General features: G+C 35.0%; 1 protein-coding gene across 1 annotated transcript; it reads left to right on the top strand.

Moving 5' to 3' along the window:
• The first annotated feature begins 1,113 nt into the window (after nt 1-1,113).
• On the top strand, nt 1,114-226,269 carry LOC149772644 (uncharacterized). The gene is made up of 36 exons (XM_089947533.1): nt 1,114-1,329; nt 2,762-2,974; nt 6,185-6,372; nt 7,369-7,386; nt 29,497-29,721; nt 49,900-50,087; nt 53,378-53,589; nt 55,510-55,714; nt 60,376-60,396; nt 61,587-61,683; nt 65,348-65,576; nt 69,890-70,141; nt 70,845-70,923; nt 72,390-72,593; nt 74,185-74,313; nt 74,961-75,061; nt 79,496-79,513; nt 84,343-84,436; nt 90,423-90,614; nt 96,532-96,666; nt 100,626-100,694; nt 105,879-106,513; nt 112,442-112,683; nt 115,466-115,470; nt 115,949-116,056; nt 136,731-137,750; nt 142,622-142,714; nt 149,100-149,231; nt 153,143-159,793; nt 165,190-165,963; nt 169,311-169,409; nt 176,045-184,864; nt 205,701-205,805; nt 208,407-208,490; nt 221,956-222,001; nt 224,130-226,269. The coding sequence occupies exons 1-36, from the start codon at nt 1,138-1,140 to the stop codon at nt 224,335-224,337; spliced, it is 22,083 nt and encodes a 7,360-aa protein (XP_089803659.1). The 5' UTR covers nt 1,114-1,137; the 3' UTR covers nt 224,338-226,269.
• The last annotated feature ends 18,393 nt before the right edge of the window (nt 226,270-244,662 follow it).

Raw genomic sequence — 244,662 nt, 5'->3', positions numbered from 1 at the left:
CAACACGAGTCTTTTCTGGTTTGATGGTAGGTGTAAGAAATCTAAGATGTACCTACAGTAATTGTAGAAAAGACTGTGATAATGTTTTACTTAAAAGCACTAATATGTTGGGTGGAAGAAATACTTTTTGGTGAACAGTTTAACTTAGTAAACTAGGCACAGACTGCATATTTCTCTTTTGTCATTACAAAAGAAATTAAAATTTTAAATGATCCAAATTAATACTTCTTTAAAACAAAATATCAGCTGATTTTCATTTTTAAGTTGAAAAATAGACACATTTGAAATTCGTTTTCAGCATCTGCAGTGAATTAACATTGATATTGTACAGGGGCATCAGAATCTAGGCAAATGTGGTTTCCATGAGCCACTTTTTTGTCTTTTCAGAAATGAATGTATCAATTTATGATAATGTACTGAAATCTGGACCCATCAGGAGCCAGAGATTTTGTCCAGAAAGTCTATCATTTGGAAAATTGATTTTTGAATCAATTAGACAGATAGAAGGAAGGCAATTTTTATAGTTCATACGAGTTAACAATTCATATAATCACCATCCTGGTTCTTGGTGGTCTACTTTATTAATTTTTTAGATGAGTTCTGTTCCATACCTCACTTTTAAACAAAATCCCAGAATACCAATGAAAAACAAATTCTTGTGCCCTCTGTTGATTGTTATGCTTAGTACATCTTTGGGTTTGACTTCAGGGTTAAAATATACTACACAGTACACATGATATTACATGTACTGTATTGCTGATGATAAAGTAACTAAGCAGATATCTCAGTTGCTATTTGATTTTTTAGGCTGTATGGACATGGGAATCAGATTATAGCATTTGGGGTCGGCATTATTTCAGCCTTCATACCTTGAATTTTTATGTATAAAAATAATCGATTTCTGTTGTTGTAGGCATACCATGGCATTTTTAATACAAGTCAAATCTGTCTTAGGCAGACATATGGAAGATGACAAAAATGGCTGTTTAAGTTATAATAGCTTATTTTTCATATGCTTTAATTTAATTAGAAGACTTGTCAGACTTTGATTTTGAGCTGGAGAAAAAGCAAACCCAAAGATCTGATGTATTTTTGGTTTGTATGTGTTGTTAATGTTTGGTTATTTTGCACCAGGAGATGAGAGGGCCGAGTACATACTCTGGTGATTACTCGACTCTTGGGTCTGATTATTCCACACTTGATAGATTAGATGTTGATAGCAGAAAGAAGGCAGAACAACGCATTCATTCAGTTGATGCTAGTGCTAGCTCACTAGATGTTGATGACGACTTTTCTAAGTACATCACTGATGAGATGGCATTGAAGAAGGTAATGGTCCCACCCTACTCTACCTGCATTTTACCTGTATAAACCTTCTGCATTTTACCTGCATCAAAAGCAATAATGTTCTTTTGCAAGAACATCACGTGACTGGTGAAATAAATTTGAAAAAGGTAACAGTCAAGCCCATATCTATTTGCATTTTACCTATGTAATCTATAGGTTGACAAGAATGACCTATTTAACCTTTTGATGGAATGTTCATGAGGGTCTGATTGATTCAGACGATGGATAACAAACACATCATTTATGAGCGATTTGAAGGGATTTTCTCATTCACATCCATATCTGTTGCAATGAAAGTACAAATGGATAGGTCATTCTTGATTATCTGATCCTGCCTAAATAAGATGCAGATGTTAATACTTGAGCAGGAAGTTTCTCTAATTAATATTAAAAATAATCTTTTTAGTTCCACTGTGTTATACAACATATCAGAAAATTTGGTGTTTTAAGGTTAAAGTGAATTGTGGTTCAAATTACCATTTAAACTTGAATGATTTTGCTTAGTTCATACACTTTTTAGACTTGGGTATAGATTGACAAGTGCCTTGAAAGAAACTTTTAATTACTATATTTGCAGACTTGATTATTTAACAAATCTTTTAAGAAAAGAGCAAATGAACAAGTACATGACATTGGCTTAGAATAGGTTTGATGTTATATTCAGATTAAAATAAAGCTCTAAGTCATCTGATGGACACCTATATGTTGTCATATTCATTTAACCTTTTGATTTATCAATAAAATCACAGCTATCATGTTTTTGAACTTTATACCATAAACTCTTACCTCTAACATTTTGTTGTTATTATTATTATTATTATTACCCTACATCCATGTTTGTCTTTTTACTAAACGATGGAAGTAAATGTTATGAAATGTACAAAATACTTGCATTTTGTATAGCATGTTCAGAACTACAGCTTTATTCCAGCATGAAAGCATGAACCTTATAAAAGCAGTTACATTCTGTTGATAACAGGATTGTAGTGAGCACCATTTTTGAAGGTGCAGGTTTAGTTCAGATGTCAAATTAATGATTTTTTGGGGTAAAAGTATTCAAATTAATATAGTATTTATCTTAATTTCTTTAATAGCCAGTCTGTGTTTTGCAAATTTGTTTCAGCATTTATTGATAAACTACTTTTCTATAAATATCATGACAGATGTTTTTAAAAAATGATGCACAGTAGCACAGCATAAATATCAATTTTCTAAACAGTTGTTAATTAAGAATGTGTCTGGTGGTGAAATGTAACTATACCCACAGGTTGGTATCATCATGCTGTACATTTGCCTAAAGTGCATTTTGTGAATTTAAATTCTGCATTTTGTTTTGCATTGTTGTTCTGATATGCTTTGTTTTAATGTTGATTGTTTTGTTTTGCATGCACTGTTCTCTCTTTCACTCATACAGAATCCGTTGCTCTTTGGTGAGGATTTCTTTGCACGTAAGTCCGTAAGATATGGTCGGGGAGAAGAATTGATTTACGGTGAGAAAACTCTTAGACTTGAGACGACGGCAGGCATCCCCTCCAAGGCATATACATCATCTTTCGGCAATGTTGATTTCACAGACGAGTTTAAATACTTGCCTGATGATTCCGTTAAGACTGACTCAGATAAACAGGTATTGGGAAACTTGCAGAAAGTCTAAATAAAACATTGTGGAATCACTTTTCTCTTTATTTACTGTGTACCTTATATCTTCATGCAGAACACTGTAGCAATAATTATTTCTACCTAGTTTATATCCAAGTGCTTGGGACTCTGTATATTTTAAAACTTGTTTCCTCAAATAAAAATGCATACCTTTATTATTCTTCATTCTCATGATATCAGATGTGTTGCGAAAGGGATTTCTTTTATCTCAGTCACATATTCAGGGAAAAAGTTCAAATAATTGTGCAGCATGCTGCAGCAAACACCTCCATATAATTTAGTCCTGCATATAGAAGAGAAAATTTATGAATCCATTATCACCTTGATGTATAAATACACCTACCTACCACGAAAAAAAATGTGCAATCACTTGAATGCCTATATAGACATGTTTCATTTTATTTTGGATAATAAATGAAAATCATGAGGTCAGTACTTCTTTTCATATTGCCTTTTATTAGGTCAATATTGCTTCTGGTATTGCCTTTTCTTTCATCAAAATTTGGGGTAAATATCGTTCACTGAGCATATATATGGTCACAAATTTCTTGTTTCATTTTGGTGGAACATTCCTGTTAATGAATATTGTTGATGATAATGCATATTCATAATGGGGTGTTGGTTATTTTGCAAGTTTTTTCATGCAGATTAGTAGTAGTTCTTTAAATGGGTTTCCTCGTCTTGGAGAAATACATATTAAGATATACATAATTTTAATTTTCTGTTCTGCAAGTTTTTTAATACTGTACATTTCAAACTAATGAGGAATCACAGTGGCACACTGGTAATGTGCCTGAATCACGACCGAAAGAATGTGGGTTTGAACTCCTGCTGTTAGACCAGCCTGGGTCTGCTACCGTATTGTGTCCTTTGGCAAGGCACTTGACTTAATTGCCTCTCTTGTGTTCCTGTGCCCTAAAGCACCAAACCAAACCAATCAAACAAATGATCATATTTCTTAGATTTACAATGTAGACTATAAATTTGATGTCTCAGCAGATATATTTGCATATTTACTGAGCTGAATTCCATCTGATAATAAGCAGAGTTTACTCAATATCTTGAAAATATTTCAGTTATGTTTGATCAGATTTGAGAGTAAATTATTTAGGGACATTGTATAACTGAGTATTTTCCTTGAAAGCTGTTGGGTTAGTTATTATGCATTATTGCAAACTTTTAATTCAATTAAAAACACACCACCCTCGGCATAGCCATACCTTATTTGATGCCAGCTGGCCTGACATTAAAATAGAACAGTGTTGCCATTTGGTTCTCATCATGAGAGACCACCCTCATGTGTAAGGTTAGCTTTTTCATTGTGGGGGTGACTGCATTTGATGGGGATCAATTTCTTACATTTCATTTAACTCTATCTTATTTTGTTTACCAATGCTTATGACTTTTCTATGGCCACTGGTACTCCTTGCATAGAAAATGTATTAAAAAGAATTAAAATTTGAAGTGACTAATATATTTGTACATCAGTTACCAAAACTTTGTCTAGAAGAGTAGGGCAATTCAGTATTACCAGTTGAATAATCTTTTAAACTGAAATGTACATTCTGATGGCAAAACTGAAATGTACATTTTGATGGCAAAACTTTAAGTCTTAAAATGTTAGAATATGCAAGTTAGTATATGATAGCATTTTTCAAGGACAAATTTAAAATAATCCTTTCCTCAGTAAGAATGTGGAATTTTTATGCATGAGACTGTAATTGACAATCTTTAGCATGATTTACTAATTCTGATTTTGAGACCTAACATACTTATGCAGTTTGTGGACATTAGTTCTCCTGTATTGTAATAAACAGTCAGAATTTTGGCCACATGCTAATATATATTTGATTGAAAATTTGACTTGTAACTATTACCATTCATGTCAAAGGAAATATAATACGGTGATAATTGAGAGATAACCATAATTAAGAGATAAGTATAATTGGGTAAAAACTGATTGAGTAACAACTAAAACTGAGTGATAACTAGACTGGAATGATAACAGTAACTGAGAGATAACTACAGTTGAGAGATACCTAACTGATTGTAATTGATATCTATATTAGGTGATAATTGAGATAACTATATATGAGTGATAACTAATTGGGTTATGACTTTGAGAAAACTGAATGATAATTATAATTGAGAGGTGACTAAATTAATAATAGTTATAATTGAGAAATAACTAATTTACTGATTATCATAAGAGAGAAACTGATTATTATAAGAGAGAAATTTAGATCAAAATTTTTTGTTTTAAGTACATCTTTCAAAGAGATCAAATCCAGTATTCAAAATAATGAAAATTTTAAGATGGGAAAGTTAAAATATTGAAGAAAGGTAATTGTTGATTTTTTAAAAAACCAAAACACTTTGTCTAGAAAGGTAGAGCCATTCAATATTGGCAATTTAACAATATTTTAAAATAGATTAGCAAGTTAAAATTTCACAAGGTTTTATTTTCACAACATTAGGAGGTTAGTGTTAGGACTGGTCAGCCTGTTGTGAGGATAATATGACTGGGTGAGACATAATGCTATATGTCTGTGGCATAATGTCACCATAAACTGCCACACTGCAGACATCTTAGCGATATGGCTGAAAAATTGTTAAAGCTCCGTTAAAAATCCAAATCACACACACACACACAACACAGAAAAAGAATTTCTTCTTAAGGAAGCTAGTATTTAAACTGTTTTCAAAACTTTGTCATAGGGATATTTCTAAATAATTTGGTCGTGTAAAGCTCACTTGTTTTGCAGTGAAGAGTAATTTCTTTTAAACCTCATATTCATTAAGATTTTTAATCCATTGATTAGTAAATTTAAGATTCATAATGTAAGTCTTAAGCTGGTGAATATATAGATTTGAAATTTTAATGTAAACTGAAATCGTGGATATTTATTACAAAATACCTTCATAATGCTACAGGCGAATATATAGAGAGTACATTGTGAGACATTTTATAATTTTATTATCAATGTTGGAACATCAATTACATACAGATTTAAAAAAGACAGAACCATGTTCTTATTCAGTTAAATTGTATAAGGGATTTATGAAGGAAAACCAAGCTTTGAAAGAGGTAGGCACTGTTCAGAACATAATTGGAGTGAATGATTTTGCTAATTATCCAACGAACAGTTACTTGATTACATATCTTTGTATACTGTAGGATTACATGGAGAGCCACCTGGTGGAGCGATACGAGGCTCCAATCCTGGCCTCACAGCCAGATAACCGCTACCATGGTGGAACAGCCAAAACGGAACATGGACGTTACAGCTCCTATAGTGGTTCCTCCTTCAACACCCATTTTGATCCTGACAACATTGCAATTGACAGGTCCCCTGTCTATTCTGGGTAAGTATCAACTTTACAAAGAAAGTTGACACATTTTGAACTTCTGTATCTTGTGTATAAGTTCCTTACTCTGTCTTCATTACAAAATTGTTAGTTGGAATAATTTATTGAAAGCCATTTAAAGTTAGAACTGTATTTCCAACAGTTAATTTATGTTTTATTTGCAAAAGTTTATGTAAAATGAATAAGATTAGAATGTGCTTAGGAATTAGAGATATATCATGTATTTGGATTTAAAACACTGTTGAATACATTGTAAATATATTGATGTTTTTTCTTCAGAAATTCTTACGTTGAAAGAAGGTCTCCTTAATGTTTAATTTATGTTCATTTTATCAACAAAAAAAAAGGTAATTAATGCAATATAAGTAATCAGCTAGCAGTATTAACTATTCCTGGAAGCTTCTAATTGTAAATTTTAGCATTGTGAGACCTTTCTCAGGAGAAAAAACCCAAACAAAAAAACCTTCGTTCTCCTTGGACTACATTGTTCCTTCATCTTGTCATAAAATTTCCTTATTGAATTGTAAATAAATCTCATAATGATGTTATATCACTATGACAGCATTCATGATCCAGAGCCTGTACATAATTTTTAGGCTACTGAAGGAAACAAGCATCTTTATTAGAAAGAGTGTATTTTTCTTGAGAAAGACCTTCTTAAAGACAAACATTTAAAGAGAAATTTTAAGAACAGTCGGTATGAAAAATCCTATGGAGCTTTTTTAAATTTGTCACCTGGCAGTAGTTTTACAAACAATCCATTAGGCTTATATGGGTTGTTTTAACATGCTGGCATTTACTAAAATTAATGTTAAATCAATTTAAGGAAATTTAAGACAATAATTTTTGAGAGATTTTATGCATAACTTTTAGGATGAGGGATTTAACAATGGCAACCGTATTAAATAATAAATATAATCAAAGTTATGAAAAGTTTTGGGTAAAGATAGTTATTAGTTGAAACTTTTATTTTGCTTCATGCTGCTTTGACAGAAAACTGAAATGGAAAAGGTAATTTCTTTTCATTGTCATACAAAGTTTGTACTCTCTCTGTTGTGTTTGTTTTGTGAAAATTTCACCTGTATATTCCACTAGCCAATACCTCTTTGTCCACACAAAAGGTTGCATGAAATTCTTTAAAACAAATGTTTGCTCTTTTGTTACTGATAAACAGTTTTACTGAGTTTATAATGTATATGACGGTGAAAATTTACATGGACTTTTACAAATTTAAGGTACTAAAAAGAGAGTAGTTTTTAACATATGCATGTAGGAGTTATGTCCCTTTAATCAACTTAGACAAATGCATATACAAAGAGTTACATCGGTTTTGAAAAAATTCTTATCAGAAAATATTTCTAAAAATCATGCTCCTTATAAATGGCTTGCCAGTCACATCAGGAAGGAAACTTCTTTTGATATTGCAAATCAATATTTAACTTTGTAAAAACATTTTTTATGCTATGTTTTTAACTTTAAGTGATTGACTTTATTTATCCATTCTTCAGTAAGCTCATTATATAGTGATCTATGTTGATGTTGTTTTTTTGGGGGGTTTAATTTATCTGTCCTGTTAAAGTCCCATATTTCAATTTCATTTCTTTCATGCTGCTTTTTGTTCATAATTTTTGCATTTCTTCAAGAACCTGAGTATCTAACTCCATAAATTAATAGTTTAATGATTTCCTTTAAAAAGCTACATTCACATTATTTGAATGATTAACAAAGATGCAGTTACTTTTCTAATCAATATTTTAACCTCTATAATTTCTTCACTGAATTTCTTAATACACCTCTCCCTTGATACCTCATGCCCAGATAACTCACAGACCCATTTATAACATGTCAGGCATGGATCCCATTTTTTAAACTTGAAAATGCCAAAAGAATTGACCACTATTTGTTGAACATGAAGAAGATTGCAATCAAATCTAGTAAATATAGCTTTGATGTACACTTGTGGTTAGAGCCTGAAAATACGATTTATTGTCACCATCCCTTTATTTCTCATTGTCAATGTCTAGCATGATGGCAATTCCATTTTTGCATATTTAGAGGTCCCTCTTTTAACTCTCACCCTCACTTGTACTGCATCTGTATTTTTTACCCCATTGTGTGCACGTTGTCAAGGGAGAGGTGAAGATGTAAATGAACAATATATTCAGATTCTAATTTCACTAGTAACTTAATTGTATAATGAAATATTGACAAGTTAATAGTTTTTAAATATCTGTCTTATTTCTCACTAAATATCAATGCTTTGAGAGCCAAATTTAGTTTTATCGTTTACTTCCTAATGATTGTTACTTATCTGGTCTTTTTAACTTTCTGTAATTCTGAATTCCAGGTGATCTTTTGTATAATATTCTGCTCTGGGGGTAGAAAAAGCCATTTTTGAAGCTTGTCTTGCAGATAAATTTCAATACAAACATTCATGCATGTTAATTGAGATGTAATTGTAATGGATGACATAGTGAAAGCTATATTGGCAGAAACATTGTTATGTAACTTTTTAAAGTCTCCAGTTATGTTTTTGTAAATTCCCATCAACCTTTTCAAAGTATTGTATAGGTATGGTTAAATTATGTTATATACTCTCATACAAGTCTGATTCAAATAGAACAGCATATATCCAGATCTGCCATTGCATAATGTTCTGGGTTTATGCAGTTTGTCAGGACTTGTCATAAGAACAACATAGAGCCTGATCTGCTGGTGCATTATATGATAGCAGATCATGGTCTGTATTGTTGGCAGTTGGATATGACTTGTATGCAGGTATATATGGTTCATTGTTTAATGCCCAGACTGGCTTGTATGGTTAGAACTGATTATGTGTTCCACACAGTAGTACCAACATAATGGTGACGTATGACCCCTTTTGCATTCAGCAATGGCAGCTGTGTAGTGACTGTTGTATTGTGATGGAGACTTACATGTATGCTGTTGCCAACATGAGCCTAGTCCTGTCTGTTTGTTCCGACACTGTGATTTTCATCAGCATCCTTAGATTGCAGAAAAATATAAGCATGGCATCTCTTAAGCACACAAAAATCTGTAGTTCGTCCTGCTTGTATGTCATCTTAGCATAGACTGACACATGTATCCATAGGTAGATGACGTAAAGATTCATGACTTATCTCAGTCCTTTTGGATGAAAGGTAGAGATGAACATTTTGCTGTATGGTAGATTCTGTAGTTATATGGCTTTTAATCACAGTAGGTACATATTTATCTTCAGGAATGGAAGTTATTGTGTTATTATCCCCATACTTTAGCATTAAGAATTTGTGATACCCCCCATCTATCCTTCCATTTGTCTGTCTGTCCAGATCTATCTCTTAAACTGCTGAGTGGAGATTAACCAAACTTAGTTTTTAGATTTTTGATGAGGTAATAGGTCAAAAGTCAGATATCTGGTCAGGGGCTGAAAATAGCAGAGGTCTTGGGTCTAGAACCAAGTGATTTGTGACTTGGAACTGTTGGAACTGCTAATTTTTTTCATTCTGTAGTCCATCAGACCAGTCAGTTTGAGGTAGTTTCTGGCATAAAATCATCCAGTTTATTCTTAACCCGCTATCATGTTGTCCGCATGCAGTCAAAAATGGTTTTAAAATAGAAAACCTGAAAATGATTTAGAGTACTGTAAATCTGAGTAATCATTCTAGATTAATTGTCTGACTTTGTCTAATGTTCAGCAAGAAGAATTTATGATGGTTATCGGGAGAATGACTCATGAGTCTCTTCACATGATTGATACAAATTCCTGAATTTCTGGGATTGTCTCGAAAATTCCTTGAATTTTGAATCAGTTGGTTTTATCTTTGAAAGAGGTTCTTGAATTTGTTGAAAAACATCTTGATATTTTCTCATACTCCATGAACTTATATTAGGGAAGTCACATTTGTAATACTGAATTAGACATATCACATTTTAATTTTACTATTTTTGTTATTTACATATTTTTATAGATAATAAATAAATAGAGTTGGATAAACTTGTGTGATCAGCTGACAGATGTGGTTGGTTACCAGATGTAATAATATCTCTTTTGTGTAGTAGCTTCGTAATTAAGTTTTTGACCTATGACCTTTATACCTGCATTATTTATTCATTAACAAGCAAGGTGACAGATCAAGAAAGTTCAGTTTGAGTTCTTACAAAAGTATTGAAAGTCCTTAAAAACTTGAGAAATGAATCTCAGGAACTGTAAAAACCATGATTCATTTTTTTTAAACAACTGCTGATATTAAAGAATTGCAGTTTTGAGAAGTGGCCATTGTCAGAGAAGTCATTATTTGCTGAAAAAATAAACCTCAACAAAATCAAAGGTTGGTGTTCATTTTCTTGAATCTTTATTCATATCTTAGAATCACCATTATTTGAACAAATCACACTGCATCATGATACTTCATTTCACTTGGTGTCTGAAAGTAAATAACAGAAAATACATACAATTACAAGACCTACTGCAGTTCCAGGACATGCCACAAACAAGCACCCACTGGTCTTGGACCAGTGGCTCCTGGGCTTTATTTTCGTCCCCCAGCTGTTATACAGAAAGTGCAAGCAGATTCGAGCGATTCAAATCCATCATGGATGGAGAGCTATATCTTTATCCAGTCACATGCATAATAAATGGTGGTTCCTGCATGCTGACCCATGCAGCACATTTGGGTATGTATGCGAATGACTCGTCACTCAGGATGTATTTTTTCTGCTGGACTGTAAATACCAATTCTGGTAAATGCAAGACACAGTTTATTGAATACAAACAAATCGGGCATTTATTGTTCGGGAATTTGTTGCAGGACACATAAATTATGTAGTGGATTTACTTCACTGTGACCCATTGGTCTTGTTTATGTATGTTTGCCTGTTGGCATGCGTGCATGTGAGAGAGAGAGAGAGATTTGCCATGATGAGCCAGTGGAAGTAGTTCCAGTACAGTTCTTTTGCATTCCTATGTTTGATTTCAGCAGTGAAGTTTTTAGTCTCTCTGTTTAAGTGAGCTATTGGAACTTTGCCATAAATTCCTATGCACCATCGAGAGCTGCTGTAGCTGAGTGGTTAGCAGGCTAGATTCATGACCAAAAGGATGCAGATTTGAATCCTACCATCAGACCACTCTTTGTCATCTACCACAGTGTATCCTTGGTCAATGTACTTTGTTCCAATTGCCTAGGCATTAAATAGCCTATGTGTGATGTGTCATAAAGCACCATCCCATATCACCATATGATACAGTGGGCAGTTTGATTTAATTCAGATTGTAACACTACTGCAGTATGTTCAGTAAAGATGTAATATAGTGACATCTAAGATCATGTCTCAATGATACCAGCCCTAGTTAGTGACTCCCAAGATTATCCAACCAGTTGAAATTCTCATTGTATGTGCTGTTTTGATTTCTATATTCAGTACACTATGGATTCCTTCCATGTGGTCATGTTTGAAATGTTACTTTGATGTTTTGACTGGCTTGTTGACACATCATTCAGAACTATGTTGCAACGATTTGAAATCCTTGCAGCAAATATCTATGTAGCCTCAGCACTTGATTTTATTTAGAGTGACATAGTGATGCAACCGAATTTTAATATAGTATGTGTCTGAAGTTACGCTACAGGCAAGCTGATTCAAATCTGGGGAAGAGCTGATCGGGAACTTGTACTAATGATTTGTAAGTTTGAAAGCTAAACAAAAAGAACAAAGAAAAGTATGGAAAGTTTTCAGTTAAGCAAGTTTATAACAGTGGTCTTGATGAAATATGTTTATAACAAGAGTTGTAAGTGGCAATCCAAGTTAGCATTTGTATGTAGCTGGTTGTAGGTTTGGTGGCAGCTAAGTTTTGTTTTGCACTTTGTTGTGATGCATTGTGAGCTCTCACAATATGTACATATAGCTGATATATATGTGGGAGAGTTTTATACTCTGTTTTTAATCAGACTTATGTATTTTCTTGCTTTGAAAGGGTATAGCTGGATTAATATCAGAGTCATGCAGAAAAGTTTGGCATTTATTCCTTGCACTCACAGTGATAATAGAATCGGCATTAAGGAGACCAGTTCTGATTTCCCCAAGGACATGGAATGGATCTTTCTTTGCATTATTTTCAGTTTCTGGACAGTTTTTTTTTTTTTTTTTGGCTGATTGGTCTTATTGTACCATTTTATGTCTTCATTAGATTGACTTAAGTTTTATTACTTGATGACATGTAGATCTTTACTGCCCCACATACAGCTGCAGGTTGTGTTTGTCTATCTCTCTTCCTGTTTGTCCCATTCACTCTTAACCACCAAATGTCTGCTGCCATTTCATATAATTGGATGAAATTTAATAGGTGAATTGCCTGTAACATGTAAATATGTTGTTAATGGTTTTGTCATTTCAAGCCCTTTTTCCATCAATTTTAAATCAGCACTACGCTCAGGAACCCATGAAGTATTTTCATGCAGTTTGATGTATACCATATGTACTCGCTTATAAGTCAAGTACAACTGCAAACAACATAATGCACCTTCAGATCAGGGTCTCTGTTGTTTGTTCTACTGATTACTCCTAACAAGTGGCACAGATCCAGATCTGGTGGCACATTACATGATGGCGGATATGGATATGTGCAGCTTGCAGTTATATTCTTATAAGAGAGCATATACTGTGTATAGTCTCATAAACCTATGGGTTTTGTCTTGTTAACTCCATTTTTGATAGAGTTATTGCCCTTGTCAATATTTTCTTGGTTTGTTGCTTATATTGACGAATCCTTGAAGGAGTTGGATTATAAATCACTCATCATCATCAGTTAGATGAGTTTTGGCTCCTGAAGTCAGCCTTCCCCAAACTTTGGTTTATCATCTTAAGTTCATCAACTGAGCAACTCTCTATGCAGATGGCTCTTTTCAGTGCAGCCATAATTACTGCTTTAGTAATTTTGCTCTGTATAATATAAATATTAACAAGAAGAGCATAGTGAATGGCCTGTTGTTTGTTGACTGTCTTTCATCATTCTGTCATGTCATCTGTCTAGTAGTGCAATTTTATTATTGCTACTCCTAACCTTCTTGGATGATTGTTATGAAACATTGCACACACATTCATGCCAATGTCCAGTTGGTCCTTGAAAATGGCGGCACTTGGACATCCAATGTGGTTTGTCACGGTGGCCTTGATGAAGATATTGATATGGGGTGTCCATGTCCACATCATATATGAACATGACACTGATATGACCTCCATATTCCTGATGATTATTTGAATTTTTATATTGTGGGAAAATATGCTCAGTTAAAATTTTATTGCATTAACTTTTCTAAACATTAAACAGTGGATGCATCAAAATTGGCTTCTAAATGTAAATCAGTCAATAAAATGTATACATTATAAAGAATACAAGTCATTATATTATATTGAGGGAATTCTATGCAGATTATTACCTTTGTATATTCCTCAAGACTTTTCTATATTTCTATGTCCTTATCATAAACTTAATATAGAACCAGGTACATATGAAGTGGCATTGCATAAGAGGTTTTTTGTAACTTTTTTCTGATACATTTTTTGAAAGCATTGTTTAAAACAATTTACAAAGATATTAGAGAATAAAGTATTAAGATAAACACTGGTATGCGAGTTCATCAAAGTTCAGAGTTTATATACCAGATATGAGCAGGACAAAATCTTGTAAGTAATGTCTGACAGTTATATTATATAGTGACCTTTCTTGTATGTACATGTATTATTGCACAGGAACCTGAGTAACTGAAATTGATGACTATATATTTACTTTGATTTCCACTTGTATGGAGATGACATTGTAACCACCCACTCGCTGGTTTAACTGCGACTTTCTGTTTGGTTGTAAGGAAATTTCACCCCCTGGAACATGTTCTTCAGTAACCATACAAATTGAAATTTAGGTGCCATGTTACAAAGTTTGTTCTTAGGGTTTAAGACACTGCCTGTACAGGTCATTTTTAGGCATGCATTTTAGACACTTTTTATCACCATGGTGGAACATTAATGCTTCTGTAGACAAGCAAACTAAAGTAGCTTTATGTGAAGTAAGAAACCCTAGCACAGGCAGTAGGGCAGCTAGTTCAAATTAGATGGATGTGATGTAACACATAATGAAAATCTGCAAACTACACTATCATCATTTCTTATTGATTTTCATTGCGTAACTTCCCATATGAGAAATTTGGCTCATCATTGGAAAATCCAATTTATGGAGAATAGTTTAATAATATCGTACTTGTGGCAACTCCTGATTTCCTTGGTTTATTTTCTGGTTTTAATCATGAGTCCTGGGGTGATTTTTTTTCTCTCTATAAATTGGTAACTTCTCTTTAGCTGGTGGTTCTTTCCAGTTTCTTCCTCTACCAGTTACTCGTGTCACCATGCATAGCCTATAGGATGCTGAAAAATGGCATTACACCCCACAAAACCAAACCTGTCTCCATGTTGTTTTTATAATATTCAAGCAGGTTTTGGGGGGATGGCTGGGTGGTTTTTTTACATGTCTGTGCTGGTAGGAAGCCAGTATTCCATAATTAATCATTTCTCAAATCTCAGAAATGCTTCAGTGCTATTACAATCAAAAGCCCATTAGGCGATTTCCTTTGACTTGAACTTGCCTTCATCAATAGATAATTCATCAATGACAAAGGACATTGGATGATTCATTTGTAATGCTGACTCATTTGTTAAACTAATACACTAAATTTTTTCAGGCAGGATAGCATCGTAGATATCCATTACCTCATTTCTGCACTATTTTCATGACATGAGATCATGGTTCATTTGATGCATAACAACAGCTATTTTACGTCCTGTTTAGGTTTTTGCTGCAATTTAACGTGTATGTACAAGCTGCTTTAACTCCCCATAGGAGTATATTGGAATATTTAAACACTTTGTCAAACTTGAACCTACACAGCAATGAAATTATTCAGAATAAAATTTCAAGATTTAAATGTTATCTTTATTATAATGTCTTTTACATAGAGTTGCTTGCAAAACATTGTGGAAAAAGAAAGCAAGTCACTGAATATGCAGATATAGTTCTAAATAGATATAGAGACTTTTTAATAAAGACATTCTTTAGTTTCATGTTATTTAACTTCTCTGATATGGTAAAAAAATTAGCTAACCAGGCTGGATCTGCTACTGTGTTGTGTTCTTAGAAAAGACGCTGTACCCTCATTTCCCATCAAACAATAACTGAAGCCACTATGCAAAACACTATAAAACAGGTTTAACCCAAACAAACTAGAAATCTTGGATGTAGACCAGTCAAGTATTGAGTGTCAAATCTTTCACAAAGTTTTCACTGAATGAAGCAGAATTTATGCATAAATAAATTCCATAACACATCCATCTCATTCCAAACAATTATTTAAACTTTGATCCATCCTAAAAATTGAATACGGAAAATATTTGATCTACAGATCTGACAGACTCCAATAATGGTTCAAGTTCTGTTGATCTTTAGATTCTTGGTCCTTATTATTTTTAGTAACCTATCATATGATGTTTTTCTTTTTAGGGAGAGTTGTCATTAGAAACAATCTGTTCTGAAATGAAATTGTTCACTTTCATGTAATTTGTTTGGTCAGCAAAACTTGTATTGGCATTTGTATGGTCTCCATTAACAGAGATCTAGATTTGAATAGATTGGAAAAGAATTAATTGTGGCCTAATTGGTTAGTGATTCTGCCTCAGATGTGAGAGGTAGCAGGTTTGAACCCAGACCCGAGTCAAACCAAAGTCTTATAAAAATAGTACTAGCAATTGCCTCTCTTAGCACTCAGCATTCAGGGTTTAGTGTTCAGTTTAGTGTCAGGATAATTGGACTGGGTGTGACATGATGCCCCACTGCCACACTGCACATCGTAGTATGACTCAAATTTTTAAAGCTACATTAAAAATCCAAATCCACACCCACGAAAGACTGAATTCTATTTGTTAATAAATGCAATACAATTATAAACAAATAAAAATGAAAACAAAATTATGACATTATCCAAACAAATTAAAGGTTCTTATTGAAAATTTGACACTTTTAGCACTACTAGACCAGAAGAGCTTATCTGATGAATTGTCCATCAATCCCATTAGTACAAGTTTATTATAATCTACTCCTTAATTACTGTTAGAATTGCTACAAAACTTTGCACAGATTCATCCCAAGGTCCAGTTTGTCTTAAATACAAATATGCTAATCTGACATCCAATATGGCCACCTTGTCGGATATCTTGAAAAGTTTTTGTTTATTATTACTTCTCTTAAACAGAATTTCATATTCACATAGGGCTTTCAACAGTAGACTTATGATATCTAGCTTTTCTGGATTGAAAATTGTGCCAGTCTGAGATCCAGTATGTCTGCCATGGCCACCATCTTGAAAATCTTATCATTGCTATTCCTGCATCATTTGCACACTGGTCTAGAAAAAAAAAACTCGGAACTGATGTCTGATTTAGGTAAGCCCTTGACAATTAGGAAAGGAATGTGGGATGCTTGAAAAGTCCTTAAATTTGTGTGGTCAATGACAGGAATTATGTTTATTCTTATTACTATATGTTTTACCTATTATTTGGGAGAAAACTGAGCTGGTCAGTTTAATCCTTCATTTAATCACAGATTACATTTGTTCTGATACCTTCAGTATTATCCCTTGTCATACAGCCAGATTGTGATATGTGTTAATTGAACTTCAAAACTTAATCTGTCGTAATTGATAAATTGGATAACTCTTGGTGAACATTGATTTCATTCTCTGCTTTTATAATGGACAAATGCATGTCCCATTGCAGGTGTTCTAAATACTCATGGATTACAGAGTTCAAAGGGACAGACGCTTGTGTAAGTTATTAGATTTGGGGGAAAATGGCATGCCCATTCTTTAGAAATGGACCAGTTGCTAGCAAGCCTTGTGGAATCCACAGAACAGTCAGTTATGACTTTTTTTTGAAGACATTGCAAAAGAAATGGTTTGAGTCAGCCACAAAGTTCCTTTTCCAGTTTGTGTCAGATTCCTAAGCCATAACAGTTAAAGCTGACAGCTCCAGTGAGAATGAAGATGGCACAGGGCAATTAATATTTACCATATAAACTCCCTTATTAGTTCAACTGCAATCTGGGTTTGTGCAGTTTGTTAGGAGAAATCAATAGAACAAACGACATATACCTTGATCTGTAGGCACATTATGTTATAGCAGATTAGGATCTTTGTTGCTTACAATTTGACTTGACTTATAAGGGAGTATATACGGTGTCATTCGATCATTTTCTTCTTCTTCGAATTTAATATTTTGACTGACTTATAAAATGGTACATATCTTGGCCTCAGTATACTTTTTCTATGCTATTGCTATAGACCATAGAGAGCATTGGTCATAGTCTGAACCATTCTATGTGCGAAAAGTTATGAACATTTCTCCTAAATAACTCTTTATATGATCTGAATAATATTTTTTATACTGTTTGACTAACATTTGTTTTGGACATTGATAATATCACATTCATTCATTTGCTTCTTTGAAAGTTTCATTTGTGATTCAGTGAACTCATCCACATCATTAACTTTATTATCTCTACTTTCAAATGGATGAAACAGCTTGTTTGGCTCATTCACTAATCTAATAAACCAGAAGCTTAAGAGTCTACTATGCATGAACATACATTGTTTACAAAGTAGTTCCTAATACATGATGCTATTTTTAAACAGGTGTTGTGCAGTATGAAGCTGTGCAATATAGATAAATACTGCATGATTCTAACAATGTAAAGTTAATGGAGAAAAAATGAGCATGTAATAAACTGGTTTACTGCAGTATTTTGTTTTGCACTGGTACTTTGGTAGTTTCCATCAGTAAGGAATGTACAAAATTTCATGAGAAATCTTTTTATGAATTTAATGATATTAACAGCTTGTTTTTATTTTTCATAAAGTTATTACTTTTTTTTTTACAAACATTTGAATTTGTCACAAATTAAATTTGAATATTACAAACCACATTTAATTATATTTATGATCCTTTAATGGCATGCTTGACATGTGTCACGTATGCCGACTTTGTGTTCAAATGGAATATTGTGAAAGCTATTTGGGCCAAACTTATGAAAAAATTTCCAATTGAAAAATATGTCATTGTTTGATTATTTGAAATGTATGTTAATGTGTTACATACATGTATTCCTTTGTAAGAGTATGAATCATCCAAAGAGTTTCAGTTGTTTTCTGTTCAAATTGTGTCATTTTTGAAGTCTGTTAAATATTTTTCAATTTGATAATGTGTGCTTAATGTTTACTGTCCTCTCTAATAAATATCTTAGCCAGGTGATGGTATCCTGCTTGAAGTTTCTTTGCCTATTGTATTGATAGTGTTAGTGTAGCTTGTAAATTATTGGATTCAGCATCAACACTTCTATCTTTTTTGTGGTACCAAGCTCTACTGGTTTCCCTTTTATTAAAATGATATCACTCTGAATCCCAATATGGCCGCTATGGTGACCATCCAGAATATCTTGTTTTCACTACTCTTGCTGAATAGATAGTCTTATAGACATGGGGTTGTTAACAAGTTTACATGTATGTCCTTGCTTTTAACACATTAACCCCTGGAGGTTTTTGTCATTTTTGCCAGAAAATCGAGTAGGAAACACATTTTGAAAGCTATTTCTGAATAGATCCGAAAATACCAAATCCCCAGTGATCTTTCAATAACATACTGCCTAGTTGTGTTAGAAACATGTTTTTCATTGGCTATTTGACTTGCGCATGAGCAGAAGGGTAAACATTGGAGTTATTTGTTTTTTCTTTTTTTAAATATTTTTTTGTGCTAAACAGAGCCATTATTTTTGTATGGAGACCACTCTTTATTCCAAATGCCCATCTTATCCTACTTTTTGCAAAGGCTCATCTGTCTGTTTGCAGTTTTTACCGGTTTGCCTTAGATCTGAGACCAAAAAGTCTAAAATCCAGACACAAAATGGGATTCCGACCACAGTCGAATTTTGCGTTTAAAAAAGTCGGGTCCAAAAAATGAGGTTTTTCTATCTGTATTTTGTAGTGCAACTAGATATTACAGATTATTTGGTATCATTGTAGAGCAACTTCTGTCTGCCTTTCTATAATACCACCCACTTTAGTGTATCATGCATGACCATGACGCTACAGAGCTCGACAGTAGGCTACTACCTCCTGCCCTGATAAGTCGTCACTAGGGGTTAATGTGTTAATGGCACCTCAGCACAAAACTGGCTATATGGTGGCAGTTCAAAATGTTATTCTTAAAATATAAAAGTGAAGAATTGCACAAAACTGGCTATATGGTGGCAGTTCAAACTGTTATTCTTAAAATATAAAAGTGAAGAATTGCACAAAACTTTACAAAGATAAACTTTCCCAAATAAATGTAAATGTGAAGTGTAACAATATAAAATATAAAAGGTAAAGATGTTAAAATTCTGTAAAAGGAAGACAAAATAAAAGATAAAGAAACGTACAATTTTGAAAATGTATGGTGCAACATTTATTGGGCTGTCAACAAAAGCCTTTTTTTAGATATATGGTTGGTTCTAAATGAAAATTTTGCAAATCTTGCATCAAATATATCCATGATGGCTTTCTTGAAAATTTTATTATCACCGTTTTATTCTGAATTAATGATCATATAGATATGGAGTTATTTCCCTTTTGTCTTGTCTAATGCACTGTGTGATTGTCTTATTGGCACATTCGATTCTACCGTTTTTGATTGATTTCGAAAGGTAATATGATTGTCATGACCTAAAGGAGTGCATACCAACAAATAATTTGCTCCGGTGTTATTTGGCATTATTCTTTTTGTCTTGAAGCATATTTCAGCGATGACACAATCATACTAGCCCAGCTTAAGTCCTGCAATTTAACTCGTTATTTATGGATTTCTTTTTTAAATTGGTACAAGCGATGGGGATCATCATATGCACATATTGAGAAATCTGTGTGATTCTTTTATAAGATTTGGTTATGAAACATTTTGACTTGCAGCAGGTTGCAATTTATCAATTTTTTTTTATTAATGCAGCTACTTTTAGTAGATTACTGTGAAACATCATACTCATTACAGTCATCCAGAGTTATGCATGTTAAAAAAAACATTGTACTTACCCTATTTTCAGAAGAGTTTGTGTTTTGGGATTTTATATTTTAAATTCATCTCCATCATTGGATTGGGGTGAGATGAGGCGAGAAAATTGCTCACCATTCATTTACTGTTTGTGTTGTTGTGAGGTTGTGTATATAATCTGATTGCATGCAGCCTGGCTCATTACCAAGGAAGTATTAATCATTGTGGACATTGATCTAACTTTGTTATATTCATTTCTGATATGCTGACTAATGTATAATACTAATGTGTATGAAGTATCTGTAACCTCAACAGGATAAGTCACTCATAGATACGAGATAAAACACTCAGTTACTATAAAAACTGGTGTAAGAATGCTGAATTTCCTTTGCTGTTGATACAGCTGTTTGTTATAAATTCTAATTGTTTGGTTTGGCTTGGTGTATTTTTGGCACAGCAAAACACATAGGATATTTAAAGTTTCAGAAGAGTGAAGTGCCACTATGCCAAAGATACAAAATGGTAGCCTGACCCAGACTGATCCAGTTGTCAGATTCGAACTCTGTGTCCATTCAGTCTCAAGTCAAGCATGCATGCTTATAATACTGATCCACTGCAGCCCTCCAGATGATCCTTGACTGTTAAGTTCATGAAAACCGTATAGAAACCTTGTGCACTAGTATAGTAAGTACTAATTGAAAGAGGTGTCACTATGTGCCCTCATTTGGGATCACAAAAGAAAGTCATTAAATTGTATATGCTGTTTATACTCACTTCTAAGTCAAGTGAAACTGTAAATAATGAAGATCCTGATCTGCTGAGGCATAATGTACCTGTAGATCAGGGTGTGTGTTGTTTATTTTACTAATTACCTCTAACAAACTGCAATAGACCCAGACCTGCCAGCACATACAATTGAATATCTGGGTCTTTGCAGTTTGAACTCATAAGTGAATATATACAGTACTCACTCTCAATTGGATCAACCGCAAACTGCATCAGTGAAGATCTGCATCACATAATTTGGAGCAGATCTTGGTCTATATAGTATGTTTGAACTAATTAATAAAACAAACAAGTATAGACTATCTACATGTGTTGTTGTTGTTGTTGTTGTAGGGTTTAATGCCATTTTTCAGCACACGATAGGCTATGCATGGAAGCCAGTATTAATGGTGGAGGAAGAACCCAGAAAAAACCACCGACCCACGAGAACCTACTGGCAAGCTTTCTCACATGCCCACATTGACCGAATCCGAGACTTGAACCCACGCAGTCAGAGGTGAGACGGCAGTGATCCGTAACGGAGAGTGCTTTAGACCACTCGGCCACTTGGGGCCCCTTATCTACATGTGAATCATGCAAATGTAGATTAGAAGCTGTGTTGGTTGTGGTTGGAACAGATTTATAAATGATCATATACAATACAGGAAATATTGCTGCAGTCTGCTCATTTGTCCAAGGTCTGTTGCATCAGATTTCATTGGATTGTTGGACTGGATTATCTGACAAGTGTCAAATAATTTGATCTTCATCTGTGTTGCATTTGTGCAAGTAGATAAAAATACTGTACACGAGTGATCACTAATCTGGGTTTATGAGTGTACAAGTCACTATGACAAGAAAATAAAATTTGGTGATTCATGGATGTAATCACAAGGCAGAGGATGACAGCTAACATTACAGTACATTAGACAAGTAGAATAAATTTGTCAGAATACTCCAGACATGACATGGATTTAAATATTTTGTATCCAATGAAAACATGTGAGAAAGAACACAAGGCTGTAAGGTAAACCTGTAGTTTTAAGCACAAAAACCATTTCATTACATTTCCTGGTATATAAGATGGTATGTTAATGGAGGTTGCATAAAGTTGTGTCGACCAGTTGTTACAAATGTGTAGCTACGATTTGAGTGGATTTCAGTATGTTCATTTTTGCAACGGACTATTATTTGTGCATCACGGCATCATTTCTAATGCAATGCACAATGAAACAATGCAAAATGTTTTTATAGTCGATGGGTTCTTAACTACACTTCCAAGAGGCATTATCCTGTATCATAATTAGTCTGTTGGCTATAGACCAAAAGATTTTATAGGATGGTCTGTTGTCCATCATTTGTTGTCTATCTGTTCATTAGCACAACTTGGTTTTCATTTCTCCTCCTAAAGTAATTACCTTGAAACTGATCCCATGGTCTAGTTGGACCTTAAGGAAAATCGTGCTTCATAGACTTAAAATGTTAGGTCAGAAAAGAATGTGTTTCCCCATTACACTGGTTTTACAAATAAGGTAAAAGTGCTGGGTTGGCACTGAAACACAGGGACAGTCAGCCAGTTGGAAAGATGATTTTTTGGGGTGGGGGGCCTTATTATTACAGCTCCTGAATAGCTAGTCATGTGAGCATGGAGTTTTCACTAAAAATTAAGCCAATCTGACATCCAGTATGACCACCATGGGAGTCATTGTAAAATCTTGTTGTAGCTACTTCTTCATGGTTACAAAAACATAGGGTTTTCACCATATGTTGATGTTGTTGTTGTAGGGATTATCACCATTTTTCAACACCAGATAGGCTATACATGGCGGCCAGAAAAAATGGTGGAGGAAGAACCCGGGAAACCCCCAGAAAGAACCACCGATCCACGAGAAGGTATTGGCAAGCTTTCTCATATACCCACATTGGTCAAACCTGGGACTCAAACCCACTCAGAGGTGAGGTGGCAATGATCCATGATGCTGAGCACTATAGACCACTCGGTCACTCCTGAACCCATCACTAAATGACTTGATATGATGCCTAATTGGTCCCAAAGGAATTATAGTGCTGACCTGACATCCAAAATGACCACCTTTGCAGCCATCTTGAATGTTTTTATTATCGTTACTCCTTCATGGATGATCATTTCAACATTTGTTTTCACAAAAAAAGACTTCTCATCATGTCTACTTGATCCACCTTGGCAACTTTCTTGGAAATGTTATCACTATTCCTTCTTCATGGATGGTCGTATCAGCATGAGATTTTCACAAAACTACTTCTTAGGATGCTTAGTTGGTCCTAAATAAAAGTGGTGGTGATTTGACTCCCAATATGACCACAATACTAGTCATCCTAAGAATCAAATGAAAATGGTAGCAAGCTTACATCCAGCATATGTACAATAGCAGCAGATTTTAACATCTTGATGATACCAGAGATGGTTTTGACACTAAACACTTAAAAGGAAGAAATAGTCTTAATCTTGAATTCTTTAAAAATCTTTTCACGTAGCAGAGTGTCAGGCCTTTTGAGGGACTCATAGATCTTTTCACCTAGTAGAGTGTCAGTCCTTTTGAGGGACTCATAGATCTTTTCACCTAGTAGAGTGTCAGTCCTTTTGAGGGACTCGTATTATAGATCTTTTCACCTAGGAGAGTGTCAGTCCTTTTGAGGGACACGTATTATAGATCTTTTCACCTAGTAGAGTGTCAGTCCTTTTGAGGGACTCGTATTATAGATCTTTTCACTTTGTAGAGTGTCAGTCCTTTTGAGGGACTCGTATTATAGATCTTTTCACCTAGTAGAGTGTCAGTCCTTTTGAGGGACTCGTATTATAGATCTTTTCACCTAGTAGAGTGTCAGTCCTTTTGAGGGACTCGTATTATAGATCTTTTCACCTAGTAGAGTGTCAGTCCTTTTGAGGGACTCGTATTATAGATCTTTTCACATAGTAGAGTGTCAGTCCTTTTGAGGGACTCGTATTATAGATCTTTGTAGGTTCTTCTATAAAAAAAATTACAGCAAAGTTGCACAAGCTTTAATTTGTTTGTTCCACAGTCTTGTGGATTTGAAAATGTTAAGTGATTATTTTGACTAAATTACAAGAGTGTAGAAGGACATTTGTTGGGTTAAGGAGTCAGGGACACCACTTGACTTAATTGATGCTAAGTAGACAAAATTCATTTTTTGTCTGCAGTTTTGAGGAAGGATTACACCCATAGATTTAATTGTCTGGGATAGAATGGATGATGACCAGACTTGAGTCTGACAAATTTGTTGCAAATATGGTATTGATTATGCACAACTTAGATGGAAAAATGTGCTGGCTTTTGTCAGAATGCATAACTGTTGATACATCATGATGCCCTAGTTAGGCCACGCCAGGCACCTGTGAAAATGTTTTCTTGTTTGGTTTGTTGGTTTTAATGACTCATTTAAAATGTTATTGACTTTATCATGCTGAGGAAATGGGTGCAAATTAAGTACCTTTCCAAAGGATACAATAAGGCAGTCAAGGTGACTTGACCTGGGCATGTATTGATCCCAATAAGGTGACTTGACCTGGGCATGTATTGATCCCATGACCCTTTAATTACAAGTCTCATGCTCAACCAGCTGAGCTCCCAGAGTATTTATTATTATGTACAATTAGGATGGAAAATTGGGATGGTGTTTATTTTTATGTTGCAGTACATGATAGCTTTTTTCATGGTGACTCCATAGTTCAAGTATTAAAGGATAGTCATAGCACTGATTTACAGTGCTGTCATGTCACAGAAAGAAAAATTGTGAAATTGGATGCTTAGAAAGCAGTTGAAGGATACCGAGTCTTAATTCATAAATAAAGAGAAATTATTGTTGTTAGAATTTGGTATAGAATAATTGCTTTTGATATTTTTGTCACTGCTGTTATTTTATGTGTGTGATATTGATGACCATAAATATTTGTATATACTTGCTTATAAAATCAAGTCCAATTGCAAAGAAAAAAGATCCTGCATAATGCTTCTGCAGATCAGTGTGTATGTTGTTTGTTCGACTGGTTACTCCTAACAAATTGCACAGACCCAGATCTACCAGCACGTTACGTGATGGCAGTTTTGTGTCTGTGTCGGTGCAGTTTTCAGTTGGTCTCATCTTAAGAGTGAATTTATATCGTACTAGGAGGACTTGAGAGAGTTGATGAAGGGTGTCTTGTAACTGAATTTTTCCATACTGCCTTTGGCTGTGTCTATTTCAATTAAAGGATCTTTGTAAAGTAACAGTGTACTGGATATATGTTAATTTGTTAATACAGTAAAAACCTGTTTACCTGGAATTCATTAATTCATCTTGGTCTCTTATCAGAATCTAATGCAATAGGTAATGTACCAGACTCCCTAAGCTAAAGGTTATGGATCTGAATCCTGTCCTGGTCAGCCCACATTTTTGTGTGTGGTACTTTTCTGGGCAATACACTTTACTCCATGACCTCACTCTATATAGCCTTTTATGTGTTGATGTGCTATTAAACACTAAAACAAATAAACATACAAATTAAGTGAACCACATATATGTCCCAAGAATATTCAGATTTGGTATAACTGTACTCTTAAGCCAAGTTATCATTAATCTAATTGCTTTCCTTCTTCCCCACCCCCCCATTTAAGATAAGCTGGAATGTTCACAAGTCTTCAGTTCCTGCAATATATTTGGTGGGGAAGTGTTGCTGTTTCCCTCCATTCTTCTATCTAATCACATCACATAATGTCACCACATGTGACAAATGTTTTATACAGACAGTAACTTTTGTAGGACTTAATGGATTTAGATCAAATTGTGTAAGAGGCTTTACATTATTAAGACGTAGGTCATTTTCAGTTTTATCCATTTTCTAGTAAGATTTTATGGAGTTGTGGCTTGTATTTAAATTAGAACTTTGCCCTTCAGCTGTGTTTGCTGAGAATAACTTGTGAAGGACTTAATTTATTGAATTTGATCTTGAGAGACTTTACATTAAGAAGAACTAGGTCATTTTTCAGTTTGGCCCTTTTTCTGTCAGTATTTTACAGAATTATGGCACAGGTTGCATACAGAACTGCACACTTAAATTTTGGCTTAATAGCTTTCAAAGGAACTGAATTTGGTGTTGAGGCTTTATTTTAAGAAGACTAATGTTCAAGATTGATTTTTGCATTATTTTCCAGCTATATTTTAATCAATCAATAATGTCCCTGTTTTACTTAAACCTTGACCCATGGCTTGCATCAGAAAAATGGAGGTCATCTGTAGTACACTGATGCATTTTCTTGTTTTAAAGTCATTTCTTTTTGGTGCCCATTTGTTAATGAAATATGGTGGCACCCTTCACACTTACTTTTCTCTTCAAATTCAGCTTGATTTATAGCAGAGATGTTTTGTTGGGCATCTTGTCAGGATGTCAGAAAAATGTAACCCAACCCATCATAGGTCAATGCATTTGGCATTTTCAGTGTCAATGAACTCTGACATAGAAAAAATATATATATATATATATATATATATATATATATATATATATATATATATATATATATATATATATATATATATATATATATATATATATATATATAAGGTAACATCAAGTACAGATGGACATTTTCTTTATTTTAATTTTTTATTTATTCTAAATTTCTCTTCCTGACTCCTAGATCACATGCAGCATTTTATATTTCTTATCTATGGGTGAAAAGAAGGGAACTGTTGCTTGCATCATTATTATTCTGTTGTAGGCTTGTATTTGTATCAAAGTCATTTTTTTTTTTAATTCACCAAATTAGCCAGATTTGCTAGACTTGCCTTTTGATGAAGAAGAAAGATTTATTTGGACTGGAATGACCTTTTCTAATAATCAACATAACCTTTTCTTATTATTATTAATGGTTTCATAACATTTGCATATAAGCTGAAATTCAGGTTAGAGTGAGAAAAGATGGCTAACTATGAAGTGAGTTTGAAGTACTGTTTTATCTCTCAGCTCTGTCAGTGTTATATCTGACAGATGCACTGAGGTATGCTATCTTGGGCTTGGTGCCATAAATGTTATCATTCAGGAGTCTGTACCATTCTTACCCATTTAGGGGCACCCTGAAATAGACTGATGGATCATAGTGAGTATATTTTCAGGAATTTATTTTTCTCTTACTGAAAGAAACCAGATAAGTTTTCTGGATTTTCATACATATTGAGATGCCCTACTAGTTTGTTGAAACTTACCAGTAAATTTGCTGCTTTATCTTACCATATTTTCCATAGAGGACCTCACTCTTTAAACTGCATTATAAGCCTTGTCTCAGGGCCCATGTTGGCCGAGTGGTCTAAAGTGCTTGTCTTTACTGATCACTGCCATTTCACCTCAATCTGCATGGGTTTGAGTCTCTGGCTCTAACATTGTATGTGAGAAAGCTTGCTGTTAGTTTCATGTAGGTGAGTGGTTCTTCCCAGGGGTTTTCAGGCTCTTCCTCCACCAGTTACACTGGCCCCAATGAATAGCCTATCATGTGTTGAGAAATGGGGTTAAGCACAAGACTGCAACAACAAACAGATGATCGCAGCCGTAATTGTCTTTCTTAAGTAGATAGTTTACCTTGACAAATTTGTTTAGCGCTTGAATGTAACTGCAGGTTAAGTAGTTTTGGAAGTAAAATTTACCTTCTCCACTTTTAAACTCAGTTTTAATAGAAATAACAAAATTATGTTTCTTTTGATTTGTATGATGTAGATGATGGAATCAAATTTCTCATTTTCAATCATTATTTTATGAAAAATATCAACTGAAGAAAGGATTGTTATGTTTTGAAGAGCATGCAATTACTGGTTTAATGTTTGGTTGTCATAAGACATTGGTGTTCCTCAGAGTGGTATATATATGGTATTTTTTTATGCAGTTTGATCACAACTGTGAAAGTTATGCTACAACTCTGCAGAATGGAATTCCATCCTTTCCGTCAGATAGATATTTATACCTTCACTCTACTGCAACAAGCCTCTAGAATAGACCTGCCATTTTTCGCCAGCTTGGACAACCATTTTCAGTGGAGTTTATCTTGTTTTCACCTTCCATAGTGTGTCCCTACTTGATTTCATTTAAAAGTGGATTCCTCATTAAGGAGGTGCTCATAAGAGTTGTAATTAGAGTGTTTCTTTTATTTTGCATATCAGCAATATCTTTGTTACCGCATCTTTGGTATTTGTGTGAAAATTGGACTATTGTGGGTGTGGCAACAAAACTGCAACATATTTTGATACAGTTTTACAGTACTTTCATACATACAAATATTTTTTTATAAGGTGTGAATTTCTACTTTGTCCTTCTGAGGATACCAAAATTAAAGTCCCTGTGGAAGTTGTCTCCAAAAATCAGTTGAAAGCACTGTGAAGGTGCATTAAGTTAATCAAGGCAAATGTGTCAGGCAGTCAATGCTAGCTCACTCTGTGAATAACTATGTAATAAGAGAAGACTTGGCCTACACACAAGCATAGAATGACATAATATCATCTCATCTATCTCCTCTCTGTCAATTGTCTGGAATATATTAGTGCTAGCCAGTGTAAATGAACAAAGTGAATGCCATTACATAGATAATGACTGGCCTAATGATCAGAATCAAATGAAGCACAGTGTCTGGTCCAGGGATGGTACATGTTCAACATTCTGTTCAATAGATAAAATCTTAGGGACCAGTCTGGCTATATGTTGAAGCTTAGCTGACCTCCAAACCACACTGAGCTGAAGTAGTTCAGCTTATTTAAAATATAGGACTAAAAACTGCTGATAAGCCAAACAGTTGCAGTTGAATACAGTGGTACCTTTCATGTATCGGAAGAATAGGAATTGAAGTCTAGCATTGAATCAGTGGTGTTGATACTAGAAAATTGTGCAGACAGTATTATTTATTAAGTGATTGTGAAATTTGTTCCCCATTCAGGAGTCACAATTATAGTGTACTTAGAAAAGGGGTTGTGTTTGAGTATTTCCGCTTGGATAGCACTTAAAATGTGAATAAGTGGAGGAAATATAATTGTCTTACCTATATTCTAGAATACCATTCAGATACGTGTTACTGGCTATTATTCAAAGGATTTTAGACATTGTTTATTGAGCTTAGGATTTCTGTTTGAAAAAAATATTCTCATATTTAAGTTCTACATGAAATTATAATCTTAATTTGGAGAATCAACCATCACTAACAAAATGACAATTATTCAACGCAGCTTCCTGATCAGTTTTATGGTGGATGCCCGTGGAGGGGCTATGCGAGGATGCCGTCACTCTGGAGTTCGAATTATCATACCCCCCAAGAAAGCTTCTATGCCCACACGCATTACATGCCGTCTCATCAAGAAGGAAAAACTGCTACACCCACCCCCCATGAATGAAGGCGAAGCTCTTGCCTGCAGAATCTTAGAGATGGGACCTACAGGAACAAAATTCTTAGGGTGAGTAAAAGTTTTTTATTTATTTCTGTGTATTTAGGTCTGCAAACAATTTCAGGTGTATTAGCTCTTATTGAAGAAAGGAATAATTTGTGTCAGAGGTGGGACGTGTGATCTCTCACTCCTTGTGGTGCTTTGATTATCGTTTTCCATGGTGTTATTACCTGGATAGAGTAAACAATAAAATTAAAAAAGAAATTAAGGGATGGAATAAAAAAATCTCAGCAGAGATATAGCATAAAACAACATTAGCCCTATATGTAAAACAATTCATTTATGTAAACAAAATTGAACATGGCATTTGAATGATTCACTTTCTCTTAGAAATAGAGATTTGAAAAAATTATGCAAATTTCAATTAGCTGTTGTGTTAAACCAGTAAAATAAATTTCATCATATAATTGAGTGACTGATCTAACTGCCGGCATGTCAGCTTCACCTGGTTGCTTCCAGTCTTCACAAATCTTTGTTGATGATTGGTTAGCATTATCTCATTTCTTCTCCCTCTCTCTCTCTCTCTCTCTCTCTTCTCTCTTCTCTCTTTCTCTCTCTCCCCCCACCATCTCTCCCTTTAGCCTCTTCAGGTCATCAACCTTCTTGGTTGTAGACTGTGCTTTTTTCCCACTATGTATTGCAGGTACGGAGCTATTTTTTACCATCATATAAACATATAATACCCATCCTAAATACGTGTAAGGCTTTTTCTTTTCTTTTGATCAACCAATATTTCAATTCTTTTTACATCAGATATTGTCTGTAGAATTAAGCTATGATCATTTCACAACCTGATGCCCATTCACTATCCTGTTACTGTGAGTCTGTCTTTCCAGTGGCTATTCACATTCATAACTTGAACTGTGACATAATATGATCTCTTAGATAAACCCTCACACCCCACTGTGGGCTGTAAATTACTAGCTGACTCCATGAGTAAGCACACATTTATTATACTAACACCATTGATTCTTGGTTGAAAAGAATTCATAATTTCACAAATCAGTTAATGGACTTTACTCCTTTCCTAACTATGTTCCTTGCTAATTAGCAATTCATTGACATAGACATCGAAAAATAATTCTTGGCATACATGCTAGATACCATTTGAGACAGATAAATTGATCAGAGTAATGCATTAAATTCCTACAATACATGATTTCTATTACATACAGGTAACTAAATCCAAACTCATTCATATAATTAATGAGCCATATTACTTTTGAGACAAAATGCATTCAATCCCTTATCTTCTGAGCTCATGGAAAAATTGATGTATGAATGGACACTAATTAAAATTCAGTTCATCTTTCAAACAAACCTATTCTCATCCCTCACAGTCAGTAATATAATTTTGAGTCAAGACTACATGTCAAACTTAATGTTTACATGTCACAATGATCACAAATATGTGCTGCATAATTATCTACAAAATTTTGCACCATTACAATTTGAATTGTATTGATTTTATCTCTTTTTTTAATACACCTGATAATGATGTCAGATCTTCCTTCCCTTTCCTGTTCTCCTTTTCCTTCTTGCTGCCCCCCCATACATATATACCATTATCCAGTGGCTTTTCATAAGTTCTAATCTATCTTAAATCTTTAATATGCGTAGAGGCTTCATTCATTCATTGATCCATCCATCCATCCCTCCACCCACCCTCCCACCCACCCACCCATGCGCACCTAGTCTTAATGTCTCATAGTTTCAGAATTAAAAATGTTCATCATTTCTGTGTACTGCAACATTTTCACTCATTTTTTATGCTACTTCATGAATCTATCTGGTTCATTTGTATCACATTACCCATTACAGCTATGAGAAATATTACCATCTAACATTTCCCATGCCAGTTGTATGAAACGTGGCATAACATTATACTTAAGACAGTATATACATTTATTATCTTGATAATTATCTTGTCATTAAAGCTAATCCAGACATGCTATTTATTCTTCATTCCAATCTGGTGTTTCATAGCTGGCAAATTGATCTGTGCATAAGCCCAACATAAAAATATTGATAGGCAAATACAATATATACTCACTTATAAGTTAAATCCAACTGCAAACTGCACAGACACAAACCTGCTGTCACATAATGTGCAGGCAGAGTTGTTTGCAGGTTGTTTTGAGTAATCAGTAGAACAAACAACATAGACCCTGATCTTTCAGCACATTATGCTATGTCAGATGAGGATCCCTATTGCTTGCAGTTGGACTTGACTTAAAAGAGAGTATATTCGATAATCTGGCAAATCCAAGTATTTGGGTTAAATCCATACTGCTTGCTTTGACCTTACAAAAATAAGGGGATTATCCAGTCCTGTTCATCAGGGTGCATATGCATTCAGGCATGCTTGTTTATATTCGTCTGCGTGTAATAGTAAATGATAACATACATGTAATGTCACAGAACACCATTAAATGATACATTCATGTCATGTCACACAACACCATTAAATGATACATACATGTAATGTCACACAACACCATTAAATGATACATACATGTAAATGACACACAACACCGTTAAATGACACATACATGTAATGTCACACAACACCATTAAATGATACATACATGTAATGTCACACAACACCGTTAAATGACACATACATGTAATGTCACACAACATCATCTACACTGTTAATAATAGAGCATTCAGACCTTAAATAATAATAATGTCTGGTTCATATATGTACAGGTCATGGAAGTTTTGTCTGTTTGAGTAGGATGTCAGGGGAGAGAGAAAAATGTAGATTGAGAGATGGACGATAAACATATTATTATCACCAACTACAATAATAATAGTAACAGTAAAAATTTGGTAAAAAGATAGGTTTGTTATTATTACTTACATTTATCTGTGTTTCAGTTTGATCAGGTCTGTTGTAGAAAGTATTGTTTGATGAGGGGGGTGTCGCACAGCAACACAAGGAGGCTACTTATTGCTGAGGCAAAAGAATAAAATGACTTGCCCAACTATACATACACAATACACAAAGGTACTTCCATATGTACTCCCTTATAAGTCAAGTCAAACTGAAAACAACAAAGATCCTGATCTGCTTTATTGTTTGTTCTACTGGTTACTCCTAACAAACTGCACAGATCCAGATATCTGCTGTTGCATTATGCGATGGCAGATCTGGGTCTGTGCAGTTAGCAGTTGGACTTGATTTATATGTGACTGTCTATGATAACTTATATGGGTTGATCCAGTGGTACAATTCAAACCCCGCACACTCCCGAACCATGGAGCTTTTGTTGTTATCTGCCTCCATTAGATACCTCTTGTGTCTTGCAGGAGAATGCATCAGGCCCATTCTACATCCCTGAGCCTGTAGTGGTTGTTATAGGGGGTCATTTTAACAGTGTCAGATCACAGAACTGATCTCACATTGATAAAGACCCATTGTCTACAAATATATGATCTTGTCTTCTGGACACTATATATGTATATATCAGTCTGGACCAACTTTCTATACTAGATATTTCTTTTACTATAACTTGATCATAAATATGAAGTTCTTGTATTATAAATGTTTATGTTTGCTTTAGCTTAAGGGTTGGTAACCAGCATTTTGCCCAGGATTGCACTCAGAATTCATAAGGATTTTTTTTATTATAAGTTTAAGCTGTATCATTATTTAATTCTTTCCTATTAGGCTCTAAGTGGCCGAGTGGTCTAAAGTGCTTACTGTTCAGGATCACTGCCATCTCACTTACGTCTGTGGAGTTTGAGTCTCAGGCTCAGCTAATGTGGGTACATGAGAAAGCTTGCCAGTAGCTTCTCGTGGGTCGGTGGTTCTTCCTTGGGTTTTCCAGAGTTCTTCCTCCACCATTTACACTGGCTGCCATGTATAGCCTGTCTTGTGCTGGAAAATGGCTTTAAATCCTACAACAACAACTCTTTATTGCTCCACCTGTCAGTCAATATATTTAAGGGCACCTCAGCACCATAATGGATATATGGTGCCAGTTAAAAAGTAAAGTTGAAAAAATGTAAACTTGTCAAAGGTTAATAGACTCCCACAGGCTCAAGCTACATTGACTGCTGCTGAAACTGGCATGGTGTGAGTGTTGTGTAATATCAACTAGGATGAATGAAAGCTTGTTGCCTACCAGGTCCCAGCATCTCCAACATTGTCATGATTACCATTGTATAAAATATTCACATTGTCACAATCTGGAGTTTTATTAAATTTGTTCATATTTATTTGAGATTTTTGTTTGTACTTTTATTGGGAGTGAGTGCCATAATAAATACTTACATAAATACATAATAAATTGCTTTGCCATTTAGAATTCTGTGTTACCCATGCTCTGGTGATCCATTATTTTTGTGAATTTTTGGTCCATGGTGATTAATTTCCCACATTGAACTTGCATTAGATGGAATCAAGACACATCTGTAACCATTTATGATGATGGCAGCTTTGGTGTCAACAGTTTAATATTTGATAAAGTTTTTCATTTGCACATATTTCCTAAATCCCTTATTAAATTTTCATGTATGAATATGACATGTTTACCCATTTTACCATGGTGTAAATGTCACAGTCCCAGGAAATTTTTTTATAAAAGTTTTGTTTAAAGTTTTGTCATTTGCTAATATTTCATAATCACCTTGATAGATTATTATGATACTAAGAATTAATCATTATGAACCTAACACAATTAATTCTGCAATGCATTCACTCACCTTGGGGGTCAAGGTCACAGTTGTAGAAGATTTGCTTTAGGTTTTGGTTAATGTTCTTCCGTTTTTTTTAATTTATTAAACTGATGATGGATTTTCTTAATACTTGGGATAAATTGTTATAAAGATAAGACAACTCATTCCATGATATGCATGCTTGTACTTTTACCTTGGGGTCAAGGTCACAATCTTTGAACATTTTCATTAAAATGTTTAATTTCCTTATATTTAGACTAACGAATATGTGACATGCTTGATGTCCACATTTTACATTGGGGTCGAAGTATTTAATTTCATGGCAATGCTTTGATCATGGATTCAGTTGTAGGCATGACATCGAGGTCCTGGCATTCTTATTACCATTTTTTTAATTCTCCACAACATAAGACATTGAATTTGTAAAATATATTTATTGCAATTAATCAGGATGATAATATACATTCATTTTTGACATATAATGTTTTAAACCCGGAAAAAAACATCCAGTAGCATCACTATAATGCAAATACTTTGACATTAGTTTTAAAAAGAGTACCACTTGTCATGTAAAATCTAAATCAGCAGGATCTAATTTCAAGCATAGTAAAAGTGTTCATTATTAAGTTACAGGCTTTGGTTTTTCTGTCTGCAAAGGGATGAAAAGGATACAATTGTAAATCCTTTGTGAAGGTGTATACCAGTGGAAATATTCCTGTATTTTGTAAACTTGTCAGTCATTTCCTCTTTGAAGTAACAAAAGACCATAATAAAATGTTTTTACATTCAAATTACTGACAGTAGTGTGCTTGTTGATGTACTATAATTTGATAGTAGGATCAGAAAACGTATGTTCCCATGCTCCAGTTATATATTAAGTGAGAAGAAATTCATGTAATAGAATATTGGTACACCTAAACTTGTACTACCACATATATTTGCTTATAAGACGAGTCCAACTGCAAACTGCACTGACTCAGCTCTGCTGTCACATACTGGGCTGACAGGACTGGGTCTGTGCAGTCTGTTAGGAGTTATCAGAGAAACAAACAGCGTAGACCCCAATCTAAAAGTGCATTATGCTATGGCAGATCAATATCTTTGTTATGTGCATTTTTACTGGACTTGTAAGCGAGTATATATAGTATTCAGTTGAAATACAAGCCTCAAGGGTATATGTGATACTTATGGCAAGATTCTATACCTGGTGACTTTTAGCCTTTGGTAAAGTAAGAAATGTCAAAGATAATTGCTTTAGGACTTAAGAATATATTCAGGTGTATGCCATTATACCATATATGCTTGTTTATAAATTGTGTGCAACTGCAAACAATATAGACCCTGATCTTCCATTACACAATTAGTCCTGACAAACTGTATAGACCCAAATTTGCCAATGCATCATGCAATGCTAGATCCGGGTCTGTTCAGTTTGCAGTTGGAGCCCACTTTTCTGAGTATAAAACTACTGGTACATGTGTTGTCCCTTGTGTAATGGACCCCAAAATGTCATTTTTGCTGTTGTTGGTTGCCTTTTAATGGTTCTTTCAGCACTTAACATTCTGTGTCCTGGAAATGGTACCACCTGCCTCTGCCAAGGACACCAAGGCAGCTGTGCTGAGCTGACCCGGGTGTTATCTAACCTATAACCCTTGGATTAAAAATGAAGTACTATGAGCTGCCATTATAAGTGTGCAAACAAACCAAAGTCTTAAATGAAGACCTTCAGTAATATGTAGATTTGTGTAGACATTGATCAATCAGAGCCTCATTCTGCCTTAGGTTACAGGGAATTACAGGTTATAGGGTTGAGCCTGAATTATATGCATGCCCTAGATGGACAAGTGAATATATCATTCTGATAGAGGATGCACAGTGTGACCTATTGGCATGGGTTGAATGTTTTATGTTGGACATCAGAAGAGATTGACCACTGTAATGAGTAAAACCTTGACAGATAGTCTGTTGTTTTTGGGCATGTATTGCTGCATATTGAAATATGTACTGTATATACTTACTTATAAATATTCCAACTGCAATCTGCACAGACCTAGATTTGCCATCAGATGATGTAGCAACTGATTGGAGTCTATGCAGTTTGCTAGGAGTTAAAAGTAGAACAAAGAACATAGATCCAGATCTTTATAGGCACATTATGATATGGCAAATCAGGATCATTGTTGTTTGCATTTTGAATTGTCTTATAAGCGAGTACAGATGGTACTGTGTTTCCTGTTTATAATACTGTTCATGACATTATAATGCAGAATGTTCCATTAAATATGAGCCATAATGAGGCATTAAAAAAAAAAATTAAAATATTTTATAATTTGTGTTCACATTTTAATTGATTATGTGTCCAGAGCTGAAATTAAAATTGTGGGGCACTGATAAAAGGAAATTTGTACTGTTCAGTGGGAACCATTTGTTATATGCAGTGTACTGAGGGGCATTATTGTGAGGGAACATTGTACATACAGATGCAGACAAAATATACAGCAATCCCCCGCCCCCAACAGGAATGCTTCACCAGAAAACTGACACGAGGAAAAACAATAGCAACAGACAAGGATAAAGCCATATGTCCCTCCCAGATTTAAGACGAGAAAGTAAATTTTTGATATTATACCAAAATGCACTTGATATTATACCAAAATGCACCAACACTACAGAATCTTTAATGTTCTTTGTGAACACAAGCAAGCAGTGTTTTTCTTGATCTACTGAATTGTGTGAGATGAGTAACAATGATCAGGGTCCAGATTACTGGTATACTTCAGACCCATTAAGAAGTGCATACTGTATGTAGGTAGGTAGTATACCTCGCATGAGTCTTTAATGTAGCTGATATTAAAAACTTTTAGGCTAGGTCAAGTCTTTGCCTACTTCACAATGTTGTTCTTCTAATCTCAATGTAATTACATTCTGTTCTAGGTGTTATTCAGCAATCTTGTAGACTGTTCATGATTAGCCTCTGGGAAGTTACAGTAAGGCTACTAAAAGACTCGATTCAGAAGTTAATACTGTATTTATGGTATAAAGTGTCTGGAGGTGGGCTAAGAAAAAATACAATCTTTCCTTGGTGAAGAGCATTGCCGATGTTTTAAGAATGGATTTTTAGAAGTGTGTTCATGCAACACAAATGCCCCAGCAAAGTGCTTCAAATGACCAAACACAAAACTCCAGAACTTAATCAGGGGGTGATGTGCAGTCAGACAAACAAAGTTGACACTATATCCTACCGCTATCATAGTAAGGCTTGAAAATAGGCTCTCCCATGACTTAGTGATTAATGGTACATTGTATGCCTGCCCCTAGTTTTATCATGCTCTATGTTGGCACTAGCGGGTAATGAAAGACTGGAGATTATTACTATTATTACTATTATTGTTATTATTATTATTATTATTATTATTATTATTATTATTATTCTTGATGGGTGGCTGAGTGGTCTAAAGTGCTTACTGTTACAGACCATTGCCATCTCACCTCTGTGTGGGTTCAAGTTTCGGGCTCAGCCAATGTGGGTATGTGAGATAGCTTGCCGGTAGCTTCTCATGGGTGGGTGGTTGTTTCCAGGGATTTCCAGGGTTGTTCCTCCACCATTTATACTGGCTGCCATGAATAGCATATCTTTTGCTGAAAAATGACATTAAAATCCTATAACAACAACGACAACATTATTATTATTATTGATGAGGTAGTTGGGCCAGTCATGTATTGGATACACATACCTGATTTGTGCATACCTTCTGAAGGGTGTCAGCCTCAACCAGAATCCGTTCTCTGACAGTGGAGAACATTCTTGTCTAATGTGTCGATTTTCACATTGTGAGACAAGTATTTTGACCTGAATTTCTTGAAGAAACTGTATGAGAACATACCACCTGAGAAAATCATGGGCTTTTAAGGGAATGCGGTTTTTACAAGAAATATATTGTTCTTGGGATTCAAATGTGTTACCTCTAGGTAAAAAATAATGTATTTTTCCTATTGCACTGGTTTTAAATTATATATATATATATATATATATATATATATATATATATATATATATATATATATATATATATATATATATATATATATATATATATATATATATATATATATATATATATATATATATATAATGTATTATGCACCTCAAGTACCAGGCAAAACCAGCTCAATTAGAGGCACAAATCAATTTCAGGATTTTTTTATAAAAAATATTTTACTGGTAGGTTGGGGTGAGTGCTTGGGTTGGCAACCAGAATCAGTGGTGGTTGGCTGATTAGAAACAGATTTTGGTGGCCTTATTTTGTTCAGCTAAAAAAGCCTGTAAAGTAAACTTAGACCTTAATTACCTCCAGTACAATTTCAGAAATTGCAGTTCCAAACCTCCTGGAACTCAAGGCTTTCCAGCTAGATATCTAGCTAGTGTGTACACATGGGTGAGGTTGAATAGGTATGTAAGTGGACTGGAGTCCATCAATGAAACGAAGCACAGAGAGAACAAATTCTGTGTTTGATTCTAGATCAAATGGATAGCCAGTGTAGGGTACAGAATAAAGGGAGGTATGCTCTGATCGTGGTACTCTGAGGATGATCCAAGCCACTGTGATTTGACCTTTTTGAGGTTTCTGGAGTAGATATTGAGACGAACCAGACAGAATTGAGCTAATCCAGTCTTGAAAATACTAATGAACACACAAGTGTTTTAGTGGCATCAACTGAAAGATATTTGCAAATGGAGCAAGATGCATCTCAGCTCAAGATGTGCAGCCTTGCATATGTTCATGACATATTGGTGCAATGTGAGAGTTCTGTGTAGATTAATACCTAGGTTTCGTACTGACTGTGTGAATTTTATGTTGGTTTTGCTGATATTTATTGTTTGAGGTAAAGGATGTGAATGAGAGTCTTTTTGTTGTGATCAGAATGGCCTCAGTTTTGTCATCATTCATCTGCAGCTTGTTACATGTCATCTATGATTTCACATCAGAAATGCACCTCTTTGCACATCAACTTCAGTTGGGTGACTAGATTTGTATGTTTCGGTGTCATCAGCATACAGTTGGTGAGACACTGGATGATGATCTATGACACTTAAGAGTGGCTGAGTGTATAGAATGAAGAGAATGGGGCCAGGAACAGACCCCTGTGGAACACCACAACATAGATTAACTGGGCTGGAGTGTATTCCATTTGCAGATACAATTTGTGTTCTGTTCAACCACAGTAAGGCTGTATATTTGAATGCCAAATACATGCTGGAGATGGTGAAGTGATATATCATGGTCTGTTGTGTCAAATACCGCAGACAAATGAAGGAGGGTGAGGACTGTTATCTTTCTGCTATCCAAAGCAGAGAGAAGGTCAATAACTACTTTTAGAAGGGTAGTTTCAGTACTGTGGCAAAGGCGATATGCAGACTGTACATTGCTAACAAGACTGTTTGAATTCAGATGAGATTCAAGTTGGGATAGAACAGCTTTTTCTAAGATTTGTTATATGAATGGGATATTAGAAACTGGGCAGTGGTTCTTTAAATCGTTATGGTCAAGTGTTGGTTTCTTCAGCAAGGTTTTACAGTGGCATTTTGAAAAATGATGGGAATTCCCCGGATGAGAGAGTACGAGGTATTTGTATTTTTACTTACTTTTGTCCCTTGTCATGATATCATTGCAGTATATGAACTTTTTAATCATTTTAGTTTGTTGACCGTAAGATCTTTCTAATCAGACAAAATAATTTGGTAAATCTTCTGATGATTTTTCTTTTCTTCATTTAGAAGTTTTCACTCATGTTAATGTGCTTATTATTTTCTAATTATGTTTAGTTGGTGCTTGGTGAAATAAGAAGAAACATGATTTTATTTTCTTGTTTATTACATGCAAGGAAATTGCTCATTACAGTACAAAATAAGCAAATTAAAGCTAGAATCATGAATACTGTTAGTGACCATTATGTATTGATATGTATCACAATACAAACATATATTGCAATATGTTTATTTCCAGGCAAATACTCGTCCATACTAAATGGATGCATTTATGTTAGGGAGTACTGATTGCAAGAGAATATAAGTGTCCTGTGAACTATGCTATGTTAGTTACAGTGGTTAAATTATTGCATTTAAGCCCAGTTTCTTTGACTCTTACATTTAATGCCCGAGTAACTCATTGTGATCATTTTAAAGAATAATATTCATGACCATCAAAAAGTAGGTCACATTGACATACCTTTCCAACACTTGTGACTCTCATAGCTTTTTACTCATGGTGCAGTTGTGGAACACAGGATTAGGAAATGCAGTGAAATTTGTCAATTATAGTAAAGATTAGGTGTATGCCATATCACACGTTTGTGTCCATATATGCAGTTATTATATATTTACCTGTGCTGATTAGTTTATTCTTCATCAACAAGTTTTAATTTTTCATCAGACATTTTTCTAACAACTAGGGAAGTTCCTTTATTAATGACCCACTATAAATGTTTTACATGCAATTCATGTAACCTGTGTCCAGTCACCTGTCAAATATCTGTCCAGGTTTTGATTTCAAGAAATCATGTAAGGATCTTTGGTATTATGCAAGCTGCTGCATATTCCTGTTTGCAATGAAACCTAGCTTAGTCACATGCAAGTTGGTCATATTGCAAAGAACAAAGATCCTGATTTGCTGTAGCATACTGCGCCTGCAGATCAGGGTCTATGTTGTTTGTTCTACTAATTACTCCTAACAAATTGCACAGACCCAGATCTGCTGGCACATGCAGCAGCAGATCTATGTCTGTGCAGTTTACAGTTGGACAAGTCCTATAAGCAAGTATCTTTGGTATTTGTCTTTGGAAAGCAAAAATTAGTAGGAAATACATGATTCTTACTTTGCATACCATTGTGCATGTATGTGTGCTAATATGCATTGTTTCATGTAGTGCCTCTAGCATTACTCAAAATCACATCAAGCTTTGTCAATGTTGCAGAATTTCTGATTGCTTGATGGGCATTATGTAAAGGGGTGGCACTGATTAGATAATTGCTGTGGAGGGGGTAATGTATCATTTTGAATAGTAGACATTCTTGGTCCTTTTGTTGTACAGTTAAAATAGAACCCTTCATTTTTGTGAATTGAAATCGTGGTCTGTTTATCCCTCCCCTGAATAAAAGCATATAGTCCGACAGTCGGATGTTTGAGATGACTCTTACACTGACTGAGCCAATCACAGACTGCAGTCATTGAAATTCCTTACTCTTTGCATCATTCCTTACCATTCTCCTCTCATTAATCATCAATTTTATGGATATTTGGGCTTGCCATGCATAAATGAATTAGCAGAACCAAGCAGATGTAGAATGTTTGTTTCATAATGAGGACAGTATGATCCATTTAATCCACTTTAGGGATTATCTTACAAAATAACTAGCCCAGGAGTTAGATCCAGTGGTAAGGCATTGGACTTTTTATCTGGGTTCACTAACTGCCTAGGCCAGTCAAGGTAGACTACCTTGGTGTGTCCATGGGAAAGGCACTTAGCTCCCATTTTCTCAACATGATACAGCCAACAATGTGTCAGAAGTTCTGTTTAAATGTAACTTATAAAAACATGATCAAAAATGTATTGTGATATAACAAACACACATTGCAGTATGTTTTGCAATACAGTAATGCTTAATGAAAACAATAAAATAAACACTCTAACATTTACTACTTGAAAAATACAACATCTATAAGTGATGTTACCTTGTAAGACTTCAAATCATACAAAATTCAGCATTTAAAATTAGCATAAAAATTAAATAAGTCTACAAACACCTAAAAGCATTACAGTTGTGTCCATGTTTTAATTTCAACTTCACAAGAGCAATGTTTTGTTTTAAACGTCTCAACACATTTGAAGTACATGTACTGTATCTTTGTTTATTTTTAACAAAAAGTTAAATAAGTCAATGCATATTTTTTTCTTGAGCAAAATTAACATCATATCAACAACATCTGAACTCAGCAGTCATCAGTGTTGTCTCCTATAATAATGTCTGTCTGATGGCACAGAAGTTACAGAAACTGGTTATAATATTGTTCTTTATGCTTTTTTACCTGTCCAAAACCATGAAAATTGAGCAGCATTAGCCCATCAAATATACCAGACATCTCATTTTTACAGTATCTCACCTGATTTTATATTCATGTCATTGATTTATTTAACACATTAACCCCTGGAAGTTTTTGTCGTTTTCACCTGAAGTTCTAGTAGGAAACACATTTTCAAAGCTATTTCTGAATACATCCTAATACATCAACTTCCAGGTGATTTCCCAATAACCTAATGCCTAGTTGTGTTAGAAACATCATTTTTCATTGGCTATTTGGCTCGCACATGAGCAGAAGGGTCAAAGATGGAGTTCTTTTCCTTTTTTTTTTTTTGCTTAATGGACCCATTATTTTTGTATTGAGACCACTCTTTATTCCAAATACCCATCTTATCCTACTTTTTGCAAATGTTCATCTGTCTGTTTGCAGTTCCTACCAGTCTGCCTTAGATCGGAGACCAAAAAGTCTAAAATCCAGACACAAAAACAGATTTTGACCACAGGCGAATTTTGGGTGGAAAAAAATCGGGTCCAAAAAATGAGGTTTTCCCCTCTGTATTTTATAGTGCAACTAGAACGTCCAGATTATTTGGTATCATTGTAAAGCTACATCTGTCTACTTTCTATAATACCACCCACTTTAGTTTATCTTACATGACCTTGATGCCAAAGAGCTCGGCAGTAGGCTACTACCTCCTGCCATGTAAACTCATCGCCAGGGGTTAATGAGTTGAACTAAGATATTAAGTGGGATCATGAAAACCTGCAGAGTTTAGAAAGGGGCATCTTTAGTCAATATGAATCCACCGAGTTCAGATAAATTAGTCTGCTGACATTAATAGAAGACACATCATCTCAATACTTTCCAGCCCTGACTACTCGTGACTATTCATGGTACTCGTTTGGTTAGTATAATTTTATTTGGAGAGGGAACTTGAGGTCATGGGTATATTAATCTACCAATGCACCTGTTGGCCAAAGTCACAATACAGAATCTGGAATTTTCCAGTTAACAGGCATGAAATAACATAGTCCCCATGGGCCATGTAATCCTAACTGTTCATGCACTAATACAGATGTAAGATTAAACAACTTCTCCCAGGCTGTACAAATTTTGACTTCATCCTCAAGGCTTTATTTAAAAATTACAACATAAAAGGGACTGACTCGCTCTCGCTCTCTCTCTCTCTCTCTCTCTCTCACTCTCTCTCTGTTTAGAGAAACAGAGAGAGAGAGAGAGAGTAAAAACTGTCTTGAAACACACATCTTGAGAGGTCAGATATTAAACACAAATCTGTTATAGTACAATGTATAGAAACATAACCTCAAATGAGAGACCTTGTTTTATTGGCAGAAGGGGTTGTCTTTCAAGACAGGTTCTGCAGTAGTGGTCAGTTATGCTTTATTTCATAATCTTGTAGATAACCATATATACATTTAAGCATGAGTTATCCGATCTCACTGGGAACAGATTTCATCCAGATAGTGTCATCTGAGTGATCAAATAGGTCCAATAAACATTTTTGACAACATATAACTTATTCAGTTAATGTTCAAGTTTGGTAGACATTTTTACGAGCAGAAAAAGAAAAAACAATAAGCACACAAGTCAGAGGAGTTGATCAGCATATCCATGGTTATTTACCCATCCATGGTATAGATTTGACATTATGAGTGAATTGTTTTGGATCAGCTGGTTTCTTCAATTTAGCTGATGTACGTTTGCCAGGTTATAGATAATGCAATAGCAGGACATTAGTCACTGTTCCGAGTTGAATTTTGGGTACTAGGGATGGTGTTTATATTTGCCCTCTTTTTATATCTTAATATGGAATATTTTCTAGTTTGACATGAAATGAGCCTAGCAGGAAGGTTCATTTTGGTATACCTACATGTGGAAAGTGTTTTTTTTAATTAAAAAAACTGTTTAGTCACTCGTTTCAGACAGATTCCGTTTTACAAGGGTTTTGAAAATTTCTTACAAATTATCAAGGAATGGTTAATTTTGTAATTTATGTGCAGTGTTGATGCACAAATGATGAAATACGCAAGGAATATCCAGCTTTGGTGAAGTCATCAAACTTCACCCATTAAAAGACAACTACTATACACTGAGTACACAAGGTCTAACAAACCATACCATTTGCCCTCAGTGGCTTAAGTAAGTGAGACTGAAGAGAAGCCATATACCCCCCTCCAAAGCTACTTCTGGGTATCAGTCTCCAAACATTACTGGGAGTAAATGGGTTAACTGCAACAGTAACATTAAAGTTTCATTGGATAGCATTTATGCAGCAATTTTTTTACTACCCTATTGTGTAATTAGAGCAGTGGTTATTGGTGCCTGCTATTTTGTTGAATTTATGGATGTATGACATTGACAAGACCATAAATAAATGCTTGAAATTCAATGCAGCATATTAGTTAACCATCATACAAACACAACATTTGATGGTATTGATCAGACATATTGAATTTTGCTACAGCCAGCATCCCCTTTTAAAATATTCTAAACCAGCATAGTGTATACAGGCTCTTCAACTACATGTGGTGAATAAAAGATTTTACCTGCCAATAAGTAGATGAGACCAGTTTCTGTACCAGTGAGCTAGTATTACTGTTTCCAAGGAAACAGCCTGATATATATATTTTTTTACTGATTCTTATCATGGCTGTGTGGAAGAATGAGCATCCTGCTTTAGACAGGATAAAAGAAATCTCAGAAATGCTGTACCTGGTAGTGAAACTGAGAACCATGCTATACCTCATGTACAGACACATATTTAGCTGTGGATTTATATCTATTTGTTGTCCCAACACATGTTGCAACTCTTTAGTCCAGGGTTCGGTAGTCACTACCTGCTTGTTGAAGAGTTAGTGACAACCCATCTTGAGTTGATAGTTCATTACAATTCTCCAGTATCCTCCAGTTACTGTATATAGGGCCTCCTCACATCAACACCTGGGCCAAATAATATGTAATGCTTGTTAGAACTGGTAAAATTGCAGAAAGATAAATCAGATTTAAACTCATTAACTTTTAAATCAAAATTACTACCCATTTCTTGTCTGTTTTAAGTTTAGTTGGGCTGATAGAGCATTGAACTCATAATCCAAGGATCATGGGCTCAGTAGCCACCTAGGCCTGCCTGGGCAGGGTGCCTCATGTGTCCCTGGAAAAGGCATCAATTCAGTTTCCTCTGCATGATTTAGCCAGATCTAATGCTGAAGTGTCATTACAAATGATCCAACCAACAAATTCTTATTTAACCTTCAGGATATGTCCCGTCAAAAACTATGAAGAATTGTAACATTTTAGGTAGCACCTGTTTTCACCACAACCGTTATGTTTGCTCAGTACCTCTACATGTACATACTTTTGGGGGTATGCCTTGCAGCAGGTACATGTTTATTTGGTCCTGTCCATCAGTAAGTCCATTTTGATTATTTTGTCCTGTCCATCTGTAAGTCCATTTTGATTATTTGGTCCTGTCCATCTGTAAGTCCATTTTGATCGGCTCATTATTCAGACTGCACAAAAAAGAAATATTCAGTTTAGACAATAAAATCTGACAATGTGAATTCTGTGCTTAGCTAGATAACCTGATTAAACAGGTCATTGCTACATTGTTTCAAATATTTTGTTATAACATTTTAAACATTTTAAAAATGAAATCCTTGTTAGTACTATTAAGGGAAAACTACTGACCAAGATCAAGTGATATTTGGTTACAATGTGAATACATGTGTAGAGTAACTGAATAGATTTTCATGCCTTTATTGCATTGTCAAATGGTCGAAGCCTATCAACCTTTGGACTCGACTTTTTGTCTTGCAGGTTGGGTCTGACATGTTCTGCAAACACAGATCTAGTTACGTTGTTTTGTTTTTTTATTTACTTGCATTACCTTTTTTTTTTTAAATTTGTTAATGTAATTGTAATTGTGGGTCTCTCTCCAGCTTTTGTCAAAGAAAAGTCAGATAACATGAACTAGAGATACTGGATTGTGGAGTGTGTTGATATTGTAAGGTCAGTCAATTCCCTTCATCACTGTTGAGTTAATGGAATTAAATGAGTGATTTTTATCATATACTACCATATATGCTCTGTCTGCGTGTGTTCCAGTCCAAGGCTCGGCTAGCGTGGGTACGTGGGAAAGCCTGCCAGTAGCTTCTCGTGGGTCGGTGGTTCTTCTCTGGGTTTTCCAGGGTTCTTCCTCCACCAGTTATACTGGCCGCCATGTATAGCCTATCTTGTGCTGAAAAATGGCTTTAAACCTTCGAACAACAACAACAACAACCACCATATATGCTGAACTGTAAGTCTAGTCCAAATGTAAACAGCACAAAGGCCATATTTGCAGTCACATAATATGCCAGCAGATCTGGGTCTATATAGTTTATTAGGAGTAATCAGTAGAACTAACAATATAGACCCTGATCTGCTGGTGCATTATGACAGTAGATCAGGATATCTGTTGTTTACAGTTGGACTAATAAGCAAGTACATAATAGTAAATATAATCCTACATTGAAGCTCATTTGGTATGATAATATGAAGCATGTTAATTGATTTAAATTGTTTGTTTACCAAAGCTTGTGGAAGGTAGAAGCTAATAACTTGCCTCACAAATTTGTAATTCCAATTACTGTATATACTTGCTTATAAGTTCTAGACCAGTTGCAAACTGCACAGACCCAGAGGCACACCACATACTGTATCAACAGATCTGGGTTTGTGCAGTTTGTTAGGAATAATTAGTAGAACAAACAGCATAGACCCAGATTTCTTAGCACATTATGCTATAGAGGATAAGGATGTTTGTTCTTTGCAGTTTGACTTGTCTTATAAGCGGGTATATATGGTACCACTAATGTATGATCACAAGTGTTTGTATTCACTGTGGAAAAATACTGCATATTTATGGGAATAGCAATACATCTGTATACTACTTCTTATCCAGTTATACAGCTTATTAGGAAAAGAACAGTTAGGCTTTGCTTCTACACCTGTCACAATATTGTATAACACTATCCTTCATAATAACACATTTTAGACAACAGGAGTGTTATGCTTATTGTTATTTTGGCATTATCATTTTGGACTAATGGAAACAGCCTCAAGTGAAAGCATGGATTTATTTATCAACTCAAGATGCCAGAAGCCTCCAGGAAGTTTATGAGCTGAAAAATAAATAGTTATAAGTAAGCCGTTTCCAGCAGTACCATGTGCCAAGATTAGCTTGTGTTTGATACTCCTGTAATCTTTACTGTAACCATACACTGGGATGTTTTTGATACATGGTACCAGGAATTACTTTTTACTGATCCTCCATGCCTCCAACAGAATGGAGTGCTAGATGGCTTTGTAAGCATTGACTTTGGGTAAATAAAGCTAGTAGTGAAATTGATGTCAGTGTGGAAGAATGTTGTTAAGATCTATTTACTGTATAGCACATACTGATATATAGCATGATGGAAAAAAGCATCAAATGAAATCATTGATTTATCAATTACTATAAGGAGAACTATGTTTCTGTAAAAATCAAAATAAAAAGTCATAAAAGTTGGCATGTCATTTCTTTATTTATATCCCTCTTTAAATCATATTTCTCATTGTATCCAAAACCCAGCTATGAAACAATTGTTTAGTCACATGACCTTACCAGTAGCTCTACCAGCTGCATCAGCATCACTGGCGACACTGGCGACAAAGGGATATATAAACCTCATACTGACATAACAGAGTGATCAGTTGAACAAATTTATTGACCTGTATTATTTTCTCAGTTGAGTTACCATATTAACAAAACCAGTCAGGGACAGGGAGTAACTAGGACACCCCAGCAGATGGGAGGGTTTGCTACCACACCCAACAAGTCATCATCTTTTCCTACATTTCACTTCAGCTATGAATAAAGAAATTAATAAATGAGTACAATATTATTGGATCAACAGTTAACAAATACTGAACATATATTGGGTACAATAATCATAACTGTTCTGCTGCAGTACAGCACTTTGTACAGCTTTAATGTAAACATGACCATGTGAAACTACAATTCACATGTCACATGTACACATATTTCCAGTCGACGCTCTGGTGGCCTAGTGGTTAGAGTGTCTGCCTCAGATGCGGGAGATCGTGGGTTTGAGTCATACCAAAGACTTACAAAAATGGTACTAACAGCTGCCTCACTTGGCGCTCAGCATTAAGAGGCTAATGTTATGGCTGGTTGGCCTGGTGTCAGGATAAAGTGACTGGGTGGGACATCATGCTACATGTCTGCGGCATGATGCCCCTGTGCTAGACATCACTATAAAAACTGTCACACTGCAGACATCGTAAAAATGTTAAAAATCCAAATCGCACACACACACACACACACACACACACAAACTTTTCCAGTGGATTTGAAGAGCAAAATGATTTAGACAATGATATGAAATCAACCGAGCTTTTTAATATAACCAATCAAAGAACAAGTGTATCGAGGCCTGTGATTATTAAATTGATTAATAAGGCTATTATACGATTTAGCTACATGCAATGGATTTATTATTTCACAAGAGTGAATGTGACATGTATGGCAACTTGAGTGCCTTGTCACGTCAGCCATCAAAGTGAAATACTTTTTTTTAGTGTTGTTCTGTTTTATATACACACACACACAGACAGACAGAATTATAGGTGTCGTTATTTATCTCAATTGTATATATAATTTTTTTTAGATAAAATAAATGCACAATACACACGAAAACACAATAATTATATATTAAACTAATATCATTTTAGATGTCATGCATATTATGACATCACAGATTTGATGATGTCAACACATGCTCAAGAAATGGGATGAAAATATATTAGCTTGATGGGGCAAATTTAACTTGTAGCATCATAGATCTGTACAGATGTAGTCGAGGCAGGCTGAGACTAACAGCCTTCTGATTTGTTTAATATTGGGGTGGATATCATTGACAAATTCTAGATGGAATATCTGCATCTACACTTTTTGTCCTCAGTGTTAGTCTCACAGTTTAATATACAGTAGAATCTATGCAATCGGGGGAATGAAAAGGACCAAATATTTCAATTGGATTATAGGGCACAGGAATACAATATTATTTTAAGTGAGAATTTTCCAATTTAATTTTGTGAAGGTAAGGTGAAGTAAATTTTTGCAACTGCAACAATAAAAAATCCAGACTAATCAGGGTCTGGTTAGACAAATTTAATATTTACTGTATAAATATACTGGTTTCGTATATGACAATGTTTGTCTATGTTTGGTAAGCGGTTCATATAAATTCGTGTTCGATCTGATTCTGGAGAATCTTTGAGGAAACATTTTTTAAGGGCAGTAATTGTTAGACTTTGATTATACTGCATATTCAGATGCTGTTTCTTTTTTTATCTTCAGACCCATCGTTATTGAGGTCCCACACTTTGCCTCACTTAGGGAACGGGAACGAGAAATGCAGATTCTACGCAGTGACAACGGGGAGACTTGGTATGAGCACCCACTGATCGCAACAGAAGATGCAGTTCAGGAGGCAATGAGCGGAACTATGGAAGGTGGCGAAAGCAAAGAATTTAATAGCATGCTTAGTGAGCATTTGTGTTTGTATGCTAAATGGGCACTTGTTCTGAAAACAATCTGAGACAAAAAAGCTCAAAAGTCTAAAAAAATTTAAGATTTTGTCACTCAGGTTGGAATAAAGCTCAGATAAAAAGAATTCTTCTGGTTCTTTAGTGGCCTGACAATTTTTAATGCTATAGGAGTATTCTTAATATTGTATCAGCGTTTTGTGGTTTTGGGCATGAGTTCGAGTTTTTTGCTCAGAGAGTATTGAGAATAATTTGCCTGATGAATCTAACTGGAGACATGGCCATCTTTCCTTAGGTAGCATCATTGTTTACCTCTTGACAAGTGAAGACAGTAAAAGGGATGACCAGGGTATTCAAGTCCATAGTTTTTTCCTACAGAACTGGCATTGCACAGTGGTCTCCCTTGTTGGTCATTTTTAGCATTGAATAGGTAGAATAAATCATTTTGTTGCTAGTTTGGTTATTTACACTAGAAATATTTTTGACAATGGACCTATATCTTATCTCCAGTTTGCTTCAGAGATTAGTTTTCAATTTCATTTTGTGTATTACAGGTCCTCTAAATGGCCCCTTTTTGTGTCAGTTTCTTATAGCTCTACCAGTCATGGAACATCTTTTTATGTCAGTTTCTTGTAGCTCAACCAGTCATGGAACATCTTTTTGTGTCAGTTTCTTGTAGCTCAACCAGTCATGGAACATCTTTTATGTGTCAGTTTCTTGAAGCTCAACCAGTCATGGAACATCTTTTTATGTCAGTTTCTTATAGCTCTACCAGTCATGGAACATCTTTTTTGTGTCAGTTTCTTGTAGCTCAACCAGTCATGGAACATCTTTTATGTGGCAGTTTCTTGTAGCTCAACCAGTCATGGAACATCTTTTATGTGTCAGTTTCTTGTAGCTCAACCAGTCATGGAACATCTTTTTTGTGTCAGTTTCTTGTAGCTTAACCAGTCATGGAACATCTTTTTGTGTTGGTTTCTTATAGCTCTACCAGTCATGGAACATCTTTTTGCACAAGTTTGTTATCAGTATTCCTCCAGAATTACTTGGAGATTTGATATTAAATTTTACACATACATACACACATTCATCCCAAGGTCTCGATGGTTTTCAGTGGCAGTGGTGTGATTTGGATATTAAATATGGTCACCACATTGGCCATCTTGAAAATCTTGTTAGCATTACTTGTAATGAGTGGATGATTATATCAACATAGGGCTTTCATTAAATGATATCCTATGATGTCTAGTTAGTCCTGAATGAAATGGTGCCTATCCAGTTTGGCTATCATGACAGCTTTTTCTTGAAAATTGTGTTTTTGCTACTCCTCCCGAGATTAAGTCATATTGATCAGGAGTTTTCATCAGAAGACTTCTTTCGATGTCTAGTTGGTCAAGAATGACAATGTTACTGATCTGACCAATTTGGCCACCATAGTGGCCATCTTGAAAATCTTGTTATTGCAACTTCTGGATAGATTTTTCATATCAGCATGGGGTTTTCACCAAATGCTTTCTTGTTATGTCTAGTAGGCCCTACACAGAAATGGTACAGATCTGACATCCATTATTGCCACCTTGGCAGCCATTTGTAAAAACCTTTGTTAATGCTACTCCATCTAAACAGGCCTAGTGGTTAGAGCATCTACCTTGTATGCAGGAGGTTGTGGCTTCGATCCCTGTCAGAGTCATGCCAAAGACTTATAAAAATGGTACTAACAGCTACCTCACTTGGCACTCAGCATTAAGAGGTTAGTGGTTGGACTGGTCAGCCTGGTGTCAGGATAATGTAACTGGGTGGGACATCATGCTACATGTCTGCGGCATGATGCCCCTGTGCTAGACATCACTATAAACTTCCACACTGCAGACATCTTAGTGATATGACTGAAAAATTGTTAAAGCTACGTTAAAAATCCAAAATCGCACACACACACACTTCTTCTAAACAGAAAATAATATTGACATAGGGTTTTCACTACAAGATTTCTTATAGTACAAATTTAATTTCTAAATGAAAATGATGCCAGTCTGAAATTAAATAAGATTGCAAATGCATTCATTGGTCAAGAAAGGTGGTTTTGACCAAAAGACTTAATACAATGGCCATCTTGAACATCTTTTTATTGCTCAAGGATATCAGAGGTGGTTTCAGTTCTCAGCAGTTAAAAGGAAGAAATGCTTTTTTCTTGGATTTCTGGATGTTTCTTTTGTCATTTAAAGGATTAGTCCCATCAATGAACTCCTGTTTTTTGAGGGGGAATGGATTCTATTCTTTGTACTTTTTGTTGTGGTTTTTAATTTTATTTCAGAGTTACAGTTCTTGACATGCTGACATAACTGTCAACATTTATTTTTTTATTTTATTTATTATTTCATAATTTATAACTTGCTGTACAAATGTCAAGCAACAGTTGACGTATAGCATTTATTTCATTCACATTTGGTCACAAGTGAAGATTCTGACTTTGAGAAACACAAACTTCACAAACCAAGAAATTAAGTGTTTGATTATGATTTTTGTTTCTGTTTCTTAAGTAGTTATTTGCAGTTTGATACAAGCATTCAGATGATGGTGTTAAATTTACTGCATGCATGCTGTTGTCTGTTAGACCTCAAATTTACTGCATGCATACTGTTGTCTGTCAGACACCTATTCATTCCTAAATTTCATTCCTCTGCATACTATACTGTCCTTTTTGTAGACATTCTTACTGGGAATATCATATCTGTACATATATTTAAGTTTGACATAATCTGTAAACTAAGATTGAAATGATGAGTTTAAGTTTCATTTGCAGATTACAAACTTGTTGAGTAAGTGCAGATTATCTTGGCAAGTAGTACAATAAAAAAGATTTGGAAAGAAACTGTGAGATAAAAATAACACAGTCGCCTTCCTTCAGTGACAATATGGTCTGTACTTTGTAACAGATACAATTAAACAAGAACCAAAGATAGATCAATATCTAAAACTTGGAAACTCCATGTTACTACCTGAACATAACTATTACTACAATAGCTTTTTTTGAGAACTTGCAAACAAAAGTTTCATAGTAAATAATGGCTTGAATGTAATTCATTGCAATGCATGATTCAGTTACTTCCATGTAAATATTTTTTGCTGTTTGCATATGAATATCAGTAAACCTTTTCCATGACTATGCAGCATGTGAGTAGAAAGAATGTCTACATAATTCTTGCATATACAAAAATTGTGCAGATGACATGATGTCTGATAAATTTGGTTTGTGATTATGTTCAGGAATAAAGAGTTTACTAATTTTTCAGATTTGGAAGGTGATGATGACCTGGTTGCTAAGCGTATTGCACGTATCCTGACCAGTGACCTGCCCATGTATTTTGCCATTGTGACACGTGTGCGCATGGAGAATCAGCAGATTGGAGATGAGGGTGGTGTCCTCAGTTCCACTGTTGTTCCTCAAGTTCAGGCCGTTTTTCCATCTGGAGCCCTGAACAAGAAGATCCGAGTTGGCCTTCAAGTATGCATAATTTCCAAGTTTACAGCAGCAATTGATTGTGATCCACATTAACTTGGTACAGTAAAACTGTTTAGGTCCGAGTAGGACTACCTATAAACATAATTACACAGTTCACAGTAGTAATAGATTGTGATCCACATTAACTTGGTACAGTCAAACTGTTTAGGTCCAAGTAGGCCTACATATAAACATAATTACACAGTTCACAGTAGTAATAGATTGTGATCCACATTAACTTGGTACAGTCAAACTGTTTAGGTCTGAGTAGGCCTACATATAAACATAATTACACAGTTCACAGTAATAATAGATTGTGATCCACATTAACTTGGTACAGTCAAACTGTTTAGGTCCGAGTAGGCCTACATATAAACATAATTACACAGTTCACAGTAGTAATAGATTGTGATCCACATTAACTTAGTACAGTCAGACTTGTTAGGTCCAAGTAGGCCTACAGGTGTGCATAATTACCCGGTTTACAGTAGTAATTGATTGGGATCTACGTTAACTTAACTGTGACTAAAGAATAAAAATGGCTTTCACACTATACATCTAGTTTCTCCGCAATCTGCAGTTGCCTAACTTTGTGGATGGCGTGCACTTGGGGTAAGGAAGAACCCTATTGATTTTGGAGTCAGTAGCAGTCATTGTCATTGACTGAGAAAAAAAATTGTTTATGCATGCTAAGTCTAGTTCTCCACTTTGTGCTCGCCAAACTTTTGTAGATGGCTTGCACATAGGATAAGGTATTGGCCTATTGATTTTGAAGTAATAAGGTCAAAGATCTGTGACTGAAAGAAAATGACTTCTGTTCAGTAACATGAGTACCCCATCAACTATGGTTACAAGACTTTGTTAATGGCTTGTAACTGGGGTGAGAAAGAAACTGATTGAGACACATTTGTTTTAGAGAAGATACCTAATGATTTGGTACAAAAGGTCAAGGTCACTGAAACAATGAAGAATGGTTTAGGTAGAATGATGTTAATTCTACATTACATACCTGACCAAACTTTGGATGGCTTGTTTGAGTGTGACGAAAAAGACTATTTTGCAGTCCAAAGGATGCAGGTCTTAAAAATGAGTTCTCCTATAACATTAGTTCTAAGTGTAAGCCAGGACCAAACATTTTGGTTGGCTTACACTTGGGTTTCGGAAGAAGAAAGTTGAGTCCTTGGTCACAGTAATTGAAAGAAGAAGACTGGTTTTTGCTTAAAAGATTATCTACATAGAGGACTATTGAAAACAGTAGCCATATATGGTACCATTCATGGTACTCTTGGTTTTTAAGAGTTATTGCCCTTTTTGAACGGAATGAGAGATAGACTCTTTTGAACACGACATGACTTCCTGTTTTTATTGGATAATTGTCAAACTTGTTACTTATTAGGGCCATTATCTAAAAACATGCATATTGTGCTTTTATCTTTGGAAATAATTTTTTACCAGGATGTAGTAAAATATTTTAAGTCAGAATGATATAAAAGTTTCAGAGATAGGTTATGTAGGCTATGTTCTTAAAATACCAAATGAAACTGCTTAATGAAGTGGTCGACTGTTAAAGTTATGTGAAACAGGTGATTGATTTCAGTTTTTTTTATTTTGTAATAGAAGTATCTTGATTATGGCAGGTATAGATTAATGAATAAAATGCTCACCATTTCTCTCATTGGTATTCTTGTTTTCCCTTCCTGACCTTCAAAATCGTGACATTTAAGCAAATTCTTCCTTATTGAACAAGCACTTTTGGCAGAGATAATATAGCAGTGTTATTGCATTTTGTTTTCCAGTTTCTGCATTTTTATTATGTATACAGGCATGCAGCACACTTTATCTAGCTCTGTGAATACTGTACAGATTTTTTAATGTCAATTTAAAATGTCATAGATGTGCTTATTTCCATAATGTTTATGATAGGCACAACCAGTTCAGGCTGAGCTTGTTACGAAGATGTTTGGTAACCGTGTAGCTGTGAGCCCCATAGTCACGATTGAACCACGGCGTCGCAAATTTCACAAAGCAATAACTTTGACCATCCCTGTACCCAAGGCAGCACAGAAAGGAATGATCAATCAGTACCAGACTGAAAATCCCAGCCTTCGTCTCTTGTGCAGCATTGCTGGTAAGTGGTTATCTTTCATGGAAGAAAGCTTATTCATTGCGTTGTTATCATTTTGTATTGTTGAGACCAGGGTTTGCCGGTATAAGAATTTAGATGCACAGAGTAGATCATAATGTCTCAAATCATGATTACTTGGATATATTGTCCTCACTGTTTACATGAAAATGTTGGGAAGTGATCCTGCCCATCTGTGGATGTGTGCACTGTTATACATGTAAAGTTAAGTAAATTTTCCTACCGAATTTTAGATTCTGATTTAAAATATTGGGATGTGACTGAGGAGGATTTGTCAAAAAAATTTAAATTCTTGGCTGACAGACGGGGGTTTGGAGTAGATTGGGACCATGGAGATGGGGAATGAATAGCTGACAGAAATATGGAGACAAGATCACTTTCATAAAAGTATTATCATAATATTTATTTCAGTCAAAAATATCTTGTATGCAGTGAAATTGCAATTGGATTAAGTTCTTGCTTTTAAATATGAAGAACAAGACTTGGAAAGCTTTGTATATAGTTTCATCTCATTTGAAAAATTTAAGCAATAACATCATCCTAATGAGTTAATCTATTTTCATTAGCCTTTAGTTGTTGTGATCATTAGTAATTTCCCATACTCTGAGCATAAATATCTTCAGAGTTAAAAATTTTTGGTAATATCATGCTTGCCTTCGTCAGTGACTAATGATGATTATGCGACCTATAATGGTCATGTGATACAAGTTGTTGTGTTCATCCTTCTTTTTGGCATTTCTTGCCAATAGTTATTCTATTGTTTAAAAAAACTACATTCTTGTTGCTTTAAAATTGTCAGCAATTATATTGTATAATTTTAAATCTTTTTGTACTATTTCTGTCCAGTGGCATAACTCTGGTTCTGTCTTTACTTAAGTACAAGTCAGATTCAACTGTAAATTGCATAGACCCCAATCTGCCATTGCGAAATGCACTGGCTTATCTTGGTGTATGAACTTTGTAAGGACTTATCAATAGAACAAACAGCATAGACCCTGAACTGTTAGCATGGGTGAAAGTTCTCTCTCATAATGATGGAAATTGTGTCTTCATATTGTCCCCACAGGTCAGTTTTCCAAGTCGTGCAAATCAGTTGAGTCTTCTGTCTGGGATAGGGGGTTAAAGTGGATGAAAAGCATTTAGTAAGATGAAAAAAATCATTGCTATGGGATATTAATTTTTAAACTTAAAGTTTACTGTTGATCGAGCAGACTGAAGTTTTCATGTGGTATTCAATTCACTTGAGGCTCCTTGGATGTGTTTTACTGCATCAAGAAGTTCATACTTCACTCCATAATTTGGTGCACTCTATGGAAACTAATTTCTGAATTATTTTAGCAATACACCTTAAATGATTCTATACTTCCATGTACATGTATGTCATTCTACCATTGTTTTCTCTATTCCACCTTATAAAGAAAAATCTAATTAGTTGCATTATTTTGGCTTGGTAATTGTCAGTCAGGACGAATGAAATTTTGCCTGTGTTAAATTCGCAGACGATAACTGCATTTTTTTTTCTTCTGTCCAATTCAGTACAGTTACAGATGTATACATTTTTAAAAGAACAGTACACTCCTTTTTATTTCTGAGTTGAAACTTCAAAACAGAAGTGACTTCTTTGCCCGACTGCTGGTCCTGTATGGAGGAAAATGCTGTATTTCAGCAGATTTGTACAATGTATATATGTTGACTGACTTTCATGGTGAGAGAACTCCAGGTGAACAGCCATTTAGAAAAGAAAGAAAGAAATAACCAGTTTGGTCCCAACAAATTAGTACTGAATAATAATATAAGACACACACGAGCACTGTAATTTTATCAGTATTTAATTTACTTTACAAAAGTTCAGAATATCTTATCCTATTTTTTGTTATCCATTGCATGTACATGTTTTATTTTTATGCTTACTGTTAGTGTTAGAGCATTTCTGAAAAAGATGTACATGGAAAAATTTTGTTGAGATAAAGGAAGCATATTTTTTAATTAAAAAAATTACAATCAGAAATTTATGAATGATTTGATGGATGTGTGCATCATATTAAACAATTTTTATGCAAAAATATAATGTCAGATTATTCTGTTTTGTTAGCTTTGGGGATGGTGGGTGGGGCTTTGTCCCCTATACTTGTCAGTATTTTGTTTTTCCCCTACTTTCACCCATGTGTTAGTACAATTATGTAATGGCAGATCAGGGTCATTGTTCTTGTCAGTTGGACCTGACTTTTAGCCATTTTATATAGTAGTAATGGACAAGAGATTTCATTAGGACAACTTGGAACAATTGTGATACAAGGGAATCAGAAAGTGATTGAAAACATTCACAAAACTGTCAATGTGTTATATTAAACATGACATGCCTTGCTCTGTTGACTCATTATCTGGTGGCAGATTTGTGTCTTGGCTGTTCATTGTGGCTTGGAATCATTAGGTGAACATAGTGTAGACCTCAACCTGCTGGAACATTATGTGATGGCAGATTGTGTCTTCACTGTTCTTTGTTGCCTCTTCACTATTCTCTATTACTTGGAATCATTAAGTGAACAAATAGAGTAGAATATAACCTGATGGCACATTATGTGATGGCAAATTTAAGTCTTCACTGTTCACTGTGGCATGAAATCCTTACAAGAACAAACATGTAGACCAGTGGTTCTTGACCTTCATGGGTGAAACCCAGATTAAGTTTGTGGTGTTAGCCCAGCCAGACATTAAATGCTAAAAAACCACTTGGGTATAAAAATTTAAATTATTTAAGGTTGATCTCAGCGACACACTCAAAACAGTATTGCAGCCCAGTTTGGGGTTGTGAACCACAGGTTAAGAACCACTGATGGAGCCATTAGCCTGCTGATGCATTATGTGGGGTATCATATTAGGGGTCTTCACTGTTCACAATGGCTTGAAATCATTAGGAGAACAAGCATGTAGATATTAGCCTGAATCATTACATGAACATTATGTGACAGCAGATCAATGTCTACTTGCTTCACTTTTACATGTGCTTTATACTCAAGTGAATGAGTAATCATCAGAGGTCTTGGAATAATCACATGTATTTGGATGCAATTTTTTTTATCTGGTATGTAGAAAATGCACTTATGCAGGAGTCCTCCATATGCACACAACAGCTGGGCAGCAAATTCAGCGGCTTGCCAGTCCTGTTTCAACCATCAGCTAAATGGGAAAATATGTCGATCAATTGATTTAGCTGTGTGATATTTACAATGACAGAATTTAATGGCTAAAAAAAATATGATTTGCATATTGCATATTAGAGTACAGCTAAAGAATATGATGCAGTAGTTGGGTTGCAAGTTCAAAGATTTGAATGGTCGGAAAATGTGCTGGTATTTACATGGTAATGACTAAAATCAGAGGCAGAAAGACTCTGAGACGAACATGTGGTCATTATAAGAGTACATCAAATGAACATCTTTAGCTTTCATTATTGTGTTCATTTTCGAATGTGGATGAATAAGCAGTGTATTTGACCTCGAAATGAAGACATGTCAAGACTTAAAACAAAGTGCCGTTTGCAAATTTGGATAATTATTTTGGGGTTCAACGTCAAATTGACGAAGATTGTAGTGAGATTTAGAAGATTGCTAAAGTTACTGGAACTGATAGTTTGGATTGAACAGTAAGTGTAAGAAAGTGCCTGATGCTGGCTTAGTGTTTGGAATATGACCTTTCCTTGGATTCACAAAATTCAGTCTCACTCTGATGGACAAAAAAGAGCTATGTCAGTGGTGTAGAGAATTCTGAAAATTAAACTCAATGGTAACCAGTGGTTCTTCACATCTGGACATTTAGCCACTTCAGGTATGCCCAAATTGCTTCTGGGAGGGGACTGCAACATTTGCTGGTGGGACTCCTATATTTACCTGGACTAAAATCCTAAAATTTAAAATCCTTGCGAGACCTCTGATCATGATGAATTCAATACTAGGCTTTACACATGAGTAAAGGCTTCTGTTTGTGATCACTTATAATGCTATTTACATGATGCACCAAGTTAATTTGTACTGACTCCTGAATTTTTGTCAAAATTAAAACTTCAGTGTTATTTATCTGCTCTTAGTTTTGTGTGCATTATCTATTTATTGGGTTTGATGTGCTTAAAATGTCTTAACTATATTGAACTAAAATGATTATCTCCACATTCCTTCAGCAGAGATAAGAGTTATGTCCCTTTTCACAAGGTTAAGGGTCATTCATGATCCAAATACATTGAGTCCAGTATGAAGTTTGTTCAGATTCATTAGGAAAATCTGAGCAAACATAAACTTCTATGAAACTCAGAAAAATCATCCTTCATTTTAAAATGTAATTACCCCAAGTGACCTCTTTAAGAAAAATGACTTCATTTTGACATGTAATGGCCCCAACTGACCTCTTTTTAAGGGGGAAATATTACAAGAAAGAGTAATGCCAAATCAGTGGCATCAGCCTTAAATGATTGGAGATTTCAGTACATCTTTTTGACAGAAGGTTTTTACTCCATGTCTGAAGCTGAGTATATGTATGAGTATATGTATTTTTCACAGGATTTTGAACATTTTCATAAAGTGTTGATCTATTTACAAAGGATTTTCTAATTTCTAACACATCTTTTTTCTTCCTGCACCCTTTCAACATGATAGGTAACAACACTTTAACACGAGGTAACTTAAATATATGTCTCTAATCATTTTTGTCGATGTTGTTTATTTCCATAATGTTCATAACTCTCTCAATGTAATGTCTCTCAATTTCTTTTCTCTGACAATGTGATAACATATTGCATACATTTTTTTTTGTATGATGCAGGTATAGATTGCCCTGCCTTCTCACTCCAATCTGTGTGATAATTTGCTTATTAAAATTGTGCTTGAATCTTGATACTATATTTTCATCCTTGTTTTCGTAGAGTAATATTCTTTATTTGATGAAAGTGAGGCCATTTTTTTCTTCTGCTGTTTAATTCTGCAAAATACTTGCACAAATTTACATGTTCACTTCTTGGCAAGCACGACCATTGTATGCACTCTTTTCTTTCTGTGCAAAATTGCAAGCCACACAATTCTGTGAGCATACAGTATGTGCATATTCAGCAAGGAAATGTGATTCACAAAAAAATGACATATATGTATTTGGTGTTCATTGGTTATTCATGAAATTTTACTGCACAGGTTTGCAAAATTCATATTCATTTCATGACATGAAACTTTTACGTTTGATAGTATGGTTAACACTTTCTAGCATGTCCACGTATTGCTGATAGTATATTCAACACTTTCTAATGTGCTCAAGTATTTTTCACAACATATTCAGCACTTTCTAGCATGTTTAAATATTGCTGATGGTATATTCAACACTTTTTATTATGCTCAAGTATTGCTGACAGTACATTTTTTAACATGCTAAGTGTTGCTGATGGTATATCCAGCACAGTGTAAACTATTATCTCCGATGATACAACATGTTTAACTTAGTCATAATTTGATAAAACAAAAATAAAATATACAGATTGAATTTCTCAAATGAATGAACTTTTCCAATTATCATTGTGAATGAACAAAAATTGATGTAAAAGAATTTTTGTTATAATTTAAAGTGTGATTAATAATTTGCATAAAATATTTTTCTTTTAAATCAGCTTTATTTCAGCATGGTTAGCATTTATAAATTTAATTGATCATGTTGTGTTAATTATACTGTCCTTATTGATGTGTTCAAACTTCTTAATTTATTTCTTTGACCAAGATAAACAAATAAAACAAAAAACATGTCTTGTAAGGCAATTTATGGCAAATATCTGTTTTTATTTTTTTGCATTTTTAATTTATATCTGTTTTTCTCTGCTTCATTCAAGGTGGTGCCAATTCATCTGTTTGGGAAGACATCACTGAGAACAAGAATCTGCAGTTTGTTAATGACTGTGTCTCCTTTTCTACAACTGTTTCAGCAAGGTAATGTGACAATGAGGCATGTCAGTCAGTAGACATGCTGGCAGTAGAGAATGACTAGTCTCCTTCTCTACAACTGTTTCAGCAAGGCAATGCTGACATAGGGGTATGTCAGTCAGTAGACATGCTGGCAATAGAGAATGACTAGTCTCCTTGTCTACAACTGTTTCAGCAAGGTAATGTGACAACGAGGCATATTAGTCAGTAGATGTGCTGGCAGTAGAGAATGACTAGTCTCCTTCTCTACAATGTTTCAGCAAGGCAGTGCTGACAAAGAGCATGTCAGTAGACAGACTGGCAGTAGAGACTGTCTTTGGTGCTGTATGGTAATGTTTCTGCTGCCACACAGTTCTAATGCATACAACATAATCATTGCTGCTTGTGTCAGAAATAAAATGACGATAAATGTTTAGTTTTATCTTGATTCATTAAAAGCTTTTTGTCATATGCATATTTGTTGGAACATATTAATAAGGGGTCTATTAACTCATTAACCCCTGAAGGTTTTTGTCTTTTTCGCCTGAAATGCGAGGAGGCAACTTATTTTGAGGGTTATTTCTGGGTACATCCTACTACATTGACTTCCAAGAGATTTCCAGTTTACCTAATGACTAGTTGTGTTAGAAATGTTGTTTTTCACTGGCTATTTTGCTCGTGCAGGAGCAGAAGAGTAAAAGTTAAGAGTTCTTTTTTTTTTTTTAACGAACCCATCATTTTTTTTATCCAGACCACTTTTTGTTCAGATGCCCATCTTATCCTACTTTTTGCAAAGGTGTGCCTGTCTGTGTGCATTTCAGATCTGAGACCAAAAAGTCTAAAATCCGGACACAAAATCGGATTCCAACCACAGGCGAATTTTAGGTGGAACAAAAATCGGGTTTAAAAAAATGAGGTTTTTCCCTCTGTATTTTGTAGTGCAACTAGAACGTCCAGATTATTTGGTATTATTTTACAGCTACATTTGTCTACCTTTCTATAATGCTCCCACTTTCGTGTATCTTAAATGACCTTGACGCTACAGAGCTCAGAAGTAGGCTACTACCTCCTGACACGTAAATGAGGCACCAGGTGTTAATGAGTTAATATATACTGTTCGCCTAAAAAAAAAACTGCCCTTACTGCTCCCTAATGTTGAATATTCATGCCCTCTCCCCAGGATGGTGAATTCTCCCAGTATGAAGATCCTAGATAGATCAGTGCAATAGAGGTTGACCATAGCCACATGGCAGCACTGCAAAAAAAAACAACCCAAAATTGGCAGTAGTTATGTGATGGTTGTACACAACTTGCTTTGATGTGCCATTGGCATTGTGAGTGTACAATTTAAGAAGGAATTTTGAAGCCAGGTGGTTATATCTGTACAGTAAGAGGTCTAGTTCGGCTGTCAGAATAAGCAAGTACATAATTAATCAATAAGGACAGGTGCAGGTAAGAAGCCTCGTCTTACTGTCAAAAAAACAATGGCCAGTAAGGACAGATGCAGGTAAGAAGTCTAATCTGGCTGTCATAATAATCAGTACAAAAATGACCAGTCTAGTGCTTATTCAGCAGTCTGTTCACATTTACAGACAGGAGAAACATTACATGGCTGGTGTAATCTTTCTTTTATACCTCACCTTGTCTTTAAGACGTCACTGAAAATACAAACCTACATTTTGCTAACATCTTTGTTTGCCCTTACCACAGCAGACTCTGCCAAGTAATACTCACAAATATGCTTTCAAGAAAAAAATTACAAGGTTATATGCTTGATAGGATAATGTATTCTTTATGGCAAGCCATTAACTTGTTTTAAGAATGTGTTTCCACTATGCATTTAAATCTAATGGGTGTATGCTTAATACCAGGTAAATTTGTAACATGAAACTCAGAATTTATTTTTTATATATTTATTGACATGGTGTAAGTTGCTTTAAAGAAACAAACTGAATGGAACAACAGGCTGAATATATGTATGATGTTACTAGATTCAAATTATTGAAAAATTACGTAAAATGTCCTGATCCTTTGTTTCAGATATCATTTAGTTTTGCCATGTATGTCAACTTAAGCATTTTGTTTATTATCCCCTTGCCAAAACAGTTGTACCAAATAAAATTGATATGTGGATGTATTAGAGAGTAATTCATCAATACCAAAATTTTGTTACTGTGATTTAATTTGCACACTAGATTTGAGCCATCTCTTGGCAACCTATTTCAGCTACACATAAAAATTGGTATGTAGATACTTCTTAATGAAAATAATTAAGTTGTATGAAACTAGGTCACTTTGACCAATTTACTTCCTTGAGTGACATGTATATTTTCGGATTTTCATTCAGTACAACCTATATATCTTTCACTGTTTCACGTACACTCATTAAAATTGCACTTTGGATATTTCTCAGTAAAGGTAACTCAGACATACCAAAACTCTGTCAGGGTGAATGAGTTTTCAAGCTTGAGAGACTTTATTAGTTTCAGCTTTCCATTTCAAAGACCCTCATTTTAAACTTTAAACTTAATTCTTTTTTCACCGACACTCATAAAAATTAATATATTTACGTATCTCAAACTAACTTAACCACACCAAAAGTTGGTCAGTGTGCCACCATTTTTATGCATGAGTGGCTTTTGAATTCTCATCAATTTGTACTTTACACTTTCATTATATTGGGCCCGATTTCATCTGTATTTATGAAAATTGGTATATGGATACATCTTGATGATCAATCCAACCACACCATTGGTCCATGTGACCATATATTTATGCCTAAGTGACTGGTTTTTTTTAATAGCATTTTGTTACATCTTTTATATTGATGACCCTATTTCACCTGCATTTGTGAAAATCTTGTGTTACCTACACTCAAGAAACTTGGTGTATGGATGCCACTCAAAGGCTGTAACTCAACCAGATCAAAACTAACTGATTGTAACTTGGTTTTCATGCATGAGTGACATTTTCAGCTATTTGTTCATTGCACTCTTCAATATCTTGTACCATATTTTACCTACACATGAAAAAGTTTGTGGTTGCATTTCAAGGAGAGTAACTCGTCCATATCAAACTGCTCTGGTGGCCTACTGATAAAGTGTCCACCTCGGATGCGGAAGGTCCCAGGTTTGAACCACAGCTGAGTCATACCAAAGACTTATAAAAATGGTACTGACAGCTGCCTCGCTAGGCGCTCAGCATTAAGAGGTTAGTGTTAGGATTGGTCGGCCTGGCATCAGGATAATGGGACCGGGTGGGACATGATGCTTCATGTCTGTGGCATGAAGCCCCAGTGCTAGACATCACTATAAACTGCCACAATGCAAACATGGTAGTGATATTACTGAATTTATTTTAAAGTTACCTTAAAAAGTCTAAATCATGCACACACTCACACACACACACATCCATATTAAAAGTAAGTTACTGTGGCCTGAGTTTCAGGCTAGAATGTCTCTGGAATTTTCCTCTAGACCGGTCTGTAAATTGTTGGCTATTCCAAATGTGCCTGTGTTGGTGAGGGGTTTGGTGTTAGCATGTAAACTCTTGGTTTAATTGATGCATTTTCTTGGTCTACCTTGTACATAATCATAAATAAGAAGAATGATGTCTGATCACATACTGTAATTCAGGATGTTTCATTTTATACATGTATACGACACATACTCACTAAAGATTTTTTTAATAGGTTCTGGCTGATGGATTGTCAAAATATACAGGACACTGCCAGAATGGCCTCTGAGCTTTACAAGGAGGCCATAATGGTCCCATATATGGCAAAGTTTGTGGTTTTTGCCAAACGCACCTCTGTAGAAGAAGGGAAACTCAGGATGTTCTGCATGACAGATGACAAAATTGACAAGACACTGGAAAAACAGGAACATTTCTCTGAGGTGGCAAGAAGTCGAGATGTCGAGGTACAATGGGGCAGATAATAGATAGCTTGCACAAAATGAGCAAATAACTCTACAACTGAATAGAAGTGAAAAGTTACACATGGGGAGAATATTTAGACTTGGGCTGGCAACTTGTTTTAGGCGTATTTCTTGTCTAGGACAGATGATAAGCAAACAGTGGTGAAATTGTTCGTAATCAGGGACAAAAGGATACGTAAGATTCTTAGTTATCAGGACAAAACAATATGTAAAGCTCTTAGCAATCAGAGACAAATAATAAGAAAAATTCTTAGTAATCCAGGATGGATCGATACATAAAATTCTTAGTAATCCAGGACAGAATGGTACCTAACATTCTTAGCACCATATTTGCTGGATTATAAGATGATAGATTTTGACCAGAAAAAAATCTTCGCTTCATTTTATACTCCGAATTGACTTTTATATGGATTTTGTCATCCAAATCGCTTTATCATGTCACATAATTTTTTATATAGAAAAGTTCTCCAAATGAAAGGAAAAAAATGTCTAAAAACATATTTCATTTTGGGGAAGAGATTGTGTATGAAAAAATATAGGATTTGAAACAATTACATGATGTCAGTATTAAAATTAATTTACATTGGATGTAATTGCACTAAAGCAGCAGACATTGTTTAAATTTGATACGTGTGTGTTAGAATTGAAAAGTTAGAAGATGAATAATCATGACAGAGACATATTGCATCAGAATTTTCTTACTACTCCTCATGATCAAATAAAAATAATGCACCATTATTTATGAGAGAGAAAGTATGAGAGAGAGGGATGTATTTATGATTGTACAGTGATCTTACATTGTTCACTTACTTGATGACTGTGATCATACTCATTTAAAAAAGTGCAGTACCATAATCCGTTAACAATTAATACCAGTGGGTAAGCAATTCTAGTTTTAGTTCTCACTTCCATTGTTCATGAATCATGTGACTTTGTAGTGGTAGGTACATGCTAATTAAATATGCTATGGCTGTAGTCAGGTTTTCCAGAGTTAACACCTGTTTGATGTTATGATTTGGCAGACCAGATCAGATTAGTGAGGCTACCAATAGGGAAATGAGACTAACCATGGATATTAAGAACATGCTTCTATATAATGAAAGGAAATGCCAGATGTTATTCATGTAAATTTCTCAACCGATGACATCTTTTGAACTTGCCAATAGGACTGATAGCAACTTAAAGTAACATATAGCATGAGCAAAGATAAAAACAATTGCTGCCTAAACACAGGACGAGTACAAGCACATGAAAAAATAATCTTTCTTGGTGGGAATGGAGAGGTCGTAATACTTGCAAAGAAAATTAGACATGCGATATGGTCATTCTTGGGATCTAACCTAGCAAGTGGAGTCTGTATGGATATAACTATTGTGAATATTCAAACCCTAAAGGAGTATGGTATGTATTTTCATAGTTTACATTTACTATTTAATTTATTCATTTTTTTTTTCTCCAAACATGGGCAATAAGGTGAAGAAAAAAACCCACAAAGACCTGGAATCTCTCTCTCTCATATAACACCATGTCGACCAATTCTGCGTGTCTGGTAATTCTGCACAAAGATAATCATTTCTGTAAACATTGGATCACGTTATTTTTTGTCAAAAATCCATTTTTGTATCAAGAAATAACAATTGTACTTTAATTAAGAAAAGTGATATTCACAAAGTGTACAAAAATATCCCACATTTTGACTCGAAATGCATATGATAATGTGATTTCTAAAGGTCAACATGAAGACCCACTCTGTCACCTTCTTGAACCTGTAACCCATAAAATCCTATTTACTGTGTATCTATCAGAATCATACAAATAAATATATTATATAAAAGATGGAAATATATACCTTAAAAAACATTCTACATCTTAATCCAAGTTTCCAATTTTGCACGTTGTCCCACATGTACAAAATTGTCAGCTACCCAACACATCAGCTTGCTGCTAGAACGGGATTCTCACGAAATTTCCCAGCATATAATGTTTCTAAATTCTTTAGTAATTTTTTTCCATAAACAAGACGTTGTAAAGACATTACACCCTACTTATTGTCATTTCTCTTCCACACAATAGCTTTTTTTTAATAAAATGTTGAACTTTACTAATTTTTTACAAGATCAGTTTAGTTGGCTTAATATTGCTTGCCATTTAGTAGCATTGTTACATTGAATTTTGTAAAACTAGCTATAAACCCAACCTAATTACTCGACTGAACTGCTGACAGAAACAGTCAAAAGTAATATATTTCATTTCTATAGCCCAATGGATAAACATTACATACTTTCAAAGTTGTGCGCAGAATTGGCATGAGTCATGAAAACATGGTGGTGGTATCCCATGTGTCCAATATTAATATTATTTTAAACAGAATATTCTGGTCACAATTGCCGCTTTTCAAATGGTAAGCATTGCAGTATTTTATTTTTGTCAATTGGTCAAATTTGATATTTGTTTTGCTTTAGTATTGGCGATGGAAACCTTGGGTGTGCAAAAATACCCAACAGCGTTTTATATGTCGGGCCATATTTTATTTTGATCATGTGTGCAAAAAGAAAAATGTGAGGGAATAAGTATGCATCTCTCTCTCTGTATTACTCTTCCCCTTCCACACACCAAAAAAATGTGGAAAAAGCATTTTAGCATTAATGATGCAATTTCCCTATTGCTGGTAATCTTAAATAGCATACATTGATACTTTTAATATTTACGAAACCAAAGTTATTATACTTCAGTTGCACACAGCATCGTAAATTTTATCCTATTTGTAACTCAATAAATTTTCAGGTAAGTGTCATAATATGTAGCTAAAAGTACATAATACATTTAAAATACTTCATGTAAAACAAATTAGGTACTTTTAGTTACATTTAATGATCCAGACCGGAAAGGTTACTGTGTTACAGATAGGATAAAATTCACAATGCTATGAGGAACAAAGGAAAAAGACAAAGCTGAGGTATAGATCTGGCCTCGTCTTATACTCAGCATCAATTTATATATGGATGAAGGATGGAACATTTGCCAAATTTGCTCATTCGACTTGCACTCTGCATTGACTTACAGGCCGGCAAATGTGGTAGTCAGGACAAAATGATACATAAAATTCTAGTAATCCAGGACAAAATGATACCTAAATTTTTTAGTAATGAGAACAAACTGATACCTAAAATTCTAGTAATCCAGGACAAAATGATACCCAAAATTCTAGTAATCAAGGATAAAATGATACCTAAAATTCTTGGTAATCAGGACAGATTGATACCTAAAATTCTAGTAATCCAGGACAAAATGATACCCAAAATTCTAGTAATCCAGGACAAAATGATATTTAAAATTCTGGTAATCCAGGACAGAATGATACCTAAAATTCTTTGTAATCCAGGACAAAATGATACCCAAAATTCTAGTAATCCAGGACAAAATGATATGTAAAATTCTGGTAATCCAGGACAGAATGATACCTAAAATTCTTTGTAATTCAGGACAAAATGATACCTAAAATTCTAGTAATCCAGGACAAAATGATACCTAAAATTCTGGTAATCCAAGACAAAATGATACCTAAAATTCTTTGTAATCCAGGACAAAATAATACCTAAAATTCTAGTAATCCAGGACAGAATACCTAAAATTCTAGTAATCCAAGACAAAATGATATGTACAATTTCAAATATCTTAATCTTAATTTTGTCAAATGATTAAAAGTACATTTTTGAAACTTTTGGTATGAATGTTATATTGTATCTGTAAAGTTTAATTTTTTCAATGGACACCAAATGATTACAACAAAAGCATGTATGAATGCATGTATTTTAAACTTTCATGCTTAAATGCACATCTCCACATGGTTTCAGGTTGGACTGCACACAAAAAACATTTACTGACTTAGTTTCATTTTGTTGAATTTTTTCTTTTTATGGTACTATTAGACTGTCTAATAGACTCCAGATTTGCTTTCAACATCATTATCATTTATCTGGACAAAATCATATTACCCAGTGGACCTTATGAACAGATAATTGTATCATATGCATTCTGATAAATAAATGAAGTAGACTATTACTAAAGGGAACAATTTGAGACCTGTGAAAACTTTATACCAAAGTATTCCTAATTTGCATTTTTAGCAGGTATATCTCCTTTTTTGTGTCTGCAAAGGGGACTCAAAACAATTTTTAAAATATTTGTAATTTGATTTTGATAGACGGAACCAATATATTTCACAAAATTCATCATTTGACTTGTGAGTCCTTTTTTTTCATTATTTTCATAGATGTCCAATTTTTTCTCTGCAGGTGCTAGAAGGAAGAGCTCAGTTCATCGAAATGGCAGGCAATTTAATCCCAGTCACAAAATCTGGTGACCAACTCTTCATCCCTTTCAAAGCTTTTCGTGAGAATCGTCTCCCTTGCACTGTTCGTATTCGTGACCAGGATCAAGAGTCGGCTGCCAGAGTGGCATTCATGAAGGAGCCAAAGGTGGCCCGAGGCGAAGTGCCACAGACACCATTATGCAATCTCAACATCACACTTCCAGGCTGGTCTAAAGTGAGTACCACCAAGGAGAGGGTCTCTGAACTGTCTTTACCAGATGTTCTACATGCTTACTTTAAATTGAGGGTAGATTAATTGTTCGCTTTATATGACTGAACACCATGATGATACAGATAAGGGCTGACACCTTGTAGACAAAAGGCTTTAATAATTTTACATGTGTATTTCACATTTATGGCAGATGATTAGGCAGAAAAAGGTCATGTCATTGGTAAACTTGAAATTATTTTCAGAATATGGTGTCCTTTATAGCCTCTAAGAAACAGACTGTGCATTTCTTAAGAATTTTTTCCCTTTGAGATCTTAATTAGCAAGAAAAAAAAGTTAAAGACTATTTCCAGTTCTTTTAATCATTTTTCCTGAAGCTTTTGAAAGGATAAGTTTAACTATACCTGGTGTTAAGGAGGAGCTTTCAAAAAAGAAATATCCAAACTTGCAAACGGGTATGGCTGTCTTTAACTATTAGGTTGGTGTAAAAAAACACAGATAATTAATTTTTAAAAAATAAAAGACTTAATCAAATTGACCCTGCACACTGTGTTCTTATTTAAAGTGGATCTTTTTTATAAATGACCATTCCATAAGATATTCATTGGCATGGCTCTGGAAAAAAAACAAAGTAAATTGTTGCAAAGTCCATAAATTTTGTTTTGAAATTTATGCTAAATTAGTCTTGTTGAACTTAATTATGTTTCAGTCCTCATCTATGGAGCTGGATGGTGATTCTGCTCTAGAGCTGAAGAAGAGACACTCACTTCTGAGGGAACATGGCATTGGTAGCAGATGAATATTTATACTCTATTTTTAGCGTATCATATGCTTATACAAAAATTTTGGTTGAGGTCATTTAATTTTCAGTATTTATGAGTGCATATTTTAAAGTTAGGTTGAGGTCATTTAATTTTCAGTGTTTATGAGTGCATATTTTAAAGTTAGGTTGAGGTCATTTAATTTTCAGTATTTATGAGTACATATTTTAAAGTTAGGTTGAGCTTTATTTTTAGCTTTACTGCTCAATGACGTGAAGAATTTTCGTTATGGCATTTTATCAATTAGCATCAGTTTATTAGCACTACTCCTAAATTACTGGGAGTATTGCCGTCCCTTGTCAAGATGGTCCTAAATTATAATGGTGTCCAGCTCACTTGAACACCTTGTTATTGATGCTACTTCTGAAACTGATGGCCATATCGATGTCGTATTTTCACTAATATAATGTCTAGTTAGTTCTAACTGGAAATGTTGCTGCACTGACATCTAATATGGCTACCATGGTGGCCATTTTTAAAATCTTGTTAATACTGGTCTTGAAGGGATGGTCATATTGAAAAGCTACATACTTTACTAGCATCATAAATCAGTGCATATTTAGAAATAGTTGTTTAATATTCCAGAAAATGTTTCTTCTGGATATTACATTTACCAAGAACAGGGTAGACATTGTTGATGGCATAAGCTTTCATCAGATAGGCATATCCAATGTACCATTTTTAACGTTGGCAAACTGATGTATTCAACTGTCGTATTTATAGGACTAAGAAAGATTATTTTTTTAAATGATGGTGACTGATTAGGTTGTTTATACATCACATTTTGTCTCCTGGAGGCAAAGTAAAGTTCCTTGTCTGTAGAGGTGAGATTGATCTCATTTTTATGATTTAATGGTAAAATGTAACTTAATGAGGGTATTTTTCTGGACATTTAGATAGTTGTTTCTGTTTTAAAAGCAAACATGGATTTTAATCATGGCTATTTTTATCTTACAAACTGTATGTATAGACAGGTTATAATATTTAAGTTGGTAAATTATGACAGAATTTTATTTTCATGATCTCACTTTGAGACAAATCACTTTTTAATTTCTCCATGACTAAAGTTTCCCTCTGTATGATATTGTGAATTTTTGTTTTGCCATTGTTAGCAAATCGCAAGACATAGATAACATTTCTCTGACTGTAAACACATCATCACTGTCATCAGTAAAATTCATATTGTGTGTTTAAGTTGAAAAGAATTACACACCACAAGACTGATTGCCTGTGAGACTGTATTCCCTGGTTACAATTCTTCATGTCTTCCAAGTTTTGGTACAGAGAACTACATACTAATTAAAATCTTGTAAATTTTAGGTTCCTATGAAAATCATACATAAATTTTACCTTTAATTATGTATACATCTAAATAATAATTGATAAAAAGTGTTGAATAATTACCAATAATACTCTTTCTTTTGCTATTCCAGTTCTGGAGGACACTGTGAGTTCTGCACAGATCAAGCTCACTGATGTGGCTGACATTCTACAAGGCGATTGGGTCATTTTGGCTCAACAACTTGACATCACATCCTCTGAAATTAATGACATCAAGTCCAACTACAGCACTGTCAGTGATCAGGCCCTTGCCATTCTGCAGCTGTGGGTGGAGAAAAATAGAGAACGGGCAACAGGTAGGGGCTTAATTTGCACAGAGAATTGATGGAGAAAATTTTACTTTATTTTTACTTGTTGAAAAGCTGAGATTGGAACACACAGGAAAGAAATATGTGTGTGTATGTGATTTGGATTTTTAATGTAGCTTTCACAATTGTTCAGTCATATTGCTATGATGTCTGCAGTGTGGCAGTTTATAGTGATGTCTAGCACTGGGTCATCATGCCTCAAACACCAGGCTGACCAGGCCTAACACAAAACTCTTAATGCTGAGCACCCAGCAAGGCAGCTGTTAGTACCATTTTTATAAGTCATTGTCATTGGTATATCTCGGCTGGGGTTTGAACTCATGACCTCTCACATCTGAGATGGATGCTCTAACCACTAGGCCACTGGAGCGGTCTGGAAAGAAATATATAGAGCAGTTGTATTAAAAATTCATGTTAGTGGAAGAAGCAAAGTTAGCATGTGATAGGCTATATATGGCATCCAGTGTAACTGGTGGAGGAAGAACCAACTTAAAAGCCCCAGTAAGAACCACCGACCCAAGAGTACATACTGGGAAGCTTTCTCACATACCCACATAGGCTTAACCCAAGACTCGAATGCATGTGGACAGAGATTAGATGGCAGTGATTGGTAAAGGTGGCTGTGTTCAACCACTTGGCCAACTGGGGCCCCTTTAAGGTCATCCTGCAAAATCAAACTCCATAATCATAAACTCTCCAAGCACAATATTTGAACTAGGACTTGAAACCTCCACAAAGATAATGATAGATTTTCTCAATGTTTATTAAATTTGGCATGTTTGTAAAGATACATTTGATCAGATAATACTGAAATTTGTGTGATTCTAATGTCTCTTGAAGTGATGCCTTAGAAGATAAGAATTTTTTTTTGTTTGAGCATGAGTTCAGATTTTAAGCTTTGACAGTTTATATTTTTGTGAACAGATCTGCAGGTACATTATGAAATGGCCAATATTTGCAGATACACTATGAAATGGCCAATATTTGCAGGTACATTATGAAATGGCCAATATTTGCAGATAAACTATGAAATGGCCAATATTTGCAGATACGCTATGAAATGGCCAATATTTGCAAATACAGTATGAAATGGCCAATATTTGCAGATACACTATGAAATGGCCAATATTTGCAGATACGCTATGAAATGGCCATTATTTGCAGGTACATTATGAAATGGTCATCATTTGCAGATACACTATGAAACGGCCATTATTTGCAGATGCACTATGAAATTGCCATTATTTTTGCAGATACACTATGAAATGGCCATTATTTGCAGATACACTATGAAATGGCCATTATTTGCAGATACGCTATGAAATGGCCAATATTTGCAGATACACTATGAAATGGCCATTATTTGCAGATACGCTATGAAATGGCCAATATTTGCAGATACACTATGAAATGGCCATTATATGCAGATTTGTATGCATTGTACACTGGCAAGTAAGAGTAGTATGTTTATTTCCTCTGCTAAGTACAAACGTAAGAAATGAGAACAAAGTAACACAGTTAGTTTTACAATGCAAAATCTCCATTTGATGTATAGTGTTTGTGTTTATATCTGTTTCAGGAAATGCCTTGGAAAGAGCACTCAGGCAAATCAATCGTGAAGATGTGGTCAAGAAATGTATGTACAACATTGAAAGAGTTGAGGATGAGGTTGAAAAAGCTGCAGCCAAAGTAGCTATGGACCAATCAGGTTGGTTTGCATTCATGTTGAAAATGCTTACATATTATTTGCCATACATGTAATTCAAATATAATCTGCAGGGGTGGGGTTGGGTGGGAGGGGGTAGAATATAATGTCCATTTTTCCTTTCAAAGCGTAAGGATGGGGGGAAAAACAATTGAGATGAGTGATGACTTAAGTAGTTTATCAGTTCTGAGCCATGATATCCTTTCTGGATATTTAATGTGATCTAAGTTTTCTCAAACTTGTGAATTTAACTTAAGCCACTATACAAAAAAAGGGACGTTCTGGGGGTAATAATTGTTACAGCACACTCATAATATGTGAATGATTGTTATTAACTGATATTTATGACTGTATTGTTTTCTTCCTTGTATATGCTTGTGGCACAGGAAGGTGGGATATCTTTTAAAATGGGGGGGGGTAATTTAATTTCAGTTACATTTTATCACAAAGACTGCAATAAATTTCCATGTGATGCAATACATTACTGAATAGGTATGATCTTAAAAACAAGTTTGATTTGACATCTTGTACGGCTGTTTCCACAGGTTTTTTTAATTATAAATTTGAACAATAAATAATTATAAATTTGAATAATAAATAATGAAAGAGTTTTGCCTAATATCAAATTGAATCACATATCTATATTGTAGGCTTTGACACATTCACTGAAGAAGTTGGCATCTCGAGAGATTCTTCTTTAAAGAAGGGAATATCATTGGATGTCCAGTTTGATGAACAAGACATGGTCAAAGTAAGTTGTAGCTGAAGTGTCGGACAAATTTACCTACTCCATTCAGTATATTGAGACCCAGCTAATTCATTTAACTGAATACAGTGATTTTGAACACCTGTTTATCACAATCAGAACATCCTCTCCCTTTCTTGACATGCTTGAACAAGACCTTGGATGTTAATAATGTCCATTTAGCACTGCCCTCAGGCTTTTGCTTGTTTTTACATCGTACACCCACCTATCCCTCAATTACTCTTAGTCAGCAAGGAACATATCTATCAGCATAAGCGATGGCACAATATAGCCAGGGAAGCAAATTTTAGTGTTATCATGTACATGGGGGGCTGGCATGCAAGCAATTCAGTTAAATTAAAATTTAAATGATCCTACACAATCATTTGTTTAATTGATTTTAAGATTCTTCTGTATTACATAACAAAAAGTTTAATAGTTAATAATTTATGACAGCTTTATTGTAAGTAAAATTGACATGCATTAGTTGCAAATTCTGCACCACTAAGTCATCGTTACCTTCCTATTAGTATGTGTGCTAAACAAATTAACTAAAGCTTCAGTGCTAGAATACACTCATAACGTGCCTGAACTGAGTACATCAATGTGGTTGCACTACACATTTCCTAAAGACAGATATTTTAAATGCCACTTTTTTGTCTATATAGAACATGATAGCTATGAAATATTTCAGTCAAGTAATTCATACTGTTATACACTGTTGGCATACTGCAGTTACACTATCCCAGAACACTGCATCAGGATCAAGAAATTTTATTTAAAAAAATACAGAGAACAATCAGAATCATTTATATTTTATTAGAACTTGCAAGCTAGTTTGAATGTATCACTGGAAAGTTTTAACTGGAGAAATTCAAAGAACAATCAGCCTGTAAGATGTCGACAAGAAATGTGACTCATATACAACCAGGTATTGGTGGGATACAAAGTTGTTAAGTTTGTATTCACTAGTGGGAAGCTTCATTCCTTTTCTTTCCTCCATGTTACAATAATGTCAAGTACATAATAATTGTTTTTCCACTTATGAACTTTTCCAGATTTCAGTTTTTGTACATGTAGATTTATAATTGGTTATTAATGTTTCATTCTAAAGATTGTCTACAAATGTCACCATGCCATGCAGCAAAAAAGTAAACTTTGATCAGAATTAATAAGTATTTGGGCATTCTTTTCTAAACTAATATTGATGCAGAAATCTTCAAGCATAATCAGAATGACAAATAACTATCACAGCAGAACATCTATCTGAATCTCCTCTCCTTTGTTGAATTGTGACAAATTTTGATATAAGATCAACGAGGGAGGTTAATGAATTAGTGCTGTGGGTCTCATTTATTATAACAGAATGGTCAAATTGCATTTTTCAAAGTAGTGAGGTGCAAGACTATTGCCCATTTTAAACACCTGATCTTATTTTGAGTTTGCTTTCCTTATTAATAGATCTTGGGTGATATGACTGACACAAGGAATGAAAGACAATGAGTCAGTAAAATCAAGAATTTGATGCTAGCTGTTTGGATTAGTTCACAAGTTCTTTCTATTTCTGATTTTTCTTTTACGAGAATCAAATAATGTAATATCTTGTAGGTATACAGTAAAAACTGCAGGAAGGCTTCTGCTGCACATTTTATGCTATCTCTTTGAACATGACATTAACATGTCAACAACAAAGGAAACAGTGTTAATGGCTTCTGTTCACAAGGTTATTAGTTTCCACATAAGCATCTATCCTCAGAAAGTACCTGTGAACCTCATTTATCTAGGGTAACTGGGACCATTTCTGAAAGAAAACATGATAATGCAGAGTAATACAGTTTAAATTAAAGCAAAGATTCAAAATTTTGATAATGCTCTCTCTCTTTCTCTCTATCTCTCTCACACACACACACACACACACACCTGAGACTAGCATAGATTTATTTAGTGCCCCTCGCCAACAGATTCATTATTAAGTGCATGAATGCATCTTTTCTTCACAACAAATAGTACTTCAATGAACATAACTTTTTTTTATGCCTGAACAGTACTTGGTTAGTTAGCTTTTAGGAATAATTTTTGTGTTTGTAATGTTCATGCTGCAACCACCAGAATTAAGTTTTATTGACCCGTCTTTAATCCAGTGATTGAATGTTGGAAGAAATCATGACAACCTATGCCGGGAGTAACTATTGGAACTTGTTTCACTTTAGTCACATAGCAATGAGATTTTTTGTTTTAAAAATTTGGTTTTTGTCATCTTTATCATTCTTTTCACTGCAGGAAGTGTGATGTAACTAACTTTCATATAATAATAATGTATCATGTGCATAATGCAACAGAAATAAGGAAATGAATGCAACTGTACATTCCATTAATGTGATATTGTGAGAAAAAATGTTAAGATTCATTCTACAAAATGTATTGCTAGTATTATATTAATAGTATCTGAAATTTGTTTATTGCATAATTGACATTAGAAGTAGGAAGTGTTTATAATTAACTGAATTATAACGTTTTTTTCAGTATCAGAAAGTAAACAAATTGCTCCTAAAAGAGATAATGATGTAGATAAATCAGTACCTATCTCTCTCTCTCTCTCTGAACTTATCTTAGTGCATGTTTGCAGGAGTCATAAACAGTAAACCATGCCCATTTTATAGAGACAACATCCACTCAGCAGTGGTCATCTGGAGTGACTCTGCCAGAAAGCATTGTATGCACAGCTGTCACAGCAACTCGTATCAGAATGTGCAGAGAGGTTCTTTAAAAATCCTCTCCACTGTCATGACACACCCACTGTGATGTGTGGCGTTATGATAAAGTGTGAGAGCTGTACTGTATGCATGATTAATGTTCTATAGATGACTTTTGAAAATATCATAGATTTTTAAAGTAAATGACAATTTTGGAATGTTTATTTAATTTCACACATATATAAATAAAGTTTGAATCAAATCAGTCTTAATTTGTATAGAATAGTAACTTTCATAGAATAATTATGTGTCAAATACATTAAATTTAAATAAGTCATTGAGTTTTAGGATGGAATTCCACAGGCATGTACAGAATGAGCTTTTTGCATACTATTAATTGACATCTGTCAGGATTGACAGTTCAAAGGTCAAATCCATATAAGCCTTCATTATTAGATGTATAAAACTTTTCACCTGTAATTGAAGGCTTGTTGTTTCTATACCTCTTATTTTTATCTCCAATTTAAAGAAACTTGGCAATTTTTAGAATTCTGCAGATTGATTCCATTCATTTTAACAAATTTCAAAACGTCTGCAACCTTTTTGAAAAAAATATAATTACTATGAAGTCCCTGAGATATTTGGGAAGTAGGAACTCGTTATGGCTACATACTTTACCTTTCTTTAGGTCAGCTTGTTTTGTTGGTTGTTTCTGGCAACATTATCTGATGACAACCAGTATTATTAGTAGAAGTAAGATGTCAGGGACTTAACTTATTCTTGGTCAATATTATACTGATATACTTAAAATGACTCTTTCTTTAAGAGCATTATTATACATGGAAATTTTAATTGGGGAAAGAAAGAAAAATATAAGAATTTCATTACATTTGCAAATTTACTTCTAGTTGAGCATCAGAAACTGTAAATCTTGAATAATTAATTGATAGATTTTTGTTTTGAATATCTTACATATTTTTACTAATAAGTCAAGTCCAATTGCAAACTGCACAGACCCAGATCAGCCATCATATAATGTGTTGCAACTCTCAGTATGTGCACTTAGGAGTAAACAGTGGTACCAACAAATTAGACCTGGATCTGCCAATGCATTATGTGATGGCAGATCAGGTTTATGTTGTTTTGCAGTTAGATTCTGCTCATAATTGAATTTAGACGGTATATGGAACACTCATTTTTTAAATTTGTAGCCACCTGTGATACATGTATTTGAAAATGTTGAACCATTTGCTTATGAGTGCTTAATAGCATGTATCCATTTTCTCCATAAATGATGATAACAATGTACATATATCCCTGCATAATCCTATCATTCTGTCCATTTCACATTTACCCACACACTGCATATGTGCAATCTTTTCCAGTTGTTGTCATTTCGTATTTCATTTACTTCTGCAGTTGATTTTTTGGAGATAAAATCTTCATCATCAGAAGATGGCATTAGGCAGCAGTTATAAAAGTTCAGATTGCAAAACTGCAAATGACATAAATTATCATTGAAAATTATTATTTTTATGATTTTTTTTATAATGATCAGAAATGGTCTGTCTTAGTAAGGCATTACTGGAATAGTTTAATTAAAAAGAATAATCTTTTATAAAATCAACCTTGCTAGGCTAGGGTTGAGCCTAATGAGCAGATTATCTCTTCCCCACCCCCATATATCAACCACTTTATTTCCTCGTTGTAGACTTAACTCTAATTTCTTGCATGCATTTGCTCATAGTCTCAGCGAGAACTCCAGGTGAGAATTTGTATTTTATCCTGTAGATTGCCCTCTTCATTTGTATATATTGTAGTTGCTTGTGTATACCATGCAACAGACTGCAGAAAGCACTTGCTCAGATTTGAGGAGTCATGATAACTCTGTCAATAGGGCCTCACTTAGATTCGAGGAGTCATGATAGCTCAGTCGGTAGGGCCTTACTCAGATTTGAGGAGTCATGATAACTCAGTTGAGCCTCACTCAGATTTGAGGAGTCATGATAACTCAGTAGAGCCTCACTCAGATTTGAGGAGTCATGATAACTCCGTATGGCCTCACTTAGATTTGAGGAGTCATGATAGCTCAGTCGGTAGGGCCTTACTCAGATTTGAGGAGTCATGATAACTCAGTTGAGCCTCACACAGATTTGAGGAGTCGTGATAACTCGGTTGGTAGGGCCTCACTCAGATTTGAGGAGTCATGATAACTCAGTAGATCCTCACTTAGATTTGAGGAGTCATGATAGCTCAGTCGGTACGGTCTCACTCAGATTTGAGAGTCCTGATAACTCAGTAGTAGAGCCTCACTCAGATTTGAGGAGTCATGATAACTCTGTTGGTAGGGCCTCGCTCAGATTTAAAGAGTCATTATAACTCAGTCAGTAGGGCCTCACTCAGATTTCGGAAGTCATGGTAGCTCATTTGTTTGAGCCTCAGACCCATAATCTGAGAGCTGTGGGTTTTGTCTGCCCAGGCCAGCCAGTTTCAATTGCCTCCATATCTCTTGTGAGAGGCAACTTAGCTTGCATTTCCTTGACATGCTATTGCCAAACACACTGAAAGTACAGTGAAAAAAATGAGCACCAATCAAACTCACCCAAATCTGCCATCATTGATTGCACCAGTGCATGAGGGTTTACACTATTGGTCCTGTTTATGATTTGAAATAAGCAGCATAGACTCTGATTTACCAGTGCAATATATGGTAGCACATCTGGGTATGCACTTTTTCTAGTGCAGTGCACATTATAATGTATAAATACAACTCATTTGATTGGCCTTTTTAGCTTTCATTTAATAAAAGCAGATGAAATGTGTAACTTTTATAAATGACAAGACATAATACTCAATGTTTAAAATGTAGGTCTCAACAAATTTTCATTGCCTTTCTCCTTTGGAGTATGTAGGTATATTTTCCACAAATCTTAATAATGTAGATGTTTTAAGATAGGCATGTGAGAATTTGGGAAAGTAAAGTATTTTAGATCCATTTAGAAAAGTTTCTGTTCCACTTTGAGTCATGTACTTAAGGGTTTGAATTTGTGGAGGTGATTTCTAAAAATACAGCCCCATCTCTAAACCTAGAAAGTGTATGCCTTTAGAACATTTGCCTTGGATGTGGGAGGTTGCAGATTCAAATCCCATCCAAGTCATACCAAAGACTTAGAACAATGCTAATAACAGTTGCCTCGCAAGGTGCTCAACATTAAGAAGTTAGTGTTAGGACTGGTCGGCCTGGTGTCAGGATAATGTGACTGGGTAGGACATGATGCCCCAGTGCTAGACACCACTATAAACTGCCACACAGCAGACATTGTAGCGGTATGACTGAAAAATTGTTAAAGCTACCTTATAAATCCAAATCACAGACACATATGATATGTTATTTGTTATCATTGTATCAGTTATGATAAATTAGATGCTCTGAACCTCCACTTAACTTGGGTACTTTGAATTGGGCTGTTATTGATAAATTAATTTGGGCAAGCAAGAATAAGAATTTAAAAAAAAAAAAAAATCTGTTACACCCATATTCCTGTCATCATTTTCAATCGGTGCCAATGTTACTGAAGTAATTTTCAACAGTGTAGAACTGCATTCAACAATGGCTATTGATACTTTGTATTGAATTGACTGTGAGAAGTATGGATACTTTTTTGGGGTTAAAAAAAAAAACATTTTCTTAACCATGTAACTGTAGATTTATTCGGGGAGTAAATGTTCTTTTCTAATAAGTGCTTGTAGTCATTACTGTATATACTCACTTATAAGACTAGTGCTTCTGTGCAGTTTGTTAGGAGTAATCAGTAAAACATACAACATAGACCCTGATCTGTATGCACGTTATAATAAAGCAGATCAGGATCTTTGTTGTTTGCAATTCGACTCAACTTATAAGCGAGTATACACAGTGTGTCCTATGCTAACTTTGGCTTATTTTAAGATTTTCTTATGCAATAGATATTTTTATGGAATTTGTTTTTAATTGAAACTGTAGATGCTATTGTATATGTTTTATTTAGCATATAAATACTTTCATCAGTTCATTGATCATCAGTTTGTGGCAGAGCAAATTGTACAATTCTTTAATCATTTCTGTGCTTTTCTAGGACTTTTTCTTTGTTACCATCACATATATAAGCATTTTTCTCAAGAACGATATTTAAGTTCAACATCTTTGCATTTTTATGCTCTAAATGTACATAAATACAGACAACAATTTAAATTTTTTAAAAGAGTTATTATAACAATATAGTTTTACTCTATTTAGGTCCATGATCATCAGTTGACATGGATCAGATATTTTTGTTTGTCAAAGCTGCATTGGTGAAAGCTTGATATAGCAATCACATGTTTTGATGTCCTTGTGTATGTCTGTCCATACATCTATCTCTAGATTAACTTTAGATTTAAAATTCTTATTTTCCATACTATTTTATTCCACCCATTTCAGATTTGATATATAGCTTGAGGTCATCGGCAGCATTTTATTTTCGCATTATTTCACCTCATATCTACAACGATTGGGGAACATTATTTACAAGTGTCAGATTTGTCTTCCATTATCATCATGTATAGAATAAAAATCACATATACACAATAACTTTTTTCAAGATAGTTTAGCATTGTTTGCAATGCTAGCACATAATTGGATGCCAAGTGATAGATAAAACACATATTACATTTAGATTTTCATTTTAAAGGTTGCATTTTAAAGGTTGCCTTGTTGGGTTCAGTTTTAAAGGAGTTATTGCCCCTTTTCCATCAATAATACACCTCCACTACAGAAGATCTTCTTTATCACCTGCATACTTCCTAAACCATTCAGTATATTGGGATGCAGGTTGGTGTGCATATTGTCTCATAGACCTAGATGTGGCTTTTGTGCATTTTATTTTGTCAGCTCCATTTTTGATAGTATATTGGCATTTAACAATAAACTTCAATCTTCAAATGGGATGTTCCTGGTAACTGGCACAGTTCTCATCATTATCATCCTCAATCCCTTAACCCAAGAGGTCATCAAGTGCCACAGTTGACTTTACAACCAATTCTCTCCATCTTTTCCTGTCCTCTACTGCCCTTGGGGAATCTCCAAATCCCATGCCTGTCCACTCCTTAATGTTGTTATTCCACCTCTTTTTCTGTCTGCCTCTTCACACTGGGCCTTGCAAGATGATCTTGAGACAGGATCATACCATGACCGTGCACTTTTTTACAGTGGTCAGTAGGTCTTCATAGAGTCCGATGGCTCATTGGATCTTGTAGTGGACTTTTTCATTGGTTACATGGTCAGTGTATGAGATGCCTAAGATCTTGCTGTAGCATCTCATTTTGAAGGTTTGAATCCTTTGTAGATCCAATTTGAGCGTCCATGTTTCACAAGCATACAGAAAGATAGATATGACAATTGAGCACATCAGCCTTATTTTGGAACCAAGAGCAATGTTGGTATCTTTCCATATTGGTCTCATCCTTGTTATTGCTGCTGTTGTCTGGGCAATCCTGCAAAGTAGTTCTGGTTTTTAGAAACCATTCAACATATTCTAATGCATTTTGGTATCAACATTTTCTCATAGACCTGCATGTACTTTAGATGGGTCTTGTTTACATGAGTAATGGCCATCTAATTGCTTTTCCTGCTGACCTCACCAGAGTCTGTTGAATTTGGCATGAGATATTAGATTGAGACTCAAGTTAACTTGAATTCACCACACTCCATGGCATCACTTGAGTTATGGCCCCTGATTACTTGACTAAGCTTTCTTTGATTTAAACCAAATTTGGTTTGCATGTTTATGGTGATGAGACATTATCTTTTAGATGAGTAATGAACCCTGCTTGCCCATCCTCCTAACTTTACTTTCCTCAGCATATCTACCATCTATACTATAAGCTGAGTCCAACTGCAAACAACATAGATCCTGATCTGCCATACCATAATATGCCTGCAGATCATGGTCTTTGTTCTTTTTTATACTGATTACTCATAACAAACTGTCCAGACCCAGATGTACCGGTTCCTTGTGCAACAGCAAATCTGGGTCTGTGCAGTTTGTGGTTGGACTTAGTCATGCACCTATTAATACTTATTATTATTTTTGTTATTATTATTATTATTATTATTATTATTACATTATTTCACAGTGATACTGCAATAAAAAAAAATGTCAAGTCTCCCTAATTGTCTTTCACTTCCCACTGTTTTCTGTTGAGGGAGAAGTGCTTTCATCCTGTTGGCTTAGGATGGTCACTGATGACAGCTCACAAGGGTTACATCATACTGACAACTCAGCAGAAGAAATTTGCATCAGATTAATGCATAGATAACATATGTAACAATGACATTTTTTTTATCTAAATGGTAATGTCAGAGTTGAAATGTGAGACATTGGGATAAACTTATACTTTAAGTTAGATAAGAATTATTTTATGAAATTTCATTGGATAAATATAGTATTAGGTTAAACAGGTTGTGTAAAGTTGAACAAGTTGTGCTGACAAATTCAGACGATTTTTCTTAGTATGATCTTAATATAAAGATTTGACTGTATTTTATGTATGTTTATCTTTTTTTTTCGTTGGTAGGATTCTGAATCGGCAGCAGAGGAAGAGTCCAGTGAAGGTGAACAGCAGCGGCAGCATCTGAACAGACCAGCTCCCCAGGCACAAGCAGAAGAAGGTGATTATTTGATTCAATAGTTTATTTCTTTGTCAGTTACTGAAAGAATTCAGGATGTTTTTAAGTGAGAAAACCATGTTACACTACATGGTATCACCTGATTGTTATGTGAGACGTTTGTTTTTAATTGATGCAGAGCATTACTCAGTCAATTCATTTTCCAAAATGTATGGACTTGTTTATCCCACACTTAGTTCTTGTGTTTTTTTCCCCAGCTCTTCAGGTCATAGACCAGGACAGCTTATAAGATGGTCTGTTTTCCATCATCTGTCATCCGTCCATTTGTGAACACAAGATTGTTGTCACAACTGCTGCTGAACTACCTGGACAATTACCATGAAAAGTTACACACACACGCACACACACAACCAGTCTAGTTGGTTCTAAATGAAAATGATGCAAACTGACCCTCAGTATGGCCACCATAGAGTTTTTCACCGGACTTCATATAATATTTGGTTGGCTCTAAATGAAAATGGTGCCATTCATATGTACAGTATGACTGCCATGATGGCTGTTACAACGGTCATGTTATCACTACTTCCTTTGAATGGATGGCCATGTTAACATGTGGTTTTCACCAAAAGACTTCTGATGATACCTATATGGTTCAACATGAAAATTTTGCTAAGCTGACATCCATTTGAAAATTTTATTACTGAAGAATATTGGAGTAGCTTTCAAAACTTAGGTGATAAAAGGAAGAAATGGTATTGTCCTTAATTTCAGGAAATTAGTTTTGGCCATTAGAGTGTCAGTCCCATTGAGGAACTCTTTGTTTTACATGGCACTGCATCTATGCCACTATCATTGACATTTTGGTTTGCAGAATGGCTATCAGAATGCTTGTTTGCCAAAATTTCCACTGTGTGATCTGATTTTTCATCTGAGTAAGTTTGATTAAGTCTGGTGGTCAGGTTAGTCTTTGTTGATTCTCTAGCCAGTACATTAACAGTAAACATGACATAGGAATTTAAAATTACATGTTGTTACAGAGGTTTTAAATGTGAAGAAAAAAAAACACCATTTTAATGTTCGCAACATATTCAACAAAGAGGAAAGTAACAAGGCAACCAAGAGAGTCACACATTTTTTCTAAAAAGATATTGGTGTATACCTTGTATTTGTAATAAGCACCATTTCTCATATTAGGCATATCATGATTAGTCCAGTGTGAGAGTGACAGGATAGTTTGCAATTGAATGATTTTGCTTTTGAATGGTCATAATTTTATTGTCTACAGCCTGTCTTTTTATTGATGGCTAAAGTGTCTGTCAGTGCTTATTATATGATCATTTAGTCCCAGAGATTTTGCAGTGCCATTTTTAATTTATTAGAAAGGTTGCTGAAAATTTTATTTTTTTTGATTAAAGGGAACAAATATGATGAAAATGTAAATTTTTAAAGCGATTATTGTTTTTCTAGTTTTTTTAGTTCTACTGGTCATAGATTAGAAGAGCTTATGGGATGGCTTGTTGTCTAGTGACTATCATCCATCCATCCATTAGTGCAAGTTTGTTATCGCTACTCCTCCTAAACAATTTAGTGGATGGCCATGTAATTTTACGCATGCACAATGATCCCAGGGTCTGGTTGGTTCTAGATGAAAATAGTGCTGCTCAGACATTCAGTATTGCCACCACATTGTATTTGATAAGAAAAGTCTTTTATCTTCAAACTCAGTAATAAGAGGAACAATTTCCCATATTTTTTTTACATAATGACCATAATTTTCAGGATAGATATTCTACTAAGATATCACAAGAAAATGTACACCAAACCACAATTTTGGTGATTGTGGATTGGGGGATACCACATTTATGTAAAAATATAAATTTGTCCAAAAGTTAAAATATCCCAACATTTCCAAAGCAGCAATCTTTAAAAATCAAATCTAATGACAAGCAATGCAAGTGAACTGTGGGGTAGTTTGGATGGTAAGAGCATCAGACTTGTATTCTAAGGGTTAAAGGTGTAATACCTGCCCAAGCCAGCATGAATCATACATCATTGTGTCCTTGGAAAGGGCATTTAGCCTCCATTTTCTAGACATGATTCAGCCAATAATGTGTTAAAACTGCTATCAAAACCAGCAAAAACAAATAAAGCAAATCTAGATCTATCATCTTATATTATGCCAGTAGGTCTGTGTCTGTCTTTACTGGTCAAATCATCCATGAAACCAACCAACCAAGTACACTCAGATCTCTTAGCTCATTATGCAACAGAAGGCCTTGTATCACAAAACTTTCCTGAGCACAAAAACCACATTCAGAATCAAAACTCTAAAAAAAAATTGGCTTATGTGCAGAGATACAATCAATTAGATAATCTCTGAAATGTAGTGATTTATCATCTCTTGGAGGAAACCCATCAAAGATTAGTATTTGTAAATATAGAACAAGACTTCAGATAGCTTTCTTAGTTTCTTGATTGCTGGGTAGATCAGGGTCTAAGATGTTTTCTGTTAGGGGCACAGACATTGCAGTGAAATCTCTGTAAAGGACACTCAAGGTACCAATCTGTTTTGTTGTTTTAACACATGTCCTTTTTGGAACATCAAAATCATAATAAACATTAGAAAAAGTATCCATAGATGTTCTTTGGAGCAATGTACCTTATATGGAGGGTCCCTTTTATGGAGGTGCTCCCTGAGAGAGATCTCATTTCATTAATTGAACCTGTTCTACTTGTTATAGTTTTGTTTTATGAGAGTTGTTAAATAGCTTAAGATTTTATTACGTTTTTGCATTGCTTTAGAGCTTGTAACCCTTTGGTGTTTGAGTTACAGATTATGCCTGTTTTGTTGTTATTGATGGAAAGCATAACTTTTCTGGCTTTCAAAGTTCTTTGCTTAATGCTGTCAAATAATTTTGTATGAAAAGCAAGTGCTTGCTTAATTATGTATTGTTTGGAGTTACTTGTACTTTCTTTCCAGGTTGAGAAATTAACAATTACGTAACAGCTTATCAAGTACATAAATTTTACCATGTTATATTGGGCATGGCTTCAAAACTACACCTTATATACTCATCTTCAAACTGCACAGACCAAGATCTGCCATGGCATAATGTGTTGACAGACCTGGGTCTATGCAGTTTGTTAGGTGTTGAACAAAACCTATTGGGCTAAATGCTTTTAACTTTATCTTTGATGGAAACACTAATCTTGATGAAAACACTAATCTTAAAGAAGCACATGTAATTTTTGCACAACAATTCAGGACTGTTACATTTATTTAAGCAGGTGGGTAAACCATATAACAACAATATATAAATATGCGTCAAATGGTCAGGGATGATATAGGTTTTTTTTTTCAGTAGAAGTATGAACGATTGAGATATTTAGGTAAATTCTGTATCTTTTGCAAAAGAAACAGCTGTCTGAAGCAGAACTTGAAAATGGTTGATAGCTGTATACAAAGGTCATGAAACCTGGAACAGCCCCAATTAAACTTTAAATGTCAAATTCTGTTGTTGTTATATGATTGACAACAAACAAACAAAGCTTGCAAAAATCATGATTATACAGAATTTTTTAAAATTTTAAATAAGTCAAAGTTGTGTTTACATAAAACAGGAAGCATTCATTTTGTAATTATTGTATTCTCAACAAATCAGTTCAAGTTTTCCTCAGTATTACAGATCTAGAAATCAAGTTTTATCCTTTTTCAACTGTACTGATTACAAAGAAGGGCTTATGGTATGGCCTATTGTCCATCAGCCTTCAATCCATCCATTAGCACAAATTTGTTATCACTACTTTTAAGCTACTCTGGGGGTTGCCATCAAGCTTTTTACGGACATTCATCACATGGTGTAGTTGTCCAAAATGAAAATGCTTCTCCATGAACATCAGCAGTGGCCATTTTGATGTCTAGTTGGTCGTATGTGAAAATGGCGCAGACACGACATCTTGTATGACCAGCACATCAGCCATCATCAGAATCTTGATATCACCAGTCCTCCTGAATCAACATTATATTCACCAGAAGGCTTCTTATGATGTTTTGTTGGTCCTAAATGAAAATGGTGGCACTCGAACATCAAATATGGCTAATGCAGTGGCCATCTTGAAAAACTAGTTATTGATACTCCTCTTGAATGGATGGTGTGTGTTTGATCTAAGGAAGAACAATATCAATTTTGAGGCCAAAAGATAAAATTAACTTTACTGTTATGGAAAAAGAAAATGTTTCTGCATAGTAGTTTCAGTTTTCATTAATGTACCATACTCAAAGTTTGTGTACGACTTACATGTTTACTTACAAATAAGCCTATTTGGTATTTTTTTGGCTAAAGGTGGGGGTCACTGGGATTGAAAGAAGAAAATGATTTTTTAGTAGTAACTTTAATTCCTGACCTTGTACCTTGATAAAAGTTTGTGGAGGGTTTGCACATAAGGTATGGAAGAGGTCTATTGATTTCGAGGTCGTAGGTCTTAGTGGTCATCGAGACTAAAAAAAGCAAATGTGTTGTACAGAACAACTTATGTTCTAAAGCAAGTTTTTTGACAAACTTTGTGGTTTCCATGCACATATGGTTTTAAAGAAATCTTTAGATTTTTGGTAATGTAAATCTAATAGGAAAAAAGTTTCAGCACATTAAGTTTAGTTCAAGATTACACATTTTAAGTAAAGATCGAGGTCGACCCCTTGATCAGTGAAATGTACTAGGGTTATGCCTAGACTATTGAACATGGGGTTAATGTATGTTTTGTCAACAGTATGCTTATTTCTTATGATGTCATCATTTAGAAAGGACAATTCATGGACATTGTCATTATGGTATGAGTTTGTGGTAGCTGGTTTTTCTGGAAAATACATTTTTTTAAAGTTATCTTAGAATTCTGTAGTTATGTAATTTAGTCACAGTTGCTTGTGGTGGCTGTATGAAATTACACGAGATCTAGAATTGTAAATAAAAAGTAGCTATATAAGTATCATGAGCCTTTATTGTAGAGTGACATTAACGAATGAAGAGAAGTTTCTACATATTGTATATATACTGTTCATTACAACATGAATCCTTTTATAAGTCAGGTTTGGTCATGGATACCATTTCATTCTGCAGCTGTAGAATTAATGTACTTGCATATAAGTCTGGTCCAATTGCAAAGTGCACAGAAAATTAATAGAATAACAGACTATCATATACACTCACTTAAGAGTCCAACTGCAAACTGCACTGACCCAGATCTGCTGTCACATAATGCGCTGGCAGATCTGGGTCTGTGCAGTTTGTTAGGATTAATCGGCAGAATAAACAACAAATACTGATCTGCTAGTGCATTATGTGGCAGCAGATCAGAGTCTTATGTTGTTTTGCAATTGGACTCAACAAGCAAACTGTTACATACGGTATAATGTACTTCAAAATAAAGTGTTATCCTCCATGAATAATGTTATGGAAGGAGTGCTGTATTATGTATAGTTTGTTTATCAATACATATTGATGCTTTATTAGCAGGAAATAATACTGTTACCCCAGAAAAAGATCACTCAAGATTGCTGCTGTTGCCTGTGGAGAAAGTGTATCAGGGGGTCAAGTGGTACTAAAGTACTTGCCTTTACCAATCACAGGCATTTCACCTCCAACCTCGAGTCTCAGGCTTGACCATTGTGGGAATGTGAGAAAGCTTGCCAGTAGCTTCCCATGGGTCACTAGTTCCATGGATTCTTCCTCCTCCAGTTATAGTGGCTGTCATATAATGTGCTGAAAAATGGCATTAAACCTACAAAAAAACAACAGAAAATATGTCCTAGTGTGAACAACTTTAAGAGAAGCTATGAAATGTGTTACATAATTTACAAAAGACTTTAAGGAATTTGACAACGTTTATAAAGCATACCTTGAAGGAAAAGTGGAATTTATCTTTTATCTTTTTGTTGGATTAGGATTGACTTAAAAATTTTCATTATAATTACCTAACAAACAAAATTGTTTACATGATTAAAACATTTTCTCTTGATTTAATATTAAATCAGGGGACAGCATTTCATTATCCGAGGAAATGGTTAGCATTGTTGATGCAAAACGACCAGTGGCCTCTACATTTGATACATCCACTGATCCTGAAGCTCAGGCTAAACGTCTTGAGGCCTATTTAGATTTAATAGCACAATTGGATAGTTATGAAGAGGATCGTGACAAACTACATCGTGAACAAATAGTGGAAGGTACTTCATATGTACTAACACTGGAATGGTCTTGCAAATTCTTTTCCATTTTGTATATGTTGAATGTGGTCACTTTTTAGTATACAGTATTATATATTCTTGGCACCTAGAGTTGTTTAAATTTAAGCCCTCTAAAACTTGAAACTTTATTGGGATGTCCAGTCAAGTCAGATTTTAAATTTCACGTGATTGGACAGTTTACTACAGTGGTTCCCAACCTTTCTTCGCCATGACCTTAAAAAAGTTTTTCTGAGCCTCACGACCCCGTTTCCACATTTTGATAAGTTTTGCCTCTCTAAAAAAACAAAAATCAATACCCTCCAGAACATCCTTGCAGCCTTGATTAGGATTGCAACCTGGGTGTTGGGAACCTCTGGTTTACTGGGATGTGCAGTCCAGTCGGACCAGATTTTAACATAATTGGGAACTTTGGGTTATGTTGCATGTGATTTTACTCTAACAATGGAATTAAACATGACAGTTCACTAAAGATATTGTTCTTCTAAACTGTATTTATGTATATTAAATTCATAAAATATCATTAATTTTGAAAATAATCATAATAGTCATATGCATCTTGATATATATATTTTTCTTGAGAGATCACCTGTATTATTCTTTTTCCCAGCAGTGGCAGCTTGACACTGATTTGGCAGTACCGAATGAAAGAGTAAAATATTGATAATTGATAAGACAACCAGAAAGCACTCCCAATTTAAATCTATACCATACTTTCAATTTATGGCAGGGCTTAAAAATGCATGCATTTTTTTTTTTTGATCTGTTAAATGTTGTGTGCTTTAAATCTGGCAACTGTTGCATGCATTATACTGTCATTAATCAATAGCAGTGAAATTTTTTATTATCATTTATTTGTATTAACTTGTTCTCATAAAATTCACATACAAGACAGCTGAGTAGGTTTGATAGAAATATTCCTGGAGACAATCTTTGAAGAGTAGACTGATTTTTCTAGGGGAAAGCTCAGAAAATGTTGCATGAATCTTTTCCTTTTTTTTTGAAAGTTACTGGTACAAAATATCAGTAAAACAATTTTCTATGTTAACTAGATAGTATTTGGTCACTAAACCAACATGTCACATAAAAGATCGGTTAAAATGTATATGAAATGAATGTCTCTAATAGCAGTAGTACATTATCTGCTATTGTATTATTTCTGTATCTTTGTCTGGTGCTTATCCTCGTGGCCAAGGAGATTATTCCCTCATCCAATTACTAGTTGGAGGTTGGAATACAAATCCACCATTAACCCAATCTGATACTTCAGTCAACTTCCAATTTTAACCACCCATAATTGGTTTCACAACAAGACTCAAGGGATCAGCAGCATTGGTCCCTGGCTTGAGTATCAGGCCCAGATACCATTAAATCAGTGAAGAAATACCCCTTTCCAGAAGGTTGACACCTCCCCTCCAAAATGTTTTAAGCACAGAAACCAACAGAACCTTCAGACCCAGTTTAAAACTCCTTTCTACCCAGACAAGGTGGCTGAACGAACCAGTTGAGTAAGTATTTGGTCTCCTCTTTCTAACACAAAGAGGGAGGCAGTTGTTCTTAGGTAGTTGTGCCCACTTTTGCTAAATACACCTCCTAATGTTCCAGTGAGAGCCAGATTTAGCCTTTTTTTCCAGGGGTTTGATCAGATCTCTCAGATTATGATGATCCATTCCAAAAATAGTAGGATTAATCGGGGCTGAGAAATTCAACAGATCCTATGATTTGTCTCCAATGTCATTTTTTGAGATCAGCAACTATTTCCTGGGTGGGTGTGGGGTGAACTGATCCAATTATTTGATGATAAAGTTCATCAGTGAACTAGTTATGTTCTGTTCACTCTTCCTTGTCAAAAAAGACCAAAATACCACAGATGTATGATTAACCAATTAACATGCGTGGACGTAAAGCTTGAGCCAGTCCACCTAATGCTTACTTTGTTTGAGACAAATAATTGTGTCTGCAAAAATATTGAAGTGAAATCATCTGAGGAAATTGAGTATTCTGTCAAAAACTGAGGAAATAAAAGTTAAAGATATTGATGAGGATGTAAAGAATAAGTTCTCATTCAAATGGCTAGAAGTTGATGACTGCTAAAAATGAATCTGTGACAGCTAATCTCAGTACACATTTGTAAAATGTGATTTAGCTTGACAGGCATTATGTAATTTTTGTGCTAAGTAAATTAATTACAGCCAGCGAGGTTCAATAGTGCTTTAAGTTCATGTCAGATCAACCAAACTTGTGATACTTTTAAATCAGGAATACTCCAACTACAGCGTTGACAAGCTGTTGAAACTGTTCAGAGATGAACTTGAAACACTTTGGCAATATTGTACCAGTACTTCCAAAAATGTTACAACTCCACAGCTAGTTCCTACAATAGAATTCACAGTGGGGAAAATGAGATTGAATTACTGTTAATTACCTCTTGTAAATATTTTTGGCTATGTACTACTAGTTTAAAAATGAAAGTTAAGTCTCAAATTTTTCATCCTGTATATTATTAATATAACCTATTGTATTCTTTGCAATGGATTTTATAATTTTAAAAAAATTAAAAACAAATTGACATATTAAATGTTATTGGATATTATTCTAAGACTGTACATGTGCCTATGTAGGAAAATTGCCATTCATTTCATGTACCAAGTATACTCACTTATAAGTCTGGTCAAACTGCAGACAACATAGATCCTAATCTGCCATAGCATAATGTGCTGACAGATTAGAGTTTGTATTGTTTGTTCTGCTGATTACTCCTAACAAACTGCACAGCCTTGCAGTTGGACTTGTCCTCTAATCTAGTATATACAGTAGACTCTTGCTAAATAGCTTTACATCTGTATTTCACAGACAAAAATGAACATTGGATATCGCAAATTCTAATTTACATGTCACATGTTTATCTTTCACAGAAGGTCAGTTTAACATAATACACACTATTTAAATTAGTTGCATAAATATTATGTGAATGATATTGTTTCCATTGCTCCTGCACCATATATGGACATGTCTTGTATTTTCATAATTTCTTTTATTTGCGTATTTCAAGTAATTGAAAATAATAGAATGCATTTAACATGATCAGTTATGTTCACAAAATAACTTGTACCGGTATATACGGCATGCAGTCAAAATAATTGCTAACATATAACTTACATCATTCAAGTTTATTTCGGTATTTGGCAACAAATCTTGTATTACACCACTAAATTTAGCAAACTCTGAGACTTGCAAACCTATTACAGTGTGGAGGCAGGTCTGGATCCAGTTTTATCTGATACTTGCAAACCTATTACAATGTGGAGGCAGGTCTGGATCCAGTTTTATCTGATACTTGCAAACCTATTACAATGTGGAGGCAGGTCTGGATCCAGTTTTATCTGATACTTGCAAACCTATTACAATGTGGAGGCAGGTCTGGATCCAGTTTTATCTGATACTTGCAAACCTATTACAATGTGGAGGCAGGTCTGGATCCAGTTTTATCTGATATTTGCAAACCTATTACAATGTGGAGGCAGGTCTGGATCCAGTTTTATCTGATACTTGCAAACCTATTACAATGTGGAGGCAGGTCTGGATCCAGTTTTATCTGATACTTGCAAACCTATTACAGTGTGGAGGCAGGTCTGGATCCAGTTTTGTCTTACAGACAAGGAAAAAACATAGGCTGCTTAGCATGAAGAATCGCTATCAAAATTGGTAAATGAAGGCTCAGTGTATTGCTGGTATTGTCATCGAAAACAGTTGTTATTACAAAGATGTTAGGAATCATCATAAAATTTGCTGATTTGAATAAGGAATCATATTAAAAAAATTTCCAGCAGCAGATGGAGATGTATTTTCAGATTGTCCAGAGTGCCTAATTGTTTGGACGTCAGCAATCTTTAATTTTTTAAAACAATTTTGTAATAATTCCTCAATAAATAACACTATACAGTATATAATGAGGCATCAGTCAGTGAAAATGTTGGTAAGTGCACACATGCACTTCTATGAGAACCAAATTAAGCGCTCAACTTGGCTAATCTAACTTTGACGGCTGTTTAGAACTTACTGGCCCTTGGACATGATGACACAGGCTAATTAACAAATTATCTTAGCTGAGTACAGTTCATAAATGATACTAAATCACAGTAATATTGGGATGTGGGTCAGTCTAATTTTTTCCCCTTGGCTAATCAATATATTGTTCTTAAGAATTTGCAGTGATACATTCAAAAATAGCTTACAAGTTAAATAAAATATGTATATTTGTCTGATCTCTTTCCTTTTGGCTGATTTTTCTTTTTCTTGATTTGACAGTAGTGTTCCTGGCAGTGCAACCGCTATGTGCCGATCATGTGTTTTAGTACAAAAGATTTGGAGCTATAAATAGTCATAGTCATGTTGACAGGAAGTGTATTGTGAGAGTGAAAATCAATGATGGATTAGCTTATGTAGTTTATGTGTTATTCTAGCTGCAAATCCTTAGTTCATTTGTGTTTGCCTACAATGTATATACATGCGGCTACTGTGAGGAAGGCAGATCAGAATTGGCTAGCACATGAATTTGTGAGTACTACTTGTCATCTTGTTATATTTTAAAGTCACTCATCAGTTTATTAACTTTTATGACTTCTTAAATCAAATATCCATTAATATTAAAATCCATTACATGTATTTGAATATTTGTGTAGGACAAAGGAGATTATAATTCTCTGGTATCAACAAAACTTGCCAGCACCTCAACACCACACCCCAGCTCTTAGTATTCACTTTGTTTCCTTGTTTTATATCATTTATATTGCAATCAATATTTATGGACCCAGCTGCTCTGGAATTGCCAAGGGAGATGTGTATGGATATTTTTTTCAAATAATTTGTCTCCGAATGTTTCATAATTATCTATATAATGTTCAGGTAAGTGCTTACAAATAGATCTTTTATTTATTTACTGCCATGTATTTTTTATTTACATAACAAAGAACATTGACACATACAGTACACTCAAATGGCCCAATTGTTTCATTTTTTCAAAATGGCTTCTATTTAATGTAAAAAAAAAAAGTAATAGCACAACAGATTACGTAAAACTTAACCTTAATGTGACTGTTATGTTATTCTTATTTTGATATGTGACCCTTTGACTTGAGGACGTGTCTGCATGGTTTGGACAATGACTAATAAAGTCCCCAAATATAGAAACAAGCATGTTTTCCAGCATCAGATGGAGATTTCTTTTCAGATTGCCCAGAGTGCCCAATGGTTTGGAGGTCAGCAGTCTTGAAATTTTTTAACAATTTTGTCATCTAAATGGATGGAACATTCACAGTATCACTGTGCATTGATCCTATTACTTTCTATCAATTTTAAACTGTCACACATAAAGTTTTTAAAAATTTTTTTTTTAACTTGTCCTTGATGTAAAGTGTAAAACATTAAGCATATTTTGGTGAATATTATATGAAATGTTCTAGATTTTCCAACCGTCTCTAAATTCAAGGTATTTCATCTCATGACTGAGATCTTATAATTTCAAGCATTATAAAGTATATTCATCAGTGTCATCATGCTTCAAAAATGAGTTACATTCTATGCCATATGTTGGACTGATTCATACACTTACTTTTCACCCTTGAATGGTTTTCATGCCACGTATTGGATTATAGGATTAGTGCTGCAAGTCCAGTCAGTTCTTAAACAAATCTTATCTGATACTTTTGTACATTATTGAATGGAATAAAGTCATTTTTAATTAAAAACAATGAACCATTTTGTGACATTTCCATGTGAAATTTATCAGGTCAGATATTTTGAGCGAAACTTGGATTGAACGTTATGCATCAAAAACATGAGGTAATTGGTATAAAATAGTAAATTAAAAGTATTTTGGCTTTCTTCTCATTGTCATTAGAACTTGAAGAGCCAATAATAGCTGTGGAGGAACAACTTGTAGCAACACAAATAGTGCATGGGGAGGGAGCCATTCCCAGACTGGATGCTTCTGAAGTTGAGGAAGAGCTGAGAAATGCCCCTGAACCTCCTCAAGGTAAAGATATTTTCTGGTAGTACATCTTTAAGTGGCATGGAATTGTGGCATACAGTAGTCGCATTCACCTAATTGGCTTTTATATCATGTTATGATTGTAAATAGTGCTTTACAAATTATTCAGATTCAGTATCTTTATTCATTTATTTACCTGCTTATAATGTGAACTCGACTGCAGATCCAGATCTGCTGTCCTGTAATGCACCATTTGATTGGGTCTACATGGTTAGCTTGAAATTATTAGCAAAAAAATGCATAGAACTATATCTGCTGATGAATTATGGGAAGGCAGATCTGAATCTATGATAATTGTAGCTAGATGCATGTACATAAGCAGTCCAATTTATGCAGATATTTGACAACAGTTGTTTGCTGAACAAGGTTAGTTTATTTTTTATCTTGCCTGCAATGAATAAGAGAGAGTTTGAGACAGCTTCTTATTAAATAAGTAGTTATACATTAAGGAATGAACATATTGGCTGGCAGTTGTTTTTGCTTTCTGTTTCGCCTGCCTGTATAAATGATTTTAATGAACCTGTTTACTTTTGTCCACTTTTTTGAGTGGTCATACATTCAGTATGTATTTCTACCACCCTCAAAACCATTCAGGAAGTGTTTTTACAACCATTTAAACCATTTCAGGCCTTTGTACAAGCTGTTGGGAACATGCATCATGATACTTGCTGTTAAAACTCACTTTTTAATCAGTATTGCATAAAGAAGGTATTAATGTGGGTGGGTGTTTGGGTATGTAAAAAAAGGACCAATATGTCCTACTGCCTGTCATAAGAGCCTGCTAATGGAAACAACCTGTGTTGCCCTGGTATGTGTCTCATGATGCAACTATAATTGATACAAGAAAATTATAATTTTCATTGTCTTACGGAAATAATAATATGATTTAAATATTTATGGATATTAAAGCTTACAGAGTCATACAGTCAACTGATGACAGACTTTTAATATAGGTCAAGCTGGCATGCAGTACTCACAAATTTGTGTATTAGTAAAGTTGGAGTTGATTCCCTTTTAAGGTCAGAACATTTGTTCCCATTGTAAGCAGACACTAACAAACATAGCCAGAATTAGACTGCTCACAAACCCAGCAATATTTGCACAGGTTAAATCCTGATTTTACATGTCACTTTGTTGATAGCATATAACATCTGTTGAATACAACCCTATATTGCTTTTTACTAATAAAAACAGCTTGCACATGGCAGAGTTATTGTCCCAGAACACTACATTGGGATCCCAAAACAAATGACCAAAAGAAAGAGTAAAGACAACACTTTTCACATTTTATTTGAATTTGCAAGTTTAATTTCAAATATCTAACTGCAGGTTTTGGACAACAATCCACAGATAAGGCACACACAAAAACATAAGAGTATAAGACTCGTCTATGGTTTTTGATTTTAATAAGAAATAGACTGACCCTGTTACATGTATGCTAGTGTGATATCAGCACCTTCATGTGTTGGCGACCGCTCCGATGGCCTAGTGGTTAGAGCGTCCGCCTCGGATGCAGGAGGTCGTGGGTTCGATCCCCGGCCGAGTCATACCAAAGACTTAAAAAATGGTACTAACAGCTGCCTCGCTTGGCGTTCAGCATTAAGAGGTTAGTGTTAGGACTGGTCGGCCTGGTGTCAGGATAATGTGACTGGGTGGGACATCATGCTACATGTCTGTGGCATGATGCCCCAGTGCTAGACATCACTATAAACTGCAACATTGCAGACATCGTAGCGATATGACTGAAAAATTGTTAAAGCTACGTTAAAAATCAAAATCACATCACACATCACATCATGTGTTGGCTGAGGAAATTAATCTAACTAGTGTCATCATGTTACACTACTGTTAGGTGCTTAACAGTTGTCAACATTAATCCAGCTTAGCCACTGAGTAGCCACTTAATTAGGTTTATCGCCATGATACTCAACAGTTGTTAGTATTAATCCAGCTTAGCCACCGAGTAGGCACTTAATTAGGTTCATCACCATGATACTCAACAGATGTTAGTATTAATCCAGCTTAGCCACTGAGTAGCCACTTAATTAGGTTCATCGCCATGATACTCAACAGATGTCAGTATTAATCTAGCTTAGCCACTGAGTAGCCACTTAATTAGGTTCATCGCCATGATACTCAACAGTTGTCAATATTAATCAGCTTAGCCACTGCGTAGCCGCTTAATTAGGTTCATTGGCAGGAGTCATCTAAATCATGACCCATTTGAAGACAAGGCATGTCACATTTATAATGATTAGATTAACACCAGATAGAAACAAATTAATTACAACACCAATTTCACATGGGAAAACTTATTTGTTTTTTTTTTTTTCTCTGTGTCAACACTAGTCGGCAATTCACAACATTTTTGTTGATAAATATTTCATTGCATATTGTGTATTTTATTGAGGATATAATTTTGTTAAAGGCATTTTTGCAAAATGTATGATTCCAAATTAATGGGCACTAACCGTCATTTTCAAGCTTCCAGTTACAATTTTGATCATGCTTTTTAAATGTAAGAGAAATATGATCATATTTTCTACCATTTCCATAAGAAATGAAACAGTATCCATATTTAAACACATTATCAACAGATTTGTGAGTTTTCAGTATAATGCTAAAATAAGTGAGTAATGTACAAACATACATAACATACATACATACACACACACACACAAACATACACACACATGCACATACATACATACACATATACATACATACAAACATACATAAATACATACATACATATACACACACATACATACATACATACATACATATATACACACACATACATACATACAAACACATATGCACATACATGCATACTTACAAAAGACGAGCTTAATGAAGTTGTTGCTCAGTGAAAGGTTTTGGGCTTAATGAATATTTGTTGCAGGCAAGACAATGAATACAATTTTAATTATTTCCCAGATGTTTACAAATTGAGTCATCTTTTCTCATTCTGTTGCTTTATGATCATATGTTGCACCTTGGATCTAATTTTACTAACGCCGCCTTACTTGACAGCAGCAAGATGTTATTCAGTGAATGATATTTGGTTGCCACAGGTTGCTTTTTTTTACATGATCCTAGTTCGTCTTGGCTGTGGAGAAATACTATGCATTTTTAACATAAACTTTGTCCTTTAAAGGAAACTGTTTTAAATGGTTGAGATAACTGTCACGTAGACATGGTAGTAGAATTTTATGGTGTTATTTTATGCCTTTGTTATAGACATTACAATCATGTAGTATTTCTTTGCATACTATGCTCAATTTCATGTGTAAGAAATGATTGTAATATATGTATGCAGGTTTTTGCATTTTGTCTTTGTGGTATATACTTTTGTATGGCAGAATTTTATTGATAATTTTCTGGAAACAACAGCAGTGAGAATTATAAAATGTAAAAGGGAAATGATTCAGTTCACATAGCCTTTTGTCTGGTCTATGAATTACATAACATAGGTACCACTTTTCTGACACAGAGTGGCTACATTCAAAATGTTAGGGTTAGAGTTAAATAACTAAATGTTCGTAAAGTTGTTAAAAGCCATGTATCATATACATCACTTGCAGTCTTTAGCTGAAACCTTCATATACTGCATTAGTCCCTGACTATAATGTTGTTCAAAGAAGCTGTAAAAAAAGTGCACAACCATATAAGTGGGGTTGCCTTAAAGAAGTTGTTGGTATGATGAAATTTGTTCACTGCAAACCAACAAGACATCATTGACATCCTTTCTGTTCCCTTTTTGTAGTCTGGTCTTCCAGTCTTTGTGTTGACTTTGTTTTAATTCTGAACAAAATGTGCATGCACAATATTACAGTTAAAAGTTTAGCAGAGGCATTTGTCATAGCTATTCTTTTCTGATTGGAATATTGTGCACTTGTAGCATCTTGTGCTTCATTGCTGTTGGTTGTTCCCATTTACAGACCTAATTCCTGATGATGATGAAGGCGTACGTACTCCCCCACCCAGCCCGGATGAAAAACTCGCTTCAGGTATCAACTACCCCATTGATCATAACCTTGCACTTAGTGATAATCGGAGACTGCTCTGTGTGAAAAGGATTTATGTTATGCTGCAACTGGATACTATTAGTGCTTATCTTACTACCTTTCTCCATCTGTCCATCCATCTATTTTTCCATTTGGCAGCCTATCTATCTATTTGTCTATCTGTCCATCCATATATCTATTTGTCAGTCTAGCTGACCATTCTTCCATTTATCAATTTCACCTTTATTAAGTGCATGTAGGTTCCATTTTCCAGTGCTGTATTTAGGCATCATATTTAGAACAGTGTTTTAAAAAAAAAAAAATCTTTTTCTTGACAGTGGGATTCAGATTTTGGACCTGCAACCATTGCTTGAGGGAAAGATATAATCATTTATGATAAAACCTTCTGGAGGAAGGTGTTTCAGTCTGAAAATTTACAGGACTTAAATAGTTTTCCTGTGATAGGGACTTCTGGATATTTAGTATAGTCCATTAATAATGATAATAATAATAATTCATTTAAAGAGGGTGACAGAGTTAGTTGAATGGAATTAGTCATCCTTGTTATCCTCTCTACCCTCTTGGTCCATTTATAAAATCTCTGACATGATTTTTTAAAAATTGGCCTTATGTTGAGAACTTTGTTTAATGTGCCATATGTACTAAGTTTTCTGTATCCTTGGATCCCAGTTTAGTTACCCTAAACTTGAACTAAACAGCACACACACACACACACACACACACACACAGTTATCTCAAGTTGCCTGCATCATGCATATGTGTCTTTTATTTATACATATACATCTTCTAATGCTGTTTAAGAAGTAAAGAAGACTTTGTACCTAAGAACATCTGTGATTCCTGCATGCCTGCTTCCATCAGCTGGATAATTCATGTGAATTTCTCCACTAAATTCATAAACTGAGTACCTATGTTACAACTCTGTGATCTTAAACTAAGTAACAAGAAAGAGCAAATACCAACAAGTTTTGTAAAATTGGAAATATAATTTATTTTCCTAAAATACAAAGTGAAAAAATAAAAATAACTTAGAGAATGGTGAATGAAATCCTAAACAGTTATAAATGTTTATGAAGTCCAGAAGTATCAATTAATCCAAATGAGTTCCAGTGGTATTCTGAGTGATATTCACTAATGTGCTGGTGTAAAAAAAATTGTGTTGGTGAAATCATGATAATATAATCCCAAAATGTCATTAAATGAAGTCACAGTAATAGCTACAATTCCCAATAGTCTGAATAGTTCAAGCACATAATAATTCTAGTGAATAATTGCAGATAGTGTCACCTATTAATAATCTCAACTGTAAACAAGTTCAGGTGGGTTACACTAGCTGATCAGGAATTAAGTCATTCTGGCCTGACAAGAATGGACCGCTCTGATGGCTGAGTGGTTAGAGCATCCACCTCAGATGCGAGAGGTCATGGGTTCTATCCCTAGCCGAGTCATACCAAAGACATATAAAAATGGTACTAACAGCTCGGCGCTCATCATTAAGAGGTTAGTGTTAGGACTGGTCGGCCTGGTGTCAGGATAATGTGACTGGGTGGGACATCATGCTACAGGTCTGCGGCATGATGCTCCAGTGCTAGACATCACTATAAACTGGCACACTGCAGACATCATAGCGCTATGACTGAAAAATTGTTAAAGCTACATTAAAAATCCAAATCACATACACACACACACACACCTTGCAAGAATGCGCGTCTTCAAGTCAAAATCACATAATGTTTGTTTGGATTAATAGTACACCTCAACTTTGGGACTTTATGAATGAATTTACACACTATACAAGAATGACTAATCTTTAAAATGCAAATTTATAACCGTAGAGAAAATTAATATTTAAAATATTATAAACTAATTGACCTTTACAAACTATGATCATAAAAATAATATATATAGATATATATATATAGCAATATCTTATTTGTTTTGTTTCTTCAATAGTAGATAGTGATGGAACTGATGATTCAGTGACATACTTTCAGACAAGTTCTTGGGATACAGCTGAAATCTTGACAGAGAAAATTTGGCAACATTTTTAATGATGACTAACCATGCAGAAATTGGATACTGAGAACAGGATATTTTCTAATACAGTGGTTTAGTGTTTCCAATATAGCAACACAAAGTAGGTTATTTAGTGCCGAGGCAATTTGAGAAAAGTGCCATGCCCAATACATTGTTGATCCGATGGTAGGATTCAAACCTGCACCCTTTTGGTCAGGTGTCTGGCATGCTACAGTCTTCTATATCCATTAGTTGCCTTTTATGGCATGCAGGACAGTGCATCAAATCTATTCTACACGCCAAAAACCCACAAGGGGTTTCTGAAAAAAACATTGGTTGATATTTACCAATTATGGGAGAATTAATGGATGCACATATTTAGAGGCAACATATAATGCTTACTATCCATTCTAACCTAACAATGCTTGGATGAGAAATAATTTTTATTCAAGTGTGTTAAGTAAAGTTATGTAGATTTTTCAATCCTATTTTAGTGTGGAGCAGTCTCAGATTCTCTTGTATGAATACTGAACACCTAACTTTTGTCTTCATCAGTTAATTGTGTATGCCTCATAGACAGGGCCGTTCTGCAGATATTGAATCGTCCATGATGTTATAAATCATCAGATCTCACCATGTTTAGTTTAAATTCAAAGATATCCCATTAAACCAATAAATTATATATACCCCCTCTTTTGTTAGTGTTGACAAATTGAGGATTGCTTGTTTGAGACGGAGTTGGTAGAAAGGATGGAAATGAACGTCTTAACTCGTTACCCAGCATGCCATGTTTACATGTCATGAGGTTGTATCCTACTTCTGAGCTCTGCAATGTCAACATCATTTGTGATGCATCAGTTATTAAAAGAAAAGGGTAAAGGTGTGGTTCTACAGTGATACCAAGTAGACTTCTCACTTGCACACAAAAAAAATATATCTGCAGGAACATAATTTTTGACACCCAAATTTCTTCTAGGCCAGTAATCACCGGTTTTGCAATTGGAGTTTGTGTTCCAATTTTAGACTTTTTGGCCTCGGTTCTAGAGCAGACTAGTCTGAGCTGCACACAGATGAATCTCTGCAAACAATAGGATACATTGAGATTATTAGTAAAAAGGGGTTAGGACATGAAAATCACTGGTCCAATTCTCACCCTTCTGCACAAGCATGTAAAGTAGCCAGTCAAAGACAATGTCTTCTATACATGTATGCATACAGCTAAAAGTAATAACCCAAAAATGTGTTTTCTACCTGCATTTCAGGCAAACATCAAAAGAATCTTCAGGGAACAAGGAGTTTATGGGTGAATTTCGATGACATCACCAAATTTGAACATTGCTTGATTACTTGATCACTTGAGCATTAACATAGGACAGAAATTACAAAAGTAGCCATTCCCTGACAATTTCTATGAAACTTTGCAAAAAGATCAGTTTACTCTTTACTCCAAATGCCACATTATTAATGTCATGAGGTTGGACTCTACTTCCATGCTCTATAACGTCAGCCATATTTATTGTACACTAAGAGTAGTGGCATTACAGAAAAAAGAGAAAGATGTAGTTCTACAATAATACCAGATAATATAGACTTTCTGCATTTGTAAAAAGATACAGCCAAAAGAAACCCAATTATTAAAAACCTTTCTTTTAGGACATTAATTTCTGGTTTCACAACTGGAGTTTATGTTAGGATTTTAGATTTTTTGGCCTCAGATCTAAGGCAGGCTGGTCTGAAATGAACACAGAACCTTTGCACAAAGCAGGATATGCTTGAGATTAGAAGTAAAAAGGGACCAGGAGACAAAAATCATGGGTGATATGCACACAAAAATTATAAAAGTTAAGAAGTCCACTTGTCACCCTTCTGCATAAGCATAGACAAAGTAGTAGCCAATCAAAATCTCTGACTTCTTTATACCTACACATCAGCTAAATGAAAATCTCAAAATGGATGTGTTTGAATGCATTCAGAAGTGCCAAAATTAAGGTGTTTCCAATCTGCATTTCAAGCAAAATTGAAAGGAATCTCCAGGGAAAAATGAGTTTATAAAAAAGGGTACTAATTAGAATTAATTGTCTGAAAGTTTAAGGAATTCATCAAATACAAGTCTTGGAGTTTGATTCACTGAAGAAAGTATTTGAATTTTGTGATTGCCATACAGTCTTTTCTACTCTATCAGCTTTATTTACTGCAAGTAAAAAATAGGAAAGCTTTTTAATATTTTAAGAAGTTAAGTGTAGTTTCAGACCAGAATCTGTTGCAAATTTTAAAATGAGTACAGTGTAAAATTAATATCAAATCAATCGTGTACAATGAATGTAAAATCAATACAGTGTAAAATAAGTGTAAAATAAGTGTAAAATCAGTGTAAAATCGATGCAGCATATTAGATCCAAGACAACTCTGCTTGTTGTGGTGCCCTGTCAAATAGGCAAAATATTGTTCACCTTCAGTTTTAATGGCACAATAGTTTTTTGTATTGAATCTTGACTTTATGAACGTTGGTTTGGAGCACTGAACATTGTAAACCAGTCTCTTTAATGTGTTTGCTGTGTCGTCTTTATTTGTTGGTTACACAAATCTGCACTTTGCATCTAGATATTTGTTTTCTTTTCTTAAGAAAATTAAGCATTAAATCATATTTGCCCAAAGGTTGCAACAGACAAGATAGAATTTGTAAGTTGACATCAACAACAGTTTTAAGAGTTATCAAGTCCAAGCAGCTGAAGAGTGGGTTTGGGGATTGGAATGAAAAATCATTTAAATTGGATTTAGTGTAAGTGTACCTCATGTAGGAATCAATAGCCATAGTAATTTACATCAGTGCTTTTTTGCTTGTATCTTCTTTAAACTTAGACTACTTCTTGCTTCACCTGCCGAATAAAGATATAGGTACCATATATACATGGATATAAGATGAGTCCAGCTGCAAACTAGATGTAGATTTGCCATTGCATGAAGCGCTGGCAGATCTAAACCTGTGAAGTCTTTTTAGAGTAATCAGTAGAACAAACAGTGTAGACCCATTCTTCCAGCATGTTATGTGAAAGTAGATCTGGGTCTATGTTATTCACCATTAGACCTGACTTGTACATGAGTATATATGGTATCACATTTTGCTGGTATGAATATCTTGTGTTCTGGAAGTCAATATAGTGAGTGTACATCACAGTACAGTTGGCTGGCAAGACAGTGTACTGAAAGTCAATATAGTGAGTGTACATCACAGTACACTTGGCTGGCAAGACAGTGTACTGAAAGTCAATATAGTGAGTGTACATCACAGTACAGTTGGCTGGCAAGACAGTGTTCTGAAAGTCAATATAGTGAGTGTACATCACAGTACAGTTGGCTGGCAAGACAGTGTACTGAAAGTCAATATAGTGAGTGTACATCACAGTACAGTTGGCTGGCAAGACAGTGTTCTGAAAGTCAATATAGTGAGTGTACATCACAGTACAGTTGGCTGGCAAGACAGTGTACTGAAAGTCAATATAGTGAGTGTACATCACAGTACAGTTGTCTGGCAAGACAGTGTACTGAAAGTCAATATAGTGAGTGTACATCACAGTACAGTTGTCTGGCAAGACAGTGTACTGAAAGTCAGTATAGTGAGTGTACATCACAGTACAGTTGTCTGGCAAGACAGTGTACTGAAAGTCAGTATAGTGAGTGTACATCACAGTACAGTTGGCTGGCAAGACAGTGTACTGAAAGTCAATATAGTGAGTGTACATCACAGTACAGTTGGCTGGCAAGACAGTGTTCTGAAAGTCAATATAGTGAGTAGTATTCTGAAAGTCAATATAGTGAGTGTACGTTACACATTGTTTTGTCTGTTGTACTATTATAAATACACATACAGTATCTCCTGCCCCTACATGATACACAAGTTATATAAATGTCATCTGCTTTTGTATACTTGTCATTTGTTATTCTGTGAAACTTGAATAAGACATTATTTATTTTTGTATTTTTACTCATAAACTGTACATCTTCCCATAATTGAAAAGAACATGCATATCAGTATCATTCTTATACCCCTGCTTCAAGAGCGGGTGATATGTAGGATTCACTTTGTCCATTTGCCGTCTTTCCATCAGTTCATCTTGTCCAGGCTGGGCTATAGATCCTATACACATATAGGTAAATCTTGTGATAGACATGAATTGTACCCCAAAACTCTAAGTCATCTTGACCTACTTTCCAGATTTAATTATTTTAAAAAATTGTAGAAATTGTGTGTGGGAACTGATTCTTAACACCTTTTTACCTGTTGCCACCAAACTTTAGCTTAACATGTATATTAAAATGTATGTTTTGTACCAAAACTGGGTCACAGTGGGCTACTTTACCAGATTTATAAAAGTTGCTGAATATTGTGTTCATCCATTCTGTCTCTTCTGCAACTCCTATACAGTTACTCCTGTTGACATCAAACATCAGTAATGTACATTTTGGGATGAGCATATGTCTCATACCAAAATGCAATCACTGTGACCTTCTTTCTGGCATTAATAAAAATCGTTACAGTTGTGTCTGGGCTCAAATTCCAATATCATTTCAACTACTTGTATGTGGAGACCATCTGTGAACATATTGCACACCAAAACTAGACCACTGTCATCACTTATCCAGCATATTATTTTACGGTGATAAATGTGCTCAAAAAGTGTTACACTTTTTAGCCACCAAACATATAGGTGACTCTTGGGATTAAGGTGGGTCATACACCCAGACTGGATTATTGTGCTTTTTCCAGGAAATGTAAAACATTTTACAGGGTTCCAATGCCCTCCTGATTTTTAGGTTGGTCCTGGAATCCAACTGGAATTTGAATTCAGTGAAAATATTCCAGAAACCAACTTGAAAATTACTTTTTTGTAATAAAATATCCTGGAATTTGATATTAAAAAGTTAAACGCTTTTTTATATAGAGAAATAAAGTTATCTTTCCACAGCAACTTTACAATTTTGCAATGATCATCACATTGCATTGGTAGCCATGATTTAGTCTGGTAACTAAGAGATTTTTGCATATGTGCCTTCTGCTGCAGTATTGTTTTTAATCAAAGTATCAGATAAAAATGACTTCTAAAATATTTTCATTTCCTTATTTAAATTTCCTGGAAGAATCATTTTGGTTCAGGAACCCTGCCTTTAAGATACTGACTGATGTCAAAAAGTGGGAGTAACTTGTGAGTTCCTGATCACTCACACTTTTATATCCTCAGCCATCCTGGCCATAAGGTCATGTGAGCTTGTGGCATGGCTATGCATCATCCAACATCTGTCCTGTGTCCTTATTTCTGATCTGATTTAATCAGACTTGGAACATGGGTTCATATGATTAGAATAATAGATGTGTTTGATAATGAGCAAGATCTTTGTATATTATTTTGGTGACCTTGCATCTGATTGGTTAAATCTTGTTACCACACTGGAGGTCATATTTCCGATTTGATTTTCATCAGACTTGGAATATACACTTTATCATTAAGTTATCAGACAAGTTTGATAACGAGCAAAATCTATGCATGCTAAGTAGGCTATCTTGCTTCTGATTAGCTGAACTTGTTATGCCTCAGGAAGCCTTATTTCTGATCTAATTTTGATTGTGTACTTGGAATATATGCTTATATCATCATATTTTGGATAGGTTCCATATTGAGCAACAACCATGCATATTAATTAGGTGATCTTGCATCTGATTGGCTGAGCTTGTTATGCCTGTGGAAGCAATATTTCTGGTTGGTTTGATGAGACTTGGTATATGTGCCTGTAGCATCAAGATCTCAGATGAATGCAATAATGATTGAGATCCTTGCATAGTAATGAGGTAGTCATGCATCTGATTGGCTGATTTTGTTACTTCACTGGAAGCCATATTTCTGATCCAGTTTTGATCAAACTTGGAATATATTCTTGTACTATTAAGATATTGTACAGATTCAGTAATAAGCAAGATGCATACACATAAAATGAGTTGATCTTGCATCTGATTGGATGAGGGGGCAGGGGCCAGTTTTTATGTACAAATTTAATGCTACAATCAGCAACCTAGTATAAAAAAATCTTAAAAAATAAATTACACAAGTAATGGTCAAAAAGGTCCATATTTTTGGATACCTATATTAAAACAAAGCATAAGAATATTATCCACTTGACCAGAGAAGTCAATGACAGTTCATAGCAGAAGTTTAAGCACCCAATCCCAAATTTATTCCTTCAATTTTCATGTCTGAAGATCATTTTTGACACCATGTGATGCTCACAGTGCAAACACAAACCCTTTTCCTAGATGACAGTTCTGCAAAACGGTGTGTACTAAACAGGCTGATGCAACTGAAAACACTTTTCATCCAAGCCATTTTTGAGGTATTCTACTTGCCCCAAACCCATATGTTTGCTGCTATGGGATGCTAGCTCTTCTTCTGAGCTGACTATTGGTATTTCATCATCAACATACTGCAGAGTAACTATGGTAGGTGTAGGAGTACATGCCTGACATCAATTTCAAGAACAACAATCCCAAAACACCTAGTTCACAAATATATCCATATCTTTAATTAGTAAACAATAATAGCTGAACAAGTCACACCATAGCCTTAAGTTAAGAAATTTGCCAGGGGCCAATTTACAAAACCGTACCCTGCCACCTGAGCCTGTTATCTCTATAATGATCAAACTTGTAATATGGGGTTATATTGTTAAGATCATGGATGGGTTCAATAATGAGCAAGATTCACAGATAATAATGTTGCAGATAAGTGATACCAGGCCTTTTGTTTTGGTTTTATGGCTGTAATTTGCCTTCAATAGGTCCATATTTGATGTTAAACCCATCCCATCATTAACCATATTTGGGCAAATTTTCATATAAAGAAAGCTGTCTCCTTGAGCTTATCATATAAAATATAAAATGCTATACTTCAGTTAAGCATTAGATACAGTGTGTGGTAGCTTGAACCATCTTTAAAATTTATAAATGTTAATTTGAAATAATATAATAGGACCATTGCTGAAAAATTTCATGTCATGAATGTCAGAAAGACTCATTTAAGCATCATCATCTAAGATAAAACATTCTGCATCAGTAGAAAATGAAATGGACAGAGAAAGATAGTTACAACCAGATGTTTGTAATGAAAGGCATGGTTTTCAAATGGTTTGGCAAATTGGGTGCCAAGAACGTTCTAATTACAGATTGAATTGTTCAAGAAAGGGCAACCTTTTCTTTCTCATATGAGATATGACACTATCGCAATTTTTGATGGGTGGAAAACAGATTTTAAGTTAGAATATGAAATTCCTATACTTCGTGGAGAGTCTGCTAAAGTCAATCATGAGGCTGTAGAGGATTGGAGCAAAAGACTGAATGATATATGCAGGGGATATTTTACAGCCATGATATCTCTAATTGTGATGAGATGGAAATGTTTCTTTAATTGTTACCTATTGGTATAGGGTTTAATGCCATTTTTCAGCAATATATAAACAATACATTGCGACCAGTAGAAATGGTGGAGGAAGAACACTGGAAAACCCCAGAAAGAACCACCAACCCATGAGAAGCTATTGGTAAGCTTTCTCACTTACCCACATTTGCCAAGCCTGAGACTCGAACCCATGCAGATAGAGGTGAGATGGCAGTGATCAGTAATGGTGAGTGCTTTGGATCACTCAGCCACTCTGGGCCCCAACAAGACAAATTTGAATGTGATGTAAAAAAGGCAAACAAAACCATGGATGAGGGTGCAAATATTTGAGTCGTGGTTGAAAAAAAATCTACATTAACTCATTAACCCCCGGAGGTTTTTGTCGTTTTTGCCCGAAATGCAAGTAGGAAACACATTTTGGGGGCTATTTCTGAATACATCCTAATACATCGACTTCCAAGAGATTTCCCATTAACCTAATGCCTAGTTGTGTTAGAAACATCATTTTTCATTGGCAGTTTTGCTCGCACATGAGCAGAAGGGTAAAAGTTGGAGCTCTTTTTTTTTTTTTTTGAGTAACAAACGCATCATTTTCATATTGAGACCACTCTTTATTCCAAATGCCTATCTTTTCCTCCTTTTTGCAAAGGTTCATCTGTCTGTGTGCAGTTGAGACCGGTCTGCCTTAGATCATAGACCAAAAATTCTAAAATCCTGACACAAAATCAGATTCCGACCACAGGCGAATTTTGGGTGGAAAAAAATCGGGTTAAAAAAAATTGGGTTTTTCCCTCTGTATTTTGTAGTGCAACTAGAACGTCCAGATTATTTGGTATCATTGTAGAGCTACATCTGTCTACCTTTCTATAATACCACCCACTATAGTGTATCATACATGACCTTGACGCTTTAGAGCTCAGCAGTAGGCTACCACCTATTGCCTTGTAAACGTTGTGCCAGGGGTTAATGAGTTAACAGAAGAAAGTGAGGCAACAGAAAGATTGTATTTGTCCTCAGTAACTGAATCAGTGATGATTGGAAGAATGACTTGTTAGAGTGTGAGGAATTCACATAAAAAGTGACAACGTAAAGGACAAACTTTTGATGGTGAACAGTGAGCCAAACAGTACATAATATTACAAACTGCACTGTTGCATTCACAGAATTATTGGATTGTGGGCTTGCTACAAGTAATGCAGAACTTGTTGACAAAATTCTTAAGAAAGACAAAGAAAAGCAGTGAAAAGCATGAGATGGGTACAGTTGGAAACAATTTTCACACCTAAGGATTCTTAAAGCTATTGTATTCAGATTTCAGACTGGTTACAGGTAATCTGAATTGAAATATAATTATTAAGACGCTTGTGAGAAGATATTGATGGCAACCTCGTACAATTTTTAGAGCATATTACTATGTCAGAGTTGCTACTCATACTGCATGCAGCTGCTGCAGTGTCTTGTCTCTGGCCACTCCAAATAATGGAAATTTCCTATGAATTGTACTCCATAAAGACACATAAAAGATAATTAGGTGATAACTTTGGCAGAGAAAATGTTTCCATTAATCTCCTACTGGAACAGCTGTGCAGACAGTGTTTTGTGACCATGGAAAATATAGATGAACCCTGTAATAAAGTGCTTCTTTACAACACAAATTCAGATGGTCACATAATGCTAATGTCTTTTTCATGTTGTTGATGACTCCTATTTTCAAATTCTGTTCAAAGCATCATGCAAGCTGACAGTGACAAATAATTTCACACACACGCACAGACACTAACACACATTTACATCAAATGTTTCTATCGTTCTTGCTACTTGCTTCTTGCTATTGTCAGCAGTTATTGGTCCCAGCTTGCATGAAAGCTTCCTCAGCATAGCTCCCTCAAACTCCTGACTAGTCAGAAGTCAACTAAAATCATCACAAATCCACTTCAGAAAGTTTTACGAATATTAGATGGGACAGTAATGTGGCAACATTTTGTTGACACAGGCAAAAAGAAGAATGATCATATAATAAGCCTGTTGTAGTTTTTGAATGCATTACCATATATACTCACTTATAAAACCAGACCAACTGCTAACTGTACAAAAAGATCTGCTGGCAGATCTGGGTCCGTGCAGTTTGTTAGGAGTAATCAGTATAATAAACAACATAGACCCTTATCTGCAGGCATATTATGATAAGGCAGATTAGTATCTTTGTTTTTTACAGTTTGATTTGTGTTGTAAGTGAGTATATTATGTATGTTTCATTCACTTTGGTGAATAAATGCCCATAACAAAAGTTGCTCAATACCAGTTCTGCTTCCTATATACATGCTTCGTATAGACGTGGAAACTAAAATAGAAAGACAGGAAGAGCTTGAGGAGGAGGAGGAGTGTGTTACAGAATTAGTAGAAATCTATAAAGTTACAGAAGATGGTAAAACTTGGAAAACTGTGCGTAAAATCACCAGAACAGATTCAAAAGGAACAACAGAAAAAGTTGAGATCCTGGAAGGTACCTTTTGATACAGACATGGTGTTTTGATGTGATATTTTTTTGTACCCTATTCATTTTCCTCATTTTTACTTCTCATCTTTTATAGAACTTTCTGTGTAGAATCCAAGTTTTATTTCTGCCAAATGTAAGCTTGGAAACTTTTGGTTTGCAACAGCTCAAGAATTATGTAGACTAAAAGAAGAGATCTTTGTTATCAGTGTCGTTATTTTGAGTTGGATTTCATTGTTCTTCTTGGAAATTTTACAAATACTGTGAATTCACCATTATTCATGACTTTATATACCTGTCAAAAGATTAGTGAAACTTAAAAAATGAAATAAAAACAAAAACATCATTTTTCTTAAAACTGCAAAAATGTAAACTCAAGAAATAGTTGAATTCACAGTAATTACTATATCACAGTAGTTTCTTGAGGGTGGGGGTACTAATAACCCTCTTGTGCACCTTTACAGTCAACCTATACCCTGACTAAGCTCTTTTTGATGTATAGATTTTCATTGTTTGCCTTTATAATACTTTGTATTGGATGCCTGCACAGTTTTTAATCTCTTTGGGCATTACAACCATCAACCGTTGCATCTTATTGGTCATCTAGCAAATTGGTTGCTATGGTTATCACCACATTTGCTTTATTTCTGAGCTGTTACTGATAAAACATGGTATGTGAGCTTCATTATTATGGTCTTGATCAGTTTTTTAATGAGCAAAGATTCTTACAAACCTGTGCCTTCAGTTACTGTAACAAACAGATGATTTCATTGAGGAAGGTCTGGACCTTCAGTTACTGTAACAAATAGATGTTTTCAGTCAATTACAAGATTCAAGTCCAAATTTAAATTATAACATTGGAGATGTTCAGAATATTAATTTATTATTTTTTGTACTGACAAAGATATGATCATTGTGATGCAAATTCTAAAAATACAGATTCACTTACCGTAGATTTTACTCTTCCTCACCCATCAATTCTTTTCTTTTTGCACCTACAGTTGTACATCTTTTATGCATACATATTTTCTGGTGTTGCACCTATCTTTGCAAGCACAGTCATGTTTACCCCATTTATCCAAGTTCTGTTGTCATTTTTAAATTTTTCAAGTGAGAGTAATATGCTGTCAGTTTTCTGTGACAAGTTATTGTCAATGATAATGCCATACATTTAGAACATTTTACAAATTGTAATCTCTGGAGGATTTATCTAATGATAAGTTGCTCCCCAGTGTATGACTCTTCCACCACCTCCACCCCACCCCCCAGATTGTCTGGGATGTAGAATAGGTCTGACTAATGGAGACTTTTGTAAAGATTAAGTTCTTAGACTTTTTAAAAACTAATTCAGCTTTTTAAAACAATTTAAATATTAAAAAAATGACTTTTATATTTTAAGGATTTTGCCCTTGTTTGTCTTTCTCATTGTTAAATATTCCTGGGGTATGGAAACCTAGATTTACTCTATCATTTAAAGCTATGTTAAAAATCCAAATCACACACACACATAGAGCAATAGGGGTTGTGTGATGGCCTGTTGTCCATTGTAAATCATCTGTCCTTCCATCCATTGGCACAATTTTATCATTGCTACTTTGAACTACCTTAATTATTGCCATGAAATCTAAAACACAAAAATGGTTGTCAATACTGAAAATCTTGTCACAAATTTTCCTGAATGGATGGTCATATCAAAATGGGGTTTTCACCCATAAGTCTCCTAATGGTGTCTACTTTGTCCTAAATCTTTCATCTAGTATGGCTTTTGCAGTGGAAATTTAAAAGTCATATCGATGAGAATATTAGATATGGTATCAACACTCAGCAGTTTAAAAAAAGAAATGGCCTTATTTTGAATTTCTGGAGTTTCTTCTTTGGACAGTACAGCTTTTCTTGGAGGGACTCGTTCATCGTAGTTCATATGCTTGTTTGTATCAGACAATGTTGATGCCCGTTTATACCAAGAAAGTGAATTCCTTTTAGAACAATCAGATTTTTATTTCAGTCAGTAAGATTTCTTTTAAAACACGAAGTATTGGTTTGTTCTCACATTCATATATTGGTACAACATAAGTATCACATATTGGTTGGTGACAACAACAGCATAAACAGTTTTACAAATTTTGTGTTTTTCTTTTAAATCACTAATCAAGATCTGTGTGTATTATCAGAAATGAATCAGTATAAAGTCAACTTACATTTATCTACCAGTCATTTTAATTTGTCAGATGACTGTTAGAGATTAATTTAAAGTTTTTTAGAATTCAACCCATGTTTAAGTCAATCATATTTAGTAGTTATTTGTAATTTTAATTGTGTCATTCTGCCAAACTCAGACTGGGGGGATGATGGAAAAAAGCCTGCCTTCTTTTCGTAATCTTGTGCATTTTAAAAAAGATTATGAAAATGTACTTGTCGTAAACTTTCTGCTGTGTCTTAAAGGAGTTTGCATCCATCTTTAAGATACTACTGTGGAGAATGTTTAGTTGTGGCAGAAAGTCACAGAAAGTTTGAAAGTTTAAGCTTGTGACGAAAGATAGACATTGTTAGCTCAATGAAACATTGTTGCTGATGGACAGACTAAAAAAATTTGTCTTTGAAACATACAAAGGTCAATAAAGTACATAAATAATGTTGGTCTGTTGGTAACACTTTTTTTCACTATAAGTTTCAGCATTTGAAAATGATATGTAAAACTTGTCTTTAGAGTCCAAAAAGAAAAATGGTTTCCAGTCAGTTGATCTTCCAAAATAGTGGTTTTTCAACTCAGGTTTACTGTAATTGGTTTTTTATCCTTTCAGCTGTGGTGAGAATTGGTATTTGCTGTTCATAAATATTTGGCACCATCAAAGAGCATTAATTTAGAGTTAGACTTACAGGTCTGACACTCGTGTAATTTTAATTATGCTCATCTTTAGCGGATGATATTGTAATATCTTGCATATCTCCATCTGTCTGTCTGTTACCACACCTCAACTGCATGGTAGAAATCAGTGAAACTTTGTTGTGTTCCTTTACTTGAGATGGAGGGGATTGAGTGTTTTTGGCTCGCACTCCAATGGTATCTCGGAGTCAGTCAGAAGTCTGATATACAAAATTTCAGTTACAATGATATTTTCACATATTTTCCAGTCAAACTTTCTACATGCAGTCATAGACAAAGACACCGTGTTTGTGATGGATTTTGTATCTATAATCCCTTAGATCAATATCCAGCATGGGGATTTATGATGGCAAGCTATTACAATTGCTCAGGTTTATTGTTTTGTTTTATCTGATTTCAGAAAGTCCTAGTGACTCTGTCACCAATTTGGCAGAACGTCTCGAGGCAGAAAAAATCGAATGGCAGCAGCAAGAACAACCACAGGCAGCTGAAGATTTCGAAGAAACTGGTGTGTAGCTTTTCACACGCCCTTGATGAGCAGCAACTCTTTAAATCTACATAATAACCAGTCTGTACACTATTCATGATAGAGTTATATAGAGCTTAGTTTACATAATCATTGGTTGAAAAATCACTTGCTGAACTCAAAATAGTGAGTGAAAATTTCAGGCAGCCAAGTGAAGTTTCCTGTCACTCACCCTATCAAGTGATAGTCAATTCAGGGCTAACCAGTCTATTCAGGGCTAACCACTGTTTCATTTTTTATAAGAATGTTCTATCAAGAATATGAAAGTCCATACTTTTTACCAGGAGTTTGTTTTCAATTTGGTTTAATCAGGCTTGTACAAAGTGCATCACTTTAATTCACTTACCAGAAGGAGAACAGATGGGTCACAGTTTATGATTACTTAAAACTGGCATTGAAAGGGTTACATAATAAGTTTTTTTTAAGAAACCTTTAATGTAATCAAATTAATATTGTCAACATCATGTTCACAATTGCCAGTTGAGTGAAAGTTTATTTACAGAGTTTTAGTACTTGCCTGACAGGGTGAATGGATTTTTAGTACTTGCCTGGCAAGATAAGTGGACTTCTGGAGATTTTTTTCAACCACTGATAATGTTCATGTTATGTGATTGTCTTTGTCATGTCCATTGTGTGAAACACAACACAGAAGTGTTCAATTTAAATTGTATACATGTGTTTCGTAATTGTTATACAGCAAGGTTTATTTCTTATTGCCCTTTTATTCATGCTTTTTAAGGATGCATACTTGCAAGAAAAATGTTTGAGTCCTCAGTGGTCCAGATGACTTTTTACACCATTAGAATCTCTCATCATGGCACGTAAATCAATTCTAGGAATCTGGCAAAAAATGTTGTCCCTGTTTCAAGCAAGCCTTGCTTGGGAGCTGTATCTGCATTGTGAAGGAGATGATAAGCCTCTTACCCGATGAATACCAGAAAGATACATGTAATGTAAGGATGGGAGCTTGAAACATTTAATTCAGTTCTGTTGATGAATGGAGGAGCTGAATCTGTTTTGATTATTGCTGTAAGAAATACTAGTCCCTGCAGAACCAATACTTAATGACAAAACTAAAGGAAATTGTTTTCTATTTAATTTTTATTACTGATAAGGAAAATTACATTGCATCTTATAGCAATATACATTTAAAGTTGTATCTCTCCATCTTTCCATCTCTCCATCTTACTAGAAAATGTACATATCTAGTAGTTGAACTGCAAAGCCCCCATTGATTCCTGCCAGTGTTCTGCAATTTATTTGCTGGGGGTGGGGATTTTAATAATTATTAATACCAAACACATAATACTTCACCATACTCAAGAAAGAATTGTCCATTATTAAATCAATTTAATGTTCTCTACTTTATATTAATTTCTCTGGCTAAGAAATGTTTAATGAGTGGTAAATTTGTAAAGGGGGCCCCGAGTGGCCGAGTGGTCTAAAGCGCTCTCCGTTACAGATCACTGCCATCTCACCTCTGTCTGCGTGGGTTCGAGTCTCGGATTCAGCCTATGTGGGTATGTGAGAAAGCTTGCCAGTAGCTTCTCGTGGGTCGGTGGTTCTTTCTGGGGTTTTCCCGGGTTCTTCCTCCACCATTAATACTGGCCGCCATGTATAGCCTATCGTGTGCTGAAAAATGGCGTTAAACCCTAAAATAATAACAACAAAATAAATTTGTAAAGACAGAAATCTGTTCATGGATGATTCTAACTAGTTGTATGACCACTGGGGATTTTCATACTGTTTACAATACATTTGCATCATTTCCGCAGATCTTTTTGATAAATATTGTCCTTGTTTATGGATTAATCGTGTAGGTTATGTATTTTAGTACTTCGTGATAGTGGCATTGATGATATTGGCAGTAATATATATATAGTTTTTGTATTCATGGAATAATGTTAGATTTTAGCAATGAAACGGACATTTTTGTGGAAAAGTTAGATTTTAGCAATGAAACAGACATTTTTGTGGAAAAGTTAGATTTTAGCAATGAAACGGACATTTTTGTGGAAAAGTTGGCAGAGAAACAGATACCATAATGGAACTGGTGTTGCTGTGAATAGCAGAATGTCATAATGGAGCAGGTGTTGTTGTGAATAGTAGAATGTCATTTTTTGTGTTGCTGATAATTAAAGTAAATTTTATCATGAGGCAATTTTTTTTTCTCTCCAGGGATTCATTTCTGACCATAAAATGTTTTTCAGGGACATTCTGTATCAACAGCCAGATACAGTTTATTTCAAAACAATATTTTTTCTGAAAATTTACAATTAGGTCATCTTAATATGCTCAACTTGCCACAATGTTGCTTTATACAATACAGGTCATATTATTTGTATCATTATCAGGTTTTGATTTTACAGTTCTGCAATATTGAGATTACTTGTGCAACAGATTTATAAAATTTAACAAACTATTTAGTATTAGAATAATTGCTTTGTACTTTTTATTTTTTCAAAGAATCTTTTAAGCTTTAATGCAAAATTTGTCACAGCGTTTATTCTGCAATAAAGCTTTGTCTGCATCTAGCTTATGGTGTGTTTCATGTTCTGTTTTTAGTCTACCTCATGTCTGCCAAGTCTGCTGCTCCCCCATCTTCCATAAAATTGAATCAATCATATCACCAACCTGTATGGTCCTTTGGGCAAAAAACTGACACACAGAAGACATTATTATCATTTATACTTGCAAAATCTGAACCCGTTTGGTCACTTAGATTGGCAACACATATGGTTAGTGGAGATGCCCATAATGATATTTTATTCAGCTTATGGGTAAAATGTATAAACCCATTTAAAAAAATCTTTGCTTCAAACACAAGGAAAAATAAAGATAAGAAATTGGTTTTTCCTTTTGTTGCATAATGTCTCTGATTTTGATGAATTCAGCTTGAAAAATATTGTATATTTGAAGACATGAAGGGCAAACTGTTTGAGGTCATTAACGTAAAATTAGAAGAAAACAATGGTATAGATGAACAAGGGAACTGTTTAATCTGAGCAGTACTCCTAATTTACTCAAGTTTTTAAGTAAATTTAGTCATAAATGCTATGTTTAAAAAAATATTCTGAATGCCATATTGGCACTTACTAGAATGTAACAAAAAAAATCTTTGAGTTTCTTTAATGTTTCACTGGTTGATTTAAAAAGCCAAGAATATAAATAATGCCTTTGATGACCTAAGGAATGGATTAAAAAATTTAATTTTTTAAAAATTCATTTCTTAATTATTGCAAATACTAAAATCTTATAATTACCAATAGACATTTGTTTTATGAACAGATATTGTCTTTCTGCTGTTAATAATCTGGAGAAATAAACAAAACAATAAGGGCCGCAGGCTTTCCTATCAGCCTTTTCTATCACCTTCTCATACTTATCAACAGGGATTTCAGGATTTTTTTTTTATTAAACCCTTGCCAAAATTAATATCCAGCGTTCAGGAAGGCATGTGTTACATTCATTGTTTGGAAGTACATGAAGCAGGTTTGTTGTTAACATTTTTTGGCAGATATTTTGGGACTTAGTCAAATAAAAAAAGAAAGGAAAGTTAACATGGTCCAGCTTGTGGATTGAAAATTCATTATGTTCTTGGTTATCAGATGCAAGAACTGTTAAGGACAGTCAACACTGGCTTGTATCAATGTCCTGTTTATTTTATCACTGTTGTCTGTTTATGAACTTTGTATCATTTCAAGTCAGGTAGTTTACAGTCAGACTTTAAAAGTACATATTGGCACTTCTCAGATATTTTTCCACATGTATCAACTGTAATTTTCAATCCAAAAGTTAGATCATCTCCCAAGATGTACACTTTGAAAAATATTTTTAACAAATTAAGCTACTACTTTGAAAGCGCTACATAAGATACAAGTAGACATGTTTAATCAGCTTTGAGTGATCGACATTATAAAGTACAAGATAATTATATTTTGTTACAGCAATCGTAGCCATGAGGCTTTCGTGCATTTATAATATGGGTCTTAAGAAAAATGCAATAATTGTATAATGACATCACTCTTCTGCATATCACCAAATTTATTGAAGTCTGGCATAATTTCCAAACAATTTTCGTCAACAACAGTTATTCATGGAACATTTTTATTTTCATTTTGGATTATTAGACCTTTTTTTTGGTAACCATAGTTACAAGTTTTGGAGCTTGCTGCTCCTTTTACAGGATGTACTGTAAATGCCCAAGTTCTTTGTGATACTTTAATTTTCAGCATATTGCACATGCTTATATACTCCCTTGTAAGTCAGGTCCAACTGTAAAAGATATAGACTCTGATCTTCCATCGCATAATGCAGTCAGATTAGAGTATGGTGTTTACTCCTAACAAACTGCATACTTCATAAACCCAGATCTGCCAGTGCATTTTACAATGGCAGATCTGTGCTGATGCAATTTGTAGTTGGACCGGACTTGCAAACAAGTATATATGTTATGTTTGCAGAGCTTTTAAAACTATCAAAAGCATTCCTGTTATACATCATCTAGGAGATGGTTCAGTTCAGGCTAAAAAATGTCGATTAAAATGTGAGACAAAACAAAAACCTTCCTGAAGGTAGTCAACAATTTTATTTATGTTCTCAGTTTTGGAAAACTTATTAGAAAATGAAAACTGAAAGCTTTTTGAAAATTATTACCTATAGGCCAGAATGGGGAAATAATGGAAGAGGACATTCCTTTTTTGTAAACAACATATTTTTTTCATATAAAATTTATTGTTTTTACAATGTTTAATATTAATTGAATTAAAAGCACTCTTACAAGTGGAAGTAAGTAAGTATCATCATTTTTGCTAGTAAGAAATGAATTTTTAACCATTATGATCATTTCCTACGTGGGCAAATACAGTACACCTACCCAGCACAAAATTCAGATTTTTCATAGATTCATGCCAATGCATTGCTTTATCATCCATCACAATATAACATGGTACAGGGAGCAGCAGGCTTGTGGTAGTCGATTTGTTTTGCATGGTTGTGGGCCTATTTCAGCTATGTTTGTGTTGTGAATCACTTAGATGTTACAGTACTATCAGACACAAAACAATGTTGAGGTTGCAGGTCATATTACGGAGGGATATATTAGGTAGCTCTGCATAGAACCAAAAGCATTTTTATTATGTGACCGTGCACTTCATAAATTGAAATGAGAAATTAATTATACACACAGGATATATATGATGGAATCCTCTATCTGTCCTTTTACCTGTCATTTGTTTTGTGTAGACTAACAAGAATATAGCATCTGTTAGAAGCATACCATATATGCAGACCCAGATCTGCCATTACATGATGTGCCAGCATATCTGGGTCTATGCAGTTTGTTAGATGTATCAGTAAAACAAACATGATACAGCCTAATCTGAAAGTGCATTACCCCCATATATACTCGCTTATAAGTAGAATTATACTGCAAACAACAATGATCCTGATCTGCCATAGCATAATGCGCCTGTAGATCAAGGTCTGTGTTATTTTTATTTTTCTAATTAATCCTAACAAACTGAATAAACCCAGATCTGCAGGTGCATAATGTACTGGCAGATCTGGATTTTTGCAGTTGGACCTGTCTTGTAACAAACTGTGTATAGTATACAACAGCAGATGGTGGTCTGTGTTTTTTGTAGCTGGGCTCTGACTTGATAGGTATACAAGGTAGTTGTTAGGGCATGGTGAACCTGAGAAATAAGTATGATGGTATATTATGCATTGATCATGCTGGATTAGAACTTGAGAATTTCATTAGATCGTCCACTCATTATGGAGCCAACACAGTGCCATTTTTCAAGCAGAACAAGCCCAGATTGGGATTTTTAATGTCTTTGTTATTGCTTGGTTAATAAATAAAAAAATTATCATGGAAATTCAGCATATACTGGGGATTAAAACAAAATCTTGACATTTTTTTAAAAGGAGTCTTGCCTTGTCTCTTACAAATCTGAAGAACTTTTTTTTTCAAGCTTGAACAGGTAGCCAATTTGTAAAATTTTAACATTTAAAATTGATTTTGGATCCTTTTTGCAGTCTCCACCTTGGACATAAAAGGTATGATAAGCAAGACAATGCAAAATCTTAATAAGAAGACCAACGTTGAGAGTTCTGATTAAACCAGAGGCAGGCTGCTGTCAAGATTCCAATGAAACATTAAAAAATTCTTTATTATATGGCAACTTTACTATAATGATGTATACTCTGGCTCCCATAGATAGCATTATAATGAGGGAATACTGTTATACAACGTTACATTTCTCAGACTAGACATTAGTTTATAGCCCTAATTGGCTTTTCAGTGATTTGATGAGGAAATGCCAATAAGGTTGACTACCTTGTCAGAACAATCTATTCTTGTCAGCCTATAGCTAAACTGTACATGTATTTGTGTGTGCATGTTCGATACTAACACTTAAACATAAGCTGACCCAGATTTAACAGATAGGTTTAAAACTTTCTGTCCGACAGTTTCCTACCTAGCCTCAAAAGAGCTCTTGGGTAAACCGTGTTCACTATTGAATCTTTGCAAGATTTTTTTTGAGATGGTATTAATAACAGACATTTTGTTACAATTACATGGTTTAATTTGAAACTGAATACAAAATGGTATAATTGTATGAAAATGGTTCTCAGTAAACGAATAAGACTAGATAGAATCGTTCACTTAGTCTATGGAAGGATGGTAACTACTTTGGGATATGTACTGTCCACCTGAATCAAAACATCTTTTTTTTTTTCTCCATTGGTTCACAAATATATAATGAATTTTTTTATATTTAATTTTTTTTTTAAATGTTACATTACAGAGGTCAGTATAATTTTGGCCCTTGATCTCTGGTGCAGGATTTGACTTCTTTTGTATCTGATAATTTCCCATTTTTATAGAACCCCACAATAATAATAACAGTTTATGTAGGTTTGCTCATCCGTTTGACAAAGTTAGGTTCTATCAAGAATTTTCATCTTCCACCTGACAGTTTGAAGAACAAGCATTTAATATTTGCTTTTAAAGGCTGGTTATTTCGGTGATAAACATGTAAATGAAAGCAAGATGGATAATAATTTTTTATAGATTTGTTCTGTAAACTACTAAAAACAGTACAGTACATTTTTTGAGAAAAAGCCATTCATTTTCCATATTTTTGGCATCTCATTCGTTCAGTCTCAGAGTGCAAATGCCAAGTAGGTTTACTCATGTGAGAATTAGAATGGAACAACTGCATGAAGTATTTCAGAGAAATGATGAATTTTTCGTTTTGACAGTATTTACAAACAAGTTTACATCACTTTTTTAAATAGTTGATGCTAAATCTTTCACAAGTGAGCTGTAAAAACAAAATGAATGAACGGTGCATTGAAATGAAAGTGATTAATAAACCATATCTTTTCAAGTGTAACGTATTAAACAAAATTAATGATATTCATCAATATCTGTGAATTGCTATTTCCAATTACAGTATCATTATAGCTGTCAGAGATGGGGCTGAAACTATGATTTTGATAATTGCTAAATTCACTAAGCATGCATTTTATTAACGTAGGCAATGAGCAAAGCTTAAAAGCTTACATATTGTTTTAGGCAAAGTCTTGAACTGTATTTTTGTTGAAAATTAGAAATTTACTTATTTTGCAACTGGCAGTGAGATCTTGACAATGTGTGAAATAAGACCCATTGGAATTTAGCCTAAAATGACACATGAAAGAATCAAACTCGTGTTTCAGCCCTTTGTTGTTCATTTTATTTAGTGTATACAAAACATGCTGTGTGCTTGCTGTCTGTGTTTCAGAAGATTTACTCATCTCCCAAATGTTCCTCCTAACAGAAAAACATAAATTTAGATTTGAATGTCAAGGAACGATAGAAAAATGAAGAAATCATTAAGGATTATTGTTTTGGTTTTGAATTAGATCAGTTTGTTATAAAAGAAATATGTAAACTGGGATTTCTATCTCATTCGGAAGGCTATCATTTTGGGCACACCTGGCTTTGTACTTATGGTATGGCCCTGCATCCACTGTGCATCATCCATTCTGGAGGACATATTTATGATCCAGTTTTGATCAAACTTGGAATATAGGTTTATGTCTTAAACATCATGGATGAATTCAATAATGGTCAAGATCATGCATATTAATGAGGTGATCTTGCATCTTATTGGATGAACTTGTTTCCTGTCTTGACACTTTGTATAATACAATTTTTCATACTTGGTAAATGGGCTTTTATCTTCACATTTTGGAAAAATAGGATTATTAGGGAGATTCCATGCATATTAATGAGGTGATCTTGCATCAGATTGGATGAGCTGGACAATAGCTGAGTGACTCGTTTTCTGATCAAATTTTGATCAGACTTGTTTAATAGTCTTGTGACATCAAGACGCTGGATTCGTTTGATTATGAGCAATTTCTTAGCTCATTTAGGAGTCAGGATTGTACTGATTTGCCAAGTGTTGCAACTGGGTAACAATTAATATTAATGAGGTAATCTTGTATCAGATTTGAGGAGCTGTCTAGCCAGTCTAACCTTCTACCAGAATTTGATCAGACTTGTTTTGTTGTGAATGGGTTTGATCATGGGCAAGATCTAAGCTCTTTTTTTATCAGTCTTTTGCTTGATTTTCTGAGCTTGTTACCACTCAGAAGATCAAACTTTGATTGGATTTTGCACAGACCTGATAAATAAGCTTGCATCATGAGGTGTTGGACAGGTTCTGTAATAAATGTGATTTGTACATGTTAATAAGAAGATCTTGCATGAGATTGGCCTTATACTAGATACTCTATTTCTCATCTGATTCTGATAAAGGTGGTTAAATAAGTTTCTATCATGAAAATCTGGATATGCAGGATCAATGCTTAATTTTGATTCCCTTGGAGGGGGGGTCATACTTAAAATAGGTGCAGTTGATACAAGATAAAGTTTGGGAGATTACATAGGTTTGTGTTTTTACGATACTGCATTAGCCTCTTTGGTTAACTTGTGGGTTATGTAAGTAGAGATATCAGGCCAAAGTAGGCCTATTGTTTCTTTGACAGTGCCACACTGTAAAGGTCTGTGTTTTGGACCTTTTCAAAGCAAGATATTTCAGTTCTTCCATTGTTGTAGTGATTGTGTGTATATATGTTTATGCTTTTGGTTTGGGTACCTCTTTGCTGTCATTGCACCTCGTGTTTACACTGCCATTTCTCATGCTTATAGCAGTGCATAATCTCAACGACAATTTATCCAGACATGAATGATTTAAGGCTTATGGAAAAGTGATGTCATTACAGTATTGTCAGAGTTTCTTATGACCCACATGACATATCAGTTACACCAACAGCTTGAGAGGAAAACAAGCTGAAGAAGATCTCAAGGCAAAGAAAGATGATCCATGCAAGGCTGTCTTAAATCCACCCCATTATTGAGTGAGAGATTAACCATAAAGAGTCCTGTGTTTGTGCATATATTTCAGTATGGTTTCCATCTTTTCTGCTTTGACTTTCTCTTTATTTTCCCCCTCCAGCTTGTCATCAATTATAAAATCAGCTTTCTGTTTTCACATTTTTCTTCACTTTTTTAAATTTCATTTTAACAATTCTTAATTCATTCTGGGGATTGCTGAATTTAATTAATATGCTAGTGAAGAATTTAGTACATGAAGTGATAAGGAAAGGAACTGAATTTACCTAAAAACTAAGTTTTTTTATTGCTTTTCAAAATAATTTTATGTGGTGATTATGTTGCATGTACTAAAAATTCAAAATCTGATGGTAAATGGTGCTTGTTTACAGTATATCACCATCGTTCGACTGTCTTGATATCTTCATCAATGGTATAGTCAAACTTGTCTTAATGATCTCCTCTGTTAAGCAAACACCGCCATAAACAGCCGCATTTTTAGAGCCCTTAAAGCAAATTTAAGTCTACATAAAGATTTTTTAATTGCCACGTGTCTCAAGAGGCATTGTTTTATACTTCAAGCCCACTGCCTATATCAGGTGTGACTGTACAGTTAAAACAAATGAAAAGGGTTGTAGCGGTACAAATGGCTGACATCATATGAAACACATATAGGCCCCAGTGATGAAAATGTTTCCAGATTTCATGAATATTCTCTGGAAGGTTCCATGGTCTTTTAAATTCAGAATAGGCAAATATTCGATGAGTTGTGAAGGTTGATAGGCAAATATTCGATGAGTTGTGATGGTTGATAGGCAAATATTCGATGAGTTGTGAAGGTTGATAGGCAAATATTCGATGAGTTGTGAAGGTTGATAGGCAAATATTCGATGAGTTGTGATGGTTGATAGGCAGATATTCGATGAGTTGTGAAGGTTGATAGGCATATATTCGATGAGTTGTGAAGGTTGATAGGCATATTAAGATTGTCCCTAATCTTATAGCTCCACTTCGAAGAGTGCCAAATTTTCATTTGAATATTATAAATTACATTTAGAGCGATATATCTTTATTTTGTATGCTGTAAATGCAGTGAAATCTGCCATTGTGGACACGTTTATATAAAGGACACTTATTTTACACAGAACATTTATGGGACCCTTTCTCATTACTATGATCTTTGTAAAACCTTATATAACTGACACCTGCTTATTAAAGGCATCATTTATATGTCCTTTGTCCAGTATTTATAATCATTTGCAACATATACACAGAACAACAAATTTATACAAAAACTTCCTTATTGAGAACACTATTTATACCGCCTTTTTCTTATACTTGTGATTATTTGAAACCACTTTATATGAAGTATGCCTGCTTATCAAGGATGGCATTTATAAGCCCTTATTCATCTATTTGCAACAAATTAAAAAACCTCTATATAAAAATCATAAAGGACAGCATTTATGGGCCTTTGATCATTTTAAGTTATAAAGTTCACTTTATTACAAAGATAACATTTATTGTTCCCTTTCTCTTGTATTTATGGTCATTTTAAACCTCTTCATAAAGGTTTCCTGCTTATAAAGAACATTATTTATAGGTCTTTTCTCATGATATTTTTAAACTATATAAAGGTTGCCAGCATACAAAGGGCATCAATTATATTTCCCTTCTCATATTTATAATCAATGTAAAATTATATAACGGTCACCTGCTTATAAAAGATGGCATTTTTTAAAATGTATTTATGATGATGTTAAATTTAATATCGTGGCGAATCTGCTTCATAAAGTGTCATTTTTAGGTCCTTCTGTATCTATGATCATTTTAAACCTCTTTATGATATAAAGGACACCTGTCTATAAAGGTCATTTTTGTCTCGTGTATGTCCTTTATCAAAGATTTTACTCTGAAGTTTTTGCTAGAGGAAGATAAAAATGCTTGTGTGTATGACCCTTCAAAGTTATTAAAAAAAACGAAGACCTTATGAAAAGAGGACCAAGTAATGCTGTTCTGTAGAAGATAGAATTAAAGACCAATGGTTATGAATTATGCACACATTTACAGTTAGATTTTGTGGGGAATATAGCTTAGGGGAAGGTTAAACATGGCCAGCTTCATGTTTAGCTACAAAAGTGTATGAAACAAGCAATAAAAGTTGCCCTTTTGAAAGTCTTAATAATGTGAAAACTCACCATGCCATTCCTTGTTCTTCATAATTGAAGAGAATGTTTCTCCATGCAGATCCCAACTACATCAGATGTTAAGTTCATTAGATAATAGGACAAAGAACTTTTGGCTGTGTTTTAATGAGAGAGAGTTTTCCTTTAAAGTTGTGCTAAAAGACTTTAAAAAATTTGAAAAATTCCAAGTTTCAGTTATCTAAGTTAAAACAAAAAATTAATTGGGCAGAAGTGTAGGATATTCATTTTCCTGTTGATTTTTCTTATTTAGTTTTGCAGTTTAATCCTTAATATAAATTTAAAGAATATGCATTAAAGCAAAATTGTAGAGTGTCTTGTTTGTCATTCTAGAGAGCATTGGTTTATCATGGCAGTAGACCATGTTTTATTCACCTCTCTCAATGGTATCAATATTTTATGCAGTTTCAAGAATGACCCACCAGTCAAGAAATATAAATACATCAAATGACCACTGGTAACTTGTGCATCTCTGTATTAATTTCCAACTTGTGGATGAAGGTCGAAAAAGTCCTTTGTCAGTGAAGGTCTAATGGCTCTCGGGTAAATGAAGGTCAGAAAGGCTGATGGGTAGGTGAAGGTCAGATAGGCTCACAGGTGGATGAAAGGCTTACAGGTGGATGAAGGTCAAAAAGGTTAACGTGTAGATGAAGGTCAACAGTTTAACTGTTTAGATATAGGTTGTACATATTTTCTGTACAACCTAAGGTTTAGATTTTTACTTATTCTTAATCGTCAAGCAGGCAGCAGTTTTCTTTCATCATAGTTTACAAAACTGAAACGTTTTTTAAACACAACACTCGGCATCATTCCAACAGCCAAAGAGACATTTACATTTGTCATCAGTGAAACAAAAGTATGTTCACTAACTTAATAAGTCTGGTGCTAAACATCAAAAAATTCACTTCAGACTTGCAGTTGTGTAGTTTATGACCTCTCTGAATGTTCTGGTCTAAAGATAAACCAGCTCTGCTCTTTGCATGCTGTAAGACAAGTTTGCATAAGTTTGTCTCATTTAGAATTGTTTGTGGTACCTCTCTTAAAGTCTGCCATGTGATTGCATGTTTATCTCCAACTTTGCAATGTCTAAATAGTTTTGGATATTAGCACATCAATATCCCATGAGCTAATTGTTTGTGTACAACCTTATTGAAATGGATTGCATCTTTTAGCCCTGTTGATGTTTTCTGTCGCCCTTCCTGTCAGGTTAAAAGCCTATGATATGTGCAAGAGGATCAGCTTGTATTTCTTTGCATGGAATGAAATTTTTACTCGCATTTAAATTCTTTAGCATCAGGTTATGCTTGAAATACATACGCATAATTATACATCTGAATCCAAATCACTGAGATTTATCCCAGCAAGCAAAATAGAACTGAGAGTTGACGGCATAAATCTTAGTCCAAGGAGCCAAATAAATACGTGGTCAAATCACTTGCTCCCAGTTATAATCTGAATGCACAAGAGACCTTGGCAGTTGCAGATGAGTTCAGTGGAAATTTTATGGTTGCTACAGAGGCTTATTATTTGGTGAGGTTTAGAAGAGCAGCTGCCAGAGAAGATGCCAGAGTGGTAGAAACTTGGGATAAATCCAGGCAGATCAAGAACAGATATTAGTCCCATAACAATGTAACAAATTACAACAGGAACTAATAATTAATTGAAAGTGATGTAGTCTTTACTGAATCCACTGTTAAGGATATGGCAAGTGATAGATCAGTTAATAAAACTTTCTTTGGAAAAGTTGGTCAACCATTAGTATAATATTAGCATGCATAGTAAAAAGATGAGGTTGATGATGATGCTTAATTTGTAAAGACAGCTGAAAAATATAGGTTCATGAATTTATTACAAGAAAAGAAACTATTTCAATTTGCAAAAGACAGATTCATGTGCTTTCAAGGTTTTTTGCCAGCAACACCTAATAAGGCAAAATCATTCTAAAGCAGCTAAAAATGAAAGGCGCAATTAAGAATTATTCAAAAAGCCTAGAAGAGCTTGTTGGGTAAAAGAGGCTGGTCAGATTGCATCACAAAAACAATAGCAAAGAGACTTACTAGAAGGAGACACAAACAACAGTTTATATGTAGTTGGTATCTTCATCGGAGATGGCAGAAAGCATAGAACAGTTCCTTGTTAGTAGAACTGAAGACATTACAGGTAACATATTGCCAGAAAATATAAGGGAAAATAGAAATTTATGCCCAAGGAGAATGGACCTATGATGCAGTTTGTGGGTGGGGGTGAGGCAAGAAGAATGAATCTAGATATGAAGTTGGGGGTTTTTTTGGTATAAGTTATTTGTAAGCAGAGTGCATGAATTATAATGGATGTATAACATGTCCATGATGAACCTTAACATTTTTGTTTTGTATCATGTACAAGTGATGGCAACTGGTGATTAATTACAAGATGGCTGATTTTATTCCTGCATATTAACATCTGGTTCAGCCGTCTTTTACTTCATCTTCTTAACATCTGGTACAACCCAGTTTTTTCTTCATCTGGTACACTTCCCTTTTTTTCTTCATCTTCTCTTTAACATCTCATGCAACCCTCATTTTGTTTATCTTCTCTACACTGGATTTTAACTCTTACCTCAGATATTGATGTGGGGTCATTTGAGTTGGGTGAATTTGCATGGTTTGCCAGAAATTTAAAAATAATGTGTGTCACTCCTAAAAGTTTGAAAAAGTTACATGAGTGATGTGTGATGCTTAGTGGTATTGTATCTAGGAACAGAGGAAGATATAGAGAACAGTGAGATACAGGGAACAGTGAGATATAGAGAACAGTGAGATACAGGGAACAGAGGGAGATATAGAGAACAGTGAGATATAGAGAACAGTGAGATACAGGGAACAGAGCTTGAATTTGACATTTTAGCTTAGACAGCAAGCACTAATGCAGGTTTTGCTCCAGCATTCTACATTATCAATTAAAGTTTGCAGTGGTTTTGTTGAATGTGACTAGTGTGCTGTGTTATTTCAAAAGCTGAAGACCTGTGATATGTTAGGAAAGTTGAAGAAAACTATTAGAAAAAACAAACTAGATAAATACATATGTTCCAGATATGGCAAATACATCCGTGAATTAAGGGAAATAAGAATTCAGATGTCCAAGATGAAAAATAAATGGTAGAAAATTATACTCATTCTGGTAGCAAATCTCATGATCAATTCTCACAATCAAACAATATTTTTTTAATTAAAAAAAATAACTAAAAAATAATTGCATTACTTTCAGTGCAGTTCTTGCATTACTGAATGCATACATAGAGTATAGAACCATACTTTAATAACTGATTATCATTGTTTTTAATTTAGATTTGATTTTTCTTTCTTTTCATTGATATTTGCTTTTCATTTGCTATTAAAACTGCAAGTTGGATCAAAGATTTTTTTTTAGGCCAGATTCATTTATTTAGAAGCATATTATTAGCTCTACTTGTTGAATGCAAAGAAGTCTTGTACATTGACCAGGTAGAAGAAGTTCTTGATGATGGAACAGTGGTACTTAGGAGCCTTGTGGAAAGTCATGAGAGTCATAAAAGCAGGTCTCGATCAGGATCAGTTGAAATCGAACAAACCTGACGGAACTATCCATTCATGAGTATCAATAGCAAACTTTTCAAGATACTCATTGTAGCACCTGTAATAGAGGCCACCATTTTCATTTGGCTTATCTAGACCTTGATCCAGTCTGCCAAGTTTCGTGGCTTTCCTCCACAGTGTTAACACATTAACCCCTAGCGACGACTTTACGGGGCAGGAGGTAGTAGCCTACTGTCGAGCTCTGTAGCATCATGGTCATGCATGATACGCTAAAGTGGGTGGTATTATAGAAAGGTAGACAGGTGTAGCTCTACAATGATACCAAATAATCTGGAATATCTATTTGCACTACAAAATACAGATTTAAAAAACTCCTTTTTTGGACCCGACTTTTTTCTACCCAAAATGTGCCCGTGGTCGGAATCCGATTTTATGTCCAGATTTTTAGACTTTTTGGTCTCAGATCTAAGGCAAACCGGTATGAACTGCAAACAGACAGATGAGCCTTTGCAAAAAGTAGGATAAGATGGGCATTTGGAATAAAGAGTGATCTCAATACAAAAATAATGGCTCCATTTAGCCAAAAAAATTTTTAAAATCCAACTTTTACCCTTCTGTTCTTGCGCAAGTCAAATAGCAATGAAAAACTATGTTTCTAACACGACTTAGGCAGTATGTTATTGAAAGATCACTGGAGATTTGGTGTTTTCGGATCTATTCAGAAATAGCTTTCAAAATGTGTTTCCTACTCAATTTTCAGGCAAAAATGTCAAAAACCTCCAGGGGTTAATGTGTTAAGAAGTAGTGATAACAAAGATGTGCAAACAGATGGGCATTGCTACTCATGAATGGATAGTTCTGTCAGCAGATTTTTTTTGTTGGTATGATATCTTGTTGGTTTTGAATGAAGACAGTGCCAATCTCGATCCAACAAGGCTACTGTGGCAGTTATCATATTGACATGGAGTTTTCATGCAAAGTCTTATATTGTGTAGTTAGCCCTGAATAAAAATCGTTCCAATCTGACTTCATATATGGTAATCCTAACTTAAATATCTTGTTAGTGCTATATAATGACATGGGATTTTAATTAAAAGTCTTATTGATAATGCCACAGATACACCCACTCTCCAGTGTCTTCTTATTTGACCTCCAACATGGTAACCATAGTGGCCATTAAAATAATCATTACCATTACTCCACTTGAATGGAATCTGGCATTAACGTGGGGTTTTACTTAACTTTTTGCAATATATGATTGGTTTTAAGTGAATATATTGCAGGTCTGACCACAAATATGCTATTGTATGTGACTTTGAAAACCAGGCTTGCTTTACTTGGGGGGGCTTTGTGAATAGGTCACTGCTTGGATTTTATATTGAGTTAGAACACAGTGGCTTTTATACATACAGATGAATTATGATAAGACTTTGTATTGTTTTGAAATACACCAGTTGACATTGATATCAAGTTCAAAGGTCTTGTCAAGGGTTTCTATCTGCCCAGGGACCAGGCCTTTGAGGATCATAAAAACAAGCAAGTATCAGTTAATGGAATCTTTTTTATCAGACCCAGTTGATGGATATATTTGAAGAAAAAAATTTGAATGAAGCTAGTTGATGGGGTCTAGTTGCAAAAGAATTATGAATTGAATCAAACCTGAAATGTGAGAACATCTTGACTCCATCGAGAATTAATTGATTAATCTTTTTACTGCACTAATCTTGTGAACATATTAACTGAAATAAAAATTCAAACATTTTTGTGACCAAATTTGGTTTGTCGGAGTACCACAAGATTGCTAGAAATGGTTCAGTTCTCAGCAATACAAGGATGAAACTAAACTTGCCATAGATTCCCCAAAATCCCTTTGGGCCAGTATAAAATCATCCCCACAGAGACTTGTATGGTTTAATGCTGTTGCATATTATAATAAAAGCCATTCTTGGTTATATTATACAAAAAACATTCCTGGTCTTGTGATACAGAAACCATTCCTGATCATATGATACAGAAACCATTCCTGGTTTTATTATGATGCAAAAACCATTCCTGGTCTTATGATACAAAAACCATTCCTGGTCTTGTTATGATGCAAAAACCATTCTTGGTCATATGATAAAAAAACCATTCCTGGTCATATGATACAAAAACCATTCCTGGTCTTATTATTATGCAAAAGCCATTCCTGGTCATATGATACAAAAACCATTCCTGGTCTTGTTATGATGCAAAAACCATTCTTGGTCATATGATACAAAAACCATTCCTGGTCTTATTATGATGCAAAAGCCATTCCTGGTCATATGATACAAAAACCATTCCTGGTCTTGTTATGATGCAAAAACCATTCCTGATCTTATGATACAAAAACCATTCCTGGTCTTGTTATGATGCAAAGGCCATTCCTGGTCATATGATACAAAAATGATTCCTGGTCTTATTATGATGCAAAAGCCATTCCTGGTAATATTGATACAAAAACATTCCTGCCTTGTTTTGATGCAAAAACCATTCCTGGTCATATGATACAAAAACCATTCCTGGTCTTGTTATGATACAAAAACTATTCCTGGTCTTATTACGATGCAAAAACCATTCCTTGACTTAGGATACAATAGTCAGTCCTAGTCTTATTATCATCCAAATGCCCCTCCTTGTATTATGATAATAAAATCCTTCCTAGTCTTATGATACAAAAGCCATTCATAGTCTTAATGATACAGAAGTCATACCTAGTTTTGTTATACAAAAGCCATTCCTAGAGATATGATACAAAATCAGTCCTAGTCTTATAATGCAAAAGCCATTCCGAATCCTAGTATGATACAAAAGCCATTCCTAGTCTTAATATGATACAAAAGCCATTTCTAGTCTTGATATGATACAAAATCCATTCGTAGTTTTATGATGCAAAAGCTATTCCTAGTTTTATTATACAGAAGTAATTCCTAGTCTTATAATGCAAAAGCCATTCCCAATCTTATTGTGATACAAAAGCCATTCCTAGTCTTATGATACAAAAATCATTCCTAGTTTTATTATACAGAAGTAATTCCTAGTCTTATAATGCAAAAGCCATTCCCAATCTTATTGTGATACAAAAGCCAATCCTAGTCTTATGATACAAAAGCCATTCCCAATCTTATTGTGATACAAAAGCCATTCCTAATCTTATGATACAAAAATCATTCCTAGATTTATTATACAGAAGTAATTCCTAGTCTTCATATGATACAAAAGCCATTCCTAGTCTTTGATACAAAAAATATCCCTCGTCTTATCATACAGTAGTCATTCCTAGTCTTCATATGATACAAAAGCCATTCCTAGTCTTTGTTATCCTATGGCTCACATGTATGAAAGTGGAGAGCTTGTGCCACTTAGCAAGCATCCAATTTTTGTTTTAGTTCCGTTTTATGGCTTGAATATCCAGATATCTTCTGCATCAGTTCCTCCACCCCAGCCACACAGGGGACACAATTGTTTCTCTTTTTATTATTGTTTCTGGATGTTTTTGTTTTTTTAACTACAGGCTTGACGTTTTTCTGAGTAAATGATTGGTAAGTTTTTCTGTATAAAATATTGGTAAATGTTGTTAGAATACTGGGCAGTGTGCCCTACTTGTCACAATGACACTGTTTAGTTTTAATTTATGGATCACTATCTTGAATATATATACTTATATTTTTTTAGGAAACTTAATATGCTGTTTTTAATTATTGGTACAGTTTTCACATTAAAAATTATTTTTTTAAAGCTTATAAATGATTGCTGGTGAAAATACAATTTTCATCTTCTTAGGACATGGAATTTACACACAAAATGTTGAATGAAAAGCTCTCTGTTAAAACAGAAAGATTATATATAATTTAATTGATTGATGTTGTATGACTATATTAGAGGGTACAAAGAATTGGAGACAAAATACAAAATACTTACGTTCTAAAAAAACAGTATAAGCTACATTGTAATGTAAAAAAGGTCCCATTGTCCTAACTTTTGTATTAATTTTGTCCTTTTATGCATCTGGTTCACTTGGCTTCAGTTGGGGAAAAATTATAGAAATTAAATACTGGTAGCTTCTTAAAGAACATCAGCAATGAAGTTATTCTAAATGGAATTTTTTAAAATTAATAATAAAATCTGTTCACTATATTAATATGCAATATTTAATATTTTGCCAATTGCATTTTTGATCATGCAGCTGACAGCTCATTTGAAGGCTTTTTTGTGTATATAGCATGTACTCGGTATTTTAAAAAATGACTAATATTTTATAAAGTTTAAAGAAATTCAGAAATAATTGCTTAAGCCATTTTTAGACGGTACATATCTAGTCTAAGTTTGGGTTCAGTAGCTTTAAAGTTATTTTAAGATGGTTCATAACCATTAAAACAAAAAGTGATCTATTCCATTCTTAAGCATATGTTGGGATTTTTGGTAATTATATGGAGAAATGGAATGAATTGTTTGGTTTGCAAGACTAGATGTGATATAAACTATTAAAAATCTGGTTAAACAGCCAAGGAATTTGTGAAGTGTATAGTAATATTACTCCATGATACTCCAGAGACGAGTTTACTCAATACTGTGAAGTATTGGTTCATGTTGATATATATCATTGTTGTTGGTGCTGTTGTTGTTTTAATAGTATATGCATTAACAAGTGTTACTCAGAGCAGGTTCAACTTGGGTAGGGGTGGGGGTGTTAACATACCTGTAAACACTAGAACATGTAAGGATTGAGATTCAAACTGTGTAGGTTCCACCTTTTAAGAAGAACCTGCTTGCAGAATACCCATATACAGTAGTCATGATTCACATTATAACAATGCTAAATTTATTGTTTGGTTCATCTGAAAAATATGTATCTATCAACATTTTTGATTTTGTGTCAAGCATTAATTTAAGATTCTAATATATTTTACTAGGTTACAGTTGGACTTGTTTTGTCAAAAAAAAAAAATCTCCTTTGAAGAAGATGATAGTAAACAGAAACTTGTATTAGAATTGTAGTTCAAATTGAAGCACTTGAAACAAGAACCATGTAATTTGTGCATGGACAGATAATACTCAGCATAATGCTTTTTCATAACTTTTCATTGTTTTGGTTGTGTGCTTAAGGCTTTTGTATTTGCCTCATTATGTGCTTTAAGGTGTCTCATTTGTAAAATCTGAGCTTCAGGCTTAAATGTATCTTTCCTGGGCATACATTTCTAAAAGTTTGTAATGATACAATTATTTTTCTACTTATCATTGGTAAAAAGAGGCCAGTCTTTGTCAAAGGCAACAGGTGCACCTGAGTGGTAGACATACTTTGAAGACATTCTTATACCATGTCTTTCCATTGTGCTGACCATTGTCTTCACTCAAATTGACATGAATATTCTTTAGGCACACAGTCCATTCCATCTTACATCAGATAGTATTGGACAAAATTTCGTATATCAGTAACATGGATGTGAGTTATCAGTTGGCCAATGGTCCCATTTGCTTTGCAGTGTTTGATTCAGCCATTGGTGATGATACGATGTACTACGAAGAAGTCCTGGACAATGGAACTGTGATCAGACACAGCCGGATCCGACATGTGCCTGAAAAATTTGTCACTTTTGGAACCAATGAGAATTTGGAGTTTGTGGAAGTAGAAGGACCTGTGAGGGAAGAAGTTGATTTCGAAGAGAAAGAGGAGATACTTGAAGATGGAACCATTCACAAGACCCAAAAAGTACGCCATCACTCGCTAAGGCATATAAGAACAAGCTGGAAATCTACAGAAGGGGAGGAGGATCTTTGTGAAGATAAAGATGTAGAGGTGCCAGGGACCTCCAAAGAGGAGATCTTAGAAATCTTTGATGCACCTCCAAAGTCTGTTACGGAAGTTGAGGATGAAGAGACAGTGCTGCCAGATGGTACTAGAGTCAAAAGACAGGTCATTTATAACAGAATGGTCCATCATGTCAAAACACACCGGATGTCTTTTGATCAAGAGGGGAAGGTTCAGGATGAAGACTACGAGATTGAGGAAATTATCCCTGGAACGGAGACAGCCTTTGTACAAGGAGAGGATTCAAGTTCCTCATCCAGCAGTAGTAGTTTTACTGATGAGGAGGGTGAAGAAGATTTCCTTGAAGCAGAAATTGGCCAGGTAGAAGAAGTTCTTGATGATGGAACAGTGGTACTTAGGAGCCTTGTGGAAAGTCATGAGAGTCATAAAAGCAGGTCTCGATCAGGATCAGTTGAAATCGAACAAACCCGCAAGATTAGGGAAGAAAGAATATCGCCAAGTCCCAGTCCAAGGTCAGGGTCACCAGTTGATTTTGGAGATGCCGCTTCTGAAGAATTTGCAGCACATATTGTCAAAAAGACAATACGACAAGCACATATTCAAGCCAAGGAAACGCAACATGATGATACTGTTGAAACAGATATAGATGTTTTTACTGATCGGTATCTCCCTCAAAGTGAAGCTGTTTGTGAAGCAGATGATGGAATGGCTGCCTTGCCAGATCAGGAACCAGGTAAATGAGTGGCCCTTTAGTCCAGTAATATGGGATAAAGCTAACTTTTCTTACCACATTTTCACAGACATTTCCCTTTTAGGATAAACTTTTCATATTTGTTTTCTTTTACTGACTGCCAGCGTTTTCCAGCACATATGTTTACCATCCATTTTTTCCCTTTATTGCTGCATGCTTTATTATTTTGGGGTTTTCTTGTTTACAGTTGAGCATCAAATATCTAATGTTCTTAACATTTTATCATCAGAATTATATTGCTGTAGTAACAGCTCAAAATCTTGTTCTCAGCTCATTCAAAATGAAAAAACAAAGATTTTTTTCTCACAAGTACGCAATGCATGCCTCTGTTTTTTGTAAAAATGTAATTGCTTTTGCAGAATTTAAATTTAGAAAACTTTACGTGGAAAGTATTGAAGAAAATTATCATAGAGTAAATAATTTTCCTTTTTCCTACATACAGCAGTGAGTAGAAAACAAGGAAGAAAAAAGAATTGTTGTGAAGCAGATTTTAAGTTATTAATTGATGCTGCTACTTCTTTATTTAGTAACATATCAACATTCAGTGAGAGAAACAAGATCCTTGAATCCTGTGTACCCTGCAATGTTCTCTTACCTGTAAATGCTTCCTTAGTCAGTGTTGTAAAAATGCACTTTTCTCATAAAGATTTTACAATAGCTTTTTTTGTAACAGCTTTTTGCTTGAAATAGATAATAATTGGCATACATATCTATATGATTCAGATAAATTTCCCAACACCTGTCCATTGGAAACCTGGTCTCCTTTGCTGCCAGGTCAAATATTTTAGTCACAATAAGGTATTTTTGTATTAATTATACTTCCATATAGTGGTGACATACCTAAATAGGACACATTTTTTGGCCACATCAGTGTCCAGTTTAGGGAAGCTTAGTGTGTTTATGTTCAGATGGGAATATTCCATATGCTTGGACCTTGTATGTCATTGAGTATTCCATATGCTCAGACCTTGTATGTCACTGAGTATTCCATATGCTCAGACCTTGTATGTCAGTGAGTATTCCATATCAGACCTTGTATGCCAGTGACTATTCCATATGGTGAAGCTATGTATGTCAGTGAGTATGCAGTGTACATGGGTGTTTATCAAAGTACATCATGGTTACCTTGCAAAACATGAAAGTTTAATAGTGATTTTTTAATTAAATTTTCAAGTGACTGAATTGACTTAGTAATTTTTTAGGCATGGAGTTTATTTTTAACAAGTTACTTAATTTGAAAATGGATTTTTTAAATTGAAAGAACAAGAAGCAAAGAAAATCAAGAATGAAAAATGAAGAGAAAAAAACATGAAGAAAGAAACAAAACTTCATATAATTATCATTCAAACAATGCTTCACAGTACTTCACTTTCTTGGTCCACTTACATATTCTATTGAAGAATTGGGGTATAGTGTCACCCATCTTATATCTTTTATGGAAGGGTTCATAGGTTTCTAGTCACCTGTTTAAATGAAATAAAAAATTTCAGTTTTTACAAATTAGGTCTATATTTGATGTACTATCGCCGAAGGGTTTCCCAGGTGGTCAAGTGGTCTAAGGCATCTGCCTTCACAAGTCACTCACACATCTCACCTAATTGTCAGCGTGGGTTCAAATCTTGGCTCAGTCAACATGTGTATTTGAGAAAGCTTGCCAGTAGCTTCCTGTTTGTTGACAGTTCTTCCCAGGTTCTTCCTCTACCAAATATACTGGCTCCCATGTATTGGCTATCACATGGTGAAAAATGGCATTAAACCCCACAGCAGCAACTCCAACTATTGCAAAAAAATATTGCGATTTATCAATGCATCAGCAATATTGAACTAACTGTTATCACTTCAATTCCATTTAGGGGAGCCATGAAAGTGTACCTTGCTATAGGTGAGTCTGCCCTATATTGCAGTATATTACAAAAATTTAACCAATATAATAAAATCTGTTACCATACAAGCATTATATCAGGGACAAAATTGTACTGGGTTGCTTTGTAATGGGATCTATGACCATACAAGTGTTAGATCAGGGACCATGTTATACTGAGATGCTTTGTAATGGTATTCATGACCATACAAGTGTTATATCAAGGACCTTGTTATACTGGGGTGCTTTGTAATGGAATCCATGACCATACAAGTGTTATATCAAGGACGATGTTATAGTGAGGTGCATTGTATTGGGATCCATGACCATACAAGTGTTATATCAGGGACTCGGTTATTCTGGGATTCTTTAAAGTGAGGTCCATGACCATGCAAATGTTATCTCAGGGATTGTGTTATACTGGGATGCTTTATAGTGAGTTCCATGACCATACAAGTGGTATGTCAGGGACTGTGTTATACTGGGGTACTTTATAGTGACATGCATAACCAGACAAGTGTTATTTCAGGGACCATGTTTTACTGAGGTACTTTATAATGAGGGATCACTGTATTTTTTAGTTTAATTGCCCTTCCAACAAGGTACAATTCAACCAACCTTCTTTATTTACCTGTTTATTTCTTAATCATTGATGGATATTTAACCCATGATTCTTTGCTCTGAAGGAGATGGCATAGCAATCATGGTCTCAAACTCCTTTAAGCATGAAACCATAGTATCTTAGGTAGATTTATTGCTTTTGTGCTGTCCACGCATCATACTTATAGCAAATTCATTTACATACAATAACCCAATTTCTCCATTATCTACAGTTAACAACCTATTAATTTCAGGGTGAAAAGCTCTGAAGTCAAAGTCACTAAATTAAAGAAGAAAAGTGGTTTCTGCACAATAACTTGATTTCTTCATTATCAATGGTTACCAACTTTGTGAATGGCTTGCACACTAAGTAAAGAAGAACCCTGTAAATTTTGGGTTAAAAAAGGTCAAGGTCACAGTAATTGAAGAAGAAAAATGGTTTCCACACAGTAAATTTGCATTTGCCATTATATATTTTTACCAGCCATTTGGATGGCTTGCAATTGGGGTATGAAGAATTCTGTTGATTTCATGATCAAAAAGGTCCAATGTCAAAGTTAAAGCTGAAAGAAAAATGAATAAAAATGGTTTCCACTCAAGTAACTTTACTTCTGTATCACAGACCTAGATGAAACTTTGTGGATGGCTTGCATTTGTGAAAGAAAAGTCTATTGATTTTTGGGGTCAAAAGATCAAGGTCACTGATTCTGCAATTCGTTCATTGCATTCATTCTGCATACAGACCTGATCCAAACTTTGTGGATTACTTACACTTGGTGTATTTAAGGTGAAAGGCCAAGATTAATATGACTGAAAGAAATAAAGTTGTTTCATATATAAATGTTTCAGTATCTCACCATAGCTTTCAAAAGGAAATTTATTATTTTCTTAAATTGCATTAGAGTATGTCAAGATTATTCATTTATCAATACTGACTTTATCAGTAAGTCCATCTAGATTAATAATGTCATCTACCAAATGAAAAACAAAGAAATCTTTGGACAAATTTTTCAGATAGATTTCACATATGTTTCATCTTGTGCTTTTTTTTTCAAGCCGAATATCATGCAAAATTTGCAGGAAACATTGTTGCTAGACTTTTATGCCATGTTGCATTAAAGCAAACTGGGATATTCAAGAAAGCTTGGATTTTGCATGACACTCGCTCATGAATATCCTGTGCCAGGCCTCATGTGGAAGAGTGATTGCAAGTGTTTATCTTTACCAATCACTGCCATCTCAACCCTGTCCATGTGGGTTCAAGTCTTGGGTTTGGTCCCGTGGGTATATGAGAAAGTTTGCCAGTAGTTTCCCCACGGGTTGATGGTGTTTCCTGTGGTTTTCCTGTATTCTTCCTCTGCTTGTTATAATGGCCTATCGTGTGCTGAAAAATGGCATTAAGCCCACAGCAAGAACAACAACAACAAAAAAACAACCTGTGCCAAACTAAAAGGCATATATCCAGATATGGTGGCACACATGCATCAGCAGGTCTGGATATATGGTATTCTATTATAGCCTTCTCTCTCAGGGAAATGGTATCCTGCAGTGTTTGGTGTGGTATGGTGTCTGAGCCAAAAGGTTGGGCACTATACTCCACTAGTCATTGTTGTGGGAGGGCAGTTCTCAAGGGAGAAGGCAAAAATAGAGTATGTGCCTCACATGTTGTGTGACATCATATAATATTAGCACATAAATGCGCCTGCTAGAACAAATATGATTCCTATTGTCAGATGTGTACTGCCCTTTAGTCTGCCAATCAGAATTAAAAAATACCCCATTTAGAACATACCCCAAGGTGACATAAGAGTTACATACGTTTGCAATAGGTCAGAGGTTATTAGGAAAAACTAATTACTCTTATTGAGATGTGCATTCAGGTGTACCGAAAATTGTTAAAACACAAATTGTGCAAGAATTTTGGTCCCATTTTGTAAAGAAAAACTTTCATAAACATGTATAATCCTGCTTACTTTATCATTTATTCACAACAATCTCTTCTTAACATCAATCTTTTTTTTAACAATTCTTCATTGGGCGTCATAGTTTTCCAGTTATAAGATCCTGTTTAATTTTTTCTCTACATTGTGTACCACTTACTATATGTACTCACTTATAAGTCAAATAAAACTAAAATAAAACAAAGATCCTGACTTGTACAAAGCATAATGCACCTGCAGATCAGGGTCTGTGTTGTTTATTCTACTGATTGCTCCTAACAAATGGTACAGACCAAGATCTGCTGGCACATTATGTAATGGCAGAGCTGGGTCTCTGCAGTTTGCAGGCGGAGTTTTATAAGTGAGTATATATGGCATATTATGAACCATGTTTAGTTAAAGTCTCCTCTTTTGTGTAACTTCATTTTGGAGTATATTTGGTCTTTGTACAGAATGGAAGGAAATAGGTGTAGCAGCCCTTAACAAAAGAGTTGTAAAGAAGGTCACCTATGTTGATGGACAACCTGTATCGGAGTTTATCTCAGGTAGATCTAATGGTTGTTCTTAGTTTTGAAACTAGAGGCTAGTGGTATATGGTTGATATTGCCAGCTTGAAGTCTTCTTTTTTATCTTCCTGTGTTGAAGTCTGTAAATTATTTTGCAAGATGATACCCAGAAAAAGAATTGTAGAATACAACCAGTGTAGTCAAATTTAATAGATAGTTTTTTGACACCACCATAGCTAGACGCCAATATTACTAATAATAATACCTTTTCAGTAGAATAGAAATGCACACTATTAATTTGAATGCCAATTTATATGTAACACTAGACTTGTCAAAGAAAAAAAATGATCATAATCAGTGCAGTAAATTGTACAATAAATTATACAATAAATCGTACAATAAATCATCAGTATTAAAGAGCTCCACTTTTAAAGGTTTTTCATAAATTTTAAAATTCATTATTTAAATTCACTATTTTTTATGTGAATACATTAGAACTAAAAAGAAACGGAAGTTGTTTTAGAGTCTTTCTAAAGCCTTGCAAATATATGAATTTATATGCTTTTGAAGAAGGAGAGAGGATAATAAACAACAGCTTGTTTAATATTACATGTAAGTGACTCATACTTTTCAGTTTAATATCAGTAAAATAATTCTGTTTGGAGAATATCTGATCTTATTACATCTGTTCAGTTCTTTCAACTTGACAGTATAAAATGATGTTTAGGATCTTACAGATCAACTGTGTATGAAAATTACACTTGATCTTAAACTGAAAGTATATAGCGTAAAGGAGTTTGCATCTGCTTTGGGCCTGGAATCAGATAGAAATACTGTAGCATGATAAGTTTTATAGGGTATTATATTTGTGTGTTGCTGGTAGACTTGATGCAATGATATTTATTATAGGGTATTGGCCTGGTGCTGGTAGACTTGATGTAACAATATTTATTATATTGTATTGGTCTGGTGCTGGTAGACTTGATGTAACAATATTTATTATAGGGTATTGGCCTGGTACTGATAGACTTGATGTAACAATATTTATTATAGGGTATTATATTGGCCTGGTGCTGGTAGAATTGATTTAATATTTCTTATAGGGTATTATATTGGCCTGGTGCCGGTAGATTTGATATAGCAGTATTTCTTATAGGGTATTATATTGGCCTGGTGCGGTAGATATGATATAACAATATTTCTTATAGGGTATTATATTGGCCTGGTGCCGGTCGACTTGATATAACAATATTTCTTATAGGGTATTATATTGGCCTGGTGCGGTAGATTTGATATAACAATATTTCTTATAGGGTATTATATTGGCCTGGTGCCAGTAGATTTGATATAACAATATTTCTTATAGGGTATTATATTGGCCTGGTGCCTGTAGATATGATATAACAATATTTCTTATTGGGTATTATATTGGCCTGGTGTGGTAGATATGATATAACAATATTTCTTATTGGGTATTATATTGGCCTGGTGCGGTAGATATGATATAACAATATTTCTTATTGGGTATTATATTGGCCTGGTGCGGTAGATATGATATAACAATATTTCTTATTGGGTATTATATTGGCCTGGTGCGGTAGATATGATATAACAATATTTCTTATAGGGTATTATATTGGCCTGGTGCGGTAGATATGATATAACAATATTTCTTATTGGGTATTATATTGGCCTGGTGCGGTAGATATGATATAACAATATTTCTTATTGGGTATTGGTATTTGCTCCTGATCAATGTCTTTGTTTCATCTAAGTTTCTTGCACAGTTTTCCTGTAGTTCCGTTCCACATTGACTCACATTTATTATTTTCCATGCTACTTTACAGATGATTCCAGCAGGAATTGATTTTTGTAAAACCTGTTTTGCTTTTGGGTCAACTTCTTTCACATACATTCAGTAACAGGGATCGTCCTGGGCTTCGCCAATGTCGCAAATTGCGATTTTTTTTTCCTTATTGGCGACAAAAATATCCCATCTGGCGATTTTTTTGGCGACATACTTTTTGGTTATTTAATTTGTACATACAATCATGGATTTGGACTGAATAAATTTAAAGCCAGAACGAAAGGAAGCCATAAACTTGACTAAGCAATGCATTGGAATCAATCTGTTACACAAATGATCCTTTGTTATTATTGACAACCCTATCTTTACAGTGCATTGTTACATCATAATCTGCAACCCTATCTTTACAGTGCATTGTTACATCATAATCTGCCTATGCTGACATCTGGGCTGAGTACTGTATGTTGCGACACAGTCAATCATGCTACCGCACTATACCTACAACTGACCGACTTCTGAAGACGCGAATAGAACAGATATAATTAATTGTATGGCTAATCATTCTGTTTTTTTTTTTTTTATACATATACCAATACAATAGTTTTGCTGAACCTTCATAGAAAACTGATAACCTTTGAAGTACCGACTACTGTGTATAAATACAAAGCAAATGGAAAAAATCTCAATCACAATTACATCTGTCGCCAGTGCAGCATTTTACTCATTGATCTTTTTCTTTTGTCATCAGTCCCGTGTTACGGCTGCAGAGACTTAAACTCCGCAACAAGAAATAGCAAAAAAAAAAAAAAAAAAACCAGTTTTGCATAATTAATAATAATTATTTATTTCTCAAAATACAGGAGTGAAAGAATCCCTAAATTGGGTGTGAATTTACGCTTTTATATACGGTCCAATATTGCCAGGTGTTGACTCGTGTAAGTTTCATTCGTGGGAATGGAGATCCTATTTTTCTTGTCGAGAAAATTTATACAACATTCAGTGATCATTCTTGGGATTTAGGAAGCAATTCGCTACAAGCTTTGTGAAGCTAGCCATAAGGGGGGGGGGGCTGCTGAGAGACTACTGGCGTCACCTGTCAGCACTGAGGACTGTGAACGTGGATTCAGTAAGATGAACCTCATAAAAACTGACATCAGAAATAAGCTCTGCATCTCATCTCTCGAGAATTTAATGAGAATCAGCATGTACAGATGTGAAAAATTAGACTTTGAAACTGCATTCAACAAGTGGGCAGCCCTAAAATCGCGACGGATCTTCATGTAACACTTTGTAACATTTTGTTAATGCTTGTTGTAATTAAAGTATTAACTAATCCATCTTTTGTAATTTTCATTGCCTGTTACATTAATAGACTAAATTAACACTTGGAAAAATGTACACTACTTTTTTTGGCGACACTTTTTGAAAATTGGCGACAAAATATTGAGGTTGGCGATTATTTTGGCGACAGCTTTTTGAAAGCCAGGACCATCCCTGAGTAAACATCATTGAACTCAGTCTTCATCTCCATCCTTGTTTCTCTTTAATGCAGTGAACATTCCTATCCTCTTTCAAGAACTCTACATAGAATATTTGCCAATACTAATTTGTATTGAATGCATGGCATATCTTGATTTCACTCCACAGATAAAAGCTGTACATTGTTATGACATTTCACTTTCAGCTCATAGACAAAATTAAAAAATAATACTGCTCTCTAGTCTGGAATTGCAAAAATTCTCCATTATTAGTCTGCAGCATTGTGCTCTGAACACAAGATTGTATTGGTTTAATTTTAGTTTAAATTTATATTCCCAGAAAATATAAACTGAACACTAACATGTAGTGTTTTAATTAATAGATATTAAAAGTTGCTACATTACATAGGTTGAGTTACCATTATTAAATAAAGTCATCTATTATTATTATTATTATTATTATTATTATTATTATTTCAAAGGCAATTGCATGTTATTACATTTTTCAAGTTGCATGGTCGAGTAGCTGCATGGACAGTATGGAAGTTAGCAACCATATTCTTTAGACTGCTTCATAGTCATCATGTCGGCGGATGATATTTAACATGTTCATTATCATTCTGTGAAACCAATGACAATCAAAGTTCTGTGGTTTGAAGCATTTTCATATGTAATGTTTTGAGTGGTAACACATTTTTGAAAATGTTCCCTCACATTTTGCCTGGTTAGCTTTACAACAGAGATCAGTCAATATTCAGAAATTGAAACTGTTTATTTGGTATCGTCTTTCAGCATATTTACCATTTGTACTCACTTATAAGTTGAGTTAACTAAATACAATTTAGTGCCTAATATGATTAGATAGTTACAAAATATATCCAAAGTCAGTTCCCATAATATCTGACATTACAACCAGTTTCTTCTAGGGGAGATAAATCTGACAGGAACTGAACAGTATCTTTAGGTGGCCTGTTCAATATACATGTATTATACCGTATCAAAATGCTTCCAGCAGAAAATAAATGATGATTGCTTTGTAACTGTTTTATGAGTAGAAATAAAGTGGTTCAGGTATAATTACTGGAGAACGTGATCTTTTCTGTATAAAGTGATTTATGCCTGTGATTTTTCTGGTAGTAAGACAGTAATACTGTCGTAAAGTCCATCTACCACATATACCATTTTATAGGTCAAATTTGAAAGAAAAAAACAGTATTTATGTTTTATCCATTTTGACTTTTTGCCTTGTTTAATTATAATTCTGTTATGAGGGATTATTTGAGATGATTATTTAAGGAAGTTCATTTCTTTTTGTATCAATTAATGTGCTGAAACCTCTGCTCTCTTCCAAAGCTAAAAACTGTCATCAGACAATATTACAAGTTCAACAAAGCTTGGAAAACAGAGTTTATATCTGCAGGCAACAAACAATGGTCCAGAGTTTGCATTATGTGTTTCATGCAAAGTGGATTTTAAAATAGAATATGGGGGAAGAAATGGTGTCACCTGACATATGCAGACACCGACATATAGGAGAAATCTGAACCAAAAACTTCTAAGAGCCTGTTAAGGGCAAAACTTAATAATCACAATAAATGTTATCGGTGGATATCAAGGAGTAAACTTTTAAAAATGCTTTTGGATTTTAAGAAAAATAGTCTCTCCAGGAAACTAAAGATATAAAACTCCTCTCCGTTTTATTTAAGTGACAATATTCTGAGTTATATTAATTATTTTTATTGTATTATTGCCATCCGATTCTGGTTGATGTTCTGAAATTGATTTAGAGAGTACATATAATTGCACAAAATTGCAGTTTTGTTTTCATTCACCTTAAATTTATGTCACTAAGAAATGCTACTGATTTTGAAGCCCGTCTGCTGATAGAAATCTTATTGATCTGATATCCTGGCTCAGTCATGTGTATGGTGATTGTTGTCCGCATTTTGTACTGCTGGAGCTATAGACACAGTTATTCTGCATTTTTATATATATGATCTACCTGTTTACTTGCAACAGATCTTCATGTAATCTCTCTCTTTCTCTCGAAAGAAAAGATTAAGTAAGAATCATTTTCCTTAAACTTTTGAAAAATTGCACCTAGAAAGATGGAGTGAATTTTGGACTCCAAATAAGATTACGAACATCTGTAGATTAACACTTTCTTAATTAACTGCAAGTTCAAAAAAAAAAAATCTTTCTCAATGCATAGGGTAGTCTTTGACCAGACGAAATATGTAGTAAAATGGACAGCGTTTTACACATATCCTCAGAATCATTAGTTCTTGTCTTTAAATGTATTTTTTTACAAAGAACACTGCTCCATTAAACTATTTAAACAAATATGCCCTTTTTCAGAGAAAGCAATGAATGCAGACGAGGGCTCTTGTTTGATCTGACCCAATGATCATACAATTCCCCATAATCTTTAAATACCAAAACATTTCTTAGAATCAAATATAGAATAATTTGTGATACCCCCATAAAAAATATTGGATATTTATTGATTTTGCTGACTGAAATTATACAATCTGTGATGATATTGACATACAGCTTCAACAATTAATTTTGATTTTCATTGCCTTTCAGGATACAATTAATGATGTTGATGCCTTTATTTTGTGTCTATTCATTGTTTGTGTATTGCATCTATATATAAAAAAAAGTTTGTTTTGTTGTTTTTTATTGTTGTTGTTTTTCTTTTTTTAAGTAAACGGCTGTTGCATTGATGTAATGGCAAGATTTCCATTGTTCCCTTATAGATGTCTTTGTATCTTGTGCATGATCTTCAGCTGTTAAAACCTGCTTGTTAAGATACCTTAGAACTCAATAAATTTTCAAAGGCAACTACCAGACCTGGAGATCATGAAACTCAGAGCTTGAGTTTGAGATTAATTTTTCACACTCAGCCATTAAAATTTGACTTTTAAAAAAACTAAAGCCTCTATGAGTAGTTAACACTTGATCTCATGCTTAAACCAAGGCAGAACAGTTTTAAGATCTCCAAACCAGATTTGTGCTGAAGTAGTATGAATTAAGTCTTGACCAGTCTACATTTACCAAAGAAAAAAATTAGAATATTAATAACCATTGCAACCAGTCTGCAATGAAACATACATGGAACCTCTTATCATTTCAGCTGTAGGGTCAGGGGTCCCTAAGGACAAGGAAGGGGCCCCTACTATAACAATAACTGAAGATCACAGTGTACCCTTCGATGAAGATGTATACTACTCATATCAGAAGGCTCTTGAACAGAGCATTGCCAAAGGTTAGACTCATGGTTGTGGTGTGTTACATCTCCATGAAAACATTGTCCATTCATCTGATCACCTCATAGAAAAGTTTAATATTTTCACCAGTAGCTTTTTCCACCAATTGATGGCTCAGTGCAATGCATGCATAAAATGTGCATATATATGCGCAAGGATTGAAACTGGATAAAAATGTGAATGACGACACAAGAAAGAACCCAGGTGAAAGAACACAGTAATGGTTTTCAGCAAAATAGAAAATAACCTAACAAGTGCTGCAGCAGTGTCAGTATCTTTGACGTACCATATTTGCTTCATACATCTTGGTTTTAGGTGGTGCATGTACAGTATTCACAGCATAGAAGAATAAAAAAAAGAGAAATTAAGTAAATTTGCAAAGTATTTCAGCTAATGTTACATAGATAAATCACATGCCTAAATGTTTGTGATAAAGAAAAGCCAAGGTTTGATCAGATGGATGTTCAAATGGAATGATTTTGGTGTTTTATGGCATACACCAACTATAAAGGATTATGTATACCTGAGTGTTGTTCAGTTTGCAGTGAGGTACACATATGCCCGACAGTGGATGAAATAATATGCAATATGTCCTTGGCACAGAGCTCTAGATCCTGGAAAAGGAGAATTCCATTTATATTTCCTTTGATGTTGCCTTTTGTGTTGTATGCTTTCATATTGTGTAAAGTTGTCATTTTAGGTTGAGTGTTTTATTGTAGCAGTCCTGACTGGAACTGATGAATGTTGTCTGCAGCACACCTTTGTACCTGTTTCTAGAAACAGACATTATTAAACATGGAATGCTTGTTTTGCATGAGAACAGTGGAAAGGATCTCATTTATTTCTGTGTCCATTCTGAATTAAAGGTACTGTATTTATATCCTTATATTTTTTTCAGTTTGATGTTGTTTTCTTTTTTTAGCTTTGCAGCAGGTTTTTGTGATTTCCATAATAACTGAGTACTATATTATGGAGTATTATCATATTGATTACTATCACATGGAATATTATCATATTGACTACTTTCATAAGGAGTATTATTGAATACTTTCTATTGGAGTATTATCATATTGAGTACTTTTATATGGAGTATTATCATATTGAGTACTTTTATATGGAATATTATCATATTGAGTACTTTCATATGGAATATTGTCATATTGACTACTTTCATATAGAGTATTATATTGAGTACTTGCATATGGAGTATTATCATATTGAGTACTTTCATATGGAGTATTATATTTGAGTACTTTCATATGGAGTATTATATTGAATACTTGCATATGGGTTATTATCATATTGAGTAGTTTCATAAGAGGTCCATGAATTTATATGAATATGCGTACAATATTTTATAGTTACCCTTATTCCTTTACTGACATGTTCTTCTCCTTGCTGACATGTTCGTATCTCAGTATTGAAATATATTGTTTGTTTTGCTTGATTATAGTTTCATACAAATGCTTTCATTATTTTTGCCAGAGTCTGTACAGATTTCATTTCTGACATATGCTTGGAAATTTTAAGATATTTGTAGAGGATCTTAAATTTGTATTGCCTCATGTATATTTCTGTTGTCACCATTTTCAGGAAATCCTCATGGAATTAAAAATAATAATCTTTAATAATGACTTCCTTTTCAGATTCTTCATTGCATTTTACTGTAAAATATTCCTGTCAGTACAGAATTGTTTTTAGATTATTTATGATCTAATATGTATTTAATTTCAGCTATATCATCTTTTTTTGTGTATGGAAAGACTGAACAAAATTCAGTGTAAGGTGGAACCTGAATGTTATTGTCTTTCCCTTTTAATTTTGGCTTTATTTGATCCAAACAGTAACCACTAATGCTTTTAGCTTGACAAGGTTTTATGTATTTCAGGCACTAGATAAACCCAAGTGCACACTACTTTTGTAGACAGAAAATTATTCTAATGATTTTCATATTTGTAAGCTTCATCTTTTATTAATAATGGAGGATGGTGTGCAAAGTTCAGGGTGAGGGCGGCACTGTAGGCAGAGGCAGTGCTGAATGCACTGTTCACACAGGGCACAATTTCCACTTGGTCTGGCTTGGTCAGCAATTAGGTTATTATAATCAGATTCAGAAATTTCAGTGTCATTTATAATCTTATGAAAATATATCCATCAGATTAATAGATGTCTCCTTTTTTGGCACAACATTGATCATGCTGTATTTCAAGCAAAATTGCAGTTTCTGTAACCTCCCAGACCAGAGAGTTTTCCTCCCTGAGATGAGGGGGTCCCTCCTGTCACTCACAGAATTCTTCCTTGTAGACAAAATTATGATTGAAAACAATAAAATAGCATTTTTTCACACCTTGCAGTTACAGATGCTCATGTTGAGATACTGTTCACCCACTTTATAGTCAAACACAATCTCCAGTTTATGGTAGCAGATCATTTTGCAGATCTAGTCAAAATAATGTTCCCTGACTCATAAATTACGAAATGTTCTGACACAAACTGACAAAACTACTCGCATAATGACCCAAACTTTGGGTCTCATTGGGAAAAGGAAATTAAAGACATCTGCCATGATGAAAAATTCACCATTCTCACTGAAAGTCCTCCCTCTTAAGAGCAAAAAGCCAAATTTTGCAGTCTCCTGATATGTCCTAAGGTGACTGCTGTCTTCTTTCTGATGTATGCTTATTAAATTATACACTAAGTTATCTGACTTGCAGCCAACAGTTGTATTTAACCTTGGGTCCCATTATTGCTGAATTATTAAATGTCATTTTTATTTAACCCCTGTACAAAAGATCAATGTTTTCAGTCAGTTTGTTGCCCCATTTCCATACTCTGGATAATTTTAAGACATGAAAGAAGTGAACAATTTGGAGAGTTTTTAGAGGTCTCTTTACAGAGACAAAAAAAATTAAATTAATGTGTGCAACCAAAGTTCAGGATTTTATATGATTCCATAGAATTACCTGTATTACAAGAACTTTCATTCATAGAAGATGGACCTATTGCATATAAATACCTGTATTACCAGAACTTTCATTCATAGAAGATAGACCCATTGCAGGCTTGGGGATGTAGAACCAGTCTGATGTGCCCTCCTCCTTGTCATAAGAGTTGATTAATGGAAGGAGGAGCTGTGGTGGCTCGGTGGTTAGCATGTTCGGGTTGTGACTAACAATGTGTGGGTTATTATCCATCTGTTGGATAAACCTGTATCAGCTACTATGATGTGTCCTTTGGCAATGCACATTCCTTTAGTTGCCTTGTGATTTGATAACCTACTTTTGTGGCAATGCCTTAAAATGTCAGATAAAACTATTTGAAGATAGTACAGTAGCATATCATGTATTTTACTTAGACACTAACACTGTTGCATTATTCTTAATAAAACTGTTTAGACATATAGCCACAATTCATACACAATCATCATGTAACTTTGTTCTGCTAGCTTCTGTGAAATCCAGCATATATAGCAGAACTTTTACTGCTCTCATCTCCTCTGAGAATATTAATTTTTTTTATTCCATAATTTACTGCAGTTTTATATCTAAACTGTAAATGTTTCATATTTGAGGGAAAGGCAAAATAAGCAACATTTCCATAATGTGGGGTTTAAAATATTTGGGACTTTCCATTCATCGGTAGAAGCCAAATGTCCCTATCTTAACAACAGTAAAGCTCCACTTTCTTTCAGAAAGGTTGTGGATAACAACAACAGTGCAGTTTTATTTGTGCTGGATTTCAGAATTAGCAAATACTAATCTGTCTGTTCCTTTAACTTTACAGAACTGAAAATATATAGTATACTATTTCATGTACCTTATTAACACATACTAACACTCACCTCCTTCCTTCTTTTAACTGCTTGCTAAACTTGGATTGTTGGTGTTGGTTGGTTGGTCTTGTTAAGCAGAGGCAGCCAAAAAGGCAGAACCAGAGTCATCGCCAGAAGAGGAGAAACATATATCTGTTGCTTCTATTATTCAGATGTTCAATAAAACTCCCGCAGCAGAAACTGTTCTTAAGAAAATTGAACAACTTGATCATGATATTGATAAGAAAGCGATGCTGAAACCAAATGAAATTATTCTTATTGAAAAACCTAAACAGGAGGAAAGTAAAAAATCTGATGATTTACTTGAGGACTTACATGGAGACAGAGGAGCAGAACTGAAGATTGAGAAGGCTCTGGAAGATGGACAAACTGATATTTCTCCAAGAACTCATGTAAGACAGCTTGTTGAGCAGATTGAGTCAAAAGTGGACAGAATCACTGCGGTCATGAAAGAGGAGGTTGCTATTCATGAGCAAAAGCAGGTGTTCACAAAAGAGGAAATGATTACCTCCAACATAGAGGTAAATGAGGTGGCCAGAGAGGAGGAAAGAAAAGCTGTGGATTTTGAAGTCAGAGAGCAACAAGAAGAGACATTAGCTGAATTTGAAAAGAGACTCACAGAAAATGTGGTAGAGTCAGATGAGGAAGACTGGGAAATTGTGGATGATGTAGATATGGAAGATTTATTAGAGGAGCCTAGCAAACTTCCATCTCCAACACCATTTGAGACTCAAATGCCAAGTCAGGAGATTGACACCATGTTGTTCAAAGCTAGTGTTCATGAGATTTTGCAGCCTACAGAAGAAGATGAGCATGTCCAAACTATTGAGGAAAAAACAGTTTTTCAAGCTCACGTAGAAGAAATTGTGACTGAATCTATGAAAGATGGGATCTGTCAGCTAGAAGCAACTACAGAGAGAATGGAAGAAGGTAATGCTCTTGAGTATACTTCTGATTTGAAGAGTGACAAAGAATTCATCAAGCTGGAAGAAAAGAGTGAAATGCCCATCAAAACTGTACTGGACACAAAGCAATTACAGGAGTATCAAACAATCACAGAAAAAATAATTGATGAACCAGAGGAATTTGTACAGCCAGTTGATTCACTAGCATCAGAGGTTCATGAAGACAGACCAGCTATAGTCGAAACCAGGTTGCCAGAAACCTTTTTGGAATCAGAAATATTTCAGACTGCAGAGGCATCCACAGTATCCTTTGAACAAGATAAGAAAGAACAGGAATTAATTGTGGATAGGGCAACTGCTCCTGATACACTGGATAAAGACTCTCTAATGGAAGCAACTGAGCTTGCAGCTTCCCAGGAATCTGAATCAGCTCATATACTTCAAGAGCAAACATTTGAAAGTTTTGCAGTATGTGTGGACAAAGTGTCAGTGATTAAAGCTGAAGTAGAGGTAACTGAAACTACAATAGACAAAATAGCTTTAGGATCAGAGGCATTGCATGCTGTTAAAGAATCAGATGTGACCTCAGAAACTTTACAGTTAGAGAACGTAGAGAGAGTGGAATCTGTTGACTTGGACATTGTGAAGAAAACAGAAGAAGCTGATACATCTCATCTGAAAGAAAGTTTAGACAAAGAAGAGGAGTTTAGTACCACTAAAGAGAGGTGGTCACCAAAACTTGAACAAGAGGAAGAAATTCAAGTCACAACATCTAGAGAGGACATAGAAGAGCAGATTGATATAACTGTTGAAAAGACTTTTGATGCCAAGCATGAAGTCACTGAATCACTAAAAATAGAGGAAGCCCATGAAAAAACACTACTGACAACAGTTACTTTATCTGAAACTAGTGGAGACACATTCAAGACTACAGTTCCTTTTGAAGATGGTGTAGAGTCTGTGATTGAAACAGTAGATGTGAAGGAAGAGGTCACTGAAATCAAAGAAATATCTTACTTGTCAAAAGATGATGACATGTTTGAGATGACCATTGCAGAAATCAAGGAGAAAGAAGAATTTGAATTGGAACAGGTTGAAATGCTTCAGGAGACACAAAGTATCCAGCCAACAGAAGAAATCACTGAAATTAATCTAGTGGAACAAGAAGATACATCTTTCATCAAAGAAGAGTCTCCAATTAAAAGAGAAATTGAATCTCATGAATCTTTATTAGTAGCAAAAGTTGATGAAGGTGAGCAGACTTTTGACAAGGAGAGAGGCATTTCTGAGGAATCTGATGTGCATTTAAGAGAACCTCTTTCTTATGGTCAGTATACTTTAGAGGAAAAAGAAAAAGAAATTAAGGACAGAATGGATACAGACAGAGAAGATTTTGATAGATCATGTGAGGAAGATCTTTCCCAAGAAGAGGAGACTTACAAAGAGGGAATGATCATTAGACTGAAAGAAGATGTGACAGAAATATCAGAAAAGGAGCCAGAAGAACCATTGGAAGATCATTTTCAAGAAGAAGAAGAGACTTTTGAAATTGAAAAGGTGGAGGAAAAAATCGAAATTTTTGATGCACATATAGAGGATATTAAACAGGATTTCGAAGAAACTACACCTCTAAAAGAAGAGACTTTCATTGAAAAGCACTTTGTTGAACAGAAAAAGGTTGAGACAGAAAAAGAGCTAGAAAAGCACTTTGAAAATATTCTTTCTCAAACAGAAGAGACTTTTAAAGTACAGGAGACCACCATAATGAAAGTTAATGTAGAGCACAGACATGAAAAGGATTCAGAAGAACCTTGTGAAGATTATTATGAAATGGAAAAGACTTTGGTTGAAAGGAAGAAAGAGGAATACACAACAAAGGTGCTTGAACAATATGACAGGGATCTTCAAAAGCCCCATGGAGAAAGTCATTCCCAAGAGTTGAAGAGTATTGAACAAAATGAGATCTTTGGGAAGGAAGCTGAAGCAGCTGACATCATCAAGAAAGAGCCTGAAAAGCCTCAGACAGTAACTGAAACATCTTTAGAAGCCAGATATGATGAACTAGAGAAAAAAGATACTGCAGAAATTTCAAAAACTGCTCAAGAAGAGATTCTTGTCACCACATCACAAATTGTTATAGTACCTCAGTCAGAATCCCCAGTATCAGATGAAGATTTAGTAGAGAAGCCGTTACATATTTCCACTTCCATATTTCCAGCTGAAGACTATTCACCTGACCAAGATGATGAACCTGAACGACAAGATGAAGTTTTTGGCAGTGAGTTGGATGAAGATGCTGGAACTACTGAGAAGGTATCTCATGAGTGTATGGAGACAACAACAGAGGTTAGTACTTACAGATCAGAGATCGTGAAAGAACATACATTCAAAATGGAATCTAAAGAAGTGGAAATTTTTGAGCAAAAGAAAGACATTTTCGATCAAAGCTTAACTGGAGAGGATGGTAGATTCACTCCACAAGAAGAAGAGACAACACATGTAATCAGGCAGTCTCAGACTTCAACTGGAGAGGATATTATCACTGGCACTGTGTCAAAGAAAACTCTTTCTGGTACGGAATCTACAGAAATATCAGATGAAGATTTAAAGGAAAGAGATGGGGAGCAAGAGGATATAGAGGGTTACATCAAGAAGCAGATGATTGAAGATGAAGTTGTGGATATAAAGGATGAATCCTATCTGCATGGGCATATTCTTAGTGGCATCATGATTGCAGCTAATGAAGAAATGGAGGGAGAACCTGTAGGTTTTTCTGTACATTTAAGTGAAGATGAGTTTGTGGTCCAAACTGAGGTTGACCAAGCTGTAGTTAAAACAAACACTGAATCTGAAGAACAGATCACTTACATGGATGATTTAAAATCAGAACAGACAGACAAAAATAAGATAATGATGCATAGCCAAAAGGAAACAAATGTGGTATTTTCTCTTGAAGAGGCAGAAGAACAGACCATTGCTGATAGAGCTGAATCAACTGCTGAAGTGATAGAAATAATTGAAGGTGATGAAGAGGCTTTAGATGAATCAGACTTAGATAAGCTTCAGGTAGAATATGACCAAGAATATACTTTTACCTATGCTGAAGACCAAGCAGTCACTGTAATTGAACAGGAGTCTGTTGCAAAACGAAACCTTGTTTCAGACCATTATGTGTCTGTATCTCATTCATACACTGTAGATGAAAAACAAGCAACTGAAATGGAAACAAGAAAACATATTCAGATTACAGATCTAGATGCAGATGATGATTTTCTAGAAGAGGTATCGCAGGTGAGTGATGAATTACACCTGGATAGGGCTGTTTACATTGATAGAAAAGAAGAAATAATTTTGGAAGAACCTGAGACAGAAGAAAAACGAGCAGTAATTGATATACTAGAGCAGTCAGTTGATAGGGTGGAATCAATGGTTGAAACCTCAGTCTCCCAGTTTTTGAGAGAACAGATCTCAACTACGGATTTTTCTGAAACAAAAACTCCATTGGATGAAAATATTTCTTTAGAGGTAGATGGTAGATATGTTGAAAGAACAGAGAGTTTTATCATCCAGACTGCAGAAGGGATTAAGAAGGACTACTATGATTCTAGAGATCAGTTTGTCGAAATGGATGACTTAATTCCAGACATTTCATCAAAATTATCAGATCACAGTGCCCAAGGTACTTCTTTCAGTCCTGGACGTTTTGAAGTAGTAGGTGGTACAGATGGAGTCATAGATGCTGGTGACATACCAACTGATAAGCTTGCCAAAGATAGTCTCCCAGCTGAAAAGGACTTTACTGATGAATTGAAAATTGATTTAGATGTTGAAGACAGCAGAGTGGAAAGTGAACAAAGTTCAGAAAGACCTCTATCTCCAACTGATTATACATTGGAAACAGAAACTGACATGGAAGAGTCTCAGCTGGTGGAGAAAGCTATGTTGGAATTGGGATCTGGCAAAGACCTTGAAGGAAGAATTACAGATGATGCTTCAGAGCAGATCTTTATTGAACAACAAATTGAACTTCAGATTGCTGAAACTATCACTGAGACAAGTTCCACATTTGAGTTGAAACCAAAAAAATTTGATGAGGAGGAGCAGGAAGAACCTGAATATCAAGAGGAACGTCCACCATCTCCTTCTGAATACACCCTTGTAGCCTCTCAGGATCAGGAAACCTTGCAAAAAGCACTTGGTATAACCACCAAAGAAGAATATGTAAAAAAGAGTCCAAAGATATTAGAATACAATATGCAAGATGATAACTTTATGACAACATCACAGGATCAGCAGATGCTAGATAGGCTACTAGGCCAGGATGCTGAGACAGTTAGCTCACCTGTAGATTATCCAGAAAAAGATCTTTCTCAAGATATTCAGAGAGATATGATTGATTCGTTTAAGGATGAGCTAAAGCCATCCTTGAAATTGGTACAGCAGGACATTATGTCTCTTTCAATGGATCAAGAAATACTTGAAAAATCCCTGGAAGAAACTGAGGAAGTAGACTTGATGACCATGTCAATGGACCAGGATGAATTGAAGAAATCATTGGGTATTGGTAGAGAAGTTGATCTTATGACTCAGTCAATGGATCAGGAGATGCTTCTCAGGTCTCTCGAAGGAGAGAATGGCTTTAATATTATGACTGCTTCCATGGATGAAGATGCACTCCAAAAATCTCTTTATATAGAAAAAGACACTGATGTTATGATGGCATCCATGGAACACGAGACACTACAGAAATCACTAGAACTGGACAAAATCACAGATTTCATGACTTATTCAATGGATCAAGAAGAATTTTACAAATCACTAGAGCTTGAAAAAAGCAGTGTCCTTATGGCAACATCTATGGATAAGGAGGAAGTGGAAAAATGTTTTGAAGTGGACAAAGTCACCCATATCATGACCACTTCCATTGATGTTGATACACATCAGAAGTTTCAAACAAATAACAGAGGTATTATAACAGTTTCCATGGATCAGGATGAACTAGTAAAATCTCTTGATGTTACGACTTCAGTGTCACAAGGTCCTGAACAAGATAATGTTATTGACCTCATGAGTGCCTCCATGGACCATGAATTACTTCAGAAATCTCTTGAGCTAGAAAGAGAGAAAGATCTAATGACAACTTCTTTGAATCAAGATGCATTTCAGAAATCTCTGGAAGTAGAGGAAGACAAAGACACAGATGTAATGTATACATCAATGGATCATGAGGCACTAAAGAAGTCACTGGAGCTAGAAAAAGGCATAACTCGTATGACATTTTCCATGGATCAAGATACTCTGCAAGAATTTATTGACCATGAGAAACAGGCAGATCTGATGACAACTAGTGAGAATCAAGAGACACTAAAAAAGTCCCAGGAAGTGGAGAAAGGTACAGATCTGATATATAAATCTATGGATTCAGAGGGGGATCTTGTGACAACTTCTGTGGACCAGGAATCACTGCAAAAATCTCTTGAGGTAGAGAAAGTGACAGACCTGATGACAGCCTCTTTTGATCAAGACACACTTCAGATGTCACTTCAGCCAGATAAGAGCACAGATTTCATGACCACTTCTTTGAATGAGGAAACATTCAAAACCTTCACTGTTACTGAATCCTCTTCAGAAGTTGCACAAGTAACTACCATAAAAGTTGAACATAGGATTTCTTTTGACGAGACCATAGATAATCAAGTGGGGATTACAAGACTTGAGTCAGCCAGTGTTCAGGAGAGTAGAGATCAAAAAGGAGAGTTTTTGAGAAAAAAGGTGCAGGAAGTAACTTTGGAGCATGCATACAGTGAGACAACGCATGTTACAGGTAGATATATTTTAATATGGCAGCATACATGAGACATCTTATATTTGATTAGCTCAAAACTGATAAAGATATTTTAAAAACTTGAATCACAAATTATTAAGATATTAAGTTTTTGCATTTTATCATTAATTGCAAAATCAAAAACCATGTACCTGTTTTGTTTGTAAAAAGTTATATATATATATATATATATATATATATATATATATATATATATATATATATATATATATATATATATATATGTATGAGGTCAAGTTATATATTTTGGATTTAGACTTGCATTGTGTTTTGGTCCTACTTAGCACACAAGATTTTGATGAGGTACAAATTGCAAGAAAAAAATCTGGATAAATGAGCTTTGTTGGTAAAAGTAAAATAAAGAATTTTAAACAGACTGAATCAAAACAAGAAGAATTCATAGTGGTGCACCATATCAGTTGTGTTAATTTGCACTTGTAAGATGTCTCATATTTGTATGTAGTTCAGTATCTGTATAGGAAATAGATGTACGGTATCTCTTCCAGTGATTAGCTGTGTGTGTGTATGTATATGAATATATATATACACATACATATATATAGTGTGTGTGTGTTAGCAATGTTTGAGCCATTGCTGGATAGTATTATCCATCATGGGTTTATCTTTTGAGGATTAATGGTATGTTATGGTTTTATTCAGTAGTCTGATGAATCAATATCATCTTACCATTTTATCAAAATTAATACCCACACCTTGAACTTATTCAAATCAAAGTCAAAGAAACTGGTTGGGGAAAAAGCTTCATCAGGGTCACAGTAATCTTGACCATTTAGCTCTTTAGGATGCATCCTTCCTATATCTTCAACGTTCAGCACCAATATTTAGTGTTTAATTAAAATTGTTTACAAGAAGTTATCCCCTTTGTTTGTTTCACAGTGACTTTTTACCTTTCAACTGCAGTCATTGCATTTATTTCTTAACCCATTTGCAAGCCATCCACAGGCTGGTTGAGATATAAAGTCTAGAAGTAAACTTGTTGATCAAAACCATCCTTTTTCTTATCAGACATAGTGTGACCTTGACCTTTAACTTTATACCCTAACTTCTTGAGGTTTCTTTGTTACTCTATGTGCAGGATATCCTCAAAGCTTGGTCAAGGAACTTACTATTGAATAAGTTACTAAGCAAAAACTATTTTGCTTTGAACCACAATGACCTTGACTTGTGATCTTTTGGCTCCTTTCTTATCTATAAATGCAAGCCATCTGTAAACTTTTGTTAAAGTACATGGTCTGGAACTAATGTCTTAATACAGGAACCATTTTTCCTCTTTTAGTTACAATGATCTTGACCTTTGATCTTTTGACCTTAAAATCAATGTGCTTATTTTTAACCCAAGGTGTAAACCATCCGTGGAATTTGGTGAGGGTTCGTGGTTTAGAACTAAAGTTTTCATGCAGAAATCATTCTTAATCTTTCAGCAACAACCTTGACCTTTCATCTTTTCATGCTATCACTAGGCTTTTCCTTAAGCAAATGCAAGTCATCCACACTGTTGAACCAAATCTGTGAAGTTGAACTTAAGTTGTTGACCCTAACATCAAGAGTCTTCTTTCTTACCTAAAAGCCATCCATGAAGCTTGGTCCAGGTTTTGGCACAGATTTAAAGTTGTTGTTCAGAAACCTTTTTTTCTAGTCCTGCTGATTGTAACCTTAAATCTTTGACCCACAAATTAGCAGGCTTCTCCCTTAGCCATAGCTTGGTAATCAAAATGCAATATATAGTTTCTATAGACTTCCATGATGAGTGCAGAAAAATAGACCCCACCCACCAGATATATGAACTAAGAGGGTGTCCATTTATTAGGAGGCTTCTTTAGCAAACAAGTCCATTCAAAATCTTTATTGAAATTCCATCAAACTGATGAATGTACATCCATATTATAAATTATGCCTGCCTGACTGCAAACAGTGTAGACCAATTTGCAGTGGACAAATCCAATTGCTGTCAATTGTTATGTGATTTATAGTGAAAGTAAGTTGATTGGAACTAGACTGTATGTCTTACCCCTGCCTCAGGTTAAGGTCATGGCTTGCAAATGTTAAATTGTTATCTTTTACTCACAAAATAAAAATAAAAATACTTGGATTTGATCCTGTATGATCCAATATTAGTATGGAATTCAAACTAAAACATTAAGGCATGCCTTCTTATTTTGAATACAGTGAAACTTGGGCATTAATCATTACTAAAGACCATGTAAATGATATGAATGCTAATTGGAAATTACCTTTTGTAATAGCATGTAGGAGTATATTATGCAGTGAGAGATAAAAATTTATGCTATTTGCATTTGTGTGTTATGCACAGGTAGGTAGGGTATGGTACTTAAAATTTCACTGTATTTATTGAAACTAATTAAAATATTGAAATGTGCAATGTTTATATATTTGCCTTTTGCTACCTACAAAGAATATACCAGATATATATATATATATATATATATATATATATATATATATATATATATATATATATATATATATCTCTTTGACTTGACCTCAGTGTAATTGAAGAGGTAAATTGTAATAGAAAACATTTCACAGCATGTTGTAGTTTGCCCATATTGAAACAACCCATAGACAAATAATGCATTGGACAGAAGGCATACATTTTTTTTACAGTAACCATCATTAACTATATAAATGACATATCTAAAGAATTGGCATCTAGCTCAAAATTGGTTTTTCATAGATATATGCAGTTGCCAGAATGACTTTCAGTATCAAATGAGCACATCAGCACATGATGATGTATAGTGTACCATAGGTTTACATATAATTTAGGGTTAGAGCATCTGCCTCAGATGCAGAAGGGTCGTGGGTTTCGATCCCTGGCCAAGTCATACCAAAGACTTACAAAAATGGTACTAACAGCTTCCTCACTTGGCGCTCAGCATTAAGAGGTTAGTGTTAGGACTGGTCGGCCTGGTGTCAGGATAATGTGACTGGGTGGGACATCATGCTACATGTCTGCGGCATGATGCCCCAGTGCTAGACATCACTATAAACTGCCACATTGCAGACATCGTAGCAATATGACTGAAAAATTGTTAAAGCTACGCTAAAAATCTAAATCACACATCACACATATAATTTAGGGAATACAACCAAAAATGCACTTTTCACAGTAAAATGCATATAGAAATATGCATAACCATTTTACTGTTTTTCATTCGTAATTATGCATAATGTAATTGTTGTTGTCATTGCCATCTGACTGCTCATTCCTTGTGGTTAGAGCATCTGCTTCAGATGTGGGAGGTCTTGGGTTCGAATGCTGGCCAAGTCATACCAAAGACTTATAAAAATGGTATTAACAGCTGCCACACTTGGCACTCGGCATTAAGAGGTCAGTGTTAGGATTGGTCGGCTTGGTGTCAGGATAATGTGACTGGGTGGGACATCATGCTACATGTCTGTGGCATGATGCCCCAGTGCTAGACATCACCATAAACTGCCACACTGCAAGACATTGTAGTGATACGACTGAAAAATTGTTAAAGCTACATTAAAAATCAAAATCACACACACACATTGCTATCACACAAAACGTCCAAAAGATGCAGGTCATCATCATCCATTCTTGAGCAGGTCATCAGGCTGCTGTGCATTTGACATTTTTCCAAATGCATGTGCAGTCAAGCTGGTAAGCCTACATGACACTAAACTATGGATGACCAATTGGTAGGGCTGGATAAAGGCTTTGGGGGGTCTGGGGAACTTAAGATAGAGGCGCTTTTATAGGTTTTCAAATACATCCTGAAAGCAGTCTTTTACTGTCCTTTAAATGTGTACAATTATTATAGCTATATTAGGCTTAGTATTAGGCTGTTTAAACCTATCTATGGTTTATTTAAACATATGTAATTTTATCCACAGCCATCATATGCCCGGGGCACATGCACCTGAGCCCCCTCCCCATCTTAATCTGGCACTGCCTCTTGAGCAGAACAACCTGTCATCCATCAGATAAGAAGACTTCCTCCCTTTTCATTGTCCATCCATGTCCTTGAGTTGGGTCAGGAAAATTCTAGAGAATTGGCCACCAGGCATGATTGGCAATGACATTTCAAGGTGTCACATGCAGTAGTTATATTTACTATGTTCTAAACAGCATTTTTTCCCACATTCTCATAAATGGCCAGAAACAAGAAAACATTACAATTTATAATTTTGAGATCTAAAAATAGACGATCTTCAACCTCAAAATTTCTTGGATTGATTTTGTTTTTTTCTTTATTACAGATTATTTTGATTGTAGTATTTTAATAACAGTAATTTAGTGATGCAAATGACATGTGTCTGTTTAGAGTCCCAAAATGTTATATGCAGCTCCATTAATAATCCACTTTTCCATCCATGTGTCCATGCATTTTCACTTCTCGTAACCTGCATAAACTTTCCTCTTGTCAGGTTAATTGTTTTACATAATTATTGCCCTTCACTGCAATATTGCATCTCCACTAGAAGAAATACTTGTAACAAGCATAGCTCAGGCACCATTCAGTACACTGCAGTTTGATTTTGTATCAACTCAAGACCAAGATGTGCTTTTTATGGTTTTATTTTGTTGACTCAATTTTGTTTTAGTAGATTTATGTCCTTTGACAGTTCTCTTCATATCTTCATATGTGATGTTGCCAGTAATGGGCATAATTAGAATATCATTCAAAATATTAGGCATTTTTGTGTAAACATTGTCTCTTTGACTTCCATGTGCTATATATGGGTTTAATGTCATGAGTTATGGATCCAGATTGCTTGTTCTCCAGCCTTTTGGTTTCTGCGAGCAAACTTCACCAAAATTTGTTGGATTTCAACCAAATTTGGCGTGTGGGTTCAGGTTGATGAAACCTTGAATAAGCTAAACTTCCACAATTTCCACAACATCATTTACAGGAGTAGCCTATGATTGTCGATCCACCATACTCTGGTTTCTGGATCATAACTTAGCTTTTTTTTTATGGATTTCAACAAATTTTGGCATGCAGCTTTATGTTAATGAAACCTTGAATGAGTTTGATTTCAAGTCTTCCAAATTATCAATTAAAAGAGTTATAGTTGATTACTCTTCCTCCTAACTTTGCTTTCTGAAGCATACTGGTAACCTTTCTTGGGAAAATGTATTTCAGTTGGAGTTACTGTGCACCTTGATAGGACCTTGTGTGAATTAGGTTTCCAGTATTCTATATCATCATTTAGAAGAGCTATGGCCCCTGAATACCGTCATCCACAAATTTCAGTTTTACACGACAGGCTTTGCTATTTAAGTCCCTGCAAGATGAGAGAGTACTAATTGCACTAATTGCTACTAGCTCAAGTTTTAAAACCGTCTAATGAAACTCTTGCAGGTGTTGATGAACCTAGTGCCATGAAAGACTCGTATATCTCCACCTCCTCCAGTGAGAAAGCTCAGATTTTGAGCTATGACCAGTCAGATGGTAACAGCATGTCCACTTTTGGCTCTGAATTTGGAGAGTCCCCTAGTGCACCTGAGGTCCCTCTACCCCAGCCCATGCAGCTGGAAAAACTAACAGCAGCAGAAATGAAACCAATGGTATCAAGCTATGAAAACGTGTATACTGGAGTTTCACTTGATCCTCAAATGAACCGCATGTCAATGGATGCCAGTGAACTTGACATTGGGGATCACTTTGATACAAAACAACCTGACGCTCATTTAATGCCAATTGGAAAGTCAAGCAGCTATGAACAACTTTACCAGGAAAAAGAGTTGGAATTTGATGATGAAGGTGAGTGCAAATCAGAGTCTGCTAATTTATCGCCTGCTTCAGGATCCGTAGCTGATGTTTCTACCACCTCAGTTTGCTATGCATCTGTCGTAAGTAATGGGCACCGTGCTTCTATCACATCTCATTCTTGTCCTATCTATATAACCGTGGAATCAGGATTGGATAAACTTGCATGCACAGATGATTTTTCAGCTGTACCTGGGGGACAGGGTGGTGCTATGAGAATCAAACCTGAAATGGCAGAGCGATCTCTGTCATGTGAATCAACAGAGGATAAAGAAGTGTTGGTACAAGAGAGGATGACCCGATACAGCTCATCTCCACAAATGTACAGCCCCACAGAACCCACTCCAAAAAGAAAGGGAGACAAAGGTACTCCATGCCTTTGTCTTGTTGCATTGCTTGCCTAAGCTGCTGTTCTTTGCTTATATGTTCAGCCACCCAACATCATTGCACAAATTGTTATGCTTTTTTTTCCTTCTTTGCTCACTTATAACAATGTATGGAGCTAGAAATTGAAAGTATGTGATAGAGTTTTTAACTGCAGTTTTATTCAAGGTAGATGTAATTCTACAGTATAAGATTCTGTACCAGTTGTGCAATTAATTGAAGATATATATATATAAGATCCTGAAATCATTTTATTTGCTGGACAAGTCTGATGTTTTGACTAGCACATACTCTGAGCAACTGGACATTGGTCACTGAATATCTCAATATCATATATTGAATTGTCCTTGATTTGCTTGTCCAGTAAACTGCAAGGAAAAAAAACACCTTGACAAAATTAAATTTAATAGTAACTAGTCTTGTTTACAGATGATTCCTTTATTTGGGCGGTCATTCAAGGTATTGGCGACTTGTTTTAATTCAAGTCATTTGGTCCAGATTACACCTTGTTTCTTCGTCTGTTAACAGAGATGTCGCAAGCTAAGCTTGTTTGGCCTTTGTTTCCCTGCTCGCTTAAAATACTGTATAGCCAAAAAGACATAACACTGAAGAGGTGTGAAAGCTTATCCCCCTCTAATTGAACATTTACCCCAAGGTCTGTACTTTGGACGTTTAATCAGTCATTCACATGATATGATTTTTAATAAATTTGTGTTGCAGTGTGTCTGCACATGATACTTCAGAACAAAATAAGTGAAACTTGGGTCCAAATTAGGGGATAAAAGGATAATAGCAAATGACAACTAAATTTTAGTATCATCCACCAAGACCTTGTTTGGATTTGATCAAACTCAACTTCACCATTTGCCTTTACTGGAAATACTCGTCATATAGGTATTACATATTTATGAGGTAGTGAGTTGTCATGTAATAATTAATTTTAAAATAAATAGTAGATTGGAATAAAATACTGTGGTTGGATGAAATGCTATAGTATAGTTTTCTAAAAGAAAAATGATTTTTATAAATAAATAAATTAACAGGAAACCATTTAATAATTTATTGATAATCTTAACACTTGCTGCAGATATGGAACTGAAAATGAGATTTTCTGGTACATTTAATAATTAGGTGTATCATTGTTTATTATTGTGTCACAGCTTGTTATATTTCATTCAATTTATTCATATTAAATTTTACAAGTACATGGCCACTGCATTGATTTTTGGGAAAAATATGTGGCAAGAGTTCTTAGAATTTCAGGATTCCTGTTATATATATATATATATATATATATATATATATATATATATATATATAAAATCTTAATGTACATGTATTTCTAAAGAAGCAACTATTTTCATAATCTTTGCTGGAGGGTTGGGATTGCTTTAATATTGAAACCACCCAGGAATTATACACACCATTGACTGAATTAGGATTTCTCTTTCACAGGTCTGTCTAGATATAGAGACCATTGCAGTGCATGTTAATTACAGTAAACGAATGAGCTTGTCTTATATTTGAATACACTGTATGCCTAATAACATCTTTTAATTACAGGGCTATGATGACTTTGGTTTTCACATTCTTAAAAATGTTTACATACATCAGTACATTACTTGTAACACCTGCATGTTTTTTGTGGCCATCAACTTTACATGTTAAATGTTGACACATTACACAGCAAATTTGTCTTCAGTTCTGTTCCGATTGATATTTCCTTTTAATTTGAAGACTAAATTATCTTACATTTTATTAATTGTATTTGTGTCTTAATTGACAATAATTTTATTTACTTCTACTAAATCAGATTTTGAATGTACTTGTTCTTTTCAGTGTTCAGTACTTGATTTCAAGTTTACCTTACTTCACAATGACAAAGTTATAAACCAGAAATTTCTTGTGAAGTTAGAAATAATGATACTTAAGCTCAGAACTTCTTGCTAGTTACACTGTGTTTATATATCACATGGAAACATGCAGAAAATCATTGCAGTTAATAAGGATATATAGGTTGCAGTAAAATGATTGGAAATATGCTTAATTGTGAAGAACTTATTACTGTATTAGACAAAAGGAAAGTGATCATTCAGCATCTAAATATTAGGTTGTAAGCGTATCATTTGATAAAAGCTTGAAGAAGTGTTCATCATAACCATTGCAATAGTCAGGTCCATCACTTATCCTTGAGAAATTTAGAAACAATACAAATTACGATTTTAGTTGTTAATTTTTATAAATAAGTCAGTTGCAATTTGTTTCTGAGGAAAAATTGTCAAGATCATCCAAGGTAACCATTATCTGATTTGCAGTTATAAAAGTTACTTATATTTTTTTCATTTGGTTATGAAGAAGTGTGCTGTGTTTAGTCAATTAGTACAGCTCTCATAATGTGTTCCCTTAATTTGAATAATCTTGTGATCTTCATCTAGGTTTTCAAAGCAAGTAATGCTTATTTTAAAGAATACATAGCATGTCTTTGTACTATAGTGTATGGATAACCCAGCATGCATTATTAATTTTCTGCTTACCAGAGTAGTAGCTATATAGATAGCCCACAATGCATTGTTACAGTATTTACCAGAGTAGTAAATATATAAACAAAATAGATAGCCCACCATTCAGTTACAGTATTTATAAGAGTAGTCCACATACAAATAAAACAAACAGGCCAACATGTAGTGTCACACTGTTTATCAGAATAGTAAACATGAAACTACAATAAAGCTTCAGACATCTTGACCTGATACTGTATGAGATGTGGATGTCATATTAAAATCTTCTAATTTAACAAGAAAAATAACCACAGTGCTAATAACACTCACCAGGTGAATAAGGGGGGAACTTGGCATGTTTACATTCTTATAATTTGGATTTAATCATGTGCCATGCCTCTTTTTAGTGTATTTTTGTAACAAGGCAGATTATGGAGGCAATAAATACACAAAATTTCTTTCCCCCAACTCAGAACAAAGCATGGACGCAGTTTTGTATTTATTAAATACCCAAAATATCTTGAGCTGTTCAATATAAATGGAATTCAAGGCAAACTGTAAATTATAAAAGTTCATTTTGTTGTAGTGAAGCATATCAAGATGTTGTCAATAGTGAAAACTCTTCATTATTTATTGTCTGGATGTGCAATACAGGAATACAGATGAAATATTTGTACAGTACTGAACATGTTGAATTTAAGGGGTGCACAATACAAGTCTGATCTGTGCTTTGTCTTATTTCCCATTGGCATAAAACTCTGAACTGCTCAGAGATAATTAATGCCAGGTAAATTTGCTTAAACAAACTGATGATTCCTTTTTACCAAAAAGCTGACAAAAATGGAGCAGTAGCTAGGGAAGAAGAGGAGGACAAATTTAGCACTTCCAGTTCAGAAGTGGCCCAGTTGGAAGATGTAGAACACGCTCCAGGTAAACGGGTGTTCAGTGTTGTCACCTGTCCATGGAGCTTCATTTTCTATACCAGATTCAGTTTCTCACAGTTCTTCTTAAAGACCCATTTGCTAAATGTATTAGGTTTAAAACACAGAATAAAATGACGAAATATTTCTCAAAATTGTACTGCAATTAAGCTTCCGTTATTTATACCTTACACAAATGTTTTGAAATGCAGCTGCAAAAAACCATGAACAACAATGTCAGATGTTAAATTTCTAAATTTGTTGCAAGATTATCATCAGAGAAAAGTATTTTAAGAACTAATTGTGAGGGGCTGAATATTGTGATTCATCCTTAATATTTCATGTACGTGTATTTTGTGTTCTTCCTCAGCACATGTTACCACATACATGTGATAAATCCATATGGCCAGTACAGGAGATTTGTTTTTTCAGTGCAGGAGATTCGCAATCGAATGCAGATTTTTATGTACATATCCCGATATAACTTCTATTCACCTTAATTTTAAATCATGTCATAATTTTAGTTTCAAGGAGAAAAAAAATAAGAAAGGGATGATTTCCTTACGAATGACAAATGGATCATAAATAAACAAGACAGCTTTTGTTAGTTTCTCTGTCAGACAATACATATGTAAGCCAATATATTTTAATAAGTAAAATGTAATTGTTGACTATTCAGTGTATGTTCTTTAAAGGTGATGCTTAAGCTAAGATAACAATATAAATGTACAGATTAGTTAATATATGGAGTCTTGTTATCCTTTTGAAGTAGCCATCTCAAAATTAAAATTACAAGGCTAAGTTGGTGTAACAGTGTAACAAAAAAAATGGCAGTGTTGTAAAAGTAGATGACTACAGTGTTAACATTTTTTGAGTAGAAGGTCAGGGAGCCAGCTGCTCGTAGTTAATGAAAAGGCTGTACATGTATGAACAGAAAACTGTACTTGTAGTTAATGAAAAGGCTGTACATGTACATGATGAGATGTATATGATTCTTTACAACCTTTTAGTCCCCCCCCCCCCATTATTCACCCATACCACTTACAACAATCATATTTGTTCAACACAATTAATGTAATTAAGTACCCTTTTTGTGTGGCTTAAACTGGGGGAGGACATTTCTTCTGCACAGTGCAAATTGAAGAGATTGAAGATGTAGTCCAATTTAACATGAGTTAAACATAGATATTATACAACAGTAGGGGCATAATAAGTACACAGTTTGATTTATTATTGTTATGACTTTGTGCTCATAAACTAAGTAACAGAAAGAAGCAAAACCAACAAATTTTGTAAAACTTAACAGATAATTTAATTATCAAAGTTATAAATGAAAATATGAGAGGAACTTTCAGTATTATGAACTGAATCCAAAATAATCCTGTTACATTTTTTTGAAAGTCCCCAAAAATAGTTCCATATAAATTTAAAAACTGGAAATGTGATAGTCCACCAAGAATCATGGTGTCAAATTGGTACTGTCCAGAAATCCTTTGAATAATTCACAATAGTTCTAGAATAATATTTTGTCCATAAAGAATGAGCACTTTTTGTTTCCACTGAACAGTTCAAACAAATAACTTTCCTCTGAAATAATATCTAAGTACAACATAAAACATGTCTGCAGAATAGATGTTACAATAGGAACACAAGAAATAAGAATGACTACAAAGTATGAATGAAATCTGATTGCTTATATATACCTTCTATTACTACTATATTTCATAATATACACCCATGTGACAGATCATACACCTCATTCTGATGTTTCTAAATACCTATTCATGTGACCTAACTCATCAAATGAGAATTAACATAATTTGTCTAGAACTGTCATCATCAATCTGTCCAATGGGAGAAATGTTTACTAATAATTCTATTATTAGTAACTGTCCAGACATACATAAGCATCTATTTATAGATTTTATGTAATTTTATGCTCTTAATATTCCTAAACCAAATCCTAGTCATGTAGGCAAAATCTAACTTAAGATAGTCTGTACAATTTACAGCCATTAATAAAATTTAACAAAAGTAAGATTATGCACCAGGAGTTTAAAACATTATAGATATATATAACACCATCTTATGTTTCCAAAAATTATATACACAAAGTTGATGCTAGAGTCTTAGTGTTTGTTGCAGTGAAGACAAATCCATGTCAAGATGGCATTTAATGAATCGTCAGGTACAGTATCTAGCCCATCATATATTTCTCATCACTCATACCATAATTTCTCATAGATTTGGTAAATTCTTAAGTGTTAAGTTATGATTCTTGTTGAGAAAGTGTCTTGAACCAGCCATTTTTCAGATTGCTAGTTTCTATTGATTAAATTTCTCCCAGTCATCAAGTTTATTAGAGTGTACTAATAACCGGATAATAGTACTGGTACAGACATTCAAGCTAAAAATTATATATTATTTGGGGTTTTCATTCTTCAGTTGAGAGCATTGATTTTACAAACATTGATGGGAGGGACAGGAGGTATTGCAGATACCTGAGAATTGTCCTTCCATGCAAGACATTCACATGTAGGTAGATACTTTGACCCTGGCTCTTGGTGTGTCATCATGGTAACTTGTTTATGGCATTTTATTCTGCCATTGTGTATCTACCCTACTAAATTCCTTTCATGTCCATGTATAGGTTAATAGATAGACGATGATTGACAGCATGTTTTTTTTTTTCTTTCTTATAACTATAAGTAAGATGATCACCAACAAAACAAATGCATTCATAAAGCTTGAAAATTTTAATTGTCAGTTTAACATCTTAGTGTAATAAAACTTAACGCCAGACAAACAAATGGAAATTTCATGTCCTGGCCAGGAGACTGGGAGATTTGCAGATTTTCTGTGAGACTCCCGGAAAGTTCAGGAGATATCACATGTATGCTACGATGATTGTAAATTTGTATGATTTGAGCTAATTCTTTTCAGCTACTGTTCTTGTGCTGTGTGATAAATTGTTTTGCATTATATTAGGTGAGAGATTCACTATTCTTTCTTGTGTTTTTTTAAGTGAACATGCTTATTTCATCTTGATGTGTCTTACGGAAGTATTCACTGTATATAAGTATGAACATAAATTAACCTCCAGCATCAAATTGACTAGATATTAAGTGTATGTCAGTTTTGTCGTGTAGGTGTATTCACTCATCTTAAATCCTTGTTCTGAAATTTACTACAAATATACTTTAGTGTAATCAAAATCCTGATAGATGAATGCTCTGACCTTAACTGTCATAAAAAAAATTTTAGATGAAAATTACTGGTCAGTGTGGACTTTTACAGTGGTGATCAGGAAGTAAACAGGATCATGGAAAAATCCGATATTGGTCTAATCATAATAAAACGCAGGGTAATACAGTGTTTTTTCAGTATGTGGAGCTTTCATTGTGACATCACAGCACATTCAGTTCAATCTGGTTTGTACTGGATCACAACTTTAGGTTGATATTGTCCAAAAACGTCTACATACTTTAATATTGATTTTGTGATATGTATTTCTTGGGTGTATCTATGCTCTTTGTTGGGTTGGGGGGTGTGTGTGTGCATGGTTTCAGTTCAGTTGTACCATTTGTCAAAATGGGTGTATTCATGTTCACATTCTATAGTTCCATTCATCAAGATGGTATCATGTTCACATTCTGTAGTTCCATTTATCAAGATGGGTGTATCATGTTCACATTCTGTAGTTCCACTTATCAAGATGGGTGTATCATGTTCACATTCTGTAGTTCCATTTGTCAAGATGGGTGTATCATGTTCACATTCTGTAGTTCCATTTGTCAAGATGGGCGTATCATGTTCACATTCTGTAGTTCCATTTGTCAAGATGGGTGTATCATGTTCACATTCTGTAGTTCCATTTGTCAAAATGGGTGTATTAATGTTAACATTCTGTAGTTCCATTTTTCAGGATGGGCATATCCTGTTCCACTGCAGTGTTCTTGTTGATCTTTTTATGGAAACCTTGTTTGCATGATTAAGCAAAATTCTTGAGGTAATCAAGTGAAATTTGGTAGATGTGTTGTATTTGTAACAAAGTTGATTAGCTGTGGATATTTGCAACTAATTATATCAACTTTCCCTTTTTTAAATTGTTATGCTTTTTGGTCTGCATTGGGGCATACTTGTCTTACAAACACAAATCAAGTTTAATTTTCTTTTATTTCAGTACCATTTTATCCCACCTCTTCACATTTAGAACATAGCTTCAATATTGTTATTTAGCTAATAAATGCCCTCATTATCGAAGTTATGGAGTGGGCAAGAGATAAAGGCCAAGGCCAGTTCATGTCCTTCTGCTAAATTTTGCATATAGATTCTACATGGATTCAATGTCAGTACTGTCATGGAATTGCAAAAGACTTGTGTGCATAATAATGTTGCTATATTCTTTTATGGAGGATAAAATAGCCATCATGGCTGCAAAAGGTTTTTAATGTTACATACAGTATGTATGTATTTTTTTAAATAAAAATGTCCAAAATCTCTAATGTCTTCTTAGTTTCATTATGTTTTGAAAAGTAATGTGTGTTTGTAATCTGGCACTGTAAGGTTTAAAGTTATGCTATGATGATAAAGTAGTACTAGTCTAACACTGACAGGGTAAGAGCTCCACTGATTATGTGCATGTAGCAATGCTTCAAGTTTGTTTTTGCTTTTTTTCTCTGCCAGTATCAGAAGGGCAAGCTTACAATTGGTGAAAAACTTACAAGCACAGTTTCAGCAAGGGACCCTTCACCTTTCAGTTTTTTTAAATTCCCTTAAATTCTTGACAATATTCCCATATTTGAAATTTTCGTTGTCACTTTGGCATTTTGACATTATGGAGGATGCATCTGCTGCTACATGTCATCTGGCTATTTTAAGTTACAAAAAGTTTAAAAATGTGGTTTCAAAATTTGACATAAAATTGCTTCAGCATACTTTGTCATACAAATACATATACAGCTGTATTGAAATCTGTTGTGGAATAAAGGAGTTGAAAAGATGTATGTAAAAATTTTATTAATAAGGGAAATTACTCCACAGCTATTTCACACAGATGATGAAAGTGGTATTTTCTACGAAGCACAAAAAGATGTCCCCAATAAAATGCTAGACTCATTTTCATACTTATGAAGATTTCTAAGGGAGAAAGAAAAATTAGAGAAAAAACCATCCCATGTGTTTGTGCGTAAAATTGTTTTGTTTTTGACCTGATTTTATGTGCATGTTATATTCATTATTTTTCAGATATTAAGTAAAACAAGCTTTAATGCCTGATTTCATAATTTTATCTTTATATATCAGAGCTCCAAAAATTTGTCAGCTACTGTCAGACATTTGTTCTGTCTGGAATAGTTGTAGTCATTCCTACTTAGCACCACCCCACCTACTGTCATCTTAACTCACAAACCTGTTAACTCCAGTATATTTTTTCTCTCCATATTTTGTTTTATTCAAAGTGTGAAGTCATTATATAGTGGTGCAATTACCAGTATCCTTTAAATCTGTCACAATCCATTTCTTTATTTTCTTAACACATTAACCCCTGGAGGTTTTTGTTGTTTTTGCCTGAAATTCGAGTAGGAAGCACATTTTGAAAGCTATTTCTGAGATAATTCTAAGAAAGCAACTTCAAGGTGATTTTCTAATAACATAATGCCTAGTTGTCTTAGAAACATGTTTTTAATTGGCTATTTAGCTCGTGCATGGGCAGAAGGGTAAAAGGTGGAGTTCTTTTTTCTTTTCTTTTTTTGCTCAACGGACTCATTATTTCCAAATGTCCATCTTATCCTACTTTAACTAAGTAGAGGTTACACTATACTGTTTACAGGGCCCACAAGGCAAAGCCATTCCTCTTGCATAATACATCTTACCTGTGATATTAAAGAGTTTCAATTAAAACTATTATTTTATCGAGTCTGACTGTGAGTTATGTAGCAAAAACTCCTAATGTCTAATTTGGAGAATTTTCAATATAAATGTCCAATTTGGAGATTTTCCAGTATAAATGACAAATTTGGGAGGCCTGATATATATATATATATATATATATATATATATATATATATATATATATAATCCTTCTGTATTCTGTACTTCAGTTCATTTTAATTTGATTTCTCTGTTTTTAGCTTTGCTTTCACTAATAAAATGCAAGTATTCATTTAAACGTTACAGACTTGTCAAGTGATATTTTATAATTTATATTTCTTCTGCAGTATGATTAGTGTTACATTCTGTATTGCCAGGTTCAATTGCAGCATAGATAATAATCCATTTTGATCTGTGTCAAACATTGTGTTGTACACATTGGTTGATCAAATGGGAGATAATTGTATTGATTCAGCAGATGAATCAGGATCTCTTTGTCACTGACCAGTACTGAGTTATCATTTGACTTTTTCATACTACAGTCTAATGCATCCTAATTGTTCAGTCATTCTTTCTAGAATAACCTCTACTAACCCTAAATAAAGATTTAAATACCAGCTTTTTTCATGAATTATTTTCGTTAGAAAAAAATTATATTTTATCACATAAATTATCATAACAATAATCTTGTAGTTTCTACTAACATTTCTTGTCGTTGTCATTATTCTACACTTGGCTAACAAACTAACATTGTTAACATGTAACTTTCTCTAGATGCAGAAGATCACTTCACCAGTGAGGACAAGTCTGAGGAAACAGACGTGGAGGAACAATTTTCTCCCCTACCAAAACATTCCCCTTCTAAACAAATTTTTGAGCTTCCTTTTCCCTCTCAAAAGTCACCTTTTTCAGTTACTGAGACACCTCCAGAATCACTCTCCCCGGTCAATGCAGAGACTGGAGTCTCCCCTGTTCAGGATACACTTGATATTTCAGAAATGTCAGTGTCAGTTGGAATCTCACCATCAGATTTTCCAGAGAAAACGTTGGACCAGTCAGAAGTTTCTTTGTCAGGAGAGAGATCTAAAGATATTAGACACGAAAAAGGCAGTATGCACATTCAGTCTGAAGAAAAATCATTTTATCATGAAGAGACAATTCTTGGTGCTGAATCAGGCAGATCCGTCTTCAAAGTTGTCAGAGAAGATGATGGGTCAATTCCTAGGGATGGAAGACGAACAGTATTCACAGAAGAGAAAGTACTAGTCCATGATTTTGGAAAGAAAGAATGCTTCGAGTCAAGTTCGATCAAAGACAAAACAATAGTTTTTAAAGATGGCATCGAAGAGAGAATTACAAAAGAAGAGGAAGTGACAAGCAATGAAATATCTAAAACAAAGCAAGCATCAAAGAAAGAGTCGGTGAAAGAAGACACTGTTGCTAATGATACAGGAGAAATTATAACATCTCATCAGAAGGATATGTTTCAAGAATTGTCTAGGGATGAGACAAAAGGAACCACCACAACTAGAAAGGCAGAAACTATTAGTGAAATGGATGAAGACAAAAATGACATTCTACTCTCAGTCAGAGAGGAAATTCATCTCTTGAAGAAAGACCAGTTTGTAGAAGGGGAGAAGAAAATGTTTCAGGAAACTATAACAGATCCATCCTCTAAAGCTGTTTTTACTTCTGTGGAGGAATCCACAGAGGAAATTGAGGACCAATTTGAGGAAACATTTAAACTGTCAGAAAAGAAAGACCCAGAGGAAAAGTCAAAAGCTGCTGATTCTTCAGGTGAGGAATCTGGTGACGAAGGGCCTGACAAACCTTCAGGAGCAGCAGCATGTGAAAGTCTTGCATTTGACAACATGGCTTTTGATCCTGGAGATACAGAACATGACATTGATACTATCCTTGAAAAAGAACTGGATGATGCTGACTCCTTTGAGCGAAGTAAAACAAAAAGGAGGCATCCACTTGAGCCAACATATTCTGAACAAAGAGAAATATCTCCAGAAGACCTTGAAGAAAAGCTACTCAAATTTGATTTTGCAGAGGAGCTCCAGCAAGAACTAAGAGAACACTATATGCTTGAACACACTGAAGAAGATAAAACTCTATCCATTTCTGAAGCAGATGCAGACACAAAATCTGAGGAATCTGAACAACATGGACATGAACTGACAGAATTCACCATCAATAAAGAAGAATATATTATAAGTGGGACTCCTTTAAATGAAAAGGTCGCAGGTCTTAACTTGCATCTGCAGAAAATAGATGAGAGAAAAACCAGCACTGAAAGTAAAGAGTTGAAAGATGCTGAACAGGAAGCTCCTAACAGAAATACTGAAGAAACCCAAAGCCCTTCTGATGAGCTCTCTCAGACAGAAGGTGAATCTCCCTTTCAAGGAGGCATATCACCTGATCAAGAAAATATTTTTCAGGCTGAAAATTCGCCGTCGTCAAGCAGTTCAAATGACAGTGATGCATTTGATGAAGTACTTGGACGATATGTTCCATGGGAAACAGTTCATCAATTTAAACGCCAGTTTTCAGACTCATATATAGACCAAGAACACAAATCTTTGTTTTCAACTAGATCTGTTGATATGGGAGATTTTTATCGCCGACAGGAAAAATCAAATTATCCAGAAGTGACTTTCCTGAATGAAGATATGAAATCAGAAACTGAAATTGAGGAAAAGTCACCCACAAAAAAGAAAACTCAAAGAGTAAGATTTTCACTCTCAGAAAGTGAAGAAGGCACAATTTCTGAGACAATTTTATATGAATCAGCATCTTCATCAGAGCTAAGTTCTGTTGGATTAAAAGAACATGGGCATGATCAAGAATCTTCACATTCATATGATAAGAATATGTCAGAGCAATGGCAGTTATCACAATCTGCAGGGTCTGAACAGTTTCATCTTTTGATAACTGTATCATCAACATCCACTGAAGAGAAGGTCTCTCCATCAGAGCCACATGAAAGAATTGATGAGGCATATGAGCAGGCTGTGATTGCATCAATCATTGAAAATAGAAAACATGAGGAGCTTACAAGAAGAAGTCAGGAAGGACTGAAAGCATTTGATATAGATGACTATGATGATTCCCCAACTTTAATGGATGCAGTAACAGAAACTCACGTGACAGATTCATCTGAAGGACATAAGTGGGATGGTGAGATAATATTGCTTACTTCCACAGATGAAATGTCAGACTCGTTTAGAACAGCTGAGTCTTCACTTGAAACCTCCACAGAACGATCATCAATATGTGACTCACAGCATTCTGCAGATGCCACTTCTGGAGATGACTGTTTTGCTGAAAAATTTATCCAAGAGAGTAAAACAAGTACAACAACAGAAAAGCTAGCAAGAAGTGTTGTGAGCATAGAATCTAGACTTGCTCAGGAGGAGCTTTTAAAAGAAATATTTGATGAGAAAGATAGATCAATGTCTCCTTCTATTGACAAGGAGCTACTGTCTACCACATATGAAAGTCAGGCAGAAATTCAAGAAGAACTTGTTGAGGAAATTCCCGCTGGCAGAAAATTCCCTATGGTAATACCCAGTTTTGGAAAAGCACTGTGTGATAATGAAATGATATATGAATCCTCAGAAACTGACAGGGATACAACAGAAGAGGAAAGATTGTCACCAATAGAGGAAACATCTGGTGGAGAGCTTGGGGATGTTTTTAGTGATGAACAAGAAGAAGCCAAAGTTACGCAAAGTGAGAAAAAAGTCTCATTTTTAACAGATAACTCAATGCAAAACCTGTGTTCAATTTCAAGTGAAGAATTTGTCAAAACCTCAACATCTTCATCTGAAGTTGAACCAACACTCCTTGCTGCTTCATATGACCTTGACTCTGGTAGAGTCTTTCATGTTGTGACAACCTACGACTTGTCTCCAGATACTGTAGAGAAGCAAACTCTACCTCTAGGACCCACACCAAAAACCATTTTGTCCAGCCCTGATGATGATGTTTTTGAAATAGATACAATTATCTTCACTCCAGGAGAAAGTGAAGAGACACCAACTGAAGGAGACATTGAACTCTTGCCCCATGATTTACCTGAACAAGAAGCTGAGCAAAGAACAAATTTGCAAGTTACAGAATCCCCACGAGAGTACCCATCTGCACCAGCACCTACACCAAAACTTGGAGAAATTCATGCAACAACTTCCAAAGATCTTGAAGATGCAGCTGTTCGAATGCAGGAGCTGCAAATACATAATCTTGATGAAGGGCTTGGATCATCTTTATTAGATATTGTAGCATTAACAGAGACAGGCCCATTGGAACAAGGAAAGATAACAGTTTTGCCTTGTACAAAAGGAGCTACTGGATATGATGCTGAGGATGGACCCAGCTCCCCCTTTGAAGAGATGTCCCAATCTGACCTTATAGGATATGAAGAGTTTGTTCAGGTGCAAATTGAAAAGGATATGCAGTCTTCATTTGCCTCTACTTGCACCAGCAGTAGTTATGCAGAAATACGCTCATCAGATGTTACAGATAGCATGCATTTAGAAAGCAGCCAAGGTTTTCAACACCAAGTTGAGCCATCTGCTCCACCTCTTGAATTGCTAAGTCCTGAAAAATCAAGTGAATCTTTTGAGCATTCCTCACCAATAAGCAGTGAACCATCAGAGAGAGGTCTTGAATCACCATTAGATGCACAGCAGCTATACCCTGTGCTTGCTACATCTAATTTTTCACAGGTATCAGCTATATCTCAAACTAAAGAAGAACAAGTAGTTGAAATCTGGCTTCCAAATGGACCTACAGAAGTTGAGTACAATCCTGAAATTGACCTTGACTATGATGGTGAGGGTCAGTTTGCATTATCTATGCAAATAATGGAGAGTGACACGCAGATGTCTCCATTATCAGCAGAACCAGCAGGTCAGGATATTGTAGCTCCTCCACCTTCAACTGCAACAGAAAGTTTGAGAGCAGAAATTACAGCCCTCCCTACTGATCAGGAGCTTTTGACAGTGTCAGATCAAACACTTTATGGCTTAGAAATGCCATCCGATGAAGCAGCATCCATGTCTTTGTCACGAGTTGAAAGCTATGGCAAACTAGACACAGAATCAGATTCTGTTAATGTATCCTTAATGGCATCTCAGTTGGATGACACATCGGAGCAGATTGACACAAAAGATGTTCTTGGTCATGACATCAGTCTGGAGAAATATGAAGAAAGAAATGGAGATGATAGTCAAATGCAGCTATCAGATCATGAGGAAACCCAGGCCTCCCAATCCCAACAGACAATTACAAAGTCAAATGAAGATGATTTGGATCAAATTGACTCATTGGAACCAGTAGAAACATATGCTGTGAAAGAAGATGACTCTTATGCATTCAAGAAATATGACATATATCCAGGTAAAAGAGCTTTAGACATCAGTGGTATTAGACTGCAACAAGACCATTATGTCATAGATGAGGATTACCCAGAATCTGAGAGTGAAGCAATACACTCTGAACAATTACCATTTCAACATGCAGTTGAAATGGCATCATCTGAAAATGACGATGAAATTCAGGAACTAATGGATGTTCAAGAAGCCCAAGAGATCCAGGAAAATCAGGAATTTAGAGAAAGTGCAGAGGAGGGAGATGTGGATGATAATTACCAGAGACTGCAGGAAAATCTTTTCCAAGATCTGATCTGTATAGAAGAGGAGAGAGAAACACCTCTTGATGAAGAAGAATTTTCAGAAAAGCCAGAGGAGGAGTTAATGGCACTTGAAGAAACTGATGATCTGCCTTATATTAGAAAAGAATTGTATACTGGTATGGAAATAAAAGAGGTAGAAGGTGCACAAAGTGTTGAAAGTGAAAAGAATTTTGACTTGCAGAGAGATGTAGTGGATATGGAAAGACCAACCACCCCAACTCCTGTAGATGCAAAGCAACACTTCTTTGATGAAACATTTGAAATTGGTATTGCAAGTCATGCACATTTAGACCATCAGAACTCACTGGAAATAAAAGCCAGTGACTTTGTTGAACATTTGCTGGAGGAATCCATTGCCAAAGTGAAAAAAAATTCCACAGAAAAAACAGATGTTGTGATGCAAGAGAAAGATGAAATTTATCATGAAAAATATATTCATAAAGTTGTGGAAGAATTTACATCAACAAAAGTGGCTGAAATAGTATGCTTAGATGGAATGGACAAAATCCACTATTCTGCAGACTCAGAACCCAAGACTGCAGAAATTGAAAAGCAGATGGCACCTTCTGATCAGACTTGTGTTGTCACTGAAGTCAGACATCAGATCAGATCATCAAAACCAATAGTTCTTGTAAAGCAGATATCAGAGGAAATTCCAGAAATAACACTTACACAACATCTAAATGGTGAAGAGGAGGAAGATGAGGAAAATACCAGGGAAGAGTCCGCTTTGTCAGTACACTCTTTCATGTCATCAGGACTTAAAAACATACTAGAAGATGAAATTGAGATTGTTCAAGAAGGAGAAATAGCAGATGAAACATTAGAAGAATATAAACAAATTACACCAGAAGTATCACTTGATGAAGTACAGGAATTATCAGTCAATGCTTGTCTATGGAAAGAAGACAGTGAGATGCAAGTTGAAGAAACAGCAGCAGCTACAGTTGTGCAAACCACAGATGCTGTGCGCCCGGGCAAGGACTTTACAGACATGGGAAAGGTGTGTGTTCCAGAAGAAAATGATCTGGATGAAATAGAAGAAAAGATTATAAAGCTTGAAGAAACAAACAAAACTGCAGTTCCTTTTTCTGACACAGAAACAATTGAGGAAAAAGATGATATTGACGGAAACACAGAATCTAATCATTTTTTAGCTAAAGATGACCCAGGATCATCCCCTACTATGAATAATGCAACTATACAAAGAGAAATTCATGATCTAGTGGAGGCTGAATTTGGGTCAGGGTTTGGGCACAAAACGGAACATCAACTGTTTTCACATGTAATTGCAAGAGAGAAATCTTTAGAAAAATGTGGTTCACTTGATAAAGAATCTGGATTAACGGCTATGTCAGATAAAAGCAGTTTAGAGCAGGAAGATCAGGCTGACTCGTCAAGTTTGGATAGTTTCACAACGGTAGTTCCTGCTGAAGAGGAAGAAGTTGTTGATGACAGAATGGATGACTTTGCTTCTATGACATCATCCATCCACTCTGATGCTCCCAGTTTACATCCAGAAGATGACGAGGAAGTGCAAGCGGATAGGGCTTTGCTTACAAATATGTTTCCTTGGGTTTCTGCAAAAGATTCTGAAAAAGATATGGCATCATATCAGAATAAGCAAGAAAAAGAGAAATTGAGAGAAGCCAAAGAGTCCAGGGAAACTCGAGATTCGCTCACAAATGTATGTTCTTGGACAAAGAAGGAACATGTCGATCAATCTGACAATAAATTGGAATGGAAGAAAACAGATGATTACCAAGGTATTGAACCATATTGTTGGAGAAGAGAAGAAGAGGAGGATGTAGAGTCATCAGGAGGAAGTGATAGGTATGATTATGTTGATAGAACTGCTTTATCTGTGATAACAGAGATGTCAGAGGAGGATCGTTTTGAGATGATTGAAAAAGATGAAATTGACTCAGAAACAAACTCTGAGAGACAGTATAGCTCCCCAGATTTTCCCCCTCCCAGCCCAGGTGTTAGCAATTTGAAATTCTTTGGCAAAGGTAGTGAGAGAGATGATATTTCTGTAACTTCCTCACTGTTAGAGTTTGAAAGATTAGAAAGAGAAATCGCTCAATTTGGATCAAGAAATTCCATTGAAAATGTGGATAAAGATAGTATCTGCGGATCTTTTGATGAAACAAAATTTCTCAGTAAATGTAGCTCAGAAAAAGATGATATCTCCATTGCTTCGTCCCTGGCAGAGTTTGAAAGATTGGAAAGGGAGTTAGCCCAAGGCAGTTCATCAAGTTCAGTGGACAAGATTACTCCACCTGATGCTAAAAGCAGTGTTTCCGGTTCAGTTTCATCACTTGCCGAGTTTGAAAGACTTGAGAGAGAGTACCTTCTTGAAGAGACCAGGAGAGGTTCAACTGGAAGTTTTGGGCACAAGAGTACAGACTCTTCACAGGCCTCCTTGAGTGAATTTGAGCATCTTGAACGAGAGATTTCTATGGCAGAATTATTGGAAAGAGAAGCTCTCAAGATCGTTTCTATCTTGGAGTCTGGATCTCTTCCTCATCACTTTAGGAGTGATAGAGAATTGTCAAGGTCAGATTCTCAACTGGCCTATCCACCAGGAGCTTTTAAATCTAAAAGTGATGACATAGACAAGGATTCAATAGATGGTGGAGATAGGGCAGAGGAGGACATTGATGAGGATTCTCTCAGCGACAGTATGAAAAAGAGCAAGAGCACTGCCGTGGATGAGGCAGATGTAGATTCTTTAGATGGAGACAAGTCAGAGGTGACTAGTTCTTTGACTTCAAGTGTCATCACCGCCAATGAAATGACTGAATCACAGACTGAATCTAAGATAGAAGTTACCCATGAATTTGATAAGGACTCCCTCCATGAGGGTGAAACTTGCATGAAGATATCTACTGATTCCCTTGGTGAAATAATTTGCAAGCCTAAGCCTGACAAGGATAAATATGACACAGACTCATTAGTGGAGCAGGAAGGAGTCATGTATAAATCCAATGAATCAGGTGACTCTCTTGAATCGAGCAGTAAAGGAGCAGCAAAAGGGGACAAATTTGAAACAGATTCCTTGCAAGAGCAGGAGGACATCATGCAAACATCAGCAGATTCACTCGAATCCTACCAAATAGAACCAAAACATGAAAACATTATGGAAGTTTCAATGGAATCGGTTCCATGGAGCTCTTCAAGCTCAGTGTTCTCCAGGTCATCACTGGAAACCATGAAATCTGTTGAATCTCGAAGTGATTCAAGTCGATCTCGAGAGATGATGGAAGCTTCATTAGAGTCATGGGAAGAGTTAAGAACAGATGAAGAGGACACTGACAACTATTACATGATCTCAAAGTACCAGTCTAGCATTCAGCAAGCTGCTGAATCATCTTTTATCATTCCCACAAAAGGACAAAAAGCCCCATTCCTAGACTACCAAGGCAACTTCCAAGCTCAGTACGATAATTATTTTGTTAGAGAAAATGAAGCATGGAATAGTTCATTTTCAAGAACAGAAGATAACACTCCATACCTGAGGAAGACACCGTATGAGGAAAAGAAAAAGATTTATACAATGACAGAGTGGGAAGCCATGAAGAAGGCCAAAAGATCACAAAGAGAGCAAGAAGAGAAAGAAAAAGCAGAAAAGGAGCTTAGCAAATCAAGTGATTCGGAAAAATCAGTTGCTGATGATGCAACTGCAAAGGAACCAGAAACTCTTAAACAAGCTGGGGAGAAAGATTCTGTTGTTTTTTCAGTACAAACTAAATCTTTCCTATCTACCACTGAACAAGTCCAATCTACAGTAATGAAAAAGTCTGTCACTGATTCCCATGGTAAAACCTCCTTAGTCTTAACCCAATCAGATTCAGGCATGGAAAGTGATCCGATACCCATGCAGACAGGTATAACACTCGTAACACCTTTAGTGTGCATGGCAGCAGTTTTCTTTGCAACAGACTGACCAGTCTTGAATTTGTTTTGTATTTTCTGGCATGTTTTACATTTGTATGTTATGTTAGTGATGGGAAAATTAAAAATATTGATTCCAGTATCTTTAGTTTCTGAATTTTTGGGCATCAGTATTGTAAGAATCGCTTCTGAATAGATATTTTTGGTATCTTTTTAACCTTTTTATAAACTGGATGTAAGCCATACCATATTATGAAATTCCATGACCCATTTTGAGTGTAATATACTAGAGGTACAATGCAATCTTATAACAGACTCTTGTTAAAAAAAACAAAAAAATGTGTTAACCTCCTCTAATTCTGTGGATCATTGTGTAGTGCTATTTTTTTACCGGTTCATTAATTCATCCAGTGGTAAAGAACATATATAATCGCTTATGAGTAAAGTCCAGCTGCGAACGCATAACTCCCATTATATAATACACTGGCATATTTGGGTCTGTACAATTGTGAGGAGTATTCAGTAGAAAGAAAAGTACATAGACCTATATCTGCTAGCTTATGATTCAGTGATATATCAGAGTCTGTATTGTTTACAATTGGAATCAACTTATAAGTGAGTATATCCAGTACATGCATCTTATTACATTGTATTTGTTCTCAGTACCATAGAAAAACTTGCCTTATCAAGATAAACCTTGATTTATAGATGGGTATAATATATTGACTGTTATCATTCAAGTTGTTGCACTCGATTTCACTCAGATGTTCTTAATGTGAGACACACTTTTGTTATCACTCCCTGACTTGAAAGGGAAAATGATTGGATAGATATTCAGCTTCTAAATTTTACATATACCGGTAATATAGAAGAGAAGTTAGTTTTCAGCTATAATAATGCTCAGAGCTATGACTCCTTTATAATACAGACTTTCTTTCTGACCCTCACCCACTTGATGGCTGGCATCAATTACTAATTGTATAGGTTCACATTTTGGCATATATTCAGACATGCATTAGGTTCATATAGTTTCACATTTTGGTATATATTCAGACGTGCATTAGGTTCGTGTTATGTAGCTTGGTCTTTTCTGTGTACCATTTGTCTTACACGACAGGATGGTGAATGAGATTAGATAAGTGCACCCTCATGCATGTTGTAAGGGGTAAGTAACGAAGGCATCCTTTGTACCTATTTACTTTATATTTATGGGATTTTAATTTCTTTTGGCGTATCATTGTTTTGTATTGACTTTTGGGGATACCTAATGTTATGCTGTACTGTATACCATATGTACTCATTTATAAGTCCTGTCAGACTGCAGACGTATACCATATGTACTCATTTATAAGTCCTGTCAGACTGCAGATGTATACCATATGTACTCATTTATTAGTCCTGTCAGACTGCAGACAACAAAAATCCTGATCTGCCTTAGCATTTTGTACCTGAAGTTCAGTGTATGTATTTTGTGTTCTGCTGGCTACTAAAAAAAAAATTGCACAGAACCATAGTTGCATTATGAGAGAGCAGATCTGGCTCTGTGCAGTTTGCAGTTGGACTCATCTTCTAAGCAAGTACAGTTAGTAGACAGGATGGTGTTTTAATCCCTATACATCTGTACTCTCGCAGTAATACAATATGTCTGAAAGCTATTTACTTCAAAATTTCTATTGTTTATAACGGTATCATTAACAAAACGGCAATCTTTTTTCTGAAATACTTTATTTCCAAAAGATTTTTTTTATTTGTGTAAGGATACATGTATTTTGAAACCATTTTCACTTGTAATTGGAGGGTGTCTTATGTCCAGTCAAAGGCTTTGGAGCCTTGTGTTTTAAATTTCAAGTCTAAATATTAATAGCATGATTTTAGAGACATACTTTATCTCAATTAAAATTTATTAGAATGTTTTATAAGTAATTATTTCCAACAAATTTGCACAACTAATAATCTACCATGTATGTTTCAAATTGTGAAACAGAACATAACTGTATTGGTCAGTCTGTGCCACAGCACCATTTTGCATGACTGCATGAGTTTTAAATCGGCTTGTTTATTTTTGTTGTCTGCCATTTATTGAGTTGAGTAGTCTTAATTTCACTCGTATAGCTTACAATTTGGCCAAACAAGATTATTTATAGAGCTGAAATGAATATACCAAATTCTCCGGTTCATATATTTGTTGAATGTATTTGGATAACTTCAGGTATTTGTCGATGTTAACAAAGCTATTAAATCCATCCTCTTTTCCTTGTTTACTTTGGTATTTACTAACACATTGTACTTCACGCAAGGTTTTTTGAAGATTCAGGCTAAAAATAAAATTATTTTCCCATTTGATTGTCAAGCTAAGGTAGTTCATTTGGTGATGAAGTAAGACTACAGGTAAATCAGGACCTGTATCGCTTGATTACATGTTTACTTAAGACTACAGGTAAATCAGGACCTGTATCGCTTGATTACATGTTTACTTAAGACTAGAGGTAAACCAGGACCTGTAATGCTTGATTACATGTTTACTTAAGACTAGAGGTAAATCAGGACCTGTATCGCTTGATTACATGTTTACTTAAGACTAGAGGTAAATCAGGACCTGTAATGCTTGATTACATGTTTACTTAAGACTACAGGTAAATCAGGACCTGTAATGCTAGATTACATGTTTACTTAAGACTACAGGTAAATCAGGACCTGTAATGCTTGATTACATGTTTACTTAAGACTAGAGGTATCAGGACCTGTAATGCTTGATTACATGTTTACTTAAGACTAGATGTATCAGGACCTGTAATGCTTGATTACATGTTTACTTAAGACTAGAGGTAAATCAGGACCTGTAATGCTTGATTACATGTTTACTTAAGACTAGAGGTAAATCAGGACCTGTAATGCTTGATTACATGTTTACTTAAGACTAGATGTAAATCAGGACCAGTAATGCTTGATTACATGTTTACTTAAGACTAGATGTAAATCAGGACCCTGATGCTTGATTATATAGTTACTTTAGACCAGAGTAAATCAGGACCTGTAATGCTTGATTACATGTTTACTTAAGACTAGAGGTATCAGGACCTGTAATGCTTGATTACATGTTTACTTAAATGTGGGGTCTATCCCAAACATGGGTTTTCACCAAAAGACATCTTATGGTACAAAGTTGGTTCTAAATGAAAATGGTCTGAGTTGTTCATCAAATATGACCTCCACGATAGCAATATTGAAAATCTTGCTGTCAATACTCCCCTTGAATGGATGGTTACCAGTATATTGACTTAGGGTTTTCACCGAAAGACTTCTTATGATGTTAGCTTGGTCCTAGATGAACATGGTACCAATCTGTTATCTGAATGTTCACTGTAACAGCAAATTTGAAACAGTTAAAAAGAAGAAATGGTCTTATCTTGAATTTCTGGAAATTCATTTTGCCCTTTTCAGTTAACTTGGTCTTGCACATAGATGGTTTATATACCTTGATATGACCCCTGTTGTATACCATGTTCTCCATTATCTTGCTTGTTTGTTGTCTTTGCAAGAGTGCCTGAAGGACAGTGAATAGAAACATGTATTGATATTGGAAGCAGTGTGACTATTGGACATTATGATTACTTTGTGAGTAGGAGTTTGAATTCCAGGTGATTCAACAGGTTTTAATTTGTAAAATTTCAGGTGATTTAGCAAGCTTTAAGTTTAAAGTTTCAGGTGATTTAGAAGATTTTAGGTGTAAAATTTCAGGTGGTTTAGCAGGTTTTAAGTGTAAAATTTCAGGTAATTTAGCAGGTTTTAAGTGTAAAATTTCAGGTGGTTTAGCAGGTTTTAAGTGTAAAATTTAGAAGGTTTTAAGTGTAAAATTTCAGGTGATTTAGAAGAATTAAAGTGTAAAATTTCAGGTGATTTAGTTGGTTTTAAGTATATACCTTCAGGTGATTTAGCAGGTTTCAAGTGTAAAATTCCATTGATTTAGCCTGCTTTAAATGCAAAATTTCAGTGTTTTAGCAGGTTTTAAATTGTTCCTTTGTAAAAATTATTCAGCATCACATAGATTACATTTTCCCAAAGTAGCTTCTCGTGGGTCGGTGGTTCTTTCCGGGGTTTCCCCGGGTTCTTCCTCCACCAATAATACTGGCCGCCATGTATAGCCTATCATGTGCTGAAAAATGGCGTTAAACCCTACAACAACAGCAACATTTTTCTTCAATTTTTTTATACAAAATACTCCTAAACTTAAATGGTAAAAAACGAATTATCTAATACTAATTTTATGCTACAAGATTTACAACATATTCATATGTTCATTTGTTCCTTTCAGCTCTAATTATTGATATTTATTTTTGTACATAAAGCATTATTTATAACATCATTCAAGTTACAGATTTTTGTAACTGTTTCTACGAAGTATATGTTTAATTCCTCCCATAAGTGTCTTCATTTTCAGAGTCCAGTTAGTATGGACATGTTTTTTGCACTTTGTATTTGTGAAGTGCACTATTTCACTAGTTGGTGCGGGTGTGTGGGGGGAAGGGGTTGTAAAGCTGTAGATGCAGTTATTCTTGTGTTGGAGTGATTAAACTGAATCACTGTTGATGAGACTATTCATTTGCTGTATACCAGTCTTTAAGCCAAGCCCAACTGCAGACTGCACAGACTTACATCTGCCATCATAGTGCACTGGCAAATCTGGGTCTGTGCTGTTTGTTATAAGTAACCAGTAGAACGAACATCATGGACACTGGTCTGCCATCACAATACGTGATCGCAGATCAGGGTCTATGTTGTTTGGGGTCGGACTTGACTTATAAGTTAGTATATACAGTATATGTTACTGGATTGTGATGAAATTCGGAAAAATCATTTTCTGTAAAATAAATTAGGCTACTTGTCCAAGAAAAATGCATTGCACAAAAAATGCTTTAATGCTTCTTTTATGTTCCAGCACAAGAAACATTTTGTAAATCTTGTTTTATTGAGTTTCTTTCTTTTTCAGTTTGCTCTTGAACTTCAGATTGCTTATCCTTTGTTCTCTTTTCTTTTCAGGCAAATCGATGTTGTGAAGAATACTTCATATTGTCCATGTTCATGCTTTAACTGGAGTACATTTTTTGTTTACAGTGTCTTCCTTATTGTTTTACTCTTACATATTTTTGTGTTTACATGTACTGACACAAAAAAGAAACACATCACTAATTTGCAATATATACTTTTAATTCTTTTTTCATATCAGAAACGTTCATGGCTCAATTTTTTTCTCAGCAACAAGCCTTATGGAAAGATCTTGTGCCAAAAAAAGTTGTGCCAGTACAAGAAACTTTTACAACAAATTCATTTCGGCAGAAGAAATACATTTGCAAAAATGGTGCATTTCTTTTGGGAGTTAGTATATTTTCAGCAACAATAGAATATGTTTAATGTTCATTGATGTCTTTTCCAGAAGGATAAATATTAGATTAGTTTTCTTTTCGATACCTTGTTAGCGTATATATACTTATTAACAAATGTTGATTTATTTAATGTATAATTTCAGACAGTCCTTCAAATGGAAGCATATGTGTATCTCACTGTATTCTGTACCTAACACTGATATCTAGAGTCCTACGGTATTTTGGATTCTTATTATAAAATTAAAAACGGTGCTTTAAGTGCAAGTTCAGAAGCTGTATTTCGAAAGATTTGTGCAACAGAATTTTCAGAATCCTAAAACTCTCTCTCTCTCTCTTTTACTTACACACACACACACACACACACATCTGGGCTCACATTATACAGTGCTATTTCAAGAAAAGTATTTGATGTCTTGTTTTACCATAAGATGGACAAGTGATTTTTACACAAGACAAAGAACACTTTGCAGTTATACGAGTCAGAATCAGTAATTAATGATTGTTACAAAACAAAATATCAGAGAACCATTGTGGCTTTGTGTTTAATAGGCCAAACTAAAAATCATTTCAGTATAGGCTCAAATTCTGCCCATATCAGCCTCTGATGGGTGTCATAGTGTGTTGCTTTATGGCAATGCACTTGGTTCCAATGAATCAGCAATAGCCTTTCATGTGAAGTTTTACCATTAAACACCAAGCATATTTTTTCCACCAGGTTTAATGATATGGCTAACATTGCCTTAGGAATGATGAAGTTTAGTCTTGAGAGAACAGGCCAATAGACTTTTGGAGAAAGGAGGATTGGCCAATTTTATTAAAAATTTTGTGTTCAAATTCATTTTGACATGTTTCAAGCATGGATTGCTAATGAGATGTATACATGGACATTTTTTAAAAGTAGTAGACATACCATATTTATTTCTATGTAGCATGACATATCTGCTTTCTCAAAAGTCAAGTCAACTGCAAACAACAAAGATCCTGATTTGCTATAGCATAGTGCACATGCAGATCAGGGACTGTGTTGTTTGTTCTACTGATTACTCCTTTCAATCTGCAATGACCCAGATGTGCCAGCACATCTGGGCCTGCGCAGTTTGCAGTTCGACTTGTCATATAAGCAAGTATATATGGTACATTAAACAGCATAGATCCAGAACTCCTGTTGCATGTGCACTGGTGGATCTGGCTTTTTAAATATTATGCAAAGTTAAATATGATAAATTTTGATTATCTAGTATGCAGCCATAATATTCCCATTTTCATCCTGTCTGTCATTGCCATTTATATGTAATCTAATGGTCTAGGAGATGAAAAAACAGTATCTTGTATTCGTAAGAGAATCCATTATCATGCAATGCTTGTTCACAAGTTAGAGGATCTGTTTCCCCCCGAAGCTTACTTTTTTTGTGGTCAAATTGTAAGCAATATTTTTCATTGCTGCTGCATTACCATTGTCTCTTAGGGACTGTTGTTTGCAGCGTATCATGAATGTGTTAGGTTACTTTCCAGTGAAAGTTAGTAGCAAATTGAGATTTAGTTATACGCATGATAAATCCATGCTTGGAAATCACAAAAACGTCAGTGCTTGAGTTGGAGCTTGAGAACACTAAAATATTGAGTTTGCTAGGTAAATAAAAGTTGATACATTCTTGCAAAAGACCGTGTCTGTTGTATGACATACAATTGCATGAGTCATGCTAATGTCTCAAAAATAATGCCAAAAATTGCCCAGATGCGTGAAAATAATGCATCATATCTTCAAGCCTAGCTTTATTTCTTCCTTAAATCCTCTTAGTGTCACCAACTCACCCATCACCCATTTATTCAAATGGAGAGGACACTTTCCCAAAAGCATTTTGAGTTCTAAGATAGACCCTGTAAAGATTATAAGATTTTCAGATTGTTGGTTTGATGTTTCATCTGTACCATCTCAGGATGCCATTTGTGTGTCTAATAGCCCTCATCAGTGGCAAGCAAGACATGGCAGTCACTTTTCCACCAGTGACATAGCAGTTCATTACAGATTTAAGGTTTAGGATATAATCCTAAACTCCTTCATTGTTTTCCATAAATCATTATGAAGCTGAAACAATTCCATAACATTTCATTTGATCTTAGGGTCAAAATCACAAAGAAAATTTTGTTATATATTTGTTAAAGTTTTTTCTGTTTGCTTATATTTCCAAAACCACTTAATTTTTTATTATACATGTATTGTTATTTTGTTTTGGGATAAATAATTATGAAACTTAGGCTATTGTATCATTGCTCAACATTTGGTCTTTGGGTCAAGGTCAGATGTTTTACAGCTATGCTTCCATTGTACGTACAGATGTATGCTCAAAATACAGGCCCTGGCCTTGTATCTATCATCTAGTATTTTGAAATGGTTCATGAGAAAAATAATCCTTTGTATTATGCGGGACAGGGGGACAGGGAAATCCTTAACCAATCCATATGATTTCATTAGTCCCATGTATATTGTTATATTGCATTAGCTGTAATTTTGGCAGTGGGGAATTCCCATTTGGCATTCACATGTTTCTCAGAAATTGAGAATTTACATCAAGTTCAATGGGATAAAGTTCATTGCACATATTTCACCTTGATGAGTCCGAATACTTTTTTTTCAATATTTTTTTATACTAATTTTCTGAGTGGATTTTTCTCATCTTTTACTGCCTTTACTTGTGCATAACATAGGTGTGCAGTAAAAGAAAGCAGATGAGGTGTTTAAAACCATTTTGATAGATGGAGTAGTTCAAACTGATGGCAATCAATGTATTGTTTGTCAACACATAGAATTTGGAAAATCGTTTACCATTCCAATGATTTCATAGCGAGACACTCTAAAATTACAGATCTAGCATCACTATATCCTTTCTTTAAGTAGAGATTTGGAATTTCACATTTAAGTTCACTTTTCTTATTTACATTTGGCAGTGAAGTCTAATTTACTGAGAAGTTGAATAGCCATTAGAACTGTTATTCATGAAGTTTTTTTTTTGTATTAATGGCATGCAGTGCACTAAGTCTGATTCCCCAGCAGACTCATTAAATAGCTAGTATATAGCTAACCATGATACTGAGCCGAAATCAAACAGAGTACCAGACTGATCTTGTGAATGCCACTCTCATAAATGTTTAGAATAAACAGAGGCACACACATTCAAAAGATGAGCCAGCTCAATGCCTAGGTTTGCTTGCCTGACTCATAACCAGTGGGTTGTGAATTCAAATCCTGTCCATACTAACATGATTCTGCTGTCATAGAGTGTCACTGGGAAAGGTATTTACTTCCATTGCCTTTAAACCAAATGGTCTTTTATATACTGATGTGCAAACACCAATCACCTAGAAACTTATCAGCAGATACTGAGACTATTTATGTTAAGTGCATTGTACAAAATTGTCTACCTCTTATACTGTGTACTCATTACAGTTTGAAAAAGTCTATAAAATGGAGGAAACCATCTTTTTTCTTGTGGTTGTCACTTTATGTTACATTTGCCTGCAAGGGATCACAACTAGAACCATATGCATGCAAAAAAGCATGTAAACCATTGTGAAGTCAAGACCATATGTAGTTCACAGTAGTTGGCTCACGCCAAATTACTGTCAAGTCCATCTTATCAGGAAGGCCATATGGTAGCCAATTTAATATTGAAACTTTACCTAGCTAATAAAATGGTACGCGACCATTTCATTGGCTGTATTTGAGGTCCTAATCAGATTCCCATACGTACTCGCTTATAAGTCAAGTCCAACTGTAAACTGCACAGACCCAGATATGCTTTCGCATAATGTGTGGGCAGATATGGGTCTGTGCTATTATGAGTAATCAATAAAACACACAATATAGACTCTGATCTGCAGGTGCATTATGCTACAGCAGATCAGGATGGTTGTTTGCAGTTTGACTTGACTTAAAAGCAAGTAAACAGAGTAATGCCATTCATAGGAGTGTGTCTAATAATAGCAAGTATTGTATAATAATGGTCTCTACTTTGAGTAGCTAGCATTTTTGAGAATAGTCAATTTCACTACCTTTATTTCCTAATATGAAAATGCTTTAATTTTGATGACTAACCAGTTGTTAAATTTTATTCAAAAAGATCATACCTACACTTTTGTCCTGACTCCAGTTATTAGAGTGCAACAACTTGATTTTCTAGTTTAAATTTTTCAGATCTTGACAGTTGACATTGATTTAGTGACAAGTTGCAGAGCTTCTTGCAGATACCTGCTACTTGCGATTGCACAGTTGCTTTTTTTTGTTGGCCCCATGTTAGTGGAGAGGCAAGACAAAGCAGTCGTTTTTCCACTGACATTGTTGTTAATGGTTTGCAAAGGTTTCAATTAAAGATTTGTATATGCATATATTTCCTAAACTCATCATCAGTAATAATAATAATAATAATGAGGACTTGTATAGCACCTAATCTTTAGAAGCTCTAAGCGCTTTACAACATTAGACAACACCTATAACATAAAAAAAACATATAATGATATGATTACTAAAAACAAACACCATGAAATTAGAAAACTTAAAAACATGCTGAAAATATTTAAGGTAGGAAACATAATTAGATCTTTATTCTCATCGTACTTGGCATGAATTATTATGCAGCTAAGACAATTTCAGTTTGACACTCTCTTTCCCCTTTGGCCTTGGGATCTAGGTCAGAGTCAGTGAAAGTTTCCATTAAGATTTTGACTAAAGTTTTTCATTTTTTATTTTTTATATTATATTTCCTAAACCCCTTGATTGATTTTGTTCATATTTGACATCAATTATTATCAAGCTAAGACCATTGATTCTGCCACATTCTGCCACAGGTTTGCTTGCACCTTTGACCTAGAAGTGTAAGTCACAGTCATAGAAAATTTGTGTTAAGATTTTGGTTAAAGCCATTTTGTTTGCTTTTATCTCTTAAAACACGATGAATTTTGATGATATTTTGAATGAATAATTGTGACATTTAATTCAAGGTCAGATTTTTAGGCCTTCATGCTTCAGTTGTGGACCAGGCAGTACTCTGGCCTTTCTGTTTTATTTGAAAATCAAAGTAACTGCAGACCAATTTCAAGTTGAATAGTGTGTTTAAAACAGAAATTACACCTCAGGTGCAAGCCAAAGATTGGGGATTGAATACCAACCCAGGCCAGTTACTTCATTGTGCCCTAGAGAAAGGTACTACACTCCCATTTGCTTATCATGATCATATGTTAAAATTGCTCTAAAAAGACAGAGAAAAAAAAAAAGAAAAACCATTTTTCACCAGAAATATGACAAAAGAAAAGGATGACTATTCATCAGTATATTGTGTACACGTAAAACTACTCACCAAGGACATGTAATTCAAAATTTTGTCTTAAGGTCATTCCGCTGAAGGATTCCAAATGACCTTTCACTGAAACTGGTAGAGGTCACATGGATTTATCACAGAAACACCCTTCAGGGAGTTTTCTCAAGTCGATGAGTCTTTGCTGTAGTTTAGGATATCAATATCATTTTTTGTTTGAATAGGGTAAAATATGTCAGTAGATGGATGTGGGGCATTGGTTTAAACTGTAATTTCTGTAAGTATTTCGGTAGATTTTGCCATGATTTTGTTAAACTATTTATTTGATTGTCATTGATTCTGGGTATGGAATACAAAACATATACTGTTTATGCTTTGATCCTTTCTAAAATAGACCACTTCAGTGGCCTAGTGGTTAGAGCATCTGCCTCGGATGCGGGAGGTCGCGGGTTTGAACCCCAGCCGAGTCATACCAAAGACGTACAAAAATGGTACTAACAGCTGCCTCGCTTGGCGCTAAGCATTGAGAGGTTAGTGTTAGGACTGGTCGTCCTGGTGTCAGGATAATGTGACTGGGTGGGACATCATGCTACATGTCTGCGGCATAATGCCCCAGTGCTAGACATCACTATAAACTGTCACACTGCAGACATCATTGCAATATCACTGAAAAATTGTTAAAGCTACGTTAAAAATCTAAATCACACACACCTTTCTAAAATAATAACATTGATAAGATTAATTGTAAACTCGTGCTTCATTTTTTTGTGAAGCACTAATGCCCATCAGACAGTATCAGAATTCTGCATGGTTTGCTGTCTGCAGATGTTTGACAGAGCATGAGATCAAGGGATGAGTCTGAGCTGAGTGTCTGCAAATGTTTGGCACACAGGAAGCTGTATGATTACTATTTTTATTTGATGAACTACTTGATACAGGTAATCCCTGTTATAATGCGATTCCGCTTACAACACAATGGCAGCATGGCTCCTATTTTTTTAATTTAAGGTGACTTTCTTTTTTTAAGATCCTAAATACATGCTCTCAGAAAAGCCGATTATTTGTATCCCTATAAGATTTTTAATCCCAACACTGCATTTAATGTTGCGTTAACTTCCTTAATTTTCTAAAACATTGCAGTGTTATATTTGTTAATGAAAATAAAGCAGTAAAGTTCATACAAGTTAAAAGACTTTTAATACAGTCAGCACTGTTTAATGTTTGGAGGAAGTAACATGTAGCTACTTTGACATTCTCCGAGAACTATCAAACCGTTCAAAGGTGTGAATTTGATCACTTTGTCAGCTGACTGAGAAGTTCTTCAGATCCAAGAATGAGCTGATTTTTGTTTGATGTGCTGCCTGCATCAGATGAATGTCATTGATACCAATGATTGTAAACTCATTAGTAAGATCAAACAAACTTAAAGGAGACAGACAAACAAGAGGTTAATTAAAACTGATGACATTGAACTTTCAATGCACATATTCTATGCGGAAATGTTTGAAAAATTTGTTAACACAATTCCACTTATATTGTGATGTTATTCTTTGGACCCCGATCATTGTATTATAATGGGCTTTACCTGTATGTAAATTATGTATTACATATTTACATATACATGTAAATTATGTACTACATTGAGGGTCTATTTAAAAATAAAATATCATGTATTCCAGTAATGCATTCAATCCAGGTTTTATTGTACAGCTGATATCACAAAACAGTACATGTCAAACCAGCTAAAACTGACTTACTGGCGTGTAGAAATACTGTATTACTCATGTTTAGGTCAGATTAAAAAAAAGTTGCATAAAGAAAGAACTGCCAGTGCATAATGCACTGGCATATTTGGATCTATGCAGTTTGTTAAAAAATAATCAGCGCAACAAAATCAGCATAGATCCTAATCTGCCAGTGCATTGTGGGGTGTCAGGTCAGGGTCTAGGTTTTTTGCAGTTTAACTGGATTTTTAAGCAATTATATGTAGTACATCACATATCTAGCTTATCCCCCAGTTATTAGGTTCAGTTTGTATTGAAAATGAAACCATCTCCCTAAAAGCTAAGGATATACAGAAATAACAGTATAAAGGTATTTCTCCATATTCCACACAGTGGTACTTGCACGACATCGGTTGGGGAATAATGAAGTGATAATTACACTACTGTGACATGCATCAGCTTAGTCATAGTATGGTATTGATTCAGACATAGAGTTGAATTGAAGAGCCTGATAAAAATTAACTTGTTCTACTAGAAGGTACATAAGCCTCTGGATTCATAATAGATTGGAGATGAAGACTTAGAAGTCCATATGTTGCAAATAGATGATGGTTGAATGAGAATTACTTTTTACTGGACAGCTGTAGCATATGCATCATTTCACAAAGGCTTTCATATATATAATATATATATGTAGCTATATACATGTATAGTGATTCATAGATTCTTCTTTTACGGGAGCTTTTGACAAAAGGACACAAAATATTTAAGAGTTCTGTTGGATTTACTGGAAGTTCAGATTTCGTAGAGCTGATCAAGTTGATATCTACTGGTTGCTGACACTTATGAAGTGGATTATAAATTTCTGTGGTGGACACTGATAGAAGGATTTGGGAGAACTAATTGTTTTTCAACGTTGGTGCTTTGTATTCCATAAACTTCTCATTTAACTGAAGGTGTAAGTGAGGTTTGTGGAGGGTTTCTTTTGGGGAAAATGACTGATCCAGGTAAAACAAGAAATCTATTCTTCAATATTCTTCATTGTTCCTAATAATAAATAAATGTAGTGTAGTTAGTCTGAATTTCATGTGGAATGCATTATTGATCAGAGCCACTTTTTTTCACTGATCCCCTGTTTGTAATAAAATTAAGGCAGCTAGCGGTTAAATTAAGACAGCTGATATATTTTCATGCCATGGGGCTGAAACTTTTCAGCTACAGCATCAAGTGACATGTGCTTGCTCTTCCTTGGCAGGCCATAACATTCATATGGCATAAAAATGTCAGGACAAATATTTAGGTTTAAAAGTTCACACAAGTTTCAATTTTTCATAAAAAATCTGGCTTATGCATTTTAATATTACATTTTCAAAATAAGTTCGATATTTTTGTTGTTGTTATATGGTGATCTTTTGTGTCTCCATGGTGATTAATGTGTAGCTTTTAAGGTATATGAGACAATTTACTACTCAGCTCTAAGTTGGTCTGAATCTTTTTGTCCCATGGTATGTGTGCCGAGCTCAGAAACAGAAGTACCCGGTTCAATATTTAATCATGGCTCAGCTTTTTGTACTTCTGCTACAGATGCAATAATGAATTGAACGAATTTAATGAGATCTATGACCACCAGTACCATGTTTTAAGAAGACCACTACAAAATGCTTCAAGTTTTCCTACCAGCTCTACTCATGTTAAGTAAAGCTGCAAGCAGCATAGACCCTGATCTGCCATCAGATATTGTGCAAACAGGTTAGAGTATATGTTTATTTTGTTCCATTGACTAAACTGTATAGACCCACATCTGCCAGCACATTATGCAGATGCAGATCAGGCTCTGTGCAGACTGTTAAATAAGTATATGCAGTAATTTTTAGGGTCTAAGGAAGAAATTATATATATAAAATGTTAATGAGTAAGCAGTGCTACATGCATCTCTTGTGTATGAACATTGATATATATATAGAGAGAGAGAGAGAGTTGTGTGCAATTCACTGTGACTCCAGATATTCTAGCATGACTAAATCTTAGCAAATGTTTATTTTCAGCATATTGATGTTTTCAAATTATGAAAAATTTTAATGAGAAAATATATACATTTTTGGCATTAATAGTTTTACATTTCTTTGTTATGTGAACTAAAATTTGCAATGAAACTTCTCCAGATTGAATAGGTGTTGATTACCACTAAAGCACTCTTTGACTATAAGGCCCTCTTACCACTAAAGCACTCTTTGACTATAAGGCCCTCAGTATAACAAAATGCCTTTTACAAGTCAAGTATGATTGTTGATCTCATTTTATTTAGTGGTACATGTAGTAAAAATGTACGTATCATGTACTTCAATTCAGAACAATCACACTACAGGGTGGTATTCTCTTGGGCTCAAGGACAGCAATATAATGAAAGGGTGCTCTATAATTGGCTTTGTCTTTTCTTTGATCACTGATGCATGCTAATAAAATCTAATATCAAACTGCAGGAACGATCCTGATCTGGATAATTTCTACTTTGTCTATCATTATCTTTCCATCACATACAAATTGGTCATCCATATAAAGTGCTTTCATATAACTCATCACCCTGTATAACATGGTCTCAAATATACATGGTCTCTTATATAGCATGGTTTCTTGTATAACATGGTATGGTAATAGATCTCATTTGGTGTGATAATAATGACTTTCATTTTGTGTGATAATAAAATGGATCTCATTTGGGGTGGTAATATTGGATTTCATTTGGTTTTGACCGAACAAGCATGGCTGGGGGACCACTGTAATTTGAATGTAGTAAGATTTTGATAAAATTTTGTTTCTTTTGTGAATTGTATGATAATTGTTGTTGTAAAAGTAATCAGAATTTAATGTGCTTAAAGTTTGCATTCATTCAGAGCTACACCAGATTAGTAGTCAATTAAAGTTTGCATTCATTCAGAGCTACACCAGATTAGTAGACAATTAAAGTTTACGTTCATTCAGAGCTACACCAGATTAGTAGTCAATTAAAGACAGATTGAAAAAAACTAGTAATGAGTAATTAAATCAGAGGATTGAAAATTTGAAGTAAAATAAAGTTCATGGTCTATCAAGGGTCAGCAAATGGGAAGTACACAAGAAACAGGAAACTAATTGTATGTAGACAGCATGAAGAACCAGATCCTTCTGGAGTTTCTATTATATATTGCAATATACATAGATGTCATCCTTTTTCACTTTTATACTTGCTTAAGGATTTTGTCTCTGTTTTCTTACCTGAGATGTGGTACTCACTTTCGCACTTTCCTTGGTATCAGCAGTGTTCACACTTTGCATTAAAGTGTTTGGAAGTTGCATCTCTTCTATATCCATTGCTAAGTAAAACTCCTCAGTATTATTACTAGAAATAAGAAGTTTTGCATCAAAATTTTTCAAGGTTGCATATGTTCTACATCATTGAACACATTCAGCTGATACTTAAGAATAAAAGTTTATATGCCGATAGGTTTGAAGTTTTTCACTTGTCTCCCCTTGTAAACAGAAAACTGCTTCATCATTTTAATCTATGCTGATCTTTTGATTTATAATACATGCATCTTCTACATTTGTTGCTGCAGTGAACAGAAACTTTGGTATAATACTATAACAGGTTTAAAGTTTATATACTGATGTGCAAGGTGTATTGACTGTCCAGTCTCACCTATTTAATCAGAAAGCATGTTCTTGATTGTAAACTGTGTTAAAACATTAATTCAGATTTTGGAATGTTACATATCTTTAATATCAATTTGTGTATTCTACTGAAAATTTAAGATAATACAGTGAAACCTGTCTTGAAAGACCTTATTCTCAGTGCATTGATTTATTGATTATATAGTATTATGACCTTTTATGAGAGACCATAATTGTTTGGCAGAAGGGATGGTCTTTCAAGACAGGTTCTACTGTATTACTAATGCTCTAAAGCTATTTGTGAGACAAACTAATCTCTTGACCGTCTTGCTTAAAGATTTCTGATGGCCTAGTGGTTAGAGCATCCGCCTCAGATGCAGGAGGTTGCGGGTTTGATCACCACTGAGTCATACCAAAGACTTATAAAAATGGTACTTACAGCTGCCACACTTAGCGCTCAGCATTAAGAAGTTAGTGTTAAAACTGGTTGGCCTGGTGTCAGGATAATGTGACTGGGTGGGACATCATGCTACATGTCAGTGGCATGATGCCCCAGTGCTAGACATCACTATAAACTGCCACACTGCAGGCATCATAGCAATGTGACTGTAAAATTGTTAAAGCTACATTAAAAATCCAAATCACATGTGCACACACACACTCTTAAAGATTATAGTGTGGGAAGAGTACATCTCTTTCCTCTCTCACTTAATTGAGGATTATGATGTGAGAAGAGTTTATCTATTGCCTATTTCACTTAAAGATTGTGGTTTGAGAAGAGTTCATCTCTGGCCTCTCTCACTCAAGGATCATGGTGTAAGAAGAGTTCATTTCTTGACTGTCTTGCAAAGATAGAAATTATTTGACTCATTTCATAAATTTCATTTGAAACAAGTACTTGTTTAAGTACCTCTGTACCTATCCATCTGTAAACAATTTAGCTTCTGTACAAGAACTTAAATTGTGCTTCACATAACTTCACTAAACTATGCAAGTGGGATGACCTATAGGCAATAAATAACTCTGTTGGTTTGGGTACAAAAGGTCAAGATAAATGTAACTAACCTTCCTGCAAAATGGTTTCCTTGCTTAATATATCTTCACCAAACTTGGATATGTGTTTTGCTATGAGATTAATAGCTGTATGTTGGTTTGGGTCTCTTTCAAGGTCCATATATAGGGAATCATAAACAGAGAGAGCAAGATGGTTCTGACTTGAGTTCTACTAAATCTAACTTCACCAGAACCGAGTCATGTTGTTCTTGACGATACCAAGGTAATTGTATATCCAAATGCTAAGGTAGCTTCACCAAACTTCACAGATCTTTTGCCCTGGTGGAGACAAAGAACCTTGATGATTATCATGATTAAAAGGTCAACTTAGGTCAAGGTCACCATGATTCTAACAAGACAGGATATAGACCAAAAAAAACTTGTATGTAATGTTTGCATACTCTTGTTTTTTGTTTTAATCACATTTCCATGGGTACAAAGTGCACCTGAATATGAAGCATATAAGAATTTTAAATTCTGATAATTAACTTGACTCTATAGTACATGCGTCCTATCCTGTGTTTTGAAATTGTATGTTTTGGACTGGCAGCATTAAATCAGGTGTTGTGAGTGAAAATATATTAACTCCTCAGGATATTTATTTTCATATCTCAGACGAGTCGTATATGAATGAATACATCAGACAAGTCGTATATGAATGGATACATCTGGCTTTCACCTTGTCATATGTTTAATCTCCTTGTCAGAATATAATGGAGTCTGGTGACTTGTTTCATTGCCTTTTGATTTTTAGAAGTAAACATCAATTATCTAGACACATCCAGAGACATCGATTTGGTCTGGCTGCCCAGATAACTTGATCATTTTATGCACAATAAATTTTGATCTGAAGGATGATTAATTAGTCTATGATAAGTCTAAGCATCTGTTTGATAAAAATTTTATTTTTTATCCAGGAAATCCTGTATTAAGAGACATTTTTGTGATTAAAAAAATAGTCTCGCAAAACATGTTTTCTCAAAAAGTGGTAATTACACTAAACAGCAATTGTGTGCATTAAGACTTGTCTCTCAATTATAATTTTGGTCACCGATAGCAGTGGTCTTTTAAGACACTGTTTGGACACGTTTCTTTTGGACTTTCAACAAGCATTTATCATTAGCAAGGAATTGTAATTGATTTTATAATGTCAGGATTTAACAATGAGGCCAGGTTGGAGTAAAATGACATAAACAGTTGATGCTTAGATGATAGATGATGGTGTTGATGAAGGAAGTGTCATTTGTACTTTACAAATGGACAGAGTCTCGATCTATCACTGCAATCTTATTAGATTTTATTGCTATGGATGGCTAAATTGAGTTCACTTGCTGTTATTTTGATTGCAGTTTGATGTCAAATGTTTTCATTGACAATGGAAATTAGACTACTTCATTACAAGCAAGAGCTGGCAGGAAATTGTAATACTGTATTACCATAGTCCAAATCAGAAGTAATTTCTCCATGAGCTAACTGTTTTCTTTTATTAGCACTTTGTACATTTTCCCAGCCAGTCTAAATTAATGCTGCAGTCAAGCCTGCTCTAACAGTTACCTCTGTAAGACAGTCACCTTCATTATAGCACAGCTCTAATTTTTAAGACCAATACAATACACTTCATATACATGTATTGCCATCATCTGTATACCACACATACTAATGATAAATTTCAGTCGGTGTCAAGAAAGGACATGTTGCCTATTATTTTCTTAAAAGAAACACAAATGCAAAATGATCAGCTAATTTTTTCCTCTCTTGAGACATTTCCAAGCTAGAAATGAAGCAACCAAACAAATGCTTAATGAAGGAAAATATATGACTCATATTGTAAGAAATGGTTTATTTTCCTTTGTTTTAATGAAATTAACTTCTCAGATATTATACAAAATATGTATATCCATTAGCAAACAGCATGGATCAAGGTTCATAAAATTATGAACATTATTTCCCATTAAGGCAGATCACTAAAAGGTGTGAGAATATCTTTGACTGAAGTGGGAAATTTATGCATTTTTCCTGGCTAGGTTATAAAAGTTTAAGTGTTAAAAAATTGTTTATACTTTCACCTGATAAAATTTCCATGCACCTGAATTACCAGGTGAACATTTGTCTCATCCGTACCATGGAATTCTAGCTGAAATGATTATAGACCAGTGTTTCCCAACCCCCATTGACCCAAGGCAGAGCAGGGTCACAGAGGGTCACCAGGATTATTTTTTTTAAGGCTGCAAAACTTGTCACAATGTGGAAACTTTGTAGTCGAGCTGGGAAACACTTTTATAGAAAAAATCACTCACTGGATTATTCATATTTAAAGACAAAAGTTTTATTAATTGGTCTACTTAGTTGGCAGTTGATTCAGTCTGATTTGACAAGTATGAATCCATGTGTATGACAAAGCAATAGTTGTCCTTGGTAATTCATAATGGAGTATCGACTGGTCTCAAGCAGACATACTGTAAATGGTTTTCTTCTTCTGCACCAGATGTGACTAATGCAGTGAAATATCTCTCCCAATTGAACTAAAAATATTGGAACTATTCCTTTCATTAGTTACCTTTTTTCAGAATTTGTTCCTCATTAAATTAATGTTAAGTTAATAACAACACATTATGTAATCTTTATTTCTGAGGTGTTGATTACAAGTACAACAGAATGCAGAAGAGTACATGAAGTTGAGTTTTACATATAGTATTGTATAAAGAGGAGGTTGAGGTTGACATAGTATTACTCCTATAACAAAGGAAGTTGAGGTCATTGTACAGTACTACTCCAGTAACAAAATGTTTGGCTGGCATATGTTGTATTACTTCTATAACAGAGGTTGAGATTGGCATATATCATTCTTTAACAGAAGAGACTGAGGTTGGCATATAATATTATTTCTGTAATGGAAGAGGTTGAGGTGGATGTATGTTATTTTTCCTGTAGCAGAACAGGTTGAGGTGGATGTATGTTATTATTCCTGTAACAGAAGAGGTTGAGGTAGACATAGTTGGCACTGTAGTTAACAAAGCACCTGTCAACTTCTAACTTACATACATAGAACAACATTCATGCAGGTGGGCAGTCAGCCTCTATTCTAACATAAAAAAGGATGAAACTAACCAGAAGGGCATAGGATCTGCCACTGATCTCAGGGTTGTTTGCTCAGAATTTACCCCAAGTTTTAGGAAGGATACCTTATTTATCAGACACCTTTAATTTGTTATTTTTAACATTTCTGATGCATCTTTGAGGATAGGAATGTGTAAAAATTATTTTTAGGCATTTGAAATCACAAGGCAGAAGAGAGTACTGTGTTGATCTGTGTTTGACATACAGAGCAAACTGCATGCAGCACCAATCCAGATCTATTTTTGCATGATGTGGCAGCAAATGACAGTCTACACCTTTCACATCAAAATTACAAGTTACTCTGATCTATTGTTATATTCTATGACAGCAGATCAGGGTCTGCATGTTTTGGAGTCTGGTGGATGTTACATGCAGATTAATTCTGTAGGAAGCCACATCGATCTTTCCTACATTGGTTCCATTGTGGTAATTTTATCCTAATGAAGAAGAGTTGATGGCAGACTGGTGACATTAATGATATCTTACAGGTGTGTTTAAGGTAATCAGGACTTGTTGAAAACGGCTCATGACCATCATGTCTTAGTGAAGACTTTTGAATAGCATTTGAGGTACTTACCTTCACTGGTTTTATTCCAGCAGATAGGGAACGAATATCATCGATTGATGAAGATGACGGCACGACAGAATATGATGTGACAGAGCATATGGACATGCTGGCACATGGTATTCCAGACCAATTTGGTAGGCCATTGTCTGGCATTGTCTTGTTATTAACAGCATGTCCCTTTGAGCACCTTACATGCTGACATTTTTGTAAGGCAAAAAACTTGTGCATGTTATTACTGTATATACTTGCATATAAGTCTAATCCAACTACAAACTGCATAGACCAAAATATGCCAATGCATAATGCAGTTCTTTTAAGGGTTATCACTAGAACAAACAACATAGACCCAGATCTGCCAACACATTATGTGGCAACATATCAGAGTCTCTGATGTTTGCATTGGAGATAACTTATAAGCTAGTATATACGGATACTTCATAATGTTTTGCAAGTTGAAATATAGCAAACTTGTACTTTGGCAGAATTGTCTGAATCCCTCCAAATCGTGTTTACGGACTATCTTTGTATGTAAACAAGAACCATCCATGTATCAACCCCTCAGTTGACATTTGCCAAGTTTTTTATTATTATTCTAAGCATGCTATCATACGTATTAAATGGCCTTTTTAATTTCATTTTCATTTGAGAAATATAATTTTTTGTCTAATTGTCCTTTATTTAATAGCAGAAAATTAAGTTCTTGTCACTTTGTCAAAGCAGTTCCCCAACTTGAACTACATTTACCTTGAAATCTATATTCACATTTTTGGAGAGTCTGTTTCCCATTTTTGGGGTTACATTAAAAGATATTTGTTTTTGCATTATCTCCTCACAATTAGCATTTTCAGGTTTACAGTTTGGATTTGCATTTTAATACAACTATGGATTATGCAAGACAAATTGATCCAGACAAATTTTCTATGATTCCAATATGGGTACTGTATAGATTTTAAAAAACGTATCACCTTTATACTTACTTATAAGACAAATCCAACTGCATAATGTGCTGGCAGATCTGGGTTTGTGCAATTTGTCATTAATAATCTGTAGAACAAACAAGACAGACCCTGAACTGCAGCCACATTATGGTACAGCAGTTAAGGATATTGTTGTTTGCAGTTTGACTCTGCTTATAAGCAAGTACATAGAGTAGTTAATGTGTATCTTTATGAGAAAATCACTTATTAGAATAAATGAACCGCTCCAGTGGCTTAGTGGTTGGAGCATCTGCCTCAGATGCAGGAGGTCATGGGTTCGATCCCCGGCTGAGTCATACCAAAGACTTACAAAATGGTAATTGTGACTGGGTGTGACATCATGCTACATGTCTGCGGCATGATGCTCCAGTGCTAGACATCACTTTATAAACTGCCGCACTGCAGACTGTGTAGCGATATGACTGAAAAATTGTTAAAAATCCAAATCACACATCACACACACACATATTAGAATAAACTTAAGTTGTACTGTGAATCATTCCTTATTTATGAGACTGAATAATATCAATGTGTGTGTGTGTGTGTATGTATATATATATATATATATATATATATATATGTATATATATATATATATATATATATATATATATATATATATATATATATATATATATATATATATATATATATATGTGTATGTGTGTGTGTGTGTGTCTGTATGTCTGTGGATATTATAGCTATTCACAGATGGAGGATGTGATGTATACATGTATAATGCACGGCCAAATTTGAATGGAATAGACCCAGAACTGCTGTTACAAAATACACTGACATTTAAGGGTCTACACTGTTCTCTCAAAATCATACAACAAATGAACAGTGATGAGGAGTCCTGGTTCTTATTCATCACTATGTAGTGGAAAGTATAACCATTAACAGTATGCAGTGGAAAGTATAACCATTACCACTGTGCAATGGAAAGTATAACCATTGAACTATGCAGTGGTGAGTATAACCATTGTCATATGCAATGAAATGTATAACTGTTGTCACTATGCAGTGGAAAGTATTATCATTGTCATTATGTAGTGTAGAGTATAACCATTGTCAATATTTAGTGGAGATTATAACCATTATTAAATGCAATGGAAAGTATAACCATTGTTATGCAGTGAAAAGTATAACTATTGAACTTTGCAGTGGAGAGTATAACCATTATTAAATGCAGTGGAAATTATAACCATTGCCACTCTGCAATGGAAAGTATAACCATTGAACTATGCAGTGGAAGGTATAACCCGCACATGGGGAAAAAATGTAGTTAAACAAGAACAGAGTACCTCAGATTTTGAGGCATTAGATCATACATTGAGCTCTGACTTGATGGCAAATTAAATTTTATAATGAAAGCCAAGCGTGCAAATTCACAATGTCAGTGTAGACAAAAGGTACACACTAGCCCAAAAGGTTGTAAGGATCATACTCTTGGTAAATTATATTAACATAATTTTTTACATATAGCATGTTATGATATAATCTATACATTTAAGGTAAACAGTCCAAAAAGGGGTTCCATTTTTACTATATGTTCTTCAAGACCAATATCTGAAAATTCTGAATGCAGATATTGAGTCAGATTAAGCCAAAACTAAGTGATAAACCTAATCAGCAGTGTAAAGATGGCAGATCTATATATATATATCTATATATAGAGTTAATTGACAAACTGTTAATAATGATAAGAAGATGAAATAAAAGCTTTATGGTATGTTTGTTGTTTTATGCTCCCCATAGCTCAAAAGCCAGGACCAGTATTTATAGATCCAGAGGTTGGGGATTCAGATGAGGATGAAGTTCTTGTATATGACCCCCAAACAGGTTAGATTTTGAGATTGACTTTGCGTGGGCTTCAGAATGCCGTCCACATGGGAACTTTTTACACCCAGATCTTCTTGTCAGGGATTAAACTAAGTTGACTGTCAGTATTATAGGTTAAAAATAAGTTATGACAATGTAGTAAACTAGAGAAAAAAAACAAGTTACGACACCCCTGTCCTCCAGCAAACAAGAGTAGTGACTGTGAACATAACAATAAACTTGGATGAACAACCACTCACCTTCACATGTGCCATCTTCCAGGATCAAACCTTGAACCTCGGAGCTTTAAGGCATGTATGTAATATCGCTGAATTATCCAGGCTGTGAGAGGTTGCACAAGTTGGAATATATACCAGTCACAAACTCTCATCTATTGACTGTTGAAATCTCGTGCAGCAAATAAGATACCAGCAATGCCTAGATCTTTATGGTGGTTGCATACTAGATACCTAACACCACATCTTAGAGTTTGGCATTACAGACTTGTGTTAAGAAGGTCATGTGTTTAAGACCTGCCATGGTTAGTACTTGTATGCAATACTGGTAATGTTTTGTTATTCTGACCAGTTCATCTGCAAATATGCCTCTGCTAGCGGTTAACCTCCATTGAGCTAGCATACTGTGTAGATGAGAATGGAGCCAGTTCACATACTGAAATCTTGGATATTAAGTTCTGCCTTTGTTAGCTACCCGTGGGTGCAGAAAGATGTTAAGTTTTAATACACACACTAGCCGGAAACCCAGATGGAAAGAAGGTTGACCAACCATTACTTAAATGGGGTTGCAACCATGCAAGAAATATTCATTATGAAAATGACTAACTACTATACAGGAATGATACACTTATCAATAGGTCAAGTTTTGTTACATATTGCTACAATAATAATAGTTACAAAGATTTTCTTTAGAATTTATTGAGAAAGCTTTTGGGGAAAATGTATTCATCAGTAGTAGCTGCAGCTGAAAATGTAGAGATTTATCAATATGAATACTGGGTGTACACAGTTCACTGTTGGCCCAAAATGGACATTGCTATCATCTTGTATACATTTGCTTTAGCTGTTGTGAAATATGATTTTGGGCTGCTTACAATAATTATGATAATTATGTTGCTGATAATTATTTTTTTCTCTTAAGAAACATCAAGTTTTACCCACTACTAACATTAACATTGAATATAACTTAAAAAAAAAAAAAATAACATCCATTGAACTTGCAGTTTAAATATTTTATTTATTCTGTACTCTGCAGTGTCATCATTTTTTATGTTTTGCCTTGATAGGTTGTCTGTTACCCTTTATTGTAAAATCGCCTTCCCCCACCCCACCCTTCTGGCTTGGCTATAGAAGAGCAAAGAAACATTTGCCTCAGCTTGAACTCAATGCTAATGCAGGTCAGTTCTTCTGTTTTCTAAGGCTTACATGTTAGAGGCTTAGAATTTAACACTGCATGTCTGACCATGTACCAGTAAGTATAAATAATGAAGCAAAAATATGAGATAAATGGACAAAGAAATGAGTTTCAAAATGTATCTGACTTTGTAATGTTCTGAACTTGGTTGGTTCCAACCAGTTCTTAAATATTCAAATTTGAACTCTTTGGTCACAGAAGGCAGTTAGCTTCTCAACTTCAAAAGACATTTGCATGGTGTTTGTGGGGTTTTTTTGTTTTTATTTTATTTAAATGCAAATAAACACATTCCTAAAAATTGTCCCCATCACTGTTACATGTTACTGTCTTAATTTTCATGACAGGTCATCAATCAGACTATCCTTGTTTAATTAATCTGGACTGTGTTGTTTCAGTTTTTATCAGAGTATTAATTTTCTCTTTCCTGCATGAATCAGTCAGACTGGATACAGTCTTTATATTTTGTAATCAGACAATAGAATACACGAGGATTTCAATACATGTATCTTTTTCCACTGATATTGCTTTGAATCTAGCATCACATACCCATTCTGAATGAGCTCTCTCTTCCTTCACAAGTTTTACACAAATCTGTAAGTCAGAAAGTTCCATAATAAGCTTGCGCCCACTTGTCAAAGATTTATACGACATATCCTGAGTCTTGCCATGGGAGAAATATTGCAATGAAAATGGCAGCTATGACCTTTTGGATCTCGTAGACATTATGCTTCTGTGACAGCATACAGTCAGCCATCAGGTTTGATTTGACTTCAGAATTCTACAGGGTGTCTGGATCCTGTCTGACTGAGATAATGAAAAGAAATTAAACCAAAATATTAGAAACCCAGATTAAATTAGAACTTAAGGATTAATCATCTTGGACTCCTTAAACTGAGGAAATAATACTGATTTAGCAAACTGAATGTTGATACAGTCAAGCCTTCCATGACAGGTTTTGTCACATTGTAAAATGGTCACAATTTGGTTTTGTAGTATACCATACTAGCCTCAATGTCAAGATTATTTGTAAGAAAAATGCAATTCAGTGACTTGTATTATTGTGCAGTGCATTGGTTCAACATTTATTGCAACCTGTACTATAACAAAAAAGTAAGTTTTATTATTGTAGTATAATTACTATAATGTGTATATTTAAGGCCATGGACTACACATATATATGGCCCATGGACTATACATTTTTGGTCCATGTGGCCTGCAGTGTTGAAGATGTAAAACTTCAGAACCACTTAAGATATTTTAATGAAACTTTAGCGTGTCATTTATCATTTATAGTTGGTGTGTCCATACTATATCCCTGACCCTTCCATCAAAGTAAAGGTCACAAGGAGGGAAAATGTAACTTTTTATATCTATCCTTCTGAACTTCAAAATATATTTGAATAAGCCACTTGTATATTCTGACATTTGAATAAGCCACTTGTATATTCTGACAAGTCAGTGAGTCACATATCATAAGCAGCGGTGGCCTCCACCCATGTCTATGATAACTTTTAAACCAGTGAAAATAATGGAATGAATCTTGTACCTTTATATATTTTGACTTGACAGAACCTCACATATGTTTAGTCATGCCTCCATCCTCATTATCAAGGTCACAGTAAGGAATAATGCAAGTCAGTGCTCTTTTTACCTTTCCATCAGGTTGCTTTATTACCCATGCAGATATTTTGAAGAAATGTAATCCAGATCCACACCATATCATACAACAGTCAAGACCTAGCAATGAGATCAGGATCATGGACAGAAAAAGTGATTAAAAAGGGATATCATTTGCCATTTGCAGTCCTCTCACAGCTTGTCTATCAGTCAGTGTTTTGTGTCTCAACAAGAGCAAAGTCTCTGGAGTTGGTTATTGATCAAAATTTTTCGCCTAGTTTGTATTTATTTATGGTAAGGAGTTTCCTTTCTTGTGTCAAATATTGATAAATGAGTTGCAATGGCTCAGTGGCTAGCATGTCAGATTCACTATCGGTGGATCAAAATCCAATCAAGACCAGCCTGGGTTGGCTGTCGTGGTGTGTTTCTGGGCAACGCACTTTACTCCCATTCTTTTGGCACTAGATAGTCTATTATGTGTTTATGTGCTGTTAAATGCAAATCATTCAACCTTGAACAAATACACTGTATGTGTGATAGGGCCTACAATCTACATCACAAAAGGGGATAGGACAAATGTACATGTTAAACTTATTCAATGTGAGTTTTGTCTTTTTATAGTTAATGGTAAGGTTTGGTTGAGGCTGTGAACAAAGTACCTAGGAAATACTAGCTGATATATTGGTATTTAAAGTATTATTACAGAAACTTTTAAATACCTGTAGATATGTGGGTATTTAAAGCATTATTACAGAAACTTTTAAGTACATGTAGATATGTGGGTATTTAAGTATCATTATAGACACTTTTAAGTACCTGTAGATATGTGGGTATTTAAGCATTATTACAGAAACTTTTAAATACCTGTAGATATGTGGGTATTTTAAGCATTATTACAGAAACTTTTAAGTACATGTAGATATGTGGGTATTTAAGTATCATTATAGACACTTTTAAGTACCTGTAGATATGTGGGTATTTAAGCATTATTACAGAAACTTTTAAATACCTATAGATATGTGGTATTTAAGCATTATTTTAGACACTTTTAAGTACCTGTGGGTATCTGAGCATTATTATAGACACTTTTAAGTACCTGGATATGTGGGTATTTAAGCATTATTATAGACACTTTTAATACCTGTGGAAATGTAGGTATTTAAGCATTATTACAAACAGTTTTAAGTACCTATGGGTATTTAAGCATTATGATAGACATTTTTAATTACCTGTGGATATGTCAGTATTTAAGCATTATTATGGATACTTTTAATTAACTGTGGATATGTTGGTATTTAAGCATTATTACAGACAGTTTTAAGTACCTGTGGATATATGGGTATCAAAGCATTATTATGGACGCTTTTAAGTACCTGTGGATATGTGGGTATCTAAGCATTATTATAGATGCTTTTAAGTACCTGTGGATATGTGGGTATCTAAGCATTATTATAGACGCTTTTAAGTACCTGTGGATATGTGGGTATTTAAGCATTATTACAGACAGTTTTAAGTACCTTTGGATATGTGGGTATTTAAGCCTTATTACAGACAGTTTTAAGTACCTTTGGATATGTGGGTATTTAAGCCTTATTACAGACAGTTTTAAGTACCTTTGGATATGTGGGTATTTAAGCCTTATTACAGACAGTTTTAAGTACCTTTGGATATGTGGGTATTTAAGCATTATTATAGATGCTTTTAAGTACCTGTGGATATTTGGGTATTTAAGCATTATTACAGACAGTTTTAAGTACCTTTGGATAGGTGGGTATTTAAGCCTTATTACAAGACAGTTTTAAGTACCTGTGGATAGGTGGGTATTTAAGCCTTATTATAGATGCCCTTGTTCTTGGAAACATTCACTGACTGTGTAATAGCAGACTGTAGGCAAATATTTTTCAAAATGAAGATGTCTCTTAAGTGCCAATAAACTCCTTATTATGTCTTATTAAGTGATGGGTACTTTGCACATAAGCTCAACTAAAACTTGCCAACAAATTCATCACAAATTTCAAAGTGAGAGAGTGTGTGTGTGTGTGTGTGTGTGTGTGTGTGTGTGTGTGTGTTTATGCCAAAATAGGTTTGATTCATCACAGCTTTTCAACCACAGATCTTTTTTGTTTCATGTGGCCTGCATATGCTAACCACCCATTCATCTTATTAGTCTACCCATTTATTTTAGTAACCCACCCTTTTACATGTACCTTAGTAGCCCACCCTTGTATTTTAGTCAACCACTCTTTTATCTTGGTAGCTCATCCTTCTTAGTTTTAAAAAAAACACCATTTTATCTTGAGAACTTACCCTTGTATTTTAGTATCTGACCCTTTTATCTTGATAACTCACCCTTGTATTTTAGTATCTGACCCTTTTATCTTGATAGTTTATCCTTCTATCTTAGTTATAAAAAAACACCATTTTATCTTGATAACTCACCCTTGTATTTTAATATCTGACTCTTTTATCTAGATAGCTTATCCTCTTAGTTAAAAAAAAACACCATTTTATCTTGAGAACTTACCCTTGTATTTTAGTATCTGACCCTTTTATCTTGATAGCTCATCCTTCTATCTTAGTTTAAAAAAACACCATTTTATCTTGATAACTCATCCTTGTATTTTAGTATCTGACTCTTTTATCTTGATAACTCGTCCTTCTTAGTTTAAAAAAAACACCATTTTATCTTGATAACTCACCCTTGTATTTTAGTATCTGACCCTTTTATCTTGATAGCTCATCCTTCTATCTTAGTTAAGAAAAATACCATTTTATCTTGAGAACTTACCCTTGTATTTTAGTGTCTGACTCTTTTATCTTGATAGCTCATCCTTCTATCTTAGTTTAAAAAAAACACCATTTTATCTTGATAACTCACCCTTGTATTTTAGTATCTGACTCTTTTATCTTGATAGCTCATCCTTCTATCTTAGTTTTAAAAAGACACCATTTTATCTTGATAACTCACCCTTGTATTTTAGTGTCTGACTCTTTTATCTTGATAGCTCATCCTTCTATCTTAGTTTAAAAAAAACACCATTTTATCTTGACAACTCACCCTTGTATTTTAGTATCTGACTCTTTTATCTTGATAGCTCATCCTTCTTAGTTAAAAAAACACTATTTTATCTTGATAACTCACCCTTGTATTTTAGTATCTGACTCTTTTATCTTGATAGCTCATCCTTCTATCTTAGTTAAGAAAAATACCATTTTATCTTGAGAACTTACCCTTGTATTTTAGTATCTGACTCTTTTATCTTGATAGCTCATCCTTCTTAGTTAAAAAAAACACCATTTTATCTTGATAACTCACCCTTGTATTTTAGTATCTGACTCTTTTATTTTAGAAGCACACCACTGAATCATAGTAGCCCTTCCATTTATCTTGGTTGCCCACCATTTTATTTTAGTAACCCTTCCTTTTATATTGGTTGCACCAGAAATATATTTGTGACTTAAAATAATTACCATTTGAAGTTAGCATCTGCTCTGACACATTTTCTTGGACCAAACAAGAAGAGGCCTTATTTTTAAAGCAGATGGAGGTTTGAATTCAGTCCACGTTAAATGGGAAAACAGTAACTCTTTCCAGGTTGTGGCATCATCACTGCCAATTTTATTTGATATTTATCTCTGTTTTATATTTGTTTTTGCAGGATATACAGGCCATTGCTTCTTTTTTTTAACATAAGGTTTGCTGCATGATGATGAAATTTTGTGACTGCTTATCAGAGCACTGTTTTGTCATTCAAATCATTCGTATCTACAGGCTTCAGTAATATGCATTGAAAACTTTGCTTTTCTTTGAAGCATACATGTTTTAGCTACACATTTAATTCTTAATACAAGGTAAGAGATATTTTTAATACCTGTTTGCCATGGCAACTCATTTTAAAGGTATTTGCACAAGAGTTATTTGTGAGATTTTTATTTTGAGCATATTCATCTTTGTGTATGCTATTTTAATCCAATTTAAATTCAGAGATTAAACATTCCCCCCCCCATTTTGCCAATAGAGGAATCAGATTCAAAGTCAGATTATGGATATCAGTAATCAGAATTAAGTGCATCAGCTGCCTTTTTTTCCTCTTTGCATAATTCTATGAATATTCAGATGGATTCATTTTTCATGGTATTTCATAAACATTCTCAGAGATCTAGATCAGAATTTAACAAGTTGGGTATTTTGTCAAAACCACAAAACCAAACTTCTTCTACAAAACTGTCTCCCAAGTATTGAAGTTGTTAATCATGCCTTTTCGAATTTCAAACAGTGTAATGATCCAAATTATTTTAGAGTGCATTTGATTATTGGGCTCTGTTTGTTTTGACAAGGATCAGGTTATAACTATCATTTGAAATGTGCATGGAACATCCAGAACTTTCCCATTAGCATGGTTGATATTGACTGAACACACATCATACAACATGACTGTGTTTACAGAATACTACACTGACAACTTTGGACTGAATACTGAAAATCAGATTCCCTTGCTTAATTTTAATATCTTTAAAAATGTCTGCATTTTTGCCAATGTTTCTTCATCTGGAGCAAAGATTTTGATAGGCAACCAATACAGTCAAGAATAAAGATTCTGTTGTCCTTGTATAGGCAAAGTCAAGAATAAAGATTTTATTGTTCTTCTATAGGCATCCCATACAGTCAAGAATAAAGATTTTATTGTTCTTCTATAGGCGTCCCATACAGTCAAGAATAAAGATTCTATTGTCCGTGTATAGACAACTCATAGTCAATAATAAAGATTCTGTTATCCTTGTATAGACAACTCATACAGTCAATGCTAAAGATTTTATTGGCCTTGTATAGACAGCCCATACAGTCAAGAATAAAGATTGTATTGTCCTTGTATAGGCCACTCATACAGTCAAGAATAAAGATTTTATTGTTATTTTATTGTATAGGCATCCCATACAGTCAAGAATAAAGACTGTAATTGTCCTTGTATAGGCAACCCATAGTCAATAATAAAGATTATATTGGCCTTGTATAGGCAACCCATGCAGATAAGATAAAGCTTCTATTGTCCTTGTACAGTCAAGAAGAAAGATTCTATTGTCCTTGTATAGACAACCCTTATGTCAAGGATAAAGATTCTATCGTCCTTATATTATAATGTCTGTAATCTTTTGTGCCCTTTAATATCTCGAATGGTCCACTTTCTCATCAGTATAAACTGAGCACCAGCCTCTACTTTAGGTTCTTCTCTGTCAGATGTAACAAGTCCCTCTGATTAAATGCTTCTGCACAAAAGGGTGCATAGGATGAAACTGAAAGTGTGCCAATCTGAAAATCATAGTCTAAAAACATGGATGTTCTTTATATTTCCAGTTTACTAGTATAATCATAGAACTTTCATGATTTCCCCTTGACTTTGATTCCTCAAGATCTCCTGTCATTGCAAAATTCTACAAATACGGTACAATCCAAATAGGAATATAATCAGGAACGTCCCTGCAATCATGTGACTGGTCTTACAGATGTGCATGTTGTCAGCAGAAACAAGGAAATAGTGTTTTGATTGCTTGGAAGATAAATACTGTTATTTGTCAGAAATAATGAGTACCCATAAATGTTGTGCTCAAAATGTTTATCAGAAATAATACATACCATAAATGTTGTGCTATAACTGATGAAAATAATGACAAAAGCTTCCTTTATAAAAAATTTATTGATGAAGATGAAAATTATATATTAATTGTAAAAGTGTCTGATTCTATAATAATGCTAGCCAGTGTAGTATCACAGCGGATCCATTGTGATGCTATTTGTTGACAAGCTGAGTTACTGTATATACTTGTGTAAAAATCAGTTCCAATTGCAGACTCCACAGGCAGTGATCTGCCAGTTCATTATGCAACAGCAGATCTGTGTTGTTTACAGTTGTACCCAACTTGTACAGTACATCTTCATTAACTCAAACATCAATTACTCAAAATTTGTCATCACTCAAGTAACTTATTTCTTTATTTGGTTTTGGGACGGAAAGGTGGTTATCTGAAATTGATCTGAAACTGGAAGCATTGCCTTGTTTTTCTTGCATGAAATCTTTCATTGATATATAGGGGCCATATTGTTTGAAACTTTGTGCATATACCTAGCCTGTCTCAAAAATATTGGACGACTCCGGTGGCCTTACAGTTGGAGCGTCCGACTTGGATGCAGGAGGTCACATGTTCAAATGCCAGCCAAGCCATACTAAAGACTCATAAAAATGGTGCAGACAGCTACCTCACTAGGCACTCAGCATTAAGAGGCAAGTGTTAGGACTGGTCGGCCTGGTTTCAGGATAATGCGACTGGGTGGGACATCATGCTACATGTCTGCGGCATGATGACCCATTGCTAGACATTACTATAGGCTGCCACACTGCAGACATCGTAGCATTATGACTGAAAAATTGTTAAAGCTGCATTAATACAAAATATCCAAATCCATATCTCAAAAATAATTTTTCTCACTTACTGTGAACATTTTGATATTGTTCATTGCATCTGAGATGTTTTCAGCGTTGTCTCAGATGATTCTGCATGCTTGTTTTGCAAGTGGAATTATTTGTAACTATTATTGTTTGAAGTGTTTCCCCGGATCATATTACAGTATACTAGGTATGATTGTATATAGCATATCTAAAATACTAATCTTCGTTTAGTTGAAAGACATGACCTTATATTGCTAATTAACCACAGACATGGATTGACTTTATGACATGACTTAAATTTGTTCATTCCATTGCAAATTGTTGTCACCCCAAGGATTTTGTTAGGGGTAACCATTTGTAGGCAAATTTCATTCAGGTTCAGATTCTTATTTTCCAGTTTCTTTTGTTTGGTAGTGATCATTAAAACTTTAGTCTTTTATGTGTTTGCTCTCATGTCATTTTCGATACACCAGGAATCTGTTCCAAATAAGGCTATCTAAAGGGCGACCTCTAGGTCTGATTTACTGTTTGAAATTTGATAGTGTGATATCAGCTGCATGTAAGTCGGTTTATGAAATACAGTTGCCTATTTTCAGTGGCAGATCATTTATGGAAATGAGAAAGAGGAGAAAGGATTGATCCCTGCGGTAGATGATGACTAATTGGATGTGGAGGCAATCTGTCCCATCTGCTGGGGTGGTTTTGTCATCCCCCTGTCCCTGTTGTTATGGAAAAGTATTGGAGAGAATACCCTCCCATTCATGCTTTGTCAAATACATATAGAATTGTTATAGAAAAGTATTAGAGAGAATGCCCTCCCATTCATGCTTTGTCAAATGCATATAGAATTGTTATAGAAAAGTATTAGAGAGAATGCCCTCCCATTCATGCTTTGTCAAATGCATATAGAATTGTTATAGAAAAGTATTAGAGAGAATGCCCTCCCATTCATGCTGAGTGTCTAATGCATAAAGAATTGTTTTGGAAAATTATTGAAGAGGAACCTTCCCACTCCTCGTTTGCCTAATGCTTATATTGAATTCTTATGGAAGTGTTTGAGAGAAAGCCTTCCCACTTATGATTTGTCTCAAATTGCAAAGTTATGAAAATGGTAACAGATTATCATTTCATATAGGACATTTTTTTCTTCTGTTTCTTAGTAAAAATTATATCTGTTATAAGAATCTATTTGTTTTTAAAAATGTTTTATTTTATTTTTGTTTGGTTTTAGACATGCAGACCACTATCTTGTTAAATTTTTCAGCCTTTTTTTCTTAAGAGTGCCTAGTTATACAGGTACATATTGGATTTAAAACGGAACTTTTTCTGGGCAGCACTGCATTGTCTTGTATATCATCCGCTCCTTCGATCCCCAGCCAAGTCATGCCAAAGACTTACAAAAATGGTACTAACAGCTGCCTCACTTGGCTCTCAGAATTAAGAGGTTAGTGTTAGGACTGGTCGGCCTGGTGTCAGGATAATGTAACTGGGTGGGACATCATGCACATACATGTCTGCGGCATGATGCCCCAGTGCTAGACATCACTATAAACTGCCACACTGCAGACATCATAGCGATATGACTGAAAAATTGTTAAAGCTACATTAAAAATCCAAATCACACACACAGTGTCTTGTATATCAGAATGATGATTAAAGGTACATATTGGTATTAAAACAACCTTCACTGCACCATCCTGTATATTCAATTTTATGATTCATCAGTAAGCAAAATTTGGTTCAGTATCAGTGATAAGGATTGAATTATTCTGTGCATCTGATGTTCGTTAATATAATATATTATATTTTATTATTGTGTTATAATAAAAATAATGTGCATGATAATATGTCTCACTTATCTGCTTGTAATTTCACTTTGCTCAAGTCCTTTCCCTCTTTTCCTCCAACAGTACTAAATATGCATGCTTGTAATTCAGTTCCAACTGCAAACTGCACAGACTCAGATCTGCCATCATGTAATGTGTCATCAGATCTGGGTCTGTGCAGTTTGTCAGTATCAATCAGTAGAACAAACAAAACAGACCCAGATCTGCAGGTGCATTATGCTATGGCAGATTAGGATCTTTATAGTTTGCTGTTTGACTCGACTTATAAGCAGGTATATGGTACTTGTACCTATCTGTCATTGACCATCTGAAAATAAACCTACCTGATACATGTACTATTTAAAAAGTTTTTGACAGTTAGGCCGCTGCTCTCATCATGTGAGAAATACGCTATTTCTTGTAAAGAAATGCTTTTTTTAGGTAAGTTGCTTTGTCTTTGCAAGATTTGTTGTATTAAACCTGAGAATGCAACCTCAGCATGGTATGTAAGCCAAAATTAGAAAGCCTTCACATAATACGACAGAAATTTTCAAAAGTTTAATTTAGAAAATTATGATCATTTAGTTAAATGTATGTCAGCATACCTTGATCGGTGTTCATATCACCTGTATAGTATCATAATACATTACTCCTACATATTAGTTTGCTCTAATTCATCCTAGCATGGTATAGAAAACACTTCATGAATATTACAAGTCTGCTGAGTAGAAAGTTACTTATGTTGAATGTCTTAATTGTTGTACCATTGTCTTGATACACTACTGTTACAAACTGTAACCAATGTCCTTAGACACTTCTGTTACAAACTGTAACCAGTGCCTTTAGACACTGTTGTTACAAACTGTAACCAATGTACTTATAAACTACTGTTTACAAACTTTAACCATCGTCTTTATACTCTTCCATTGCAAACTGTTTTCTTGGATACACATGCTTCTTTTCTTTGGAACACTTCGTTTATTTCAGCTAAAAATGTTAATCTCAGTTGATAATAATAACTGGAGTTTTATGCACATCCTATTGTTTCACATTTGCTAGCATAGTGAGGCACGGGTATCACTGTGTTAGTGATGGAAGCAACAGCATAGTGAGGTACAGGTATCATTGTGTTAGTGATGGAAGCAACATTACAGTGAGGCACATGTATCACTGTGTTAGTGATGGAAGCAACAATACAGTGAGGCACATGTATCACTGTGTTAGTGATGGAAGCAACAGTACAGTGAGGCACAGGTATCACTGTGTTAGTGATGGAAGCAACAGCATAGTGAGGCACAGGTATCACTGTGTTAGTGATGGAAGCAACAGCATAGTGAGGCACAGGTATCACTGTTAGTGATGAAAGCAACAGCTTCATGAAGCACATGTATCACTGTTTTAGTGGTGGAAGCAGCACAATAATGAGGTACATATATCACCGTTTTAGTGATGGAGACAACAGCGTCATGAGGCATAGGTATCACTTTCACTGTAGGAAGTAACAGCATCAACAACATACAAGGTTTTTTTAAATTTTGCAACTCAGACACTGGGGGGAGGGGGGTAGGAATACATCAGTTCATGGATGCTGATGTGACACCTGGAGTTTTGCAGAACACATTTTTGGGGTCTGGATAACTTCCTCTTATTATAAAATAGATTGATCTGTCTTTGTTTAGTCTACAATACTAGTATATTTTTTATACTATATACAACAATACCAGTATATTACTTTTGTACTTAATATCACTTTCGGTTTAATGGAACTAGTACATTACTATTTTCATACTATGTAATTTTAATTTTGATTGATAATGAGGGAAGATTGTATCAAATAAGAAAATAATTTACATTGTTCTTACTCTATTTCTGCTTAGAATAGCATGCAATTACTTTTTTTTCACAGTGTTACCTTAAATTAGATCTGTTTTTACTGCTCATTTAATTTAAAACAGGGTCCAAATCAAATGGATAAAACAATTATTGCATATAAAAAAAAGACAAATTCAGAATAACTAAAATCCTTTATTAATACTCCATACCCAGTCAGTTCTTGGACTCCTCTCTTTCTCATAATCAGTAGTTGAAGACAATCATAATATACCATTGTGATTCACCATACTACTAAGCCAAAGGTTAATGTGAATTTAAATGTCTTTTTCTGTGCAGGTGAACCAGTTGAGGGAGCGGAAGGCAGTGATTCACATACCACCAGGTGAGTATATCTCTCTGAGAACTTCCTAGCACAGTTCAGATTTCAGGATTTTATATATTTTTGTAAATAATAATTATAATGACAATAATAATTAGTATAATAATTAAGAGATCTGATTTTAATCAGATTGATCTAAGTATAGTTTGGTCAAAAAGTACAGATCCAGGAAATTTTAGCAGAGAAACAGTTAAGAAACAGTTTAATCACTTGAGCATGAAACAGTACATCAGGAAAAAAAATGCTTTTAGAGAGAATGGGCATTATTTTGAATGAGCAGAGTTTTAATTGGATCAGGGGCTGAAGGGCCAAAATATTGGGCTTAAACCCAATTAAGATGTGCTCTGCTTCAGTGTAATCTGATTTATAAAATCATGTAGAACTTTGAGTTGAAGCAATTTTCTCCTGAAAATATCAGTTTCAGTTTTCTTATTTTTTCTCAAATGTTTGCTCTAGACCACTCTTTATCACCTCCAAAAAATTCCTAGTCACTTGCAGTACACTGCTCCTGTTCTTGTTGTTTACTAAAGTGGATAATTTGACATTTGAAACACATGACACAACTTAAGGGACATCTCTTCATTTCTAGGAGACATTAGTTTAAGAAAGACTGAACATTTTTCTCACTTTTCTGCCAAGTATTTGAGTTCAGATCAGGTAGTCTCTCCTATGATTAGAGAGACTACCTGATTAGGATTAGGGAGATATCACACATGATAGACTATAATTCACTATTTGCTACTTTTTATATGTAATGGCCATACATATGATAAACTATACTTAACTGTTAATTAACTGCTCCAATAATATATATAATGGCTGTAACGTTGCCCTTTTATTAAGGTGGGGGTAATTGGATTTGGCTGGTGTTATCTAAAGGATGATCTTCCTCGATATTATAGCCTGGCAGGAGTGAAAGAAGATTAGAATTTCAACAGAGAACTGAGCGAGAATACTGGGAGAAATAAAGCAATACGAGCCCCTTTTGACAAGAAAATAACAAATTTAATTAGTACAAATTAATAATGGCAGTTCCACTTCAAATTAGATTATATCAATAGAATTAAATAGGTGTGTCTTATTTTGATTTATTTCATCATCATAACGAGAGGTGAAAAGAGCGCAATGTCCACACTTGATTTGCATCACCTTCTTCTCTTTTTGACCATATATCAACGTCTCCTAGTTCATCCTTCCTAAGCTCTATGCTTTGCCCCTTCATGGACTTCTGGTCCCTTTATTTTGACCTCGTCCTTCTTTTCCTCGGACTTCTGTCTTCAGACTGTCTCGTACCTCTCTCAGAAAGCTGTTCTTTATTGCTGTTCTCTTTTAGAACTTGTGTGTCCTAGCACTAAAACCTGTCTTTCTTTTTACAAGATGGCCACCTGGTCTCTTTCTTGTTTAACGAGGAAAGCACTATTCTCTTTAGGCTTTCCACAGAGTCAAGACTCTTTCCTGTTTCAGGAAATTTTCAGACGAAAGAATTTCGACTAAGGTCGTCACTTTAAAGTCTGATTGCTCTAAAGTGTACGCCTTAATTTATTCTGTCCAATCGTAGGCAGCAGTCCCTAATTTTTCCCAAAGAAATAATTCCTTTCATCAGGTTTAGACAGCTCAGAATCTGTGAATGACTGTGCGTAACAGTTTCCCTTTGAAAAAATTATAAGTGGACATAGGTTCCTACCAAGCGGTTAGGGTTGGTATCTCAAATGTTTACTTTCTAAGGACCGTGTTAAGATACCCCGGTCATTTTCACTGAGTTGGAATGCTGCCCCTTTGAAGTTTGCACTGACATGGGGAGAGATGAACGAAGAAAGGTCGAAGTGCCTCTTCACAAAAACTTTTCTGGCTAAAATGTGATAAACTTTTAATGCTCAGTGCATTCAACTTTAAAGTTCACTGCAATTCAGAATTCGACACTTTACAATGGCCATACCTGTGATAAACTATAATTGACCATTTGCTCCAGTTTTATATATAATGGCCATACCTGTGATAAACTATAATTGACCATTTGCTCCAGTTTTATATATAATGGCCATACATGTGATAAACTATAATTGACCATTTGCTACTTTTTATATGTAATGGTCATACATACTACCTGACAATCATGACCTTTTTCATGCAGAGTGCTGATGAAAAAGCAGGTCCATAAGCGGACAGTTATCCAAGATGGCGAGGAGAAAACCTTCATCACAGAAGAGTCACAGGTGGAACAGGACCCTGACACACCAGATGACATCCGTGACAGTATGCAACAAATCATTGACGAGTTCATGGAAAATAAGGCTGACCCCAAACTACCATCTGGGGAAAGTTTGGAGGATGAAGTTTAGATCTCACCCTCCTTTACCTACCTGGCCAAAAGACTTCATGAATAATGTTTTGGCATTCATGACTATTTGGTACAGAGCTGACCAGAAGACAATGATAAGAATGTGACAGATTTTAAATTTATTGCTTTTGTATGCTTGTTATAATGTTCAGTACCCAAAAATTTAGTCTTGGATGACATTGCAGAAATGAAAGCTTGATCACACTTAACAAATTTTCCCAATTTGGTCATCTACATGTGTATAATTTTTGTCATATTTTCTAAGTTTTTGGTATTTGAATACTTCTTTCATCCTAGACCTGGTTTGTAACAGTTTTGCGTTTTCGTAATTCAAATATACTTGAAATACTTTCAAAATTAGTTATTTAAAATATACAAATTTTCACTGTGCTGTCATTAAAAAAACCAGTTCTTAAAATACTTTATATTTATTATGAATTGCATTACAAAGAGTCCAGATGTTTGTCATGAATAAGTCTTAGGAAAGGAAATTCTGATGTCTTTCATGACTAATAGGGAAGTCAAATCATCAAAATATTGTATATCAAATAACAAGAGACAAACATGTATTGGTAGGACTGTAGTAAGCACATGTATGTAATATTTCACAAATTGAATAAATTATATACTGCAAATGCTTACTTTATAATTATTTATGTAATTTACAAAATGAACCTTTCATGAGATGTATATTTATTTAGTTTTTCCTTCAAAAGTATTAAATCTGTGGCAGTTTTAGAACATTGCATGAAATTAGGCATGAAAATTAGACTTGTGACCATGTTATGGTACAGCTATACTCTTTAAGCTTTAAAATTTTTCTTGATTATTGTAAGATACCCAGAATCAATTAAACCAAATGTCAATTTCATTTAGGCAAATGTTATAATTTTTAAATTTCCTTTATCTTAATAAACAAGCATTTAAAGTAAAGGGGTTCATTTAATATTTTGGAGTGATTTCATCATATGACATTATATGTGGGGGAAACCAGCTTTTTCAAGGATTATTTCAATTTACATTTTTCTCCAGTAGACTTTACTAAATGTTTCTTGTTCATTCATTTGTGTTTATTTCTTCATACCAAGTTTTCGTTGTTGCTGAAGCTTTAATTCCATATTGTTCACCTTTGCTTTTATGTTTAAATAATTTTATTGATAAATTTTGAAAGTTGTTTCATGTTTTCTAAAGATACGCAAGTCAGAAAAATATATAGTATTTTTGGATGATGCATGGAAATATTAAGTGCATTTGGTAAGAAATTCTTTCTTGTTCTGAATACATAAACATGCAAACTAGACAAATTTATCAAGTTTTTAACTCTGTATGTTATACCTGTATGTCATATGATACAAATTCAATCCTGAACAATCAGTGACATCTTTGGTTGTGCTGCCTTTTATAACATCTTATAAAGATCAATTTTTGGGGAAAAAAACTCCAAGGATACACAAGTTTTTATAGACAGCATTACTTAGTTGTCAACTTTTATTGCCATGAAAATCAATTTTCATGTCCATGGGAACATAAACATGTACATTTTTCCAAAAATGCTTCCTGATACTATTTTTCTTGTCATCAGTATTGAATTTTCAATTTGTAAATATACCTGAATGTAATCCAGACAGAATTTAGTTGTATATGCTTCATGGGCATTTGATATGTTAGTGTTTTGCTTTGAACTGCTTCTCATTAAAATGTACGTTAAATTTCAGTGCAAGGCTGTATTGGAGATAAATCTCTGGCAGTGTAGAGCACACTTTCGGCTTTTCTATATGGTCATACTCTGTTTTTGAAGTAGTAAATTAGGTTTGAGGGAACATGTATTATTGGTGTATGGCAGGAACAGACAGGAAGGAACCAGTACTTGTCTTTATAGAAATGTGTCTTTTGATTCTTTTCTCATTTCAACAATAAAATGCTCTGTACAGCCTTCACATCTTCCCTTAGTTTTTGTGAAAGTGGGATCATACTATTCATGTTTCTATCCATCTTTTCAGTAATTTATCTAATCCTTCTGTGTAGCCAGATATATTTATAACATTCCTTTTTACTGGAATCATAGTAAAACCCAGGTGTCCAAAATGTAATTTCTGTGCCTTTTCATGATAATTCCTACAAATACCATATTTACTCGTTTGTAAGTCAAGTCAAATTGCTAACAACAAAGATTCTGATCTGCTGTAGCATAATGCTCCTGCAGACTAGGTTATATGTTGTTTGTTCTACTGATTACACATAACAAACTGCACAGATCCAGATCTGCCAGTGCATTATACTTTGGCAGATCAGGATCTTTGCAATTGGATTTGTCTTATAAGTGTGTATATACAGTATATCATCATTAAAAGTGTCATACTGGAGGACATCTGTGTGCTTTTACAAATTTATCAATTTGGTTTAAGACGGCTAAATAAAATATGTAATCAGTATTTTAGAAGATGGTGCTGAATAATGTTGAGGATGTTAACAATAGCACACCACCGTTAAACTTACTAAAAACTGACAATGAAATGTTGTTGTTGTTGTAGGGTTTAACGCCATTTTTCAGCACACAATAGGCTATACATGGTGGCCAGTATTAATGGTGGAGGAAGAACCCGGAAAACCCCGAAAAGAACCACCGTCCCATGAGAAGCTACTGGCAAGCTTTCTCACATACCCACATTGGCTGAATCCAGAATTTGAACCCACGCAGACAGAGGTGAGATGGCAGCGATACGTAACAGAGAGTGCTTTAGACCACTCGGGGCCCCGACAATGAAATGCCCCTTCGAGATAAATATTAACAATAGCACACCACCATTAAACTTAATAAAAACCGTCGATGAAATGCCCCTTTGAGATAAATATTAAGAATAGCACACCACCATTAAACTTACTCAAAACTGACGATGAAATGCCCCTTTGAGATAAATATTAACAATAGCACACCACCATTAAACTTACTCAAAACCGACGATGAAATGCCCGTTCGAGATAAATATTAACAATAGCACACCACCATTAAACTTACTAAAAACTGACGATGAAATGCCCCTTCAAGATAAATATTAACAATAGCACACCACCATTAAACTTCAAAACCGACGACGAAATGCCCCTTTGAGATAAATATTAACAAATAGCACACCACCATTAAACTTACTCAAAACCTACAATGAAATTCCCCTTTGAGATAAATGAAAACTAATTTTAAAGTAGATAATGCCAGACTATATAACATTCAAATGTTTGCAAGTGAAATTTTTTTTAAAATACAAAATTAAATTGGAAATAAGTAAGGCGTTTTCAACAGTCCGCTTCTTTGTTAATGGGAGAATATTTGATCTTTCACCATACTAATAAGAAACTGCATTTCCTCTTGTTCATAATGATGTTGATCCCTGATAGTACAGTATTTAATAGTTCCCTATCATCTTAATGATCATCATCATTGCAGCCGTTAATATAAGTTATAGAACCCATAGTTCATTATTATTATCATCATTGTTATCATCATCATCATCATTGCCATCATTAGTAATAATAAAAGATGATGATAATATCCATGGCACTGCTTATTTAGAAAGACGAAGAAGAAGATGTAGTAGTTGTGCTAGTAATGGTTTTGATGACCACAAAGTAAATAATAATTATGATGTTATAGTAATAAAAAATTCCCCTAAAAGATTGTGGTGCACTAAGGATTTTTATATGAAATATGGAGATGTGGCTGAAATAATGATGAATATATATTGCAAAAAAGTTTTTTATAAATTAGTGACGAACTTTAATATGTTCACCGCGAGGTTTATCAAATAACGTTTTCCGATTGCAGCATTGATGTCTTAGAACTAGTAAAAGACTATTATCTTTTGTTGTACAAGATATGGTATAAAAAATGTTACAATTGTATTAATAACCGATTCGGCCCCGATCCCGTCTGTAGGCGTGATGAGGCTGTACCCTACTTCAAAGCCCTGCAGCATCGAGGCCATTTAAGATAGACCAACGTGGGTGGTATTAAAAAAAGCAGACAGATATAGCTCTAAAATGGTATCAAATAATCTGGAAGTTCTAGTTGTACTACAAAATACAAAGAGAATAAGCTCATTTTTTGGACCCGGTTTTTTTTCACCCAAAATTCGCTCGAGATCGGAATGCGATTTTGTGTCCGGATTTTAGACCTTTTGGCCTCAGATCTAAGGCATACCTGTCTTAACTGAACACAGACAGGTGAACCTTTGCAAAAACTAGGATAAGGTGGGCATTTGGAATAAATTGCGGTCTCCATACGAAAATGATGGGTCTATTAATCCCAAAAAAAAAAAAAAAAAACTCCCAACTTTTACCCTTCTGCTCATGCGCAAGCAAAATAACCAATGGAAATTGATGTTTCTAATACAACTAGGCATTATTCTCATGGATAATCTGTTGAAAACCGCTGTATTACGATGTATTCAGAAATAGCACCCCAAATCTCGTTCCTACGCACAAAAATAACTCAAAAATGACAAAAACCTCTGGGGCCGAATGAGTTAAATTGGTCTATTTTATTGTTAACATTTCTGACATGGCGTCTCTCTCTCTCTCTCTCTCTCTCCTAAATTTTTGCCGTAATGACACAGCTCCCACCCAAGCATTAGTAAGTTCTGAGTGATATGTGTATATGCCTCGCTAGACAGTTTTCACGTGTTACTCTTACCATGTGGTGATGCTGCTTTACAGGCATGCGTGGGTAATTCAAATCTGAGGTCAACAGGTGTTCTGTTCTGACACGGATTTATACTAAAAAAGTGAGTGTTCTAAAGGATTTAACTCAGTGGATCATTAGAAGAAAGGTTAGTCTAAATAAATTTATTAATTAATAGCGCGTGGTCCGATCATGCGCAGATACGCTTGCGGACGCTTCAGCACAATTAGTGCATAACACCGTTGGTCTCTGCCGCCAGTCAAACAAACAAAAAAACATGGTGGAGAACAACGTGAAAAAGTGCAGTTTAAAGATTCGATGAGTTATTTGACCATGCCTTTGAGTCGAATGTCAAAATGTTTCGAATGACAGAAATGGACAAAGGCTATTTTTCCGCATTTTCTCAATACCGAAGCCAGTCAACACGCCGTTCTACTCCATTTGCCTGAGGCTCACTACTACGACCCTGACAACATGCGTACTGAACAACAAGAATCATTCTATGCTTGGTACCACACTCACGCCTCGGACCCTTTCAACTTTCATGAAGAAATGTTAAAGTATTGTCGTTCCGATGTGTACATTTTATGGCGTTGCTGTGGAAAATTTCGAGAACTGTTCATGGAACACGGAAGCTTCGAACCTTTGAAAGAAGTCTGTACCTTTGCCAAAGCGTGTTCCTTAGTGTACCACCAATGATTCATGCCCGAAAACACCTTGGCTGTCATAAGCCCTCAAACGACGAACTTTTTCAAACGTCAGTACTCGGTCAAACCTCTACGATGGCTATATTACTTGTGCGACAAGGAAGACAAATGGATTCAACATGCCCGAAACGGAGGAGGTGAAAGACCATCGGAACGTATTCGGTGGATGGCTGGGACTTAAGAAACCCCAAGATCGTGCACAAGTTTAACGGATGCTTATCTCACGGATGTCCCATCTGCTACCATCAACGTTACACTAAAAATCAGTTTTTACAGTGTACCATGGAGACTTGCACGAGGCCATTCTCAGCGGTGCTTGAAATTAGAACAGCAAGGATTCCAAGTGGTGGAAATGTGAGAACACAAGTACGATCACCGTTTGAAAACCGATCCCGAGTTTAAACGCATTGTGGAAAGTTACAAGCTGGTAGACTAGACCCACTGAACCAGAGGAACAGTTTGTACGGAGGACCGACAAATGCCACCTGCTTGCTGTACCAAGACGAAGGAGAGAGAAGAGGAGAAGAAATCAAATACTTGGAAGTGTGTTCGCTGTATCCTTATGTGTGCAAATATCGTCACGTTTCCGCAGGGTACCCACATTTGCTGACGAAACACATCGACCTGGACAACATTCGACAATTCGAAGGATTGATCAAGTGCAAATTCTTGCCTCCGACCGACTTGTACCATCCCGTGTTACCTCACCATTGCCAATGAAAACTGATGTTTCCTTTATCCCGTTCTTATGCCGAAACGTGCAACAAAGATCGACTTTGTCAGCACACCCAGGAAGAACGCACATTGACGGGAATTGTTTAAAGCTCTGGACCTGGGATACCAACTGTTAGAAGTGTATGAAATTTAACACTTTCCCAGGACAGAACAGTACCACAAGGGCGACGAGGCTCAGAAAGGCATTTTCGCAGACTACGTGGATGCCTTTTTGAAACTGAAAGAAGCCAGCGGCTATCCTTTCTGGTGTCACACTCCGAAGACCAAAAGAAATTCAAAGAGAAATAGACCACATGGAGAAAAACGAAGGAAGGTAATCGTTTGCCAAAGTGATGTTAAATTGCTTGTGGGGTAAAACGGCATAACGGCCGTGTTTACCCAAGACAGTGTATTTGACCGAACCTTCCCTCTACTTCCAGACGATTCACGACAAAACTAAATAAATGAAACACGTGGACGTCCATCGTGAGGACTTGATCTTAGTCAATTACGAAGAAGAAAAGGACTTTGTAGAAGCTGGCGACTTTGGAAAGGTTATCATTGCAGCTTTCATGACAGCTCATGCTCGCTTAAAATTGTATGACGTAGGGCTGTTAGGAGATCGCGTACTTTACTTTGACACGGACAGTTGCATCTACATCGATCTCATGGGTTAACGCCACCCTGTCATCGAAGGAGACCGTTTAGAAGCCTGGACGGACGAGCACCCCGACAACAAGATTCTGGGGCCTTGATGGCCGAGTGGTCTAAAGCGCTCTCCGTTACGGATCACAGCTATCTCACCTCTGTCTGCATGGGTTCGAGTCTCGGATTCGGCCAATGTGGGTATGCGAGAAAGCTTCCAGTAGGTTCTCGAGGGTCGGTGGTTCTTTCTGGGGATTTCCCTGGTTCTTCCTGCACCATTAATACTGGCCGCCATGTATAGCCTATTGTGTGCTGAAAACCCTACAACAACAACAACAACAACAACAAGAAGATTCTAAGTTTTGCTAGTGGCGATCCGAAAAATTACGGCTACGAATAGCGGGACCCACAATGAAAAGTGCACACGGAGTCACAATGTAAAGTGAAAGGATTGACTCTCAATTATCGCAACAGTCGGCTGGTGAACGTTGGCGTGTTGAAAGAAGCCTTGCAGTTTGGACAGGATGAAAACTTTAAAGTGACCAACTTCGAACCGCACAAGACTGTTATGTTTACCCACACAGCAAATCGTCAGTCGACCCTTGGGAAAAAGTCTATAAAATCGTGTACCAGAAGAGAGTTTGGCTTTCCAACCACTTCACTGTACCGTACGGTCACGTCGATATTGGTCAGCATATAAAAAGGGACAACATCCAAGACCAATAGTTCATTGTAACTACCAACGTCAATCGAGAAAGATTAATCCTTTCAAACAGCAATTATTGAGCGTAAGACTCAAGTCCAACGAGAAACTCAGGTGTGATGCTATGTCTCACGATCACATCGTCAATGCAGTACCATATCTTAGTTGTGTTTATACTAACATCATGACAAACTACGTGCAACCAGTGCAACTTCTAGACCACAAGACTTTACCTTATGGACATGATGATATTACCTAGTATAAAAAGGGACGGCTTCCAAGAACGACAGTTCATTGCGAGGACAAGCGACGAGAAAGATGAATCACTCTACGCAGATGAAAAAAGAGAAGGAACAAACATCATTGACCTCTTTCAGCACCATAGCGTCACAGTAAAGTGCGTCCAAGAAGGGAACGGATTCAGTAGACCTAAAGGAGTATTTTAGCATGCGAATGACTCACACAGCAACTTCGAGAAAATTTAGGACAACTTACACCTACACGGTTAAATTTAAAGACTTCGCGTATGTCGTTCCACCCGAGGAATCAGTAGGTTTCATTACGGACCCTACTTGAGTCACTCTTAGAGAAAGTCATACGTCAGTGCCAAGTCAAAGATCGAGGTCGTTTGAGCCTATCTAAGTATCTAGACAGTTTAAGCTCGCTTGAATGTCTCAGGCTTAGCACACCTGCTGAATTAATTACTTCCAAACGTTTGAGGGCTGTTGTTGAACACGTGCAGAACAATTTGAAAAGTGACTATTCATATGGCATACGTTGTACCTCCATAGGAAAAAGACGATGACTGCACTTGATCTGCTTACCAATAAGTGTACCTACCACGATGGACATAACAGCAGATTTACGAATTCTACGTGATAGGAAACATCTAAGCTGGGATCCAAGTGTTAGCTGACCAGATTTTAAGCAACGTTTGTGACGGATTTAGATAGAAACATGAACTTTATCCTATTTGATTGTTTAGTACTGGTTTTGTTTTAGCCTCTTCTTATAAATGAACATTTAACGAAAATATGTTGTATATGAAGCAATTTTAAAAAGTAGTTTACTAGAACCAAGAACTAAAGAACTCGTAAATAGGTTTGTTTCATGTCCAAATAATTATGTTTTAAATTAATAGTGATTGGACAAAAGCTATTGCCAAAGAGCCCACGTATATACTTGAATAAATGTTTTGTACCCATATTTTCTTTTTCGAGTCTTTGTTCTGAACAGTTCTGTCCTCTTTTCAGTGTGTTTCCATCTTCTTTGTTTGAATGTGTATTTGTTTGTTTCTGTATGTCCACGTTTGTCCTTATCAACCTTTCTCCCTATCTCCCTATAAATGCATTTCACCCCATAAATAGTTTTGACCCTATAAACACCGTGACATCATCCATGTTAAATTCCCTAGATGCTATTCCCATGATAAATTCCCACTGTCCCTATTCATGCCCGCCCATGTTAAATTCCCATATTCCCCATTGTGTTGGGACACCTTTTTGACTGGGACTTCCATTGACCCTGTACAACTCCAAGGCTTTGCCCCATGTTAAATCTCCCATAGACCTACACAGTCCCACGATCTTTTTGACTGGGATTTCCGTAGACCCTAAAGTATCCGACTATACTGCTCTTATTGTCTTTTGCAGCTGCAATAATCCCTGACTTAATTTTTCATTCTTTAAGTCTACTGTACATGGAAGTTGTCACAAATTTCACCCATCATTATGAGGTATTCCACCAGCTAGCTACAAAAGTTAAGTCCCTTTGCTCAAATCTCGACAGCGTCTCGCTTTAAGACGATTCTAGTTATACTACCGTGACCATGGCCATATCTCATGAACAAAGCCCTAATGTACAATGTAACAATCATTACAATCTCTTAAATATGGTACGCGAGATGCTCATCGCAATAATTTCATTGACCGAATGTAATATAAACAATAACTGACATGTCCAGATGAAAAGTTATAAGAAAACCCAAGTAGTACTGCCCTTTCCGATTTCCCCATCCCTCTACTCTGATATGCATCATCAAAATTTACACTAATTTGATAGAACAATCAACCCCAAAATATGTTGTGCTACTCTGTCAAGCCACGTATTATAATGCTGAAAACAAACCATGTCTGCATGCAAGTAGATAATCATAAAAAGTTCTCAACAATTCCTCAGAAAACCATGAAGAGAACCCTGAAATCTGGGAGGAATTTGTTTCCTTTGAGCACTTTTTCTCCACCAAAAAAAAAAATGCTGTTTCAATGGCATTTATAATCCCACTTTCTGCTGTGAGTTGTAATGGACACAGTAAAGTTCAGGATCATGTGGATACCTCCAACACAGATCATACACTTGACAAACTCATGTGGGCATGCCCAAAGAACATCTAGTTGCTGATCACTGGTAAACACAGTAAACTCTTGACTACATTTTGTATCATTAGTATTTCAGTTTCTTGCAAAGCTATCATATGGCAGGGTCCGTTGGTGTCGTGTCTAAATGGGGTACATACACTGCATTTGTTTATAAAAACGAGTGCTTGCGTTTAATCGAACATCGTTCTCTGCTGTAACCAAATTCAGGGAATCCATTTGTTTTCAATAGCCAGCAAAATCATCCTTGAATTCAGCTGAATCGCCTAGTGCATTAAATCAAAGAGCTCCAGCCTGAGATTCAGTTTGGTTTCAGGAAAGAATGAGGGAACACGGACACGGTGTTTGCAGCTCACTTATCTCAAAAAGAAATGCAAGGAACAGAACTCTAACCAGTACTCAATCTTCGTTAAGCTCACAAAAACTGTTGATACGGTCTGTCGTAGGGGCCTCTGGAAGATCGCGACAAAATTTGGTAGCCAAGAAAAATTCATCATAATGGTATGCTTGCTCGCATTGCGGACGACGGTAAGTTGGATAAAGCAAATCTGGCCACAATCCTCTTCGATATAATGTTCTCTGCCATGCTCACTAATGCTTTCCGTGACTATGAGTACTTGTGGTCTTTATTTATCTTTTCGGCGATTAAAAAGATTAATATCAAGATGATTAGTGAGTGAGCAGCAGGGAAGTCGTACAGACCAGGTGGCTCAGATAAATTTAACCCTCCTACCAAACATTTATCCGTAGAAGCCTCAGAAAGCAGAAATAACGCCTCCTGCGCAAATTAATCCGCAAAATTTCAACCCAAAGTGCATTTTCGGGCATAAAAAAAAAACAGCATTTTTGGGGGGGGGGATATTGTAAAATTTGTTTGTGCCATAATTGAATTATGGTGGGCTGCGGATATTAATTTTATTTCACAATAAAACAATATCTTTGAAAATAAGATGAGCCGGAAAACTAGCACAGTTGGAGAACCTCATTCTGCCAGATTAGCGCGAGAGCAATTAGCGGCATTAAAGAAGTTTATTCCGACAAAACAATTATTTAAGAAAAATGTTCGTGGTTACGAAGATATGCAACATGGAATTTTAGAAACTTCGGCAAAATGGTTGAAGCCAGTTACTAAAACAATTGAACAAACTGTATATGGTGACGAAAAAGATAAGGAAGATGAGGAAGCCAGAAAACGTGGAATTTTTCGTGCGTTGAAAGGTATTGAGGAGCAATCACGAACATTACCCGATCGATTAGCAATAGCAGCAGCGGCAGCGCAGCAGGGTGGACAACCTGCAATTGCCTTTAAAGTAGGTCGTAAAGGAAAAACTGAAGCAAGACCTAGAGGGAGAAAACCTGGAGTAAAAAAAAGGAAATTTGATATCGATGATTTAAGAGAAAATTTCACCGATGAGGGATGGAATATAATATCACAACCGCTATCTACGATATATAGTTTAGATCAATTTGGTCAACTTGCTGAAGATATGTTCAGTATTCGAAATGATTATTTGTCTGATATAGGAAGAGGAAGATATCCAACTCGTAAAAGTTGGTTTAGTATGTTATTTAGAATTTATGATGGAAAAACGCAAGCGAGTGAAAGGGATCCATCTTTTAGAAGATTTATGGCAGCAGCAGACGATAGATATGGTCATAATAAACAAATGGCGGAAGAAAGAAAACAGCAAGAGAAAGAAAGAAAACAGCAAGAGAAAGAAAGAAAACAACAAGAAAGAAAAGAAAAAACTAAAACACGAGGGAGAAAAGAAACATCACAGGAAGATATTCAACCACAGGAGCCAATAATTCAACCAGAGGAATTAGGAGCTAGACCAAAAGAAAGAACTCCACCTCAGAAAAAGGAGAGAAAATCGAAAAAGAAAAAAGATCAGAGTGATGAATCCAAATCACCCGCTGTTGATTTGTATGAATTCGATCCTAATTTATCCGCCGATAACTATTTGAGGAGTGGAATTTCGCATTTAATCAGTAACTATGATTCAACAGTTGGAATGGCTGCGGATGATTCTGAAGATAATAAAAGATTTTTTTTGAAGGGAGAAATTTTTGATAAAATCACTGAAGATGCTGAATGGCTGGCGGTAATGTATTTTGGTAGTTTGAAAAAACCAGTAGTTTATGGAGATAAAAGTTTTATGAAATTTATAAGGGATGTTGGTAACAAAAGAAGAGAAATAATAGATGAGAAGTATAAAATTCGTCAATCACCTGCAATGGCGAAAGAGGCATTTATCCCCCAGTTTCCTCCTCCTTCCTTCCATACCCCTTCAGGACAACCACCTGAGGGTTTGCCACCTAAAAGTAAAAGTTCACCACCTAAGGGTTCACCACCTAAGGGTTCACCACCTAAAAGTGATAGTCCTGAATCATTCTCCTTTGATATTCGCCATCCTCCTCTCTCTCCTACATTATATCCAAGGGATCCTCCAGTACCTCTCTGGGGCCGCATACCTCCAGAACCAACATCGTCAAACTGGAAAGGTTTTACCGAACCATTATTTTACGACCCTAAGAGTAAAAAACTAGAAAGACACCCGGCTGGGACTCCCCCATCTCCACCAGAAATATATTCACCACTGACGTCGTCAGGGACATCACCAGGGTCATCACCAGGGTCAGCAGAGGAGAAGAAATCTTCAACGCCGTCAGACGATTTATTCTACGTAACGCCATTGGAATCTCCAAAACCGGATCCATTAGGAAAAGGATATGGAAGTGGATATTCAGTTTGCCCCGACAGTGTTGTCAATGATGTATCTCGCCTCGAAGTATTAATCGGAGGAAAGCGAGCCGGAAATAATTCCCGTGAGATAGTCAACGAAGCATCAGATATTTGTCAGCGATTATTCCGTGGTGGTATCATCGATTCTCACATTTATAAGGAGTTTGTTGATGAGCTTATCGATTAAAACAACATAATTGAAATAATATGATTATTCACAAAAATCAACGCAGACCAAGACAGGTCCGCATAGTAAACTCTCGATTGCCAGTATACAAATATATTCACGGTAATGGATTCGGCGATATCGTTGGAAGTCTTGTCACGCGAGTAATACCTAAAATTGGACCCGTGATTAAGCAATTTGGGTTGAAAGCGATAGGAAAGATCGGCGAGACTGCCATTTCTGGTATCGGTAATTTGGCCAGTAAAGGCTTCAACGCTATCAAAGATAAAATATTAAGTTTAGTACGTAAAAAGCAACCCGTCAAATTACCCATTACCAGAGAAATGCCACCCGAAGTCAGTAAGGCCATAAATGATGCGGCAAATAAAAAAATAAATGATCTAGCACAGGAAGCTGCTATAACAAATCTAGCGCAGGAAGTTGCTAATACAAATCTAACGCAGAATGTTGCTAGGACAAATCTAGCAAATACAAGTTTCGTTTCAGGTGATGGTCTTCGTTTTAGACGATATTATTAATAATAAATGTTCTCACAAGTGTCAAATGAAGTATTTAACATGGATGAACCAGTAGGTATGGATACATCAATGCGAGATTTCCAGTATTTCTCGTACGAGGTAGTTGAGCCAGATTCAAGAAATCGAAAGGAAATTCAAGTCCACGATACAACAAGATATTTTCTTCCATCTGAGGCGTATATCGAATTTGTTGGAAGGCTTGTTAGAGCCAACGATACCAACTTTGGAGCAGATTTTAAAGTTGGATTTGTCAATAACGGCATTATGTCATTATTCAAGAGTGCCACTTACATGATCGATGGAAAAGAGATTGAGTCAATCACGAATAATGTTGATATAGCAACGACGATCATAGGACTAGCAAGATACTCGGATGATTTTACCAGATCAGCCGGTCCTAGTATGATGTTTGCCAAGGATAATTCTAATGAAGCGGAACATAATCGGTATAACATCGCTATACCAATGGATAACACTGGTGTTGCACCAGCCACCCAGATGGCTTTAATAACTGGCGTCAATGACAATTACAATCTCGGATTTGCCACGCGAAAACTTATGTTGGTTGGTCCGAGTTTAAGATTTTCCTGCGCAATTCCGTTATCTCATATTTTTGGATTTTGTAGACATTTCAGAAAAGTTATTTACGGAGCGAAGCATACGATATCTTTCGTTCGAGATGTCAATGATGACAGAGCCATCTGGCGAGGTGCAAGTGTAGATCCCCTTGATATCGGCAAAGTTGTCCTTGAAAGAATTACCTTGTGGATGCCAGCAATAACACCATCGATGATCATAGAAGAAAAATTATTATCATTTATGAATCAAGGTGGAAAATCCGTTATGTCCTGGCTGACAACTATGACTGACTCCTACGATATTGATATTAACGGAATATTTACCTGGCGAATTGCTTCACAACAAGGTTCTTCTGCACCTAGACATATCTTTGTTGCCCTTCAATCTGTAGATAGAAATGATCAACTGCATAGTCACATGATATTTGATCGATTTGGGGCAACAAACATATCATTAAGAATAAATGGCCAACAGGAGCCAACCGAGGAAATAGCCATCGATTATGCCACCAATTCCACGGCACGCGCGTATCATCGATTACTAAGTTTTATGGGACGCGATCAAAATATTGATACCGGATTGCAAATATCACAACTAGATTTTAATACACTCTATCCTATCTATTATTTTTCCCTGGAACATCTTGATTTGGTAAAGCAGTCGGTTGTTGATATTCATTTCAAAGCCAGAATTAACACAGGAGGACCAGCAAGAGCAATCGCAGTAATTCTCAGTGATAGAACGATGATCCTGGAGGGTATCAGTGGCAGAATGAGAGTTATTGACGCGCCCGTAGAAAACATGTAACAAATTCTAAATTTAGATAAAGTGATTATTAATATGCCATACGATCACGTCAGTGTTACTCTGACCCCCGGTCAGGTAAAAAAACTTCAATCAGCAACAGCAGCGCGACGAGGTTTAAGTTTAACTTTGAAAAGTAATCAACTTCACGGTGGACCTAACAAACTATCGTTAACTAAAAATCAACACGGACATTTCACCAAAGCCAGATCGGCAAATACTGGTATTCGTCTGAATCTCTCAATAGGGGCGATCAGAGATATGATCAAAATAGGTGGTATTTTTCCCTTATTCGCCGCTATTCCAGGATTAATAGCTGCAGCGGCTCCCCTGATTGCAAAAACAATAGGATTAGGTGCACTTGGTGGGGCGGGTTCTGCAATAGCAGGAAAAGTTGTTGGAAAAATTATAGGAAAGGGATATCGTAAAAAAAAGGGCGGACTTCTCTTACCCCTTCTTCTCGCAAAAATGATGACGCAGCAACAACGACAAGGATCCGGCCTTTACCTAAGACGACCCCCGTACGGATCCGGGTTAAGTCGAGCTTACCAACCTCAAATTTAGATTTAATCAGTGAAGCAAAAAAAAAGAAAATAAAATTTTTTAGAGGCGTATTTATGCGAGATCAACTACCGGACAAACCAAATTCAACAGAGACAGGAATAATAAACCTCGATAAAAATTCCGGCCCTGGCACTCACTGGGTTGCGTATGCGATTAATCCTCGCGAAGTTATTTACTTCGACTCATACGGATTAGCACCGCCGAATGAATTTATCAAATATGTGTCAAAATTAAAACTTCCAGTTTGGTATTCAACACTTCCAACACAAACACTAGTAGATCCACCAATATGTGGCCGGGAGACAATTAACGTCCTTGATGCAATTTCAAAATCATCTCGTCCTTTTCGCAAAATTTTATTTGAATATACCGTAGATAAATATCATGGTTGACATTTACGGTAGGTCTCTCTTTAGGAAAGAAAAAAAAGATGCAGTCGACATCGATACATCAAAGTTTGCAACCAAGAGCGATATTAACAATCTTTTATCGTTGTCAGAAGTTGATCCTGGTGAAGTTGCTGTATTTCAAAATACAGAAGGGCGATTACAAACTAGCAACGTCAAAATAACTGACATAATCAAGCGAGACGAATACCGCGATCACATTAGTCAATTTACTCGCCAATCGGAGATGGTATTAAAATCTATTGCTGATATCGCCGATATTATAGCGAAGTTACCCCTGAAGGCCGATAAAGCATTACACGACGATCTTCAGGACAGAATGACAAAAAGACTTAATAGGCTAAATAACGACCTTAAAAAACTTGACGATGCTTTAGATAAATTTAGCAAAAAATTTGACGAGAATATAAAAACATCCAGTGATACTTCCTCCGCATCAAATAAGAAAGCCGATGACGATCTTAGCGAGAAAATAAAAAAAATCAACGAGGAAATTACTAATATTCTTGCCGAAATTAACGAAGTAAATATCTCGATGAGTCAGAAAATCGATAAAACATCAATCGACGATCTCAACAAAAAAATAAAAAAAATCAACGAGGAAATTACTAATATTCTTGCCAAAATTAACGAAGTAAATATCTCGATGGGTCAGAAACCATCGATCGACGATCTCAACAAAAAAATCAACGAGGAAATTATTAAACTCGGTAATGTTGTTGTTCCTGAATTTACCAAAGGGATTAACGCAATGCAAGTACAAATAAAATCCATCAACGATGAAATTAACGTGGTACGTGAATTAGCGCGTCAAAAAGTCGATACATCAACGTACGACGAAAAAATTCGAGATTTAAACACGAAACTTCTTGCTGCAACAGCAAAAATTGATCAATCCGCCGATAAAACTGGTCACGCCACTGACGTAAAGCAATTAGGTAAGGAAATTATCGAAATCAACACAAAAATATCGTCAATGAAACTTGGAAAATTATCGCGAATTTTTATACCAACGGAGGTAGAAACAAAAAATCTTACCTGCAGTGTGCCACTTGTGGTAAAAATATATTATGATCAATGGACACCTGAGAATAACACATTTAAATTCACCGCGCCAATTACTGGCGTATATCGAGGATATATTATCATATCGCAAAAATTCAATGTAATAATTGACGAAGATAATATGAATTTTCATGAATATAGTCCTGGTTTTTTTATTACTACTATATTTGAAAATCAAATAAAAATCTTTAAGCTAGAACCGCAAGTTAGAGATATTATGATTGCTGATTATCAAGTAATTTTCGAATATTTATCTGGAATTGTCTCAATTAATTAAATAAATAACTAATAAATGACCGCATCTGATTACCGATATAATCTTGCGCGATCATGGCAGGATTCACTGCGAAAACAACTTGACGATTACCAAACAAAAATAAATAAATACCAGCGAAAATTAGTTATCATTGATGTTGCTGTTTACGCAGTATCAGCCGTAGTAGCTGGTGCAGGAATAATATTATCCGCGGTAACAATGATAGCGCCAATCGTTGCAACAATAATAATCTCGTCAACAACAGCAATCGCGGGCGTTCTTAATATCATCGCGAAAAAGATATCCTCGTGCACAAGTGAGAAACTATCTTCGTACAAAAGTAAACTAACTAAGATCAGTGACGCGTACTCGAAGTTATCATTGTTACTTTCTGAAAGTCTCAACGACGGTATTATATCCGATCTAGAATTTTCTTCAATGATTAGTATTTACTCGGAGATTGAACAAATGAATATTAATAATGTCCGAGTTAGCCCAGATCGTGACAAACACGACACCGCCAACAACAACGTTAATATCGCTAAGTTCAACGAAACCAGAGTTTAGCATTAATTTCTCAACACCAATTAACGTTAACGAAATTGCATTAACACAATTGCGCGTCTACAACAGCTGGCCTAATGTTAGATCGAAATCATTTGGTAATTTGATGCCAAATAATTCACTTGTTTTTGCAAATAAGAATAAACCCGATGGAACACCGGATTGGATCGTCGTTGGTATACCAACCGGTAGTTACGAAATTGATCAGCTGAATAATGAGTTTACCACTAGAATATCAAATTTAACCGGCGATGCTACTCCGGGAATAAAGATATCTTCACATGATCCAACACTATCGTCAATGATAGAAGTGAAATCACCGTACGTGGTAGATATTTACCAATCATCGATTAGAAATATATTAGGTTGGCCCGAGGTCGCACCTCTGATAAAACCAAAGAAATCGGATGTTATTATTCCAGGTTGGTATGATGAAACCCTTCCAGAACTACCGGAACCAAAAAAGGAAGATTTTACAACCGACGAAGGATGGTATGGAGATATCAAACACAAACCTTTGATCCACAGCGCCATCAATCTCATGAATAACCACAAATTTAACCTGGTAATGTTCGCTTTCACTTTTATTAACGAAAGAATTCTCTCATGGTTGCCTCTTCCTAAAATCCCCCCAGATGTGAAAATCTTCGACGCTACCCACATTAACAGGATAATAGCCCCCATAGACGGTATCTTAGTAAGAAGAACATTAGACGAGTTTATTCAAGAACACGAATTACAATTAAATTTATTGCGAGGATCATTTCATGAATGCATCCTAAATAAATCTAGTTCATGTAGCGAAATTATAAAACACGTGAAAATTTTAAATCAACTTGCAAATGATATTGAATATTATCATGATATGTTTATTCGGGCGATAGTCGACGATATATCAATTGCCGAATATGTTCTTCCTATTAGCAAATTCGAGTTGATCAAGAACTCGGGTGAGAAACAAAAATTCATGAGAGTATTTGAATTAACCGAGGAAACACTGCCAAATTTCAAATTTCCCAATTCTGATTTTGATGCGATGAGAAAATCCGTCACTGATACCATCGATGATTTATTTCCGAAATTACATGCCTCATGGACCAAAAAAATACATTCAGAATTAATTCTTAAACACAATAACGATCCTGACAAAGGTGGACGACATATATCGCCGTGTATCGTTAATATAACGGAAGTTATCGCGATTTATCTTCACGCGGATGTTGTCGAGGGTAGCTATAATGTTGATTCGTCAGTGTCGAATCAAGCGAATCAGGGTTTTATATTGTATTCATTTTCACCTAGCGCATCTCCCGGTTATTTGATAATCAAGGAACCAATGAATCCGTTTTACCTGCGATGTCATAATCGATTTTTGTCAAGAATAAATTTCAAACTAACGGATCAGAAAGGAAATTTACTTGATATACGAGGAGAAACTGTGAGTATCAATCTTTTGGTGAAATCGTGAGAATCTCTGATTCCCGATTTTTAAATCGCAAGTGAGATTTTCCAAATCTGTATCCCAGAAATATTTCTGGGGGAAAAAAATAAATAAAATCCAGGGAAATTTTCAAAATTAATCTTTTTTTTTTGTTTTGCGGAGATATTCAATTATTCTTCGTCACTCTCCGAATCAAATATTATTGGTACATAGGAGAATTTGATCCATGAATCAGCATCATAAGAAAATGTTGCGTTGTATTTTCCTTCTGCCACTCGTTTTACTGAATGCGAGTCAATAACGAAATATTTTGCTGCTGCAGACATCGATGTAAACGCGATTTCCTCACCTGTTGCTTGATTCACTGATTTAACAGTCCTCGAATAATTAGGAAATCCACGGTTATTACCAAATCTTGAATTTTCACTCTGGGTTACCGCGCGCAGATTGGAAAGTTTATTGTTAAGTTTATTACCGTCAATGTGGTCGATAACAAGTCCTCTCTCTATTGGTCCTTTGTAGCATTCGAATATAAATCTATGATTCGAATAACATTCTGTTCTTTCATTTCTTTTATGGACTGTAAATTTGAGATATCCCGAATTACAAATACTACCAACACGTTTCTTTGTTTTGATGTTTCTGACATTACCATCCTCAGATGCTTCGTAACCTTCGATGATGGGATGCGATTTATATTCACTCATGGGAATCGTTGATTTCATTTCCATATATGATATTCTCTTTGTTTAAATCGAAATTTGCTTTGAAACGATTAATATAATCTTCTTCGCATTTTATTACCAAGGAGGATCTTTTTTCATAATATCTTCGTAATTCACGATATTTTTTTCCTCCACAAGAGAAACATAATCTTGTTTTTCCTCGAATGCCAACTTGGCAAACTAAACATCGTTGTGGTCCTTTGTTACCTCGTCGAATTTCGTATATATGAGCGCCACAATATTCACCTCTGCAGGATTTGTTACATGATTTTGTTGATCCAACTGTTATCCACGCGCATTGCTTCATTATATTTAGATATTTGTCTAAAATATAATAATGGATTTATTTGATCTTGATGAGGCAGAATATATCATACCTGAAGTTGATAGTGCGAAGAAGGAATTTTTTGATGATGGAGCGATTCATGTTTGGTCGACATGGAAAACTAACTTTGTTGATGCTACGATGAATTTGGAGCGAGCGAAGAAGATAATCGAACATATAAAAAACTCACACAAAGAAGAGAGATTTATTTTCGGAATAAAATTTATTGCACAAATGCCCGATGACATTTGGATTATTCGTGATAAACGAGATCCAGTACGTGGCGGTAAGAAAAATGTTGTTCTTGATAAAAATTCGAAACCAGG

Source organism: Sinohyriopsis cumingii, unplaced genomic scaffold (assembly GCF_028554795.1).
Source record: "Sinohyriopsis cumingii isolate HCF-2022 unplaced genomic scaffold, ASM2855479v2 utg001324l, whole genome shotgun sequence".
NCBI lineage: Eukaryota > Metazoa > Mollusca > Bivalvia > Unionida > Unionidae > Sinohyriopsis > Sinohyriopsis cumingii.
The sequence above is the reverse complement of the archived record's forward strand: the minus strand, read 5'-3'. Positions and strand labels throughout refer to the sequence as shown.

Bases quoted from the DNA above. Each gene is read 5' to 3' on its own strand.
- LOC149772644 (XM_089947533.1), top strand. From the start codon at position 1,138: ATGAGAGGGCCGAGTACATACTCTGGTGATTACTCGACTCTTGGGTCT. The intron at 74,314-74,960 runs GTTGGTTTGCAT...TCTATATTGTAG, and splicing joins AGTAGCTATGGACCAATCAG to GCTTTGACACATTCACTGAA. The intron at 208,491-221,955 runs GTTAGATTTTGA...TTTTCTGTGCAG, and splicing joins TGTATATGACCCCCAAACAG to GTGAACCAGTTGAGGGAGCG.